At 40.3% G+C, this 276,437-nt stretch overlaps 6 protein-coding genes and 2 pseudogenes across 15 annotated transcripts; 3 read left to right on the top strand and 5 right to left on the bottom strand.

Annotated features, from left to right (window-relative positions):
* Positions 1–37,510: 37,510 nt before the first annotated feature.
* On the bottom strand, positions 37,511–85,690 carry AREL1 (apoptosis resistant E3 ubiquitin protein ligase 1). 5 transcript variants are annotated; one of them, XM_079129754.1, is made up of 20 exons: positions 85,438–85,690; positions 71,809–72,117; positions 66,640–66,700; positions 65,523–65,749; positions 64,249–64,510; positions 59,535–59,704; positions 58,962–59,142; positions 58,520–58,767; positions 56,947–57,024; positions 56,135–56,276; positions 55,882–56,003; positions 54,132–54,207; positions 53,590–53,699; positions 52,440–52,619; positions 52,136–52,261; positions 49,527–49,656; positions 49,381–49,439; positions 46,926–47,015; positions 46,175–46,350; positions 37,511–46,070 (listed from the first exon to the last, which is right to left on the bottom strand). In XM_079129754.1, exons 3-20 carry the CDS (start codon positions 66,653–66,655, stop codon positions 45,968–45,970), a joined length of 2,496 nt encoding a protein of 831 aa, XP_078985880.1. In that variant the 5' UTR covers positions 66,656–66,700; positions 71,809–72,117; positions 85,438–85,690; the 3' UTR covers positions 37,511–45,967. The 5 variants fall into 5 exon arrangements, with proteins under 5 accessions (XP_078985880.1, XP_078985883.1, XP_078985884.1 ...); XM_079129757.1 differs by having other exon boundaries at positions 65,553–65,749; XM_079129758.1 differs by having other exon boundaries at positions 64,249–64,486; positions 65,553–65,749.
* On the bottom strand, positions 54,215–55,468 carry LOC306655431 (rRNA-processing protein FCF1 homolog; annotated as a pseudogene). Its single transcript has one exon. The product of its transcript is annotated as an rRNA-processing protein FCF1 homolog (transcript).
* On the bottom strand, positions 64,716–141,973 carry LOC306655435 (transcription initiation factor TFIID subunit 13-like; annotated as a pseudogene). Its single transcript, XR_013766979.1, has 2 exons — positions 138,710–141,973; positions 64,716–64,874 (listed from the first exon to the last, which is right to left on the bottom strand). The product of XR_013766979.1 is annotated as a transcription initiation factor TFIID subunit 13-like (transcript).
* FCF1 (FCF1 rRNA-processing protein) lies at positions 85,728–104,779 on the top strand. Its single transcript, XM_079126014.1, has 8 exons — positions 85,728–85,784; positions 86,059–86,126; positions 86,924–86,995; positions 88,162–88,310; positions 92,516–92,588; positions 98,059–98,146; positions 103,470–103,564; positions 104,506–104,779. The coding sequence occupies exons 1-8, from the start codon at positions 85,782–85,784 to the stop codon at positions 104,552–104,554; spliced, it is 597 nt and encodes a 198-aa protein (XP_078982140.1). The 5' UTR covers positions 85,728–85,781; the 3' UTR covers positions 104,555–104,779.
* On the top strand, positions 129,122–197,481 carry YLPM1 (YLP motif containing 1). Its single transcript, XM_079129734.1, is given in 22 exon segments — positions 129,122–130,154; positions 141,981–142,217; positions 143,192–143,371; positions 144,339–145,315; positions 159,210–160,408; positions 160,411–161,329; positions 164,398–164,515; positions 172,770–173,190; positions 173,302–173,394; positions 173,617–173,809; positions 174,277–174,395; positions 175,451–175,605; positions 179,778–179,840; positions 180,098–180,217; positions 180,420–180,596; positions 180,681–180,764; positions 181,044–181,127; positions 182,694–182,774; positions 185,897–185,948; positions 190,932–191,062; positions 196,589–196,770; positions 197,096–197,481. Coding segments are annotated over 21 exon segments (6,417 nt in total). The 5' UTR covers positions 129,122–129,287; the 3' UTR covers positions 196,736–196,770; positions 197,096–197,481.
* A 14,821-nt stretch (positions 197,482–212,302) lies between these two features.
* PROX2 (prospero homeobox 2) lies at positions 212,303–222,320 on the bottom strand (the record flags this gene model as incomplete). 2 transcript variants are annotated; one of them, XM_079127267.1, is made up of 4 exons in its annotated part: positions 212,303–213,899; positions 215,296–215,490; positions 216,583–216,684; positions 221,037–222,320. In XM_079127267.1, 4 exons carry the CDS (start codon positions 222,318–222,320, stop codon positions 213,714–213,716), a joined length of 1,767 nt encoding a protein of 588 aa, XP_078983393.1. In that variant the 3' UTR covers positions 212,303–213,713. The 2 variants fall into 2 exon arrangements, with proteins under 2 accessions (XP_078983393.1, XP_078983394.1); XM_079127268.1 differs by lacking the exon at positions 216,583–216,684 and having other exon boundaries at positions 221,577–222,320.
* A 16,827-nt stretch (positions 222,321–239,147) lies between these two features.
* Positions 239,148–260,198, top strand: DLST (dihydrolipoamide S-succinyltransferase). The gene is made up of 15 exons (XM_079128650.1): positions 239,148–239,270; positions 239,813–239,846; positions 242,644–242,692; positions 245,891–245,946; positions 246,048–246,122; positions 246,567–246,622; positions 247,147–247,258; positions 249,282–249,434; positions 249,798–249,874; positions 251,048–251,145; positions 255,032–255,162; positions 256,535–256,608; positions 256,834–256,917; positions 257,276–257,443; positions 258,642–260,198. The coding sequence occupies exons 1-15, from the start codon at positions 239,208–239,210 to the stop codon at positions 258,774–258,776; spliced, it is 1,365 nt and encodes a 454-aa protein (XP_078984776.1). The 5' UTR covers positions 239,148–239,207; the 3' UTR covers positions 258,777–260,198.
* A 1,166-nt stretch (positions 260,199–261,364) lies between these two features.
* On the bottom strand, positions 261,365–275,863 carry RPS6KL1 (ribosomal protein S6 kinase like 1). 3 transcript variants are annotated; one of them, XM_079128647.1, is made up of 11 exons: positions 275,793–275,838; positions 275,260–275,544; positions 273,608–273,732; positions 272,617–272,709; positions 267,177–267,224; positions 266,672–266,804; positions 265,329–265,937; positions 264,872–264,961; positions 264,641–264,723; positions 263,273–263,368; positions 261,365–262,976 (listed from the first exon to the last, which is right to left on the bottom strand). In XM_079128647.1, the coding sequence occupies exons 2-11, from the start codon at positions 275,522–275,524 to the stop codon at positions 262,866–262,868; spliced, it is 1,653 nt and encodes a 550-aa protein (XP_078984773.1). In that variant the 5' UTR covers positions 275,525–275,544; positions 275,793–275,838; the 3' UTR covers positions 261,365–262,865. The 3 variants fall into 3 exon arrangements, with proteins under 3 accessions (XP_078984773.1, XP_078984774.1, XP_078984775.1); XM_079128648.1 differs by lacking the exon at positions 263,273–263,368 and having other exon boundaries at positions 275,260–275,863; XM_079128649.1 differs by lacking the exons at positions 261,365–262,976; positions 263,273–263,368; positions 264,641–264,723 and having other exon boundaries at positions 264,820–265,073; positions 275,260–275,863.
* Positions 275,864–276,437: the final 574 nt, after the last annotated feature.

Raw genomic sequence — 276,437 nt, 5'->3', positions numbered from 1 at the left:
CACAGACATACTCCAGGTCTGATTACCAACGCGGCAGCCTCACAGGTCTGAAGAAGGCTGGGCGAGGTACAGAGACCCGAGAGACAACAGGGCTTGGGCCAGAGGCACTAGCGCCTGTCCCCTTCACCTCCTGCCCTGACCGGAGGGGGCGCCCGCCGCAGGAGCGGGCAGTCGCAGGGCAGCACCCAGAAGTTGGCCTCGCTCCGCCACAGCGGGACGCCGAGCCCTGGAAGGACGCCTGGGGCGCGCGCCCCCTGGTGGAGGTGGCCGCGCCGCTGGCAATCCTGGAGTTGTAGACTTGAGTCTGCCAGTCGCCTTGTCTTCTCGATCTTTTTTTTTTTTTTTTTTTTTTTTTTTTTTGTCTCCTCGATCTTAATCTCCTTCCTGTGGCGTCAGGGCAGTGATGGTGGCTGCTAGAAGTGGTGTCCTCTTTTTCACAGATGCATAGACATGGAACCTCTTGAATAAGGTTACTCAGAAACAGCATGAACCAAAGAAGGGAATGAAATCCAGGCCTTCTGTCTCTGGCTCACAGTTCTATCCTTGGACACCTACCCCAGCCCTTCACTCCCTCCAAAATTTCTGAGGAGGATTCGAAAGTTCTGATTGAGCCCATGTGCATATTTTTCTCACACCTTGTTGGATGCAAGGGAGATAGGTGTGCAAGAGCCAATTGCCTTGCATCTGAGTACCAGCACGTAACCTGCCCACAATTCTCACCCATGCCCCCTGCCTGAAAGCCTGAGGCCTGGGCAAATGCGGCTGCCCTGGGTGCATTTTTACAGAGTACTGCTTCCTACGGAGGCTGAGCGAAAAAGGAGCTTTGGGCTTACAGCTTCCCACACTGCCACTGATAATGTGATGTCAGAAGAAAGTCTTAATGCCCAGTGAGGGCCTACCAAGGCTCACTCAGGAAGGTTCTTGCTGTAATCTCAGCTCACCTCCTGGGTACTCATCACATGGCAGCTGCCTGTGCCCTTGCTCTCCTCCTTGATCAACTCAAGTTAGTGCCCACTTCCCTCTACCTGGAAACTTTGTCTCCGAGACTTCTACAATACTTGTTCCTGGCCACCTCACCTGCATCTCAGCTCAAACGTTACCTCTTGGAATGGCCACATCATTTCTCTCTCCCACATCACCCTACTTCATCTTCATTGCTCTACTGACCCACTGAAATTATCTTATTTGTTTAAACCTGCAAATGTTTTTCTCATTGTTTTCATATTGGTGCATTGTAGTCATACATAATGATGGGATTCATTGTTATGAATTCATGCATGCACACAATGTAACAATATAATTTGGTCAGCAACTGGTTTTTTGAACAGACTGAACCTGAAGAGGGACAACCAGGAAACAGCTATACTTTCTCCATCACTGCCTTCAACCATGCTATGGAGAATTCCCTTTCCCTCCTTTAATGACATCTCGGGCAAAGTCCTTGGCTTGCCCATCCTTACTGGACACACGAACTATTTCATTTGTGTAATTAAAACCAAATTTCAGGCACTAAACTGTCTTCTGTTTAAATTAAAATCTCATTCATTCATGTAATCAATATTGCATCCAGCTTTATACTTCTTATCTCCCCCCTCAGGCCTGATCCTTTACCTCAGACCCTGGAGCAGGGAAAGTGGGACATGGTCTGGTTTTTGACCTTCTTTTTGTGCCACAGCTCCTCTGTGTCAAAGTGGGGCAAGAGATGTTGGAGGAAAAGTAGCAAAGTCTTGTGTAGTGAGCCTCCTGGGTTGGCAGGCGCAAGTTTGGACTTTTTCATAAGCACAATTGTGGGTTCTTGGGGGACTTTCACCCTGTGCTGTCATAGCAGAGCCATCTCTGGAAGACCTCCTGAAGATCCCTGCATCCCCAGTATACCCATGAGATGTTCCATTCCATGACAGGCAGAGCAATGGCAAGTTGGCCATTCCTTACCTTGGCAGAGAGGCCACTCCTGCCAGGCTCCACAGTCACAATTTTCTAGATGGAGGTGCACACAGGTCTCTTCAATTGTGTACATCCTCAATTCCTAAAGGCATCTTGGGATCTCCCAAGAACTTTCTGTGCTTTGGTACACTGGGATGCCAGCAACTCCCAATAACTCATCCAGCGTAAGTGGAGGGACAGTTATAGGGAGTTGCACTAGTCAGTTTTTTGGTGACAAAATACCTGAGATAACCAACTTAAAAAGAGGAAAGATTTATTGGCTCATGGTTTCAGAGGAGTCCATGGTTTCAAGGCCCATCGTTTTGATTTTATGGCAAAGCAGAACATCATTGTGGACAGTATGTGGTAGGACAAAGCTGCCTAACTCTTGGAGGCCTGGCGGGGGCGGGATGTTAGGGTCCCAATATCCCCTCCAAGGCACACCTCTGGTGACCTAACTTCTTTTCACTAGGCCCTACCTCCCAACAGCACCACAGCCAGAGACCAAGCCTTCAACTCATGAAACTTTTGGGGACATTTTAGATCCAAACCATGCTGGGCACAGTGGCACACACCTGTAATCCCAGTGGTTCAGGAGGCTGAGGCAGGAAGATTGCAGGTTCGAAGCGAGCCTTAGCAACTTAGCGAGACTCTGTCTCAAAATAAAAAACAAAAAGGGCTGGGGATGTGGCTCAGTGGTTAAGTGCCCTGCGTTCAATCCCCAGTACCAAAAAAAAAAAAAAAAAAAAAAAAAAAGACCCAAACCATAACAGCAGTTGTGCCAACCTCTTCTTGCAGATGATTGGTGCCCTGTTTGCAGTGAGGAGTACTGGGGTGGGGGGAATCTCAGCACTGTCTGCTAAAATAACCATTCTCTACCTCAGTCACCTTCATCCTTTTCATCTGTAGACTGGAAGCAAGGGGTGTCATTTGGGAGTTGTTGAACCTGTTCTTTAGTAAGATATCCCGTATTGCTCTTTAGAATGTGAGAATAGTTAACCCTATTCTTCGAGGCTTTGCTGCTTCTAGGAAGAATCTTGTTCAACAACCTATAAAATCATCTATTGTCTGACTTTCCAAGCCACAATAATATCTCTAAAGGAATCAATCTCTTGCTTACCACTGCTTCCCCAGAACCTACAACAGTACCTGATTCTAAGAGATAGCCAACATACATGTGTTCAGTGGATGGCTAACTGAATGACAGAATGATCCCATCCATCAAGAAGGAATAGTGTCATTAAACCCATTTTTAAGAGAAAGAATGAGTACCAGGTCGTAGCTAATGGTTCAAGTCCATGCTTGCTGCCTTTTGGGGTGGCCCTAAAGTTTTCCTAGTGTCCTAACCCGTGCACTTTAGAAAGAATTCCACCTCAATTCCCATAATGCTCGGTTGTCTCCCTTCACAGCTATGGAAGCCTCAGCTCCACACTGACCTTCCCTTGCCTGGACATCTGGCGCACTCTGCAGTTTCAGGATCCCTACCCCTGCCCACTGCCTTCAGAAGCTCTCCTCTTCATCCCTAAATGCTCACCTCGGATCCCCAAGAGCCCGTCAAGGCCAGAAACCTTGGCGTCGTCTTCGTCCCTGAGCTATTTTTTCCTCCTGTGTGTCCAAGTCATTATTACTGCTCCGTCTCCTCCGTCTGCATTTCTGGAAGTCTGCCGCCCATTCAGCCTCTCACCGCTGCCTCAGCCAAAACCCTCACGCAGACACACTTCCCTCCCCACCCGGCGCTCCTCCCACTCCTTGGTGAGTACAAGTGGTCCTTGGAAATTCCCACCCTGTTCTCCTGGGGCCCACAGCCTGGTCGTCTACTCCAAAGCCTGGCATCTGCTGCCCCCATCACAGTACCATCCTTCTGTCCCACCTCCCATGTTCTGCCCATGCCTCCCTGTCCCTGTAACTGTTGGAACCTGAGGAGTAGCTCAATATCCCCTCTCCCATAAACACTTGAGTTTCAGTGTTTTCTTTTTTTTTTTTTAGTTGCCAGAAATTATGGAGACTAATAGTATGGTTTAGGCACCGTGCTAAGCCTGCCACACAGATTGGCACATTTAACCAGCCAAAGGCGACATCATGATCTCACACATACAAAGGAGAACACTGAGATTGAGATGGCTACTGGCTTGTCCAAGATGACACAGCTAACTAGAAGCAGCAGAAGCAGGTTTCAAACCCAGGTCACTTCCCACCTGAGTCCAAGCTTTTAAGACCACCCCATCCTGCCTTAACCCTGAGCCCTTCTTGCAATTGAAAGGGGACCTTCCCAGCTACCCCCACTGCTGTCACCACCAAAGGACCTACAGTGCATATTTCCCAATGCCTTCCACCCTGCCTGCTAGTCTACAGTTTAACTCCCTGGAGATGTGGGGTGATCAGAACTTACTGCTCTCCTCAATCCTCTTTGCCCAGTAAGAGAAGGGAGGCTGTTTCCAGCCTGGTCCTGACTCACCATGTGTCACTTCCCCACCCCTGACGATGCAGGAGAACGCTGCTAAGCCCACTCACCTATCTCTTGGGTCTGAGGAGGGACATCATCTCAGGAAAGCCTTGCTGAGAGAGTCTCGAGGGACGGATGAAGAGATTTCGGCAGGGCGAGGTTTGTCAGATGCAGCACCACCCCAGGGATGGCAGTATACTGGACATGCAGGGCAACCTAATTGCTTTCCCATGTCTTGCTGGAATAATATTGGCAGTCAGAGAGCTACCAGAACCTGAACTAATTTGGTAAATAAGGACCAAAAACAAGGAGTACATTTCTGTTTCCTTTGTTGAGACCCAGACTCCGGACAGAATTCCAAGGATTTTTCTTTTTTGGAAGTGACTGGACCTCCAGTCCTGAATTCCTCTCCCCAGGAGAGCTTGTTCCCCTGCTCAGAACAAATAACACATTTCCTAGTTAATCAGGAGTCAGACCCACCAGAGGAAGGGTGATTGGGCTCCCCGCCTTCCAGATGGGAGCACTCATGGGCTCAGGAGTCCTTCTGCAGACACCAGGCAGCTGAGACTCCTGCATGGTGCAACTTCAGCCTCCAGTGTGGAAGGTGGAGGTGGTACAGGGAGACCTCAGGTCCCTCCTATCCAAGGTCTTCAAGGCCCACAGAGACAGCCAGGACCACTCTGCCTCAGACATTATTACCTGGCATCTCCCCGGACTCACAAGCACCCTGTCTGGTCTGCCAGTCTTCTCTGGTGAGCATGAGGTCCTGGCTGGGTGGTGGCAGCCTATGGATGCCTCTGTAGAGATGGGCCTATCACCATGAGTGTTCTGAAAGGGGCCTCCTGTACCCCTGTCTTCTGTGAATGGAGCTCAGTCTGAGCTTTGCTTGGCTTCTATTTTCTCATCTGAAAATGGAGATAATGATGATCACTCTTGCTGCTCTCTCATTCAGGGCAAATTAGAGAGCCAGCCCCATGTACTCTGTCACTGAAGGAGATCCATGACTGTTCTTCCACTCACTGCCACTTAAAATGTACCAGACACGATGCTACATGTCTCGGTCACTTTCTCATGAATCCTCATAGTTATCTTAGGAAGGAAGTACTATTATTTCACTGTAGCAGATGAGGAAAGAAGACTCAGGGAAGTAAAATGACTCACCCACGGTCACAGTGCCAGTATGTGGCTAAGTGGGGACTTGCTCCTGATTGTGAAGTTGCAGACACTAAGCCATGAGCAGCTTCCAGAGGTGGGAAGACCCACCTCTGGTGAGCAGAAGTACTCACACCATTTGTGGTGTTGTGCTGATAGCCCCGCAGAGTTGTCATCACAAGTTACCCTACCAAGCATACCCCACCTGCCCAGGCCTTTTACCAGCTAAGGACTGACTTTGGGTCCAAGCATGTGAATTCTTTGGTGGGGTAGGGGTGCTGAGGAGCAAACCCAGGACCTCATGCAGGCCAGGCAAGCACTGTACCACTTCACTACACCCCTGCCCCTGCTGGCCTGCTGAGTTTCAGTGAATCTGATTCTCAACCCCAGAGAAGGGAGGAAATCAAGTTCACCTTGCATCATGTGGTTTGCTAAAGGTTCAATCTCAATCCTCCATTTCTCTTTTTGGGAATGGAGAAGGGACATAAATGGAATGTATGTGGTGTCCTGTATGGAGGGTATTGTATGCCCATGTCACAAATCCAGAGTGGGTGAAGGCTCTTGCTCAAGGTCACACAGCTCAGAGTCCATCCAGGATTCATCTAAATAGCCAGAAGTGCTCCCAGTCCATGCTCATACCACTGCAGCATGCTGCGCCCGCTCCAGGTGTCCTGCAATGACGTAAAGTGGGCCACTCTTCAAAATAACTGATTTCATTCTGTCTCCCTTCTCTTCCAAGCTCTGGAACAAGGATGAGCCGAGAGTTGTTACCGCAGACATTATTTCCTACTTACCTGTATAAATTCCTCCGGACTCTGGCTGGAGCAGAATCTTCTAGAATTCCTGGGAACTGAAGCATATCTTCTCAAGCAGAGGCTCTGAAGACCTGGGCAGCACTCTGTGAGATGCTGGAGACCTCCTCCTCTCTATTCCTCCTGGTGAGACTACCAGGACTTCATGTACTCACTGAGGGTAAGGGAGGAATCACATCCCGTAGAATTCTTTCAAGTTCCCAGGCGGGAAGCCCTGTGACTTGGGGACTATAGAGCCTTATAGGACTCTGCAGTAGCTGTCACCAAGGTTCTCCCAGCCTGCCCCCACCTTCCTGCTGGAACACAGTGACATTCCTCACACCCTGAGAGATGAGGACTATGGGGACCATTCTGTGGGGTCTTTCCCAGAATTAGCCTCCCCTACTCTTCATCCTTGAAGCACACAGTGGAAGAGGTATAGCTGACACCATCAGCCCTGGGTCACATGTCAAGAGTGCGGACCCTAAGTGAGGTTTGCTCTGGTACCCCAATTTGCTCTAGAATCCCAAGCCCTAGGGACAGGCCCAGGCCCTGAAAATCCCCAGGAAAGGCCACAGCCGCCAGGCTGAGAAGGGGGAGGGGCAAGCTGCTGCCAGATCCTGAGGGGCCCCAACCCCGCCACATGACTCATTCCCTGTTTCTGTCCACTCTGGTCTGAGCGCCTTGGCCCAGGGGCCTCTGGAAGGTTGTAACACAGGCTGGCCCCTCGCCCATCGGGCCTCAGCAGACAAAAATTAAAGATCTCACCCCTCAGGAACTCACACAGACAGTGGAGGCTGCTCTGGGCTCTGCCTCACAGACCAGACCTCAGGCCAGCAGAGGCTGGTGGCCAAGGGAGGAGGGAAAGGCATCTTTATTTAGCTCCTCCCCCTCCTCCCCACCCCCAATTCAGCCTGGAGTCCCGAGCACCCATCTCTCTCTTCTCTCTTCCATTCTGGTCCTGGCCTGACTTGGTGGTACCAACCAGTGTCTCCTTAGCTCTGCCCCGTTTTTGCCCACCTCTGTCTGAAGACACCAGTGAAGGTGAAAGCTGGGCCTTGGAGGAGAAGCAGACTTGTAATTAACTGTCCAGACATTTTCTGGTGGCATAGTTCTGATCAGGTCAATCTCAATCTTCAAGGACTCCCCACTTCAACCAAACTTCTTACTGGGCCTGACACATAAGCTTATTCCATACCCCACCCCTCCATCTATGCTGAAATCCAGCAACCCCAATTCCTTACCTCTGTCCCATCTCCTCACCCAAATACACCAGCTCGCATCTTCTCCTTCACCTAGAATGTTCTTCACCACTATTGCCTGTCCTTTAACTTCCATCTCAAAGGCCTCTTCCTCCAAAAAGACTTCTTAGACTCCTCCTTCCATCTGGAAATCTTGCTGCCTCTACAGACTCTCAGGGTACCTCATCTGCCCAGCGTGACCGGTCCACAGTCGTTGGTCCTAGAGTAGTGGAAAAAACCTGGGGCTTTGTAGTTCTAGTCTCGGCACAATCGTTTACCAGTTTCATGGCCTGTAAAGTGACTCTTGGAGCCAGTTTCTTCACCAAAAAAAGAGAGATCAAATAAATATCTTTCTACACAGTGTACCTAGAAAAAGCAACTGTATTTGCAAATGACATCGCTCCAGACTACATGTGATTGGACCAGGGATGAGCTCCCTGGTCCAAGGGCAACCTTTTTTCTTTTCTTTTCTTTTTCTGTTCTTTCTATTTCTTTCTTTCTTTCTTTCTTTCTTTCTTTCTTTCTTTCTTTCTTTCTTTCTTTCTTTCTTTCTTTCTTCCTTCTTCCTTCCTTCCTTCCTTCCTTCCTTCCTTCCTTCCTTCCTTCCTTCCTTCCTTCCTTCCTTCCTTCTCCTCCTCCTCCATCTTCTTTTTTTTTCAATGTTCTAGCAATTGAACCCAGCTCTACCACTGAGCTACACCTGTCCTTTTTATCTTTTGTTTTAAAACAGGATCTTGCTAAGTTGCTGAGGCTGCTCTCAGACTTACAATCCTTCTGCTTCAGGCTCCTGAGTTGCTGGAACTATAAGCATGTGTCACCTAAGGGCAGCCCTTTCCTCAGCAGATGACTTAAGACTTCTATGGTCTTAGGCGGGGCATAGTGGCTCACACCTGTAATCCCAGTGGCTCAGGAGGCTGAGGCAGAAAGATCATGAGTTCAAAGCCAGCCTCAGCAAAAGTGAGGTGTTAAGCAACTCAGCAAGACCCTGTCTCTAAATAAAATACAAAAACAGGACTGGGGATGTGGCTCAGAGGTTTAGTGCCCTGGGTTCAATCCCTGGTACCAAAAAAAAAAAAAAAAAAAAAAAAAAGAGAAAGAAAGAAAAAGAAAAAGACTTCTGTGTTCTGACTTGAATGCAGACATCCTTAGGTGTTGGACCAACCAGATATTCTGTGAACATTTGACCTAGGAAACACTGCTTTGAAAGCCAGGGCCTAGAATTAAAACAGAATAGGCATGTTCCTGTTCCCTAGAGCTCACAGTCCAGTGGGTTCATATAACCACCGAACAATAAAGCCACAGAAGTAAAGTGACTTCCCTAGTCAGTAACACAGAAAGGGCTATAACTCAGGTCTTTGGACTTCGATTTGGCTCAGGCTTTGGTCTAGATGGCCTTTGCTACAGTCATAGAAGGCACATTGCCCTGAACTAACTGAAGAAGGCTGAAGAGCTATCAGGCCCCATGTTGACCTATGTAGGACACTTGGGCAACTTTCCACTCAAAGCAGTGAAAGCTAAAGTCAGATCATGGCAAGGACAGACCCTGGTTCTAGTCCTGCATCTCACCCCTGCGTGTCTACATAATCATGCCCCTTCCCTCCCTGGGCCTCAGTTTCTCATCTATATAAAGAAAGGATTTTACTGAATGAATTCAAATTCCCTGTCAACATTAAGATTTGATTTGAGGAGCAGACAGACGAGGATTAGATGTGAATCCAAGAACTGCAGGGACCAGAGAGTGCATGCTAGAGGGGAGCCCCAGAGAGACCAGCCAGCCTATTCCTTCAACTGACAGTGGAGGAAGCTGAGGCCCAAAGAGGGAGAGATTCTTGTCCAAGGTCACATGACTGATGATTGGCAGCACGCAGCCCTGGAATCAGGGTCTCCTGACTCCTAGGCCTTTCAACTCTTCCTCTTTCAACTCTCCCAGAAAGCTGGGAGCTATTTGGCCATCTGGGCCAGGAAAACCAAAAGTCACTGTTCATGTCAGAACGGGGCCTCAGGGCCTGGGAACATCTCTGATGGGGAGTGTAAGTGCCAAAGCTGCTGGGAGAGACGGAGGGGGTTGGAGACCTGGGAGGACATCCCGGAGATAAGCTGTCAGCATCTCCCCTCTTGTACTTGGCAAGAAGAAATGGGGAAGTGTCCATGACAACAGGGGGACAGTCCCCACTTGTGGTTGCACCATTGCTCTGTGGAATACCCAGGCACATATACTGCCCACCCTCAGCTGGCTGTTGAAACCTGCCACCTGCAGCCTCAGCCTCAGAAGTGTGTGCACAGATCCCTTAGCCACTATTTGTTCGGGTGTGGAATTGCTTACACTGTCTGAGATGCTTCTAAGCGCCTGCTTCTAATGCTCAGCCTCCTTGGCTGGGATCATGGTACCCTCCCATTCCAAGGACATTTTTTAGAGCACCTAATAAGTGCCAGGCACTGTGCTAGGCCCTGAGGCATCCTCACTGCCTGTATAATGGTGAGTGTGTCAACAGATTTTTTTTTTTTTTTTTTTGGTTGCATTTACTTTATTTTGCTTTTGAGGTTACTGGAATTGAACACAGATGGCAGTTTGTTGTTGTTTTTTTTTTTTTTTTTTGTCTTGTTTTGTTTTTTGGGTACGAGGGATTGAACTCAGGGGCACTCAACCACTGAGCTACATTCCCAGTTATTTAGAGACAGTGTCTCATTGAGTGCTCAGCACCTCATTTTTGCTGAGGTGCTCCATCCCCCTGCCTCAGCCTCCTGAGCCTCTGGGATTACAGGTGTGTGCCACCGCACCTGGCGGATTACAGCTTTTTTAAAGGCAAGGTTTCCCTGAAATAGTGGGATCTACCCTGGTCAACAGGATATTTAAATTTGGCCTTACATGTAGGTTGATTTCAATTTATGAATTATATACATACATATTATTAATTAATGGGAATAATATAATGGCAATTAACTTTTTTCATTTAACTTTACTGCTCTATTGTCTTATGAGAAAACATCTAGAGATTTGAAATGGAAAACATTTCCCTAATGTCATATACAAATAAAATGTAAGGCACAGGTATAATTTTAACTTTTCTAGTAATTTTTTTGGGGGGGGTGCTGGGGATCGAACCCAGGGCCTTGTGCTTACAAGGCAAGCACTCTACCGACTGAGCTATCTCCCCAGCCCCTCTAGTATTTTTTATAAATAAAAAAGGTTTATTTTAGCTCATAGTTTTGGAGGTCTAATCCATTATCGGTTGGCCCATTACTTTGGATGAGCCAGCACATCATAGCAGGAGCATATGGTGGAACAAATCTTTCACTTCATGGCCAGAAAACAAAGGAGAGGGAAAGGAAAGAACGAAGGTTCTTCAATCCCCTCTGAGGGCACACCTCCAAGATCCAAAGACCTCCTTCTAGACCCCGCCCCTTTTTTTATTTGTTCTAATTAGTGACACATGACAATAGAATGCATTTTGACACATCATACATAAAGGCAGTATAAATTCTCATTCTTCTGATTGAAAAAGATTCACTCATACATGGCTGGTGGGACTGCAAATTAGTGCAACCACTCTGGGAAAGCAGTATGGAGATTCTTCAGAAAACTGGGTCAAATGGTGGTTCCATTTGACCACCATTTGACCCAGTTATCCCACTCCTTGGATTATACCCAAAGGACTTAAAATTAACGTACTACAGTAATACAGTCACGTCAATGTTTATAGCAGCTCAGTTCACAATAGCTAGGTTGTGGAACTAACATAGATGCCCTTCATCTATGATGAATGGATAAAGAAAATGTGGTATATATACACAATGGAATATTACTCAGCCATAAAGAAGACTGAAATTATGGCATTTGCAGGTAAATAGATGGAACTCAAGAGTATCATGCTAAGTGAAACAAGCCAATCCCAAAAAACAAAGGTTAAATGTTTTCTCTGATAAGCAGATTCTGATTCACAGTAGGAGAGGCGGATGCTAGGGAGGAATAGAGGTACTTTGGATTAGACAGAGGGGAATAAAGGGAGGGGAGGGATTATGGGGGTAGGAAAGGATAATAGAATGAATTGGACATTATTACCCTATGTGCATATATGACTACCATGTGTGGAAAGGTCTGTGCCAAAAAAGGCAGTGCATATATGAAGCCTGAACTACTGGGGGACTCATTAGCTGCTGGTGTGGCTGGTATTCAGCTAGGAAAGGGGGTGATGGAAGAGGACGAGGTTGAAGGGGGAAACTGGGATAAATTTATGGAGCTCCGTTCCAAGGAGAGAACCATACCCATGTCTGAGCCATCAGCTGTACCTGGAGTGGACAAACTATCCATCTGGAATTCTTGAACTGATGTCTTCTGGTCTACAGCAAGAAATCACTTCATGGAGAACAGCAGCATATCCCTAATCTCCAACAACCCACCCAAAGTCTCCCCAGATAAACATGAATCGACATAAAGCTGGGGAGCTTGCCAGGCTTAAAGCACACCCCCAGTCCTGCTCCTGCACAGTATGTATCCCCACATAACGCCTTTTTCACAGAAACTACAGAACTGCCAATGCAGTGGGTCAACTTCCTGATGTCATTTCCCCTCAACCAAACTATGTCCCCTTCTCATGACACTTCTCTGAGATTCCTGCACTTCCCTAAGCCATGTCTGAATTCTCTGCTCCCTTTGCACCCCGGTTCCTCTTGAGACACAGCCTCAGTGAGGCTTCTGTCCCTCACTCTTGCTCTTGCTTGACCTTAGTTCCCTCCCTGATTCCATGAGCTCATGTTAAAGTCGCATCATGTCTGGGTGTCACAATAACATCTCCAAGTCCCCAACCTCCCCACCTCCACTGCAGCCTCCCTCCCAGCTCTGCTCTGTAGGTAGATAAGCCAAGTGGGCTTGACATCAAATTGGTAGCTGGGGAGTGCCTAATGCATTTTAGCCATCACCCCTTCAGCAGGCATCAGCATCATCAAGAAGGTGGCAGAGGATGGCACCTGTCCTCAAGGGGCTAGCCGTATGGGAAAGGCAATGGCACATATCATGGAAGGGCTGAGACTGAGACATGATCAATATAGTATAAGTGAGTCCAAGTTCACAGCACCCAGCCCTGAATGGGAGAATGGGATGACTGGTCAGGGAAGACTCTAGTGTAGGCACCCTGGCAAGTCTCAGCCAGGAGAAGGTGGAAAGGATGGTAAAGAGGAAGCATAGCAATTACCAGAGCCAGATTCACAAAAATGACACCATACCAGGCCTTACCCAGTCTCCTTTCACATTGGGGTTCCTGATCAGAGAAATTGTGCTCTATTTCAATGATATTCAAATAGTGCCCAACATGGGTAGGCTGAGGAAATGGGAAACCCACTGTAATGTAGTTGGGTGAATGCAGAGATGTTTGAACAGCTGTGTGGATGGGGGTCACTAAGATCGATACTCCTGTGAGACAGGGCTGTGACCTACGCAAGACTTCTCACAACTGGGAGTCATAAGAAGCATTCTTCCAATTTTCACATGCCATAGAACTGGAGGAATAAATGATAAAACTAGATGGTAGAAGCAAGATGTAAATTTATCTAGAAAAATTGAGATTTAGTAGAGATAAGTAAAAAAAAGTCTTGCATATTGGTCCAAAAAAGTCAGTAATTAATTTAAGAATGCTTTGATAGCAGTTCATGTGAAATGACCTGATTTTTTTTTTTTTTTTTTTTTTTTGGTGAGGGAGATTATTAAAAGGGAGAGCCCAGTTAGCCACTGGTTCAAGAATAACAACACTACCTTCCAAAAGATCTAGTGCCGTCTTGGCTAGAATCCAGGCCTGAGAACAAAGACGGCAATGGTGTACTCTCAGATATTCAAATACAACGGACGCTTTGCACTTAATTCTGCTGCCAAGTTTTAAATGGAATAGTACAATCCTGAAGCCTGTCTAGGGAAAGGTAGCCTGAATGAAGATAAATATAGAAGAAGCAACTGAGAGACTAGAGAAGAGAAATCTTGGTGGGGCAGATTCTGACAATCTTCAAATGTTTGCAGGAAGATTGGACAAAAAGGAATTCAGCTGATTCTGTGTTTGTATCAATCATAGCAGGTTGACTGCTGTAACAAAAACACTTAGAGCCGGGGTTGCAGGTCAGTGATAGAGCACTTGCCTTGCATGCTCAGGGCTCTGGGTTCCATCTCCAGTACAAACATAAACCCCAAACAATAAATTTGTTCTTGTTCATGCCAAGCAAGGAGGTGGGAGGGCTCCACACAGTCTTTCAGGGCTCTAGGATCCATCCATTATGGAACTCCAATATTTTACAGATATTCTTCCTCCATAAGTGAAAGGTGGGGACTCAGCAGAACATCAGAATCAAAAGGGATCTTGGGGACTGCAGTAGTAGCTCAGTGGTAGAATGCATGTCCAGCACGTGTGAAGTACTGGGTTCGATCCTCAGCACCACATAAAAATAAATAAATAAAACAAAGGTATTGTGTCCATCTACAACTTTAAAACAAGGGGGGGTCTTGGGAGTCATGGAGACCACAGTCTTTCCACTCCTCACCCCCATTCTCCCAACAACCATCTACCATTGTTCCCAATGAACAGAGGGTTCCATTTTGGTTTTCTCTGGTCTTTCCTTCCATGTGCCCCAAATGCAAAGGAATCCCAGGGCCCATCAGGCTCACAAATGATTATTCCCACTTCCATGCCAAATGTCACTGGCAGCACAGGCCAGCTGGGAGCAGTGGTTTTCCAATATTTTAGCTTCACAGTAGGAAGTGCATCTTACAACCCGACTTAATACAGATGAACATAGATTAGTTGAAGCAACTTAGTTTTCCTTCATGTAATGCAGTCTCGTGTTGTCTATTACCTCCCTCCCTTCTGTTTGGAATCTTAGTGTTGGCTGTGGTTCTCTCCAGTGATTTCACAACCCACAAATGTATTTTGATGCTCACAGAGACAATGGTGACCCAAATAGGGGTTGGAATAACTCAGAGCAAACCCAGAGGGCAAAACATGAAAGAGCAGCAGGGATGGTCAATTTATGTGCTCCAGAAGAAAGGTCTTGAAACCCCTCAAGTCAAAGAAAAAGGAGGCAAAGAACAATTTCATCTGGTCTTTGTGGCTATCTGTCTGTCGGTTTGATGTAGAAGGCAGGGCGTGGTATCGTCCATGCTAAGGACTGCATGAAGGGAAGCGGACTAAAATTACAAGGGAAAAGATTTCAGATCAACGTCGGATTGGTAGGTGAGCAGGTGTGAGGAGACAGGGCAACAAGAGATTTTACACATTAAAAAAGCACTTGAAAAGGTCCACGTGACATTTGTTCTTGTTAAAAGTAAGGGGAAGACAGTTGATGTTAAAAACGGTTAAATTCTTATCAATGTAGGATGGTGTTAATGTTTTCCCGGAAGATGGGAAGGGCCAGATGGCTTCCATGAGCCTCAGGGTTCATGACCACACTGTAGCTCACACCCACAAAACCTGCCTGTGAACTTTCACCCTGGCTCCATGTTGCCTGAGGAAGATCCAAATGGAAATTCACCCAACTTCCAGACCCCAGAGAGCCAGGCTAGGAACAGCCAGAGAGATGGAGAGAGAGAGACTAAGAGGAGGACCCACAGAGTGGGTGAGGGTGAGGGGAAGAGGCTGCTTGCTGAGCATTCAAGACTGGCAGGAACTATGGGGCCAGGCAGGTTGATGGCAAAGGGCTGCACAAGCAGGCTGTGAGCTCAGCGTTGGGCATGAGGCAGGCCTGGCTCCTGCCATACCTGCACTAATGAGCTGGAAGCAGACAGAAACAGCCCAGCGTGTGAAGGCCAGCAAAGGAAGGGTCCTCCCCATGCCAGCTGGACAGGAGAGGATGGAGCTGGGTGGAAATAGGGCCTGTCCCCTCCCTACACCCAGTGTTCTCAAGCTGGAGGCTGGAACTTCCAGGAGAAAGGGCTGAGAAGTGAGGGCTGATCAGATGAGGCTGAAACAAGACCTCCTGGGGGAAGGGGATTAGAAAGATGCCAAGGGACCACAGCACAGGAGGAGAGAGAGCCCAGGGGCTGCAGAGGAACCCCGCCAGCCCCAGGGAGGGAAGAGGCCCCAGGAGGGTTTCAGCTACAGAAGCAGGCTGTGAGGAGGAAACTGAACAGAGGCAAAGGCTGTACTTAATAAGGGCAAGCAGAATGGATGGATCCTCCCAGCCCTGCTGGGGCGGCAGCCATGGCCACAAGTATTTGCAGACTGAAAACACTGAAAAGCACAGGGCTTGCCTGAGTCTGGGAAGATCTATCTAGGCTGGGTGGAAGAAGGCCAGGGTGAGAAGGAGGTCTGAGCCTGGCATCCTCCACAGTGACTGTCCTGAGATCCTAGAGGAAACGTCACCTTGGGAACCCCAGGAACAACTTAGAAAAAACTCCAGAGCCAGGAACTGAACACAGCCCTGCATGGAGATCTGGCACTGTCTTTTGAGCATATAGAGGAAAAATCACCTCCGCAGGCCAAGGATCCAGGAACTCAAGAGTGACATTTAGTGCTAAAATTGTAGGGGAGCCGATTCTGCCTCCCAACACCAGGGTGGGATCAGGGCAGTTGGATAAATATTTATGGAGTGTCCCCATTAACCTTTCACATGCAGGGTGACCCCTCCCAATGGCTTCCATATGGACCTTCACTCCCACCCCATTTCTTGTATGGAAAGTTCTTATCAGAGCCTGTGGATCCCAGTCTGACCTGTTCAGCACTGACTGGGAGGCCTTTGCGCAGGCTGTAGGTTAAATCCTCGGCTGAAACCAGAGACACAGAAAACCTCGGCACGACGCCTTCCTGTTTGGGGCTATAGTTCATTCACCTATGACCTGAAGAGACTGAGTCCTCTCTGCACCTAGTGCTCTTCACTGGTTATAGCTCAAGCTGTGGTTTCTATGGGAACAGTTCAAGGCAACTATAGGACAGTGGGCGAGGGCGTCCACCCTCTATCCTGTGATAACCATGGGCTTTGTCTGTCTTCCAAACATCCCTTCTCTATTATTCTTCCCTTTTCCTTTAGGGAACAGCCCTTCCATTTTCTAGGTCACCTGACAGATGACCAATTGCAATACTTGCCACAAAACACATGACCCAAGTTGATACATGATTTGAAACTGATGCAGTTATAACTGAACCACCCAATTGCATCTCCCAGAAAAGACAAGGCCCAAGGTTTCCTGGGGCTGAATTCTGTTGCTGCCTAAATTCCTGGCCTTCTTGATACCTACCTATTCAGTTCATATTTCTATTCTGTTTGTTCCTAAAATCTTTCTGGTAGTCTACTCTTTTTTTTCTTTTTCTTTTTTTTAAATATTTTTTTAGTTGTCAATAGACCTTTATTTTTATTTATTTATATGTGGTGCTGAGAATCGAACCCAGTGTTTCACACGTGCCAGGTTAGCACCCTATCACTGAGCCACAACTCCAGCCCCCTTTTTTTCTTTTTTTAATGCACAAATTGAGTCCTTGTTGTTGCTTGCAATCAAAGAACCCTAACTTAAATATAAGCCAGGAGATACAGGCCAGGTGTGGATTGCAGGCCTCCCTCCTTTGTGGTCCAAGGGTGACTGGCTCATGTATGAGTATTTACCTCATGTAGGAGACATGGCAGGGAAATATCTGTTTGGTCATAGCTGGGAGTGTAGCTCAGCCAGAGTACCCATGCTTAGGCCCTGAATTTGCTTCCCAGGGCCAATAAAAGAAAGAAAGAAATCAATGACTATGCACCTTTATACCTCAGACACCTGGCTCAGGACTGTACACACTGCTGGTGCTCAGTTTGTTGAATCAAGATCTTATAGGTTGGCCAGGTGCAGTGGCACACACCTGTAATCCCAGTGGCTCAGGAGGCTGAGGCAAGAGGATGGAGAGTTCAAAGCCAGCCTCAGCAATGGCAAGGCACTAAACAACTCAGTGAGACCCCGTCTCTAAATAAAATACAAAACAGGCTGGGGATGTGGCTCCCTGGCTTGAGTAACCCCCCAAAATAAAAAGATCTTATAGCTTGAAGCAGGTAGCAGGTCATTTCAGTAGGGACAAACTTAATAAGTATCAGGGGATAATATTTGCAGACAGAAAGAGCTACTGAACCGACAAGTTCTGGGACAAGGTGAGTCTCCTTGTTGGCAAGTGGTGAACAGTGAGAAGTGGTCAGGGTTTCTTCCAGGGTGTTTTGAGGAAGGCACAACCAGTCCCCCAAAATCTCTCTCCCACCCCTTCACACATTGGGTAGAAATGCATCAACGCCCAGGAGAGCAAAGACAAAATTTTATTTACTGTAAGACAGAAATGACAGGTATAGTCCCTTCCCTGAGATGGGAGAGAAAGGAAAGAGACATGAAGGTTTTCAGGGTACAGAAAATGAGAATGGATTTGCAGGTAAACCATGAGGAAGAGAAAAAGCTGGAGAGGGAGGCTGGGACACTAGCGAATGGGAGGCGCTTCAGCTCTGACTGATAAAGAGAAGCTGACTCTGGCAAACTAAGTGGAGAAAAAAAGAATTGATGGGAAAGATGAAGGGTACTAAAGGAGGCACTCAGCAACTAGGCCTGGGAAGGCCAGAGGCCAGGGCAGTTCTGGGGTTCTGGGGGCAGGAACTCATAAGGCTTTGAATGAAGTTAGCAGTGACTCCAACTCAGATCCGAAATCCCCAGGAAAAAGTCTGATGGAGCATGGATCCAGCACCCACCCTCCCGGGGAGTAGAGGGTGGGAAAGGCCTGTGGCTGGCAGCCCCACGAGGAATGCGTGGAATTGGGGAGGTGGAGCTCCAAGGAAAACTGAGTTTCTGTTCCCTGAAGAAGGCGAAGGAGTGCTGGGCATATGCACACAACAGATGTTCCCTACACATGGGATGTCGATTAAGAGAGGAGAGAGATGAGTGCGGCGGGTATGGGAATTTCCAGGACACTCCAGAATCCACCACAGGGGCCAAGGCTCTGGCTCCAACCCTGGATTGCATCTCTCACTCCCTCTATAAAAACAAGCTCAGAAAAAGAACGCTGTTTTTGTTCTTGACAGCTTGATAGAATTGTCTCCTTAGCTTCCAGTCACGCTCAGCTCCTGCTAGAATAATTACCACCCACCTGTTCTCCATGCAAGAATTCACAGCCAGTGGACACACATCTGGCCTATAAAAGACATGTTTGGAAGTCTCCCAGACTTCTTGGAACAGGCTGGGGACAACCCAGGGTCAGCCACTGATTCGAAAGCAAGGAAACAGCTGGTCTGAGAGCCATGGTCACTGTGGCCTGAGCAGCTGCCCACCCCTCCCCTGCCAAGCAGCTCAGTGGACATAAGACAGGTGAACCCTGAGACAAGCAAAGGTCCTGAGACTGAGAGGTGGTCTGAAGAGTGGGCCCTGTTCTCCTCCCCTAGCACATGGCTGTCCTCCCCACCCCCATCTACTTCTCCCCAGGGTGGAAGGGGCTGTTGGCCTGCCTTTCTTGATATGCTTTTTTTTCCCCTCTCCATTACTGTCCATACCAGTCCCTTCTAAGCACCCTGGAAGTTAAGATAAAGCCAGGTAAGGTTTTAATGGGGACAGAAATATTTCAATGGTGAAAGCAACTACATCCAAGTTTTAAGAATGTGAATGAAGAACTGGAGCAGGCTGAGAGAGTCTCTGGGGTTTCCAACCTTTTTTTTTTTTTTTTTTTTTTTTTTTTTTCAGTAAAACTCTTTGTGCAGTGTTTCTGCATTCTACACATATTTATTAAATGCCTACTGTAGGCCAGGCACTGTGCTAGCAGATAAGGAGCGTGCAATCCAAGCCTGATCCCTGCCCTCCAGAGCTGACAGTCTAGGGAGGGAGACAGCTGGGAAGCCAGTTATTGGGTAAGAAGCTCAATAAAGAGAGCTAGGAGCGCACTAGGTACAGATGCAGCTAGGTGGCCTGCTATAGACTTGGGGGGTAGGGAAGGGGAAGTCGTCCCCAAAGAGTGACATTTGAGCTGAGATCTGAAGGATGCATAGGCAGTAGGAAAAGAGATAGGGAGGAGAATGAACAAGAGACAGTACGAGAAAAATCCCCATTTAGCACTTGTGTTGGAGGAAACCACAGGAGGTGAGGTTTGCCGGGAGGCTGAGGGCTAAGGCGAGGGACACCAGGACCAGACCACCAGGGCCTCAGGGCCCAGATCACAGGTGTGAACAGGTACCTGGAGAGCTGCTGTGGCTGAAAAAAGGCCCCTTCCTGACATCTCCCCCACCCCTGGGAGGCATCTTGGCAGAAACACAGCCTTCGCAGAACATAGCTTGAAAACCACTGCTCCATCCCTAATGGCCAGTTTCAGATGAGAAGCCTGTGACAGGCCAGGCATCTGCCCCAGTGACCTCTCTGGGGAGGTTAACTCTGGGCAGCTCACCAGTCTCCCTGGGAGAGGGTGATGCAGGAACGGGCTCCCAGGACATTTCATGAAGGAAGGGGCCAGCCTCAAGAGCTGTCCAGGGTTCTGGTTTGAGAGTAGAGGGACAGACCCCCATGGCTATATCGTCCCTTTCCTGCACCTGGGGCCCTCAGTCTTCCCTGCTCTGCTGGGACAGTCCTGACCTCCTCAGCCTGTCCCCAGCTCTCATCCAAGGCATAGGCAGGCTGCCAGCCAGGACAGCAGACCCCACTCCAGCTCCAGCCTCAACATTCCTCTCCACCCAGGGGTCAGGGGCAAGTGGAGGGTATTTTCCCAAGCCCTGGGGAACAGCGGCGCCTGCTGATATCTACAGTCGCGACCCATCTATGGGGGCAGCTACTGGGGCAGACAGGCCAGAGAGCAGAAGTCAGCTGGCCCTCCAAGCAGGGGTGCAAGGCTGAGGGGCCTGGGAGGAGGGGCTGGAATATATCAACAACTTCAGCCTCAGGAAGCGGAAGTGGAAAGCTAGTGAGGGAAAATGGCTGCCGAGGCAGAAGTCTGAGCTGAGATTGCTTCTGCCTCAAGAAGAGGTTGGAATTTGTCTTGCCCTAACCCAAGCTGGTTCCCCTCTAACTAACCCCAAGTCTGGCCTCTCTAGGCCCCCCATTGGCCTGTCTGCAGCTCCTGGGACAGAAGCCAAAGGCAACTACCAGCTCGAAGGCAGCATGTGCAGGGTCTAGAGGAGATGGGCAGGCAGAGCAGGCACCTGTGCAGCCCTGGAGGGCTAGAGGCCAAGCAGGCCAGGCTGGAGAGAAGGTTCTACAGATCAAGGAGGACACAGAGGTAGCTGCCAGATTGGAGAAGCTGTAGGGAGAGAAGTCTCCAGGTACTGGAAGGGAGTGTCATCAGCCGAGGTGACCTGAGGTGACCACAGCTTCCTTTCTTCCCATCTTTCCCTTCCACCCTCGTTGGACACCGGCTTTGTGAGCACAGAGCGCCTACCATCCCCCTCAGGGAAGGCAGGTATAGAGGAATACCAGAGCAGGTGCCAGAAGGCTCAAATAAAGTCTAGCTCCTCCCCTCTCTAGCTCTGTGGCTTTAGCAAAGATCTAGACCTCTTACTTCACTTCCCCTTCTGTCAAAAATGGAATGGATAAGAGCAACAGCTGATCCCTGTATCCACAGGTTTGGCATCCTCAGATTCAACCAACCACAGATTTTAAAATATTCTTAAAAATTGCATCTGGCTGGGTGTGGTTGTGCATGCCTATAATCCCAGCAACTCTTGGAGCCTGAGGCAGGAGGATTGCAAGTTTGAGGCCAGCCTCAGCAACTTAGTGAGACCCTGTCTCAAAACAAAAAATAAAAAGGACTGGGGAGGTAACTCAATGGTAAAGCACCCCTAGGTTAAACACACACACACACACACACACACACACACACACACACACACACACACACCTGGGTTTGGTACACCTGGTTCAACAAGAACCCAGTACCAAAAAAATTTTTCATCAGTACTGAACATGTACAGATCTTTCTCTCTGCCATTATTCCCTAAACAATACAGTATAACAACTATTTGGCGAGCGTTTACTTGTGTTAAGTATTGAAAGTAATCTAGAGATGAGTTAAAGTTTACAGAAGGTGGGCATAGGTTACATTCAAATACTAAGCCATCTGATATAAGCAACCTGAATGCTCCTGGGGTTTGGTGTCTGTGGGGCTCCTGCAACAATCCCTGGTAGATACCGAGGGAGCACTGTACTTCTTAGGGATGAGAAACAGTTGGATGAGAAAATGAAGGTAAAGATCTTAGCTCTTATTCAGTTTGCCATAGATTCTCCGATTGGGATGAGGAGGAGTAAAGGGGGAAATGGGAAAGTAATGGGGGATCTTGGAATTTTCACAATGGGGTACTCGACATGGGGCAGAGCTTCCAACAATTGCAAATCTCCTGTCCAAGTTAGAGGCTGGGCTAGGGAGTGGGAGACAAGAGCCTGCAGTAGAGAGAGTTGTTCTCTTTTAAAAAGAAGAAGGAGAGGGGAAGTCAGATTTCACAAGGTGTGTCAGCCAAGAGCCTGGGCAGACAGCCTCTCCTCCGGAGGAAGGGCTGGTGCTCCCCAGCCCGCTGGCAGCCACTTAGCTGCTGTTTTCCTCATTAATTGTGGCTGTAGCCAGGTCCGCTCCAGGCTCTTTGTGCTGCTGATAAGGGACAGAAGCAATTCCATCTCCAAACAGGCATCACCTACAGATTGAATTGACCAATTGGGGCTGGGCTCAGTGAGCCACAGGGAATCAGAGCAGAGGACACCTGCCGGAGGCGGAGCCAAGGACGGGAGCCTCACCCGGCGCCCAGCAACGTTCACCATCTTGGGCGCCATAAATAGTAAAACTATTTTGCAGGCATTCATTCCCTAACAACCTTAGGAAGTTGACAGCATTATTATTCCTGTTGTATAAATAGACAAACTGAGGCACAGGGTGATTAGGAATTTTAGACAAAGGGTTTTTCCTTTTCTGGGGAGGCAAGATACTTCCATGTGAGAAAAGAATAAAATCTGAGTTGCTCCCCACTTTCCCAAGTGACCCGCTTCTCAAGTTTTGCATTGTCATCTGCCTCGGTTTCTTCAGATTTTCAACTGCCACTGTGGTGGCTGGGCTCAAAGAGCAGCCATCACTCACTGTCCTGGGCATGGACGTGCTCATTTTCTCAAAGTTCAGCCAAAATATGGTCAGAATTTTTCAAAAGAAATTTATCTCGAGGCTCCAAAGAAACCAAAACAAAACAAAAATATAAAAAGCCAAGAATTTGGAAAGGCAGAAGTTTAGAAAGCAATAGTCATGTCCTGAGATAAGGAAAACAGTGAGAGTTATTGGCTGTGCCAAATATCAAACACCATGCTATGTTCTTGATATATGTTATTTTAATACTCAAATGAGATGAGGATTATTATCCTTACTTCACAAATAATGGAACTGATACTCAGAGAGGTTAAGCAATTTTTTCCAGGTCACACAGCTTTTAAGCAGAGCTGAGAATCAAACCTGCCTTTACTTTTAACTGCCTACATAGAGGAGATAGTGACAACTGACGACAGGCCTCTTGTTGAGGCCTTATTTAGGTTTGCTGGAGGGATTTGATGGAACTACCTGTGTCTTAAATAGAAGAGTTTCAGGTTGGCTCCTTTGCTCCATCTGAGGGATTTTCAGGTTTTGTTTAGGAAATAATCAGAATGCTTTTCCTCCTGGGCACGTCTAGAAAAGCCTTGGCAAATCTGTCCTTTCTAGTTCATCTTTTAGTCCCCTCGAATGCAGTCCAAACAAAACAAAACAAACAACAACAACAAAAATAAATAAATAAATAAATAAAACCCATTTATTTACACTTGTCCTTCTCAAGTTGTCCTCATGACATCATAATTCTCACGATATTTCATTGGTGAACTGTTGGACTAGAGTTTACTGATGCTCAGAGAAGTATGGTCATCCCTCTGTATCTGCAGGGGACTGGTTCCAGGACCCCCAGTGCCTGGCACCTGATTGATATTCAACATAGTGTTTTTGCAATTACCATGGAGCGATGACTTCCAGAGATCACACCAGCAATTCTCCCTAACTCCCTTGGTGTAAAACAGTGAAAGCTCAAGTATTCATTGAATAGCTGATACCAATAGGTATTGATAAGTAATATTTATTGAGCTGCTACTACATGCCACTCTTACACATTCCATCTCTTAATCTGCATAACAACTCAATGAGATGAGAATTATTTTTATTCTCTCCCTCCCACAGAAGATGAAACTGAGGCTTGAAAAAATTAAATAATTTGCACAAGGACACACAACTTCCATGTGGCAGGACTGGGATTTGAGCCTAGATAGACAAATGGAGGACCTGCACTAGTAGCCCCTGGGATGAGGTCAACGGCAAGACACAGAAAGGCAAAGAAGGATAATGACAGTGTGTACTGGGGTAGCTGGGAAAGCTTTCTGCAGGGGATAAACCCTGTTTCACCTTGAAAGAATAAGAAGAGTAGTAATGACAATAAGAGAGGTACATTTTAGGCTGGAGGATGACCACTAGAGTCTCTTGAGACCTAAAATGGGACCTCAGAAGACCTCTCCCTGGAGCATGAGAGTTTGCTTCTCCTCTGAAACAGTGTCATGGCCAACTCAGCTGTCTAGGAAAACACGGAGCTTTAACAGGAGCCGATGGGTCTGTGTGGGAACTCAGCAACAGTATGGAGCCGAAGAATAGCAATAAATCCCCTGGGAGGCCCTGGGCAGAGGGCTGACCAGGGTCAGATTGGCTCCCCGTCCTCTCCACACTGGCCACAAGAGTTGCTTTGAGGAAGCTGTGCTAAGTATCCCAGGAGGTGTAGACACTGAGAGCCCATGGGCTGGAATGGGGGGGGGGGGGGTCCCAGGAATCTTAGGATGAAGCTTCAATTTCACTTCAGCCATAAAAATACTGGGTGTTGGAGAAGAATTTAATTCAAGGCCAGGCATCTGGCACAGTGTTACAGTCTCTCCTCCCCCACCACTCACCAAAGGTGTGGTGGGGTCAAATGAGACCCGCATGGCTTGAGGCAAGTGTTCCGTAGAGGTTCCGCCAACCTCCTCCAGGCCTCATCTTGGGCGTGGCCATGGATTCCAAGCCTGCTAACCAGACTCCTAGCTGCTCCCTGTTTAGAAATATACACCATCTTCCTGCACTGACTTCTAGCATGAGTATGTTTGATGAATCCGTGCCTGAAGCAGAAGTAAATGAAGTAAGAAGATCCTATCTACTAGGACCCCGACCTCGAATCCCAATGGCCTGCAGAGCTGCCTGCCTGGGATTAGAATCCACAGTGACCTTGGATGGTTGAGATGCTGGGAGGAGGGGTTGCTATGAGGGCCTGCTGTGCTGAAGATGGGCAGGGGAGGGGATGTCATAAGCACATTTAGTAGAATGGAGAATCACAACGTCATGGTGCAGAACATAGCTTGAGGTACTGGCAAGGTGCTCAGCATAGTCCAGAAATTTTGTGAATCTATTTGCACCATATATGTTGATCAGTAGAAATAACGTGCCCTTCCGGGTTGACTGGCTTTGTGTCTGTGTACATTCTTAGATCCCAGAGAGCAATGTGGGATCCCTGGGGAGCAATATGTCACAGAAGCACTTCTTGCCTGGGAGCTGATCAGAGGGATGGCTCCAGGGAGTTCTGGGCCAGTCCTGGCTGACTGAAGTCTGAAGGGGAACATGTGTGCTCCTGAGCCTGGGCCTGGCTCTCACACGCACTGGTGGAATTTCTGAATGCGTCAGTATTCTGCACCTGTCCCTTCACACTTAGCCCCAGGCTGGTCTGGATCAGCCAGGCTGCCGCCAGACGCAGCCTGGAGAGAGCTGGCCAGCACTTCTGAGAGACAGGCTGAGACCAGAAGGCACACAAGGACTCGAGGATTCACCTCTGCTAAGGAACCCTAGCAAGAAGGCCCTGGCTCCCACCTCGTGTGCTCTCAGCTCCCCCCGCACAGTTCTCTGGCTGACTTTTATCCGGGTCATGTGTGTACATGGTTTGCTCTCCTACCATACTTCATGCTGTTGTCACTCCAAGTGTGCTTCATGGACCAGCAGCAGCAGCACCTAGGGGCTTGTTTGCAATGCAGAATCTCAGGCCCCACTCCAGATATATTGGATCATATGTTTACTACTTGAAATGTCTATATCCCAGGTGCTTAGCAGGAAGTAAGTGCTCAAAAAGTACCTGGTTAAACTTTTTATTCTGAAACAATTGTAGACTTAGAAAAGTTGTAAAAATAGTAGAATATTCATATATATCCTTCACCCAGCCTCCCCTAATACTAGCAGCTTATGGTTTGGATGTGAGACATCCCCCAAAAGCTCCTGTGTTAATGCAGGAATATTAAGAAGTGAAATGATTGGATTGTGAGCACTATAAGCTAGGATGCTTACTGACGGGGTGGTAACTGGGTAACTGTAGACAGGTGGGTGGTGGCTGGAGAAGGTGGGTCACTGAGGGTGTGTCCTAGAAGGGTTGTTCTTCCTTGGCCCCTTCCTCCAGCCCCTCTGTTTCCTGGCTGCAATGAATGGAGCAGCACCCCTCTACCATGCCCTTCCACCATGATATTCTGCCTCACCTGGGGCCCACAGCAATGGAGTTGACCATCTATGGACTGAGACCTCTGAAACCATGAGCCTCAAATAAACTTTCACTCTGCTAAGTCATTCTTGTCAGGTATTTTGGTCACAGTGATTCAAAGTTGGCTAATGTGTGACAACTGTACAATTACCAGACTAATCTGAGGAAACTAACATAGGCATAAAACTCTTAACCCAACTCCAAACCCTTTCAAGTGTCATCAGACTTCATTGCCCCTATTGCCCTTTCTCTGCTCCAGATTCTGCATGGCATTTCCATGTTGATGCTCCTTAGCGTCCTCTAATCTGCTGACAGTTCTTTGTTCTGTCCTTCTTCTCATGACCTTGACTCTTTGGGTGAATACTTATTTTATATTCTGTCTCTCAACACGGGTAAGTCTGCTGTTTTCTTGCAGTTAGATTAAGAGATGTGTTTTGGTAAGAATACCACGGAAGCAATGTCATATTCTTCTCAGGACGTCATCTCAAGGGTACATGATAATAATATGTCTTATCGGTGATTTTAACCTTGTTCACTTGGTTAAATGTGTATCTGCCAGTTTTCTCCACTCTAAAATTACTAGAATCCTCCCCTCTCTGGTGAACAAATATCTTCGAAGAGATATTTTGGGATTATGCAAACATCCTGATTCTCTTTAAACTTTCTCCCACTGAGTTTAGCATTCATCATTAGTGGATCTTGCTGACATGATTGCTCTAGTGTTTGCCTAATGGCGATTTTTTATTTCTCTTTCCTTCTATGGTTTTTAACTGGAATACTTCTGTAAGAAGAAATGTTCTTTTTTCCTCATTTAAAATTTTATTTATTTTAGTGGGGATTCATGGATATTTACTTAATCCCATGCATTATAATACAATATTATCCTTATTTTGTTGCTTAAATTGTTTCAGCCAGCCGTTATGGCCTACGTATCCCATCCTTTTCTAAGAACTTCCTTATTTTGGGGTACCACAAAAAAAGTTCCAGACTCATCTTGGTCAATAAAGTTAGAATAGATGAAGGGAAACCAAAAATTAGTAGCCTTCCCGTGCACCTCCAACGAGGGCACTATGTCTAATTCAGTTCTCAGCTGAGCGGAAGGACAGATGTTCAGATGCCCCATAGAAGCATTCACTTCCTCTGCTCTGGGAGTGTCAAGGAAAGCTGGAGAAACTTCTAACCTGAAAACAAAGGAAACTGTGTCTGTGGAAACTGGGAAATTGGCTCGCCCTGAAAGTCCCATTCATGAACTTTCCGCATCTACCAAGCAGTATGAAAGGATGCTTAGGGACATATGCTGGGTCCAGACAACTTGACCTGAATCCTTACGTGTACCTTCCCTGTGCCTCAGTTTCTCATCAGTAAAATGTGGGTGATAAACAATCCTTGCCATGAAAATTATGTAATGTAATGACTGAGTTTATAATGTGTAAATTTCTTTGAACAGTCTGTGGTATATGCAAACATTCAATAACCATCAACCAGGAGCATGGCCTTCCCAGCAGTTAGCTCGTCCTATTGAATTCATCCAGCAGTCATTTATTGAGCATCCACACATCTGATCTCAGAAGCTAAGCAAGGCCACCTAGTACGCACTTGGATGGGAGAGCGTCTACATTGTAACACTGCTGTGAGTCTTGGAGTCTCAGCAGTGAGCTGAAGAGATATCACTGCTCTCACAGTTTATATCCTCCTGGAACAAAAGTAGTCTAACCCTACAAAAGACAATACTTTTTTGTTTATTTTTGGGTTTTGGTACTGGGGATTAAATCTAGGCAAGCTCTACCACAGCTCCATCCCCAGTCCTTTTTATTAATTTTTATTTTGAGACTGAGTCTTGCTAAGTTGCCCAGGATGGCCTTCAATTTGTGATCCTTCAGCCTCAGCCTTCTGAGTCTCTGTAATTACGGTTGTGCACCACCACACCCGGCTTAGACTGCAATACTGGAGATAGGAACAGGATCATCTTTGTCAACCAGCAAGGCCATTCATCTTTTCCTAGTAAAGGTGTTCATTTTTCTCTGGGAATCCACCTGCTGGTTTCATTTGAGTCAGGCTTTGGCTAATCAAAGCACTGTATTTCTTTTGCCACAGTGATTGGTTCAGGCAAGGACGCATGCACCCAGTCAGCACCAAAGAGCCTTTTGCTCCTGGGGTTCCTCATGGTGAGAGCCATGTGAGCTAAGAACTAAAGGGAGTCTGGGTCCCAGCCTGACAATGAAGAAAGGGGGAAGAGAAGAGTCCTGACAACCTTGTTCAAGCCCCAGAATTCAGAACAGGCCTGACATCCATCCTATACTTCACTTTCTAGTAACACAAGCCAATAAATTCCCCTTTACCACTTACTACTGAGAAAGTCCAGAGGTTACTTCAACCCTTCAGAAAGCTGACACCTGAGCAGGATACCTAAGCCCTGATATTGTTCTTGGTCCTTTTTAGTGTCATGCCTTGTCCTCAAGTGTACACCACAGACACACATGCACACGCGCACACACCCAAAACATTCCACTGCCTATCTCCAGCTTGTCAGCTCCTGACTCCCTCTGGAGGAAACCCCTGCCCAGGGACAGTCACAGCATCTTCTGCATCCTGCACGGGCTGTAGCCCTCTCTCCTGCTCATCTTGTTTCCCTCCTTAGTTCTGCTCAAGCCTCTTCCTCTCAGGCAAGTCTGGATGAATACTTGGCCCTCAGTTTGCCCCTGTGGCCCTGCCTCCACCTCTCCAGGCTTAGGGGCTGTTATAGTCAGCTTTTTTGCTGCTGTGACTAAAGGACCCAACCAGAACAATTGTAGAGAAGGAAAAGTTTATTTGGGGGCTCACGGTTTCAGAGGTCTTAGTCCATAGAAGCTCGGCTCCATTTGTGGGGGCTCAAAGTGAGGTTGAACAACATGGCAGAGGAGAGTGGCTGAGGGAAACTGCTTACACAGTGATCAGGACATTTCTATTTTCAAGATAAAAAATATATACCCCAAAGCCACGCTCCCAAGTCTCACCTTCTCCAGCCACCCCCTACCACTTTAGTTACCACTCAGATAATCCCTATCAGGGGATTAAGTCACTGATTGGGTTAAGACTCTTATAACCCAATCATTTCTCCTCTGAACCTTCTTGCATTGTCTCACACATGAGCTTTTGGGGGACACCTCACATCCAAACCATAACGGGGGCTGATGCCTAGTCTCAGATGGCCATCAGGAGAATGTTAGCTCCAACCTCGGGAGTCACACTGAGGCTCCCACCCTAGGAGATCCACTTGTAATTATCTATCCTCCTGTCTCTGGTGTCTTCCTATAACCTCAGGCCTGGGCAGGCTTGGGTCAGAGTCAAGGATGTTGGAGCCACCTCACCTCTATCCCCATTTGAATGCCACATTCTAAGAGCAGACCAGAGAACCCAAATTCCACTTCCTTTGGGAAAATTCCCACCTTCCTTCTCCAAAATTCTAGGGAGTTTGGTGTCTAAACCACTTGATCACACATTGACTTATGACATTACTTGCACTATTCTCTAACTCCTCATTACAAGGCTTGCCTCTTTGGACTATAAGCCTAGTACAGTGACCAGCAAACACTGAACAAAGAAACAAGGTGGTTGAATAAATGAAATTTTGAATGAATGGTGAGATGAGTGAGTGAACAAGTGAGTAAACTAAGGAGGAGAGACTGCAGATAGGACTGGGGTGGAGTGGCAGAAGGATCAGAAAGCCCGGGGGGGGAGGAGAAGAGAAAGGGGACAGGTCGGGGATGAGGCAACTACCCTGGCCGAATGGCAGGTAGAAGACAGATGTCCCAGGTCTCTCAGGTTTTTGTTTCCATAAAAAACGAGGTTAGCCCTCTCTTTTATAGATCATTTATTAGCTTTAAAAAACTTGTTATGGTTTGAATATGAAGTGTCCCACCAAAGCTCTGTGTTAATGTAGGAATATTCAGAGGTAAAATGTTTATGAGAGCTGTATCATAATTGGTTCATCCTAGTGTGAATGGACGAATTGAATGCTAATTGTAGGTAAGTGGATCATGGTTAAAGGAGGTGGGTTACTGGGGGCATGCCCTGAAAGCACTGCTCTTCCCAGCAGCCTCTTCCCCTTTCTCTGCTTCCTGGCTGTGGAGAACAGAGCAGTGCTCCTCCACCATGCCCTTCCACCATGATGTTCTGCCTCACCTTGGGCCCAGAGCAATGGAATCAGCTGAACTTGGACCGAACCTCTGAAACCATGAGCCAAAGTAAACTTTACCTTCTCAAAGTTGTTCTTGTCAGGTATTTTGGTCACAGTGGCAAAAAGCTAACACAAAACTTAAAAAAAAAAAAAAAAAAAAAAAAAGTTTCTACATACAAGTGGCATTTGTCAGGGATATTGCTTTGATGTGGTCAGTCTTGGCAACCATGGATCTGCTCCAGTATCCCACTTCTAGGTCCAGGAAGAACAAAGTGGCTATGTCACCAGCATACCTGGAACAGTTTTGGGTGCAGGACCTGGGAGGCCCAGTAAACTTGGTGTGCCTCTCAAAGTCTTTCAGCAAGGACTACAATTCCTCTGCAGGGCCTCTGTCTTCTCCCCAAAGATTCCCCACCTCCTTTCTCTGCCACTGACTCCCATTCCTGGTTCCACATTGGCACTGCCAGGAGCCCTGTGGGGCCTCAGGCTACCCAAGAGAGCTGCAGATGACTACATGGATTCACAGCTACAAATGAAAAGCCACGTTTTGTTTTGAATGGATTGGGGCTCTGGCAGGAAGGCCTGGGGATGCAAATCCACCAAGTGAAAGAAGATGCAGATGGGAAGCAGATGTGGGGATGTTGAAAGTCCCTGCTCCAGCGCCTAAGGCCCACCTTAGAGAACACATGCCTTCTGCTGCAGACGGCTGATGGGCAGGGCCATGCCTGGACACGGTGGGAACCCCAGCGAGAGCGGGTCTGCTTAGCTGTCACCCTCTCCTTCTCACCCTCCTTCTTGGAGGCAAAGCATTCCTCCCTTTGCCTTCTTAGAGGACATGTCTGTTCTCCCTGCCTCTCTCCTCTCCCTCTCTCTCCCTGTTTTCATGTCACTGCCTGTCTTACTGTCTGTCTCTCATTCTCAGACATTCTCTAACTCCATGTCTGTCCTTGGTCTCTGCCTCTCCCTGCCTCCCTCTTCCTGGCTCTTTTCCAAGGCCAGTGCCCCTACCCTCCATGCTTGGATAAGTCTGCCAATCAGCTTGAACCCCTGGAGTGAGGTACAGGAAGAACAGGCCAAGGGCAGACAGCAGCCTGGTTCCATGAAGGAAGGCGTTTTAAGCCAGAGGACTGGGAGGGCTGAGGCCAAGAATTTCTCACTTACCCACAGGCCTGGATATTTAGTCTGAGTTGGGGAGGGCAGGTGGCAACCAGCCTGGAGCTCCCAAGGCTGCAAGAGCCCAGCTCTGCCCCAGCCCTCCCCAGCCTTATGTCCCATCCAGTGTGACTCCTGGCGTGAGCCCAGTCCTCTCCCACGCCAGGGAGAGGCAGCACAGCTGGGTACCATGGTCACTATTTCCCCCAAGGACACAGGCCCAGGTGAAGGGCAGGCGGGACAGGAAGAAGCATATTTTGTATCCTCCGCTGCTTCCAAAGAGCTGAGCAGTCCTTTCAGCCCCTGCAGGGCCCCAGACGGCCTCCAAAGGCAAATGTGCTTTTTCTTTGGCTTGTATACAGTCTAAATACTTTATCCAATCGATATAGGTTCCATATTCAGCTGTCTTATTTTCCTTTACAGATCTGTCAGCCTTGAACTCCCAAACAGGACCTCGGGACCATTTGTGGCACATGCCAGAGACCATTAGCCATCTCACAAATGGATTTTAAACTCATCCACAGGCTGCAAATGCTACACAACTTTTGAGGGGAACTTGAGGGACACACCCTCGAAAAAGGGGATGTTGCCATTCCCAGGAGTCTGAAATCATTTAGAGGGCCATTCCACAGAGACTTCTGTGGATGTGAATGAAAGTACTGTCAGAAGACAGCTGGGGCCTGTCTCCCCCACATTCTCCAAGCTTCTGCTCAGGGACCAACTTCCCCTCCCAGCAGGCCTTCAACCCAGGATCTATGGCACCTGTGATCCCCAGTACGTCACACCTGAGGTTATCACTGCAGCAGCACATGACAAGGCATGGTCCCAGGGGCAGCATTCCTCAGGAAGCCTCAGCTCTCGGCTCTGGAATCTTTCAGGCATGGAGCACCTATCTATCACACATGTGCCCGACACTGTACTAGGCACTGGGAGTGGTGAGCCAACAAGGTCCCTCTGCTCAGGAAGGAAACAAACAGAGCTGGGATAAGAGTCAGAGCACCTACAGCTGAGGGGAACCTTGAGCAGGTCACAGCAACTGCTTCTGAGCTTCAGCTTCAGTTAGAGCTGGGTGATCACAGGGCTATTTTGAGGAGTCAGTGATGTCACTGATACATAGTAACAAGCAGAGTTCACACACTACTGACAGTCATGCAGCTAAAGCAGTTAGCAACAGATAAGGCACGGAGACCAGTCTCAATGATGGAGACCAGTCTCAATGCTCTGCCCACACTTCTTTGGATCCCCAAATCATCTCATAACACATGTTCATCCCTAGCAGCCAGCAGCTTGAGGGTGCTGCCTCAAGCTTTTGGAACCTGTTTAGGCCACCTACACAGAGGGCAGGAAAGTGCAGGGGGTTCAGGTTACTTCTCTAGACCCCCACAGGCAGCACCAGCCCCGTGACCCTGGGAGTAGGAGCACAAGCACCTAGTCTGCCTCCAGAACTCCCTACAGACTAGGCCACTTGCCCTCCAGCTTGACATTGTATCCTCGCTTGGCCTTTTGCTCCTCCCAGCCTCCTTCCTCCCACTCCTGGGAAGATCCCTGAGAAATCACCACTTTCACACAAACCCTTCTGGGCCACACAACCTAAGACACTGGGAAGTACCACGTAAACATTAGGAGGTGTCTCCAAAGCTGTGCAACCCAGTCTTCCTGTGAATCTGCCCTCTGGCCACAGCAAGTCCACCCAAGTTTCTAAGGAGTCAGTCACAATACAATAGCTGCCTAACTCTAGGGAATTCTATGCTCCCTGTATTTGGACACATCAAAGGTCAGCACCACAGGAAGCTGAGAGGATGGCCCTGGGCATATAGTTCTCAGTTCTTAATTCAGGAAATTGTCTGAGCTGCTGGTCTTGAGACTCTGTCCTCCTCCAGGGACCTGTTCAGAATGCCAAAGATGGCATAAAATTTATATTTAATGATTGCCATCTTTCTCTATTCCTTGGAACCCCAATGATCAATCTGAAGTTAATCTTTTTGTCCCTCTTCCCATATCCCTTCAGAGGGGAAACAGGAGACCTATGTGGGGCAGAGACATACAGCTGCTGGAAGGGCCAGATCCAGTTGCTGGTCTGGATTATTTTTCTCGATTTTGTGATGTTTATGGTATGTGCCAGTTTTGTAAATTTTGTGATTCATTATGATTTTTTTCTTTCTCCAAATAAGTATTCTTTTTGCTTTATTTTGTATTGTTTTTCTTACAGAGGACTCCTAAAGGCTGGGTATGGTGGCACATGCCTGAAATGCAAGCCACTAGGGAAGTTGAGGCAGGAAGATTGAAAGTTCAACACCAGCCTGGGCAACTTAGACTCAGTCTCAACATAAACATTTTTTAAAAGGGTTGGGGATATAGCTCAGTGGCAGAGTTCTTGTCTAGCATGTATGAGGCCTCAGGTTCACTCCCCAACGTTGTGGGGAATAACATAAAATAAAAAACAGAAAAAGAAGAGGACTCCCAAAATTATAGATGCTTGAGGCAACAGAAAACCTCAACAGGCTTTGACACCAATGGACTGAAGACTTTTTTCACAGACTAGCTCCTGGCTCCATAAATTTCAACACTTCTTTCTCTTCTATCCTTAAACTTACAAGTGCTGGATGTGAGAACAGCTGGTCATGTACCTGGTACTGTACCAGGTGAATCAGTACAGTATGTGGTACAGTTATGAAAGCCATTTCTAATCAGGATGCTTAACAACAAATGTATTATGCAACATAAATACAGTATCCATAACCTGACAATATTTTCCCAACTGTACCAAATGATTATATTACAGCAGGCCCAAGTGATCAGCTGAATATATTCCTAATTCAAATTCCTTTAGTCACATCCCTAAATGCCACCACACCACGATTTGATATAAAGAGGAATAACAGAGTAAAAATCAGGCTGGAGATCTATAGTTTTAAATAATCTTATTGTAGCAAATATTATAAAATATATGATCCTGGAAAAAATATGATCTTCAAAGTGGCTTGTACAAATGAGGGCCTCTAAAACTTGTTAGCTTCTCATGAAATTGGCCTTGGCCTGCTGGACTTGTTGGACAATCACTTTTTAAGGTCTGTGGGTTTTAGGCACATCCCATATGTATAAGAAAGAGCATGGGTTCTCCTTTTCTTTGGTGCTCCTTAACCCTAAATCTGTGGCAGGAAGACCCTTCAGAACCACCAGACAAGGCTGACAAGGATAGGTAATGGTGACCATAATCATGGCTGACAGTGAGTTTGGCCTTTGAGGTTGGACTTAGTAGTAGGAAGCATCTGTTTTTCATCAGCCTAGAGCTCTTCTTCCTTCGCATCTTGTTCTAGGTGACATATTTTTAAACTAAGGTTTCTTCTGAAAAAAATTCCAGGTTTTACTTTGTCGAATGAAAGGGCAAAAGGATTCAGCTCTGCCCCAGGCAGGCCACAGCCAGTAGACATGGGAGGGAAAAGGCTGGCATTTTTAGGATATTTTGTGATTTGAAAAACATTTTTTGCATCCAATCCCTCATCTGAGTTTCACACTTACCTCTACAAGGTACATGTTGTATGTGTTGGTAAAAGACAAAAGAGTTATATGATCTGAAGGGAAATCAGAGTATGTTGTGTTAGAATCCTGATTTTCCAGTTAAACTTAAGAGAAACTAAGTATTTTATGTGAAAATACAACTAATAAGTGGCAGGACTGGGATTTAACCAGATCTTCCAAAATTGAATACACAGCATAGTCTAAGACAGCTGTGGATATTCATTTGCCGTTGTTAATAGCAATAAAGAAGACGGTTGTAGCTCAGTGGCAGAGCATTTGCCTAGTATGCACAAGGGCCTAGGTTCCAACTAGAGCATTGTCAAAAAAAAAATAATAATAAAAAGAACACCTACCTTTGTTTGTAATGGTTAATATGTCAAGCACAGTGGTAATACTTTTCACAAAATTCTCTTTTTAACTCTCACATCCTCTAACATGAACTGGATTGGAAGGTTGAGGTTGGACAGGCCAGGACAGAAAGATTTCTTGTGCTAGGCACAGTGTAAGCAAAGGAAGCAAGGCAGGCATGAGCTGAGCTTGTTCAAACTACATTCGCTGACACGTGGCCATGATTGCAGAGCCCTGTCCTTGGGGATCTGGTCCCATCAGGTAGGCCACCTAGGACTTCTTGCCTAGCACAACTCTCTGGAAAGAGCTGCTCCCATATTCAGTGGGCTCTGGCACAGAACCTGGAGGCAACAGCTGGAAGAGGCCTGTAGTCTGTCACTACCCATACGGTTTCTTCTCCGCCTGCCAGGGTGAGATGGTATGTCACGAAGTCTCCCAAATTTCCAGCCAAGTGATGGGATTGGCTCCCACCCTTCAGCTTTGAAGTAGAGCTCCCAGCAGCCCATGGGCTTGGCCAGCCTTTGCCCTTTAGTTCTTCTATTTCCCACCAGGGGCCCGGAGCTGGGTGATAGCCTAAGAAGCCTCTCCTATTTGTTGGAGTTGGGACATGAAGGGGCACCTCCTAACCTAGAGGTGGAGGTGGAAAGCAAAAGTTCTGCTCTGAATGGGCAGTAGAAACCTCAGAAGGCACAGAGTAGCCGGACTGGCTGAAGAAGTGCCTTCCAGACTGGTTTCCTGGACCAGAAGTCAGAGGCCTGCGCTGTCTGTCTCCCTGGTTTGGGGGAGATCAATGGAACATTGGCAGTTCTTATAGTTCTCTGGACTTGATCATCTGGTCCTCAAATCTTCTTTGAGCTTGTGTGAAAGAAGGTCCCAGGGTCAACCTAACACCTAGATTCATCCACTGGACATGTAATGTTGGGCAAATTACTTTTGTGCCTCAGTCTCCTTATCTGTTATATGGGAATACTGACTGACTTTATAGATTGATGTGAAGATAAAATAACGCAGGTCAAGTGCTTAGAATAAAACCTGGCACTGATTAATAAAACCTGGCATGTATTAGATGTCAGCTCTTATTATTACTGCAAAGTTCCTGAAATTACTCCTTAGGCTCACCAGTGTTTTCCTTTGTTTTCTGTTACTTAAACTGGATCAAGTTTCAGGGTAAGTGCTGGAGAAACCTCTTGTGAGACCGGGGAGGGTGCTGTTACTAACTGCCAACATTTCTTGCTGCTTCCTTCCAGCCACCTCATTGGAGGCTGGTTTCTCTGCCCAGGCTCTGTCTGCTTTAGTTCATGTAGCTGCTAGCTGGGAAGAGGTGTTTAATATCTCATTAGCACCTCCACTGCTCCTTATTGGGCTGATCACCTCAGCTTTCCCTCTGGACTCTGAGCTTCCTTAGAAAAGCAGTTCCTGTGATGGCCCAGAGACTTCCCCAGCTGGTCCTAATTCCCTGTCAGGTCTCTCCCTTTACCCAGGAAGTGAAACAACTTGCTGGATAGATTTTGGTGATATATGTGTGTGTATTTTTAACATAGGCCAGATCTTCTGAGCACCTAAAACCAAACTTTCAGGCAGCTTCTCCAGAGTCACCTCTTCTTTACCCACCCCACACCTGCAGAACTACCCACACGCTTGCCACCCGTGCTCTGTATGGAATCAGGCTTGGGAAGGCAAGAACCCAAATTTGAAGCAGATGTTTGGGATGATGAGTGAGGCTGGGGTGGAGACAATAGGAAGGATGTGGACCCTGCTAGAACTGCTCATTGGTCTGACCTACTGCCAAGGCTGAGAAAAATAGAGTGAGTGTTCCCGGTTAAATACCCAGCTGTTCCTCTTGCCAGACTTTCCTGGGCCTCAGTCCTCAGAGACTGGCTCTACTTCCAAAGTTCTCCACATCCTTGTGCCAACCTCTATCTTGGCCCACTTTTCCTGCTGCACAGAGCCCCTAAGCCCAGTCTTACCCCCAAAACTCAGGACTGGAGCTTTGCTTCTTTTTTTTTTCTCCATAGTTAATCCACTGTGACATTTTTCAAGCCAAAACTCAAGATACGGTCTGACAAGAGATTTGTACTGATTCCAGGTGTGAGAGGCTATCTAGAAGACACAGCATGGATGCCAAGACAATAGAATTTTCAAGGTTTGGGGGGATAATAGGTCAGAAATGTTGAAATCAGAACCACTGTGGAGTCTGTAGATGGATGGCCACTGAGTTACCCCCTTTGGATGTCTCCAGAGCGGCACACACGAACCTGATGGAATCTGACACATCTCTCTACCCAGAGTAGGGCATCAAGTATGAGGTCAGAGAGGAACACTCAAGTTTAATTTCATTACTTTGACTTTTAGAGGAGACTAAAGTTGACATCGTGATGAAAAGTTTCACAGGAGAATCCCTTTGGGAAAGGGAGCCTACAAAAAGCAGGTTTTCCCGAGGCAAGGGCCTGACAGAAGGCCAATTCAACCACAATCCAGCTCAGTTTAAAGAATCAACTGAGATTGCTCAAACCCCAGAGGAACAGGCATCATCTGCCGCACACAGCAGAAAGATAACCAGGAACTCTGGCTGCCTGGGTTTGGCCAATATGAAGGGAAACTGGAGTGAAGCTGTTTCTACCCACGGTGGTCATAAACCAACATCATGGCCGTTCATAGACTTGATTTGCCTCTTCATGACTATGCATTCCCTGGAAATGGCATTACTTTGTCTTTCCTGTCATCTTGATTATTCGGACATAGTACAAACTCTTCTTACTGTTAATGTTAAAAATGTCTCCCTCTCCCCATTCACTCAAGATTTTAATTTCATTAAGTGAGCTGTAGGCAAGTGGCCAGTCCCCCACTGCCAAAGTCAACACCTCAGGTCTGGGAGAGCAGGTTAAGGAGAGTGTGGCCCTAAGATCACTCAGTTCCCTTTATTTGGCCAGTCCCAGGGCTGGCTTGGGTGACAGCCTAATGACGGCACAATGAAGGACTCGCTCCTTGGGTCTCTTTGTTTGAAATCCATCTTTACAGGGGTTTATTCTTCTCTGTAAGTCAACAGGGAGAGTAACGTCCCTTCTTTTGTGAAAGGAGTTAGACAAATTTCATTTGCAGTTATAACTCTATAATACAGGATTTTCCAAATGTATAAATAGAAATGTTCCCCACCTTAAAAGTAAATGAGAATAAGAGAAGCTACAGGGGAGGGTGGTGATGGGCTCAAAAGCCCAAACCTCAGGGAAAAATTAAGGGAAATGGAGTTTATATGTCTACCTCCCACACAAAACTTTGAGGTGCTCAGAAGCAAGGATCACGTTTTATCTCATGTGTTCCTAGTTCCCTACCCAGTGTTTCATACACAGGAAATGTCTGGAAAGATGCACAGACTAAAGGAAAAAGGGAAGCCAGTGATGGAACAGAGACACCAGATTTGGAGAGTGGGTATGGGTTTCACTTATAGTAAATGAAATGAAAACTTGGATTAGACCTAGGACACAGAGAAGACTTAGCACAAAATGATGACACACACACAATCTTCCTCTAGCACAGTAACACAATTATTTGTTTTCAACATAGAAGTCTTTAAACTGGCTTGCAAACATCCCTGACGGCTAATGGGCAAACAGAGGAATGTCTTGGCAGCCTCTGAGTGGGGGTTCTGGAGAGAGAGGGAAAGTAGTTGGTTCAGATTCCTTCATGTGCAAATCCTTACTGCAGGTGAAGTGGGGGTTGAAGCAGCAATAACTTCCTCTTACAGAAGTAGAGAAACCCTTCACCATAAGATACTATGCTTGAGGTTTCAACAGAATCAGTCTGGTTTTGGGTGTCTCCTTTAGCTCTGGCAATCTTGAAAATGTTTACTTCCTAGAGATGCCCATCAGGAATATGGTCTTTGTCAACTGAAGATGTACTGTGTTTCATGTAAAGATAGGGACAAAAGACATATTCAAATGAGTCTTTCCCTGCAGACTGTTACCAGAGATAAACATCAGGGAATTGTGTTAGGATGTCTGACTTCATTCTAATTACTCCATTTGCATGCAACATATGGATTTTTCCACCAAAGTAAGGAAATTAAATTTTCAGGATTTTTTTTCCCATTATATCCTCAAGGGTGTCTTATATTCTTTACACAGGATTCACTTAAACTTGGAAGTCTCTTCATTCAAGTTATTAACTAGTATTCTATGAAACTTTCTTCATGCAAGATTTTTAAGTTACTACTAATAGCTGCACTTCTTGAAAGCTCTCTATCTGGGACTTTCTCCCCATCAATTCCAAATCCCCAAGTGACTGAGAGGTAAACCAAGGTATAAAGTGTTCACCTGTCACATAAGCTTCAAGGGAACGTGAGGCAGAGGCAGCAAGCACTAGTGGCCCAGTGCCTGGGCTCTTTTGTAGTCTAAACTAATCTGCTAGAGACAAACCAGAAATGTACAGTTTGAGCTTTGACATGAAACAGACCCATGCCCAAATACAGTTCTACCACTGAGTAGTTAAAATGCCTTGGCAGTTACTTATCCTGTGCCTCAAATGTGTCCTGTGTAAAATGGAGACAACCTACCTTGCAAGGTCACTGTGACTACTAGACAATACATATTAAAGGTCCTGATATACAGGAAGAGCTGAACAAAAAGGTAGCTATTATCATTAATTCAGTACTCAGGTGAGTTAAGTCAAGGGTAGTAGGTTGCCTACCACATGACAGGTTTTGAGATGTAGTCTCCTCAAATACCTCCTCTGGCCTTTAGAGAATAATAAGGAGGGAGTGGAGGTCTTCTTCATAGATGTTTGGGCTAGGTGTCTTGAATACCCATTCTCTTTGGCCTGTTAATAACATAATTTTACAGGTCAGAAATCTGATACAGAAAGGTTGCCTTGGCCAAGAATGACCCTTAAGAGTTAAAAATATAAATCCAGATGTGGTGGTGTACACCTGTAATCCCAGGGACCTGGGAGGCTGAGATTCACAAGTTTAAAACCAGTTTCAGCAATTGAGAACCTGTCTCAAAAAAAAAAAAAAAAAAAAAAAAAAGGCTGGGGTTGTAGCTCAGTGGTGAAGCACCCCTGAGTTCTATCCCCAGCACAAATCCAACCATCCATCAATCCATGGCTCTGTATGCTATGAAGGTTCCATTCTGCACACTTGATGCAAAAAAATATCCAAGGGCATCTTCTTCAAGGAAACATCAAAATGACACATGATGCCTGTGCTGCAGGTGGTGCTAGAGGCTCAGAGGCCCTAGTGTCAGAAACAGGACACAAGTAGGTTCCTGGCACCAGGATAAGCACCTGGTCAAGGACATATGGTTTATAGTAGAAACTTATCTCCTCTCTACCTCCTTGTGCAGTCCAAGGTGGACTTCTTTCTAGCCATCCCTAAGAGATGAAGTCCAGAGACCTTGCTCACTCAGAAATTTGCCTGGTTTGCCAGTTGAACCTGGTCTAAGGCTTTGATGACTCATTGTCATCAAAGACTACAAAAGCCATAGTAGCCTACTTGCTGGAATTCCAAGGAATTGGCAGCCACACACACAAGCCTAGGTAAATTGTCATCTCCCTAAAAGAAGGCTACAAGAGGGAATCAAATGATTAGATGTGCTGGCCCCATGCCACACACCTATAATCCCAGAAACCTGCGGGGGGGGGGGGGGTGTGAATGAAAAAGGATCTCAAGTTTGAGGCCAGCCTCAGCAACTCGGCAAGGCCCTGTGTCTTTAAAAAAAAAAAAAAAAAAATTTAAAAGGGCTGGGATGTAACAACCATCAACCATCCCTGGGTTCAATACACTAGTACCAAAAAAAAAAAAAAAAAAAAAAAATTGGATGCTATGGTTCTGTACCTTCCCTCAGAGGTGCCACTATTTTAAAAGTTGCTGCAGCTGGCTGATATGAACAAACCAGAACTATGGTGACAACAGAAGGAACTGCTCAAGCCATATCTGACATCACAACAAAAAACTATCATCTCTTGACTACTCAAAGAGAATGTGTCCTCTACATCTCCTTACCAGGAATTCAGATCATCTTTAGAGACCATACCTGAGTTTACTATGGAGAAATGAATCCCTACTATGACAACTACAAAGGTCTTATATAAGCAAAATTAAAGTAACCTGAATCTGGGAAAGGGGGTGATACTCCTAACAAAGCATATGCCAATTCTAGGCAGCATCCCTTACACAAATCAAGATCATCAAAACCCTCCTACCCCACCATCTCCTTGTACTCTAAACAGAAGATGAAAAGCAAAACCAAAAACTAAGTTCTCCAATAACTTTGATTTGCTTCTCTGTCAAGTGCACAATATTTAGAAAGGAGTCAGAAATACTAAACCATTCCACAATTTTTTGGACAGTTAGCATTGAGTCGTTTTCAATACTATTACACCTACATGATGATACTCAAGAATGTCCCACCAACCACCAGAATCAAAATTGTTAGACCAGTCCACAAAAATCTGTTTAGGGCATAAATGCAAAAGAGTATATGGGCAAAAACCTGCAATTTACAGAGACTTGGTTGTCTTAGAATATGATTAACCTGATTCAATATTGAGAATCTGGATTAGATGCTCATGGGGCAAAGATGGACTCAGACTTTGAAAACCAATTTTAAGGTCTAATAATTATTGAGAAATTGGCTTTGGTAGCATCTTATCAAGAGACTTCATTGACTCTTTCTCCCCTTACCCTGTGACTTTTGCGACAGGCTGTTTTAAAGGGCATTGGTGAGAAAATTTTCATGTAAGTCAGGATAATCACTCTTTCTAGAGGGACAGGATGAGACTGTGCCCTGCAATATTGCAACATTTCCTCTTGACCTACATGGTGGCTCCATTTTCTAACTGCTTAAAATTATGCATGCTTAGCTGGGTGCAGTGTACACCTGTAATCCCAGGAGCTTAAAGCAGAAGGATCACAAGTTCAAGACCAACCTAAGCAACTTAGCAAGATCCCAACAAGCAACTTAGTGAGACACTGTCTCAAAATACAAAATAAAAAGGGCTGGGGATGTGGCTCAGTGATAATGCATGCTTGTATACCTTCTTGAACATATTCTAGCTCAAAAGTTTTTAAAAATATATTCATTTTTGAATAAAAGTATTACCAGGTATCTGGAACTGGTTTATTATGCTCAGGGATCTCAGGGAAACCAAAGTAGAGGTAAGAAGTTTTCAGGTTCAAGCCACTTGCTAGAGAGCCTCTACTGTGGTGCTAAGAAGTGTGGCTAGGCAGAGGCCCAAGAGCAAAATCTGCAATGGCTCAGAGGCAACAGTGTACAAGAGGCTGAGGCGAGTATTTATTGTGTTGATTCAAGAACAATCCAAACCTCAGACTCCATGATAGGCCGAAATCACTGAGATTAACTCATGGGGACCTATTCAAAGCCAGAAAAGTAATAAGTATAAAAGAGGGAGAAATGTAAATAACTGAAAAATATAGTTAGAATAAAACATTATTTTTCAAGACATATCATTCAAGGAGCTCAATAAGGTGGGAGAATACACTCAAAGGAATTAGATTTCAAGCTAAGATTCCAATTCATAGATTGGGGAGGTGACGACAATCTGTACTCAAAAAAGATTCTAGAAGGGATTGTTTTGATTTCCAGATTGGGAATGTAAGACATCATGATTACTTCCCCAAGAAAACTGGGGTCACTAAATTTTTCTTTCTAGGCCCAAATCAGAGATCTGGTTTAATTTCTTTCAAGCTTACTTTGGTTGGAGAACTAGTACCACCTGCCACTCACAAATATTTAGGAGCAATAGTTTTTGTTTTCCAAACCCAAATCCCTTCCCCTGTGGGACAGTAACAGGAATGGTGGAAAATAAATGTGTGAAGATATGAAACCCAGAGGGCTATATATCAAAGTATTACTGGTGGTTACCTCTGGATGATAGTTCTGGATGACTTACTTCCTTTGTACATATTTCTAAATTTTCTACAAGGAATTTCTTATGCAACAATAACAACATATTCATGTTTAGAGATGGATTAACAGACATCCTCTGCTTCTGCAGAACCAGTTTCTTCTTCAGTCATTGAGCACAAACACTTGTCCCACTGGATGGCAGTATGGGAGAATGAGCAGGGTGGCCCTGCCTGGCTCCATGAACAGGTACTAGGGGAAGGTGAAAGGGCAAGCTGCAAGACAGGCCAGGGTTCTAGGTGCACATTCTACCCTGAGCCTACTGGTTCCCACTTTCAGGAAAATGCAAAATCATGTGTAAATGTTTTCCTTCTCCATCTTGTAGTTTAATCCCTGAATCTTCACCAAGAGTAGTCACCTGCTTCTTAATTCTTCTTTTAGACATTTATTTATTTACTGTACAAAATATTTACATCACTACCTTCAAAAAATGTCTGGTCTTTTCATCTGGCCTGACAAATGGGCAGCAAGGCTTGGACTCTGTCAAATTTCTGAAACCACGTGGACACTCTCCCTGTGTTCACTTGAGGCCTGGTCTTCAAGGGCACTAAAAGGCCAGGGGAGTAGCTGGCCTCAAGCACCTAGGCCACAAGGCCATAAATAAAAGAACTGGTCAAAATAAGAAACATGAATAGAAAATTGCCCAAGAAATAACACACTCTTTCTTCTCTCCAGTATATTGTATCTTTTCCCCCATATTGGCTAGTACTGAAGCAGGAATGCGGGGGGGGGTAGGAGGAAAGACCAAAAAAGCAAAGATGCTTTTGACAGAATCAGAAGTGGAAGTGGGAGAGGATAAAATTGGAGAAATAGAAAACCACAACAGTACCAAAGGGTTTTGTGAAACAAAGATTCTGGTACCTAAGAACCACCACAGGAGATGTAGCAGCCCAAATTGGGCTGCAATGGTACCTGGGATATTCTGAAAAAGTGCCATGATTAGAGCTTAAAATGACAGATCTAGCCAAGAAAATTAACTCAGTCCTCAGCATCAGTCTCTGAAGGGCTGCTGGAGGGGAGAATGCAGAATCCAGAAGAGGAAAGACTGCCAAAAACAGTAAATGTCCACATGCCCCAGCTGGAAACCCCCATTTGTGCCCAAGGGTGGCAGGATGACGACTAAACTTTCCTGAACATATCCCATCGGAAAAGTGCAGGCGAGCAGCAGCACCTTGTCCTGGTCCCTGAGGAGAGCAGTGACCATGTGGCATGGAGGATCCTGGGGTAGAGAGGTCCTGATGCCAGATCCTGGACCCCAAGGATGAGTGAGGTTAGCACCCATGCCAAGAAAGGACAAATGATGCTTGCAAAGGAGTGAGGTCAGGTGGAAACTGCAGCAGCTCAGGAGAGCTCAGACGGTTCCTAGGAGGCCAAGGCATTGCCACAAGTCCTGCCTTGTCTCAAGAGTCTGTGTACTTGCTGGTTTTTGGCAATAAAGATGGCTTGTAATATTCTGAGTTGAGTGCCCCAATCAGGAATAGTATCTTGAAGCAAAGCCTTCCTAAAAATTGAAATGTGGGAAGTTGATGTAATTTTGAGCCTTAAAATTATTTGTGTTCAACAGTAATCAAATGGATGTAATCATTTTCCAAGAGACAGTGGCAGGTTCTCTTCAATCATCACTCAACAGTGGAAAAGAGCTTCCTCCCTCCTTGGTTCCCCTTCCTGGTGGAATGAAGGGAAGGACCAGGGATGGTGTTTACTAGATGTTTACTGTCTTGAATCTCCTCCAGGTCTGCCTCCAGTGGCCTGACCCCAGAGACCTGTGATCATTGTTCCCTTGCCTCAGTGCTGCCAGAGAACATCAAGCAGAGAGAATGAGGGATTGCTGGCATATATTCTTACTATCCTTGTCGTCTGCTACCAAGTTTTTTTTAGCCAGAACACTAAAGACTCCACAGTTCTTTATATACCGTGTAACTTGGAAGTCAGTAGGCAGGCCAAGCCATATTTCAGTGCAAAGAACAAGTTAAGGGAAAGGCATCAGTAGTCTTTAAGCCAACCTGCACCTAGATACGCCCCTCATCACAAGGGAGAATAACACCCAGCACTGGAAGCTAAGCCCAGCTTTCCTTCATTCTTCAGTCTGACTGCTTGTTTCTCTGGCTTAAATTCAGGAAAAAGCTTAGAGAATTCTTTATGCATTAATGATCACTTCTAGAATTGTCTGCAGGGAAAGTATCTTTTTCAATTCTGACATCACCCCCCCCCCCCCAAAAAAAAAGTCATTCTTTTTTTGCTATCAGTCCTCATCAGAGGTAATCTGGTGCATGGACTGTACCTGCCAATGTGTAGGACAAAATTAAGGAACTCAAGGATTGTTCATGTGGGCCACATTCTATCTGTGCTTTTCCTGGCTGTTGGCAAGCAGAGGTGATCACCCCACCCAGGAGGACTCCTGTATCAGTCTAGTCTAGCAGTGAGGGTCAAAGAGGGCACCTCAAAGAGGCATCAGCAAAGGGAGCTGGAGCAAGACAGGACTTAGGCTCTCCCCATACCAGCTTCCTAACAAAGCTGAGCCTGTGTGTTATTTCCCTCAGCCACTGAGGCAGATACAGCTACTGAGATCTTCAAAGGACCAAACGAAAAGACAGCAGCATGGTCCTCTTCTCGTGACTGACCAGAGAGCTCAGATTAGGTACCGTGCCAAAGTGGCCTATGGTAGATATGGGCAGGGAAGTGGGAGGTAAGGACAAGGCTTGTGGGTAACAAAATACTCCAGACACAGGGAAGCATGCGGCATCTTCTGGTTGATGGTTATGTGTGTTAAGATCAGTGGTTATGTCTGTAACATGTGCTCAAATGCTCCATAGAGCATGGGAGCCAAGTGGATTGCAGGAGAGTGGTCAGAGCATGCCAAAGCCTTCGCAACCCTCGCTGATGGCCAGTTGCAGCATCCTGTGCACCTCTTCATACGAGTCATATGTAGGGAGGCACAGCTGGTTAAAACTGGAAAGGCAAGAGAAGTGATTGACTCACACAACCAGAAACACTGGCAAGGACTGGAAAGATAAACCCCGACAAGGGCATGCACTGGGCAGTCAGATACCTACCATGTATGTGCAGTAGGTAGCGTGCTGTGGGTTGGAGCAGCAATAATCTGAAATGAGGGACAGAGGGCAGCAAAGCCTCCAGGTGGTAGCTGAGAGGAGCCTGTTGTGAACTGAAGTAGTCGAGCCAACTCCTCCTGGGTCAGACTGGAAACCACAGTCCAAAACCACTTCATGACCTAGCAGGGAGAGTACAAGCATGGAATCACATATGGTACACAGCCTAGGATTTGATATTTGGGGAAAGGAACAGATAACCCTAAAATAGGACTGTGTCCCAGTTTATAGTTCTATGAGGAAACTGGTAAGAGAGGCTAGAGTTGGCAACCTCTGTAGGAACACTGTAAAATGTCAGGAGGGTAATCACTGATTGCTTGGTTCTACTTCTCTGCATTTCCAATTTATGGCTTAAATGGCAATCAGCATTCCAGTCCTTAAGAACCAGGATTCCTTTCTGCCTGGACATCCAACTGTCTTTACTATATATCATTCCTTCCCAGTCAACATGTCCAACTCTTTAAATCCTCTTTTTTTCTTCTTCTTTTTTTAAAGTATATATATTTTTCAGTTGTAGATGGACATAATCTTTAATTTTTATGTGGTGCTGAGGACTGAACCCAGGGCCTCATGTGTGCTAGGTGGGTGCTCTACCAATGAGCCACAACCCCAACTCTAAATCCTCTACTTCTTTCTTCTAAAAATTTTTCCTTACAACATGGCAAAAATCCAACTGAAGGAAGTTTGGTCCACTTACCTTTTCTCTGAAATGCCATGAACCACCAACAACTACTGCATGGGCTTTGAAGTCAGAAACACTGATGTCTCCAGTCCCACACATCAGCAGCTACAGAAAGATTATCAGGTATTACTAGGACACTAAGAGGGACAAAGACCCACTACACAGTCAAAATTATATGTTACCACACAAATACAGGATAAAGACAATACCAGGAAAAAGACAGAAGGTAGGGTCACAATGCCAGAATACAGTTTTAAGAAAATCAACTGCAAAAGGCCAGTGGTTCCTAACCAGTGTGGCCAAAAACTAAATAAATAAAATAAATCACACAGCTTCAAAAAAATATATTTAGATGTTTGTGACCCTACTCCAGACCTACTGAATAAGAATCTCTAGGGATGGACTATGCACTTATATAATTTGACATAGTCTGCTCTGAACTTAGCCTAGGAATACAAGGCAGTTAAAGCAAGTCCTGTCAGATGGCCTTTCCTTTTTCCTCAAGATTTGGCTCCATTTTTTTGTTTTGTTTTGTTTTTTGGTGGTACTGGGGATTGAACGCAGGGAGGCTCTACTACTGAGTTACCTCCCCAGCTCCCCACTTTTTTTCCAGTTTTTATTTTGTGACAAGGTCTTGCTGCCCAGGCTGGTCTTAAACTTGTGATCCAGCAGCCTCAGTCTCTTGAGTTGCTGGGATTACAGGCATGCCCCACTGTGTTTGGCTCCATCCTTCTTTTGTGGATTGAACTTTTACTACATTCCCTTAGGTCCTGCTTCTATTTGATAATATAAATTTAAAAGTATGCCAAATAATGAGAACATTAATGACATCAGAACCCTAAACATCTTGTTGATGTCCTAATTTGGTTCAGGATCCAGCAAGTTACTTAGCAGACTGTGAGTATTCATCCAACTTCTATAAGAATGATACATCCTAATCAACAGACAAGAAGAACCCAAATTAAGCCCAAGGAGCCCCAGCTCCTACAAAAAGGACCTGCTAAATGAACGAGCAGGATGTGGAACATCTGTAAGAGACTATGCCCTTCCTTTCTACTCACTTTTACACACTGTTATAAAAGCTTTGCTTCGTGATAAAATATACCAGGAGCTATCCTTCAGCCCCAAAATAACAGCACTAGGTGACAGGTCTATCAGAAACTTTAAGCTGAGACACAAAGAATTCACTTCATTTCTTTTTTTAGTGCCAGGGATTCAATCCAGGAGTGCTTAACCATTGTCACATGCCCAGACCCTTTTTAAAATTTTTGAGACAGCATCTCACTAGTCTCACTAAGTTGCTGGGGCTGACCTTGAACTTGCAATCCTCCTGTCTCAGCCTCCTGAGTCACTGGGATTAATAGGTGTGTGCCACCACGACCAACTAAGAATTTATTTTGTATGGATTCCAACACTGAAGGCACAAAAATTGCAGAAAACTTCGATTTTTGTTCTAAAGACAGCTCAGTTCATAAGAATCATGCAGGATTACCTGAAACTACGTTTTTCTCCCCATTTTAAAAGAACTTCCTTCCTATAAGAACAGTTTGCAGAAATACACTCCTCATATCCGCTATGGAAAGTTAAAACCAAAAATTTGTACTGTATGTGTCATCTGTGAGCAGCAAATAAAGACAAACTGATTGGGTGAGGGGAGCATACCTGATATGGACTTTAATCTGGCTAACTGTAAAAATGGTATTTAGTATCTTATAGTCATATTTTGCTTGCTATAGAATTTGATATAAAAATATATTTACTATTATATGTAAAAATCAAAACAATATTCTAGTAGAAATCTTTGAAATACAACCACATTTTTTGGTTCACCAGAATATAGCCCCAGGAGGGCCGGGACTTTGTCTTATTTTGGGGTGGGGGGGGGCAGTTATCAGGGATTGAACTCAGGGGCACTCAACCACTGAGCCACATCACCAGCCCTATTTTGTATTTTATTTAGAGACAGGGTCTCACTCAGTTGTGTAGTGCCCTGCCGTGGCTGAGGCTGGCTTTCAACTCTCAATCCTCCTGCTCAGCCTCCAGAGCCACTGGGATCACAGGCATGCACCACCATGCCCAACTGGGACTTTGTCTTATTCATTGCTATCTCCCCAACACTCAAAATACACGGCATACAGGAAGCACTCGAACAAATACATTCTATTATTCCTTAAATGTCATAAGATTTTATGAGTTTTTATGTGATATTAATATTCTTACTACTCAATATCTGTATTTGATAAATAAATATTAATCATTACTCTTCAAAAATAACTATTTACTGCTTTCTGATTTTCAAATTCAGATTTTTAAAAATTTGAAGAAGGGGTCAAAGGACAGAAGAGTGACAAAAGTATACCCAACTCTTGCATAAAGAGCTTCCCCTGCTGTACCTCATGACGGGAGGGGTAGCAAACTGGGTCTTACAGGCATGCTCTCCATAACAGGGGTGTGAATTATAAGCACTTACCTCGAGCTCATTCTCATCAAAAATGGCCAAAAGGTTCTCAGGGACTAACTCATTCAAGCCTGAAACAAAGTGGCCAAGTTAAAGCTATAACCACACCAAGGATATAGACATTTTAAACTCAAGGCCAAGAGGAGATAGAATCCTACCTTTTAGGAAATGTTCCACCTCCTCTTTCACTTGACTGGCCAGTCGATACTGCGCCAGCAAGTTTAAATAGAAGATTTTATTCGCATTGGTGACTGGCGTCTGAGCTCCACCTGTCATGAGTTCTACAACCTGAAAATAGGAAGCAAAAGACAAGGAGAGGCTATGGATGTTAGGTTATAAGATGGTATCTGCTTGGTATGTTCCACACACACAGAACACTTGAACTTCATCAGCATCAACCACAAGTTTCCTCTGTGCTTTCAGCTTTTTAACATACTTGCTTTCACTTTGCATGACTAAGCTTCAAGGCCTCTACTACTGCTGCCATATTTTACCAACTACTTTTTCTGTAGTGGGTGTCTGGTTGAGGTCTTCTCTGATCCAGTCTGGTAATGGTCATGCAACAGGAAGATATTATGGTTCCTTATTACCAATATTTTAATCTATCATCCAAAATTAAACCACTACTAACCTCTCCTCAAAAAAGTCCTTTTATGCCTCAAATTTTAAGATGGGGACAGTTGCTTCCATAAGTTCTCCAAAGTGAATTAGTGGAAAGTGTCACAGTTTGAACCTTGGAGATCCTGGATTCTAATCCCCGTCCTGATGCTATCTTGCTACATAACTTCAGTCACTTAACTATCTGGATCCCTGTTTTCCTTACCTGCAAAGAAAAAGTCAATAACCTTTATCATTCTTAAATAGAATTAATACCCCTCATTAAATAACTCTAAAGGGTATTTAAAGAATTCCCAAGGCAGTTTAAAATCACCACTCTGGAAAATTTGTGTACAGTGACCAGAGTTGTCTTCATTGATAAATGAAAGCCTCCATTTAGTTATAAGATCAGATTTTAAGGTCCTGATGACAGCATGCTGCCTCATTTTTTATTTTTATTTTTTTAAAGATGCTGGTTTTTCTTTTTTTATATACCTTTATTTTATTTTATTTTATTTTATTTTATTTATTTATTTATTTGGTGCCGAGGATTGAACCCAGTGCCTCACATGTGCTAGGCAATACTCTACTACTGAGCCACAACCCAGGCCTGCACCCTCATTTTAACTGTGTTCAATGTGAACTTTAAATCTTAACCATTTATTTCTTAGGCTACTAGATAGAAATGCTTATTCAGAGAAAAGAAATATCCAGACTCACACAAAATAGATTTCTACATTTTCCTAGAAGAAGAACTGCTATATCATAAGGTATCACTGTTCAGCTTATTAGATGATCTCGGTTTTTCAAAATGCCTGGGCCAATTTATATTCATATATATGAGTTCCTGTTGTTTACATTCTCACCAATGCCTGGTATTGACTACCTTTTTCATTGGTTGTGTAATATGTGTAATTTGGTTTTATCTGTAATTTTCTGATTAGCAAAGTTTAATAGGTATTTTTTTTCATATTTATTTCTATTTGGACATCCTCTTTTGAGAATTCATGTTCTTTTACCCATTTTAAAAGTAATGTTCAGGGCTGGGGAGATAGCTCAGCTGGTAGAGTGCTTGCCTCGCAAGCACAAGGTCCTGAGTTCCATCCCCAGTACCACAAAAAAAAAAAAAAATAATGTTCATGTTCTTCTGATTTTTTAAAGAGTTTTAAAAATAAATAAAATACATGCTCCCATTACAATGTTCCATACTTATCATGATGTTACATTCTAATAAACCTATCATGAACTGAAAGTTTAAAAAAAAAAAAAAAAAAAAAAGGAAAGATTTTCTGCATTTTTAATTCATGAGAATTCTTGCTGTGAAGTAACATGGCTTTCCTACCATTAGGTCCCTTGGGCCTGAAGACCATCATTCAGTATTTTACTGACTCCGATTGTCTTGTTATGCTGGCTCAGGAAGTCAGGCTCTGATCCCATGTGTACAAAGGAAGCCAGGTAGTATTTTTTCAGAAAGGACCTCTGATTATCAGTCGAATGTACCAGTGGTCATAACTTTTCAATCATTGCTATTTTGCTTTTAATTATGTATCACTATAACTTTAGCTTCACCACTTATCATTAACCCCACAGTGTAAACAAAAGCACATTGTCATCAAAAATACCTCTAGTCAACAATTTCCTAGTAAAAAGTTTTTATACAGGTATTGTGTTAAAATAGGAATCATCTATATCACCCCTGGCAACTGCTGATGCAGACAATGTCTTTTCCAAATCTGCTTATACAGTGACACTTCATTAACAATTGATTCTTTTTCAACTGGAAAGTAGGAGCAAGTGGGATAGGTAGGCACATGTGTCTCTTACTCCACTCAAAAGGACTGAGATTGGGGCTGGGGATAAGTTCAGAGGCAGAGTAAATACTCAGTATGTGTGAGGCCTTGGGTTCCAACCCAAGTAACCCCCACTCAAAAAAAAAAAAGGGCTGAAGGCATAAACTGGGGTACAATGCTTAAAAGCTTCATTGTCTGATGGAAACTGCTAGCCACATGCAATTAAATTTAAATTCATTAAGATAAACTGAGAAATTCAGTTATGTGGTCACACTAGTCACCTTCCCATCACTGTAGAAAGTAGTATTAGACAGCACTGCTCTAGCGGGAGCTAGGGAAGAGGGGACCAATAGCCCACAGGCTTTGGTCCTTTTTCTCACCTTATCCAATTGACCTGACTTGTTATATTTTTCTTCTGCAAAGACCAGCTCCATTTCACTCATGTCATTGTTGAGTATAAAACAAACTTTTGATTTGTAGAATTCTGGGTCATCTGTTTCAAAGTACTGAGGAGACAGAAAGACACAGCAGAACATGAACTCACTTTTGCCCAGAAATAAAATTTACAATTGTTTAAAGTCACTTATCCCTTGAAGCCTAAAAATAATCAGCCCAAGCAAAGAGATCTCAGAGTTTATGGACAGGCAGTCTTAGGAAAAAATGCATTCTTAAGATGGTAGTTACCTTGTAATGCATGCGTAGTCCTATGATTTGGGCCAGGAAAGAACGGGTGAAACGAGCTCGAACCAACTGCTTGTAGGCACCTCCTAGAGAGGATTCATAGAGACACTTGCCCACCAGCCGCCCTGCAAACTCATACATCTTCAGGCGCATGTGAGGTGGGCGATTAGGGTTGGGATGCACCTGTCAAAGACAGACAGTGAAAGGTCCTGGGCTATTTTTCTCCAAGCCTAGTTCTGGACAAATCTTCCCTCCCCAACTCCATGTGCTATGATTTGGATCTGGAATGTTTCCCAAAGGCCAATGTATTAAAGGATTGGTTCCCCAGCCTTTGGTGTTACTGAGAAGTAGAGGAAGCTTTAAAAGGAGGGAACTAGTGGGACGTTTTAAATCCGTATGGGCATGCTCTCGAAGGGGACTGTGGCAACCTGGTCTCTTGATCTTTCTTTCTTATCTTGGTCATGAGGTGATTGGTTTTGCCATGCACTGCCACTATATTGTGCTGCCTTAACATAGGCCCCAAAACGGGACCAGCTAACCATGGACTAAAGCCTCCATAACTGTGAGCCAAACTACACCCTTTCTCTTTACAAGTTGATTTTCTCAGGTATTTGTAATAGTAACAAGAAATTGACTAACACACCACGCCAGGGGAGCAAGAATTTCAGTGTGAGGATCGAAGAGCTCATCCAAATAACACTGGTCTTTTGGTAGACACCACTGAGTATTTTAAAGTGACTGGAGGATAAAAAACAGGGATGAATTTTTACTCAGCTAAAGAATCTTGTATTAAGTTTGAGGTTCCTGGCTGAGTATGGAAATTAATCAGTGGGTGATAAGATGCCTTTTCACTGAACTAGAACTTCTTTCAGTCAAAGTCTATTTTTCTTTTTTTTTCAAAGTCTACTTTTTTATTCCTATTACCTCAGGCATGTTTTGAGAAAGTAGCTTCATATTCAACTGGCTTCATTTTCTCCTATCTTACAGATGAAATAATGAAGGCAATTAGAATGGAGGCAACCTGATTAGCTCACACTGTAAGTAGCAAAATTAAGAACAGGACAGGGGTTGAAAGACTTTCAAAACTTCAAACCCTTGTGTATTCATTACATGTTCCACACTTTCCACCCACCCAGGGGAAAGTCAAACTCACTAAAGCTTGGTTGTTGTCACTGAAACGGGTGAAGAGCTGATTGGTGGTATCAAACAGTGCTTTGCAGATTAGTTCAAACCATTCCCGGCGAGGCCCTCCCCAGTCTAGAGCTGAAAAGAATAATGAAAATAAATGAAGAGGAACCTACCTCCTCTTATCATGTTTGTTTCTTTATTGGTGATTTTACACTTTCCACATTTCCTCCATTCCATTACCTTACTATATCTCTACTGCAAGTCACCTAAACAGTAAACATTTTTTGAAATCCCATTCCTTTCTGTAGGATCAAAGTATTCTGGTCACTAAGCTACTGGAAACACAAAAGATCAGAGATCCTAAGAAATGGATATATTTCCTGGTTTTGCGATAGTTACTTTGTCCTTTTGGTTCAAACTCCCTCCAATCCCTATGTCTTTGCTCCATCAGCTCCACCTTGCCATCTGGCCAGTAAACACTATCATTTTTTTTCTTGACTCCTGGAAGTTCAGTTGTTTTTATGTGTAGGGGGGAGTAGAAAGATAAAATGAAATCTCAAAACTGACCTTCTTCATCCTGGAAAACCACTTCAAAGTTCTTGCTCCAATCTGAGATGGAGAAATTTCGAGTGGCCTTCAAAGACTGAAAAGCAGTGACAGGAAGGAAACTGTAAGAACACTAGTTGGCACCCTTGGATGCTAAAGACAAAAACACAAGAGCACTGCCACTGTTTACTGACATAACCACTATTATGTCAGATGTCAGAGCAGATCAGTAGAAATAAGCTTTTGTAATATCGTCTTATATTTAAAGTGCACAGATCTCTAGAAGAAATTTAAGGCTTTAAAAAATAATTTGTCTTTACACCATCATTTTGCTGGAAAACTGAAGTTGTTTGTTTTTTTTAATAGCCCTCATTTCATTTTCAGTTTCTAAAATGAGGCAAAATATCATTTTCAAAAAGCATCAAGAAGTGAGTATATTTAACCATATTCAGCTCATAATAGAGCAAACGGATGAACAGAATAATTCATGCTATAGCATGTTTACTGAACTGGCAAGAAATAAAGCTGGTCAACAGAAGATGGGAACTTTGTCTTGTAAAAACTGAGGGGGATCATCTGGCATTTGTTTGATGTTGCATCTATGGTTAGAGATGTACATGATAGAAACACCAGGGATCTTCCAGATTCTTCATTTAAGGTCATGGTCAACTGTGGTCATGATGTAACACTAGTGCCAAGTTACTCTCTGTACTAAGCAGTTCGTCCCCATAGGCTCCTTTATGTGTGCATGGTAAAACTGTTCAAACCATGCGTCCTTAGCAATCCTTAGAGTTGCTTGATAAGTTCTGCCCCAATTTCTCAATTTCAACCATTACACAGTTATATGAGAGATACACGTGGCAGACAGTTCATCACTGACTGCACTAAGTCCAGTTTGGTGTTAGTGAAAAAAATTAATAAAATTGGTAACCTTCAGGATGTAATAAGGTGGGCCCAGTTGCATACTGTATTGGAAGACTAAGCAGGAAGGTTTTTGGGGACTTCTCTTTCCTTTGGTGCATTGACATCTTCCTTTTGTTTCTTTTTGGGTTTTAATCTATTGTTTTCTTTATGCCTCTTATCTCTGAGACTAAGCATATGCTTCATGGTTGCATATTTCCTTGCTTTCTTTCATTTTCCCATGTTTAAGCCATACACCCCAACAATCCTCATTTTATTAATGAAAAAACTCTTGCAGGAAGAAAAAATGACCCAAGTCATTAAGCTGTAAGCAAGAGAACCAATGAGTTTCAGTAAAGTACAATCTATTCACTAGATATCTTTATCCACAAGGCGAGGTTCGGGCAGTAAGCCATGCCACATGGAGAGTGTGGCTGAGAAAAGGGGTTTCCAGTCACACCTACCAGAGCCAAACACCACAAACACTTTCTGGACAGGAATTAAGCCTTCTCATTCCTGGGGAATGTCAGATCCATGCCAGTGTCTGTGTGGTGGAGACAGACACACGTCAGGTGTTCCTTTTCCATCAGACCAGAGTGACAACAAAAATCACTTCTTTTTAATCCAACAAGAACTCTTCTATTCCAAGGATTTAATAACAGGAACTTCCTTTTGTAACCACTTCACCTTCCTGCATAGGACACTGTTGTGGAACTAGTTTGTCACAGGCCTGAAAGCTAATTGTGTTACCTAGTCTCCCCTGAGTACAATACCTCCAACATCTGCCCCAAAGTAAGCAGATCAAAGAGAAGAGCAAAGAGTTTCTAACAGACATCTGCTGATGGAGATGAAATGATGAAACTTTACCCACCGATTCCAACAAAGCGTGTCTGCTGACCTTCAGGGTGACTTTGGAATGTGGCCTTTTCATATGTACCTGCCGAAGCTCTCGCTGGAAAAAGTTTACCTTGTCCTGAAAGGTCTCAGAGCCTCCTGAGGAACAGCAAGATTCATTATGATTAGAGCCTCATTAGCAGACATTGTAGAGTCCCACCTTTACACCCTTGGGACCCAAGGGCAGCTGGCATTGCTACCTTCCCATCTGAATCCCCGTCCATCCTTACCAATGTTCTTATGCAGGGAACGGATGAAAGTGGCTGCTAGAATGTTCCTCTCCTTACAGCTGAGCTCCACAGGAGGTTGAATGCCATCATCCACTACCAGTGTGAGGAGCTTATGAACAGGGTCAGGGCCAAGGTAGGAAAACTAACAAAGGAAAAAAAAAAAAAAGAAAAGAAAAAAGAGTTAATCTATAAAACCTTCAATCCCAGCAAAAACTATCCCTTCTATACAAACTACAAAAACCAGGAGTGAACACCAACCAGGAGTACATCTTGTTTTTTACCTCAATGTTCTACAATTCAAACCTTAAAAATTATAAAAAAAATTGCTACTCCAAACTGCTAGAGGAAAGTGATTTTTATAAAATGACATATATAAACCTTCGGACAAAAGTTTATATTCTAAAAGCACAGAAAAGTTAAAAAAAAAAACTTTTAAGAAAACATATGAGAGAATATTTCTTCTGAAAGAAAGAGCTTTAGCACACTGGGAGACCAAACTGGGGCCAGAGTTACCAAGGCCCTGAATATGAACTTAGTCCTAGAGACAAAAAGTAAGGTAAAGTATGCTGAGTCGCTGCTAACTCCCATTTCTGTAGGCACACGTCCTTCTAGGAGTTACACATTCTTTGTGTCATTTAAGTGAGAAAATAAAACCTTTTTAAATTTGGAAATGAATCCCGTGTGCACAGGGAGAGAACTTCCAGAAACACTGAAAACCCTGGTGCATGTGTGTGAGTCGGGGATAGGGGGTGTTGAAACATCCTAAGAGCTGAAGATTGCTCAGCAAGAACCAGATGTAAGGTCCAACTTACTTTTGTTCCTGGGCATACTCGGAAGGTGTACAGACGCCAGGGAATGATTTTCAGATAGAACTCCTTCACTGAGAATTGCTAGAGGACCAACACACAGAAAATAAAGTGAGTGATAAATAAAAGGGCCCTATTTGGGTATTTTGATTCAAATAGCAATGTCTCTGTGTTTCTCATGATAACCTTTTTCTTTGATGGGCAAAAATAAATATACTTAACAGTACTAAAATAAATTTATCAACTCTCTCTCTAAAAAGGCAAATTAAAATATTACAATGACACTACAATTGAAGAGACATTTTGTAATCTTAAAACTCAAGTCTTAGCTATACAATTTAGATAATGAATTTATAATTCACTTAAATATAGCTGGGATCAGATTTTTACTTAATGAATAGTGAACATTTCACCTAGAAATAATCCTGATCTCCTACTCAACCCAGTGCTGCTCATAATGACTTTGTTCAAGTTCATGGACAGGGCATACCAGTCTTCCAAATCCAACTACTTTCTTCCTACTAGAATGGCCAAGGATTTGCAGGGATGAAAAGGGAGGAAGATAGTGATGTGTGTGTGTGTTGTGGGGGCTCGGGGAGCACAGAAAAAGTTCAACAAAATACCCCATGCAAGGATAAAGAATTCTATATGCAATTCACAAAAAAGGAAAAGAATGCAATAATTATTTAATCTAAATAAACAAAAACCTTGTTACTGAACATGAGGCAGGTCAGGTTTTCTTCTTGATTTAAAGACACTTTCCACTGAAGAAAATTTTCAATACATACTAAAGAGAAGACAGTATAATGAACCATCACTAGCTTTAACAATGATCAATTCACAGCCAGTCGTTTGATTCATTCACCCCACCCATTTCCCTCATTACCTCCCTCCTAGTCCAAATAAAGGCTAGATTTTTACATGAAGATGATATACAGTGAAGGAGAACAGAATTTGAACTTAAGTTTTAGTTATGAGATTAAAGGGATAAAATGGGATATTTCAACAGAGCCTCATTTTCATGAGAGCTTACTAAGAAAATACAAATATTCAAATAAAACTCTTATACAAAGTGCCTCTGAGCTCAGGGGCTTGGGAAGTTCACCTTCTTGTCTCTGCCAAAATTTCTTTATTCCAATCTTGGAGCCTGATGTGACATCTATTTATTGAGGTTTCACAAATTACAGAATGAAAGATCAAATTGTTTCAACCGAGCACAAGGGTCCAACAGTGATTTTATCCTGGTGAGAACTTCTTAATGGTTAAAAGTGACTTACTTTACAACTCACAGCCCTGCCTTAAAAATTCTCCACTGAAGCAATCAAAGGGCAGCACAGACAGGTGCTCACAGTGCCAAAGCACAAAGCCTCTCTAGAAAGAAATCTAGTCTAGTCCCAAACAAATATCAACCTACTGCTCCACTTTCAGTAGCCTCTCTTAGCATCAAAAGCCCTTCAAGTCAAGTTAATGATCTAGCCCCACCAGCACTCAGACTGTTATTTTGTTGTTACTGTTATCAATTCCCAAATACTGGCAGGCTTAGGCAGGGGAGCTATAATGCAAAAAAGGGGGTTCCAACCTTTGGTGACACATAGCAGTACACCTTCTTCGGTTTCTTCACCTTCTCAGGAGTGTGGCACTCTGAGGGTGAGTCTTCATCTTCTTCCTCAATAGCAGTGGAGGGCCGGCGCTGGGAAGAGCTCATGTGCATGGGTGGGAGGTGCCATGGTGTGCTAGTACAGTTAGTAGCATTATAAAGATAAGCCTCAAAGTAAATGCTCACTCCTGAGGTGGACACATTGCGCTCAACGATATTCTTCTCATTCTCTGAAACACCACAAGGATCGAGATTTAAAGTAGGAGTCTGGGAGGAAAAAATTGCCTATTTCTAGGTATCTTGTTTATAAAATACTAAGGGAAGTGTGGCTCAAATATCAAACATTTGGCAGGACAGGAGAGCAGACATACAAAGAAGTGGTGGGGAGTGGGGCAGAAATACTAAATCACAGCTTCCAACTCACCAGTTAAGACAATAATATCAAATTCGCCATTATTGATCGGCTGATTTTGGTATGAAATGCAGGCATGGAAGCAACCACGAGAATGCAGGGTAAGTCGCAAGAACACCTGGCAAGTCTGCCTGTTCGATGTTACCGACTTCTCAAATGAGACTCCAGTAGTCTCCTCTTCTTGAGGGCCAAGCTATGGGAAAAAAACAAAGCATTACTTATCATGTACCATTTTCCCTGCAACTTATGATTGACACCATACCTTTATTTTATTTATTTATTTTTATGTGGTGCTGAGGATCAGACCCAGTGCCTCACACATGCTAGGCAAGCACTCTACCACTTAGCCACAACCCCAAGGCAACTTACTCTTTGCAAAGAACATTCCTATTTCATGTAATCTAAGTCTCATAATGCCTAATGAGACAGACAGGTACTGTCAGATAAAGATATGACAACACAGAAGTCCAGAGAAGGGGACAAGAGATGGGAGTAAATCAGAAAAAGTAAGTACGACAGAAGGAGTCTGCCCTCAACAAGACAGGATAATTAAAAAAACTTTTTTTTAAAAAGGGGCTCACTTACCTCATGAATGGACACACTATAATTGTGTTCATCTCTCAGGGATGCAGAATTGTTGGTAGGGTTGTCATACTCATCTCGGGGCACTATTTGAAGGGTGTGTGGCTGCCCACAGGTCAACACAAGAGTAGAAAAATGGCACACAATTTTGGTCTTGGAAGGAACCACCATTCCTGGAACAGACAATGGAATCTAACATTTAGGGATAGCAGGGACACTCTTCAGGGCACAAAGATCTGCTTAGTGAGTCAGAAAGTTCCCAAGTCCTAGGGTCAATTAAAACACTAAGAAGAGGAGGGAAGAGGAAAGTAAATAGATTAATTTAAATGAAATTTAGGGACTTATTTTTATAAATTCTGAACAACTACCAGCACTAAACAAAATTAAAACGTGGATGAAAAAGAACTGAGAGTTAAAGATGCAGTGCTAGAGTTCCTTAGGGAACCTAGGAGTAAGATAGGCGTTATAAATGCATGAATACATTTTGCCAACATGTATAAAATAATTGCCTGGATTTGGGTTGTAGTGAGAATATACAACAACCAGGTAAAAGATCAAGCTTTCACTAAATTTGTATCACACTTTAGTCAGAGTTTATGCACTCTCTTAATTTAACATGTTAATTGTGACAAAGGATTTAAAGAATATTAAATGAAAAACAAGTCTCAAAACTTGTGTGAACAATAGCAAAAAATGAAAGGGGTACAAATCTAATAAAATATGGTATAAGACTCATACTTGGAAATCTCCAAAATGTGGATGAGAAAAACAAAAAACATCTTAAATGAAGATCTTAAATGAAAAATACCATGTTTATGAACTGGAAGATTCAACACAGTAAAGATTTCAATTCTCCCCAAATTGATATATAGGGTTAACATAATTCTCCTTAAAATTCCAACAGGATTATTTATAGAGTTAGACATTATCCAAAAATTTATATGGAAAGGCAAAGAAAACAGAATAGTCAAAACAATTTTGTAATAATAAAGTTGGAAGAGCCAGTTTGCCAATTTTAGGACTTATAATTATTACAGTAATCAAGACTTTGTAGTGCTGGTGGGGGGAAGACACACAGATCAGTAGCAAAGAAAAGAGAACCCAGAAATAGACCACCACCTAGGTGATATTTGACAAAGGTTGCAAAGTACTATACTGAAGGAAAAGAACAGATATATATGAGCGAGAAAACGGGGGGGGGGGGGGGGGGGGGACACCAAAACCCCTAATCCTGACCTAAGTCTTACATACAAAAAATAACTAACCTTAAATATAAATCACAACCTTAAATATAAAATGTGAAAACCATTAAATTTTTCTTTTTCTTTGGTACTAGTACTTTTTTTTTTTTGTACTTTTGATACAAACAAAAAAATGTTATGTAAACTACAAGAGATACCTATTCCAGATATGGTGGCTCACACCTGTTATCCCAGCAGCTCAGGAGGCTGAGGCAGGAGGATCATAAGTTCAAAGCCAGCCTCAGCAACTTACCAAGTCCCTAAGCAACTTATGAGACCCAGTCTCTAAATAAAATACAAAAACAAAGGGCTAGGGCTGGGGCTGGGGCTCAATGGTTGAGTGTCCCTGGGTTCAATCCCCAGTATCTCCCCCACCAAAAAAAAAAAAAGGATCCCTATGATAGAATGTTATATAAAGATTTTAAAATGATACTTTTAAAGAATAACTGTACTAGAAAATGCTCACTAATGTTTAGTGAAAAGTCAGGCATAATATTGTTTATGTAAAAGCACAAGTCCAATTTAGAAACATTAACATTATTATAAAGAAGACTGAAAGAAAAAACATAAAAATGTTAATAGAGGTCATCTCTTGGTATGTGAAATCATAATTTTTATCCTCTACCTGCATCTTCAAGTTTTTTGTTTTTTTTTTTTTCTTTTTTATACTGGAGATTGAACCTAGGGGCACTCTACCACTGAGTAATATAGTTATATCCCTAGTCCTTTTTTTTTTTTTTAAAGACAGGGTCTCACTAAATTGCTGAGACTGACCTCAAACTTGAGATCCTCCTGCCTCACCCTCCTGAATTGCTGGGATTGCAGGCAGACATCACTGCACCAGGTACCATAAAACTTTCAGGAAAAAACACAAAAATACCTTTAGGACTGGGATTACTCAAGAATTCAAAAGGGATACCAAAGCATGACCACAAAATAAAAAATGGATAAAACTGGATTTTGCCAAAATTAAAAACTTTTGCTCTGTGAAAGATCCCGACAGGAGATGAAAAAAAAAAAAAAAAAAAAAAAGGCCACGGACTTGAAAAATATTTGCAAACCAAAGACTTACCAAGGAACTGGTATGCAGAATATATATTTAAAGAATTTTCAAAATTCAACATTGAAAAAAAAAATCCACTTAGAAAATGGGCAAAAGACAAAAAGAGATTTCACCCAAGAGAATACACAGATGACAATAAGCACATGAAGAGATGTTCAAACTCAACAAATCATTTGGGAAATGTGAATTAAAACCATAATGAGATAGCATATACTTATCAGAATGGCTAAAATAAAAAAGTGACAATATTACATGTTGGCAAGGACATAAGAAGCTGGATTATGTAAATGTTGCTAATAGTATATAAGATGTGATAGGTCACTCTGGAAAGAGTTTGGCAATTTCATGTTTAAAAAACTAAACATGTCATTTCCATACAACTCAGAATTACACTGCAGGGCATTTATACCGAAAAATGAAATCTTATGTTCACACAAAAAACCTGAATATGAAAGTTTATTGCAGTTTTACTCAAGACAGTCAAAAGTTGAAAACAATCCAGATGTTCTTAAATGGATGACTAACATTCACATCATTGAATAGTATTCACCAATAAAAATGAACCAACTACTGATACACTCCACAATCTGGTTGCAACTCCAGAATATTATGCTGAGTGAAAAAAAAGCCAATCCCAAGAGGTTGCATACCTTATGATTCTACTTATGTAACATTCATCAAATGTCAAAAGTATAGAAATGGGAAAAGATTAGTGAGTTTCCAAGGGTTAAGAAACAGGCTGGTGAGAGGGGAAATGGAGTGGCTACAAAAGGGCAACATGAGAGATCTTTAGGGTGATAAAGTTCTGTACCTTGACTATATCAATGTCAAAAACCTGGTAGTGATATTGTACTATATCACACCACGCTATAGTTTTGAAAGATGTTACCATTAGGTAAAGGATATACCAGATTTCTATTATTTCATGTAATTGCAAGTGAATATATAATTATCTCAAAAATATTAAATTAAAACAGAGATGGTATATATTATAACGATTTAAATTATTCTCCATTGGTGGAAAGAAGGTGAGGTGCTAATTCATGTGGAAAGAAATCTCCTGAGTGAGGCATTCAAGTGAAGGAGATAGAGGGATGGCTTGGGAGCTACTTTGTTTAGAGCAGTCTTCTGTTACAGAGAAAGCAAACTGAGAACCAGTCAAAATACACCAATCTTCTTAAGGCCCCACTCATTACAGTGTGACTCCCAAAATTAGCCATGGTCCTAACATTTCTGTGAATACTAACCTAGCCATTATCTAATGATGGTCCCTGAAAGAAGTCAGGCACAAGGCAGATAGGACCCCAACACATAACACATGTATGCTGCAAAACCAAGAATCAGAGATTATACTGATGAACTTCAATGTCAGTGAGCATTTGTTATCTGGCATGAAGGACACAAGGGTGGAAAAAAAGTAGAAATAAAGCCTCAATTCCTAGATACCAGAAGCATGGCAGACACTCTTCAGGGAGAAGTAAAACATACTGGCAGCAAGGGTGGGATTGGTATCAAGATGCTTTAACTTGAAAAGGTTTCAAAAAAATCAAAAGAATTTATTCTCTGTGTATTCTGGTGCCCTGATCCCTTAAGAACTTGCCAGTCTCATGACTCAGCAATTCTACTCCTTGGGAAATAAAAATATATATATAATACATATACACACAAAATTTCACAGGAGCATTACTTTGGTAGTCAAGAAGTGGAAAAAACTCGAATGCCCACCAACTTACCAATGGATAAATAAAATGTGGTATATCCATATACTGGATTACTTGGTAATAAAATAAATGAAGGACTGATTCATGCTATGACATGGACAGGTCTTAAAAGTATTATATTAAGTTAAATAAGCTAGTCACATATGACCACATATCTTATGATTACATTTACAAGAAATGTCCAGAGCAGACAATGCTCTACAGAAGGAATAGATAAGTGGTTGTCTATGATTGGGGATTTGGTGACAAAGTGACTGATAATGAGTCTTTTGGAGATAACAAAAATGCTTTAAAATTGACTATGGTGATAGCTGAATAACTGTGTACTTTTAAAAACATTAAACTAAACATATTATTAATAGTTTTATTTGTTTGTTTTTGCAGTACTGTGGATTGAACCCAGGGAGTGCTCTATCACTGTCTACATCCCTCTAACCTGTGATCCTCATACCTCAGCATCCCAACTTGCTGGGGTTACAGGGCTGCACCACCACGACTGGTTAAACTGTCCACTTTAAATAGATGCATTTTATGGCATGCAAATTAAATCTAGGGGTAAAGGGTTAAAGTTCTGTGGTAGATTACATGCTTGGTAAACATGAGGCCCTAGGTTCAATCCCCTTGGCTCTCACCAAAACAACAACAACACACCAAAGGAGGAATGGAAAGAGAAAGAAAAGCAAAGAACATACCAGGCTGAAAAATTTTGTAGTAGGGACTATACGCCACATTTAATCCACCAAGCTTCACTGTAATTTCATAACGCCCAGCTCTGCGCACAGTGAAGGCCACCTTTACCACGTTTGAATTGGGTTCCTGAAGGACTTCCTGGGTCACTGGAATTTCCACTGCTAGTTCAACATGAGAGATGTGAACTCTCAGTCCCACAGGCCGATGTGCAGGGAAAGGCTGCCCGTTCTTATAAAATAACTGTAGAGGAGAGGAGAGGGGCACCTGTTAGTGAGCAGAGGAGAAAAAAAAAAAATGTTTTTGGTGTAATAAGAGAGTGGGGAGAAAGGAAGTAGCCAGTCAAGGTCATACTGATAAACCCCATTGCCTACCTGTTCCTTACAGTTCTGCTCACAGAAACAGAGACAAATTCCCTCGGCACACCAAAGAAAATCAATAAGTCATGAACATATTCTTCACCTGTTCAGAGGACAGGGGTAGAATACACCACTGAATCAAGAACACACCAATTTTTTTTAAAGTGGATTTTTTTTAATAACTTTATTTTATTTAGTTTTGTATATTGTGCTGAGGATCAAACCGAGTGCCTCACATGTTCTAGGCAAGCCCTCCACCACTAAGCCACAATCTCAGCCCAAGAACATACCAATTTTGACTTGACAGATATGAACCACAAATGCTGCTTCCTTGGACTTTCCAGACCTATCATATTATCAATACTAAACAAATTGGGCAGTAGCACTGGCACCAAGTAAAGGAAAACACAGGTATAGGTAGGAGGGGTTCCAGCTCTCCTGCCTTGTTTTATGCTACACAGTAGAAAAATTGCTGCAGGCGGTGGCAAGCTTCTCTGTAAAGTGCCAGAGGGTAAATATTCTTGGTTTTGTGGGCCATACACACAGCTACTGAACTGTCCCTAAGGACTCAAGTGAGAAAGCTGTCACATTACCCAGTAACAATGCATTTACAGAAACAGAAGGCCCTTAGGCTGTGGTTTGCTGACTCCTGATCTTTAACACTTAAGTTTCTCAGTACAATTTTTTGAAGAGGTAACATTAATCTTTAAACTTTTTCAAAGCCAAGCAACTAGCAAACCAAAAGTGTAGAGAAATTCAACACTCTTTGTATATTAACAATTCTCAAGTTCCTGGGAGGAGATCAGAAACAAGGGAAAATGTTAACATTCCAGCCAGCACCATCAATGGACTGAACTGGCCTCTGGAAAGCAGGTGACTCAGAAAACCCAATGGGGATGGAGACAGAAACATTCCCTTACATGCACTCGGAAGGCCATGCTGTGGCCCACCTCATAGGGGTCCTTCCAATCCCAGGAGACTTTGCAGGACCGGGGATCCAGGTAATTTCCCCGCACGTAGTCATAAATAGTCCGGTCCCCTCGACGCTCACGGTCTTCATTTTGAAGAAAGCTGACTACTCGTGCGGCAAGCTCAAAGAGGAACTTAATTGTGAAGAAGAATGCAACCACAGACACTGTGATTCCACCTATATAAAGGAGAAAACACACAAACCAGCTTCTGGTTACACATGATAGCTTCCCATCACAGAACAGGCTAGCCATCTCACAAAACTTAAAGAGAGTCAGGATGAGACTGCAAGACTGATGAAGAAACACTGTACAGGGTTGCCACCTCCTCTGTGGGTGAAGTGAGGAACTTCTCGGCTAGACCAGGGGTCAGCAACTACAGCCCTCAGGCCAAAAATTCCACCCACTATCTGTTTCTGTAAACAAAGTTCTACTGGGACACGGTCACACCCATTGGTATACAAATTGTCTACAGCTGCTTCTGCATCGCACTGGCAGAACTTAGTAGTTGCAAGAGACTATATGGCCTTCAAAAGTGGAATATTTACTCTCTGGTCTTTAACAGAAAAAGTTCGCCAACACTGTTTCATATCATAAATTATCGATAGTGATCCCCCAGCCCCACCTTCCAGGATGTGCTGGGCCCTCACAGAAGCAGTAAAAAGAACGTGCATTCAGTACTCTGCATTTGAAAGCCTTTCCCTCCCTTGTCCACTAGGCAAAGGCCTTCCCCAAGCCCCACCAGAGTTAAGGGTTCCCTCTTCTTGGCCCTCTCAAACTCTCATATTTGTTATAACTTATGTTCTCCTTGATCATCTTCCTCTTGATGTTATGAACTCCTTCAGATTTTTGCCTGATGCAACAGTAAACAGTGTCTGGCACAGACTGTAATTGCTCAATAAGTATTTCACAAGTGAATGAATTCCTGTGCCAACCCCGTGAAGGTACATTTTGGCATGAGTGGAAATATTTCTAGCTGTGTTCAAGAGAGAAGGGAATAGTCAAGAGGACAAAAGGAACCTGGCAGTCATAAAAAAAAGACAATAAAGAAAGCCTTTCTATAACATACCAATAACGTAAAACATCAGGTCCCTTCAGTACCAACAGACAGCCGAGGATCACAGCTGCAGCTACAAAAGAAAATGTGTTAGTCTCTTTCTCGAACTTTCCCTTATAGCCATCTTAGAGGGAGACAAAGTAAAGCACATAGCTTCAGCCAACCAGCTCTCTAATCTAGAGGGCCAATACCCTTGTCCCTTCTCTCTAGCCTGACAGGCACCCTACAACATATTTCACACAAATAAAAGAGATTGCATCACTCCTCCTAAAGACTTCCAATCTACTGACTACCCTAAGAACACCACAAACAGTCACGTACTTTATTGCTAATTACAATTTTATTGCTGTTACATGCAGTGACATAGCTTTCATCTTCTTAGATTCTGGGCTCCCAAGACAGTTTCCCTCCCCCAAGCAAAATCGTTCTAATTAACACAAGCAAAAAGGACAATGAAAGTACTTTTGCCCTTTACAGTATTTGCCTTCTGGAAGTAATTCAGCTAAGTAGAAACAGTTAAATAAAATATAGATTTTTTAAAAGTATTATTACCACGTTGGCACTATGTAATTAAAATGAACTGTGGATCATCCCAATAATAAGCAGTGAGTATGTAAGAGAAGTCATTTGTGCCATTACCAAATCAGACAAACTACAAGTCCCTGTGGAAAATGAGTTCAGTGGAGAGGAACAAAAGGAAGAAATCACATATCTCATCTTAAGTGATGCTGCCAAGGTCAGAGTTTGAGGGGAAACTTTCACTGTTACTAAACTTGTTGCCAGAATAAAACTTTAATCTTTGTTACTCATTTGATCATTTGAACCACCAAAGGTACCACCAATAAAAAATGCAATGTGTGCTGACCTTCCTTATCACTTCACTGAGTATAATCTTGTGTGAGCTGCAGATGCTCTCCATTCCACATTCAATTCATTCTTTGTTTTTAAGGCAGTATATGTTGAGGTTATCAATACTCAGCACCTCTGTCAGCACTAGAATATTACTTAGAACAAAACAGCTAAAACTTCTAGGCTCAGATCTGAGAGGAACAAAAACAACTTAAACTAAAAAAAGACTGCAGGGTGCACTTTTATGTCCAACTGTGCTCAAAAAAATTAGAAGAGATAGAATATGGCCCTTTGGTTGCTTTGATAATAATATTCTCAGTGGAATCCACAGATAGCAGGTAATTTGAGGAACAACCATCTTAAGTTTCATAGATATTCCTATTAAGACAGGTATCTAAAGTCCCACTAGAAAAAAAAAAATACAGGAAACAGTGGAAATGTTGCATACATTGATTATGGTGCTCCCCAAAGGGTCTATTATTAAGATAATATACAGACCTGAAATTTAGGATTACAACTTCTGAGCCTCTTTCCCAAACAAGTATCATATCTTCTGGAACCTTATGCTGAAAAGCTGTCATTATCTCTCAAAAAGCATCTGTCTGCACCTTACAGGAGATGCTATATAACCCAGTGGGACCAAACTGGCAGTTTAACTGTCTTAAGTGCTTCCTCAGCTGGATGCTATCCAATGTGATACTCAATGTAAAAACTTCTTGTCCTCAGAAAAGTTACAGCATTCAGAAGCAAATGAAGTACATGTGGCTGATGGCACAGGCTTGTGGTATCAAGCCTCTTGCTCCTTTGGGGGAATTAATGCCAAATTTATGGTTTGAGTCACCATGGCTGAAAAATTCAGATCTATGATCTCTGACACCTACAACAACCTTTCGTATGAGGGGTAGCTCACAAGCAGTAAGTAAAAGCCTAAGGATCAGTTCCAGGGCTGCAACTAGGCTTTTTACTGCTATAAAAGAGTTAAGATTGATCATTTACTGTGGTACCATCTCCTTTAATATGATATGACTTCAACGTAAGTCCCCAAAGCAATCAAAGTTCTAAAATCAAACAGTATAATATAGAAGATAAGGGAAAAGACTCTACAGTTAAGATTATCTGGGTTCAAATCCAGATGCTGTCACTCACAAAGTGAACAAAAACAAATCTAATCTATCTACAGAATGCCACTTTCCTTATCTGTCAAGAGGGGTTAATACCTACAATGTACCTCATATGGGTGCCATGAGAATTAAATGAGCTAACATATTAACAGCTTTCAACTAAGTCTGGCACATAGTAAGTTTTCAAGATTTTTGGTAATTATTACAATTATTATCTATAGAAGTACCAGTATCACTACTACTCTGCTTCAGAGTTGAAGCAATCAAGGGAAACTCTTTACTGGCCCACACTTTCTTCGATGACAAATGCATCAGTTACAAAAGACATGGTTTCTCTTACTATACCTAAAATCTCCACCTGCACAGAAGAGTTTCATACTATTCTAATTTGATGTCTAAAAAATGTTCCAAGAAGTTAAAATCTCATCCTAAAATACTGAACACTTACTTAATGTACCAGGTACTGGGGGAATGGCATATAACACAACAAAGTCCTGGGTCTCATGAAGTTAGCAGCGATAAGTTTTATCCTATTGAATTCTTGGCCTTTTCTCCCCTTTCCCATATTTCTCAACCAAATCATCACTACTGATTTTCTAGACCCTGTAGATCTTTTCCAGTAAGTCAATTCTGTATTTCTACCCTAAACCATTTATCACTTAAAACTCAGCATACCAATTACAACTTTTTCCCAAAGGCCTCTCCTCTCTTCTTAAAACCTCTTTATGAGCTGGGTGCAGTGGTGCATGCCTATAATCCCGGTGGCTCAGGAGGCTGAGACAAGATTTCAAGTTCAAAGCCAGTCTCAGCAAAAGTGAGGAGCTAAGCAACTCAGCGAGACCCTGTCTCTAAATAAATAAAAAACAGGGCTGGGGATGTGGTTTAGTGGTTGAGTGCCCCAGTACCTCACCCCACCCCCACCAAAAAAAAACCTCTTTATAGTTAAGGAGCAAACTCTGTCAATTCCTCACTCACTGATTTGACTTCTGTAAAATATAGCACTGCTCACAGTTCAAATACCTTCCCAAGAATATTTGCCTATCTCCAAGTTTTCCCCAGGGTCACATTTTGAACTTGCCTTCCCTCCATACTTTTCCCCTTTCTGGCTCTTCTTGAATGCTGTTACATAGCCTATTTTTGTCACTAAAATGATTTTTATTTCAGATTTCACCTGTATTCCATAAGCATTTTTCTATTCTTTTACTGACCCTGTTGGGGGTTCTCTCTGCCCTGCCTCTCACTACCACCCCCTACATTATTCTCCTTGGCCACATCTCTCCTAATTATTCATTATTATCCTTCAATCTTTGCTCTATGAGCTACCTAAAATACATCTTTTACACTTTCATATACATGCCCTGAAATGTCCCATCTCCTTGCCTTTTTAAAATTCTGCCTGGAAACACCTCCCTGCTTTCAGTCTCTATCTACAACATACCTCCCGATCCTGAAGTCTACAAAAATTCATATCCCCTTTCCCTGAAACTTCCCTAATCCCAAACTTAGAAATTCCTTCAAACCTCTGAATTTCCATGCAATTTTGTCTTCATTTATCTTATGGCTCTTATATTCTAACTTTTAATCTCTTGTCTATTTGTCCTTTCAGAGAGGTAAATAACCTAAAGCAAAGACTTGTCTTAAAATCCTCCAAAGCAATAATTAAAAAAACTCCAAAGCATTCAACATAACTATATTTAATAACTGCAATAAATATGAATAAAATATCTGCTGAATGGATAAGGCCTAATGTTTATTCTTTCTTTTGTCCAGATTGCCTAAGGATCAGAAATTTCACTGATAGAATCTTCCTTTTTTAATTTTATTTATTTATTTATTTTTTAGAATCTTCCTTTTGAAAACTGTTTTTGTTTTGTTTGCTTTTTGCAGTGCTGGGGATTGAACGTAGGGCCTCATGCATTCCTAAACAGCTGCTCTACCACAAAGCTACGCTCTCAGCTTACATATAGTTCAAAAGACTTCTTTAATTAGCAGTATATTCACTTAAGTTCTTCAGACCAAAAATGGCCAATTTAATTCTGCTCAATCAGTATGTATCAAATACCCACCAGTAAGAGGATTCTCATGTATTTTTCTACAAGTTTCTACAGTACCCTCCACTTTCTGCTGCTCACACCTCTCCTACATAAAATTATATTGGAACTCTTCCAAAGTCTAGAACAAGCACACAGAGAAATGTCTCTACCACACTATTTCACGCTATTTTCTTACTTGAATATTTTATTATCAAATTAATCTCTAAGGTGGTCGTGCCTTTATACAATGTGGCAAACTATAAATACTCGAAAGTTAGCAGTAGTATTATAACAGTAGTAGTAATAACTAATAATTCTCCATCCCTTTATTAAGCACTTACCACAGGTAAATACCACCCATGGTGCTTTACAATGTTAGTCTAAGTACTATAATTGTCACAACAACCTGGTAAAATAAGATTAGAGGAGGGAAAAAAAAAAAAAAAAAAAAAGACTGGGCTTAGAAAAAACCTGCTGAACTGGTCAAGTGACACAGCTGAGAACTGAACCTGTCTAACACTGAGGCCCAAAGTGTTCAACCTCATACAATGCTGAATTATGAAAAATGAATTCAAAGTCACAGTCAAGTACTTAGGAAGAGATTTAAGAAAATAAATAAAACATTGAAAAACTACCCAATCTATCTGTTAGGAATTTCACTGTGAGGCTAAAATTAGAAGGATATGCTCTTAAGGTTCTTTTAGCTATCTTTTGAAATAAAAATAAAGCATGACAGTGGAAGGTGAAATGCAGTACCAATTATCTAGTGCAGAGAACACTTGCTCCCCAAAGGATTCTCTTCATATCACAGCCCTTTGACTCAGGTTACCTACAAATGGGGAGGGGGAAATACTTGAAATTACCTGTGTCAAAGCAATGTTGATGTTGATTGACATGGATATTCTAAATTCTTTGCTTCTTCTGTAGTATAAAGATTTATAATTACAAAGCCATGTAAATTTTAGCTCCAACACTAAAGATCAGTTGTGAAAAAGTCACTTCCCAAAAATGGAGAATTAGTTTCTTCATATTCAAAAATGCTCTGCCAGGGACAAAGTCAATTCTCACTACAATCTGTGTTTCAACAGCTATCTCTTTCTAAGGAGACTTAGAACCTAGTCCCTGGATTCACGTTCTGCACCCCAATAACTGAATCTAAACCCAGTCTATTACCTTACCTTTAAACGAGGGCCCATGTTCCGAGAACCAAGTTATTCACAAAAGCAAATAACTTCTGACTCCTTTCACTTTGTCTTCCAACTTCCACATGAAGAAAAAAGCCACAAAGTCACTGGAAAGGGTCTATCCATCAGACCTTCACTGAGCGTGTGTCACAATAAGCAGAGGGCCGGTGTTTTTGTAACGAACTGGATGAATTCCAAGGTAGAGAAATATAGCCCAAGAATATATCATTCCTGGACTTCTCTAACGCAGGGTACAATCAACTGCTAAGGGATGCATCTGTTCTGGTGTTCCAGGATCCTACCCTATAAAGAAAAAAAGGTAAGTGTAATAGGTTTTTCTTTCTGAAAAGGATCCCCTCCCTCAAACAACAAAGAGAACAGGCAGTGGGAAATCTGGTACACTGAAAGTAACCAAGGTTTGGTAAACTGACCAAGTATCCCCAATTGTAACTCCACTCAAACTTCACAGTCAGTTGACTACAGCCCTTCAGCAGGGGCAAACTAGGGCACAGATTTAAAGAGGGAGATGCAATACAACTTCAGTCCAGTTTCGGTTTAATGAGGTTGTCACACAAGCCCTGGAACCCAGGTGAATGAGAAATGAGACAAAAGCACCCGGAAAGCTAGGTTAGAGGTTCATACATACCATGAAAAGACTCAAGACAACGTTCTGCTGGGAAAGAAAAGCCTGAACTACCAGCTTGTGTAGTCTATTCCATTTGTGCCCATGTTTTCATTTCTAAGACATGATTAAACAAAGCTAATGTTATCTTTAAAACAGTAAAATCTACTACTACGAGTTGGGAGCAGGGGAAAATATGAATTTTCAAAATAAAGTTACTAAGTCAAGTGCAGTAAAGTCAATTTGAACCCACAAAGATCTTCATGACCGACTGTTACAGAAAGGGGGTTTATTATGATAATACATATACAAAGAGCTAATATAAAACAAATGAGAAGACACTACTAAACAGTTAATGGAAACAGTATTTTTTTAAGTATTTTTTAGATGTTGACAGACATACGTTTATTTATTTATTTAATTTTTTGCGGTGCTGGGGATGGAACCCAGGGCCTTGTGCTTGCAAGACAAGCACTCTACCAACTGAGCTATCTCCCCAGCCCCAGACCTTTATTTTTATTGTTATTTATATGCAGTGCTGAGAATTGAACCCATTGCCTCACATATGCTAGGCAAGCAGTCTACCACTGAGCCACAACCCCAATCCCAAGAAACAGTCTTACACATGGCAGGAACTACTCTTAGTGCTTCGTGACTCAATCCTAAGACATAAACACAATTTTCTTAACTTTATAGAGTATAAAGCAGATAAGGTACTTTCTCAAGATTATACACAAAAAGTAATACAGCTAAACCCAGTCAGTCAGAAATCTATGCTTTTAATTATTGTCTTGTCTCTCTGTTATGGGAAACCAAAGAAGAAAACCCAAAATGCTAATTAGAACAGAATGGAATGAATGAATGAAGGCCTACAGATCAAATAAGTTGGCAAACTTTTATAATTAAAAATAAGAATATTCATATATTTTAATACATGGTGACAGGATTGCCAGGTACATAGCCAAAACATGGGTCAACTAGCACCTGGAACCAACTTAAAGGATTCACAAACAAAAGAATAGATCAACAAGAGATCTCTATGATTGTTACATAAAGCTTTTAAAGTGATACTTTTAAGGAATGACAACTAAAAAATGCTTGCAAATAAAATGTCCACAAATAAAGTGAAAAGGCGGGCATGAAATTGTTCACATTGTAGCACAAGCCCAATTTTAGAAACCATAATACAGAAACGTAATAAAGAAAACTGAAAGAAAAACATGAAATGTTAATAGAGGTCATCTCTTGGTAAATAGAATTTTTCTTTTCAACCTGTACCTTTCAGTGTTTTCAAATTCTTTTTGTTGTTGTTGTTGTTGACACAGTTGTTGGTACTGGAGATTAAACTCAGGGGTGCTTTCTTTACCACTGAGCTACATTCCCAGCCCTCCCCACCCACTTTTTTTTCCTTTTCTTTTGAGACAAGGGCTTCCTAAGTTTCCCAGGCAGGCTTGAGATTGTCCTGCCTCAGCTTCCCAACATTATAGATATGCACCACTGCCCCTGGCTTCCAAATTCTTAATGATGCAAGAACACATAAAAAAGTCTTTCTTGAGAAATATGATTTTTAGGGATTTATTTTCCTAAAAAGGAGAGAGAACAGGCAAGTTACTTTTTTTCAAACATAAAAATAGTAAAAAGAAATTAAGATAAAGTGTACTGAACTATTATTTCTCTTCATTATGATTTTAGAGGGTCTCCAACACTGTGATCAGCAACTTGATTATTAAGCCAAGTAACTCTTAGTTCTAATATAACCTTTACTGTCCCCACCATGAACTACCATGCTGACTCCAATGCTTCAGTGAGCTTCAGGATGCAACTAAGCCCTACCCAACTCCACTCCTCCGGCATTTTTCTAAGGATTCTACCCATGGTAGGCAGAAATCAATCACTTCCTCCTCTGTGATACTCCTATAACCTGAAGATACCTCTATGACTGCATTTATTAGTCTGCATTATAATTATTGTTTATATAGCAGTCTCTCCTAATAGACTATAGCTCCCTGAGGATACTGGCTGGGTCTTAATCCTTTGCCATCCATAGCTAGTAGGATATTTGGCCCTCCTATCTCAGGGACTGTACTCACAAGAACCCCAGGTAGTTGCTACACATGTTTAAGTTTCAGAAGCATGACCTACACTCTAGAGCAGTTGAAAGAGGCCCATTATTTTCTATCTCTACAAGCTCACAGGTCTTACAGATTACACTTTCAGGAACAAGAGTTAAATGCAGGAACCTGCAAACTATAGATGGCAGGCCAAATCTATCTGTTTTTGTAAAAACAGAATGAAAAGATCCAAGTTCATTCATTTACATATTGCCTATGGCTGCATTTGCACTACAATAACAGTGCTGATTGGTTGCAGCAGAGATATAATAAAAAGTGTAATAAAACAAAGCTTTATTATCTGACCCTTTATGGGAAAAGTATACCCACCCCTGGTGTAGGTATTAGTTTTGAAGCAATGTAACTACATATTTGTATGTGAACATTTCTACCAAATCAAGGCATAAAAATCATTTTCTTCTCATTCTACTATCCCTTCTTAGGAAAAGAGCTACAAACTCACAGGATTATGCTAATGTTTCTAATTTCGACTCATTTAAAAGTTTCATGTCAACATTCATAGCGCACTTAGGAATTTCACACAATCATTTTCCAAAGAATGTGTTTCATACAATGTACCTTGGGGATCAAATACTGTATCTTGGTTCCTAAAATTATTATAATACATATTAATGAGTCAGTCTCTATTTTTAAAGTCCTGTTCTAAAAAGCTAAGAAAAAACTGACATCAACGTCCACTTCAGTATTCTGGTACTAGAGTTAAGTGGCAGCACACAGGACTTCCATAATCACCTACTGATTTCCACAAAACAAGACAGGACAAACGAAAGATAGTGCTTTCCAAGATGCAGTCTCCAGCATCCTATACCTAGAGCACCAGTCATGAGACCAGGAACATCAAATTTAAAAAAATAATCACAATTAGTAAGAGGCCCACAGGTTAGAGTGGTCTAATTACAGAGGTTCCAAGAAATAGTGTACCATCAGACACTTTGAATTATTAGTTTATAATTCTGTTGGCTTGATTTCATCCTTGGCTTATTCTCCCCACCTCAAAATACCACTATAAAAGACTGCCCGCCCACATCAAGTTTATATTCTTGAGATATTTATACAGTTGTATATTTCTGTTGTCTTAGTTCAGCCAAGTATAAGGTTTTCATTTATATTCTTTCATCAGTCAGCCTGTCCAGTCTCTTGAACATTCCTGCGGGTCTTCTGTGAACTCTCTCCAGCTGGTCCCCAGCACTCTGGTAATGAGGTGCCTCCAACTGACTGCAGCCTTCCAGGAATAGCTGAGTTAGAACCAGATGAGCTCATCCTCCTTGGTTCCATGACATAATACTCCTGAGTAGGCAATCCCCCAAATCACAGCAAGTTACTATGCTGCCATATTAGACTATAACCCCATTTCATGTCTCACAGATTTGGGTATCAGAGAATGCCAGAATGTGCTAGAAGTCAGAGAATAAATGTCATATGTTCCTGCAGCATCTATCATACCAGAAGATAAAACGAAGAAAAAAATATGCAGAAATTCCATGGATTTCTAAAGACAGAACACAGATATGCTCAAAATATTCATAGATATTTTATATTTAAGCCAAAGGGCTCTTGGGAGGCTCTGCCAAATTGTAAAGCCCTCAGGGGTTATACAACTACTACCCTGCACCACCAGAAGTGCCCGAGTCAAAAAGTTTGAAAAGCACAACACTCAACTTCTGATCAACTACTGCACACTACCATCTATCCCATACACTTACATTATTTTTTAACTTTCCCTGCCCCCGCTCTCTTTTGAAGTTGCAGATGGACAGAATGCCTTTATTTTTTGTTTGTTATGTGGTGCAAAGGATTGAACCCAGTGCCTCACACGTACTAGGCAAGTGCTCTGCCACTGAGCCACACCTCAGGCCTCCGTATACTTACATTTAAAATTACTTTGCTGCTGTTTCCCCCTCTCTAGATATCTATGCTTATTTTCTTTGGCTAAAATAATATGCTAAAACTACATGATTTCATCCTGTAATTCACTGACAACCAGTTTTAGGTTCTTCTGCATCATTTACTCTTAATTGATTTCACATTTCTTGAGCATCTGCTGTATGCCAGGCTGTGTGCTAAAAGCTAAAGCGCAAGGAAAAATGAGACAGGGTTCAGTCTTAACCTGTGCACTTGGTTCAACATGGGAGAGAGATGACACAATGTGGCAAGTGCCAAGAGTATGAAAAATCAAAGTGTGAAAGGCAGGGGAAGGAGAGGTAGCAGAGTTGAAAAGTCTTCACAATAGGGTCAGTGAAGTTTATTACTTCAAAATGAACAAGCATTTGCAAAAGCAAGAAGGAAAAAAAAGGCTGATATCATAGGTATAAGAACAACACCAAGTGTTAAAAAACAAAAAAGGAGTGATGAAAAGCTCAGCATCATGAACCAGGGTGAATAATTCTCAGTTCCACACTAGTGGTTGAGAGAATAAATTTTACTGAGTGATCCTGAACAAGTTACTTAGCTCCTCTTACAGCTGCGTCATATGTAAAATGGAGTGGCATTGAGAAAGGGAAGGAATCCAGTTGCTCTTGAGCAGCAAGATGTGAAGAAAAGAAAGGGAAGACTGGTTGAGAAATCAAACTCTAGACCCAGGTGACATGGTTTTATAAGAGTACCTTTGGGGATATTGCTGTATGCTGAGTTGCCAGGTTATGATGGTGGTTTGCATTAGGCCACAGCAGCTCAACCTACCGTGAGGAAGATGGCTTGAGTTTACCCAAAGGACTAACTGGCTTTCCAGAGAATCCATGTGAAAACCACAGCAACAATCTAAAATACTGAAATTCCAGGGTTTCTCTCAAGGGTGATAATAATAAAATTTTTTAAAAAAAATCTTGTTCAAGAATATACTGTGTGCCAGGTACTCTACAAAGTGCATTGTTCGTATTATCGCCTTTAAGCTCACATCACCAGTATGAGATAAGAATATTATTATCCACTGAAAATAATCTATAAGATTAGGAAACAGGCAGCGAGAATTAAAATAACTTGCCAATAAAGTCACTCAGTTGATAACTGAAAGAGCCAGGCAATCTAATTCCAGAACCGATACACTTAATCAGTAATATCAATGTATCAAAGAGTCCCAAGAAGGGCAGGGAAGTATTTTTAGAAGAGGAAGAGAGCTCAGAAATACTTAATTTAAAACTTTAAGAAATATGACTCTATTTTAGACATTAAGCTACAAGAAAACACAAAAGAGATTTTTTTTAACCAAGAGAGAAAGAGGATCACACATTATAAAAGATGTAAATTTTTTATTCTTAGAAGCAACAAAATTGATGATTTGTCAGGTCAAAATGACCAACAAGCCAGGCACAGTGGTGTACACCTGTAAACCCACTGACTCCGGGAGTTCAGGCAGGAGGACCATAAGTTCAAGGCCAGCCTCAGCAACTTAAGGGGACCTTGAACAACTTAGGGAGACCCATTACAAAATAAAAAATAAAAAGGACTGGGGATGGAGCTCAGTGGTAAAGTGCCCCTGGATTCAATCACCACTACAAAAAAAAAAAAAAAAAAAAAAGAAAGAAAGAAAGAAAATGACAACCAAGAACAAGAAGCATCTTTTGCCATTCTTAAGAGAAAATGAACCAAAGAGTAATAAGCACTTCTAAATTTGATGAAACCTAATTTATCAACTTTTTTCTTTTATAGTTTGTGGGGTTAGTGTCCTATTAAAAAAAAAAAAAAATCTTGCCAGGCACAGTGTGGCACACGCCTATAATCTCAGCGGCTCAGGAGTCTAAGGCAGGAGTATCACAAGTTCAAAGCTAGTCTCAGCAACCTACCAAGGCATTGAGAAACTCAGCAAGACCCTATCTCTTCATAAAATTTAAAAAAAAAATTTTTTTTAAAGGGCTGGGGATGTGGCTCAGTGATCAAATCTTTCAATCCCTAGTATTTAAAAAAATTTTTTTTCCCAACTCAAGGTCACAAGGACTTTCATTTTCTTCCAATTCATCTAAGTTTCACACGAGAAAAAAATACCTCTTATCAAATTTTAACAAAATTTTTTAACTCCTGCATTCCATTGACCCCATAATTTTTGAATTTTGTTATTTCTTAGATTCTTTCAAATTCAACTTTCTACAGTATCAAGCACCATTAAAGTTATAGTCTATTTCTGAATTTAAAACAATTTTTATCTTTCAAAAGATCTCTCCTCTTTAACCTAGTAAGTGGCTTACCTAAATTTAGCCAAGGTTTCAGTCCTTTGCTTCTCCTCAAATGGACCAGAACCTCTGCAGTCTGATGGTGGTTCTGAAAACAACAAAATTCCACAACCCAGAGCATGCACCTTGAGGTTCAGCCGAGGGAGATCGACTAGTAAGCCTTCTGGAGTCAGGGAGCCACTTTTCTAAAATCATTCCCACCATTAATTAAGGCACTCTCACCTGTGAGGGGGCTAGAGAAAGCTAAGCAGTAAATTAAGGCTCATAAGGTTAAGATGGCCAGACAAAAGTAATTCTACATTCATTAATTCACCTTTTTTCTTGCACCATTCTCTTTAAAACTTGTCAGAGTGCCTCACTCAAAATGAAATATATAGTATATACAAAAGCACAGTTTATATCACCTGCCCTCTAAAATGGAGTTTGCCAATCCTCAGTACAAATTTAGAATGAGAAAAAGGGATTCAAAGCTAGTAAACTCAGAGATGAAGAAATGCAATTTACCAATGCTCTTTCTATAACCCCATGGACATCTGGGGGAAAAAACAGAAAATTGGCTCTTTTATGTCCCTATCACATACTTTACCCTAAATCCAGAAAATATTAGGTTCTAAAATTACTGACTCACAGAGTCCTAGCTGGAACTCTATGTCAGGGATTAAAGTTGTTTTTCTTTTTCTTTCTTTCTTTCTTTTTTTTCATTGCTTTGTTCAAATAAATGAACCTGAAAGTGCTACTTTTTAATCACGGCAAATGTAATGGTAACAGAGGTATTTAACATGTAGTAACCAGAATAAAAAATGGTCTTCTAAATTAAGAATAAATTTCTTGGTTATTTTCAAAGTCATTTTTATAGAAATTGTGGCTTAATTTTTTAGAAATATCTTTCATGATACTCTGCATTATAAGATGTTTATGGTCTCTGCTCTTTTTCAGTCCTAAAGCAATGGTTAATTGGTATTCTTCATCACAGGTAGGGGATGTAATTAAGTGGGATTGTCCTTGCCTAGTACACATGACACTGTGGGTTCAACCTCCAGCACTACAAAGGGAAAAAACAAAAAATTCTTCATCACTACTAAGTCATCTTCACTAAAGAGAACCACAGAAGCTCTGCATGTGACATAGATACCCCTTATATAGAGGTGCAATTTCAAGCAGAAAAAGTGGTGTTCAATCACAATGAAGTATCCAGAATGAACTCCCCAAGTACAGTGTTTTCCAAAGTACAGAATTATACTATGACATTGTTTTAGGTGAAATTCCTATAAATATACCTAAAATAAAAAGTTTTTTTATGATTTCCTTTTCTATACCAGTTTTCCATATATATTAGTTAGAAATTTAAAGGAATATTGAGGAAATCACCTTTTAGCTGGCAAATGGGTGTGGCAAAAATCATTACAGTGGTGGGCAAATGACAGAAGTGCTTGGGAAACACCCTTAAAAGACACGCTGATGAACAAGTTAAAACTCCAAACTCCTATGTGAACTTTAGAGAGATCCATTGCCAAGATCCTATAGCTTCACATTTTCACAAATTGCTCTTTTGTCTTATTTTTTGGTATTGGGGATTGAACTCAGGGTTGTTTTACTACTGAGCTACATTCCCAGTCCTTTCTATTTTGAGACAGGTTCCTGAGGCTGACCTTGAACTTTCGATCTTCCTACCTCAGCTTTCCAAATTGCTGGGATTACATGCGTGCACCATCGTGCCCAACTAATTGGTTAATTCAAATTTCATTCTCCAACTAATTGGTTAATTCAAATTTCATTCTGCTTTTTCTAATTGATACTTATTGTACTCTCAGTTGACTGGATTCAAGGCTAGAGTCACATTCAGTTCAGAAAGATGAAGGATTTACAATAATTTTGGAGATGACAATATGGTATCCAAATTAACAGATTTCTGGGGATCTTTTAAAAAGGAAAACTATTAGCTTCAATTTACTACGTCCTCCTATCCTGATTCTTTTTCTGCATACAAAATGGACTCTATTGTGCTGATCCACACAATTAGGACAGGCCCCCATGTTGCCAACCCATGGCAGCTTTTAAGCTTTGGTGACCCTGGGCCACTGAATCTTGGCTATAACAGGAAGATTTTAAAACTATTTCTCTGAGTCTGACAAGCTGTCTCCCTCAATAAGTCTAGGAAGTTGTTATTTCATTAACTGTGCATGAAATGGCAGGCAAATGACCAGAACTGTAGTCCAGTGGGGTAGAAATAGAATTGTTGTACATATACTTAAAAGCTAACAAGAATTTCTGCCTCTATTATGAGCCATTACTTTCAATTCTACTCTTATTTAAATGGGAAATAAATTATATAATTTAAAGGAAGAACATTTTTTTAATGGTGTTAGGTATCAAACACAGGGCTTCATACATACTAGGCAAGTGCTCTACCCCCAGCACAAAAGGAATACCAATCTTAAATGAGCATTTAATATTTCTTTAAGATTTCAAGACGAAACTCAACTAGTCACAAAAATGGCAACCTAATATGATTCAATGTAAAAAAGAAATTCAACACTTACTAATTCAAAACAAAATTTCTGTTGACCTAATAATCAATGTTACCAAACAAGGACTTCATTTATTTCTTCAAATGTGTATTAAGAACCTACCACATGCCAAGCAATAAGCTGTACCAAAATGAATAAAACAGTCATCAACTCCTTAAATACAGATTAGCAAAGAAGGCAGACAAGTTAATCACTAGTTATAATTCCATGTAGTAAAATCTACGAGGTGAGCACAAGGTGCTGATGAAGCCCGGAATGGGCACCTTAATCAGGATTAGCTCTTAGCCTCTCAAGAAACTTCACAACACCTTCCTGGGAGCAGAGCCAACTCTTCACAGTTACCAGAAGTTTGGGAATCAAGAAATGGTACTATGTAGTATTATTTATTCTCATGGTCAATGACTTTTACTCTTCATCAATGATCAGAGGGGATTACTGGACCACATACATAGCACAAAAAAGCACTCATCAGGAACCTCAACCTGTTAGTAATAATTACACATGGTCCAACTGCAATGTGGTATTCTGGACTGGTTTATGGGACAGAAAAAAGAAGGCAAAAAAAAAAAAAAAGAGAGAGAGAGAGAGAGAGAGAAAGAAAAGGAAAAAAACATGAGCAGAAAAACTTGCAAAATCTGGGCTGGGGATATAGCTCAGTTGATAGAGTGCAAGCACAAGGGTTCTATCCCCAGCACCGCAAAACAAATAAAAATAAATGAAAATTTTAAAAAATTGTAAAATCCAAAGTTTGTAGTTCCACTAATAATGTTAATTTCTTAGCTGTAACAGCTGTACCTGGTTGTGTAAAAAGTTAACATTAGGAGAAGTCGGGTGAAAGGTGTACAGGAACACTCTGGACTATCTTTGAAACTTTTTTACAGTTTCAAAAAATGTTCCACAACTTTTTACTTTTATTTTTTTACTTAAATATGGTTCCTCACTTAATATCCCATTCCTCCTTGGGATTGTGATCATGACTCCCTAATCACTGTCCCAAATCAAGTAATGCTAGACTAAACATATTTTTAAATCTTTTTCAACTCCTTCCTTCCTAGAAGCCATTTGCACAGCCAGGCTGGGTTTCCCTCCTCACCAAGACATGAAATGCTAGATCACACTTGGGAGGTTTCAGCTGTTTTCTCTTCCTAATATATTCACCGGGGGCAGGGGAGGGGTGTATATTCTTGGATTTGAAATGCCCAAAGTGGATAGACCAGACTTCTATAAGGTCATAAAGTCAGATCTGTCATGTGGCACACTGATTGTAGTAATAACTATTCTACAACAGGACTGACCTGGACCACTACCAGAAAGATGAACAGGTGAAATAATTTCTCTATAATATTTCAATTCACAAATATCAATTTAATGACCTGCCATATTTGACTGTTCACAAGTCTTTCTACAAGAAGTCTTTAAGGAATCTTTGATTATCCATAATACTTTATAAAGAATTTGTTACCAACTTAAATTGATAAATTAGTCCAATTAGTGCATGGAATGAAGTCCAAGCCAAATTATGTGTTCACACTGTGGGTCCAATGCCTTGAGTCTTTTTCTCCAGAACCACATAAAAATACAAAACAATCCTCTTACTGCTAAGAATTAAAATCATTTCTTTTCCTTACAAGTATGTACCTGAAAACCATTACCTCCTGCTCCATCCAACAGAATCAACACCACCTCTTTCCTTCCCGTTCTCATCAAAGAATGTTATAGAGTATCTGAGTACTTTAATCTCAGATTACAAGAATCTCAGATTGCAACAAAATAACAATGCAGCAAAAACATAGCTTTCTAAGTATGTTCTCATCCCCCCACGGTATTCTCACACTAACTTAGCTCCCTATCAAATATTAACCAGGAAATCAGAAAATTTTCAGAACGAAAATTGCAAACAGCTTTTAAAAATAATTGTTAGTAAACGAATTCCAAAATTCAGGGGACATATTTCCCGCAAAGTACCTGTCAATGCCTGATTTTAAATGCAAATTACTATTCAATCATGCAACTGTCCCTCTGAATGAAAATATATATGCTGCAGAAACAATACAAAACATTTAGAGACTGATTCATTAATTTACTAATCAGTCTTTAAATGTTTTGTTTTGTTTCTGCAGTGCTAGAGATTGAACCCAGGACCTCACACATGCCAGGTAAGCACTGTACCACTGAGCTACATACTAGCACTCCAACTGACTTAAAAAATAACTGGCAATGTTTACTTTAAAAGCTTACTGCCTATTCACCAAGAGGTTCTAATGTATCAAAAAAGTGGTTGCATTTTGATTCATTGTACACAAATTATTGGGTACATCTGTGTACAATGAAAATGCAGTCTGTAAAAATTTTAAAAAAAATTAAAAAATAAAACTGCATTCCATGAAGGGGGGGAAAAAAAAGTGGTTGTTGTTAGCTCTACCCACGAATGACAGCTTGGCAGAGACAAGCTGTTCTGAAAAGATTAACGTCTAATGATTTCAAATGGGATAAAGCAAAAGGTGCATACGGTATCTGTAGATACTCCAATAATAAAACTACTTCCACATCAAAAATTCAGAGCCTACGAATATGCAAACCATGAAGCAATTTAAATGCATGCATGCCTAAAAGAGAAAGAAGCAGGAAAAACATTAGATCTAATCCAAATCAACACAAGAAATTTTCCTGCCACTGAGCTTTTCAAGACCTGAAAACCCAATAATAAAAAGTTTTTGAAGCTTATCAACATATTCAAGTTCTAAAACAGTGCAACTATATAGTAAAATCCCCAGTACCTGCCCCAACACACACACACACGGCATAAATTTTTTTTTTTTTTTTTTTTTTTTTTGTGCTGGAGATTGAACCCAGGGCTTCGTGCATGCTAGGCAAGCACTCTACCAACTGAGCTATATCCCCAACCCATAAAATTCTAATTCTACCACAGTTGGAAGAACTGTTGGGAACAACACAGAAAACACTTGGAGAGTATACTCTGTGGTAGGCTCTGTTTTAGGTAACATATTATAAATGAGTATGGTAGTTCTGATAATATCCCTGTAAGGCAGATACTATGATTATCTCAGTTTTACATATGAAGAAACTGAGACACAGATTAACCTGTCCAATGTCATACAGCCAGTAAGAGGCAGAGATTTTTTTTTTTTAACCCATCACTTAGACTCCTAAGTTCATATTAACCAATATACTGTCTTACAGTAAGGGTTATACAGTAGTCACTTTTTTCTTTAACCGGAAAGCATTTGGGGCTTTCAAACATGATAGTATCAAGTAATAAGAAAAGCACAGGTGGGGCTGAGGGTGTAGAATGCACTGCTTACCAAGCACAATGCCCTGGGTTGGTCACCTAGCACCATTTAGAAAAAAAAAAAAAAGCAAAGCATAGGCTTTGGGATCAAACAGAACCCTGAACAAAGCCTAGGCCTCAGCTTCCCCATACCTAAAATGAATGTACTTAAAGTTACTGTGAAGGTTTTAAAAAAAGGTATTATAAAACGTTAAGCAATAAATACAGTATACAGTATAGGGGTTCTTAGTATGAAGTTTCCAGATACTTGAATGGTCCAGGAATGAGCTTCATAGTCCACGAATCTTTTAAATTTTAAGACAAGTTGTGTGTGTGTGTGTGTGTGTGTGTGTGTGTGTGTGTGTGTACACGCGCGCACGTGCAAACTCAATTTTAAAAGAACTGTCCCTGGCTTTCCACAAATTTTCATGGGGTGTGAATGAGCTCCAAAAGGTGAAGACCCACAAGAGTACACTGCAGATACCTGGAATGTGGGGGAGGAAGGAAACTATCTTTCCCTTCTTGTTTTCACAAATTCTCCCTTTTCCCTCAAGGAAGGCACGCCAAGCCTTAGGATAAATGCCAGTTGTTTCCACCATATTCTTGGCTTAAGGAATAGTAACATATGCAAGTTCATGTTCCCGTTTTCTAGAGATAGCCTAAAGAAGGCCCTCAAGCGATGCTTCCTCACTCTCTTCGCCGGGACGAATGCACTGTTTATTCAAGAAGAAAGGTCCTTCTAGCTGCACGAAGCACTTTGCGGCTAGGAAACCCGAGTAGGAACCAAAGCCTCGGGGTTGGAGAGCGAAGACCTGATGCCCCAGCGCTGGACTATAAGGACAGTATGTTTCCCCAAACTACTAAGCAACCCAGGATTCCGATCCCCTACCCTTGTCCTCTCTCTGGGAATTCTGGTGCAGGTAGGTCTGCTGGGCTCTGCCTCGAGCTGGATGGGTGGAGAGATACGTTACCCGAGCCAACAGTTGCAGCGAAGTCTCAGCTCTGGTGTCCTGGGAAGTGGCAGCAGTACTCAACCGAAGACAGAACCCTCAACACACCCGCCAAGAGACCCCGGTTTTAGTCTCTGCCGGAGTTGAGAGCCGGCTCGGGGGTTTTTCCGTTTCTCAAAGTGGCTTCCGCTTCCGGGTTATCCTACGCCGGAAGCAGTGTGTACATGTCGTAAAAGTGTCGCGTAATTGGTGTATCCGGAAGAAACGGGTGTGCGGCGTGAACATGGTGAGAGAAGGGTCCGAGAATGATCCTTGTCGGATCTCTTATATCGGGGGATTAGGAGGGACTCAGCGCTTGGCCCCATTTTTTTCTTACACTTCCCTTGTTTATTTGCATTCGGATCTTAGCTCTTAAACTGCTCGTAACCGAGCCTGTTGTGCTTTAAGGAGTGAAGAAAAGGGTCTGGGTGTTTGAAGGAAAAGAGAATGGACTGGAGAAGAGGACTTAAAAAGATGCAGTGTGTTTCCAACTCTTTTAACTCTAAAATTTCTGTTTCAAGGGAAAGCAAAAGAAAGCAAGGAAGTATGCGACCATGAAGCGAATGCTTAGTCTCAGAGATGAGAGGCTGTGAGTGTCCAGAATCACTTGGGTTCTTAACAACTCAGAGATATAGGAGTCACGAGGGGATAAGTAGCAACGATTTTTGTTGTTGTTTTGTTTTCTCTTATGATATTATTGTGTCTTAGATGTATGTCGCATGAGATAGTAGTCAGATGTGTAACAGTCACATAGCTGCTAACCGAACTCTGTGGGAAAGGCAATGGGAATTAAACATTTCTTAAGTGCTCACTTTCTTCCGCTCTTGTTCTATGCTTTATCTACCATATCACTTTTAAACCCCAGAGCAGTTTGTGATGTAGATATCGTAATGTTCTTACCATTACATTGAAAAAGATGTTTGTTGTCGTTGAAAGTGTCTTCAGCTCGTGACAAACTTTTGAAGGAGACATTGGGAATACTCCCAAATGACTCCATATTATAAATCACTTATGAGCCGGGCGCAGACCTGTGACCCTAGCGGCTCCATCTACTGTTAAAACATTTGAGTCATCAGAAGATAAATATCAACCTTTTTACCCACTTCTTGGAAGTGGATTTTGGTCCTTGATATAACTTCTAGCTAAAAAAGACACTGTAGTATAACCAACATTTACTCATTAACAGTTTTTTTGGTTATTGGTTTTACTGAATAATTTGGATATTCTAGACTACTTTCCACTACAGTTATTTTCTCAGAAAGTGTAGGTTGATATTAACGTAAAAATGTCACAAAGTAGAAATTCCTCTGTAGACAAAAAAGAATGGAATTTTTGAATAACTACTGTACTTTTCTTCTTCTCCCCTGTATTAATTTTTTTTTCCAGTAAAGAAAAGGATAGATTAAAACCTAAAAAGAAACCAAAGAAAGATCCCAGTGCACTGAAGGAAAGAGAAGTGTGAGTAATCAAAAAAATTGTTTTCTTTTAAAACCGAAAGAAACAGTTTACTCGAACTTGTTAGTAAGTCTGACACAATTATGCAAATGAGAGTGGTATTGCTGATTATATGCTACTGGTTTGAAGGTTTTGGGATTTCATGGAAGAGTAAAATTTTCCCCTAAAATCCTGGAGATATGAGAGTATTAGTTTTTTTGTTTGCCAAGAATCTTTTAAAAGAAATAATTAACCATTGTTTTTTTTAAATATTTTTTAATTGTTGATGAACCTTTACCTATATTTATTTATTTAATATGTGGTTCTGAGAATCAAACCCAGTGCCTGACACATGCAAGGCAAGTGCTCTACCACTGAGCCACAACCCCAGCCCCTAATTAACCATTGTTTAAACACACTAGCATTTCATGAAAGAAAGATTGTATTACAAAAAAAAAGTAATGAATTAATAGTATTTTCAGAATAAGGTCATTCCTTTTAATAAATATATTTCATTTTACAAAAACCTTACAACATTTTCCTTGTTTTTCTCATTTTGTCCTAGATTGGCCATATCATCACAGGTAGATACTGGTCCATGGACTAGTATTTAAACATTTAGGACTTGTAGATGACAAAAAGGCCCTGCTGTAGTACATAATCCTAAACGGGACAAACTGTTCTGCTTGATCACATTCTGTGCAACCATTTTAGGATCCTGTGAGAATGAAAATTTGCTGTAGTATTTTTCTAATTATGATATCAGTAGCCCTCCACTTTGTGTCCATGGCTATTCTACTTCTGATAGAAGGCCTGGGTTGGATAATTGCTTTTGTAAATGTGGCAAAACATGCTAGTGCACATGAGATTAAGATAAGCTTTTACAGACTGGGGTTGTAGCTCACTGGTAGAGTGCTTGCCTAGCTTACATGAGGCACTGGGTTCAATCTCAGCACCACATTAAAAAAATAAATAAATAAATAAAGTTTAAAAAATATAATTTTTTTAAAAAAGATAAGCCTTTAATTTCTTCCTTGCCTTCCTGTTTAGAATTTATTTCTTATGGATAAGAGAAAAGGAATTTAATCTATAGTAAACTATCCTAAACAAAGTCTTCATTTTCATTTTTGTTCATACCAAAATATAAATGTAGACTTAACTTTGTGTTCTTATTTTTCTTTTTCCTTCAGCCCCCAACATCCTTCCTGCTTATTCTTCCAGTATAATACACAACTGGGACCACCTTATCATATCCTAGTTGATACCAACTTTATCAATTTTTCCATTAAAGCCAAACTGGACTTAGTGCAATCAATGATGGACTGTCTGTATGCCAAGTGTGAGTATCCTACTTTTACATTTCTGTGACATTTGTACAGAATAATTATATTTATCCCAAAACATGAAAAGAAGGCTATGGAATTCACTGCAAATGAATTACCATTTAATTTGCAATGGTCATCAGAGAAATGACCATTTTTATTAAATTAAAATATAAAGCATATGGGACTAGAAGTAATTAAACTTTCACAATTCAGAAAACGGTGCTTGGCCATCATTATGGACATCAATTTTGAACATAGAAGGGGAATTTGCTTTAGAATTTAGAATTTTAAAATTCCAGATATATAAAAATCTTATAATTTTTCTGTATGTACATTCTTTTATATTAAGGAGTGAAGAAGAGTTAAATAAGACATTTACAATGATAGAATCAGAAGTTGGATGATGGTTGATTTCTAGGTTTACTCAGTTATTTATTTTAAAGGATGTGTATATTTATAACTAGGTGTGCAATTTACCATTAATAAAGTTCCCTTGTGTATTTGGGTTACCCTCCTTCACATGATCTTCTCACACTACTGTGAACAGGAAAAAAATGTAGGCCGTAACTTTATAATAGTAAGATTTGATAAGTTTGAATTTATGTATTTTCCAGTCACCTGATAAAAAGTACAAATGAAAATTAGGCTTGTATTTTGTCATAAAGAATAAACTATTGGAATCAAAAGGGAAAGTTTATACCTCCTTTAATCCTTAAAGAATACTATTGACATACCTTGTGTTATTTTGCTTTTTTAAATTACACTTCACAGACACGGTGTTTTCTACAAATTGATAATTTGTGGCAGTCCTGCACAAAGCAAGTTTTTGAGCACCATTTTTCCTCTTGGTAACTCATGATAGTTTATACATTTTCTTTATTATTATATCTTTTTTATTAATCTGTAATTAGTGATTTTTGATGTCAGTTTTGTAAATGGGAACACCATGAACGGTTCACATATAAGAAGGCAAACTCAACCCATAGATGTGTTCTGATTGCTCCCAGCTGGCCATTCTACCACCTCTCTCCCTCTCTTTAGGCCTACCTATTCACTGAGATACAACAGTATTGAAATGAGGACACTTAATAACCCTACAGTGGCTTCTAGTTATTAAAATGAAAGGAAGAATCATGTATCTCTCCCTTTAAATCAAAAACTACATGCCGATAAACTTAGTGAAGAAAGTATGTCAAAAACTGAGATAGACTGAAAGCTAGACCTCTTGTTCCGAAGATTAGCCAGAATTGTAAATACAAAGGAAAAACTCTTGAAAGAAATTAAAAGTGTCAAAGTGCTATTCCAGTGAACACATAATTAGTAAGAAAACAAAACAATATTTCTGCTAATATGGAGAAAGTTTTAGTGGTCTATAAAGAAGATCAAACCAGTCACAAAATTCCCTTGAGCCCAAACCTAATCCAGAGCAAGGCCCTAACTCTTCAATTCTATCAAGGCCGAGAGAGGTGAGAAAGCTATAGGAAAAAAGTTTGAAGCTAGCAGAGATTGGTTCATGAAGCTTAAGGAAAGAAGCCATTTCAATAAAATAAAAGTGTGAGATAAAGCAGCAAGTGCTGATGTAGATGCTGCTGCAAGTAATCCAGAGGACCATCCAAGACTATTGGTGAAGGTGACTACCCTAAACAACAGATTTTCACTGTTAACACAATAGCCTTATACTGGAGAAAGATACAATCTAAGACTTTACATAGCTATGGAGAAGTCAATGCCTGGCTTCAAAGAACAGACTGATTCTCTTGTTAGGGGCTAATACAGCTGGTAACTTTAAGTTGATGCCAATGCTCATTTACCATTCCAAAAATCCTAGGACCCTAAATCTACTCTGCCTGTGTTCTATAAATAGAACAACAAAACCTGGATAACAACACATTTGTTTACAATGTGGTTTGCTGAACATTTTAAGCTTCCCCAACAAGGAAGATAGTTTGTTTCCCTTTAGCAGTTCTCAGATCTCTTAAAAAAAAAAAAAAAAAGATTACTTTCAAACTATTACTGCTCATGGACAATGCACCTGGTGACCCAAGAGCTCTGATAGAGATATATAGCAAGATTAATCTTGTTTTTGTCCACTAAGAGAACATCCATTCTGTAGTCCATGAATCAAGGGGTAGTTTGATTCCATGTCATATTATTAGGAAATAATATTTTCCACATCATATTATTAGGAAATAATAATAAAGTCCTAACTACCATAGATAGTGATTCTTCTGATAGATCTGGAAAGGATTCATTATTCTAGGCACCTTTAAATACATTCATAATTTATAGGAGGAAGTCAAAATATCAACATTAACAGAAGGTTAGTTGATTCCAGCCCTCACGGATGATTTGAATAGTTCAAGACTCCATGGAGAGGGATAGTTATAGACAAGAATGTAGTTGGGCACTGTGTTGCATGCCTTTAATCCCAGCTACTTAGGAAGCTGAGGCAGGAGGATCACAAACTTACCTACAGTCTGTGTAATATGAAAGTTATTTTTATTAATGAAAATGAATCAGACCCTGTTTTTGTTCTTTTTAAACAAACAGCTTTTGGGAACTTGGATTATAGCTCAGTAGTAGAGCGCTTGCCTAGCATATGTGAGGCATTGGGTTCAGTTCTCAGCACCACATATAAATAAATAAAATAAAGGTCCTTTGACAACTTAAAAAAATTTTTTAAACAGCTTTATTAGGATAATTCATATACTGTTCATAATTTAAAGTATGCAGTTCCATTTCCTTTAATGTAGTCACGGAGTTGTGCATCATCTGTCACCACAATTTAGTACATTTTCATGACCTCAAGAAAAGCCCTGGGCCTGTTAACGATCACTCTCCAACCCTCCTCATTCTCCTATCCCCAGGCAATTACTAATTTTCTGTCTTTATAGATTTGCTTATTCTGGAAACTTCAAAAAATAGAATCATATAATATTTGTTCCTCTTTCATTTGACATAATATTTTCAAGGTTATCCATGTTATAGCATATATCACCACTCTCCTAGATAGAAAATGTTTGTCTTGATTTATAACTCTTTAATTGGGAGTAAGACTAAATATCTTTATCTTCATTGACCATTTCTATGACATGTTCTATGAACTGAAATATAGCTTGGTGGTTAAGATTCTCAGTATAAAGCTAGGGGTATAGCCCGGTGGTAGAGCACTTGCCTAGCATACATGAGACCCTGGGTTTGATTCTCAGCACTGCTGGGAGGAAGGAAAAATAAAAAGATCCCAGAATAGACTATCTAAATCTTGACTTCACCATTATCTATCTAGTTACTTCTTTGTGTCTGAGGATCCTCATCTATAAAATAGGAATGATGATAATGATGACAACAGTGCTTCCCAGTAGGTGTTGTTATGAACACTAGGGTGGGTAATTCTTATGAAGTGCTTAGAACAGCGTCTGGCAAATAGTACATGATTACAAACTATTATTATAATAGCTCCTTGTATTTTAAGAAAATTAACCCTTTTGACAAATGTGCAGAAATATTTTTCCTACTTTATTTTTTTACTGTGGCTTTCTTGTTTGTTTTTTGTCAAGTTTTTTTGTGTGTGATCAAATTTACATTTTCTGTTTAATTTCATGGTTTATTTTAGCTCACAGTTAAATATTTTTTCCATCTAGAACTTCACAAAAATAATAACAATTCAGCTTAATTTTTTTCTCTAAATATGTTTATGACAGATGCACATTGGATTCTATGGCATGGGGTTAAAACAATTCCCTAGTTTCTTTTTTTTTTTTTTTTTTTTTTTTATTTTTAGTTGTAGATGGACACAATACCTTTTATTTTCTTTATTTTATTTATGTGGTGCTGGGGATCAATACCAGTGCCCCACTCATACAAGGCAAGCATTGTACCTCTGAGCCACACCTTAGCCCTACTTAGTTTATAAAGAGATATTTCTTCTCTAGTTCTCTCTTTTTTTTTTTTTTTTTTTTTCAGTTATACATGACTGTCTTCTCTAGTTCTTAGCTGTCATTCCAGAAGTTTTTGGGTCTTTTAAAGACCGAACAGGACATAATTTTTTTAAAAAATTTTGTTTGTAGACAGACATAATGCCTTTATTTATTTATTTTTATGTGGTGCTGAGGATCAAACCCAGTGCCTCACACATGCTAGGTGAGTACTCCACCACTGAACCACAACCCCAGCCCTAATCACCAGTTCTGTTAACTTTTTTGTAATTTTTTCCTGGCAGGTATCCCTTGTATTACTGATTGTGTAATGGCCGAAATTGAGAAATTGGGGCAGAAGTATCGAGTGGCTTTAAGGTAAGAAGGATCTAGTCTAGTTTTATTTTTGGTTGGTATACTGAAGATTCTTTGGCCCTCCTTCATCTCTTTGCCTTCCAAAGATTGATTGACCAATTAGTCAAAAGTCAAACAAAACTTTTGTGATTTTAAAAAGCAAATAAAGTTTAGAACATTTTAAACTCAACCTCTTTCAACTAAACTACTTAGCCATATTGATCTTGTGACTCCTTTTAGTTTTTCCTCAATTTGTCAATTAGAAGTTGTTTATTAGTTTGTTATCCAGATATCTTTCAGAATCTCACACTTAAAAGATTCACGTTTAAAGTTCTGAGTTTACTCTAGAATGTTCAATTTAGAATTTTGAATTTAGAGTAGGTATTCTCAACTGTGTCCATGGACTTCTGAGTCCCAGAAACCTTTGCAGGTAGTTCCCAAAACTCTTTTTATAATAACAGAGCCATTGCCTTTGTCACTGTGTTGACATTTGCACTGATGACAAAATTGCTTATGCCTTAGTATGAATCAAAATAATGGACTCCTACAAGGCTAGTAGTCATTGTATTCTTAAATGGGCTGGGAATGTAGCTAAGTGGTAGAGCACCCTGAGTTCAATCTCCAGTACGGGGTGCAGGGGGGTGATTCCTTAATGAAGCAGTAAAATTTAACTTTATTAAGTCTTGACCCTCAAATACACATCAGTGTTGTTTGTGATGAAATGTGATATGTGCACAAAGCACCTCTGGTGCACACCAGTGGACAAAGGATAGTTATCTTGATGAAAAGTGTTTGTGTATGTGTTTTGAGTTGAGAACTGAACCAGCTGGTTTTTCATGGAATATTTTATGTGAAGGAACAACTGATAAACACTGATTATTTAGACTTTGAAATTTGGCAGATATTTTCTCAAAAATTAACAGTAGTGAGCACATCACTTCAAGAAAAACAACTTACCTTATCTGTCACCAGTGATAAAACTCAAACTTTTGAGTGAAAATTAGGTTTTGGAGAACTTTGAGCTTATCACATCCCCAATACTAAAGACCTTCTTAATGAGACCAGTGGAGGTATCAGGTGTAATGGTTTTTCATAACATAATGAAAAGTGTCAGTATTTGGAAAAATCAATGTATCTCAGCTAATCACTGTTTTCCAAATGACGTATGAATGATGTTACAAAAGCATGCCATAGCTAAAAAACATGTTCAAAATGTAAAATAGACCAGTGGATTATTTTTGTCACCTTTATGGAGGTATAATTTACATATAAAACTCACTAATTTTAATTGTGTAATTTGGTGAGTTTGGCAAATGTATGCAACAATAGAACTTCTATCATAGTCAAGAAATAAAACATTCCTATCTAGAAATTTTATTTCATTTATAGGAATTCTAGAAAAGGCATAACTAGAATAGAATACAGAGTAGTGGTTGCCTGGAGTCGAGGGTAAGAGGTGGGATTAACTGTAAAGATGCATGAGGCAGCTTTTTGTGGAGAAGGAAATGTTCTAATTCTCAGTTGTGGAAGAAGTTCCAGGGATATATAAATCTGTTAAAACTCATTTAACAGGGCTGGGGCTGGGGCTCAGTGGTAGAGTGCTTGCCTAGCACGTATTGAGGCACTGGCTTCAATCCTCAGCACCACATAAATAAATAAAGGTATTGTGTCCATTTTTGACCAAAAAAAATTTTTTTAAATAACTCATTTATGTATACCTGTAGGGAATTCTATTATATTTCATTGATATCAAATAAAGATAATTTTTTAAATACAAAAGAAAAAATGGAACTTCTTAGAGAATTACGTTGTTTATATCAGTAGGAAAGTGATAAACCACTAATACTGATTGTACCTGTAGAAAGAAAGAAAATTAGATCTTTCTTTCACTTATACAAAAATCAGTTCCAGTTGGGCATAGTGGCACATGCCTGTAATCCTTGCAGCTCAGGAGGATTTCAAGTTCAAAGCCAGCCTCAGCAAGGGCAAGGCACTAAGCAACTCAAACCCTGTGTCTAAATAAAATACAAAACAGGGCTGGGGATGCGGCTCAGTGGTTGAATGCCCCTGAGTTCAATCCCAGGCACTCCCGCCACCCCCGCCCCCAAAATAAGTTCCAGATAGATTAAATATCTAAACTTTTAATAGAAAACATAAAGAATATCTTAATGAGTTGAGGGTGGGCAGGAATTTCTCAAGAAGTCCAAACTATAACAAAATTAATCAACATGACTATATGGAAATTGAATGCTTCTTTATAAAAAAAAAAAGATACCATAAGCAAAATGAAGACAAACCAGAGACATTGAGAAGATATTAATAACATTAATGAACAAAGGGCTTATTTTCAAACTATATAAAGAACTTCCATAAACATCTAAGAAAAAGACAAATAATCCTTAAATTCATGAGATGCCATTTCCTACTCATCAGATTGGCAAAACAAAAATTTAAATCTGCTTGACAGTGCCCAGAATAGTTGAGTCTGTGGAACAATGGGAATTCTCATATTCAGCTACTATTGCTGTCAGTATCACATGACTTTGGAGAGCAGTATAGCAGTATCTGGTAAGATCAAGGTTGTTCGTGCTATTCCAACACTGTCTTTCAACCTAGAGATCAGTCTGTAGGTTGTGAAATCAGTTTAATGAGTCACAACTATTATTATTTTTAATGTAATAGAATTAACTATAGAATGTTAGCATGCCTTACATGAAGTAAGGGTTGAGTACTGTTTCACAAAACTTCACTTTTAAAAGTTTGTGTATATAAGTACAAAGTGAGTGCTAGTAAACTGCATTGCATACCTTGGCTTCTGGTAATACAGAAAGACTGTCATAAAGAAACTCACACATCAATGTTAAGAGTCATGTTTTAGCATTTTCTTACGTAATAGCAAAACATTATAGGTAGCTAAATGTCCATTAAGAAGAGAATAGACAAATTATGGGATGTTCATGAATAAAATACTACATAGGAGTGAAAATGGGCAAATTAGAATTATAAGTGTCAATATGGATAAATCTCAAAGCATTATAAAACAAACCAAGAGCATACATGGAACCATGCCATTTATCTAAAGTTTAAAAATATGCAAGCCATGTACAACCATAGAAATGAAAAGTTTTCCACCATTGTGTACAATGAATCAAAATGTAGTCTGTAAAAATAAAAAAATAAAATCAAAAATTAAAAATAAATAAAAATGTTAAAAAACATGCAAGCCAATATTACACTGTATATAGGTATATACATATGAAATCTTACATCTGTAGTAAAATGTGTGGGGATGATAAATATGGAATGAAATTCAGCATAGTTATTTGTAAAGAGGGCAGAGATTAGGACTGGGGAGGAGTCTTCATTTTTATTTGTAATGTTTCATTTCTTTAATGAAACTTTTTGGGGGGAGTACTGGGGATTGAACTCAGGAGTGCTTTACTCAGCTTACATCCCCAGCCCTTTTTATTTTTTTGAGACAGGATCTTGCGAAGTTGCCTAGGGCCTCAGCCTCCCAAATCACTTAGATTACACCACTGCAACTGGCCCTTTAATGAAACATTTAATGGTTCTTCATCCCTTTTTGCATACCTGCAATACTTCAAATTAAAAGGGGAAAAGAAGCAATTTTTTTTTTTGTTTTTTCCCAGTGCTGGGGATTGAACCAGGGCCTTGTGCTTGCACTCTACCAACTGAGCCTGAAGCAATTATTTTTAAAATAATAAAAATAAAACAGTGGGAACAGGAGGGAAATAGTGGCACCAAGTTTGACTGTGAAGAGAAACAAATGGGGTGTTAGCTAAAAAGGGGTGAAAGTTAAAAGATTACTTTTTTTTCATTTTTTATGATGGGGAAGTATTAGAGTGTGTCAGCCTTTCCCCAGGAAACAGTTGAGAGGAAGAAATGAGTGATTCCAAGAGCCAAGTCTTAGGCTATTGCCTCCCTCTTTTCTCAGCTACCAGCCTGTCTTCCTTCTAGTGTATTCTCCTTACCCATCATGCTTATTCTTTCCAAGATAGAACTTGGCTTGTATTACTTTTTCCTCAGAAATTTTCTTTGGTACCAGGGATTGAACCCAAGAGTGTTTAACCACTGAGCCACATCCCAAGGCCTTTTTTTATTTTGAGATAGGGTCTTGTTGAGTTGCTTAGGGCCTCACTAAATTGCTGAGGGTAATCTTGAACTTGGTATCCTCCTGCCTCAGCCTCCTGAACTGCTGGAATTACAGCTGTGCACCACCTTATCTAGCCCTTGCCTCAGAAATTGTCACTGACTCCCCAATACATTTGTCATGAAGCTCACACTCCTCAGCCTGACATTGGTGATTAACCCTGCTTCACCCTCCTCTCCACAAGTACTTCTCTGCCAGATGTGTTCACTCTTTCCTGATCAAAAACAAACGATTTTAGCAATGGATGGTGCCCTATTTGTATTATGCCTACCCTCACTTTGCCTGGTACATTTTTTCATTTCATTTTATTTCATCTCCTTGTCTTTTTTCTAAATTATCCAGCCCACATTGACCTAGCACTGAACTCTACTGCAATATGGAGTATTTTTGTTGCACTCAATACCTGTGTGCTACCTTGTATTTTTATCCATTTCAGTGACTCATCATTGTGTAACAGAAAGAACAGAGCCCTAGGAATCACAGACTCAGAATTTTTCCTTTTTCAGATTTATGTGCAAATAATACATTTTATTTTTTATGGCACACAGTATAAAATATACAGATAATAAAAAGTCTTCCACATTCACACTTTGGCTATTCTCCTATCCTCAGAGCAATAGTTAAAAAGGGTTAGTTTATAAGACCCTTTTCTATGCAAATGCAAATCTAGAGAAAGAATACCAGTGAGGGGACTTTTTTATTTTCTTAATTGAATTGGGTGTGTTCATACATATGTACACATGTTTGCATGTATATTGTTTGTTGGCCTGCTTTGTTTACTCAACAGTTTAGTATAGGTCCTTCCACATTTATACAGATAGCTCTACCTCCTTTTTTAGGGACAAGGGTAACAAAATATGTTAACTTTACCTTGCTGCTGGATATTTAGAGTGACTTGTTTTTTACTGTTATAAACAACACTGTAATGACCATCCTTGTGCCTGTCTTCCAGTTCATTTGTGTAAGACAACTTCCTAAAAATGAACTGATCAAATTATACTTAATTTGGTTTTGAATCCTGGCTTTTCCCAGCTATGTAGGTTTGAGCAAATTAACTTCTCTGAACCTGCTTCTTCTGTATAATAGAAATATACTTCAGAGTTTTGTGATGATGAAATGACGGCAGGCACACCACGAGCTATTAGTCAGCAAGCTTTGACTCCCAGCTCTGAAAAATGTCTTTCTAGTTAGAGGATAAGCTTCAGGGGAAGAGGGTGCCTGAAAATCTGCAGCAGTCATGTTGCTTTCACTTCACTAATTGAGGCATAGGAGATCATCCAGTTGCTTGAATGTTTTCTTTAATCCACATTTATAACCCTGCAGGATTGCAAAGGATCCACGATTTGAACGATTACCATGCACGCACAAAGGAACCTATGCAGATGACTGCTTAGTACAAAGAGTAACTCAGGTATCAAAAGTTTTTAAATGTTTACTTTGTGCATTAAAACAAAAGAGGTAAACTATTATCTCCTGAATGTTCATGGTCAGTAAAGTATCTAGAAATATAAATTGTAAAAAAAAAAAAAAAACTATATATATATATATATATATATATTCTATAACATCCCTTCACAGGAAGCCTAAGTTTCCTCATTTACTTGAGAAAATGGATTGAAAATTTATATTCTAACCCTAATGGGAAGAAGCATGGTTTCAAGTCTCAGCACCTGCTTTGACTGGATAAGTGATTTAGGTTACAGTGATTCATTTCTCTTTCTTTGTTTCTCTCTTTCTTTTTTTTTAGTTAGAGTTTTATAGTTATACATAGTGGTTGGATTCATCCTGATAAACTCATGCATGTATGGAATTTGATTTCCATTTATGACCCACCTCCTTTTCCCTCCTGCTTTTTCCCTTCATCCTCTCTCCCCTTTTCCATTCTCTTTCTTCTACTCTACTAAACTTCCTTTCACTCTCTATTAAATTATATTTGATTGGTTCTTTATATTAGCCTCCCCCTTTTCTTGATTTTACTCTAGCTTCCATATATGAGAGAAAACGTTCCATCTTTGAGTTTCTGAATTTGTCATGTTCACTTAGCATAATATTCTCTATTCCCATTCATCTACTAGCAAATGCCACAACTTCATTCCTTTTTATGACTGATTAGAACTGTGTGTGTATGTGTATGCATATGCATACATATACATACCACAGTTTCTTAATCCATTCATCTATTGACAGGCATCTGGGTAGATTCCATAATTTAGCTATTGTGAATTGTGCTGCTGAAAACATTGATGTGGATGTATCACTGTAGTATGGCAATTTTAGATCTTTTGGGGTAATACGAAGGACTGGGATAGCTAGGTCGTATGGTGGTTCCATCCCTAGTTTTTTGAGGAATCTCCATACTTCTTCTTAGAGTGGTTGTACTAGTCTGCAGTCCCATCAAGAGTGTACAAGTGTACCTTTTTCTCCACAACTTCACCAGTTTTTATTATTGTTTGTATTCTTGATCATTGCCATTCTTACTAGAGTGAGATGAAATTTTAGTGTAGTTTCGATTTGCATTTCCCTGATTACTAGAGATGTTGAACATCTTTTCATATATTCTTTGACCATTTGTGTTCCCTTTTTTTGAGGAGTTTCTGTGTAATTCTTTTGCTTTTTTTTTTTTTTTTTTTTTTTTTCTCTTGGTACTGGTGATTGAACGCAGGGGTACTTAACCACTGAGCCACTTCCCCCCTCCCTTTTTTTTTGGTAGTGTAGATATATTAATTTTAAATAAAATTGACTTTAAGGCAAAAAGCATCATAGAGGTAATAAGACACCTTATGATAAAATTTAAATTTTCTAGCAAGATGTAAGAATTCTAAATGTATACACATCTAATAACAGTCTTATAATACATAAAGCAGAAATTGACACTTTTAGCGGGACATTTTAACCTACCTCTCTTGTTGAATAACATCTCTTTTTCTGTTTTTAAAATTTTTAAATTTGTTTTAATTAGTCATACATGACAGTAGAATGCACTTTGATAAATCATATATAATGGAGTATAATTTCTCATTCTTCTGGTTATACATGATGTAGAACCCACCAGTCGTATAGTTATTTATGTACACAGAGTAACAATGTCTGATTCAGTCTACTATCCTTTGTATCCCCTCCCCTCCCTTCAATCCCCTCTACCTAATCTAAAGTAACTCTGTTCTTCCTCTCTCCTGCCCCCATTGTGAATTAGCATCCGCATATCCAAAGAAAACATTCAGCTTTTGGCTTATTTCACTTAGCATGCTATTCTCCAGCTCCATCCATTTACCAGCAAATGCCATAATTTCATTCTTCTTTAAGGCTGAATTTAAGGCTGAGTAATATTCCCTCTGTGTGTGTGTGTGTGTGTGTGTGTTACACTACATTTTTTTAATCCATTCATCTATTGAAGGGCACCTAGGGTTGATTCCATAGTTTAGCTATTGTGACTTGAACTGCTGTAAACATTGATGTGACCGTATCCCTGTAGTATGCTGATTTTAAATCCTTTGGGTATAAACCAAGGAGTGGGATAGCTGGGTCAAATGGTGGTTCCATTCCATTTCCACATTACTTTCCATATGGTTGTACCACTTTGTGTTCCCACGAGCAGTGTAGGAGTGTACCTTTTTCCCCACATCCTCACCAACATTTATTATTGTTTGTATTCTTGATAATTGCCATTCTGACTGGGGTGAGATGAAATCTTAGAGTAGTTTTGCATTTCTCTATTTGCTAAAGATATTGAACATTTTTTCTTACACTTGTTGATCAATTGTATTTCTTCTTCCGTGAAGTGTCTGTTCAGGTCCTTAGCCCACTTATTGATTGGGTTATTTGTTTTTTGGTGTTAAGTTTCTTTGAGTTCTTTATATATCTTTCCCCAGCCCTTTTTTTATATTTTATTTAGAGACAGGATCTTGCTGAGTTGCTTAGGGCCTTGCTAAGTTGCTAAGGCTAGCTTTGAACTCAAAGATCCTCCTGCCTCAGCCTCCTGGAATTATAAGTATACACCACCACACCCAGCCTTTTACATTTATTGACTGGATTATTGGGGGGAAGGGGGCAGGTGTTGTTTGGTTGGTTGGTTATTTTTTGTTTGTTTGCTTTTTGGTGTTGAGTTTTTTGAGTTCTAGTGTATATTCTGAATATTAATCCCCTGTTGGAGAAGTAGCTGGCAAAGATTTTTCTCCTATTCTGCAGGCTCTCTCTTCACACTCTTGTTTTCTTTGCTATGCAGAAACTTTTTTTTAGTATATAATGTTATTGTATTTTTTATACCTTTATTTTAGTTATTTATTTATATGTGGGGCTGAGGATCAAACCCAATGCCTCACATATGCTAGGCAAGTACTTTACCACTGAGCCACAGCCACAGCCCCTGCAGAAGCTCTTTTAATTTGACATCATCCCAACTTATCAATTCTTTGTTTTATTCCTTGTGCTTTGGGGGTCTTGTTAAAGAAATTGGTGCTAGCACCTATGTGATGGTGTGTTGACCCTATGTTTTCTTCTAGCAGTTGTAAAGTTTCTGGTCTAATTCCTAAGACTTTAATCTGTTTTGATTTGAGTTTTGTGAAAGGTGATAGATAAGGGTCTAGTTTCATTTTTCTACATCTAGTTATCCAGTTTATCCAGCACCATTTGTTTAAAAGGCTGCCTTTTCTCCAAAATATATTTTTGGCATGTTTGTCAAACAGCAAGTGACTGTAGGTTTGTGGATTTGTCTCTCTGTTTTCTATCCTGTTCCATTGGTTTTCATGTCTATTTGGATGCCAATACCTGTTTTGTTATTACAACTCTGTAAAATAATTTGATCAGGTGTTGTGATGCCTTCTGCTTCACTTTTCTTGATTAGTATTGCTTTGGCTATTCTGTGTCTCTTACTCTTCCAAATGAATTTAAAAATTTTTTTTTCTAATTCTGTGAAGACTGTCATTGGTATTTTGGTGAGATTACATTGAACCTGTGTATTACTTTTGGTAGTATAGTCATTTTGACTATATTAATTTTGCCAGTCCAAGAACATAGAATGTCTTTCCATTGTCTATAAATTCTTCGATTTCTTTTTTTTTTTTTTTTTGGGGGGGGGCGTGCTGGGGATCGAACCCAGGGCCTTGTGTTTATAAGGCAAGCACTCTACCGACTGAGCTATCTTCCCAGCTCCTAAAGTCTTCAATTTCTTTTTTAAGTGTTCTATAATTTACCTTGTAGAGCTCTTTTACCACTTTGGTTGGATTAATTCCCAAGGTTTTTGTTTTATTTTGTTTTGTTGTTTGGTTGGGTTTTTTTTTTTATTTTTTGGGGGGGTTTAGGTTATCATGAAGGGATGGTTTTTCCTAATTTCTTCCTCAACTGAATCTCTGTTGGATTATAGACAAGCTATTGGCTTATGGGCATTGATCTTGTATCCTGCTACTTTGCTAAACTTGTTCATAAGCTCTAGAATTCTTCTAGGGAAGATTTTTGGTTCTTCTAGATACAGGATCATATCATCAGCAGATGGTTTGATTTCTTCTTTTCCTGTTTTTGGATATACTGATTCTTCATCCCACAAATCTCTGTAAAGTGGTTTGAGTTTATGTAGCTATAATAACATATCAGATTCTACCTCCCTATGAATCTAAGATAAGATTCCATTTTCCCCATGCAGGAATTTTGTCCTTTTCTACCATGCCTAACCCAAAAGTGTTTCTCATTTGCATCTGAGACTCTCCTAGGGTGCTGTCTCACACATATCCTGGAATAAGTAGGTTTTGAATTGTTCTATTCTGACCTCCTTGTCAAGAACTTCTACTACTGATCACTCTTCTAAGAACCTCTCTTGGACTGGGGGTGTAACTCAGTAGTAAGAGACTCGTCTATTTTGCACCAAGCTCTATGTTGTATCCTCAGCACTGCTCAAAAAAACAAACAAAAAAACAAAAGCCTCTTCTCCCTTGCTAAGGATAATCATCTTCGTCTGGTGATTGCTCTGCTGTCTTTTTAGCCACTTCATCTCATAGGTGGGACCAGCATTGCCCATAATTTCCCACAGCCCAGCAGGCACCACACTGCAACTTTTTATAAAACTCAATGGGTATTTTATAAAACTCAATGGGTACTCAATGACAAAAGTAAGGTACAACACAAAAATGTTGCAGCTGTCAGAGCTGCTAAGCTCATACTTTGGGTCCTGGCTGTCTTGTTCTGGGCTACCAGCCCAGGGAGAAGCCTACCTCCACCATTGAGAGGCCTAAGGCACACCTAAGCCCTGAAATCAGGGAAAGGAGAGAGCCGTGTCCTAAGGTATAAAAGTCTCTTCCATTTATGCGACAGAAAACAGCTTGCAGCTTACAAACAGTTTTTTGCATTCTTCCCCTCAAGATTCTTAGAATCAGGGCTGGGGCTGTAGCTCAGTGGCAGAGCACTTGCCTAGCATGTGTGAGGCATTGGTTTGATCCTTAGCACCACATAAAAATAAGTAAGTAAAATAAAGGCATGTTGTTCATCTACAACTACAAAAAAAATTTTTTTTAAAAAGATTCTTAGAATCACATTAAGCCTAGGCAACTTGTTATATATTTATAAATGTGAGCTTCTTGAGCATAGTAGCTACTCAACAAATTGTTATAGCCTTCCTTTTTCCTTTTTCTAGTTACTGTGAAAACAAATGATTCTTCATATTAGTAGTCAATAGTTGTGCCATTTTCCAATAGTCATTAAATACACTTAGTGAGCTCTATGTGAACATCAGTGGGTATCTCTTTCAGCACAAGTGTTACATTGTGGCCACAGTTGACCGTGACCTTAAACGAAGAATCCGGAAGATCCCTGGAGTTCCTATCATGTACATTTCTAACCATAGGTAAGAAATTGCGCTTGGGAAAGTGATTAGAGGTATATAGTTGATATTAATTTAAAAGAGGTCAGGCTGGGCATAGTGGCTCACACCTGTAATCCCAGCAATTTGGGAAACGGAAGCAGGAGAATCCCAACTTTGAGGCCAGCCTTAGCAACTTTGGGAGATTTCATAAACAACCTTAGTGAGACTATATCTCAAACTTTTAAAAAATAGAAAGAACCAGGGATATAGTACCCCTGGGTTCAGTTCCCCACCCCCAACTTAAAAGTTAAGTTATAAGGTTATAAAAGCATTCAATGAAGTTACTATATCAAATATTTACATGGTTGTATTGAAGAAATGAGACAGTATCAAGAACAAGGACAGAAAATAAAGATAAGATTTAGGAATGAAGCAGACACTCAAATTGTTACAAATAAGATCACTATAAGAAATAGATACATTGCTTTAAATACAAAGCATTATTTTAAATCAAGCTTATCTTTTTTGGCCAAAAATATCCTTTTTTGAAAGATATTTTCTGATAATATTTTTTTGAAAGATACTTTGATTAGCACCTCATTTGGGTCACTAATATCTTATTTAAAAAAAAAAAAAAAAAAAAAAAAGCTTTTCTTTATTTTTCTTGGATGTTTCTGGGTCAGACTGTCATTGTCCAGCTTTTCAGCTTAGGGATCACAGTATGATGAGAAGAATATGGACTAAGAACTTGGGCTTCCCTGGATTCAAACACTGGCTCCCCTACTTGCTAACTTTGTGAATTTGAAGAATAAAGATATTATAGTTAGTGTTTTGCTATCAGTCATTCATTATGATGTCCCTCTAAAATATTCCCAGTGACAAAAAAGATTGATAGTGGGATAAGTGTTGTAGTGAGTAAAGATGAGTTTTTAGGTGGGTTCTACCCACCTTTCTTACCAGTGTTGATTTTCTATCCTGAACAGATACAACATCGAGCGTATGCCAGATGATTATGGAGCTCCTCGGTTCTGATTCTTACAAGACGAAAAGTTCCTCTACCTTCCTTCGACCAACTTTCTCAGTTGCCAGTTCAGTAAACATGCTACAGAATATAGCATGAATTATTTGCTCTATTGTGAGCTGAGTATGGTTAAATATACTCACTTCTTGATGCTTTTTGAAAATGATATTTTGTCTCATTTAAAAATTTGTTGCCTTTTTTTAATAAATCAGATGCTCCAATCATTATTCACATAACTGGTTTACTCAAAGTTTTATAAGTTTATACTCAATAAGATTTGGTCCTGCCCTCACAACACTAAACGTTATATGGAAGAGAAAAACATGCAAATGAATAAAACCAGTAAAATAGCAGTGCTAAAGTAAAAGTATTAGAAAAGTTGTGGGCACATTGAGAAAGGAAGAATTTCTTTCTACTTGGTTGGAATGGGAAGGGAAAGGCTAGAAGTGGTAATGTTTGAGCTAATCTTAAAAAATGAATAAGTGCTTATGCAGTAAATTAGGCAAAGAAGATGAAGCACAGGAAGTAGAATGAATATGGAGACATGTATGTGATTGGCTTGTTTAAAACTTTCCAGAAAAATTTATGACTAGAACATAGGAAATCATGGGGGAATAGGAGATACACCCACATATGAGACCCAAGAAGCAGGAGGTGAAAGAGAGAGGGCCTTATCACCAAAGGGTTTGGACTTGACCCTAAGGTCAATAAGATGTTCTTAAATTGTTAAGCGATAAAGTCAGGCACGGGGTGCATTCCTGTAATCCCAAGAACTTGGGAGGCTGAGGTTGGAGGATAACAAGTTTGAGGCCAGCCTCAGCAACTTGGCAAGACCCTGTCTCAAAATAAAAATAAAAAGGAATGGGAATTTAGCTCAATGGTACAGCACTCCTGGATTCAATCCCCAGTACTAAGGAAAAAAATAAAATAAATTAAGCAGGCAGATAACATGATCAAAGTAGATACTTTAAAATGATACAAAGTAATACAAGAATAGATAAATAGATCATTGAAGCACAATAGAAAGTCCATAAATAAGTCCATGTATTTATGAGAATTTGTTATATTATTAAGTTGCTATTTTAAATCTGTATGACAAGGAAATTATATTAGAAGTCCAAATAATTGAAGTCATTCTGTTGGGGTTAGAATCCTGATTCCACCAGTTATTGTCTGTATGAGTTGGGTAAACCACCTTACTATTTGACACTTTCCTTGTTTCTTTTTTAAAATGTTTCCTTTAATCCTCAAAACAAGCCTGATAAGGTAAGATTAAATTGAGTAATACCTGGCCCAAGGAAGTGTTGTTCAATAAATACTAGTGATTACACTATTGCAATGGCAATGTGACTATTTGGGGGAAAAAAAACCTAAATTCCTATTTCACATGATTCATAAGAATATATTTAAAGTTGATCAGAGACCTAATTTTTTTAAAACTATGAAGTATTAAAGAAAAATGTGTTCATCACTTTCAGGTAGAATTCTTCAATAAAGAACAAAACACCATAAGTTTAAATATATTAAATTACAGGTTTCTGTACAAGACACTCCCCTCCCTCAAATAACAAGTGACTAATAAAATATTTTCTAACATAATACAACAAGGATGTAGGGAAATGGATACTCAAGTCATGCTGACAAAGGTATTTATCCCAAAAGAGATGGAAATATGTCTACACAAAGATTTATACATCTATGTTCATATATTCATAGTAGCAAAAACTGAACACAAACTAAGCACCCATCAACAGGTAAATGAGGAAACAAATTGTGGCATGTTCAGACGGTGGAATACTATTCAACAATGAAAGGAATCAACTACTGATACAACATAGATTAGTCTCAAAATCATTAAGTTGAACAAAAGAAACCAGATACAGAAGAAAAGTCTTTAATTTTAGAAAGTAAATTATTGATTGCCTAAGGTCAGAGTGAGGGATGGCCAGGTACAGGCACAAGGGAATTTTGGGGAGTCCTAAAAATGGTCTCTGTTATGATGGTACTTGGATATATTGATTTGTCAAAACACATAGAAGTGTATACAGAATGCATATCATGTTGTATGGAATGTATGCCTCAGGAAGAAAAAACAGAAAAGACATGCAAAAAAATAGAAAATATGCTGTTTGTGCAATATGAACAATATTGAGGTTTTGCTTGTGGGCAATTTTATGTAAGTTCATGTACACTTGAAAAAGAGGTGTATTCTCTAATATCAAGGTAAATGGTTTAATATCCATAAAATCTACCCCGATTGCTTAGGTTTTCTGTATCCTTTTCATTTTTGACTCTTTGATCTGTCTCAAACTGAGAAAAATACATGAGGATTTCCTAATATTTTATGTTTCTCCTTGTACTTCTTAGAGTTTCCATTTCATAAAAGTTACTGCTGTGATCCTGTAATCCCAGCAATTCAGGAGGCTGAGGCAGGAGGATGGTAAATTCAAAGCCAGCTCAGAAACTTAGTGAGTCACTAAGCAATTTAGTGAGACCCTATCTCAAAAGAGAATATAAAAAAAGGGCTGGGGATGTGACTCAGCAGTTAAGCGCCCCCCCCCCCCAATATGTTCTATTCTAGTAACACACACACACACATACACACAAAGTTGCTGTGTTTTGTGCATGGATATTCAAAACTAATAGATGTGTTGCAGATTGTATCCTTTAGGATTATTATGTATCTCTTTTGCCTCATTTATTGCTTTTTGTATGAGAATAGGACCTTCCCTCTTCCTCTTCCTCTCATTTTTCTTTTTCTGTATTGCATTTACCTAAAGTGCTTTTCCCCATCCTTTTATTTCTTGCTTTTCTGTGTTTCTTATCTCCCAAGCAAGGTACCCTTGTTATGACCTTTTTCTCTCTCCTTTTCTGGATGGGAGTTTGCTCCTCTTGTTTCTATCCTATTATTGTATATTTGGCATGTGAAGGCTGATCATTTGTCCTTTTGGTGTGCAGGTCTCTAGATCAAGAAAAGCCACACCTGATATAGAGGCTGCTACATTTACCCCTTGCTGTAGAGACTGCTGTGCATCACCTTTGACTGTGATGCCTTGACTGGGCAGGACTTTGAGATTGTCCTGTAGCAGAAGAGGTTGCGTATACTTTACCTGTGGACAGGAGAGTGAGTTCAACATTTGGTATCCAGAAGAGTGTAGCAGTCACTTGTGCTGCTCACCAAATATTTGTGACTGTTTTGTGGACCCAGGTTGGGAAGGCTCCTAGGTGTGGCAATGTGACTTGCCTTGATTAAGATGGCATGTCTTTTCTAGGCAGAAGTTTTATAAGTGTGTGATTAGTGTGCTCCCTTTGCCCTGTGTTGGCAATCATGAAAATGTGGAGATGGAACCTTGCTTGGCCTAGGTCCTGCAGAACACTCCAGCTGGTCCAGGATGGGAATATTAGGATGAATAATAAATAAGCATTTGTTATTTTAAACCACTGAGATTTGGGCTGGGGGGTGTTTGTCTTTATTTTTTATTTATTTATTTTTTTAAATTTTGGTACAGGAACTGAACCCAAGGACGCTTAACCACTGAGCCACATCCCCAGCCCTTTTTTATATTTCATTTAGAGACAGGGTCTTGCCAAGTTGCTTAGGGCCTCACTAAATTGCTGAGGCTGGCTTTGAACTTGAGCTCCTCCTTTCTCAGACTCCCGAGCCACTGAGATTACAGGTGTGTGCCACTGCACCCAGCTATGTTGGTCTTTATTACTGTAGTATAATTTAGCCTATACCAACTAATAAAACCTGTGTGAAAAGTCCAAAACCAATTAAACAAAAAAAAAAAGAAAAGGTATCCAAGAAAGTTAAAATTATATGTTCACAAGCCATATGATCTTATGTGTAAAGTACCCACAAAAAACAGCAGTTGCCTTTCTATGATTTGCATGTCCCCACCAAAACTCATGTTGAAATTCAATCTCCACTGATATTAAGAAGTAAGACCTTTAAGAGATGATTAGTTGATGAAGGCACTACCCTCATGAATGGGTTAATCTATTCATGAATTGATGGGTTAATGTGTTATTTTGAGAGTGAGTCTGATAAGGCCAGTTTGGCCTTATGATGCTCTGTGCTACCTTGGGACTCTTTAGAGCCCCCAACAGCAAGAAAACCATCACCATATGTGATCCCTCATCCTTCTCAGGTTCCAGAACAATAAGAAATAAATTATCTTCTTTATAAGTTACCTGGTGTGTGGTATTCAATTATAGCAACAGAAAACAGATTAAGACAACTAATAAACAATTTCAGCAAAGTTTCAGGATACAAAATCAGCATTCCATAATCAGTTGCATCTCTGTACAGTAACAATGACCAATCTGAAAAAGTAAGACAACGGTCCCATATCCTACAGTATCAAGAAGGATAAAACACTCAGGATTAAATTTAACCAAGGAGGTGAAAGATTTGTGTAACCATCCCCCCTTATCCATGAGGGATACATTCCACGGCCCTAGCAGATGCTTAAAAACAAAGTAGTACCAAATCTTATATTGTATATACTGTTTTTTCCTATATAGACATACCTAAAATAAAGTTTTGTAGATTAGGCACAGTAAGAGATTAACAATGATAATTATACAGTACATTGTAATAAAAGTTATATAAATGTGCTGAGGTGCTCTTTCTCCCTGTCTCAAATATTTTGTACTGCACTCATCTTCTTGTGATAATATGAGATGATACCGTGCCTGCATGCTGAGATGAAGTGAGGTGAATGCCAAGACCTAATTATGTAGCCTAATGCTCTTAGGCTTACCAAAGAGCATTAGGCTACTCTGTAAAGGCCATTTGAATATAAACTCTGTAATAACCAGTTATCAACCTGATAAACGTCACCAGTAAGTGACCAATGGGTGGGTAGTAAATACAGTTTAGATACACTGAAGGGATGATCCGTGTAGTGGACATCAAGACAGTACAAGATTTCATCATGCTACACAGAATGGCATGCAATTTAAAACTTATGAATTGTTTATTTCTGGAATTTTCCATTTAATATTTTTCAGAGTGCAGTTGACCACAGGTAACTGAAACCATAGAAAGCTAAACTGCCGATAAGGGAAGAGTACTGTACATTGAAAATCATAGAGAACATTGCTAGAAGAAATCAAAGAAGGGCTGGGGCTATAACTCAGTGGTACAGCACTTGCCCAGTATGTGTGAGGCACTGGATTTGATCTGCACCACATAAAAATAAATAATTAAAATAAAGACATTGTGTCCATTTACATCTAAAAATATATTTTAAAAAAGAAATCAAAGTAGATACAAAGAATGGAAAGACATCTCATACTCATGGATTGGGAGATTCAGTATCATTAAAATGTCCATACTATCGAGAGCAACCTACAGATTTAATGTAATCTCTGTAAAAATCCCAATGGCATTTTTTTTGCAGAAATAGAAAAAGCTATCCAAAAATTAATATGGAATCTCAGAGGACCCAATATAACTAAAATGGTTTTGAAAAAGAATAAAGTTGGCAGTCTCACGCTTCCTGATTGTAAAACATACTATAAAGGAACAGTGAACAAGACTGTGGTACTGGGGCTGGGGAGATAGGTCAGTCGGTAGAGTGCTTGCCTTGTAAGCATGAGGCCCTGGGTTCAATCCCCCCCACCCAAAAAAAAAAAAAAAAAGACTGTGGTACTGGCATGAAGACAAATATGCAACAAGACAGAATAAGAGAGCCCGGAAGTAAAGCCTTGTATGTATAGCCAAATGGCTTTTGCTTTGGTTTGGTTTTTGTACTGGTGATCTAACCCAGGGGCACTTTACCACTGAGGTACATCCCCAGCCCTTTTTATTTTTTATTTTGAGACAGGGTCTCACGAATTCTTAGGGCCTTGCTGAGCTGCTGAGGCTGGCCTTGAACTTCCCATCCCCCTATCGCAGTCTCCCAAATTGCTGGGATTACAGGCATATGCCAACACGCCTGACTGGCCAAATTATTTTTGTGAGGGTAATAAGACAACATAACTGGTAAAAGATAGTCTTTTCAAATGGTGTTGGGAAAACTGAATATCCACAGGTAGAACAGTGAAATTGACTTTTACATTTTACCATTTACAAAAATGAACTCATAATGGATTAAAGACCTAAATGTAAGACCTAAAAGCATAAAACTAGAAGAAAAAAAAAACAGTGGGGAAATTTTGGGACATTAGATTTGGTAATGATTTCTTGGATATGACATAAAAAGCATAAGCAACAAAAGCAAAAACAGGCAAAAGAATCTCCATTAGGTTTAAAAACTGCCATCAAAGGAAACAATGAGGCTAGAAGAAAAGACAACTTCTGGAATTGGAGGAAATATTTCTGATTTATATCTGCTGGGGGGTTAATTTTCAGAATTTATAAGAAACTTCAACTAAAATATAAAAAAGTAACCCTATATTTTTAATGTGTAAAAGATCTGGATAGACAATTCTCTGGAGATTTACAAATGGCCAGCAAGCATATGACAAGATGCTCAGCAACTCCCCGAGAAGAGAAATGCAAAACCTCAATGAGATACAAATCTCACACTCATTATGATAGCCATTATTAAAAGAACGGAAAATATCAAGTGTTAGGATGTAGAGAAATAAGAACACTTGTGCATTGTCAGTAGGAATGTAAAATAGTACAACCAACATAAGAAACATGGAGGTTCCTCAAAAATTTAAAAGTAGATTTACAGTATAATCTGTCAATCTCACTTCTGGGTATATTTCCAAAAGAATTTGAGGCAGGATCTTGAAGAAATATTTGCCAGGAGTCAAGGAGGAGTGAGAATTAGTGGATGTAGAGTTTCGGTACATGGAAAAGTTCCATTTATCTGTTGCACAACAATGTAAAGATTTAACACAAAGCTGGTTAAGATGTTATCTTAGTTTGTGCTACTATAAAAGAACACCTGAGACTAGGAAATTTATGAAGAACAAAAATGTATTTTCTTGGGGCTGAGGTTGTAGCTCAGTGGAAGAACACTTGTCTAGCACGAGCGAGGTACTAGTTTCGATCCTCAGCACCACGTAAAAATAAATAAATAAAATAAAGGTATTGTGTCCTCTTACAACTAAAAAATATTTTTTTAAATTTATTTTCTCAACAGTTCTGGAGTCTGAGAAGTCCAAGATCAAGATATAGAAGACATCTAGAGAGAATCTTCTTATTGCATATATTTATTTGGAAAATCATAACATTAAATATACCATCTTCTATGATTTGAATGTTTCTTCCCCAGAATTCAGGTGCCACAAAATAGTTTAAGAAGTAGGAACTTTAAGAGGTGATTAAGCTTTAAGGTCTCCTTTTTTATAAATGGATGAATGTCCTTAAAAAAGAGGCTTCATACAGCCTTTGCTAGCTTGTTCTTCCACTCTTGATTTTGCTCTCAGTCTTCAAAAGTATTTAACGATGCATAATATTCTAACTGGAAAGTTATTTCAAACACAATGAAGATACCATTCCACTGGCTTTTTGTTTTCCTATTGAGAAGTCAATCATCTGCCTAGCTGTTGTTGCTCCTTTGAACTTAGTCTCTTTTTTCTATTCAAGACTTTTTTTTTTTTTTTTTTTTGGTATGGGGTTTGACCCTAGGGGTGCTTAACCATTGAGCCACATCCACAGTCCTTTTATTTTGAGACAGGGTCTTGCTAAGTTACTGGTGGTCTCACTAAATTGCTGAGGCTGGCTTTGAATTGCAATCCTCCTGCCTCAGCTTCCCCAGTTGCTGGGATTAGAGCTACTGTTAAGGTTTTCTCTTTAGAGTTTTGAAATTTCACTCTGAAGAAATTTATGTGTGGATTTCTTCTCACATCTGTTTGGGAAGTTCATCACTGGGCTTCTTTAATCCCTGAATTTTGCTGTCCTGAAAAGTTCTCAGCTATTGTCCCTTCAAATATTGCATAATTGTCTGTCTCTTATCATTCTGGAACTCCAACATTAAATCTTGTCACTCAATCTTCCAAGTATTTTTAAATCTTTTACATATTCTCCATTTCTTTCTTTGGCCTGCATTCTGGATACTTCTTCAATCCTAGCTTTCTGTATCACTGATTCTCTCTTCAGCTTTGTCTAATAGCTACTAAACTATTAAATTTACCCATTCCATCTTTAATATCAATTATTTTTTTATTACTAGTTCTGTTTTGTTCTTTTTCAGATGTTTGTTCTTTACTCATATTTTCAAGTCTTTTAATTGTTGAAATAAAACATTTTATATTTGGCATGTGATAATTCCAGTATTTCCAGTATCTGTAGCTTTTTGAGAGACTTACTCTTTATTGGTTTTTATTTTTTTGGACTCACTTATCTTTTATTATTTGCTGTCTATTTAGTGAGTTATTTTCCTTAGAACAGTTTTTAAGTGACATGGTTTGAGATCTAGGATGAAGTTCTTCCCAAAGGTTTTGAGATTGCCTTTGTCAATCTTCTTGGGTTACTAGCAATAACTGTAAATTAAATTCTGGGCTTGAGGGTCTTCAGTCAATCTAGAATTGGGCTTACAAACAACATCAGGACTAGCTTGTTATAAATTATCACAGAAGATTCTGCCCTTTACTTCATGTCAAAGGTCAAAACAGGTGCTTTTCTTCACAGTCTTGGAGGAGGAGAGGTTTTTAATTCACTGAAACGTGGTAGGTATAGTTCTTTGTAATCCAAACTTTATTGATGGTCTCCTTTCAACAATAGAGAATTTATAACCGTGACCTAGCCTATTTGCAACCCCTCCTTCTTTGCTGAGAAACATGATGACCATCTCAATGGTTAGACAAAAATCTTCACAACAAATACTGAGTCTAGCTTCACATAGTCCACCTGAGAGTTCCACACTTTCTTTCCTGCTCATGAATATGATCCAGAAGATTTTAAAAGTATTTTACCAAAGCATTTTAAGTTGCATTTTTTTTTCTATAGAAATTTAAGTGTGGATGGTGGGACTTTCAAATTTTCTATACATTATCTTTATTTTTACAAATATATATCCATAAATAATAAGGAAATTTAAAAAATATTTTTTCAAGTTGTAGATGAACACCATACGTTTATTTTATTTGTTTATTTTTAGGTGGTCCCAGGGATGGAACCCAGTGCCTCACTCATGCTAGGCAAGCACTCTACCACTCAGCCACAACCCCAACCCAGGAAATTTTAATATTACATAAAAATGCAAGGAAGTCCTCAAAATTGATGGAGACATGTCAAAAGAAACAGAAACAAACATGAACAGCTCATGCTGACCACATTTGACATAATTTAAATATCAAAATTAATAATGACATCAATGGATTTTAACTCATTGATTTTTTAATTTTTATTTTTTTTTAATTTTTACAGACTGCATTTTGATTCATTGTACACAAATGGGGTACAACTTTCTATTTCTATGGTTGTGCATGATATAGATTCAAACCATTCGGGTAATCATACATGTACATAGGATAATGATGTCTGTTTCATTCCACCATCTTTCATACCCCTGCCCGCTCCTCCCTCTCATTTCCCTCTACATAATCTGAAGTTCCTCCATTCTTCTCTCACCCCCCTGCCTCCCCACCCCCATTATGCATCATCATCCACTTATCAGGGAAAACATTTGGCCTTTGGTTTTTTGGGATTGGCTTATTTCACTTAGCATGATATTCTCCAGTTCCATCCATTTATCTGCAAATGCCATAATGTTATTCTTCTTCATGGCTGAATAATATTCCGTTTTATATATATATATATATATATATACCACAGTTTCTTTATCCATTCATCTGTTGAAAGGGCATCTAGGTTGGTTCCACAATCTAGCTATTGTGAATTGAGCTGCTATAAACATTGATGTGGCTGCATTACTGTAATATGCTAATTTTAAGTCCTTTGGGTATAAACTGAGGAGTGGGATAACTGGGTCAAAAGATGGGTCCATTCCAAGTTTTCTGAGGACTCTCCATACTGCTTTCCAGAGTGGCTGCACTAATTTTCAACTCCACCATCAGTGTAAAAGTGTGCGTTTTTCCCCACATCCACACCAACATCTATTATTGTTTGTGTTCTTGATAATAACCATACTAATTGGAGTAAAATGAAACAAAGAATCCATGAGGAATTTCACTGGGGCTGTGGCTCAGTTGTAGAGCACTTGCCTAGCATGTGTGAGACACTGGGTTTGATCCTGAGCACCACATTGAAATAAAATCATTGTGTCCATCTACGACTTCAAAAAAATTAAAAAAAAAAAAAAAAAGAATCCATGAATGTTGGGGCTATGGCTCAGTGGTAGAGTGCTTGCTTAGTGTGTGTGAAGCACTGGGTTCCATCCTCAGCACCACATAAAAACAAATAGAATTAAGATATCATGTCCATTTACAACTAAAAAAATTTTTTAAAAAGAATCCATGAGCCAAAAGACACTAAAAATAAAAAGCAAAATGAGGGAGATCGAAGAGCTTCCCTTATACAGAAAAATGACAACTAATAAATGTAGATGGAATAAAAGTCATATAAAATCATTGTCTTAAGCCAGGCATGGCGATGTGTGCCTGTGGTCCCAGCGACTTGGGAGGCTGAGGTAGGAGGATCTCATGTGTGAGGCCAGCCTGGACAAAACAGCAAGACCCCATCTCAAACGGTGCTCGCTTCAACCGCACATATACTAATACTGGAAAAACACAAGGAAGATGAGCAAGGCCCCTGCGCAAGGATGACACACAAATTTGTGAAGCAGTCCATGTTTTTCAAATAAAATAAAATAAAAAACAAACATATAAATAAATAAAATCATTATTTTATAATCACCACTGTGATAACTGATCCAGGCAAGAATCATACATGGATGCTAGACCTAATGGTGAAAACTGGGGGAAAAGATATTTGGAAGGCCTCAAATACCACTCCACAGTTTAGTACAAATCTTTAAAATAGAGAATCTGGCAGACACCATCGTAACCAAAAGATTGAACTCGGTATTATTATAGGTATTATTTATCATAGGACAAACTGTGATGGAGTACATCATATGATATGATGCACATGTGAGTATGTTACCTATGTCATATTTTTGTCCTCCATTTAAAAAAATTTACCTGAATTTAATATTGAAGAAGCAGTCAAATCCCAAATCAAGGCCCATTTTGCAAATGCAAATCAGTGAACATGAATTCTTAAAAACACATCAATGAAGCTGGATGTGATGGTGAATGCCTGTATTTCCAGTAACTTGGAAGGCTGAGGCAGGAGGTCAGCCTCAGCAACTTATTTTTTGAGAGTCTATCTCAAAAATAAAATAAAGGGCAGGGGCTATAGCTCAGTGGCAGGATGCTTACCTGGCATGTGCAAAGCACCGGGTTTGATTCTTAGCATCACATAAAAATAAATGAATAAATGAAATAATTTTTAAAATAAATAAATAAAGGACTGGAGGTGTAACTCAGTGGTAGAGTGCCCTGGGTTCAATCCCCAGTACCATAAAACAAACAACAACAACAACAAAAAAAACCCACGTGTCATTTAAGTCAATGACATAAATGATGGCAAAGTAATGAAAACCCAGACAATACTGTGGCACCTGAGTTGCTAGTGTCACCAACTGTGTGCTGTGTGGTTTCTCCAGGGTCATTCAGCAAAATGAGGTAAATGGATGGAATGAGCTGCAGTTGGAATTACGGGGCAATTACAACAGTAGAATAAGGAATTGAAGATGCTTGCAAAAGAGATTGAGTTGACATAGGTTGAGGAATTGATAGGAAAAGAAATGTAGTCAGGAGAAGAGTGTTAAACTGGGCAAAAAGGGATCAATCAAGGGACTGGAAAATCAAGAAATTTAACTAACAGACACATTAGGAGGATTTAAGAGATTTATGAAAATATAAGATCAAGAAATAGGTAATTAGCCAGAATATATAAAGAACTCAAAAAACTCTACACCAAGAATACAAATAATCCAATCAACAAATGGGTTAAGGAAATGAACAGACACTTCACAGAAGATCTACAAGCAATCAACAAACATATGAAAAAATGTTTAACATCTCTAGTAATAAGAGAAATGCAAATCAAAACTACCCTACGATTCCATCTCACCCCAGTTAGAATGTCGATTATCAAGAACACAAGCAACAATAGGTGTTGGCGAGGATGTGGGGGAAAAGGTACACTCATACATTGCTGGTGGGGTTACAAATTAGCGCAGCCACTCTGGGAAGCAGTATGGAGATTCTTCAGAAAGCTTGGAATGGAACCACCATTTGACCCAGCTATCCCATTCCTCAGCCTATACCCAAAGGACTTAAAATCAGCATACTACAGAGATACAGCCACATCAATGTTCATTGCTGCTCAATTTAAAATAGCCAGACTGTGGAACCAACCTAGATGTCCTTCAATTGATGAATGGATAAAGAAACTGTGGTATATATATACAATGGAATATTACTCCGCCATAAAGAATGATAAAATTATGGCATTTGCAGGCAAATGGATGAAATTGGAGAATATCATGCTAAGTGAGATAAGTCAATCTCAAAAAACCAAAGGACGAATGATCTTGCTGATAAGCAGATGATGAAATATAATGGGGGATGGGAGGGGTTAGCGTTAGGGTTAGGGTTAGGTTTTAGGGTTAGGGTTAAGAAGGGGAGCAAGAATGGAGGAAGGAAGGACTATATAGAGGGAAAAGAGGGGTGGGAGAGGTGGGGGAAGGAAAAAAATAACAGAATGAATCAAACAACATTACCCTATGTAAATTTATGATTACACAAATGGTATGCCTTTCCTGCATGTACAAACAGAGAAACAACATGTATCCCATTTGTTTACAATAAAAAAAAAGAAAAAAAAAGACACAAGGGAAAACTTAAAAAAAAAAAAAAAGAAATAGGTAATTAGAATATGATATCAGAGATGGAACGATTCCAGCAAAGGTAAGAGCCAATGTTGCACTGAGTACCCATCATGGATAAAGATTTTGAGATCAATGTGAAGAATGAAATTTGGGCCTACGTTGTTCAGAGATTCATTCATGTGTTTACTGGAAAGCCAAGGCTAGTATACATAGTACAACCTCAGGCAGATTCCAATAAGTTCCTTCCATGTAAATTACCAGATTGGTACTTAAGGTGGACCGTTAAGAAAATTCTGTACTAGGAAAATGAATCCCCAAGCTGGGAATGGTGGTACCTACCTGTAATCCCAGTGACTCAGGAGACCAAGAGAGGAGGATCACAAGTTCAATTATGGAGGAAGGCTCATTTCCTTCAGTATGATTGTGCCAGTTTTGGGAAGATGCAGATGTTTAGATGGCTAGAAATTTCATATGCTGATTAGCTTAATCCAGAATCTCTAACCAAGAAATTGCAAGAGGGATGATATCACCATGAATGACTAATTGGAACATACTTCTAGAGCTGGAGATGGTCAGCTTTTTCTGAGTGACATAGTAGTTAAGGGAGATGTGGAGTCATGAGCAAAATTGGAATTTCATTAAGGAAGGAGGAAGGAAATGATGCTCTTTAGACAACCAACACTACTTATTGCAGAAACTGGAGCCATGTTTAAGAGTGTAGGGAAAATGCCTTATTAGCTGTTTTTCAAATTTTTTCTCAATTTTAATATTTTTCCATTCTCTTTCAATTTTAATGTTTCTATGTAAAGGCATTCAGTGCTTCATACAAAGTCATACATTTGTATGTGTATAGAGTTTGTATGAAACATTGTGTAATATAGGTAGATAAAATAATGTATGGCATGTATAGAGCATATTTGAGGTATGAAGAGTATTACTAAATGAACATCCCATTCCCTGATTTAAGAAAAAGAATATTACCCATAACTCTGAAGCTTTCTAGGTAATCCTCTCCTATTACATTCCCTTTCCTCAATTCTACCCCACAGGTGAGGTAATCACTGTCCTAGTTTTTGTATTTGTTTATCCTCTGTATTTTCATTCTATTATCTCTTTTTTCTTTTTTTTCGTGCTGGGGATTGAACCTAGGGCATTGGACATGCTAAGCAAACTCTCTACCACTGAATATTTATTTTTTTTATTTTTTATATATTTTTTTAATTGTCAATGAATCTTTTGTCCAATTTTATTTATTTTTTATATGGTGCTGAGTATCAAACCCAGGGCCTCACACATGCCAGGCAAACGCTCTACCACTAAGCCACAACTGCAGCCCCCTTTAATTTTTTTTTTAATATTTTTAGTTGTAGATGGACATAATACCTTTATTTTATTTTATTTATTTATTTATGTTTTGCGGTGCTGGGGATTGAACCCAGGGCCTTGTGCTTATGAAGCAAGCACTCTACCAATGGAGCTATATCCCCAGTCTGCCTTTATTCTATTTATTATTTCTTTTATGTGGTGCTGAGGATCAAATCCAGTGCCCCGCAGGTGTGAGGCAAACGCTCTACCACTGAGCCACAACCACAGTCCCAAGCCAAGCATATTATATCCCAGCTCTGTATATCTAAGCAATAGTGACATAGCATGCATGTTTTTTGCATTGCCTGTAAATGAAATTATTCTGTATATAGTCTTTTAAATTGTGGCTAAATAAACATAACAAAAAATTTATGATTTTAATCTTTTTTTTTTTTTTAAGTTCAAAGGATTTAACCCAGGGATGCTCTACCACTGAGCTCCATCCCCAGTGCTTTTTATTTTTTATTTTGAGACAGGGTCTAGTGAAGTTGCCCAAGCTGACCTCAAGCTTGCAACTGCCTTGGGCCCCTCAGTTGCTGCATTATAACCATGTGTTTCATTGGCTCTAAGTATATTCACATCATTGTACAACTATCACCACTACTGATCTCCAGAACTTTTTTTTTCATTTTCCCAAACAGGAACTACCCATTAAACAATAACTTCCCATTCTATTAGTCCCTGGCACTTGCAATTCTACTTTCTGACTCTATGAATTTGACTACTCTAGATATCTCATGTAAGTGGAATTGTATAGAATTTGTCATTTTGTGACAAACTATTTTTATTTTACTTATCATAATATCTTCAAGATTCATTTTTGTAGCATGTGTCAGGATTTCCTTCCTTTTGAGGATGAATAATATTCCATTATGCTTATCTCGTGTTTTATTTATCTAATCATCCATCAATGAACACTTGAGTTGCTTCCACATTTTGGCTATGGTGAATAATGCTACTGTGAACATGGATGTTCAAATACCTGTTGGAATCTAAATTCTAAATTCTAAATTCTTTGGCATACATATCCAGTGTATTTAGTCTTTTGCAACTTTCTCTATCTTGCTGAGTTATGTTTTTGAGATTCATTCACATTAACATCTGTAATTAACTCAACTTCATTGATGCACAGTATATCACTGAACAAACATTAAAAAATTAATTCCTACTTCTCAAAGTATTCCAGGAAATAGAAAAGGAGGGTACCCTACCAAACTCATTCTATGAAGCTAATATCACCCTCATACCCAAACCAGGAAAAGACTCATCAAGGAAAGAAAATTTTAGGCCAAAATCCTTGATGAATATAGATGCAAAGATCCTTAACAAAATATTGGCAAACCATATCCAAAAACATATTAAGAAAATCGTGCACCATGATCAAGTGGGGTTCATCCCTGGAATGCGAGGATGGTTTAACATCTGTAAATCAATAAACTGTATAGCACTTCTGGTAGTATGGCCATTTTGACAATATTAGTTCTGCCTATCCAAGAACATGGGAGATCTTTCCATCTTCTAAGGTCTTCCTCAATTTCTGTCTTCAATGTTTTGAAGTGTTCATTGTAGAGATCTTCTACCTCTTTAGTTAGATTGATTCCCAAGTGTTTTATTTGCATGTCAATAGACTTAAGGATAAGAATCATATGGTTATTTCAATTGACACAGAAAAAGTGTTCGACAAAATACAACACCCCTTCATGCTCAAAACACTAGAAAAAATAGGGATAGTAGGAACATACATGAACATTGTAAAGGCTATTTATGCTAAGCCCATGGCCAACATCATTCTTAATGGAGAAAAACTGAAACCATTCCCTTTAAAAACTGGAACAAGACAGGGATGTCCTCTTTCATCACTTCTATTCAACATTGTCCTCGAAACTCTACCCAGAGCAATTAGGCAGACTAAAGAAATTAAAGGGATATGAATAGGAAAAGAGGAACTTAAGCTGTCACTATTTGCTGATGACATGATTCTATATTTAGAGGATCCAAAAAACTCCTCCAGAAAACTTCTAGACCTCATCAATGAATTCAGCAAAATAGCAGGCTATAAAATCAACACGCATAAATCTAAAGCATTTTTATACGCAAGTGACAAAACAGCTGAAAGGGAAATGAGGAAAACAACTCCATTTGCAATAGCCTCAAAAAAAAATAAAACACTTGGGAATCAATCTACCCAAAGAGGTAGAAGATCTCTACAATGAAAACTTCAAAACATTGAAGACAGAAATTGAGGAAGACCTTAGAAGATGGAAAGATCTCCCATGTTCTTGGATAGGCAGAATTAATATTGTCAAAATGGCCATACTACCAAAAGTGCTATACAGATTCAATGCAATTCCAATTAAAATTCCAATGATGTACCTTACAGAAATAGAGCAAGCATGGAATATTACTCAGCTATAAAGAATAATAAAATTATGGCATTTGCAGGCAAATGGATGAAATTGGAGAATATCATGTTAAGTGAGATAAGCCAATCTCAAAAATCCAAAAGAGGAATGATCTCACTGATAAACGGATGATGATCTCACTGATAAACGGATGATGACACTTAATGGGGGGTGGGAGTGGGACAAGAATGGAGGAAGGAGGGACTGTATAGAGGGAAAAGAGAGGTGGGAGGGTTGGGGGGGGAAAGAAATAGAGCAAGCAATCATGAAATTCATCTGGAAGAATAAGAAACCCAGAATAGCTAAAGCAATCCTTAGCAGGAAGAATGAAACAGGGGGTATCGCAATACCAGAACTTCAACTATACTACAAAGCAATAGTAACAAAAACGGCATGGTATTGGCACCAAAATAGACAGGTAGATCAATGATACAGAATAGAGGACACGGACACAAACCCAAATAAATACAATTTTCTCATACTAGACAAAGGTGCCAAAAATACGCAATGGAGAAAAGATAGCCTCTTCAACAAATGGTGCTGGGAAAACTGGAAATCCATATGCAACAGAATGAAATTAAACCCCTATCTCTCACCCTGCACAAAAATCAACTCACAATGGACTAAGGACCTTGAAATCAGACCAGAGACCCTGCATCTTATAGAAGAAAAAGTAGGTCCAAATCTTCAACTTGTTGGCTTAGGATCAGACTTCCTTAACAGGACTCCCATAGCACAAGACATAAAAGCAAGAATCAATAACTGGGATAGATTCAAACTAAATAGCTTTCTCTCAGCAAAGGAAACTATCAGCAATTCAAAGAGAGAGCCTACAAAGTGGGAGAACATCTTTGCCATCATACTTCAGATAGAGCACTAATTTCCAGAATATATAAAGAACTCAAAAAACTCTACACCAAGAATACAAATAACCCAATCAACAAATGGGCTAAGGATATGAACAGACGCTTCACAGAGAAGATCTACAAGCAATCAACAAACATATGAAAAAATGTTCACCATCTTTAGTAATAAGAGAAATACAAATCAAAACTACACTAAGATTCCATCTCACCCCAATTAGAATGGCGATTATCAAGAATATAAGCAACAATAGGTGTTGGAGAGGATGTGAGGAAAAAGGTACACTCATACATTGCTGGTAGGGCTGCAAATTAGTGCAGCCACTCTGGAAAGCAGTATGGAGATTCCTTAGAAAACTTGGAATGGACCCACCATTTGATCCAACTATCCCACTCCTTGGCCTATACCCAAAGGACTTAAAATCAGCATACTACAGAGATACAGCCACATCAATGTTCATAACTGCTCAATTCACAATAGCCAGACTGTGGAACCAACCTAGATGTCCTTCAATTGATGAATGGATAAAGAAACTGTGGTATGTGTATTGTATATATATATACAATGGAATACTACTCAGCTATAAAGAATAATAAAATTATGGCATTTGCAGGCAAATGGATGAAATTGGAGAATATCATACTAAGTGAGATAAGTCAATCTCAAAAAACCAAAGGACGAATGATCTTGCTGATAAGTGGATGATGACACATAATGGGGGGTGTGAGGGAGGCAAGAATGGAGGAAGGAGGGACTGTATAGAGGGAAAAGAGGGGTGGGAGGGGTGCGGGGAAAGGAAAAAAATAACAGAATGAATCAAACAACATTACCCTATGTAAACAAAATTACCCTATGTATTACGCAAATGGTATGCTGTTACTCCATGTACAAACAGAAACAACATGTATCCCATTTGTTTACAATAAAAATAAATTAAAATTAAAAAATTAATTCCTTCTCCTATAAACAATCATTTATGTTGTTTCTATTTTTTGTCCAACGAATATGTGTATAAGTGAATTGGATCATAAAACATTATGCATTATGCATAATGTTATGCATCTTCAGTTATGCCAGATATTGTCAGATTACCCTTTATGTTCGTATTTGAACTCCCATCAACAGAGCTGAAGTTTCTGTTGCTCAAGTGGAATTTCTGTTGTTCCACATCTTCATTAGAACTTGATATCATCAATGTGGTAGAACATGCCAGTTGTGCCCAGTATTATTCTCCTCTTCTCCCTTTAATAATAGACTTGTGGGTTTTACCTGGAAACTTTATTTCCTAATCTTGTTTGCAGCAAAGACATGACCAACTACCTGAAATGTAGCCAACACAATGTTACTGAAAGTGATGTGTCTCTCTTCTGAGTCATGACCTTAACAGGCATGCTCATGACAACAAGCTCCTGGGTGGGCTCAGTGGTAGAGTGCTTGCTAGGCATGAGGCCCTGGCTTCAAACCCCAGCATCACATAAAAAAAAAAAAAAAAAAAAAAAAAAAAAAAAAAAAAAAAAAGTAAAAAGGCATGCTCCCTTAACCACTGGCTTGATACAGACTTGACAAGCCACAGTAGCCACCTTGAATCCAGAGATAGAAGCTTTATGTTGAAGAAGACAGTTTCTGATGGCTTGCCTCTGAACTATTCTTTTAGTAAAAAAATCAATTTTCACTTTGCTTAAGCCATTTTACTTTTTTCTCATTGTTTCAAACGGTTTAGACTGCATTCTAATTAACATATCAGCTCTTTAATTTTAAATCTATTTCTAATTTACCCTTGCTCAGAAAGCCAATGCTCATTCTTCCTTATAATCTTTTTGATAAAGTTCTTTTTGCACTGGATCCGTATTTCTAAATTCCTTTTTATGTCCTGTCTCTGAGCACATTTGCCTGTCAATGAAGGCCCATTCTCTAGGGTGGTAGATATTTGTTATTTTTCTTTTCAACATCCCCTCCTCCCTCCTAATTACCCTTATTCTCTTTGGAACTTTATTTTCCCCAATTGTGTGTATTAGAATTTAGATCAGAGTGCCCAGTACTTACACTATAGAAGCTGGAAGGAGCATGGGAGGCACCTTCTTCCAGAGCCTTCCTCTGATCATCATAAATATATATCTGACAAGGCATTTAGTGGTTTACAGAGAAAAGTTGTCAGTTGCTCTGACAGTAGAATAGCTCCTGCCCTGGCTTTTTCCTTCTCCTGGATTTTGGAGTATATGATTTTCTTATATATTTTGTGATTCCACATTATCTTTCTAACACATTTCCTTTTAAGTTTCAACTGTTGCTATGGCTAGTATTCAAAGAATTATAATGTATACAACACTCTCAAGTTCCAGGCTCTTCAAAACCCTCACAGATCCATGAGGAATGGTTGGAAGAACTGACCCCCATGACAATTGAATTTACTTATGAACATCTATGGATTTCTTCAGAATAAAATGGGAATATGACTCCATGGTGATAAGAAGGGAAAGAAACATATTTCCAAGGCTATGTATGACCAGATTACTCTGTCTAGACACTGTCCAACTGGAGTCCTGGGAAAATGCCTACCTAAGCAGAGACCCCATAGCAGTGAATCTGATCATGTTTAGAATGGTGTAAACTGCAAGAGTTAGCTAGGAAGGTTTTAATTTGTTTGTTTCCAGTGTTGGGGTTCAAACCCAGGGCCATACACATTCGTAGGTGAGCGCTCTACACCTAGACACCTAGTAAGAATTTTAATTCCATGAAATGGCATGCAAGCCACCAACCAATCAGAATATGGCCTCAATCTGATGATGAAACACACCTGTAATCCCAGAGACTCAAGAGGCTGAGGCAGGAGGATTGCAAGTGTAAGGACAGCCCCAGCAATTAGGAGACCTTGTCTCAAAATTAAGTATAAAAAGGGTTGGGGGTGTAGCTCAGTGGTAAAGTGCCCCTGGGTTCATTCCCCAGTACCACACATAAACACAAAGGTCTTAAAATACCAAATGCCATTTTCTTTTCTCAACCCACACTCAAATCTCCCTAGTAACAAGAAGAATGGAAAATAATAAAGAAATGCAGCTGAGTTGTAAACTTAGTCCAGAAAAGACTCATGGTAGTTGATGTTGAGAGCACTGAGAGCAGCTGATCCTCTGGAATCCCACACATAAAACTTTCTCAGGATCTTTTCTTTAATTCATCTTAGTTCATTTTGAAACTTATTCATCTTTAGTTTTTGCCTTCTAGATTAGTAAAATTGTTCTCTAAAATGGGTGTATGTTGATTTTTGTTTTTGTTTGTGATATTGGGGGTTGAACTCCAGGGCATTCTACCATTGAGTTATATTCCCAACCTGTTTTAAAATTTTTATTTTGAGACAGGCTCTAAGTTGCCCAGGCTGGCCTTGAACTTGAAAGCCTCCTGTTTCAGCCTCCCTTGGTAGCTGGTATTATAGGAGTTGCACCACAACTCGTGGCCTTTGTTAGTTTTATAACATGATGTGGATGTTCCTAAGATGTCACAAGGAGAGCACCATACACACAATGAGACTTCTTTTAAAATGTTTCTTTGGAGCTTGGGCTTTGTATAATGAAGATGGTTGTTATTTTTGAAAATTGATTGTGCAGGTTAGAAGCTTTGAGTTGCTGACTATGTTAGTTGCCTGAGAATAAGAATTTAGGAAATAGGATCCCCATAGCATCTAAATTTTCTTTCGACTAAATGCCTTAATTTGTCTTTAAATAATGAGGGAATGTAAAGGGCCTGTTTAGACAGTGGTGTTGTATCCCAAGTAGGTGCTGAAAGGCCCCTTTTGTCGGGGGACGGATTCTGGATAAAGGCCCAGACAGTGGACCTACTATTGGGAAAAGTGGGAAAGGCAAAGGCAAAGAGAAAACTTTCCACCTTCTCCTACCTAATCTTATCTTTCTCTATTTTCTACTACAATCACTTTTCTTCTTTCTACCTTTATTTTTAATTTACTTAAAATTGCTAAATATAGCCTACAAACAGGAAATCACAAAGCATCCTTAAGTTTCAACAAAGCCAGTATTTGTGAAATTTTACCACCTGGTCCAAGAAAGAGAACATTGTCATCACCTCTGAAACCCCAATTGAGCCTCTACTAGTCTCTACTCGTTTTCTTCTCTTCAAAGGCAACTACCTACCACTCTCACTTCTAACATTATAATTTCATTTTGCTGATTTTTGAACTATATATAAAGTAAATCATACGGTAAACATTCATTTGAACTGCTGTTGTCCAACATTTTTGTGGAGGTTGTTATTGAATAGTAACAAAGAGAAAGTGCATAAATTATAAGTGGTACAGCTTGACAGATTATTCATAAACTGAAAGTACCTATGTAAACAGCATTCAGATCAAGAAACAAACATTACCAGAAGCTCCCTTTTTGTTCCCTTCATCACTGTTCATATTAGTCAGGGTTCTCCAATAGGAGTGTGTTTGTGTGTGTGTGTGTGTGTGTGTGTGTGTGTGTGCATGCGCACATATGAAAGGACATTTTTGGTCTGTGGTGGCATAATGCCATTCTCTGCCTTCACATGGCCACCTTATCATGAGAAGGCAGGTTATATTGAATTAGGGGCCTACCCTACTCCAGGAAGATCTTATCTGTAACTATTCTATTTCCAAATAAGTTTACATTCTGAGTTACTGAAGTGAGAACTTTGACATGTCTTTTTGTGGGGGCAAAATTCAACTCATTACAAATGTAATCATCATGGAGTCTGTTTTTGGTCTTGATGTGAAAACTAAACTTTTCAATATAAGGATGGTTTTGCTGTAGCTTTTTTTTATTAGATTCTCTTTATCAGATCAAAAACATTCCGTTTTTTTTTTTTTTTTTTTTTTTTTTTTTTTTTTTGTACCAGGGACTGAACCCTGGGGAGCTTAACCACTGAGACACATTTCCAGCCCTTTTAATTTTTATTTTGAGACAGAGTCTCACTAAGTGCTGAAGCTGGCTTTGAACTTGGGATCCTCCTACCTCAGCCTCCTGAGCTGCTGGCATTATAGGCATGTACCACCATGCCCTTTATTTGTTGTTTGCTAAGAGTGTTAGTCAGCTTTCTATTGCTGTGACAAGTACAGGAGCTTCAAGGGGGGAAAGTTTATTTTGTTTCATGGTTTCAGAGATTTCAATTCCTGATCACTGCTTTGGGCCTGTGGTGGTGCAGTTTATCAAGTCAGGCTGGGGCGGGGTTGCATGGCAAAGGAGGCCTATTCATCTCATGGTGGCCAGGAAGCAAAGAGAATGCGGAAGGCTCCAAATATCCCCTTCACTATTGCCTCTAATGACCTACTTTTCTTCCATTAGGCCTCACCTTTTGAATGTTCTACCACCTCCCAATAGCAACCAAGCCTTTAACATATGAATCTTTGGGGGACATTTAAGATCCAAACTATAAATCCAAACTTTTTAAAAATTAAAAAGTTTAATTATGAAATTTAAATTTGAAATTTATCAAATTATTTTTCTGCATCTAACAAGATGATCATTATTATTTTCACCTTTATTCTATTATTATAGTGAATTACATTTGTTTTTTATGTATCTCTTTTTTTGTCTATGGTGCTGGGAATTGAACCCAGGGCCTTGTGCATGTGAGGGTTTTTTATGTGTCTCAAAAGGAAAATTTCGCCAGACATGGTGGTGCACATCTGTAATCCCAGCAACTAAGGAGTCTAAGACAGAACTGCAGTTCTAGGACAGTCCCAACAATTTAGTGAAACCCTAAGCAACTTAGTGAGACCCTGTCTCAAAATAAAAAATAAAGGGGCTAGGCACATAGCTCAACAATTACCCTGGGTTCAATCCCTCATACAAAAAAGAAAGAAAAGAAAGGGAAAATTTCAATTAAAAATACAACTAACTGAGATTTCTGGGTTAGGTAATGTTGTGTTTCTTGGTCTGGGCAGGTTTCACAATTGTGATTAGTTTATGAAAATTCACTATGCTATATACCTATGCCATGTAATTTTATGTATATATATTATACTTCAATAGAAAGTTAAAAGAGAACTGGGGCTATAGCTCAGTGTAGAGTGCTAGGCTAGCACATGTGAGGCACTGGTTCAATCCCCAGCGCCACATAAAAATAATAAAATAAAGGTATTGTGTCTATCTACAACTAAAAAGTATATTTTTTTTAAATAGAAAGTTAAACAAAACTAAATTCCTAGTAGAGAATAGAAGCTCTTCCTTCTGAAGAATACCAAGCTACCCCACTTTTCACTCCACTCACTTCCTGAGAAAGGTGAAGATCTGGGTTATTAAGATGGAAGCAAGGTCAAATCTTTAAGTGGTACACAACTGACATGCTGACAACTTAATATTCTCAAAGTTAGGTACTGTCTTTTTTCAGAATTCAGTGATTTACTCGAACGGAAAAAGTCCTTGTATCATGCTGAAAGATTTTTGTATGATTATCTTCAAGGTCGTCTGGACAATCTCTGTATTTGTTTCTTTCCATCTCTACAGTCTCAACGTGGGTTTTTATGTGTTGAGATGTGCTGAAGAATTCCATTTCTTCCCTTTTACACTATCTGCAGATCTTACCTGCAGGAATTAGTGTAGGTTTACTTTCTACCTTCAAAATATATTTCCATTCTTCACAATTTTGTTCCCAAGTGGACTTTTGGGTAGAAATAAGTTAAGTCTATTTGTTTAATTGGGGAAGAACTCATATCTTTACAATTTCTCCTCTTTTCACTCAGAACCATGGTAAGCCTCCCCATTATTTCAAGTCTAATTATATCCTCAGGTATGATTCTATAGTTTTCTTCATGTAAGTTCTACATATTTCTTATTAGAGTTATACCTTGCTGTTTTATGGGGTTTTTGATGTTGTTGCGATTGTTGCTATTGTGAATGGAACATTTTTTCCCCCTTCTCATTAAAAAATGAACGGTGGAGCGATAGGATCTCTACCACCCCTTTCAGCTGTGAGACTCTATGGTTCCTTGGTTCTATGAGAACATTCCACAGGCGCCTACGATATCCACACCCGAAGAAAGATGGCAACCGCGAGTCGCCAAGCAAGAGGCCGCTCTATCTCGCCTTTGTTCTCCTCTCGCTGCTCCTGCGCAAGCGTAGTCGCTTCAGTACCATCCCCGCCTTCCCGGTCGCGGGCCCCGTTCGGTAGCGCCGGCGCACTGGCGCGCTCCGTTTACACGCTCCGGGGCCTAAAGGCGCCGCGAGTTCCGGCTGTCGCCGTCGCCGCCGCGGCTCCTGGAGGTCGGTTGCGACGAGTAACGGCGCCAGGACGAGCCCTGCGCCTTTCTTTCCGATATGTACCCGAACTGGGGCCGGTATGGCGGGAGCAGCCACTATCCGCCGCCGCCGGTCCCGCCGCCGCCGCCGGTGGCGCTTCCTGAGGCCTCGCCGGGGCCCGGGTACCCGAGCTCGACGACTCCTGCGGCCCCCTCCTCTTCGGGCTTCATGAGCTTCCGCGAGCAGCACCTGGCGCAGCTCCAGCAGCTGCAGCAGATGCACCAGAAGCAAATGCAGTGCGTGCTCCAGCCCCACCACCTTCCTCCGCCCCCGCTGCCACCCCCGCCGGTGATGCCCGGGGGCGGCTACGGAGACTGGCAGCCGCCGCCGCCACCGATGCCCCCGCCACCCGGGCCGGCCCTCAGCTATCAGAAACAGCAGCAGTACAAACACCAGATGCTCCACCACCAACGAGATGGGCCTCCTGGTTTGGTTCCAATGGAGCTGGATTCCCCCCCTGAATCTCCCCCTGTACCGCCCGGGTCCTATATGCCCCCGTCTCAATCGTACATGCCTCCTCCTCAGCCACCACCCTCGTATTACCCGCCGTCCTCGTCTCAGCCCTACCTACCTCCTGCCCAGCCGTCCCCTTCCCAGTCCCCACCTTCCCAACCTTACCTGGCACCCACTCCTTCTTATTCTTCCTCCTCTTCCTCCTCACAATCTTATTTGAGCCATTCCCAGTCCTACTTGCCCTCTTCTCAGGCATCTCCTTCCCGCCCCTCCCAGGGCCATTCTAAATCCCAGCTACTACCACCACCGTCCGTCCCTTCTGGGAATAAAACAACTGTCCAGCAAGAGCCTTTGGAGAGTGGGGCCAAGAACAAGAGTACGGAACAGCAGCAAGCTGCTCCAGAGCCAGATCCCTCTACGATGACTCCACAGGTAAGAAAGCACCTACAGGAGCCGCTTCTTCCACCTAGAAGGCCCTAAGTGAACAGGCCTCTGGGCTTTAACCAATGCGTGCCTAGCCTAATTCCAACACAATGACTAGCTAATTTACACTCCAGCAGATTCCTTAAGAGTCAGAGGTCTGACAGCCAGCTTTTTAATTAGCTAAATGTGGATTACTAAAAGAACAGCATTTGAAGATGTGTCTAGACACCACAGGGTAGTGGGGTGGCTCAAGAATCACTTCTCAGGTATATACCTTGGTTTCCTTTCACCAGCCTCCTAGATTTTGTTGCAAAGAAACTTGTTTTAAAAGTGTATTTTAAACTAAGATTTTCATTAGAAAAGAAGCATTGAAAAAACTGGTGCTTAAATGCATATAAACCTTTGTCCATTTCTTTTCTTTTTTTTTTTCCCCCGCATGGGAGGATCAAACTCAGGAGCAGTCGACCACAGAGCCACATCCCCAGCCCTATTTTGTATTTTATTTAGAGACAGGATCTCACTGAGTTGCTTCGTGCCTAGCTGTTGCTGAGACTGGCTCTGGACTCCATCCTCCTGCCTCAGCCTCCTGAGCTGCTGTGATTACAAGCATACTACCCCAGCACCAGTTAACTTATTTAAAAAAGAAAACAAAGTTTAGAGACCAGGGATAACTGTTAGCTTCCTGAATTAAGAGTTCTTAGCAAATGAAGAATGGAAATCTTATTAGGAGAATCCCAATATGCTTAGAGGTGCATGTAGAATACCTAGGTGAGTCTCTGGATGTTTGATCCTTTGAGAATCTATTGGTCCATTTTAGGAATTGATACATACATTCATTTTGGCCTTACTTCAAGGTAGTTTTAAGACATGATTGGTTTGTTACATTTTATTGTTACCATTCACTCCAAAATAATAGTCTTCAAATTTTTTTTTTTTTTTTTTTTGTGGTATTGGGGATCGAAATCAGGGCCTTGTGCTTGCAAGGCAAGCACTCTACCAGCTGAGCTATCTCCCCAGCCCTGGCCATGGTAAAATTAAAAAAAAAAAGTTTTGTGAGAGAGCTGTCACTCTAAACTTTTGTTTGAAGGTATGTTTCTTCCCACAGAACAGTCAAAGACTGACAGGGTAACTGGAATAAATGAATTTTCTCTTGAGAAGGAAGGTAGAACTAAAGCCAAATAGATCATTTGCTGTGATTTAAAAAAATAGGCACATTTAGCAGTTACTCATCTACCTTAAATTTACCCAGGAATAAATATACTCTTGTGATATACAAGCTCAGATTTACCTGTTCCAAAAGAGAGGAAATAGTATTCTAATTTTACAGTGTTTTGGCATTAGAAATTAAGAACAGAAGCAAAGCATTTTAGGAAATGATGCTTGGCGTGTCATCAGGAGAAAACACTTGAGATCCTGGGATAAAATATTAGAGTAGTGATTCTGTTGTCTTCCACTAGATTTCTATCATCTCACCAGATTATTTCCCCCCAGATTGCTGTGTTTTAAAAATACAAATTTTGTCTTTTTTCTCACCCTACTCTGAAACTTCCAATGTTTTTGTCATCAACTCTGATGTCGGAGTTAGTTCAAGTTAAAACATTACTTTTCTCTCTTTACCTCTACCAGACTTTTTTTTTTTTTTTTTTCCTTAAAGAGAAACAAATGAATTATATTTTTGGCTTTTTGGGTTTTTGCCTTTATATCCTTGTCTATAATGAACTTCTTTCATTGCCTTAAATATTCAGTGAGTTCAGTTCTTTGGTGAAAGGCAGAAAGAAAGAAGTGATAGAAGATGAGGTTTGAGAGCTTTGCAGTGAACTGGATCAGGAAGGGCCTTGTGGGCTGTTGCTTTCTTACCTCTGTGTCTGAAGTTCATCCCAAATTTGTCAACCTCTGTTCTCCCCTTACATTTATATTGCTTTCAGTGTTATTTGAAATATCAGGGTCTTCATGAAGCTATGCCTGTGCTTACCCATCTGGTTTGGTTCTGTTCTTCAAATTGCAAGTCTTTTGCAGACAGGGTCTGTTGTGCTTATCTTTTTAATCTTCTACAGCACCTAGGACAGTGCCTTGCAATTTGTAGGCTGTTCACAAAGATTTGTTCAGTAAGATTCAAGAATTGTCATCTTCTAGACCTAGGATACTTTTGTTTATTAGATGATAAATATTTCTTCATGCCAGTGCCAATTTCTGATAACCGACCCTTCTGCATATTGTTTTCATTCATATTTTTTTTATGGAACACATTGTTAAAATTTTATTATGCTGAGAGATTTTAAACATACAAAGTACAAAAAATGAGATTTAGTAACTGACTTTGGCATGTTTACATTGCCTAGGCCATTTTTATTGTTGCTGCTAAAATAGTTTAAAGCAAATCTTAGATACATGTCATTTCATCCTACTTTTTTTTTTTTCTCAGTGTTGGGAATCAAACCAGGGCCTCACATGTGATAGGCAAGCTGCATTCCCCAGTCCCATCATTACTCCACTCCTAATTAGATACTTCTATTTAATAAAGAATCTTTTCTTAGGTAAACATTATTATTATAACAACTAAAAAATGTTAACAATTTCTTGATATCATATAATACCATTCATTTTCCCCCTGTTGGCTCATCATACTGACAAAATTAAAAATCATTCTCCAGATTAACCAATAATGTTTTGCTGGTTTATTCGAATCAGAATCCAAAACAGGATATACAGGAGACTCTTAATAAAGATGAGGTTTTCTCAACCTCAGTACTATGGAAATTTTGGACAGGGTAATTCTTTGCTGTGAGAGGTCTATCCTGTTCATTGTAGGATGCATCAGCATTCCTGCCCACTGCTCATTAGATGCCAGTAGCAGGCTCCCAGTTTTGATAACTGAAAATAGTTCCAGACATTGCCAGATATACCCATGGGCAAAATCATTCTCAGTTGAGAATCTCCTGATCAAGATTTGTGTCTCCTATTCTCTTTTTTTCTGTCTCATTGCATTGAGCTTGGAAAAAAAATCAGTGTCAGTTGTTCTGTAGAACATAGCATATTCTGACTTTGTCTGCTATACCGTGGTGTCATTTGACTTGTTCTGTCCTGTGCTTTTTGTAAATTAGAAGTTAAGTCTAAATAACCCAGGGCATCACATATGCTAGGTAAGTGCTCTACCACTGAGCTAGATCCCAGTTCTAGAAGTTTGCTTTAAAACCTTACATTGAAGTTCTGTTTTCTTTTGGCAAGTGTGGTGCATAGGTGGTGCTGTGTACTTCATTGCATCCCATCATAAGGAATACTTAACCTGATTGTCCTGTTCCTGGTGCCAAGATTAATTGGGTTCACGAGATGATGGTCTGGTTCCTCCACTGTAAAATTTCCTTTTTTTAAAAATTTTTTATTTTTTTTTTTAATTTTAAAGGGGTACTAGGGATCAAACCCAGGGCACTTTACTACCGAGCTACATGCCTAACCCTTTATATTTTTAATTTTGAGACAGGGTCTGCTAAGTTGACCAGGGATGCCTCTAACTTTCATGCCTCTTGAGTTGCTGGGATTATAAGTGTTTGCCACCATGCCTGGCCACTATATATCTTTCTGTCAGTCTTGCATCTAATGTTTTCATCTGATGGTTCATCCATTCCTCAATGGATCTTTGCATGAGTAAATTATTTCATTGGAGTTTGCAACATGGTGATTTTTTCCTGCCTCCTTTTGCCTCTTATCTATATCAAATTCTGTTAAAAACTTTCACTCGTGAATTAGGGATGTTTGATTAGAAATGCAGTTAGTATAGAAAGACAGGATAAGTACTTGATCTTCCATTTATTTTCCAGTTTTATGAATAAAGTGTTGATAAATTAATGTAATATTCTTTTCAAAGACTTAACTTTTCTCTATTTAGAAGATTGACTAGATAAAATAGTCTTTTTCACGAATCGTGATTTTATTTGTCCTTTTATTCTCGGAATAACTTATTTAGGTAAAGTTGTTGATTCTGATTAGTTTTTAGAACTGTCATTTATTCAGTTTTCAATTATTTATTGACTAACAACTTTGTACCAAGTACAGTACTTCGAACTGGAGAGGAAATGGTAAATAAGATAGATATAGAATGATACCTTCTGTCATTAACTTGTTATCCAGTGGGAGTGGCATTTAATAAGTAAGAGAAGTACAGGGTTCTATGGGATTATAAAATATATCATTAGACTATTCTGTAAAGAACTGGAAAAGATGCGCTCTTTTTTTTAAGCTTACCTGTATTCACAGTGCCTTGCCTAGGTGTTAGCACATAGTAGGTGGAGAATGAATATTTCTAAATGATTGAATATAACTGGAGACTCTAACCTAATTGAAGAGGCCTTCCTTTGTAAAATGATATTTAACTGAAATCTAAAGAATGAATAGGAATTAACCAGATAGAGTTTAAAGAATTAAGTTCAGGGTGAGAGTGATAGGCATGAAAAACTGAAGAGGGAAGACTTTTAAGGACTTATTTTAAGGGCAGTAGAAAGCCATTGAAGGATTTTCTATAGGCAAATGTGAGATTGGCTCTTTTTTTTGGTAGCGCTGGGGATACAATCCAGGACCTTGTGAATACTAGGCAAGCGTTCTACCACTGAGTTACATCCCCAAACCTAGGTTGGCATTTTTGAACGCTCACTCTGCTTGCAGTATAAAGGATGGAATTGTTTTTTTTTTTTTTTTTTTTTTTTTAATTTGGGTGGTACTGGGAATTGAACCCAGGGTGCTTTACTATTGAACTGCACATCAGCCTTTTTTCTGAAAATTTTTGAGACGGGGTCTTGCTAAGTTGTGTGGGCTGGCCTTGAACTTGCAATCCTCTGGCCTCAATCTCCCAGGTTGCTGGGATTACAGGCATGCACCATTGTGCCCTTCTGGAGAATGGAAATGAAAGGTGAAAGAGTGACTTAGAATAGTAGTTGAAGTGATCTAGGCAAGAGTTAAAAGTTTGAACTTGGATGGTGTTAGTAGAAATGGAGAGAAGTGAAAAGACTGGAGAAATATTTAGCTGCTAGAATTCAGTTGGAAATTACTCATGAAAAGGGAGTAGATTTCTGGGATGGGCTGCTGGGTGATTGGTGGTCCCATTTACTAAAATAGGAAAGGCTAGAGAAGAGGAAGGAACAGGTCTGGAGATGAGAAAATTAGTTGAGTTTTAGACATACTGAGTTTGAGATTTTTGAGGCACAGATTCCAAATGGAGATGTCCGGTTGGAAGTTAGATATAGATATGAAACCCAGAAGCAAGATCTGGTGAGTCATCAGCATAAAAATGGTACTTGAAGACTGAGAAATAGATGAGGTCTTCTGAGGAGTGTGTGTAGGGTACGAACAGAGGTTAAAAGACATTGAGGTAGTTACAGAGTAGCAGCATCTAAGGGAACCAATGGAAAAAAGACCAAATTAGGTAGGTAGAAAATCACAACAGTATAGTACCACAGCGTGTGCAGGGGAAGACTCTTTCTAGGTATAAGGGAGTAGTCAGCTGTATCAAGTACTGCTGAGAGGTCAAGCAAGATAAAGATTTTGAGTTATCTTTTGCATTTACTGACATGTAGATTATTGTTGACCTTGGCAGGAGCAGTTTCATAGTGACTGAAGCCATATTGCATTGATTTGAGGAGTGATGGAAGGTGAGGATGGGGATGGTGAGTATAGACAACTCTTTCAAGAAGTTCGTGTTTGAAGGGGAGTGAGAATGAGGGCAGGAGCTGGAGAAAGAGATGAAGTAAGGGAGTATTTTTAAAATACTTAATACTTTTTTAAAAAGGGGATTAAGCCTATCTGGTGATCTTAGTCCTAAAATAGAATGGTGAACCTCAAAATATTTAAAATAAGTATATTTAAAATGAGTTTCTAAAGTGGAAATCTGACTCATTATTTTACCAGTTTTTCTCCCCTTGCATTAAGATATGATATAGAACATTTAGTATTCAGGGCAAGAGTCAACCTGGATAGGGAAGGAGCCTTCTAAATCATTACCCACAACCTTCCTCCTCCTTTATAGTTCTCTTCTTAGAAAATCACTTAGTACCTATTTCATCACTGTATTGGTAGCAAATAGTCAACAAGTATTTCCTGAATAAATTAGCATTTTCTTTAGTGACAAGATTTGTGGCAGATAGTTTTTATGTTCTTTCTGTCTTTAAATCCCTTTATTCTACTTCTTTTTAAATGTGATTTATGTAAATGCTGATTCCCCCACCCATGTATGAACCAGCTTCCATCTGAGATGGAGTTGTCTAGTGTGATGGAGGTTCAGAACTGGCTTCTAATCTCCTGTTATTAGCAAGTTCAGACATGTCTTTTCCTTTCTGAAATAATCACTCTGCTCTTGGGTCATTGAAAACATTTCTTTGTAATGTCATCATTATTCATTTGTGGAGCTTTAAAAAATGTGCTGAAACTTAGTCCTAGGATTGAATTAGATCTGGTTCTGTTTAATAGGTTCACATTAAGTAGAACCTGACCTATTAGGCATATTCTGTCAGTGAATCAAAAAGTACTTCAAGCCTTAAGGCTTTTATCCTGAACTGGATCGAAAACAAAGAGAGAATAGGTGGTGCAAATTGAAAAAGAATTGAGACCTGTACCATCTTCATATCTGTAACTGTTGGCTTTAGCTTGTAAAAGATAGTTTGTATCTTTGTATCTTTTAGTGATTCTTTTCTCTCAAAGCAACTAAAACAAATTAAACATTTACATTTTATATTAAGGAAACTGAATTTATTATTTTTTTAAAATAAGGATAGCCTATTGATATTTTTGATGTGTTCTTAAAATAATAAGAAAGTTACAATTTTTTTTTTTTTGTTCATTTTTTATTTTTATTTTTTGTACTGAGATTGAACCAGGGGTGCTTCACTGCCTAACATATCCTCAGCCCTTTTATTATTTTATTTTTTTATTTTGAGACAGGGTCTTGCTGAGTTACTTAGGACTTCACTAAGTTGCTGAGTCTGGCTGCAAACCTGCAGTCTTCCTGCCTTAGTCTCCTGAGTTGCTGGGATTACAGGCATGTCCCACCACATCTGGCTACAAATGTTTTAATATTACTTTGTCAACTCGTGGTCAGTGTACTCTTTTTGTATTTTTGGTACTGGGGATTGAAACCAGGGGTGCTTTACCACTGAGCTACGTCCTATCCCTTTTTACTTTTTGTTTTTGAGACAGGGTCTTGCTAAGTTGCTTAGGGTGTCACTAAGTTGCTGTGACTGGCCTTGAACTTCCAATCCTCCTTCCTCAGCCTTCCGAGTCACTGGGATTGCGGATATGTGGCACCATGCCCAGCTAGTGTACTCTTGTATACTGTTGAGTAGTGGAAGTAATTATATACTGGGAGATGATAATTATGCTTATGATAATTAAAAACAAAAATCCAATCGTGGACCAAACTTCAAAATGGAGTTAAATGGAATTTGTCCTTCCCAATAAATTGGAATAAATCTCAGGTCATACAAATGAATGGCCTACAGGAGAAATCTTCAGCTGGTCAGTAATCATTTATTGACCTACTCTGTGCTCTAGCACTATGTTAAAGTACCAGGGGTTAAAAAAAGCAGATGTCTCTTCCCCAAAACAATTACAGTCTGAGATAACAAACCAGTATAGTTTGTGGAAAACAGGTATATATTATGTGTATTTTGTGCATTTGTTTGCATATGGAAAATTGGGGAGGTAATACAATAAAATATTAACAATAGAGGAAATTGTTCTATAGAGATAACTGGATTAGAAAATGAGCTAGGAAAATGAACCCATTTAAACAGACTGAAAACTCATGATAAAAAGTAAAATACTTGATTGTGATATAATTTGGAAAAACAAAGCTCAAAATGATTAGAATAAACAGATTTTATATTTAATGGAATTGATATAAATGAAATTGCAACTGATATTTAGACTAAACAAATAAAGTATAGGTTGAGTTTCTGTGCTATAACTTTTGTGACAGAATTGTATGGCAGCAATTTTTTTTTTTTTTTTGGTATCCAGGGGCACTTGACCATTGACCCATATCCCCAGCCTTGTTTTGTATTTTATATAGAGACAGGATCTCACTGAGTTGCTTAGTGCCTCACTTTTGCTGAAGCTGGCTGTGAACTTGCCATCCTCCGGTCTCAGCATCCCAAGCCACTGGGATTATAGATGTGCCACCATGCCTGGCTCTTCTTTTATTTCATTTTTTGATATGTTGAAAACACATCTTGGGGATTTATCGATTTTCCCAGGGACTGTTTTTAAACCTTTTGTATTCAGATCCTTTGCTTTTGTAGTTCCTATTGTAAAGTTGTCTCATTTCTAAATAGGATAGGACTTTTATGGGATCCTCAACTGTCAGTAATGAGTTCTGAAGTTTTCCTACATCACTTTCATAAAATCCTATAGTCTTAAAATCGTAGTGTAGACATGCTGTTGTTGATCAGAGAAGTATCTAGGGTAGTTCTTTTCTTTTTTCTTTTTTTTTTTTTTGTTGTAGGTGGACACACAAAAAAATTATTTTTTACGTGATGCTAAGGATTGAACCCAAGGCCTCACATGTTCTAGGCAAGCACAACCCCTTGCCCCCCAGGGCAGTTCCTTAGTGAAATTTTAGTGTGATAACTTTTGTTTTTCCTTGTGTAGCCTCATAACTGTGGGAAATTATATAATGAATACCAGGATAATGAAAATCTTTTAGTTGTTTGAGTGATGGGTTATTTTCTATTTTTTTATTTTTTTTCTTTTGTGCAGTACTGGGGATTGAACTCAGGGCCTCACACATGCTAGGCAAGTACCATTGAGCTACATCCCCAGCACCCTCCCCCTTTTTTTTTTTCTTTTCTGTTTAATTTTTCATACATTATTCCTTGTATCAACAGGTTAAGAAAGTAAAATGTTTCCAGGTACTGATTTATAGATATGGTTTATAAGTGGAATCTAAAGATTCAGTTTCACAAATAATAACATTCAGTGATCTCTTTAAATGCAATTTTAATCCTTATTTTAAGCTAAGGTCAATAATTTAATGCAATAAGCTAACTACACACAAAACCTGAACTACAAAAGTGTTTTCTATAGCTACATATGGTTTTTAAGTCAACTACACATTTCCATGAGTATTTACAAACATGTTAATAAAACACTACCCCAAATGCTTATCCTGCCATTAACTCATTAAACATTGCCATTCCTGCTACTAAAAGTAGATGATCAGGAAAATGAGTTTTAAAACTTAAAAAGTAATGTAAGTCCTAAAAGGTTTTAAATCAAAAAGGTCTTTCAACATGGAAGCATTATAAGTTTCTAAAAAATTTAAAAACACTCTTTAGAAAAGAAATTAAAATGAATTGTCTTTTAAGACATATAAACATTCTTAGAAAAACTTGTAGTTTCAAATATCATCTCCTTAAAAGAAACCAGTTCACTATCTCTACTAACCTCTCAGACCACAGTTGTCTAAAAACTTCAGAATATGTAAGGCATATGTCTCAGCTATCATAGTCAAAATGACATTTACATTTCACATATTAAACAGCTATAGTATAGCTTATAATAGCACAAACATACCTAATACATAAATACTACTTCATCCTTTTTATAGTCAAAAGATAATTTTCAAGGCATTTTAACTTACATGTAGTCAATGAAACCCAGTAAGTAATTCAAGTATGGTCATGTAAAGGCAGGAAATTAAAGGCTTAAGTATCAATCTAAAATCCAAAATGTGAAAATAAGGGTTGAAAACTTTGTTTCTCCATCTTTCATTTACATGCCTAGCTATTAGGACATTACTGTAGAAAATACACAATTATTACATATGATTTCCACAGAAGATAATGAAATTTCATAAAGTACAAAAAGTATCAAGATCCATAGTTTGCTTCATTAAATGCTTTTCTAGCTCGTTTCAATTCTTCATTCATAGTAAGCAAGTCTTTAACCCCAGCAAACTTCTTTGGGTCCTTTCGAATCAAGAAGAAGTTATCTTCAACTTGTACTTGACCTTGTCTTCCAGTTGACATTGCCTTGTGAGTCATTTCAGTGAAGAACTCTATGACAAGGTCTTCAAGAATATCCACTGACTCAGTGTAAGGGTTCTGGTCATTCCCAAACCCATACATCATACATTGTAATTCTTTAGGGAAAAAAGTCTCTTTCTTTTACCCTGCCCACCTTCTGCTCCTCCTCTCATTTTTTCATTTTCTTCCTTAAAGGTCAGGTCTTCTTCCTCATCTTGCATCCCACTAGCCCACCAGCCTACAGTCATCCCCAGCCCTTTTTTGAAAATTTAATTTTGCAACAGGGTCTCACTAAGTTACCCAGGCTGGCCTTGAACTGGTCATTCTCTTGCCTCAGCCTCTTGAGTAGCTGGGAATACAGGTGTGCACCACCACACCTGCTCTTTATTGATTTTAATTAATTACTGTGTATTTGTACAGTTGATTTTCTTTATTGGAAGTTGCCACAAATGCTGAATTAGTGAATACAGACCACTGTTCCTAGGGGAAATGCATAATTAGGTTCCTCTGAGTTTCTGATCACATTTTCATCGTCCGATCAATACATAGTCTTGTTTAAATGTGTTTTCTGTTTGAAGACACTTTATTTCACATGTATTGTTGATTTATTAACATTGAATTCACAGGCAGCAGCACTGTAATACCTGCTTGAACAAAGCTTATCTAACCCACTTGTTTTTTCTGGATGTCACATCAACCTTCTTACTCTTAGAAACACCAGACAGTACTCTGGCATTGTGTTTGGAAACTATTTTAAACAACAAAATCACCATTGAAAAGCACAGAAATATGAAAAATGTGACTTTAAACTAGACATGAAAAGGACAGAGTTTGAGAGCTGGAACCAGAAGGCACAGCATCATTATGTTCTCCTCAGCTGGGAACATGCATGTCAGACCACTCAAGATTTGTTACTGCTCTCCCCATGTTTGTGAATGACTATGATAGTTTCACAAGTATTGATACTGGAGTTAGAAATAAATTTTAACAAGTGGGCAAATCTGCAAATACAGAATCCATGAGTAATGAGGATTAACTCTTTTCTGATTTTTTTTTAAATGCAAGCACAAAACAGACATCTAGAAAATTAAATTACAGAATAATTTGGAAGGTTAAACTCAAATTTTTAAAATAAATAGAATATATTATATACATAATATATTCTCATATTTGTATGTTTATCTGAGTATGAATAAATTAATGATATAATAGGTTTTAAAAGAAGGAGGAACCATTGGAGGAGAGTGAAGTCAGAGAGAAAAGGCAGGACTATTTGGTTGTACTTACTAATTGCAAGATCCCTGTAGATTAATCTGAACAAACTAAAGTCAAGTTAGAAGCGAGTAGATGTGCATATCAAAAAGATTTACTGTGATCATTTATCAAAAATATTGTTTTCACCTCCAAAACCATGTGTTTTAAGAGAATAGAGAAATGTGCAGAATTATTTTGTGTGGTTTAATTTAAAATTGGAAATTTGGGAGAGAAACTGATATTTTTCTGAAACTGATATTTATCTCTAGTCTGTTATATTTTTAAAAAAATTTTTTTAGTTGTCAGTGAACCTTTATTTTACTTATTTATATGTGATGCTGAGAATTGAACCCAGTGTGTCGCACAAGCTAGGCAAGTACTCTACCACTGAGCTACAACCCCAGCCACTCTAGTCTGTTATTAAGGTCATGTTAACTTATTTGCCTTTCTCTGTCTGGCTTTACCTTTTCTTATAGACACAAGAACGCATTTATAATTGTATCTCTCTGTCAACACCAAGTTGCAGAGGTACATGATTGTCAGTTTGAATTCTCAAAAGTGATTTCTGTTGTAGGAACAGCAGCAGTATTGGTATCGACAGCACCTGCTTAGTTTGCAGCAAAGGACAAAAGTGCATTTGCCAGGACATAAAAAAGGTCCTGTTGTAGCAAAGGATGCACCAGAACCAGTAAAAGAAGAAGTTACAGTACCGGCCACCAGTCAAGTTTCAGAACCTCCTTCATCTGAGGAACCCCCATTACCACCTCCAAATGAAGAGGTGCCACCTCCTCTCCCACCAGAGGAACCCCAGGTAACCATGTAATCAATTGTTTGATGTTTATTGAATTGGTTAGCCTTTTTTAATGATTCACTTATGTATATTTTTGTCATAATATATTTTTTTCATATGTTCAAGTATTTATAAGATTCTACTTGTGAAATAATCATGTATCTGCCATATCAGGTTTAGAAAGAAATTTTTTTCTTTTTTTTTTTTCTGGTTTATGTGATAGTGAAGAATTAGATACTCTTGGGCTGGGGTTGTGACTCAGTGGTAGAGTGCTTGCATAGCATGTGTGAGTCATTGGGTTTGATTCTCACCACTGCATATAAATAAATAGAAGAAAAAAGGTCCATCAAAAACTAAAAAAAAAGTTAGATACTCTTCTGAATTGCATCTCAGCACTGAAGGGAGATGCCCAGGTATGTTTATAATGACAGCAGAGAGCAATAGTTAAGAACCTCAGCTCTTAAAATCAGCAGCCTAGGCTGTAGTCCAGGAAAATGCCAATTGCTCTGGTGACTCTGGTCAAGCTAGTTAAGCATTCTGTGCTTAAGTTTCCTTAACTGAAAAATGGTCATAATCAAATAACTATCTTATAGGGCTGTTAAAGCATTAAATGTGATCATCTTTGTCAGACATAGCATAGTAACTGGGATATGGAAAACTTTTACATTGGTTCAGAGGTCATTGTCCAGCTTTGTTGAAGCATAATGATTACATCATAGTCTATTGGTGAAAAGTGACCAAAAAAAAAAAAAAAAAAGAAAAACAATTAACTTCTCATAGAGTGAAAAGCACTATAATTGTAGGTTCACTTTGGGAACAGGGAAATTATTTTTTTAGTGAAGACTATGGAAATTCCTTTGTGTTAATGTCCATAATAACAGTATAGATAGCCTGAGTTGTAAGAATTCTGAACTTTATAAAATGCTATATTTATAAAATATTAATTCAGTTGCTGTTTTATGACTTACATAAAAGTATATCTTCATTACCTTTAGTCTGAAGACCCAGAAGAAGATGCCAGATTAAAACAGTTGCAGGCTGCGGCAGCACACTGGCAGCAGCACCAGCAACATCGCGTTGGCTTCCAGTATCAGGGAATAATGCAGAAGCACACTCAGTTACAACAGATCCTACAACAGTACCAGCAACTTATACAGCAGCCACCACATATACAGGCAAGTGTCTCCATAGTTGGCAAATAGAAAGTTGTTCCAAGAACGTGTAAAGGATTTGTTATTTCTGAAAGAGATTTGAGCATGAAGAAGAAAATATATCAAATGTTGACAATTAGATATTTCCCAAGGGATGCCCAAGTAGTTATCTTTCATTTACCTCAGGGAAAGGTGGTATAGCAAGTCTCTTGGGAAAGAGTGGAGTGTCCTCATCATGTTAGTTTGGGCTAGGTGTTAAGAACCTGGAATTTTTAACCACACAAAACTACTACTTAATGATGTTTGCCTACAAACTGGTACAGTAACAGATAAGCAAATAATCCTCCAAAAAGGCCAAAAGATATCATTACAAAAAACCCTGGGTAAATACACCATAAATGTAAAGCAACTTGGATTTTTGTCTTGTATCTTAAGAGGTGTGATCTTATGTTTATAAATGTATAATAATAGATCATTGATTGATTGATAGGTACGGGGATTGAACCCAGGGGTGCCTTACCACTGTGCTACATGTACCTAGCCCTTTTTCTTTTATATTTTGAGACAAAGTCTCACTAAGTTACTTCGAGCTTTGCTATGTTGCTGAGGTTGATCTCAAACTTGCAATTCCTCCTGCCTCAGCTACACGAATTGCTGGGATATAGGTGTGTGCCTCTGTGCCCAGCTCATTTTTCAAATTCTTAAAATGATCTGTAGTAATATTAGAAACTCAAAAATACTTATTCTGGGATAGCTTTTTGCTAAGTGTTTGGTTGATTTTTTCCAACTCTGTGATAAGTTATATAAATAAGCCAGAGGAAGAAAAGATTGATCATCACCGAGAGGATTTAGCAGTTTATCCTTAACCCCTCAGAGCCTCTAGTGTTGTGATTTCCTGAGGCTTCCTAGCTTGCGATTCATTAATATTTTAACTTATGATTGATTTTCTTATATGAATATCTTGAAATAATTTTTGTTCCTCTGTTTGTAGACCATGTCTGTAGATGTGCAGCTGCGGCATTATGAGATGCAGCAGCAGCAGTTTCAACATCTCTACCAAGATTGGGAGCGAGAGTTTCAGTTGTGGGAGGAACAGCTTCATTCTTATCCTCATAAAGATCAGCTTCAAGAATATGAGAAGCAGTGGAAAACATGGCAGGGACATATGAAAGCCACTCAGACCTATCTGCAGGAGAAAGTCAGTTCATTTCAGAACATGAAGAACCAGTTTATGGGGAACATGTCAATGCCACCTCCTTTTGTTCCGTATTCTCAGATGCCTCCACCTCTACCAACAATGCCCCCTCCAGTACTGCCTCCATCTTTGCCACCACCAGTGATGCCCCCTGCCCTACCTGCTACTGTCCCACCACCTGGCATGCCTCCACCTGTGATGCCACCTTCTCTACCAACCTCTGTACCCCCACCAGGAATGCCTCCATCTCTGTCTTCTACAGGTCCACCACCAGTTCTTCCCCCACCTTCCCTCTCTTCTACAGGGCCACCACCTGTCCTTCCCCCACCATCTCTCTCTTCAGCAGCACCTCCACCCATCCTGCCCATCCCACCATTATCTTCAGCCACACCTCCTCCAGGAATACCTCCCCCTGGAGTTCCACAAGGGATACCTCCTCCATTAACAACAGCCCCAGTTCCACCAGCCTCTGGTTCTCAGAACTCACAAGTTCCAGAGAAACCTAGACCAGCACTGCTTCCCACTCCTGTATCTTTTGGTGCAGCCCCACCTTCAACTTATCACCCTCCATTGCAATCAGAACAAGTGAATTCTAAACCTCCTCTGAGCAAGTCTACCCTGCCATACAGTTCATTCTCTGAACAAGGACTTGGGGAGTCTTCAGCTATTGCATCTCAGTCAATTACTGCAGCCAAGGACATGCCTGTGAGGTCAGGTGGACTGCTTCCAGATCCTCCTAGAAGCAGCTACTTGGAAGGTCCAAGAGGCCCAAGGTAGGTCTGCTTTTTTTTTTTTTTTTAAACTGTTTTGACTTTGTTGCATAGGTTTGGATGGAATCAAGCTTATTTATTCAATTTTGTATTTTATTTGTACTTTTATATTCATTCCTGGTTTACAGTGAATAATGTTAGTATTGTTCAATCAGACATGAGATTGTAATCTGGAAAAGGTAACTTGCCCCCATTTCTTTGATGTAGCTACTTTTATCCTGTATGTGGGGATTACAGTCCAGAATGAATGTAGGTATTATAGAATAATGCTTATCACTTCTATTGACTTCTCAGTTTAAGAATAATATTTATTGAACATATTATTTATCTTTTATTTTTCATTGTATTTGACAGAAAGTTCAAATTGGCAAATACTATTTGTTAGATACTACATAAGCCAATGTTCTTTGAAAAAAGGTAATGAAATTTAATATAAGGGTAAATAGGATCTTTTTTAAAACAACTCATTTAGCAGATATTTATTAGGGTTCCTTCTCTGTGTTTTTGGCAGTGGATAATAGAACTGACATAATTCCTGCCCATGGAGTTATATTCTTTGTATTTTCCTCAATGAGGGAGATGTCTTTCTTTTTGTCTGAATCACATATTTATTTAGAAAAGAAAAAAAAATTGTGATCTCTACAGTTTTTTCTTTTTAGCTTTAAAAGTGTTAAATTTATCTTTTCAAGGTTTTAGGATATATTTTTCCTCCCAAGTTGACCTAAAACAATATTCCTATAGAAAAATACTTGCAGTTTTACCACTGACATAAATACTCTGTATACAAAATTCAGACACTGTGACAAAGTGTAGGAAAAAAGTAAGCCCACTAATTTCACCATTGGGACATAATCATTTTTAAAACCATGTCATAAACAGTATCATACTGAGTATATCGTATTGTCTTTAAATTTATTATTTTTCCACTTACCTGTGTATTGATTGTTTTTCATCTCAGCATCAATGGATCTGTATCATCATTTTAAATTAAAACCTTATTGTGACATCTGAAAACAAAATAATATCTTTTGTTTGTTCCCAAGTTTAATGTTCTGAAAATAATGTGGCAGAAAACTCTTTGGAGTTTGAAGCTCAGAGAAAGTTAGGCCTAATTAACATGAATTCCTCTGTGTACCAAGAGGTCTTGTTAGAGACTTTACATACCTTATTATCTCAGGGGAGTCTTCTCAAGAACCTCTCAAGTAGGCAGGTTATTCCACATTTACCCTTTACAGACGGGAGCTGAGAGGATAAATAACTTGCTCAATCAGGAACATGTAGCTGGGAGAGTAGAACTGAGTTTCATACACAAGTGGAGCTGAGTCTAGAAGGTCCCCAGAGCATAAGTTCTCTTTTAAGCACTGTGTGTAATGCCATGATTCAGATTCATGTTGTCAGTGATTACAGGTACATTTTGTTGTCTTTTTTGGTTATTGTTATTGGTGGTGGTGCTGGGAATTGAACCCAGGGCCTCATATATGCTATGCAAGAGCTACATCCCCAGCCCTGTAGTCTTGATTTATTTAATGTGTGTCTTATCTTCTTGATTTGAATGTGTATCTGTCTCTTGGATTGAGCATAGCCTTTTAGATGTGGAAACTCATTTACTCTCAGAGAAGTACATTCTTATTGCCTCATGAAACATATTTCTTGCTTCCTTGATTTCTATCATTGATATTTCTCTTTGGCTACCAAATCTTGGTTTTGTAAATTTATGACCTATCTTAGGTTTTTTCTTAATAATCTCAGTGCCAGAAGGATCTTAGCAGTTACCTATTGCAGTTATCTCTCCATGATAATTTGCATTTATGTTGTTGCATTTTAGTTTGCCATGCTGGGCCTTACTTATGCACATCTCCTTATTTATTCCCCTTGGTTGTTTCATGGGATAAATAGATAAGGAAAGATGAGACTTAAAGAACTTTTAAATAAATTACCCTGGATGACATAGCAAGTAAATGGTTGAGATGAGATTAGAATGCACAGTCTTCTGATCCACTTTTGAGTAAATTGTGCTTCCTGTGACAACACTTGATGGACTCTGCTTGAATATTGGCACTATGATAAGAAACAAGGCCATGTGAGGCATTGACGGTTGTTTGCAAAGTTTATTTTTTGCATTGAACCTAATTATGTTTCAGTAACTTCTATTTGTTAGGTCTGGATCTGCCTCTCTGGAGCAACACAGAGGAATTATTCTACTCTTTTACTATAGTACATCAGTATAGTATTTTAAAACTTCCCTTATGTCTCACCATCATGCCTTACCTGCTGGGCTCTACCAGTTACATAAACTCAAATTCTTTGATTCTGGCTGCCTCCTGCTTAATGTTCAATATTCTTTCAGGGGCCTTTGTTTTGTTAAGCTTCTTCAGAAAGAACACTTACTGTATCTACAGAGGATTATGGGCCTTTATTATGTACAGAATACTTACATATCTTCATATTTCATCTAGTTAGATTTGGGCCATCATTTTTAGACAGCTGAAATCCTAGTGAATATTGATTATATTGTAGGTATGTACAGATTTTTCAGCTGCAACTTTGATAAGGATAACTTTTCTTTCTTGAATTAGGTCCTGCTCATGTTAGCTGCTTTGTTATTTACTTTGTTTTGAAAACCTTTCCCCAATTTAGCTGTCATTCCCATTTCTATTTCCCTTCCACTGCTTTTGTTCAGAATCCTTAAATAGCGTAGTTTGTGACTATTATCCAGGCATAGTTCTTTTTTCTCTAATGTAATTAGGAAAAAAATATACATGCATAGGTGTGTGTGTGTGTGTGTGTATAATTATGAAAAATGTTGCCATGTGTCTTTTGGTGCTCTGAATATTTCCTGAGTTGCCTGTGGGTGTGTGATTGTGTATACAACTTCCTACATGCTCAAAAATGCAGTATGTTATTTACATTTAATACAGTTTTGATACAGTGTGTTATGTATGTATGTATGTGTGTGATATTGGATTCACTGGGTCTTCTAGAAGACTACCATTGCTCAATAGGCCATCATATCAGTGGACATTGGTTTCTCAGACCCCCCCCCCCTTTTTTTAAATTTTTCAATAATAAAACTTTTACTGAAGTGCACAATCTTGATTGAGTGTGTAACTTACTGAATTTTCACAAAGTAGATATATTCATGTTATCGCTTCTCAAATTAAGAAGAAATTACTGGTACTGAACAAGTCCTCCTCAGCCAGGTGTGGTGGCCCACACCTGTAATCCCAGGGGCTCGAGAGGCTGAGGCAGGAGAGTCACAAGTTTGGGGCCAGCTTCAGCAACTTAATGAGACCCTGTCTCGAAATAAAAGTGAGGGGAAAAAAAAAAAAAAGACTAGGGATGTAGCTCTGTGGTATAGCACCCCTGGGTTCAATCCTAAGTACCAAGAAAGAAAAAGGTCTTCCTTCTCATCCACCTTCCTGTCATTTTCCCGTACCGCAAAGAAATCACTGACATTTTGCACCATAGATTATCTATTTTCGAACTTATTAATAGAGTTATACTGTTTGTACTCCTTTGAATAAGTGCCTTTCACTGACATTGGATTGTGAGATTCATCAATGTTGTGTGTGGCAGTCCTGTTATTGTACAGTATTCCTTTGTATGAATATTCCATAATCTGTTTATCCATTTTAATATTGATGATCATTGATGGTTTTGGTTATTATGAAATATGCTGCCATGTGTCTTTTGGTGCTGTATTTCCCAAGGAGTGTGTGTGTGTGTGTGTGTGTATATTTAATTTTGTTGGGTCTGACATCTCACTTCACATGGTATTACTGTGAGATTCATTCATGTTGTGTGTAGCAGTGGTTTGTTCATTCTCATTCCTGTACAGTGTTCTGCATGAATATACCACAATTTGTTTTAAAGGATTGGAATTGTTTGTTCATAGGGTCTGCACATGATTTACATTGATAGATATTCTTTAACAGTTTCCTAAAGGTGGTTGTTCAAGTTTACACCCTAGCAATGTTTTGGTGTTCCAGCTTTTTTGCATCCTTGTCAACACTTGTTATTGTTTAAATTTTAAATTTTAGCAATCTCGGTATGTTTTGTGATATTATGATAATAGTTTTAATTTGTTTCCCTGATGACTAATGAATTTTTTTCCTTTCCATTTGATTATTATTCAGTTGTATTTTCTCTTTTATGAAATGTTGATTGAAGTCTCTTCCTCATTTTTCTGTTGGGTTATCTGTTGTATTTCTTATTGATTTGTAGGAATTCTTTTTTTTTTTTTTTTTTTTTTTTTTTTTTTTTGCGGTGCTGGGGATTGAACCCAGGGCTTTATGCTTGCAAGGCAAGCACTCTGCCAACTGAGCTATATCCCCCAGCCCTGTAGGAATTCTTTACATATTTTGGTATCAGTTCTATATTCATTACATTTATTTCACATTTGTCATTCTGCAGCAACTTTTTTACTTTCTTAACCCACATTATACCAGAGAAATAGTTGTTACCATACAACTAGGTCCAGTGGATCCCCCCTCCCCACTTTTCTTTTTTTACCTTGTGCTGTTGGTGATGAACCCAGGGCTGCTGGCCTGTTAGCAAGTGCTCTACACTGAACTGCATCTTTAGCCCTCTGCTGTCTTTAAAAGTGTATCATTTGCTCATAACATTTTAAGTTTAAAAATATTTGTATTATAATTATCTGAGCTATAGATTTCAGTTATAAATTTGACATTTTTAGAACCTGGAATGCTGCTCTCTGCGTTTGTTTTTTTGAGTCTAGTAATTTGAAGTAAATTTCTCTGTCAGTTTTGTTCTCTTTATTATTATAATCAGGAAATGGAAAATTCAGAATTCTCATTGTGCTCAATTAAGTTCCGTAAGTAGGCATAATATTTGGAGCAGTGCAAAGATGATGACAAATTTATTTCACCTTTGTTTTATCCTGTTAGTTGTTCAATTTTGTTGTTGTTGTCTCCTTATTTATTTATTTATTGGTAATGGGAGTGAATCCATGGGTAGTTTACCACTGAACTACATCCCCAAGTCCTTTAAAATTTTTATTTATTTTGAGACAAGGTCTTGCTAAATTGCTGAGGTCTCCAACTTGTGATCCTCCTATCTCAGCCTCCTGAGTCACTGAAATTACAGGTGTGCACCACTGTGCCTGGCCTTATTTTACTCTTTTAAAGCATAGTTAAGGGCAGTTGATGTGTATTAATAATATGTTTTGTTCTGTTTTATAAAATTAAGTTTTTTCTTTGTTCTTGGATAGGCCTCTAGGAAAAGAAATGTCATGAAATATCAGTCTCTACAAATAGAACTGTTAAGAAAAGGTAAAAACTATAATTGGATCCAGTAAACCCTGATGAACTTAAAAGTTAATGGTACCTTTTGAGTAGTAGAAATTTTTGACTGTGATAATCAAACTTACAAAGTTTCCTTTATGGTTCCTGCTTTTTGTATCCTGTTTTAAAAAACTCCAAAGCCATTAAAAAGTACATTGTCCTATTTTTCTTCGTTTTTTTTTTTTTTTTTTTTTTTTATTGGTGTAAATTAATACTCTGTATAGAATTGATTTTTTTGTTAATGTATAGTGTGAGGTAGGGGTCCAGGGTCATTATTTTCCATATGACCATCTAGTTAACTCCAGTATCAATTATTGAAAATCTCATTCCTTCCCTACTTCCTACACTGTCTTCATCCTTAGTGAAGTGCTTATTGTGGTCTCTTTTCCCTCCGTCTGTTTGGCCTTGTACCAGTTTCATACTGCTTCAAATTATTGTAGTTTTTAAATAAATTTTGATATGTTAGTATAAGTCCTCCAAGTCTTTGCTTCTAGATCATGAGTTGGCAAAAAATTTTTTTTTCCTGTAAAGGGTCGGATGGTAAATATTTTTGTTTTGTTGGCTACATTTGGTCTTTGTCATATATTTTTCTTTCTTCTCTCTCTTCTCACACACAACACCTACATACACATACCGCAAACATATTTTAAATGTTTTAAATCCACTCTTAACTACATTAGCCCCATAGGCTGTAGTTTGCTCTTATTTTTGATTGTCTTAATTATTCTCATTAGAATCAATTTGTCAGTTTTCAAAGACCTGCTGGAATTTTGTATGAATATTGCATAGAATCTGTTGACCATTTGAGGAAGTTGACATCTTATATCAAGGGTTCTGATCAGTCAAAACTACCTTTTGATTGGTTTCAGGATTAAATTGTGGACCTTTTCCTTTCTATATAGATGTCTTACTAGAATTTATAGGGGACTATGAGCACTATAGCTTTTCTTCATGTTTCCATTTGTCATGATTGTTCCTATTGTAATAGTTTCTTGACTTTGGCAACTTTTAATTTAGAACCTTGGTTATACATATTAGAAAACAGATCTTAATTTTACATGAAAACCAATAGGGGAAGAAATAATCAAAGTTATAAACAGTTTCCTTTATGGTTCCTGCTTTTTTCTAGAAAGTGGTGTCTTATAATTCCCATGGTCTATTGATTTCAGTGTTTATGAAATAGTGTGATATAGACAATACCTTGTTAAGGGTATAATGTTTCTTTGTACCTCTTTAGTTTTTATACCCAATTTGGAGATTTTATACCAAGGCTTTTTGAAATTTGTATACTTATACATACTTTTAGGGGTTTTTATTTTTTATTATTGTTATTTTGTAAGTAAAACCTTTTCTCTTTTTTGTGCGTGTGTGTGTGTGATGGGGATTGAACCAGGGCCTTATGCATACTGGGCAGTGCTCTGCCACTGAGCCATTTCCCAAACCCTAGGGGTTTTTATTTTTTAGGGATTATGAAAACAACTGTATAACAAAAATTGCTAAATATTAAACTTCAGATGTTTCTCTTTTCCTCTAACCAGTGTACACTTTGTGCATTTTTCTATTATTTATTCAGTGAACATTTACTGTTTTCACTTTTTTCAAATAATGTTTTTATATGTTAAGGTCATAGTATTTCACTGCATTGATGTAAAAATGACCTATTTATATAAATTTTAATGAATTTATCTTCATATGTTATTCAAAGTTCTAAAAACATTTTACAAATGTCATTTCATAACATTTTTGAATTTTGAAAATTTGAAAATGCAGTAGTAGTGAATGTTTGCCATTTATATGTAGTGTTAAAAGTATATTCATAGAGGTCATTGCCAGATGCTGTTGCCATGCTCTTGGACTACTCAGTCTCCAGAACCAAATAAAACTACGCTTTAAAAATCATTAAAAAAAAAAAAGTATATTTCAAATGGCTTCTACATTTTCCTTGTCCCCAAAATGAAAATAAAATAACAGCCTTGGGCTGTTAATCATCAATTTTACCTTGAAGACAAAGATCATAGGCTTTCACTTTGTCGTCCCTTCCACCATGTTCTCTTATCTGCACACTTTTAGCGCCTCTTTCCCTTGTCCTTACTCTTTGTCTGGAATTCCCTTCTCATCATTTTTTGCTTTATTAATTTCCTTTTTTTCCTGCCCCAAGGGTAGCACTTCTGGAATTGTATTTTGGGACCCTTCAATGAGTCAGACATTGGAAATATTTTTTGTTACCAAGACAAACATGTCCCATATTATCAAATTCCCTTCTGATTATTGTTTATTGGTCTGTGAACTGTGAACCCTTGAGGATAGGTATGACTGTTCTAGCACTAGCTAATACCTAACAATAGGTGTTCCATAAATGTTGCTTTTGCCAAAATGTCAGTCATGAATAAAATTCTCAAGGAATTCACAACTTAGGGAGGCAGCTTTCATATTCAAAATCTGTAATATCGAGATAATATTTTTATAAGAGTTCTCACTGGCTCATATATTGTGAAAGGTAACCTGTCTCTTATTAACCTAATAAAATTTTTAATACAAATGATAATATAGAAATAAAAAGTACAATTTTAATGACCTGAGTATTTTGAATTAATAAATGTAACTTCAAGAAAGGAATCAAACCATTAAAAGCCATAAAACAACCTACTTTTTTCTCTCTGTGAATATGTGTTCTCCACCTTTGGTATTATGATTTGTGTTTGACAAGTCCCTGGTCAGTGCCTTTCTTCTTTGCCCATGATAGCTATATCAGGTCTTTACAACTTTGCATAGACTGTTTACCCTAAAACTGCTTTTTCAGGATCTGCAAAAATTTTTTTCCACTTGTTCTTTTTAGATATACATGAAAGTAGAGTATATTTTGACATACTTATACAAACATGGAGTATATCTTATTCTAATTAGGATCCCAGTCTTGTGGTTGTACTTTGTGAACATTTTTTGTTTTCCCTTCTATCTTTAATTTGGTGTCCTGCCTCACAGAGGAAATCAAGACTGTTGGGCCCAAATTTCTCTCTTCCTGTCCTTACTTTATATACTGTGCTATCTTTTTTCTTCTTTTTTAAAAATTTTTATTAGTGACAGTGTCTTGCTGAGTTGTCATCTCTTTCTTGTAGTCTCAAAAGAGGCTGCACTTCTGATAAGGGCTAATCCTCTCTCTGTGTCCTTTAAAGAAATATATTTTGTATTTTTATCAAATACATATGTACACATGATTTTTTTAAAATCCAGCAAAATGGCCATCCATTGCCCCACATCACCTAGATGTCTTCCCAAATGGTATCCTCTTCATTTTTTTTCATGGTCCTGGGAATTAAACCCAGGTCCTCATACATGCTAGGCAAGCACTCTACCACTAACCTACACCCCCAGACCCCTCTTTTTTTAATTCTTTAGCTGTTCTTTAGGTAGCTATCTTTCTGTCATTAAATAATATACTGCTCCTTTCTAGAATTATACATTTTAGATATTATGCATTTACTTCCTGTTCTGGTAGATGAAGGTTAGTTCTTACTCTAATTCCTTCAGCCCAATATAGTTATAACACTATTTTTTTGGTAAATCAGTAATTTTTACACAATTTTATGAATGTTATTTGTTTTAAGAGCTACATAATATACTGTGATTACATTTTCTTTCATGTAATAACTTTTTAATAAAATTTCCAGTCTCTTTCTTTAAAATAATCTTCCATCCCTACTCACATAAGCACCATCTCATTTTCTTCCTTGAGTTTGCAGGGGAGGATCTCTCTCCCTAAGTCATGCATCCTTTGTCTTAGCTGGTTGGTTGCTGTGTAGTTCTGGCATATGGCTGCTGCTGTATTTCCCTTGACTGTTCTCCTGGATCAGATTCACTGTTCATTGAATTCCTTGGCTTCCTGTTAGAGTTTAATGCCTCCTTTTCCTGGAGTACACATTCAAGTAACTTACTTAAGGAAGTGTGGGCAGTAGGTAAATTTTTTGAGTGCTCACATGTCTGAAGTATCTTTATTCTTATACTTGTGTATTTAAGTATGCCTTGTCTTATATTTGAGTAATAATGTGAAGATAGAATTGGAGTTGAATATAACTCACGACTTATTAGGGTCATTGTTCTATTTTCTTCTGTTACCTGGAGTAGCTATTATGCGATTCCGATTATTTTCCTGTTTTTTGTGTGTGTGTGTCTTCCCCCTCAACTGCCAGCAACTTTATATCTCTAATACTCTGAAATTTCACAGTTTTTAAATTTTTTTAAATTGTAGGTGGACACAATACCTTTATTTTGTTTATTTTTATGTGGCGCTGAGGATCGATCCCAGCGCCTCACACATGATTGGCAGGCACTCTACCACTGAGCCACAACCCCAACCCCTCACAGTTTTTTTTTTTTTTTTTTTTAAATCTGTTCTAATTACTGAGTACTCAGTGTAGTTGGCCATTTCTAGAGACTTGAGTCCCTTAACTCTGGGAAACTTCTTTGTGCTATTCATAATTTTTCTTCTGTTTTCTGTTTTTCTATTTCTGGAACTCCTCATTATTAGAATTATGGATCTATTAGATTGATGATCTTTGTCTCTTGTCTTTTCTCTTTTTGTTACACTCTCTAAGGGGACTTTAACATCCTATCATTTTATTGCATTTGTTTATTTTAAGAATTTGAAAATATTTTTCATGGTTTTTTGGTTGTAGTCCTTTTTGATAAATAAATTGCAATTTCTGTAAGACTCTAAGGATACCAATTTGAGCAGGTTTTTTTTCTTTTTTTTTTAAGTTTTCTTCTGCCTTTTATATTAATCTGTGCTTTTTTTCAGATTCATGTCCTATTTAATCTCTCTTTGGTCTCTTCTCATTTAGGTGGTGTTCCTCAAGTAAGTAGTGATCCTTGGTTGTTCATTTATATTTAAGAATGGGAGACACTTAAACTTGAGAACTCTGGGATGTCTGAGGGGCTTGTCAACTGTCAGGTTTTGCTTTATACAGTTAATAGGGCAAGGAACTACTTACTAATGAGAGGAGACTCTCAGATAATAGAGGTTAGAGACATTCAAGCTAGGGAAAGGCCAGTTGTTGTTTCTGAATATAGACTTAGTTTGCATATTTTCAGCCCCCAGTCCTGCTCCTGTCTTTCCCCAGCATCCCTGAGAATCTTTTTTTTTTAATTGTAGGTGGACACAATACCTTTATTTATTTTTATGTAGTGCTGAGGATCGAACCCAGTGCCTCACATGTGCTTGGTGAGCGCTCTACCTCTGAGCCACAACCCTGCCCCCTGGTATCTGAGAATCTTGACCCAGTGTGGACAAGCCAGGCCCATTCTGATTTTATCCCCTTTTGCTACTAGCACTCTAACTGCAGCTTCTTCCTGTACCATAAGTTACCTGCCACTCATATTTGTTCTTTGTCTTCCAGAATTTAAAAACAAGTCTCTCATCTCTTTTTATTGTGGGCTTATATTTGTATAAATTCTTTTTGATGGTTTGTGAAGTGTCAGCTAGGCTAGGGTGAACTTCATTTCCCAGAATTCCCTTTCTTTTGTGTTTCTGATTTCTGTGGGCTGTGGGGAGATTTTTCCACCTAATGTGAAACTTTTATCCCTAGACAACCACTACACTCCAATTCTTTCTCCAGAAGAAGACATAAGATCCCTTTTTTGTTGTTGGGTTAGTGTTCATTCTTCTTAGTCACATTCCTTCTTTTATATTTTGTAACTTAAATACTGAGATATTAAGGTTTTTAACATCTTATGTCAGATGATAAAGAACACTAATGAACCAAAAGTGTTTGACCAACATAATGTATATGTTTAAACACATTTATCTTATGTAAGATAAATGTAGTCAAAGCTGGTATTTATAACTACCACCTTCTGCCACTCATTCCCTGTTGCTTTTGCTCTCATTGAGTACCTCAGCTGGTCCTGGTTTTTGCCTTTACTTTTTGCTTTCTAATATATATATATATATGTGTGTGTGTGTGTGTGTGTGTATTTATACATATACACACACATATGTATGTATATATATATAGTTTTAGATGGACACAATACCTTTATTTTATTTATTTATTTATTTATTTTTAATGTGGTGCGGAGGATCAAACCTAGTGCCTTGGGGCTGGGGTTGTAGCTCAGTGGTAGAGTGCTTGCTTAGCATATGTGAGGCACTGCATTCCAGTCTCAGCACCGCATATAAATAAATAAAATAAAGGTCCATTGACAAAATATTAAGAAACAAAAACAAACAAAAGAAACTCAGTGCTTCACACATGCCAGGCAGTGCTGTACCACGGAGCTACAACCCCAACCTTGCCTTTACTCTTGAAAGGCCTGGGCTATTAGCAGTCCTGTCTGAATTAGGTTATTGCACTTTTCCATTGACTTTAATCAAAGGACATGGGAATGCTGAGAAGTATCCTGGAGGATCTCTAGCATTTCAGTATACTCCTCCTCACCCCTATTTTGCAGTAGTAACCCAGCATTTGTCCCTTGAGACTTTTAGACCTTGAGACTTTTAAAGCCTAAAGTCAGGAGACAATCTTTTACTGAAACGGAATTTATTTGTCTTCATTGTTGAAACTGAATTTTTTGGTCTTCATTAATTTCCCCAAACAATGAAATAAAAACTCTTCCTAGTTCTCATTAAAGACATGAAATACATCAAGTTCCTTTCAGTCACCTAAGCCAGAAATCTTGGAATCATCCTAACTGCTTCCTTTTCCATGATTATTTTATTCCCACTGGTAACAAAATGCTATCAGTTCTGCCTTCTTTGACCTCACTTATTTTTATCCCTTCCTGTTCATCCTTTTATTATTAGAACAGGTATTACCTTCACTTGCCCAAATTGTTTAACATAACTTTCAATTGTTGAACATAAAATTTCTTTAAACTTCCCTCCTCCTATTCACCTGCTATTTTTCTGCTAAAGCAGACTTTTAAGTGAGACTATATTTCGGGTGGCTCTAATTGCTTATAAAGTAATTCAAAATGCCTTAGCCAGCTGAATTAATTCATCTGTCAGAACAGAGATCCAAAGGCAGATAGCTGTAACAAGGTGGAAGTTATTTTCTCTCAGAATTTATATGATGGTTCAGAAACTCAGGTTCCTTTTGATTTGTTACTTCACCAGCACTTACTGTGTTGCCCTTGTTTACATACTCCAGGATACTTCACCACCATGTCAGAGCCAGCATGAGAAAAGGAATGGTGAAGAGGAGGATGTGCCCTTCCCTTTACAGGGACAACCCAGAAGGATATGTAAATTGTTTTCACTGTGCCCATTGGCCAGAACTGGGCTACAAGTTCTAGCTGCAAGAGAGGTTGGGGAAAGGAGTCTCTAGTCTGTGGACCTTTGCATTCATCTAAATATGGGCTCTGTTACCACAGAAAAAGAGGAAATGGGTGTTGAAGGATTACTTGTAGTCTATACCACACAAGACTTCCAGATGATCTTCTGGAAACTGATAGTTACCTGCCTCTTTGCTTTATTTTCGTGCCACCTTTCCACTCCTCCCTCTCCCAACTTTCTTTACTCTTCTCTCCTTTTGCTTCAACTATGCTAATGTATTTGCACTTCCAAATATGCTACACTGCTATGTGCTTCTCTGCCTCACCTTATATTTCTTCCTTAGCCTGAGGTGCCTTTGCCACCTTGTTCCCCTCATCTCCAACACAGCCTTATCTCAGAGTTTGTCTTTCAAGACTCACTTGAAGCGTCTCCTACTGTGAAAATCTTTTATTGGGACAGCACTCCTCTCTCTTGGATAGAATTGACCATTTCTCCACTGTTGCCCTTTTTGTATGCAGAGGACTTTAGTTATCACACCTGTTGACATTTATTTACACTTAGATTCCCTTTCATCTGATCATAAGTTCTTTGAGAACACAGATGACACTTATTCATAAATATTTATTCAGTGAGTAAGTGGGTCCATAGCAAAAACATCTGTGCCTGACCTTTTTAAATGTCAGAGCATACTTTTAATATATGGCTGCTGTTTTTTAAAAACTTTGTCAGTTAATCAAGATGTTAACATTAGCTCCAACTATATTTATAATTGTCCTTTAGTTTCTTATTTTGTTTCATAATTAATTTTTTTGTCACTTTCCTTTTTTTTTTTTTTTTTTTTTTTTTTAATGATACTGGGGATTAAACCTAGGACTTCACACATGTTAGGCAAGTGCTCTGATAATGAGCTATATCCCCGGCCTTTATACTTGTTTTTAAATTACAGTTTAATTCTAAAAGTTCTCTCAGTTATAGAATTTGTTAATTTTTTTTCCATTTAAATTCGTAAACTATTCCATCTACCCAGGGCACAGTATTTATAATTGCTTTTTAGCAATTTTTTAGATCAGTGACTTGCCGAAGGAGATATACTGAAATGAATTAGATAAAGCTGACGTGAATTCCAATGCCTGTCCTAAGACCTTCTGAGCGCTACAACCATAGCATACTGGTTCTAACATACAGGTGACACAGAATTTGTTTAATGACTGAGAGTCATTGTCATAAACAAATTCTAAGGCAAAAGTGCCTTAAATATTCTTACATGGAGAACTTTTTTTTTCTGCTTTACTGTCTTGAGTAATATCTTTTGTTTTACTTGTAGATTTGATGGTCCTCGAAGATTTGAGGATTTAGGGTCAAGGTGTGAAGGACCGAGACCCAAAGGGCCTCGTTTTGAAGGAAATCGCCCCGATGGGCCAAGACCCAGATATGAAGGTCACCCAGCAGAGGGCACTAAAAGCAAATGGGGAATGATTCCCCGGGGGCCAGCATCTCAATTTTATATTACCCCCAATACATCCCTAAGTCCTCGACAGAGTGGACCACAGTGGAAAGGCCCCAAACCAACTTTTGGACAGCAACATCAGCAGCAGCTTAAGTCACAAGCAGAACCTCTTTCAGGAAACAAAGAACCATTAGCAGACACCAGTAGTAACCAACAGAAGAATTTTAAAATGCAATCAGCTGCATTTTCCATTGCTGCAGATGTAAAGGATGCCAAGGCGGCTCAGTCAAATGAGAATCTAAGCGACTCTCAACAAGAGCCTCCTAAAAGCGAAGTCTCGGAAGGGCCAATAGAGCCTTCTAATTGGGACCAGAATTCTCAAAGTATGGAGACTCAAATGGACAAAGCCCAAGCTGTTTCTCAGCCTGTATCCCTTGCAAATAAACCTGTACCTACTCAATCTGCTTTTCCCTCAAAAGCAGGGGGTATGGAGGGAGGAGCAGCAGTAGCAACATCATCGTCATTAACTGCAGAGAATGATTTTAAACCTTTGGGTATTGGTCTGCCCCATTCAGAAAACAACCAAGATAAAGGGCTTCCTCGGCCAGATAACAGAGATAATAGATTAGAAGGCAATCGAGGAGGCAGCTCATCTTACAGAGGTCCTGGGCAAAACAGAATGGAAGACACCCGGGACAAAGGACTAGTAAACAGAGGTCGTGGCCAGGCAATCAGTCGAGGACCAGGGTTGGTCAAGCAAGAAGACTTTCGTGATAAGATGATGGGTAGAAGAGAAGACAGTCGAGAGAAGATTTGCAGAGGAGAAGGCAGCCGGGACAGAGGGTTGGTAAGGCCAGGAAGCAGTCGTGAGAAAGTGCCAGGTGGTCTGCAAGGCAGCCAGGACAGAGGTAGAGCTGGCAGCCGAGAAAGGGGCCCACTTCGGAGGGCTGGCAGTCAGGAGAGAGGACCCCCTCGAAGGGCTGGGAGTAGGGAGAGAGTACCACCCCGAAGAGCTGGGAGCAGGGAAAGGGGACCACCTCGAGGGCCTGGCAGTCGGGAAAGGGGACTGGGAAGACCAGATTTGGTCGTGATAGAGGTCCTTTCAGACCAGAACCAGGAGATGGTGGGGAGAAGATGTATCCATATCACCGAGAGGAGCCTCCCAGGGCTCCATGGAATCATGGAGAAGAAAGAGGGCATGAAGAATTCCCATTAGATGGTAGAAATGCTCCAATGGAACGAGAAAGACTTGATGACTGGGATCGGGAGAGATACTGGAGAGAGTGTGAACGTGACTATCAAGATGATACACTAGATTCATACAGTAGAGAGGACAGGTTCTCAGCTCCACCATCTCGGTCTCATGACGGAGATAGGCGAGGCCCTTGGTGGGATGATTGGGAGAGAGATCAGGATATGGATGAGGACTACAGTAGGGAAATGGACAGGGACTTGGACAGGGATGTGGATCGAATTGGAAGACCCATGGATATGTACGATAGAAATTTGGATAATGAGTGGGACAGAGATTATGGGAGACCACTGGATGAACAAGAATCTCAGTTTCGTGAACGGGATATTCCATCTCTTCCACCTTTACCACCCCTCCCACCTCTTCCACCTTTGGATAGATATCGGGATGATAGATGGAGAGAAGAAAGAAATCGAGACCATGGGTATGACCGAGATTTTCGTGATAGGGGTGAGTTAAGGATTCGAGAATATCCAGAAAGAGGAGATACATGGCGGGAAAAGCGAGATTATGTTCCTGACAGAATGGATTGGGAAAGAGAACGGTTGTCAGACAGATGGTACCCATCTGATGTGGATAGACATTCCCCCATGGCGGAACATATGCCCTCCTCACACCATTCCTCTGAAATGATGGGGTCCGATGCAAACTTAGACTCTGACCAAGGCCTTGGAGGGGTAATGGTTCTCAGTCAGAGGCAGCACGAAATCATTTTGAAAGCTGCACAAGAACTGAAAATGCTTCGGTAAGTTCACTCCTTAAGATCATTTCTTTTGGTTGAAACCACTTTTCAGACTGCTCTTTTTAAAGTGATATGATATATTTGAATGGAATCATTTTAGTTTAATTCTTACCACATACTCTCAGTTTGTATTCTGGCCATCCAGTGCTGTTTTAGGGTTAGGATAGTTATTTAGGAACTGTGTTAATTATAGACATATGCCCTGGGATGTGCAACTTGATGGCTACTCTCACCCTTTGTAGTTGGAGTTGCTGGCATGCCTTACCTGTGCATGCTTTAAGTGTTAAACTTCAACTTTTTATGGCTTTGGTTTTCACAGAGCTCATATGTAACCTCCAGTTTTTTCAGCAGGCAGTTCATTCTTTGTTTTTAGATCTGATAGACGTCATATTTGCTAATCTTTGATATAACTGTGGAAAGTGCTGTATTTTTCTCTGTTGAAGCTAAGAGTGGTTTACCTGGGGGTGTCTTTGGATTTGTCTAACTGTTGATACCTTCTTTTTGAGATGTTTTGTCTTCATTATAACTGGAAGCAGATTATTTCTACTTGAGATTCTTGTTTGTACATAATCAAATGTTTTCTTTGCGAGTTTGAGTAGAATTTGGATTTCTTGACTTAAAATTAACTGTGTATAGGTATCTACATACTTCCCATATAGTAGCTATAATAACAAAACTAATTTTTATTGCATGTGTACCTTTTTCTAGGAACTGTACTAAGTGCTCTGGATTCAATAACTCATTTAATCCTTAAGCCAACTATATTCTGAGGTAGTAATTTAGGATTTAGTTACAGATTGTAAGCTTTTTTAACTCCCTTTTGAGAAAATAAATTAATGGTTAGCTTTTGATGGATTCTAATGTATTGTGTTCCTTTCCTTTTTCAATTCTGGTTTATATTTGTGGATTATACCAACTGAATTTACAACTGAAGTCTTAGGACTAGAAAATAAAAGTATGATGAGAAGATACTTTAGAAAAAGATGAAAAACCAGATATGTCAGGCAGCAAAAACAGTTTTCTCTGGTCAATAGATGACAAGTGTCAAAGACTTATGTTTTCTGGGTTACTCATGAGGATGTAAAAGCATGCTGTAGAACATTTAGTTACTTACTTTTATGTTATAGGCATCTTTAATTCATACCTACTACTATGTTGGGCACTGTGTCAATAATTTAATCCTCTTATCTTATATCCTTATATCTCAAAGGCCTACAAAGATAAGTAGTATCATCCCCACTTCACAAATGATACTAAGTTTCCTTGGCTAATAAGTGGCAGACTCAAAATTTGAACTCAGCCTGTCTGATTCTAAAATCTGTGCTGTTTATGGAGCACACCAAACTTGTGTTGCTCAGCTGCCAGGATTTCTTTCCTTTCCTTTTTAAAATTTCTTTTTCATCCATTATTGCTTTGCATAGAAATACCAGATAAGAGGTGCTGCTTCTTCACCATCCATAACAAAAATATAAAAATAAATCAATAAATAAAACCCCTTTCTTGGCAACATAGATATGATTAAACAAAATATATTGAGTGTGGGATAAATAGTGATCATAGTTGAATACAAATGGGTTATGTTGTGTCTGAAGGTCAAGGAATATCATAAGAAATATTTATAGGAGGCAGAAAATAATCTTATGATCTTATGTACTTTGTTTCCATTTGGGTCACAACACTGTACAAAACATAAGGAGAAAATTCCAGACGGTCTGAAGAAGTTGTAGTGGATGTAACACATGTTTAAGGTGGGCATTAAGGAAAAGTAAAAGGATTTTAACCAGGGTTTAAAGAAAAACTACAAAAGATTACATAACTGATATTTAGGAATATGAAGATGGGGTTTTTGTTGGTTTGTTTTAATCTCTAATACTGGGGATTGAACTCAGGGACATTTCTATGACTGAGTTACATCCCAGTCCTTTTTTGAGATTGGATTTTGCTAAGTTGCCCAGGCTGGCCTCAAACTTGAGATCCTTCTGTCACTGCTTCCAGAGTCCAGATTACAGGCATGTGCCACCATGCCTGGCCCCATAAAGAGTTGTTTTTAAAGGTGTACTCAGACAGTTGTTCTCACCACCTATAGCAGGAATCATGAGCTAAAATGCCCACAAGAATCAGACAGGTAACAAAAATGAATGAAAATGAATTTGATAGAAGTGGAGCATGGTAAGCATTGTGGTGAGCTGCTTCATCTGACATTAGCAACCACTACTCCTCTCAGCTAGTTGTTGCAGTGTGGGAATATAGACCTGTTGTTACCAAATCTCTTTAAAATTTGAATTTGCCTGTGAAATATTTGCTTTGTAAATAATGGCAACGAACTCAAATTTTAAAAACTGATGTGAAGCTGGGCATGATGGTGCACGCCTTTAATTCCATCTATTCCATAGTCTGGGGCAGGAGGATTGCAAGTTCAGAGCCAGCCTGGGCAACTTAGCGAGACCCTTTTAAAAGGAATGTAAGTTGGTGGCAGAGTGCCCCTGTGTTCAATCCCTAATACTAGAAGGGGTGGGGGGAAAGACCAAGCAAAGTTAAAAAAAAAAAAAAACAACTTTCTAGTCCGGCGTGGTTGTTCATGCTTATAATACCAGCAACTCAGGAGCCTGAGGCAGAAGAATCAGTCACAAGTTCAAAACCAGCCTAAGCAATTTAGTGAGGTTCCAAGCAACTTAGCAAGACCCTGTGTCAAAATTAAAAAAAAAAAAAAAAAAAGGGCTGAGAATGTGACTCAGTTCAATCCCTGGGGCTGTGGATGTGGCTCAGTTCAATCCCTGGGTTCAATCCCTGATACAAGAAATCCCCAAACTTTTCTAAAGAGTTTTGGAAAAAATACCAGGAGAATGGATAAAATGTGATGGGTAGATTATTAGTGATTTATAATAATTTATAGATGACTGATGAGTTAGCCATGTAAAAGCAAGAGACCATTATCCCAGGGGTGCTATATAGTCACTGCTTATAGGACAAAGTTTTTAGGTCATTCTCTCTCTTTAATTTGATGTTAATCATAGTCATTTAGGAATGGTGTAAACATGCCTTATGTACAATGGTAATTTTATTTGTTACAGGGAACAGAAAGAACAGCTTCAAAAAATGAAAGATTTTGGGTCTGAACCACAGATGACTGACCATCTACCACCCCAGGACTCGAGATTGCAGAATACATCAAGACCTGGGATGTATCCGGTATGGGAAAATATGTGCTCAGAAAATGAAATAATTTCTACTTTGTGTGGATTTTTAAATTACAATAAGCATAAATTTCTGCCATAAAATTGTAAATTTGGGGAAAGTAAAAGCTTTGTTAACAATATGGTTAGAAGTTAGCATAAGTATTTCTTTCCCCTAGGTTTTGATAAGTAGAATAAATGTACCTGAATTGCATGGCTTCATGTTCACAGAATTAAGGAATCTTTCTCATAATTTTGTTGTTCAAATAGTCCTGTTTTCTATCTATGCAGGTCTAAATGTGAACCTTATGGTGTTCCCTCCCTCTTTAGACTATTAGAAGGGATCAAGTTTCATACCCTAGTACACTCAGGTAGTACAGAAAAGGGGTGTTTATATTAAAAAGTTGAGTGATTAAGTTCTCCCTTTGTTTTGCTTCGGAATTTTTGTTCTTATTTTCTTTAAGCCAGTGATTGATTTTAGAAATTGTGTTATGCAGATAATTTCATAATAACATAATAAGAGAGAAAAATCCACTTTGAACCATTTTATCAAATTTGCTTTTTGTTTCTAAGTGTTCCCTTCCATCCTGGTCTGACATATAACACTATATACAGCTGTTGATGTCAGTGACTGCCATGATGTTGACTCCCTGTATCATATCCCTTGACTTTGATATGCATCCATGTGCCTGCAGAGTTTCTGTCTGTGGAAGTGTCTCCTGTCGAACTCAGTATGTTCATAATGAAGATCATGATTATTCCCTATTAAGTTGTTCTTCTCCTTACCATCTTTAGTCACCTTAAATCAAAATATGGGAACCAGTGATAGAGTTCAGTGGTAGAACCCTTGCCTAGCATGGACAGATCCCTGGGTTTGATCCTGAGTACCACAAGAAAATAAATCTGAAAGTCAACCTTATGTCTTTGCTTTGTCCTGCCTGTCCATGTCCAGTCATATGGATCAAATATTCCATTTTCTATTTCCTTACAACCTTGCTTTTAGCCTTCATCAGTCTTCCCTAGATTATTTCAGACACATTCTAATTCATCTCTCTCCATCTCATTCTCCATTCTGCTACCAGAGTGATTATTTTTTAAATCAAATTTTGTGTTATAATTTGCATATAATAACATACCCATTTTAAGTCTATGATTTGAGTTTTGATGTATACAAAAGATAAAGAAATTTCCATCACCCCACAAAGTTCTCATGCCCTTGTATTTGGGACTTTGCTTACATTCTACTTCAGGCAGTACTAATGAGACTTCTAGCCAGAATAGACATTTTAAAACAAATTTCACTATGGCTTTAAAATTCTTCAGTATTTGCTTTGGGGATAAAATCTAGACTTTCTTTTAGCCTTTTATATTCTTCCTGTGCTGGCCTGACCTCTGCTGACCATTGCTTGCTACTGCATTCACTTAGGCTTCAGTTTCCTTCCACTTGGAGCTACTTAATGCTGTAAATATGTCAGACTCTTTATTTCTTCGTGCCTTTGCACATGCATGTTGTTCTCTAAATCTAGAGTTTGTTTTCTTTCCTTTCCCTTTCTCCAACTGGCTAATGCTTGTTTCTTTTAGAATTCAACTCTGCTGTCCTTTTCTTCCACTTTTTATAAAGTGATTACCTTCAGTTTTGTTTTTTTTTTTGTTTTGTTTTGTTTTTTGGTACGGGGGATTGAACCCAGGAGTGCTGTACTACTGAGCTACATCTCCCTCCTTCTTTATTTTATTTTGAGAAAGGATCTCATTAAATTATGAAGGATGGCCTTGAACTTGCGATCCTCCTGTCTCAGCCACTCAAGTTGCTGGGATTACAGGCAGTAGCCACTGTGCCAGGCTGTTATTTTTTTGATTTTCTGCTTTCTTCTCTATCTTTCCTTCTAAACTGAGCTCACAGGATAAGAACTGAGGTTCTGAATCCAGGGCCTCATGCGTGCCAGGCAAGGGCTCTATCACTGTGCTATGTCCCCTTTTCTTTTTATTTTTTTATTTTTTTGCAGGGGATTCAAGTAGAAATTTATTATCTTCAGTAGTTACTTTTTTATTTTTTTTTATTTTTTATTTTTTTATTTTATTTTATTGTAAACAAATGGGATACATGTTGTTTCTCTGTACATGGCATAAAGGCATACCATTTGTGTAATCATAAATTTACATAGAGTAATGTTGTTTGATTCATTCTGTTATTTTTTCCCTTCCCCCCATCCCTCCCACCCCTCTTTTCCTTCTATACAGAGCTTCCTTCCTTCATACTTGCCCCCCTCCCTAACCCTAACTCTAACCCTAACACTAACCCTTCCCTCCCCCCATTATGTGTCATCATCCACTTATTAGCGATATCATTCTTCCTTTGGCTTTTTGAGATTGGCTTATTTCACTTAGCATGATATTCTCCAATTTCATCCATTTGCCTGCAAATGCCATAATTCTATCATTCTTTATGGCTGAGTAATATTCCATTGTATATATGTACCACAGCTTCTTTATCCACTCATCAATTGAAGGGCATCTAGGTTGGTTCCACAGTCTGGCTATTGTGAATTGAGCAGCTATGAACATTGATGTGGCTGTATCTCTGTAGTATGCTGATTTTAAGTCCTTTGGGTATAGGCCAAGGAGTGGGATAGCTGGGTCAAATGGAGGGTCCATTCCAAGTTTTCTAAGGAATCTCCACACTGCTTTTCAGAGTGGCTGCACTAATTTGCAGTCCCACCAGCAATGTATGAGTGTACCTTTCTCCCCACATCCTCGCCAACACCTGTTGTTGCTTGTATTCTTGATAATCGCCATTCTAATTGGGGTGAGATGGAATCTTAGGGTGGTTTTGATTTGCATTTCTCTTATTACTAGAGATGTTGAGCATTTTTCCATATGTTTATTGATTGCTTGTAGATCTTCTTTTGTGAAGTGTCTATTCATTTCCTTAGCCCATTTGTCGACTGGATTATTTGAATTCTTGGAGTAGAGTTTTTTGAGTTCTTTATAGATTCTAGAGATTAGTGCTCTATCTGAAGTATGATTGGCAAAGATATTCTCCCACTCTGTAGGCTCTTTCTTCGCATTGCTGATAGTTTCCTTTGCTGAGAGAAAGCTTTTTAGTTTGAATCTATCCCAGTTATTGATTCTTGCTTTTATTTCTTGGGCTATGGGAGTCCTGTTAAGGAAGTCTGGTCCTAGGCCGACATGTTGAAGATCTGGACCTACTTTTTCTTCTATAATCTGCAGGGTCTCTGGTCTGATTTCAAGGTCCTTAATCCATTTTGAGTTTAGTTTCGTGCATGGTGAGAGATATGGGTTTAGTTTCATTCTGTTGCATATGGATTTCCAATTCTCCCAGCACCATTTGTTGAAGAGGCTATCTTTTCTCCATTGCATATTTTTGGCCCCTTTGTCTAGTATGAGAAAATTGTATTTATTTGGGTTTGTGTCCCTGTCCTCTATTCTGTACCATTGATCTACCTTTCTATTTTGGTACCAATACCATGCTGTTTTTGTTACTATTGCTTTGTAGTACAGTTGAAGATCTGGTATTGCAATACCCCCTGTTTCACTCTTTCTGCTAAGGATTGCTTTAGCTATTCTGGGTTTCTTATTCTTCCAGATGAATTTCATAATTGCTTGCTCTATTTCTGTAAGGTACGTCATTGGGATTTTAATTGGAATTGCATTGAATTTGTATAGCACTTTAGGTAGTATGGCCATTTTGACAATATTAATTCTTCCTATCCAAGAACATGGAAGATCTTTCCATCTTCTAAGGTGTTCTTTAATTTCTTTCTTTAGTGTTGTATAGTTCTCATTGTAGAGGTCTTTCACCTCTTTTGTGAGATTGATTCCCAAGTATTTTATTTTTTTCGATGCTATTGTGAATGGGACAGTTTTCCTAATTTCTCTTTCTGAAGATTCATCACTTATGTATAAAAATGCATTGGATTTATGAGCATTGATCTTGTAACCTGCTACTTTACTGAATTCACTTATGAGTTCTAAGAGTTTTCTGGTGGAATTTCCAGGTTCCTCTAAATATATAATCATGTCATCAGCGAACAGGGATAGTTTGAGTTCTTCTTTTCCAATTCGTATCACTTTAATTTCTTTGGTTTGTCTAATTGCTCTTGCTAGAGTCTCAAGAACGATGTTGAATAGAAGTGGTGAAAGAGGGCATCCCTGCCTTGTTCCAGTTTTTAGGGGGAATGCTTTCAGTTTTTCACCATTTAGAATGATATTAGCCATGGGCTTAGCATAAATGGCCTTTACAATGTTAAGGAATGTTCCCACTATCCCTATTTTTTCTAGGGTTTTGAGCATGAAGGGGTGCTGTATTTTATCAAATGCTTTTTCTGCATCTATTGAAATAATCATGTGATTCTTGACTTTAAGTCTATTGATATGGTGAATGACATTTATTGATTTCCTGATGTTGAACCAACCTTTCATCCCTGGGATGAAACCCACTTGATCATGGTGCACTATCTTTTTAATATGTTTTTGTATGCGATTTGCTAAAATTTTGTTGAGAATTTTTGCATCGATGTTCATTAAGGATATTGGTCTGAAATTTTCTTTCCTTGATGAGTCTCTGTCTGGTTTAGGTATCAGTGTGATATTGGCTTCATAGAATGAGTTTGGGAGGGTTCCCTCCTCTTCTATTTTATGGAATACTTTGAGAAGTATTGGAATGAGCTCTTCTTTAAAGGTTTTGTAAGAACTCGGCTGAGAACCCATCTGGTCCCGGACTTTTCTTTGTTGGTAGGCTTTTGATGACTTCTTCTATTTCAGTACTTGAAATTGGTCTATTTAAATTGTGTATGTCCTCCTCGTTCAGTTTAGGCAATTCATATGTCTCTAGAAACCTGTTGATGTCTTCGAGGTTTTCTGTTTTGTTGGAGTATAGATTTTCAAAATAGCTTCTAATTATGTTTTGTATAAGAGTGGAGTTGCTATAACTGGCCTCAAACTTGTTATCCTTCTGCCTCAGGCACCCCAGTAGCTAAAATTACAGACTTGGAGTACCATGCCTGGCAAGAACTGTTATCTTTTATCTTTGTATCTCTTGGCAAATGGCAAAAGCCCTAGATTTTAAAAATCTACATTTCTGCTTTTTTCCCTTAACGTATCAAATATTTTTCATATTTCTATATGCTTTGTTATTTTTAAGGCACAGTAACTTTCTGAACTATTTCATTTATGTTGGACATTTTTCCCTAATCTTTCACTGTCATTAATATAACTTGAATGAATTTATTTGTTATCTGGTTCTTATTTTGGGTAACTTAAGAGTAATTTAATACTCGAAGTGGGATAGGACACTTAAGTCAAAGAAAAAGGATCTTGTCATTCTCCCTGCCCAGAATCAACTTGTTTATTAATCATGCCTATCTGCTGCGCTCTGGTAGCAGTCAGAGACACTTGGTCTTATACATATCAATAAAATTAAATACTGACCTGACCAAAAGTAATAATCAATAAAATAAAAAATGACATTTAAAAATTTATTCCTATATCTGAACAACTCCCTTCAATGATTTTATAACATCTATACTATAACCTTATAATCTGCTATTTAATATTTTTGGTAGATTTAGTAGTTTACTACAATGTTTTAATATGAACTTTTGATAATTAGTAAACACATTTTCATAACAAAATTTAAAGTACCATAGCCCAGTAAAAAGTTGAGGTAATAGCCGTTTGTCTTTAACTCCAGCTTATAATGGCCTTCAGTTAATGTTTTTTACATTTATGTGAATTTTGTTTTTTATTCAAAAAGTTTAGTTTTAAAGCACAGCCTACTCATGAGTAAATACATAAGTGATGTATTTTTTTGATCCTCTGAGATCTAAAATAGGTGTCAACAAAGAATAAACAAACTAGAAGTAGAGAGAGTAGTAAATGAGAGAAATAGGTGTTCAAATTGGGCTTGCAAAGATTAAAATAAAATGTATTTGACAGTTGGGGTTCAGTGTTAAGTAGATAGGGCCTGTCTACCAAAAGGTGCTGCCTTCTCCTTAATATGCATTTCTTTTGACATTTGGTGAAATTGCTTTGTGAAAACATAAGTAAACATGTATACAACAGTGGCACTTCTTTGAGCGATTGCTAAATGTCCCATATGGTTTCTGAATTCTTTTGTTTCCTAATATTCATGTTCTGCATTGATCTAGCCTTGCCACACGCTGCTATTGTCAGCCAGACAATTGAATGGAATAGAAGTAAGGTGTCTCCTAGAGTTTGTTTGTCCTGCTGGAAATTTACTGTTTTTGTGGAGGAGATAGATCTCTGGAGTTGGGAAGATGGTTTGTAGCTGAGGTTCTTAGTCAAGGGGTGAGCATCAGAATTGCCCATGGAGAGTTTTCATTTTTAATATATTCTTATTTTTAATTGACACATGGTAATTGTGTGCATATTAACAAAGTACAGTGTGATGCTTCTTTTTTTGTGACATTTCAATATATGTATATAGTATATAATGATCAGATCAGAGTAATTGCTGTAACTGTGACCTCAGACAACTTTGTGTTGAGAACTGTCAAAATCTAACTCTACAGTTTTAAAATATTCAATAGTTGTCAACCGTAGTTTCCCTGCTGTGCTATAGAACATTAGAAGTTACTCTTCCTAACTGCACATTGTACCCATTAACCATCCTGTTTCCATAGTCCTCCTGTCTTCTCCCTGACAATCTTTTCAGGCTCTCCCATCTTCTCCCTGACAACCTTTCCAGACTCTGATTGTTTTTGTTTTAAGCTTATGACGGCCTTCCCACAGAATTTTAGTAGACTTCAGGTGAACCTGGGACATTTGAATGTAAGTAGGGTAAGGAGAAGAGAGAGAGGGTATAGTTCATTGTGAGAAGGGGTGATAGTGTTGAAGGTGATTTTTTCCCATTTTTTTAAATAAATTTGTTGGTATAATTTATTTAACACATAATTTGCCCATTTAAATGTACAATTCACTTTCTTACTCTTGCTCATTTTCTCTCTCTCACTCTTACTCTTGCTCACTCTCACTTTCTCAATTTCTGTCTCTCTCACTCTCACCCTGTAGGCAGACACTCTGCCTATCCACTTAATAAAATCTCTTGCGTGAGAAAATAAATAAATAAACAAACAAAATAAATATTTTGTGCAATTCAGGTTTGGGGTTGTAACTCAGTGGTAGAGCACTTGCCTTGCATGTGTGAGGAACTGGGTTCATTTCTCAGCGCCTTATATAAAAAAAATAAATATCCATTGACAACTAAGAGTAAATGAATAAATAAATAAATGTACAGTTCAATGATATTTTAACTAAACTCACTAAGCAACTGTCACTGTAATCCATTTTTAGAACATTGCATCACCCTTTGCCATTTAGTCTTCGTTCTTAACCTGCACTCCTAGGCAACTCCTAGTCCACTTTCTATCTCTGTAATTTTTTTCTTTTCTGGGCATTTCATATCAGTGATATAAATATAAATCACACACTATATGTTCTTTTATGTCAACTTCTTTCACTTAGACTTGTACTCAAGATTCATCCATGTCATAGTATGAATCAGTACTTCATTTCTTTTTTATTGCTGAACAGTATCCATTTTATGAATATGCCACATTTTGTTGTCCATTCATAAATTGATGGCCATTTGGACTGTTGAATAAAGCTGCTGAGTATTTGTTTAAAAGTCTTCGAGTCTTTTGTTTAGACGTATGTCTTTATTTTTCTTGGATAGATATGTTGGAATAGCATTTCTGAGTAATATGATAAATTTATGTTTGACTTTTTGAGAAACTGGCAAAAACCATTTTCCAAAGTAGTAGCACCATTATAATCCCACTAATAATTTAAGGGGTATCTTCTTTCTCCATCCTCACTGTCATTTATTTTTGTTTTATTAATTATAGCTATTCTATTGGGTATGAAATAATGATTAATGATGTTGAGCATTTTTTCCTGTGTCATTAGCCATTTATGTAATCTTTGGAGAAACATCAGTTCCAATCTTTTGTCCTTATACATGTTTTTATTTTATGTCTTATTACTGAGTTATAAGGGTTTTATGTATTCTGAATTCAAGTTCTTTATTATATTTGAGAGTTGCATATATTTTGACCTCTCTGTGATTTGTCTTTTAATTTTTCTGGTGATATCCTTTAAAGAATAAATTTCTACCTTTTGAATAAGTCCAGTTTATTAATTTTAGGGATCACAAACCACACTTTAATTTACATTGGTCTGTGGCAGCATGTTGCATGCTCATTTACTAAACCATTTACTCTGTCCTCTAGCCTCCAGGGTCCTATCGACCACCCCCTCCTATGGGTAAACCACCAGGTTCAATTGTTAGACCCTCTGCTCCACCAGCAAGATCATCTGTTCCTATGACCAGGCCTCCTGTGCCAATACCACCACCTCCACCTCCGCCTCCACCGCCACCTCCTCCTCCTCCGGTGATAAAGCCACAGTCTTCAGCCGTGGAACAGGAACGCTGGGATGAAGATTCTTTTTATGGGCTCTGGGATACAAATGATGAACAAGGACTGAATTCAGAATTTAAGTCGGAAACTGCAACAATTCCATCTGTTCCAGTATTACCACCCCCACCTGTTCACTCTACCATTCCCCCTCCTGGCCCAATGCCTTTGGGTATGCCACCAATGTCCAAACCACCACCAGTGCAGCAGACTGTTGACTATGGCCATGGTCGGGGTGAGTAATGGTGGTGAACTTGTATCTGGGATTCTATAGGAATTGTTGACCTTAAGTTGATTTTCTTAAGCTTTGCTGTTATAACATCTTATCCCTGGTTTTGTTTATCAGATATATCTACTAATAAAGTTGAACAGATACCCTATGGAGAAAGAATAACCCTACGCCCAGATCCACTACCTGAAAGGTCAACTTTTGAGACAGGTAGGATTCCCAAAGAGTTCAGTATTTTTAAACCTAATTTTAGTGCCTTATTTCATGATTTTCTTTTTAGTGAGATTATCTGGGCTGTCCTTTAATATAGTTAAATGATTCTTAAGTTGAATTTAGGGCAGCAGTTTATGCTAATTCTAAGTTAGATTCATACTTTTCTGCTTTTATTTCTGAAAAAGGAATATACTTCTTATTTTCTGTTGTGTTTTGTAGACCATACAGGCCAGCGAGATCGCTATGATAGAGACAGAGACCGTGAGCCTTATTTTGATCGTCAAAGTAATATCATAACAGATCATCGAGATTTTAAAAGGGATCGGGAGACACATAGAGATCGAGACCGAGATCGTGTTATTGACTATGACCGGGATCGATTTGACAGAGAGCGCAGGCCCCGAGATGATAGGTATACTATGAAAAATTTCTTTGCTAGGTGTGCAAATTATTATGTATAAGTTCAGCAAAAGTCAGTGTATCTAAGGAAACTTAATAAAGACATAATCTTCTCATGTGTGCATGTATGTGTATAATTTGGAGAAGAAAGAGGAATTTTGGACCAGTTTTCAGGTACTTGAGTTTCGCTAGCTTGAATTCCAGATAATTAAATGGGTGATGAAGATAACACAGAAAGTAAAAGAAATAGTATTTTTAGCAAAGATACAATCATTAATTATAGGCAAACAATTTACTTTTACAGTTCCTGAGCTGTTTAGATGTGTTTATATAAGGTAGATCTAAATGAAAAAGTAAGATTAACATATAAATATTGGCTGTGTGGAGTAACTATAGAGAGGATTGGGCAGATAATGGTGTTGCATTATAAAGCAGAGATTCTAAAAAATTTACCAAAATACATCCTGTTATGCCTTCTAGAACTCAGTCATATCGAGACAAAAAAGACCACTCCTCATCCAGAAGAGGAGGGTTTGATAGGCCATCCTATGACCGGAAGTCTGACCGACCAGCCTATGAAGGCCCATCCATGTTTGGAGGTAAAACATCCTTATTAATCATAAGGATGTTGAGAATGTGACAAAGGGGAGATGCTTTTCATTGTAGCCAAGGATTTAATTTTAGAGTAAAATGTACGTAGATTTCTCAGAGAACTGGGCGTGGTAATCCCAGTGGCTCAGGAGGCTAAGACAGGAGGATCTCAAGTTCAAAGCCATCTTCAGCAAAAAAGCAAGATGCTAAGCAACTCAGTGAGATCCTGTCCCTAAGTAAAATGCAAGATAGTGCTGGAGATGTGGCTCTGTGGTTGAGTGCCCCTGAGTTCAATCCCTGGCACCCAGAAAAAAAAAAAAAAGATTTCTCAGAGATTGCAGCAGCATTAGCATCAATACTAGCATGTCATTAAATAAGATATAAATTGATTTTAAGAAATTTTGAAAAATAGAAACAAAGTCACTTGTAATCCATTGCCCATCATACTACAATTATAAATTTTATATTTTTCCTCTCATTCTCTCATGTACATATTTATGAAATTGGATCAAAGTATAAATGCAGTTTTTTTGTTTGTTTTGTGGTGCTGGGGATTGAAACCAGGACCTTGAGCACATTCTACTGTGTAGACAAAATATGAGACCTTTATTGTTGGACATTTAGATTGCTTTTAGTTTTTCATTGCTCTAAGTTACATTTATATTTATTTATAGAAGTAAGCTTTTCTAAGCTGATGATTTTAGTTCTTAAAACTGTAAAGAACTGTAAAGCAAAAGTTACAGAACTATTAGTCATGCTTGAGATTGTCCAGCAAATTCTTTATTATTTTACTATGTCCTGCTGTTTGTATTTTTTGTACATTTAATATAAACAAGGATGAACTCAATCTTTTGCAGAACATTCTTTTCCTGAAATATATGTAAATATTTTTGTTTTCTTGATTTCAGTAGATTTATATTATTCTAAATTTTCCCTAATTAAAGTAAAAGTAACCCTCAAATCATTAGATTGGTGGGAATTATGATTAAGATGAGAGTAGGCAGTTAACTTTCAGAATGATTTCTATATAAATAATAATTGTATTCAACTGCTGGAATTCTAGGAGAACGAAGAACTTACCCAGAGGAGCGAATGACCCTGCCAACTCCTTCACTAAGCCACCAGCCACCTCCAGCTCCACGAGTTGAGAAGAAACCTGAATCAAAGAACGTGGACGACATTTTGAAACCACCAGGTCGGGAGAGCAGACCTGAAAGAGTGAGTCCTGTGGAGCTGACTAGTTTTCTTATAATTCTGAAGATGATAAGAGGTCATGTTAATATCCTGAATAGAATTTTCTTACTTTTCTTCAACATAGAAATAATATCAGAATCAAGGCACCTTACCTTCTCTAAATCACCATATAAACTCTCATACTATAGAACCTTAATGAAGTTAGAGCTAAATTTCTTAGCAAAAAAAGAGTGAAAACTTTTAAAAAGTTTGTGAGAGCTCAGTCAATTGCATTTTGAAGCAGATATGAGTAGTTTTGGTTTTATGGTATATGGGACAAAAAGGGGGAGAATTAGGAACATTGATTGGTTTAGGCTTAATTTCCTAGTGACTTCCAAATATATAAATTCTTTTAAATTTATCTTCCATTGCAGAGTAATTATTCCATTTGAATAACTGATATTAGCGATTTCAGCTAAATATTTTGATTCCATGTGTGTAGAATTAGTAGGTCATTGTTTTATAGTTTTTTTTGTTTTGTTTTGTTGTTTGTTTTTTTTGGCCTACTATTGTGAAGTATAGCTTTTTCAGCTTTTTCTGTTGTTGCTATTTGCATGATACAGTAGCCTCCCCCTTATCTGTGGTTTCATTTTCTATATTTTGTCACCTGAAGTCATCAGTGACCCTAAAATATTAAATAGAAAATTTCATAAATAAACAATTCATGAGTTTAAAATTATATGCTGTTCTGAATAACTTGACATAATCTTGTGCCATCCTGCTCTGTCTTGTTCAGGAAATGAATCATTCCTTTATCTAGCCTATCCACTCTGTATATACTACCCACCTCTTGGTCACTTAGTAGCTCTCTCAGTTATCAGAGTGACTGTCACAGTATTCCAGTGCTTATATCTAGAGTTTTGTACTATTGGTGGTTTCAGAGATGAAACTGCTGAGGATAAAGTAGTACTACTGTTGTTTTACCATCTGTTTACTTTTAGTCTATTTGTCTTTGAATATAAAGTATATCTCCTGTGGACCCAGAAAGCTGAATCATGTTTTTTTATGTGATCTTTTTTCTTTTCTGTTTTTTTTTTTTTTTTTTTTTTTTTCATTTTGATGTAGTGGAATTAAACCAGAGTCTCACACATGCTAGGTAAACTCTACTACTGAGTTGTACTCCCAGCACAGTCTGCTTTCTGATTGGATTGTTTAATCCATTCACATTTAATGTATTTTTTATGTAAATGACTTAATTTCATTTTGGGGTTATTAATCACAAGTGTATAGAAATATAGTTGATTTTTTTATGTATTTATCTTGGATTCTGCAGTATCACTGACCCTTATCATTTTCAACTGTTTTTTAGTGGATTTCTTGTATGTAAGATCATGTCATCTGGAAATAGTTTTACTTTTGTCTTTCTTTTTTTAATATATACTTTTAGTGTACTTACTTATTTTTATGTGGTGCTGAGAATTGAACCCAGTTCCTCACACATGCTAGGCAAGTGCTCTACCACTGAGCCACAACCCCAGCCCCTACTTTTGCCTTTTTAAGCTGGATGTTTTTATTTCTTTTTTTCTGGGCTAATTACCCTTGCTTAAATTCACTCCATTTGTTTTGCATAAATGTGACAAGGGTGAACATCTTGACTTGTTCTTGACCTTCAGGGAACTCTGAATTTTACCATTAAGTATGATGTTACCTGTGGATTTTTCATGGATATACTTTTTTCAGATTAAGGAAATTTCCTTCGTTCTATTGAATACTTTTCTAATGTCAATTAATATGATTATGGGGCCGGGGTTGTAACTCAATGGTAAAGCACTTGCCTGACATGTCTGAGGGACTGGGTTCGATTCTCAGCACCACATATAAATAAATAAATAAAATAAAGGTTCATTGACAACTGAAAAAAATATATATGTGTATATATTTTTATGTATATGTGTATATGTGTGTGTGCGTGTGTGTGTGTATATAAATAAAGATGATTGTGTGATGTTTGGTGTTTGCTTTTGCTTTTTTGTTTTTTGGTGGTGCTGAGGGCTGAATCCAGGGCCTTGGGCATACTAGGCAAGTGCACTACCAACTGAGGAGAATTTTGGTATTTAGTGTGTTAATATGATATACTAAATATATTGATATGATGTGTTTCATTATTTGATTTTTATGTTTACCCCTGGAATGAATCACACTTGGTGAAGGTATAGAGTTCTTTTTATATATTACTGGATTCCATTTGCTAGTATCGTTGAGGACTATTATACCCATATTCTTAACAAATGTTATAATTCTTGTTTGTTTTTGGTTTTTGGTGCTGAGGATTGAACACAGGGACTTTACCAACTGAGCTATCTCCCCAGCCCCTAAAATATTGTAATTCTTATGTGATATCTTTGTCTGGCTTTTAGTAGCTGAGTAATGCTGGCAATAAAATAATTTAGGATTGTTCTTTTTATTTATGGAAGAATTTGTGAAGAATTGGTAGACTCCAGTGATAAAACCATCTGGGCCTGGACCTTTCTTTGTGGGTAGTTTTTGTTGTTAGTGTTGTTTTAATTACTGATTCAGTCTCTTATTTCTGTAAAGTTGGCAGTAATGTTCCCTCTTTCGTTTCTGATTATAGTAATTTGAGTCTTCTCTTTTTTTTCATAGTCTAAGTAAAAGTTTATTAATTTTGTTGATCTTTTTAGAACCAGCTTTTGATTTTATAGTCTATTTTCTGTTCCTATGGCAAAATACCTGAGGCTAGGTACTTTGTAAGGAAAAGAGGTATTATTTTGCTCACAAATCTGGGGATTGAAGAGCATGGTGCCAGCATCCAATTGGCTCTAGTAGGACTTTCTGGCCACGTGGGAAAGTAGGGAGAGATAACATGGTGTGACAAAAAGTCAGAGAGACACAGAGGCTGGGCTTACTTTTTTTTTTCCATTTTATTTGGGTTTCCATTTTATTTTGATTATGTGTTATATAACACACTATTTGCTACATAATATATCACCTAACCTAGCAGGGGTAGATGACCATACTAAGGTTTCTCTCTCAGTCATAAAAATACTCCCTTAATCAATGTTCTCCAAACCCTTTAATATATAATAACCATTTAACTCCAGATACGCGACTGTCTCTTTCCATCAAACTCTACTGATAGGGAAAATGGGCAACCCTTTTTTCCTAGCCCCCATTAGTAAAATTGTGGTTGTAGGCAGTGGCCTCTCTGGGGATAACCAAGTACATACCCATTATGCTGAGTCCTGGATGAATCTCAAACCACATATCGGTATGCTAATCTAAACCAAAACCCTACCCCTTAGGCTCTTTAGAGGTGACTGGGTTCGACGCCTTTCCCAGTAAACCCTGCAGCAACCCAGGCTCACTCTTTTTATAACATTCCACTCTTGAGGGAAAGATCCAGGTTCCTCAAGAACTACATTACACATCCCCCAGTGACCTAATTACTTCCCACTAAGCCATCCCTCTTTTTTGTTGTTGTTGTTAATACCTTCATTTTATTTATTTTTATGCGATGCTGAAGATCAAACCCAGTGCCTCACGTTTGCTAGGCAAGTGCTCTACCACTGAGTTACATATAGCCCCAGCCCCTAAGTCATACCTCTTAAAGGTTTTACCCCTCAACACTGCACTGAGTGGGGAACCAACCTTCCAGTGTATGATCTCTTGAAGAACACACTCAAACCATTCTAAACCATATGAGTTTTATTGATTTTTCTTTCTATATTTTATTTTCTGTTTTAGTAACTTCTAATCTTTATTGTTTTTTGTTTAGTGTTTCCTTCCTTCTGTTTCTTTAGGTTTAGTTTGCTCTTCTTTTTCCAGTTTCTTAAGGTGGAAATTTAGGTTATTGATTTTAAATCTTTCTTAATATGGGCACTTATAAGATATCTTTTAAGCACTTTTTTAGCTTCATCCCATGAACTTCGGTATATTGTATCTTTATTTACATTTATGTCAGAGTATTCTTTTACTTCTGTTTGGATTTCTTCTTTGACTCATGGATTATTTGGGAGTATGTTATTTAATTTCTACATATTTGTGAATTTCCTCAGTTTTTTCCTACTCTTAATTTCTAACATCATCCATGGTGGTTTGATAACGTCCATTGTATTATTTTTATATTAGGTCAATGTTAACTAAGATCTCATTGCAAAAAAATCTCCCCTGAGTAATTTTTTTCCCCCATTGTGTTTCAGATTGTTGTTATAATGAGAGGATTACCTGGCAGTGGAAAGACACATGTTGCAAAACTTATTCGAGTGAGTATGAGAAAGTGGAAAAATCAGTTGTTTATGTTAGTGAGCAATGTTTCAGTGGATCCATGGTACGTGTTGTCCCATATAAATTTTTTCATCTATTGAAACAAGTGTTTTTGCCTCTGCATGATTTGTAGCCACCAGAAAATTATGTATTATTTAACCGTAAGAGAAAATGTTGGTGTTCTTAGTTAATTAACATTCTTTAATATATTTCATAGATTTTCTTTCTTTAACTTTCTTGACTATTTGATTCTTAGGATAAGGAGGTAGAGTTTGGAGGACCTGCACCCAGAGTTTTAAGCCTGGATGATTACTTCATCACTGAAGTAGAAAAAGAAGAAAAAGATCCAGATTCTGGAAAGAAAGTGAAAAAGAAGGTATGATATATTCCTTTTAGATTACATTCTGAATTTAATTCATTAATAGTATTTAAAGGAGAGCTATGTACTTTTTGGAAGACTTAAACTTCTTCACTTTTCTGAACACAAACTTTGGTAGAAGGGAAGACTACAAAAGCATCTCTATCCAGATGAGTCTTTGCTTTGGCTAACTTCAGATCTTTGGCGGGGGTGATTTTAGGTAATGGAATACGAATATGAAGCTGAAATGGAAGAGACATACCGTACCAGCATGTTCAAAACTTTTAAAAAGACTCTGGATGATGGCTTTTTCCCCTTCATCATTCTGGATGCTATCAATGACAGAGTTAGACATTTTGACCAGTTTTGGAGTGCAGCAAAAACCAAGGGATTTGAGGTATACTCTTAAAAGTACTTGAAAGCACTACATTTTCATGTAAGTTTTATATTTCTTTGCCTAATCATTATTTATTGTGCTTAGGTATATTTGGCTGAAATGAGTGCAGATAACCAGACTTGTGGCAAGAGAAATATTCATGGAAGAAAGCTTAAAGAAATAAATAAGGTGATTTCAGAAACAGTGGTAGAGTACCCTAAACTTTCTTTTTTCAACATTAGCACTGTTATCTGGAAGCTCTTGTTTATCCTGTTTTCTTTTAGAATATCTTTTCTACCTGCTTTATAAATGTTTCTTTTCCTATGTATATGTGAAAGGGGTGGCTTGACTTTTCCTGAAACTGGCCTGTTACAGTTCACAGTATTAGTTAACTTTATCTTGAATGTTCACTTGGCCATTATATGAGTAGTTTCTAGAAATAACTTGACCTCCTGAATTTCTCGATAGATGGCTGATCACTGGGAAACTGCACCTCGTCACATGATGCGCCTAGACATTCGTTCTTTGCTGCAAGATGCTGCTATTGAAGAGGTGTGTACCTTTAGCCTAAATGCAGTTTAAAAACTTTTTTTTCCACCTTTTTTACTTTGAAAAATGTAAAAACATATAGAAAAGTTACATGAATAGTATAATACCTGCACCTTAGACCTTTCATTGAGATTCACCAATTATTAATATTTTGCCATCTTTTTCTCCATGTAGATATATGCTTAATGTTATTGTTATTAATGTTGGCATTATTAGTGTGGAACCATTTGAGAATTAAGTTGCAGACCTCATAACCTGTCATCCTTAAATACTTTAGTAGGTATCTCCTAAGAACAAGTACATTCTCTTATAAAACCAGTCAATTATCAAATTCAGGAACTTTAACATTGATAAAATATTATATTAAATAATGTTTCCTGAATTACATTTCTTGAATTATGTATAGTTCATATGCAGATTTTACCAACTGTTCCTAGCTATCACTTTTCAGTCTCCTTTATTGACTTCTCCTGTTTCCCTGCTTTAGGACTCTATGCTTAACTTGATTTCTACTTTGCATATCATATAAATGATCTGAATCTTTCTGGTACCTTAGATTGCCACTCTCATGCTCATGATGATAGTTTGGATTGCTGTTTTTGTTCCTTATATTACAATCTTAATTTTTTTAATGGAGGGAGTATAGGTAATTTTTATAATTCTTCCATGATTATTTTCTAAATTCTCTACCAAAAAAGAATTATCTTAGTGCACCTTAAACTCAACCAGTCCAAAACGTAATGTATCCAAACCTTTTCCTCTTCTAGTATTCTGTTTTTTCAATTAAAATCACCAAACACTTATTTTTAATTTTTTTTTTTGTACTGAGGATTAACCCAGGGGCACTTAACCACAGAGCCACATCCCTAGCCTGTTTTTTATTTTTTATTTTGAGACAGGGTTTTGCTTAGTTGCTTAGGGCCTTACTAAGTTGCTGAGTCTGGCTTTGAAGTTGCAATCCTCCTGCCTCAGCCTCCTGAGCCACTTGGCTTACAGGTGTGTGCCACCATGCTCGGTCCAATAACTTGATTGGTAGAGCTAGTAATCTGAAAGTTGTCTCTGACTTTACTCTCCCCTATACCATTTAACCCTATCTATTTACCATGTAATCAGTTACAAGTTTTGTCAATTTTACCTTATAAAATAGCTTCTCAAATTTCTGTACTCTGATTTGCTTTGCTCTCATTCTGGGCCAAGCTACTGTCATCCCACTTTTCATTATACCCTTTCTTGTATTTTGAAATTTGAATCATTTATATGTTTACTTGAAAAAAAAAAAAATACTTGCTAAAGGTTGTAAAAAGAAATCCAGTAATCCATAAGCATTTAAAATAGGTAACCATCTACTTGGACTAACGCATTATATTTAATCTCATAGGGAAGTATAAAAATGGATTTCCAGGCCAGAATATTATTCTGTCTTTATCAGTGCTGTTTCAAAATTAATAGTGATTTGTACTCTAAACTCTGTGCAATTGTGCTTATTCCTGACCTAAGTGAGTAATTCAGTGGCTTCCTAAGTATTAACTAAATTTTCTTTGTTTTTTAATGATTACTGGCATACTGTAGGTAGAGATGGAGGATTTTGATGCAAATATTGAAGAACAGAAGGAAGAAAAGAAAGATGCAGAGGAAGAGGAAAGCGAACTGGTAGGAGACAGACCAACCACTTTGAACAAAGTGTCTCTTTATTAGATTTCTTAAGGAGGTTTTATATTCAAATCTGTGGTCAGATTACTACTGTTGATATATACTTTTTATTGGTAAAAGTTTCCATAATCATCTTAAAGGAAATTTTTGGATACTTTTTATTTTTCCCTAGACCAAAAGAACCCTGTGTTAAAAGAAAACTTTAACTGAGTGCTAAGAAACTTACATTTGTACTCATTCATCTATTCATGGATAGTTTTAGGGGAGTATACTTTTTAAGAAAATCAATATATTTGAAAGGGCATTTTTACATTCCTGCAGATATGTGATAAGAGCCTACCCAGCGTATGCATAATTGTCTCTTCTTTGCTACAAGATCTCAAAATTGAGTTTCTGTCAGCTAAGTCAGAACTTAATTGAATGAGGAGGCAGAGGGTTGCCACTGGCTACTGGATTTGTTCTTCTGCATTTTATCCTGTTAAGTGATGGGAAAAATTTTGATTGTGTAGCCAATAGATTTTGCTTAGGCTGATTAGAAACTTACATAATGTGAGTTTGAAGTTCCTATGTACTGTAAATGTTTTTGATCACACCTCTGTAGAGATGTTTGCTTTACCCTGTCATTCAAAAAAATGCGGCCTATAGAGTTATGTTGACTTTTTAGTATTTGCTCATGAGGTACAGAGATAAGCAATGCCTTGGAATAGTGTTGCTTTTTAAATCCAGACTATTACTTATTATTTAATATTCATCTTTTGCTAAAGTTGCTTCTCATATTCCTCTGAAAATGTACAAATCAAGAACCCTCATTCCTAATTCCCAGAGTATAATCTCCAAGGAGTGGTCCCATCAAACCCATGTGTGATATAGAGGATTCTTAATAGAAACTGTGTTTATATAGAGATGGTGTCAACCTCTACATTCCTAGATTTTAAATGTGGATTAAAAAATAAGCTTTAAAGTTAATGGCATTTGAGTCTCAGTATGTTTTTTTTTTTTTTTTTTAAACAAGGTCTATTTTTCCTAAGTTGTATTTTGACATACATGATCTAAAATGTAGGCAGAAAATTTCACTTGAAGGTCCACCCTCTTCTGGACTATGGTTAATGAACTCTTTAGCTTCTTGCAGCATATATATTGCTAGAAAATGACCATGTGAGAAGTCTACAATGTCATTAGCTTTCTGAAACTCCACCTTTGCAGAGATTTCAGTTCAGGATATGGTTCATAACATCTTAGTTGCTTGGGTGTAGGTCAAAACTTGGAGAACTTAATTGAATGTACAACTAATTTTTAAAGTGAAACACTAATACTATATTTTTACATCAGAGACATGGCAAGGAAGCTTTGAGTTCTACCCTGCTGGACTATCTCTTTTATTTCCAAGTGACCTAACAGTTTAAGCAGTGGGAGGATGGTAGAGTTTTAAAGAACAGATGGTTCCAGCAGGCAGAAATTAATATCCTTCTTGTTTGTGTTCTAAAACTTCTCTTAACCTGTTCAGAGAGCAGAATCCAAGATCTTCTACTATTGCAGTCTATCCCAAGAGTAAAAGATTCTTGGAGAATATTACAAAGGGTTAAGAGCAAGTCTTATTTCATTCAGATCATTTTGACAGAATTCTCAGTTAACTTTGCATTTTTCACTCTGTGTTGATTGATACAACTGGATGAAACTAAAACATTTCTTGGTTAAGATAATCCTTGTCGGGAGATCAACATTGTTGTAGTTTGCCTTCTTTAGTACTTCAGTAAACCTAGTAGATTTGATTCAGAGTTTATATTACTCCAGTGATGCTTAAGGTTTTCAGATGATTTTTGAGATATCACTTGTACAGAGTTCTTCAGTACTTAACTTTTAGCACCATCGCTTCAGCATAGCTTTCTTGTGGTTTGTTCTAATAATGTATTTGAAAAAGGTGATATAATTTATAACCTGAAATACCTCGTAAGCTGAAATTGAATTATTAGTTCTGGCTTAAAGACTAGAAATGTGTAAAACCCATAGGTTTCCTGGTATGATGCTGCTGCTGCTCAAGTAAACTCTTCCCTAGACGCTATTGTCGTATTTTCAACATGCTTTCCAACTTAGCTGTGTGTCAGTCTGTTCTATGAACCCAAATATTCTAAACAGTAGAGAGACATGATGAGTCATAAAAGAAAAATTACACCTTTGATAAATTTGTCCTGTTTTCTAGGTCCTAATGTTAAAATTTCTGTGTGTTAGGGTCTAATAGAAAACAGCCTAAATGAAGGAAAGGGCAATCATGATAAATCACATGGAAAAAGGATATACTTCCTAGGCAAATAAATGGAAGGTATTACTACATATTCAGTAGATGCACTGGGAAACTGGAAAATGTTTTGGGAGTTTGAAATAAACCACTCAGTTATCTCATGATACCTAAGATGTAAGTTGATTGTGGAGATTTCTGGTTTTTCATATAATGGGAAAACGTAATTTTAAAAGACGTCAGAAATAATAGTTTAATTTCCAAATGATGAAAGAGAAATGCTCTGAAATTGATTCAATAAAATTAGTCTTTGTAAGATCTAACTGGTACATGGATTGAGTCATTTTAAAGTGAGTTTGAACTTCATAATTGGGTAGTTGGGTTCAGTGCTCCAGCCCTCCTCCTTTCTTTCGAGTACTTAAAATGACACTGGACTGTCAAGTAACTGTCTTGAAGAACACATTTTGGACCTCCTGGCTACAATCACTTGAGAATAGCAGCTGTGTTAGAAAATCACCTAGCTAGTGATTAATATCAGACTCTGAATGATACTAATTTTGGTATAGTAACTATCTGTACATTCTTATCATAATTGCTATACAGCTGTTGTTCACACTACAGTTTTGAGTTCTGAACTGTAGCTGCCTCAAAGCGCCTTCACAATACTGTCCTGAAGTGACTACCCCGAAATCCATGCAGTGAAGTTTGGCGAATTTGGTCTTTTAGTTTCTTCAAAGATAATGAGATTGTGTTTTCCCTAAGGATATATTTACAACTAGTGAGTGGAAACTGAATCCATTCCCAGTTTTAATGCTTTTCCAGTTCAAAAGTGTTTTGCATGTATGTGTCTCTTTCTAACCCTTCGAGCTTCTCTCTGTGTACGATTTAGGGTTACATTCCGAAAAGCAAATGGGAGATGGACACTTCTGAGGCAAAGCTAGGTGGGTATTTCCTTTTTCCTGTTTTTATATGTGATACCTGGTGGTAATGGTCATAGAGCTTTCTGCTATAAGAAGATCAAATTTCCCAAAACTTCAGCTGAAAACACAATTTTTGACCTACCTCACACCCTCCAGTCTGTTTCATTAGCTTTTGGTTTAACTAGTTAAATCTTATGACAGCATGCGGGAGAAAAAAACAGAGTTTTAAAAGGATTGCTCTCTATACCGTTTGAAGGTTTTAGAGTAAATTGAAATATTGATAAATTTAATAGCAAAATACTCTCACTTCTAACATTCATTTTTTTATATTGATCAGAAATATTGGTGCTGGTGACATTTCTTCTTTTAAAGAATATTTAATTGCAGCCCAAAGTTGAACCTGTTTATGAATACTTTGGAAAAGGAAAATAATTTTAATAAATATTAAAGTTTAAAGATTAATTAAAAGGCATGTATTTTTCTTGTGTTATGAATTAGTGTGTATGGATATAGGGAAGTGGATACCTAATTTAGATTTTTGAAGAGCCTGTTTTATGAGATTTCATATAAAATTTGCTTCAAGTTGTCTTTAGGACCAGGTTACATGGTAAACCAGTTAAAATGATTGTTTAAATCAAACTTTGAAGTTGCTTGATGTGAGGTTTTTCATCAAGCAAAAAAAAAAAAAAAAATCACAATCAAATAGATTCCTCCAGTATTTCATGGTGATACTATAAAACATTTAAAAAATTTTTGTTTTTCATTTAAAGAGAACATTTAACATGTTGATTAAGATATGTCAGTAAAAATTTTTAAGAAAACATGCTAGAAACTTTTGGAAGTACAAAAGCTTACTGATGTGTGAAGCATGACTGTTAGCCTCTGCTTTTCTCTTCTTGGTATCATACTGTGACTCCAAAACTTGAGGAACCATCTAAGTGTCTTTATTTCGTAGAACAAATTTAGTCATTGTGTTTCTGGCACCAGAGAAAATACAGTTGTGTAGATTATGCCTTCTGTTTTGCACAGCTACTTGTGCTAGCTGTTGATATTGACCAGGTGTTTAAAAAGTAGTTCCATAAACTATAGTACTACTACATTATTAAAATGAGTTTTTTGTTGTAAAACCTAAATATTTTTTAGGGCAGGGGATATAGCTCAGTGCTTGCCTAGCATGTGTGAGGCCCTAGCTCATCCCCAGCACTAAAAACAAACAAAAAAGACTTTTTGTTAGTCTTTGTCAAGTGAAAACTGTGTGTGGCTTACTGACATATTCTACTCTTCTTTCCTCTGTGGGAAATTTTAATAATCACCAGCTGTCTCCTTCCTTAGACCTGAAGCACATATGTGTTTAAATGCAATTAAATGTGTGGAGAGTAATAACCACAAGTTAATTTTTTATATAATGATGCTTTGGTTCTACTTATTTTGACGTTAGATTTAACTCCGAGGTTCTGTACTTTGGAAATAATCTGTAAGACACTAAGACCATTTCTTTCTTCTGGTTCTCTAAATGGTGATTATCTTTTGGAGCAAAGAAGGATCATAAATAAAAATAGATAAGGTGATTGTAAAAGTGATAACTATTTTAACTAAGCAATTATTCTTCAGAGGCATTGTGTATTATGTGATCTGGGATAGAGGTTTTTTAAACTGGAGCCAGTCCATTTTCTACTTTCCTTTCTAGTTTCTAAGGAGAAAAGAAAATGGAATTTAATTGTGATGATTATTCAAGAAAATATGACTTCAATATTGGTATTAATTTCTGGGAAGAATTCTGGCTTGTATACCAGAAAATATATCTTACACAGATGCAGTCAATTTTAAAGACAGTGTTAGACAATGAATTGCAGAAATGTTAGGGTTAAATTTGGTAATAAATCTAGAAAATAAATTCTAACATTTACAGTTGAATTTTTGATTGTTTATAATAGGAGTGACAATGATACTTTGTATAAGGACTTGCATCTTGCACCACTGTATTACCTTGAGAGCTAATCCATCCATTGAGGAAGGCAAATCCAGTGTGTGGTTTCTTAAAAGCGCTTACTCCTTTGAGATTGGTCCATTGAGCCAGTTAAGAGGTTTTCCTTTAACTCATGAGGAGCTTCATCTGAGAATTAGCTTATTTATGTTGCCCTCCTTATCATAATAAATTTAATATGTTTAGGTAACAGGCACAATTGATTTTTCTGAGTACTCAGCCAACATTCTTAAATTACTCTTGGTAACATGGTTATGCTGGGTGAAAACATATTAAACTTTAGCAGTGTCACACATTGAGCCAAATGGAACTGAGGAATTTGATTCACAAATTAGTCTGCCAATAAGAAAATTCTGACCTATAATCTTCCAAGCATCTGGTTAGGTCTCATTGCAGTCTTGATCTGTGCCCGGTATATAGTTCAGCCTGTGTCTGAGTGTTAAACCAAAATCAACATAATTTTAAAATAGTTCAGAACAGGGACCTGAGCTACATCTCATATGGGTATCATGGAGTTGTTGAAGGCTGCCTGTGGTCCACCTTTAGTTACACCTGACTATTCCTTCCCAGCTGGCACACAGGCATCCTAAAGCAAGGTGGGTATTACATTGCCACATCAGATGCTGGGATTCAGCATTGAAGCTACTTAAAGTTTAGCATTGTGCTTTTAGTTTCCCAAAATGTAAGAACTAGAACATTTGAGACCATTTTCATCCTAACTTAGGTTTCGCCATCTAAAATACTTGTCTTTCTCATCTCAGTGTCATTTTTCTGAGTTGTTGTGTATTGGCCTTCTGCACATCAGACAGACTCATCTCTTCACAGTTGGAATGTAATTATTATTTGTATAGGCACATAACCCTTGTATGTTCACCCTGAACAGATTTTCAGAAATATTATTTACATTTAGGAAATACTTAGATGTATCAAAAGAATTTTTCTGTTGTGCTATATAATAATATTTACTGTTTTAAAGATGTAAACATTCTGTGGCCTCCAAGTTGGATTTAAAATTCATCATCATTTTAAAACTTCATCTTTTGAATCTCAGACCTCTGAAAATCATTAGTGTGAGTGTATTGGACACCAATCTTCCTTCTATAATTAAGAACCCAGATTCCTCTTCCCTCACCTTATGCCATCCATCTGTGTGTTTGGGTTTCCAGTATGCCATGTGGAAGAGGTATGAGCCTTTCTTCAGTTCCAACAAGGAAACTTTTAAACAGATTGCACAATAAGATTTCAAATTAAACATTTCAAACAAGGGTGCTCTGACTAGAAATGCCTGCTCTTCTGGACTAGAACACCTGGTCTGTACCTCCTGTCATACATCAGTGTATGAGAAAAAGCTCTTGCAGTTTTCACTGCCCTTCTGCATTGCTGCCTGGCCATACTCTCTATTCTTGGAATTGAAATGTGAATTTTTTTTCCTTTGAAGTATGTCAATGTTAAAATTGATTGTATTAAGTTTCAAACTCCATTGAAGTTTATTTAATAAGTGTGCTGGAGCTTCCTACTCTTCTGGTAATACTGTACACTGTTGAACTGAGACCAGTGTTATTGCTTATAGGACCTTGTTGATTTTCAAATACCATATCTTGTGTCCCTGTGCAGTCAAGGGGTCACTTTTTTTGTGTGTAATATGGCCTGTAGATAGAACCACTTGGTACAGCATGTGATCTGCAGAGGAAATAGAAGACTGGTTCTACAGAACCCACCCATGTGAAAATGTTGCGAAAACAAGATGATAAAACTTTTCTTGAGTTTTGTAAAGTGTTGTTATTTGCCTTACTGATTTTTCAGTGATAACTGTTTGTTGGGGGTGGGGGGTTGGAACTAAAAACTGCCAATTATGCAAATTCTTTCTGGTTTTTAAAGATTGTACAGTTTGTTGTGTGTGAAATTCATATATTTGAAGCATAAATTCACCCTCCTTCTTGCCACTGCTTCCATTGCACTTTTCATATCAAGTTCCCTCCAACTTGGTTCCTTAAAGATTTCTATTATATACATTCTGCACCCGCTATGGAGTTAAATGAAGTGTGGTCATTGTGTTCCTGAAGCTTTTAGGCTTACCTTTTGGCTTGCTTTCATAATAGTGTGATTATATAACTTCAGGTAATTCAAAAGTTTAGTGCTTTATTGTAGCTAAAAATGTGTATGATTCATAATATTCCACATGTAGTATTCAAGATCAATTATTAATAATCAATAAAAAAGACACAACACATTTTCATTGCGTGTTCTTCTTTAAGACACCTAACCTCCTATCTCATAGTTTCTGGATGTAGAATTCTTGTTCATTGAATTGATTATAGTTGTAAGCTCTTGGGAGGCCTGGCCCTCTGAAATTCAGGGTTCAGAAAGAAATATCAGATCTGGTCACTTTGAGCTCTTAGCCTCAGAATGGTTAACAGTATTTCATGATGTATCAGAAGAAAGTGGTAATCTCATATAGTCATCTTACTTATAAACATTAATTCATGGTTAATCCTCTCACAGCAGCCAGAATCCTAAGAAACTGTGCATCTTAAATCTTCCTAAATATCATTAAGTTGTTAGTACTACTTACTTTTCATATGATACAGTACTACACACAATTGCAAATGAAATGAATGGTATTAATGTTGTGTTGAAGAAAAAAATGGAAGTAATTGTCTTAGAAAAATACAGCTTTTCATTTTTCTTCAAAACATGAGAGATGAAGTGTGAATTGGGGAGTATGGGAGAACAAGGAACCAGAAGAGGCCAGAAGACAAGTGCCTTTTCTTGCTTTATTTGTTACTTAAGCCATCATTGTAATGTAACAGTGGTTAGTACAAACATCAGACAGACTGGAAATCGCACAGAACATGACATTATCTCAGCTAAGAAGATAGTTTGGATCTGCAAGTGATGCTACACTCAAAAATGTGGATAACCCCCCCCTGAAAGTATTCCAGACTTCTTTTCCCTTGTGTATGTGTCATGTGCAAATTCACACCCTTCCTTAATGCTCTGGCTCTGTGTTTGTCCCTCAGACAAGTTGGATGGCTTGAGGACTGGTACTAAAAGGAAACGTGACTGGGAGGCGATTGCCAGCAGAATGGAGGATTATCTTCAGCTTCCTGATGATTATGAAACTCGTGCTTCTGAGCCTGGGAAGAAGAGGGTAAGGGACTTTTGTCAACAACTTACAACAAAGGAAGGACCTATTTAAGCATCAGATTTTAGAAAGCTATGAAGAGATAATTATATGAATGCCATTTTTTAGAGCATGTTAGTTTATACTGTATCACATTACGTATTCTAAAAAGGAGTGAGACCTTACAAATTTTAGGTCAAAATGTGCAAGTGACTTAAAAAATGGAGAACAGAACCTCGCATGGTTAGCGTGTTGTTAATTTTAAAGGAGTTGGGAATAACCATTGTGTCATTTTGTCATGAGGTAAGAGGGGGGTACCGAGTAGGGTATTAAAGAGAACCTATGGAACTTCTTAATGGATTTTATGTAGAGAATCCAATGATAGATGAGATCAAGGGTGACTTCCTTCGGTTTCAGTGATGTCATTTACCAAGAAAGAAATATGGAGTCATAAGCTGAAGTTTTGTGAGGGACCAGTTAAGTTAGAAATCTAAGTGAAGACCTGAATGTGGTGTAGTCCCAGCTATTCAAAAGACTGAGGTGGGAGAATCACTTGAGGCCAGGAGTATCAAGTCAATCTGGATAGCATAGCAAGACCCCATCTCAGATTAGGTTAGGTTAGATTAGATAAGATACAAATCAATATAAGTGAAGATATTAAATTGACTATTGGATTTACAAGTGTGAAATTCAAGGGAGAGTCCCAAGTGAAATAATGAATTTGAAAAAATGGTATTTAAAACCGTGAAACTGAATGATCTTGCCGAAGAAGAAAGTTTAGGAAAAAAAATGGGATGCTGGACTCTAAAATTTAGAAGTTCAGATAGAAGTCTTTCAAGAAGAAATAATCAATTTTTAAGTGATAAGACAAATTGAAAACAGAAATGGTCATTAGATTTGGCAACATGAGGGTTGCTGCTGATTGTTCTTCTCTTAGAGAGACAGAAGCCAATTTGGAGCCAGCTCAGGAGGCCAAGGCAGGAGGATCGTGATTTCAAAGCCAGCCTCCGTAACTTAGTGAGGCCCTAAGCAAGGTAGTGAGATCCTGTCTCTAAATAAAACATTAAATGGGCTGGGGAGGTGGTTCAGTGGTTAAGTGCTCCTGGGTTCAATCCCTGGGACCAAAAAAAAAAAAAGAAGCAGCCAGTTTGGAGCATACTGGAGGAGAAGTATAGAACAGAGAATGAAGAGGAAGTTTTAGTATGAAAGGGAGCAAAGAAATGAAGCCAGAACATGGGATGGGTGTACCACACAGATGATGGATTCAGTTAAAGTGGTAGATATGTGTATTTTTTAAAAACAAACTAAGAAAAGAGATCATATATACTCTGTTCTGAACAAGTTTTCTTGTGTATCTTGATCTTTCTAGGTAGGTACATACAGATCTACCATTGTTTTTAAAAGGCTGCCCAGTATGCCATTGTTTTGTTGTACAATTAGTTATTTATCCAGTCCATTATTGATGGATGTCTATGTTAGTTCCATTTTATTGCTAATACAGATACTGTGGTAGAAGTCATGGGACATAAACCTTGGCAGCTTTTTGCAAATATATCCTTAGGGTGAATTTTTAGCACTAAAACTACAAGGTCATGCAATAGATTTATCATTCTGACAGATATTATAAGATTATTTTCCAAAAAGGTCCAACCGTTTCTTTATCCACATGTAAATAAATACCTGTTTTACCACACTTACACCCACAGTCCTGTCTGTAATCAAACTTTTTGACTATCTGATATATGGGGGGGAAATACCATTTCATATTACGAATGGGATAATACATAATTCTCTTTACACATCATTTCTTTGTATTTCTTTTTTTATGAATTTCCTCAGTGATTGAATACTTTCTAAAGAGACTAAAAGTGACAGTAAAACATCATTAAAACGGATACCATTTCAAAGAATCCAGTTTTCAAGGCTATTTAAAATACTGCAGACAGCCCATAATCCACCCCTCCCCCGTTTTCTGTATAGCTTGGGGAATGGGGGGGTCCCCCTCTAGCTTTCCCATTTGTGTGCAGCTCCTCCCAAAGACTATTTGGATGATACCTGTTACTCCAATTTTAAGGTTGAGGCCAACAGAAATAGACAGTGGTTCACCTTCTTAGAAAGTAGTTTGGAAAAAAAAGAAAGTAGTTTGGAGATAATAATTCAGTGTAGTTCTGGTAACAACACATACACTGAAATGAGAAATATTTTTCTTTATTTTTACTCAGACATCTGTCACCCTGTGCATAAGTATATGACCCCTTACAGTTTACTGTTAAGTTGGGTAGCAAGAGAAAACTGAGGGGTGCACATCCTAGTTCTAAATGGCTAAGTGACCTAGTTCTGAAATGGCTCCTCTTTAACCTCCTCCCTCTGCCTCATATCTTGATTTTAAATAGTTTATAACCCTCAAATGGCTCACCAAAATCAATATCAGGGCACAAGGAAAAAAGATGCTTACAAGTAGCAAGAATACAGCATACATTATTCCATTCCTTTTTTGGGGTCTCTTGATTTCAAGAGTAGTTCAGCTTCTTACAAATACCAGATAGATTCCTGGGATTAACATCCATCCCAACAAAAAGGCGGTTTTAAGACATTTCAATGGCTTAGTTGGGTATGAAATGGCAGTTCATGTGGACTCTATTTTGTATTTCTTTTATGACTGTGGAATGTGAACATTTTCCTTGTTTGATGAATTCATATATTTTAGAAATATTTTTCTTAATAGTGGATGAAATATATATAATTAAACCTTTGAATGTTAGCCAAGATTTTTCTGTGTTATAACAAAATTTTTTTTTTTACAGTTAAGTGGGGAAAAAAGAAAGATAACAAATGTGTTACAAACCTCAATAGTACCTTTAGGAAAATTAGAAGGGACATTGACTCAAGAAGCCATTTTTGGCCAGGTATGGTGTTGCACACCTATGATCCCAGCAACTCAGGAGACTGAGACAGGAGGATGGCAAGTTTGAGGCTAGCCTGGCAATATGGCAAGACACTGTCTCAGAAGAAAAGAAAAAAAAGAAGCCATTTCTGGCTGAAAGTCATTATTGCACTCCTGTTATTGTTAGTGTTTTGATGATCATTCATTCATTCTACAATTGAATGTTTATATGTGAAATCTGTGAATAAGTCCTATTGAGTAGCTGATCGCTAGTGGAAGAGCCTAGCTTGTAAACAGTATCAGTATGTATTAGACATGTGAACAAAATATAGCACTTTCCAATATATTGTAATTCCAACTTCAAAAATATTAGTTATTTATGCTTAATCATACTGCTTATTTGAAAAATAACATACTTTTTCATCTAATCCAATATCTCCATTTTATCAGAGTTTTAAAGACTTAGAATCTAAAGTGCAAATTTAAAAGTAGCAGGGTGAGATTGATCAGCATATTTAGCTCTGTGCTGAGGATGCCCCAGACATGAATTTAAACTTATTGTGAACTGATTACCTTTTCCTTGTTCAGCGGTCACAGCGTGCCCATCCATCCTTTATACTCCTTACCAAAGTTATCTTTCAATAAAATGTGTATCCTTCATACCAGGTGAATCTAAAGAGTGTGTGTGAATTAACCAAAGTTAAAATGATTTTTAAATTTTTTTTTCTAGTTGTAGATGGACACAATACCTTTATTATGTTTATTTATTTTTATGTGGTGCTGAGGATCAAACCCAGTGCCCCTCATCAGCTAGGCAAGAGTTCTACCACTGAGCTGTAACCCCAGTCCCTGATTTTTTATTTTTTAATGTGTAGAAGGCCCAGAGATCTTTGTATACAAAAAGCCCACGTTATTTATTAGACTTTTTACTAAAGCCTGAAGAAAATTGAGGCATAGGTTTTCTACTCACTAAGATATCTACTTTAAGAAGAGTCAGGTGTTACTAACTTTCTCCCACCAGTTACTGCACATATTCCCTTTGACCACATGATTGCATTAGGAGAAGTCTGGTCATTTCATAACCAGTGCTGCAAATGGGAAAAGGGAGTGCTCATAGCTTAGGGCAGTAACGCATGACTAATTCTAATGTAAAGAGCTTGGAGTTTTGATATTCTGGTTCCCTCTCTTTGACACAGATAATAAATAAATCACAAGCACATTTAAAATACAGTCTTTGGGGGCTGGGGTGTGGCTCAATGGTAGAGCACTTGCTTAGCACACATGAGGCACTGGTTTTGGTCCTCAGCACCATATAAAAACAAATAAATAAAAAAAAGGTGTTGTGTCTACCTACAAGTAAAAATACTTGTAAAAAATAAATAGAAATTTAAAAAAATAAAATACAATCTTTGGTACTGTGCATTGCAAGCTTCAGGGTCATAGTCTACTTTTCAGCATTTGAATTTTTACAGAATATGGTATATCAGCATATATTTTTAAAAATTTATTAATATAATATGTCGAGTTCATTTTTTTCAAAAAACATAGTACCAACAGGAACTATCCCTGAATCAGATATCTGTAGTTGTAATTTTGCCATATAAAATTATATCAATTGTGTCAGTGGGCCTCTATGTCATGAATGAAGATAATAATACTAGCTCCCTATTTTCTAAGATTGAATTTCAAGAAATTTTTATTGTGTGGAGATCAATAAAACTCAGTCCTTTACAAGGCCAGGTGCTGTGTGGCATGTGCTTGTAATCCCAGCTACTGGCAGGCTGAGGCAGGAGAATTGCAAGTTTAAGACCAATCTTGGCAACCTGGTGAGACTCCCATCTCAAAAAAGAGAAGTTATAGAAGTGTTCAGTCCATATATAGTATGTGTGTAAATTATATGGGGAAGACAGATCTATAATTGGGTAATTACACTGCAGCATAAAATTCAAAAGTAGACATGTTGAAGTCCTAAAGTAACTCCAGAAAAGTAATGATTAAACATGATTATTTGGCAAAGAAAAAAAGGGATAAAGCATGGAAGAATGACTAGGCTCATGCCAGGTGAACAAAGTTAGGGAAAAGACCTTTCAGGAAGAGAGACTAGTACATGCAAAATTAAATGTGAAATGAGCTGATGTGCTCTGAGAATCAGAAGTAAGTCTGTTGCTTATCTTCACCACTGACCAGAGATGCCACAGAATAAATGGGGGCCAGATCAAGTGGGATCTGAGCATGTGGACTTTATCTTATAGTTAGGGAAAGGGGAAGAGTTTGAAACAGATAAGTCACAACTGTGTATTTGGGGGAAGATCTCTATGGCAGAATGGATTGGAGTGGGTGAGTAGAGGCAGGAAGACTAAAGATTAGTGCTTCAGGTTAAAAAAGAGAGGAGCGGGGACAGGCCTGTGAGCTAAAAAGGGAGTGAGCAGCAAAGGAGATGAAAAAGGCAGGACTGAGCCAAGAGCTGAACTGCTCAGGAGCTACGGTAGTTTAGGACTTGGTGACTTGAATAAGCTATATGGCTTTCTTCTGTTCTGGGTTAATTTTTACTGTTATCTGAACTTGTAGTTTCACATGTGTTATTCTGCCCCTTAAATTACCCAAAGAGGAAGTGGGGACCTTTGCATATATTTTTCTCTATAGCCCAGCCTAATCTATATTCTCTTTAGGTGAGATGGGCAGACCTGGAAGAAAAGAAGGATGCAGATAGGAAAAGGGCCATAGGTTTTGTGGTCGGACAGACAGATTGGGAGAAGATTACAGATGAAAGTGGTCATCTGGCTGAAAAAGCCCTCAATCGAACCAAATATATATGAACTTAGTTTTTGAATGGAATCATTATTCCTCTAAGGTAAGAGTACCCAGTCATATAAATAACCTACTATGTGGTTGCTTCAGAGGGTTTATGATAAAGAAGATAGCATGCATTGCTAAAAATGCTCTATTTTCTAATTCTGAAAGAGTAAGTATAAACTAGTTGCTAAGATTTATAATATAGAATGTAGTAGAAAAGAAATCAGTGTTCTGTAATCCTTACTCGCTTACAAAAATACAGAACTTGAGAAAAGCTTGGATTCTGAGGATCTGGGAAGGAGTGGAGTTATGTTATGATATTGAGATCTGCTGAACTTTCTGCTGTTCTTTCCTGGCCTGACAACCTTTTCTTTTCTTTGCAGGTGGTTCGCTTTGGGGTGATCTGAAGCCAAGGCCTCATGGAGCTTCTTTGTGTGTCACCTTGCTTCCACGTTTCCTTTTTTGTTTTGTTTCTACTGCTTTAGTTTTTAAAGTTCTCCAGTGTCCCCAAGAGGTATTAGAATCTTGCTGTCTCCAAGCAAGAAATAAAATTTTTTAAACTATTTTGGGGAGGGAGGGAGTGATAGCTTAACTGTTGAAACCAGGTGGGGGTTCGCTGGAGGATTCCAACTGAATATTTCCTCCACTGTACAATATCACAGACTATCTCTATCATCATTGCTTTGTGGCTGTTTTGTTTTTTTACTATATGTAACTGGTAGCTGATTGTACTAGAATTAAAAACAATAAACTTTCATGATAAAGCCAATGAGATTCATGGGCTATACAGCATGGGCCCTTTTCTCTTGTTTTCTTAATTTTATTTTTATTGAATTTTTAATATGCTGTGTCCTAATTACATGGTAGCTGAACATCCCGAAACCTCTTTCCCATTGAATATTATTGTAGCTCAATGGTTCTGTAGCACATATTGTAAAACATAAGGTTCAGCGACGTTCAGAACACTCATCTTTGTTTTATGCTTGTTTTGTTTCTCTATTTTGTGTCTTCAAGACTGATAAAGACCAAGTTCAAATATTCATCCAGTTCCCTGGAGCATATCTGTTTTGTAACATAATGTTTTATTTTGTAATTTTGGAGGGGTGGGGGTCTCTATTCTTCCCACTCTTCTACTCTTCTTTCCTTTCTCTTAATGCTATGTTATGTTTTGATTTTTTTTTTTTCCCCTGATCTAGTTTTGAATCCTGGTGAACAGAACTGATGTGCTCCATAGAACTCAAGCTTATTGCCTTACTTTGAACTTGAAATATTGATTTTTAAATCAAGATCATGGGGCAGGAGTGTGGAGATGCAGAGCCCTCTGACATGCAGGCTTGAAGCCTGTCTGGTTTTCAGGTTCTTGCCAGATTGCTCACTTTTGGAACATGTGGCCTTCTGCACAGAATTTCCTCTCTATGAATAACTCAAGGTGGGGCCCAGGAATACACAGGCTAAAGCCCAAATGCCATTCCTCTTTACACACAGAACGGGGACTCTATTCCTTTCTTCATTTACAATTAAAAAAAAAAAATTATCTAGCATGAAAGAAGGTAGAGAAGAGCCTTCTTCCTCAAATGCCATTTTTACTTTGTTAGCCAGTTCAGCAGTTTGTCAGTGTGTTTGCCTAAGACTTCGACATTTTGAAGTGTTCTCTTTCAGGCCACAGATGAAAATCGTTTTGTTTTATCATCTACATTAAATACCATGTGAATAGAAGTATTTACTAGCAGCCCACTAATATTGCTTTGGGTTCACCAACTTGATATTATAGTACTGAAGACTGACTTAATGGAAAATCTGACAACTTTCTGTACTTTTATCTTCCCGGGAATTCTGAATGTTTAAGGCTAAGAGACTTTAAATTCAACAAGTCAGTATCGAATGAATAATTTGCTTCATTAAATAACTTCCAGTGTTTGTAGTATTTAGTAGCTTTTTTGATTGCTTATTGACCTATAATACATTTCTAAATACCGATCTTTCCCAGCATCTGTATTATGATGGGTGAAGGTACAAGATAGCCATAGAATTATTGTTTGTGCAAAGACTTACTAAAGCAACCCAATGTCTCTCCTCATCAAAAATAAAACTTCCAGAATGTGTTCTCTAGTTCATAAGAAAAGGAAGCTTCTGTGTTCTTCTAGCAGATGCTTTATTTCAGTTTTCCTTAGCCTTTTTATGGTATTCAGAATGCCAATGAAATAAGGAGTGGAGGTCACCTATGAATCAGGGGTTGGAGTCAGTACTTCCATACCAGGAGGGGAGGAGAAGACTCAATTGTCAGAACTGGCTTCTGTCAGTTATCAGAAGATACACATTAACATGAATGCAGCATTACCTGCTTTAGGAAATTGGTATGACAAATAAACTCAGTGCTAGGAGACTGATGAAAAAGATTAGGGACTAAAAAGAAAATAATAGAGACAGTTGATTGATACTGATTTTTCTAGGCCAGTATGAAGCAGTTAAATTTGTAAACTTACATTATCACTAGAAGCAAAATAGAATGGAAAGCCCAAGAGTATTTTGAAAAAATTGGTTTGTGGAGAAAATGCCTTGCTAAGACAAGTATTTTGAGTTTATTAAGAGAGGGCTGGGGAGATAGCTCAGTTGGTAGAGTGCTTGCCTTGTAAGCCCAAGGCCCTGGGTTTTTTTGCATAAGCACCACCAAAAAAAAAAAAAAAAAAAGGTTTATTAAGAGATATCATGATAATATGGAGGACCACACTTGGATACCACTTATTTACTAGCATTTTATTTCAATTTATTATTTTTATCCACTTACTATTTTTAATCTCAGAAAGCTCTTTGGTGCGTTTTTAAATTTTTAATCATTTTAATTCTTTGTGATACCTTCTATCTTAATACGAAATAGTCTGATGTTTTAGATATTTTAAGTTAAATGTAAAATTCTCATGTCAGTAATTTGACTATTCATAAGCTTCCTATGCAAGGAACTTTGTGAGATTCAGGAAATTTTCTATGTGAAAATTATAAATTATTTATTTAGGATTATCTAGACACTTGAAATATTTTAATGATCAACTAAGAAAAATCAGAAGCCATCAATAATACACAGTAGTCTCGTTTTGGAAATCTGATTGTTGTTGATTCACATTTTCCTCAAGTTTCTGATTCAGATATCAACGAATAATCCAGAAAGAGTTCATTAGCAAAAATAAAATCTTAAATTGAATTTATTTTCCTTGCAAAAAAAGACTTTTGTTCATTGATTGAGCAAACCAAGGTAGATGCCATCTCATTTAGAGACCCAAGCATTAAATTTTGAGTTTGTTTGACTAACAATTGGAGGCCCCTCAGCTTAAGTTTTAATTTGGAAGTCCCTTAACCTTTGTGTTGTTTTATCCTGCCAACTGAAAGTTACTTGTATTTTATTAATAGACTTCTAGAGGCTGGCTTAACTGCCAGGACTATAACAATTCTTAGCTACAGAGAGACCACACAGCATTTCAGATAGATTTTAGAATTTTAATTATGAGCTATCAAAACTGAAATGTTTTAGTAATAGAAGGAGAACGATTCCCCATTTTTGGTATTGGCAGACCCTAGTTCAAGTCTAGGTTCTCTTAGAACTTGTGTGATTTTAAGCACATCTTTTAATCTGAGCTTCAGTTTCCTCATCTATAAAATGAAAATGATAAAACACACCTATTAAGAGTTGCTGAGGACTGAATCAAGATAACATGTTAGTGCTTATCACAATACCAAGCACACAGTGAAAGCTCAAAAATCAGTAGCATATTATTATTTTTTATTTGTTCTTACATGTTCTTTGAAATCCAGAATGTACAGAGTCTTGAAGATGGTTCCGTCACCCCTTATAGTCAGCTACCTGAGACTGGGCTGTGCCATGTGCAACTGCCATGTGCCATGTGCAACTGCCATGTGCCATGTGCACAGAAAGCAACTGCCAGACCAACAGGCATGAACAAAGCATTAATTGTCTTGGTTTTCATGTATTCAAAAAGAAAGTAGTAGTTTGATGAATACATAATATATTCATATGGTATTAAATTATGAAAGTTCAGGAATATCTATATTTAAGTATCCCTTCCCATCCCTGCCTTCAGCCTCCGACTACCCCATCTGTAGAGGGAAAAAGTGTTGACTATTTGTTTCTTTTGTGTTAAATTTGAGAAAATTTCTGTGGATTAGCTTCAAGTGTTAATATTATTACTTGGCTTTTGTACACTTGCTACCTTGCTTCTTTTGATAGTATGTCTTAGTGGTCATTCAAACTATGTATATATTTCCATTTCCTCTCTCCCCCTCTTAAGTTTTCCAAAGGTACCTTTTTATTATAAGGAGGTTTCCTGAAAATTTTTAGAAATTGTTTCAACTGTATTTCTGTTCTTTTCTATTCTTTTCATGGCATGGTCTTCTGAAACTTATGGTCTGGATGTGATACAGTTTTATCATGTGTAAATTTGTGTAACTGCTCCCACCTTCCTCCAGCCTCCTCATCCATCTCTTAACCATTGGCAACCACTGATCTGTTCTCCATTTCCATAATTTTGTCCTTTAAAGAATGTTTAACACATGAAATATATAACTTTTGGGGATTGGTGTTTTAGCTTTTTTTCACATGACATAATTCCCTGGAGATTCATTCAAGTTGTTTTGTGGGTTGATAGTTTGTTCCTTTTTATTTCCAAGTAGCATTCCATCCCATTCTCTTTTGCGCTGTAGAACATTTTATGTTTAACCAGAATTTAATTGACCAGGTCTCTATTAATGTACCTTTTGCTGTTACAAATTGTGAATTTCACATATACTCAATCACTCTGCAACTTCCTACACCTGCCTGATTTCTAGCAATGAACAATACTGATGGCATCCTTTATAAAGACATCCTCAGAGTGACAAGTGTGTCAAGAACCAGCACAGCACAGCAGCAATCTACTATCAAGAGTGCATGACAGCAGCAAATGACAAAGGCAGATCTTGTTTTCAGGAAAATTCTGCATGGTTGGATTCTGACAAAGCAAAGCAAAGTGTGTCATAAAAGACCAGAATGGCCAGTGACTCTGATGGTTGACTGACCCACACATGACAGTGTTAAGATCGTAGGCCATTGTCCTTGGAACCTGGATTATTTCTGTGCACCTCCACCTCGGACTGACCTGATCTCAGTTCTCCATCGCTTTCACATTCAACCAGATTCAAGGAGCATTCTCATGCCTGGGGCTGTGTGAGAATCGCCCTCTGCTGTGCCAGGGGTGCTTTGCAGCGTGATCCTATAGAGGCCTCTGAATTCAGTGGCTTACAGTGTAGGAAAGAGCTTGGCTCTGAGTCTTCCACTTAAGAATCTTGAATTATCTGTCAAATATTCATACTCTCTTTTTTGACAATAGTTTATAGACAAATAATCAGAAATCTAACCATATTCAAGGAATTGAAATAATCTCTATCCTGCTCTCAAATCTATTATTTCTGACACTGTGTTCCTATTTCTTAACTAGATGTGTCTAATGCTCCTTCCCCTCTCCCTCCCTCCCTCCCAACTCTCCTGTCTCTCCCTCTCTTTCCTTCTCTCTTTTCTTAGAACCCTCAAGGCTCTGAGAAAGACAGGGACTCTCAAAAGGAGGTAGCAGCACCTCTCCTGCCTTCAAGGGGTCTCAGGAGTTAGCAGTATAAATTGGGTCCCATTATATGGTCCCCAGAACTGTCATAAGACAGGATTGCAACAAATTTAGCTTAAAGATCTTAACTTGGACTGGGGATGTAACTCAATAGTAGACTGCTTGCCCAGAATGTGCAAGGTCCTAGATTCAGTCCCCAGTACCACACGTTTAAAAAAAAAAAAAAAAAAAAAAAAAAAAAAAAAAAACCTTAACTGGCCTTTTATTTGCAAATATTTGAGTAACATCCTATTCTATAAAATAGAATGAATGTCCCCTAGTATCTATTTCTCGTACAGCATCTTAGCTCAGTGCATGGCTTATATTATCAGTAGAGGAGTGAATAAAGGTGTATTTGCTGTGTATGTGGCAGGGGTCACAAATACATTCAGAGTTGAGCAGGTAACAAATGAGTGAAGCAGAGGATGGAGACTGGCAAATTGGAGAGCAAGATAGGTCTAGTTAAAGGCAGGGTGCATGTAGGCTTGCCAGATTTTCTAGTTTTTCCTATCCTGGATTTTTTGTGTGTGAGAACTTCCAATATTTCAGCACCAGGAACTTTTGTTTGGGGGAGAGGGTGTTGTGAGCACTTTGATCCACACGGCCTGCCTCCTGCATCTGAGTTGAGGACTACTACTTTGAAACACTTGATACTTAAAAGAATAGACAGACTTTAGACTTCATTCTGGTCAGATCCACTCTTTTTACAGGTAAGATTTCTAAGGCTGAAAAAAGGGAAGAGACTTGCCCAAATTTTGTTATTCTATGGCAAAATAGGGCTAGAGGTTGGGTTTCCTGGTCCATAACTTGGCACCCCCCCTTACCTATAACACCTCCTTCATGAGATATCTTTGTATATTCTAGGGTGAGAATTTTTTGGTATTGTGTATTCATGTGTGTGCACGCGCATGCAACGTGTTTACTAAACTGGAAATATTCTGATCTAAATATATCAAGAACAATATGATTACCTTTAAAACAGTCTTCCTGGAACTCTCGTAGGTAGAGAATAGCTGTATACCTAGAATCTCACCTAAACACTTGTTACTTCTTAGGTTGGCATTTATTTTTAATCACAGAAACTTAAAAATTAACAAGAATATTGAATTCAATTATACAAAAAAGTGGGATTTTCCCTACAGAATCGGGAAAATCATTTGTGTATTGTTACACAGCTTATAGAGAACTGGGTATTTTTTTTATTTTAAAATGTTCTTATTGGTGCATTGTAATTTATGTAATAGTGGAATTATGTCATATTCATACTGTAATTTCTTATGTAATGTAATAACCTATTTTCTTTGGCTCCAGTAAGGAGCATGTTACCTACTTTGGTAGTTCCCTTATTAAGGACAAACTCATGAACTTGGCATTGAAGTCTGAGTAACCTGATCCCAAGCTCTTCTCCAGCTTCCTCTTCCCTGTTCTTACTACATGTACTCTACACTGCAGGCACTTGTGTGACTTTTGTACCCTGAGCAATCCCTATAATTGGAGGTGTTTCTGCTTCCCTTTTCTCATCCTCTAGAAATACAATGACTAAAGGCTCAGTTCACGTGCCCCCTCTTCCTAGCAGCTGATCCTCCTCTTTTCTTGGTCCCTCCAGCTCTCACAGGACTTTGCTTGTACTTGTCCAGTAGTCCCTTATTTGCCTGGAAAGTAACTTAGGCACTGATCTTTTCTTGCCCACTCCTTCCCACTCCTAAATACAAGCTCCTTGAAGGTAAGAACTATGGTTTACTTCTCTTCCAAACTCAACACCATGATATGCAATATTCATTTGGTGTTCAATAAGCATATTTAGAATTGGTAACCCAGTAAATTTTAACTATGAAATTAATTCATGTAGGTCAATATACGTGTAGTTTTCAAAACCAAATCTTGCGTTTGCCTTTTCACTACCTCTGTATCCTCAGCTGGTGGCATATCCATATGTACTATATACAAAGCAGGTGTTGCAAATTCAAATGTCTGCAAAAGATAAGAAGAAACTGTAAATGAGAGAATTGGCCAGTAGTTTCATGATGTCATATTAAATTCTTTCAACTGAAACATACTTTGTTTGCAAATTAGATATGCAGGAATATTCTCATGGAGAAATACCCTCCATGTTTTCTTTAAACATTTCACTTTTCCCACTTTGGGTAGAACTGTAAGTATAAATATTAATTTCTTCTTAGCTGTACCTTGAGGAAGAACAACAGCAGAAGGAGAATGATACGTGGCAGCTGACCCTCAACCTCTGTTGAAGAGGCAATAGGCTGGGGACTTGGCTGTTGAAAGATGCTTGTCCCATCTTAATTGGACAGTTCTCCAGCCAGTGGTTGACATGAAGAAATGTAGACCCAATGTTACCAGATAAAGATAATTGGAAATCTGATTTTGTGTGTGTGTGAAATAGTCTTTTTTAAATGCTGTGGAGAGAACAGTGAGAACAAGATACGTATTACGTACTGGTCATAATGTGTGGGTTTCTAATATATACCCTAAGGGATGATGATAATTCTGAAAGATAGTTATTAAAACGAAGGTATTTGTAAGAAAAGAGACTTCAAGTTACATCACAAAGATACCTATATAACTATTTTGACTATCATCTTTTACTGATATTATGGAAAAGCAGTTCTGTTTTCATTGAGCCAGATGGCAATATATGTAGTGCTGGTGCTGAATTCATGGTGGGTTAATGTTTTGCTTTCACACGGAAGCATGAATACAACCCCACACAGACACATATCCTTCCACTGCCTCTGTTTCTCAAGATGCAGGTAAGTACCTTGTGTGTACTCAGTTAAATAGTGGGCACTAACCTATGCCAGAGAAAGAATACAGCAAGAATGCCCTTTAGTTAAGTGGAGCAGCTGAGTGGCTTTGGATGTGAATTTGATCAGACTATCCTGCTCTAAACTCCACTGCTTTCTGTTTCCCCTGGGGAAAGAATATGAGTGTCAGTAAAGCTGCTTTGTTGGCACCTTTCATTGTCAAGGTGGGTATATTTTTTATATGCTTCACTTCTTGAAATGTGTTTGGGGCATTATCATTTTAAAATTCATTTATTTCAGACATAAGATGAATTCATGTTCATTGTAAACAAGTTAAAACATTACAGACAACACAACACTTCCCTTCCTTAAGCACAAATACCTTAAATCTTAGAGGTAATTACTGTTACTATTTTGGAGTGTGGCTTTCCAAACTTTTGTCTGTTTGTATACATATATGCATAGCTATAAAATAGTTTCATGAATAATATTCTTTACATATTCTGCAGACAGACCCACTGACTTGGATGCACACATGCACACTTCACATATATGTAAAAGTTGTGTGTATTCCATGACATGTATTAACATTTTCTCCTTTTCAGTGAGTTTTTCTAGTTTTCCCACCAAACAGAAGAATCTAATTACTGAGCTACAGGGAAACAGATTTTCCTGTAGTTGTGTGTGTGTGTGTGTGTGTGTTTTGAAAGAATTTTAACTTAATGTTTGAGGTATCAAGATTCTTTTCTTGGTGCTTTAAAATTCCAATTTTATATCCTGCCCTTATTTGAATTTTTCCTTTTAAATCTAGATTTAGAATTGATAGAGATAAATGAAGTGGGTTTAAACCAGTAGCCATACATAGTTCAGAACTAATAAGCTTTTGGAATAGAAACTTTCAATTGTGGGGAAACTAAAATGTCAGTTGAGAAGATGATCTCTCAGAATCATGACGCTCTTTTCTCCAAGTCATTCTCTGTTCCCTTTGCAATTATGACAGTTGAATCACAGGTATGAAAATATCTTATATCCCTCCTCTTTTTAATTAGTTTGGATTGTCCTGAAAAATACAGTTTTGGGTTCTGTTCCCTTTTTGAAAAGTAGCATTGGGGTGGGGGATGTAAGCTTAGTGGAAGCACATGCTTTACATGTGCAAGGCCCTGCATTTGATCACTGGCACTTGCCACCCCCACAACAAAAAAAATAGTGAAGTCTGAAACATTCACTTTTCTTAGGAACCAGTTCATTTACTTAGATATTCAAGTTTTTATTTAAAAAACATGCTTTAAGGATTCTCTGTTTCTCACATGAGCCTTTTTGCTTTCAGGAGATGTGAATGTGAGTGTTGGTAGGGCGTCCACAAGACCTGAAAAAACATTATTCCAACATTTATTGGTGTTTTTTCCCTGGGGAGCTTTTAAAGCTCCCACAGGCCAGGCTACATTGCATAATTGCAAACCAGAATTTAGAGGTGGAACCCAAGCATTGGTAATTTGGGGGGGTTTTGTTGTGGGGATGTTTCTTTGATACTGGGGATTAAACCCAGGGGCATACTACCACTGAGCCATATCCCTAGCCCTTTTTACTTTTTATTTTAAGACAGGATCTCGCTCAGTTGCTGAGGCTGGCCTGGAACTTGGAGTCTTCCTGCCCTAGCCTGCAAGTCACTGTGATTATGGCATGCACCACCACACCAGGTTTAGGCATTGGTGATTTTTAAAGGTTACCAGGTAGTTCTAAAGTACAGCCAAATTTGAGAACTAGTGGAGGAAAGGAGGTCTTAATTTATTTAATCTCCAGGTGAAGATAAGTTCATTGAACAATTTCCAAAGGCCTTGGTTTATCAGTTAACTTTGCAGGTATGAAGATAGCATTATTATGTTACTACTAACCAACACTTTAAAATGTACAAAATAAAACCCACCTAGCCTGAAAGAGTTAATGCAGTTTCCAAAGGTGTTCCATAGCCAAGGAACAGCTTAGGCATAGGGAGAATTGGTCTTACGGTGAGCAGATAAAGCCAAGATTTAAAATGCCTTCTAATCTAAAACATATGTGTGCTCCTTGGCCTGAACACAGTTTAGGCCTCTGCAGTTGTGAAGTTTCCTCACAATGGAAACAGGTTATGGTACAGTGTTAAATTTCAAGGTTTAAAGGAAAAGTTTGATTTGTGGAGAAAGTTGTAGGAGGGAGAAGAGAAGTGCAGAGAGGGCAAGCAGAAATTTGTCTACAGCTTCTCCTTTGTGATCTTTAGGAAAACAGACTTCTGCTCAGGTTCCAATTTTCTGTACAGTCAGTCAAAACCGAATACCGCCCCGCAAATTCAAATTGTCATCAAGAAGCTAGGATATTTCTTATTAGGTTAATCTATTTCTATACTATAAGTATCTGTGTTATAAGTGTCCAAAATAGAAGTATTCCAATCCACGGTCATGTGGAGGCTTTTTTCTCCTTTGGTAAAACTTTCTCAAAGATTCTGATTTTAATTTTTTAACTTTATTTTAAAGTAATTGTACATTCATAGGATCTTGCAAAAAAAATGTATACAGGCTAGTTTCAGTTCTTCACCCATGCTGACCCAATGATAACATCTTATATAAAAAGAAATATGTATCAAAACCTATCAAAGCCAAGCTTATCCAGATTTTACAAGCACGCATGCATGAGTGTGTGCACACAGCACACAGTTCCTGTGGTCTCTCTCGTAGCTTCATGTAACCACCACCACAGTCAAGACACAGACTTGGTAAGTCACTTTCCTTGTAGTCCCCCACCAACTTCAAATCGGGACTTCATACTGTTGGGGACTGCCGCTTTGACGATTAGGTAATGTAGCTTTTGCAACACATAGTGGCTCTTTATTTTCATGAGATTATAATTATTGGTGCACTTCTCAATGGTTAAATGTTCAGTAGTAAAAGCATGCCTGCTTACCTAATTTGAAGGGAGTGAAATAATCAGCATATGCCCCAAAACATAATTGTAGGTTGCTGATCTTAGTTTTGGAGCAAATTCACTGATTCTGGCACAGCAGCAGTGGGTTAAATACTAGGAAGTTATTTTAGTGCCAGATTTCAAAAAATTTGAGCCCTGCTCAGTAAATAGTCAATCTTTTATTCTAATTCCTAAAACAGTAAGAAGACTGTTGACCTCCCAGAGAAAAGCCCTGATGTGTTTGAATTGAATAGGCTTAGCTTTCTAATAAATAGCAGTCACTTAACAGCATAATCTAAACATTGAGTTGGCACATTGAACTCTGCCTCGCTCTCAATTGTCAGGTTATTACTGTCTCCAGTGCCTAAGGGTACATAATCATACATATTATTCATATGGCATAAGGATCTAAATTTTTGTACCTAGTATATAAAAATTAAGGTGTTTAGGAAAATAAGTCCAGTGGTACTAAACTTTCTGTGCCCAGTATTAGCTGATAAATCTGCAATCTAGGAAAACAGTTTGTGTTTGTTTTTTGTTCTAATACTGCACCCCACTATCTTTCTTAGGAATGAACTCTTATTTTTGGTACCATTTTTGGCAAGATTTATAGGACAGAGGGGTTTCTGGAGTTTAATATGGTTGGTCCAGAGTCACTAAGCTCAGCTCTGATTAAGTAACATGATATGTGTTGAGAAGATAGTGATCTTGAGCAAAAACAACTTGGGGTATTTATAGAGAATATGTTCTGCCAGATATAATTGTGGGGTTTTGTTAGGAATTTAATACAGTGATAATGCAGCAAAACCTCAAATTGATAAGCCCATTTTCTCATAAGTCTTGACTTGGAAGTCTGTGTAGAAAGACTAGCCAAAAAATTACTTTTTGAATCTTGAATATTCCAGAAAAGGTGATCACTAACCCCCATTCACAAAGAAGCACAGGAAAAGATAATCAACATTAATGACTATAAATGAAAAGAACCAGAAAGGAGGCTAGATTATTTTTAATAAACAAGCAAACTAATTTTTTTATGGAAAAGTCATTCTGAACATAGATTTTAAATGTTAGAAGAAAACCAGGGTTTTGTCAGTTATACACTCCCTTCCCTACCCCTCATCTAATCAAAAAAGAACCAGACTCTTTTAACAAGTGAAGCAACTACAGGATGTTTTGAATAGCTGTTCAGAAGTTAATGAAAAAAATATTAGGTTAAAAAGAATCCACTCAATGGACGTACATATAGCCTTTAAAGAACAGTAATTAATGAAAATTTGAATAATTTTAGAAATATCACATTACTCCCTAAGCTCATAATTAAAAGGATGCCAGTAGTGCAGTGTTCTAGTGGCCTGCAAAAGGCAAAAGCAGATCAGTGTCTTAGCAGCCAACGAGCAGACAGCAGTAGTAGTAATGTCATATGTCAAACACGTAAAACGTTTGTAGCACAAGACTTTTTAATAGGGTTTCTTTACCCTAAGATATGTTAACATATCAGTTTACAGTTTTATGTTGTCATAACAGCGTTATTACTGTGTGGTTGTAGTAAAAACAGGGGTCAAAATATAGTTTACATCAGTAATGTCCCACATCAGTGCCCTTCTTAACCTAAGAAATAATTTTTAATAAAAGCAGTACAAATTCATGACTTTGCTCATGGTTTATGATCATTGAGTAATAATACAGCTAACACTGAGAACATACTATATACTAGGGGTGTATAAGTATTAAGACTTTCATGTGTTATTTTACCTAAAGTTTAGAATCATGCTATGAGATGGATGCTATTTTATTATCATGATTTCACAGATGGGAAAGCGGAGGCCAAGAGAGTGACTTGCAGAGGTCCATAGCAGGTGGGTGACAGAGCCAATGGACCTCTCCCACTGTACTGAAGAAAGTTACTGGTCGAAGGAGAAAGCCAAACGAGTAGAGGGAATGGCAGGCATCAGGTCAGATCCCTGAGGATAAAGTGGGGAAAGAGGGGGAGACAATTCTCACCCAAGGCCGAATTTCCAGGCCAGAAGCAGTTGTTAAGGAAATGAGAATCTGAGCCACAGCCATCAGTAAATAGACGGAGAAGAAGATTTTTCTAAGGAAAGAATAAGAGTTGACATTTGTTTGAGAGTGACTAGAGAATTTGGAAATGGCAAAAAAAAAAAAAAAAGTGTGATCATAATGAGGTAAGATAGTGAGAAATAAATAGCCCCCAAAAGACTTGGTGCAAGAGAAGCAGACTCTAGAGGGAATGGACACATGAAACAGGTGAGGCCTGGGGTTGTGAGCTGCCACTGTTTTCCTTCCATACCTGCCCTCGCCTTTCCTCAGACACTCTCTCCTCCAGAGACTAGCATTTGCTTTGGTTTGTGATTTTTTTTGTCTTGTTTTATTTATTTTGACTGAACATTCAACTCCTGGGCACTTGGTGTAGGTTTGTGTAGCTTTTTCTTGGTCTGTAGGAATTGTCTAACCTTGGAAAATACTCTTCATCAACTTCTTCCACAGGTGAGCACTTAAATATTTGTAAGTGCAGATACCGTGATCTACCTCAGAGATAAAGACACTTTAGTAATAGTCTCAAGTAGGTCATCAGAGCTCATTCTTTACAGATGTATTCCTGTGTACTTAGGGAAATCTCAGCAAGAATATTTTGACACTTTCATAGGAGGTACTTTATTTCCATAGTGTCACAAGCTTATCTTTCTCTCCAAAGCATCAAGGCCAAAGCAATTAAGAATTATGGAGCATTAATTAGAGGGCATAGCTCAGTAGTCAGTGGTAAAACACATACTTGGCATGCATGATGCCCTGGGTTTGATCTTCACCACCCCAAAAAATAATAATTGTAGAGCACTTATTAAATTCAAATAATATAATTTAATCTTCAGCCTGAGAGAGGTATAACTTATTTTAGCTGAAGTGTTCTTTATATCTTTGCCACCCATCACTATTTTCTTGTCTTTTTTTAAAATTGTCTCAGTACTGAGAAAATGGTCTTTTACTATGTAAGATCTATGCATATACTTAAGAGAATTTGTGTAAAATCATCAAAGGATTTTTAAATTTTGTTTTATATGCATACATCTCCAAATTTCTTTACAGGGCAAATGATCAAAACCATTAAAGTGATTGTGAAAATTCAGGAAACTGATTACCAAAACTTTAGCCAGTTTTTAAAGGATTTTTAAAGAAATATTTCCAAAGGAGATGTGTATAAAATTAGGTTATGGTAGTACTCCTTTAAATTATTTTTTTAAGGATTCTATATTTTTTCATTGGAAAAAAAAAAAACATTTTAAAAGTATACCTCCTAATGGAGTTGGGGTGCAGAACTTTACAATAGTGTTATTTGTTTGCTGTTTGTGCTTTGTTCTTTCTTTAGTGGAAAAAAAAAATCAGGTAGGTAACCCTGTTAGGTCCAGGAAATGCGTTTGACCTCTCACTGTTTGAGTTTGCAGTTGTGCATACCGTGTGAAACCATGCTTGAAATAAGGGTTCCCAACAAATCATGGAATGCCAGTTAACTGCCTGCTTTTCATCTATAATTAGACCTTCACTCCTCAGAGGTGCTGTCATCACACACCACTGTCCAGGCCTGTCATCCACCATTGAAAGATCCAGACAATTATGCAGTACTTGACCAGACTATGAACACATCTAATTTGGAGAGAACAGCACCCACATATACCTTAATGGAAAGAATGACCAGACCGTTGGCAGAGTTACGACTGCTGAAAGAACATAATAACCAGCTCGGCTTACAACCAGACTGCGTTCCCAACACTGAAAGAGATGTACTTGGTAGAAACAGAAAACTAATAAAATGGAATTCCTCTATTGGCAGAGTGCATGTATTTACACATTCTTCTGTGTTTAGCTCAGTGGTCAGAACAGTTCCTGGAAAGGCTGCAGGACACGAATGTTTTCAATTTGAGCTTGCACATTTCATCTATTTGGTCTTCAAGACGAGGCTGACTGCCCTTGAGGTGGCTTGGCTCAGCCTTTAAAACATACTAATGAATTTCAGGTTTGGGACAGGCTGCTTTGTACTGGACAATCATGTCAACTTGGAGTTGCTTCCCAAGGATGTCTTCAATAGCCATGTGATGCCACTCTGGAGAGGGGATTCTGTGTCCAAACAAAATTGATTGCCCTCACCCAGGGTACTCAATACTTGCCTCTGTCTGAATCTTGGTTTTGGCAAATTCCTTCATTTCGATAAAAAGAACTTTATGAAAACGAGGAGAAAGTGGGGCAGAGTGTGAGTATAATTGAATGTCTTGAAGGACACCTAAAAAGAACCCTTAGCTGGGGCTGTAGCTCCCTGGTAAAGCACAAGCTTAAGCATGCAGGAGGCCCTGGGTTCCATCCCCAGCAAACAAACAAAAACCCTCAGTGACCTACAAGTCTTGGTTTAGCCAGTGTATGGTTTGTTTCTCCTCTCAGCTGTTTGAAGTACGAGAAAATTCAAGGAAAAGTCATCTTTCATACCTTTTTTGTGCTGATGTATCTAGCAACAGTTGAGGGAGTTACCTCATCTGCTCCAGCTATCACCTCACCTGATAGTCAAGGAAGTAGAGTAGCTGTACATGGAATTTGGTTTGTGTAGATGGGAAGGAAGGAAGCTCATCCAGTCACAGATGTCTCAGGACTAAACAGCTTAAGCCATGTATTATCCCACCCTACCCTGCACACCTTTGGCCAGGCTTACAGGCTTCATTCCAACTAGCTAAGACAGATGCAGATCTCTTGCCTACTTGCTCAGAGTGAGTCACAGTTTGTGTTGGGCCAGAAGAGGGGAGAAAGTGTAGATTTCACAGATTACTTCATCTGTGGAAGTTTGTCCATGTTCTTTTCGAGTGGGAGAATTTCCATTTCTGTATGTGATGCTGCATTTGTTCCAGTTTTGCCATTCATCACCTGTGAGGTGGACTGCCAGGCAGCATTGTCAGTGCCACATCAATGCTGGCTGCTTACTAGTGGCAATTTCCTGTTTGAGATCCTGAGAGACGTGTAGTGTGGTCTAGCATGCAGTCTGACTCAGAAGGTTGTGGGTTCCTCCATGTTCCTGACCAGGCCTACCAATCCAAGTGTCCTGGCCTCTCAGGCTTTGTGAACCTCATAGTTCAAAAACTTCTGTTCAGATAATAACTGCTTTTCAGCGCAAAGGCTTAATGAATGTGAAATTGTCTAGCAGATAGATGGAGCTTGAGAATAGGTAAATAAAAATGAAACAGTCATTTATAAAAACCCCAAATAAGATAACCCTGAAAGCTAGAGGAAGAGAGGGAAATTCGCATTTGTGTCATGTGTCACCGAACACTTCAGGACAAAGTATCTTTCAACCTTGTTTTACAGATGCAGAGATACCAGGAGATTGCCTGGGTCTCAACACCTGGCAACAATGGATTGAGATTCAAGTCTTCCTATTCCAAACTTGTGTTTCTTTTACAATATACTACTAACACATTGATTCACTTAGTTGATATATTTTATAATTAAGGTTAAATTCTTGATGATTCTGGAAAGGAAATAAGTGATCAAAATGGTTATAGTACTTATTCAGGGCCAGGGAGTTCATGTGCCCTTTTTATATGGCTACAGTAAACTATTACCATTTAAGACAAACTCAAGAAACCCTAGTCTCCTCACTTTGTTTGGCTTTAGCTCTGAAACACCTCTTGGGGATACCTGGAAGATTTGAATATCTCTGGGATGTCACTGTCCAGTTTGGAAATAATTTTATAAATGGGTTTCTTCCAGGAAGGATCTGAGTCTTTCCCTGTGGAGACAGCCCTGAAGAACTCTTGCAACGTCAAGCTGGCAGTTTCCAAGAAGCAATTCGGGACCTGCATTCCCAAAGAGACCCCCAAGAAAGGAAAGACATGAGGCTGGAAGCTCTGGTACCACCGAGCCCCCACAGGCTGATGCTACCTGCTCCGTGGGTGGGGGTATAAGAACATCCCTACTCTAGCAGCCCCCGACTGCTGCAGCCAAGAATGCCCTGCTCCCTCTTCAAACAAACCTTGAAATGACAGCTCCAGTGAGCTGGCCCTGGGAGAAAGTGTACTAGACACTCCCCTTGTAGGAGGATCTGTTTGATTTGCATGTACTTTTTTAGTAAGTAAGTAGAAACTAATTGAAATTAAATCTGTGATTGAAAGAGGTTTTTAGCATTCTTTTTCTCAGACCTGTTGTGGAAAGGAGTGTTCCCCAACTTATGTCTGTCATACCTCATCCCACCGCCTTTTAGGGCTGGATCCCAAGGGCTTTGCATTCCTGCTTCCAAAGTCAGTGGAGGGGACCTGTTCCAGGACCTTTACCCAGACTGGCACCATAAGTGATGCTGTTTCCCATGGGTCCTCCAGATCCAGCTTGGCCTAGGACTTGCTGCCACTACCTGTTCAATGATCACCCCCACATGGAAAGGTGTAGTGGTGCCACTGTTCCACCCTGGCCTTGGCTCCTTTCCCCCCACAGGTAGGCTTAGGTTTCCAAACATTCAGCCTGAGCATCCAACCAGTGGGCACCAGCAGTTCTTAGAGATGTCTACACATTATTATGTTATCTATTACATTATTGGAGATATCAAGAAACTGCTCCTGTGACCACAATCAAGAGACAAAAGCAAGAAGAGGGAAATGCAGTCTCGGACAAGACGCACCTGGCTCCTGCAGAATAAGATGCCAGCCTAACAGCTACTATCTGTCCAAAAGGCTCCACTTCTCTCCTGATAGGAATTCACACCAGTGACACTCAGGTTCACTCTTGACTGTCACTTACCCCTAAGGTGCCACCAGTGTGCCTTCATAGAGATCCAAGGCTGAGAGGCTTGAGCATTGTTTATTTGTTATAAATCTGTTCAGTGAGAATACAGATAAGAGCCAAATGATGAACAGAAATTCTTCAGGGCCAAAACTAGGTGCTAGTGTTTAGTCCTGAATCTCCTGACAGTAAGGTCAACAAGTTCTGAAACTGGATAATTGCAGAATAATGTCTAGACTGACATGACTTCTGGTAGACTTCTGCTTAGGTTTCAGCATGAAGATGGGCTGTATTCACTGCATCTACCTATTGCCTGAGAGATGTTTTAGGCTGAGATCTTTGTTAGTGATGCAGAGATTGGCCCCAGGCCCCATGACTCTCAGTGACAAGAAGAGACACCAAAGGGGTGTTTTCTCAAACACCCAATCACATAAGAAAGATACTCCTCAGACCTGATGGGACCCTGGTACATAGTCTTACCTCAAAGTCATTTCCCTTGTTATAGTGCATATTGAGGGCTCGAAAAAGTTCTGAATCACGGAGAACCACCAGCACTTTGGAATTTGTGACACCATCTGAAACTGCTTGCCGGGCAAATTTTTCCATTTGGATGTAATAAAACTCACGAAAGTTGCTGAACCATTTGATCATCTGAGAGGTGATGCAGCGGTTGAACTGTGCAAACAAGGAGTCCATCAAGTCAAACATTTGCCATGAGCTGCTCAGAATCATAACTGTCAACGTCAAATTCAACACAGGGTTAATGTTAATAGCTTCAACCAATGGGGCTTCCTTTAGAGAAAGAAGTCAGAGCTGTTTGCCAAGCCTATTCAGTTGGACTTCCAAATATGAATTAGTTCTAATGCCCATTAGAAAATAATTCTTCATGTACTAGATTTTTAAAAACTTTTCACCCAGGAGAAACTTTTCATAGTTTCTAAGTGGTTCTAGGGTCAAGGTCACTGTGGTGCTGGCATGGCAGCCTTGGAGCCTTCTGCTTATGTAAAGGGTCATGGAAGGGGTAAAGGGTGTAGGTCAAAGAGCAGTTTATTGGTAACTTAGAGTTGAAGAATGAATTGAAATCTAAATCAGTTTGCTACAGGGATCAACCAAGCAACTGAATAAGAGGGAAAGACCTGTGTACAACCAGAAAATGAAAAGTTGTACTCCATTTGTGTACAATTAATCAAAAGGCATTCTGCTGTCATGTATAACTAAATAGAACAAACAATTAAAAAAAAAAAGAGAAAGATCTGAAAAGCTTAAATCAGATCCAAAATGTTAACAGCCCTTAGCCCATTCGTCAGGGTAGTGGAGTCCTCCAGAAACTTTCTGTGGCAACAGACAAAATTTGGTTCCTTTTATTTTCCTTATTGTCACACTTGATGTGTACATATGTTCACTCAGTTTTGAAACAATAATCTGAATGTAAGTTTGACAGTGTCTGACAATGTATAGTCTTTCTTTTTTATAAGGTTTTCATAAAGCTCCCAGCAGAGACAAAAAAGTAGGCCAAAGATTCCACTTACTAGCGTTTCTCTCTCCCCCTACTTTCCCTTCCCATGTTTTTCTGGGATTATCCACAACTCAGAAGTCTAAAAATTCAGACACCCAACCTTCCTCAGCCAATGATTATTTGGGTCATCTCTGCCCAGCACTGGGAACCACACCAATGACATCAACAGCATGAACAGGAGCTCACGTGCGAGGGTCTGGACCTTCCTCACAGAGCTGGGAGTCTCTCATAGGCTGAAACTGACTTTTTACCTGGACATCAGGGAAATAAGCCTTCAGGAGGCTGGAGCTGGGGTACCGTGTGAAGAAGAACATTAGTTTGGCCTTCTTCAAGTGACCAGGGTTCAGTCCTTCCTGGATTTACCTCAGTGTCAAGGAAAAGTAACAGTTTGAAACACCGGGTACCAAATAATTGTATCAGATTATCCAAATAGCGATTGTCCTGTTCTTGTGGTTTCTGTTTTGTTTTTCCCTTTTTCTGGATGAATAGAGTATTTGCTCCTTTTTTCTGTCTCTGGAGACTGATTAGATAAGCTGAATGCCGTACATGCAGTCAAGCTGCAGAATTTAAAAACATCTTGATGTGTAAAGGCATGATATCAAGCAGTCTGTGCTCCTCCAAAATGAGATGGGAGGAGATAACAGCTTCTATCCCATAGAATCCCTTTTGAAACCCCAAGTAGAGATTTACTTCCCCTCTGCCGCAGTTTCCTCATCTGTAAGATGAGAGGAGCAGCTTAGATGGACTCCATTCGGGTTCTCATTCTCCAAGGTGGCTTTGCAGGTATATGAGCCCCAAGCATCTAGCCAGGCTGAGCACAGCTCCCATGATGCTCTTGCTCCATCAAGAAGTTTGAATTGCACCTGCATCTGCCCTCCATCTGCCTAGCAGAACTTTCCATTATCAGTCAAGCTGCAGTTCAGAATCTCCATCTCATAAGGAACCTTTCCGCACCAAATTCGCCTTTCCTCACCCTGGGCTCCTGAGGCTCTTTGTACAAACCTCTGTTGTAACAGTGACCTTATTGGAATTTTTACTGCATGTTTGCCTCCCCATTTAGACTGTGAGCTCCTTCAGGACAAGGACCATGTCTTTTTATCTTTGTGTTCCACGTGCCTAGCCCAGTGCTAGGCACATAGTAGGTGCTCAATAAATGCGTGTTGGCTAAGGGGGTGAATGGATGATCAACCTTCATCTGTACATACATGTGGAAAGTCTACCCCAAACCATACTTGACCTGAGGACAGTCTCCTTCCGCCTTAAGAGCAGGAAGCTGTGGTGCAACTCCCTAGCATCAGGGTGGGAGAGAAAGACTCACTCTTAATGCTTAGCATTCCTGGGGAAGGTCCTTAAGTTGGGTGAGACTCATTTCAAAGAATAACCTTCTGAGTTAGGTCTGAGTGCTGTAGCTTTCAAACTTCAGACTTTCCCAAGGGATAAATTGCTTTAGCCAAAAGAAACCAAACCCACTAACTATGGTTTTAGCTGGCCCAGGCACCCCAGCTGCTACATGGAAGACCCCTGTCCCCCATCCATTAGCCTTAAGTTTTTGGGTTTTGTTTGTTTTAGTACTAGTAATTGAACCCAGGGGATTCTACCTCTGAGCTATATCCCCAACACGCCTCTCCCTGTTTTGGGGGTGAGGTTGTTGTTGTTGTTTCTATTTTATTTTGAGACAGCGTCTCGCTAAGTTGCCCAGGCTGGCCTTGAACTTGCAGTCCTCCTGCCTTTCATTGGCTATACTTCTTGTCCTTATTACATGTTGATAAATGCTATGAAAAGAATCTTGTATTTGAGAATCCAAAGACCCAGATTCAGAGGCTGATTTGGCCACCTACTAGCTGTGTGACCTTGGGCAAACCACTTAAATTCTCTGGGCCTCCTTTCTAAAATGTAGAATATGATGGGTAAAGCCTTTGCTTGACTGTCAGATCCTGGGTTTGAATCCTGGCTGCTCACTCGTATGCCCTGTGACTTTGGGCAAGTTAGTTTGCTTCTCTTTCTCTGCTTCTCAGATTCCAGAGTCTAGAGTGGTCACTTGAGAATTGTAAGATAAGCCAGGCTGGCAAACCCTTATCTGATATACTGGGGCAAGAAGTTCAGATTTCAGAATTCCTGTTATTTATAAAGTTAATATGATGTGTGTGTGTGTCACACGTTAATTAACACAGCAGAGGCCATCTGTAATACAACAGACTAATATTCCTACAGCAAAATGGGTGTCTAATTATGCTAAGTGGAATAAATCTATAAATAACCTCCAGTCCGTGTAAGTCAGGTTTTGCCACCAAAAAAGGTCGACTCCCTCTTAAAGGAAAAAGCTACAGGGCTCTTCAGAGCTTTCTAGGTTTTAGCATTGTGGCTAAGTGGTGGTGGGCATGCACATGTGATTTGCCTGCAGGAGAAACTGCTTGCTGAGTGCCCCTGGTTCCGGGCTATGTGCCTAGTGGCTGTTCTTTTTTGCTAATGCAGCTGCTGCTAGATGGATTTCATGGCCCACAGAAATCCATCTCTAGTGTGGAGTGCAAGCAGGCAGAAGGAGGGCATAGTCACAGGGGCAGAACACAACCTGGGGTCCCCAAATCATTCTAAAGATAGCCACACACTCCACCGGTGTGACCGGGCTTGATCTAGGTCTTTCTTAGGATGGGCCCCCAAACTTCCTGATGCTTTCTGAGCCCAATCCTCATTCCACAGGACAGGAGCAGACACATGTAGGGGCCTGACAAATATCAGCAAATCTCCAAGGGCTGAGCCTTCTTGACGGGTCTCCTGCTGCCCAAATTTAGTAGGAAGTCTTAACCAGCGGTCTCTTAACAAAAGTCCAGACAGGAAGCCTTTCTCATAGTGAAAATCAGTCTGTGCTGGTATGCGTACCTCCAAAGAGACTCCTCCTGCCTGAAGAGCGTAGTGCTGGCAAACGATGTGTTCTTGCCACTGGTTCCAAGAGTGAAGCCATGGGATGTTTCTAACACCTTGGACCAGCAGGGGGCGCTCAGAGCACTTAGGACACAAGAGCCACCTCTGCTGGGCAGTGAGCCAGCCCCACCCCATCCTACCCTGCAGGTGCCAGGCAGGGGACCGGACTATGCGCACCTGGATATGACTCCGAGACACTTTAACCTCTGGAATCTGTACTCAAAGCTACCCAGGACAAACAGCAGTGTGAGCCGCAGCTCACTAAAAATGCAGCACCAAAAATACGTTCTCAGAACTTCAGTCCTGCAAGATGCTTGTTGGAAGAGGGTTCTTTGACCCCAAAAGTTTGGAGCTGTCTACATTCTCCTTTAGAGCTTCACAGTAGACTTCAGCATTCTAAACGCTCTGAAAATTTCTGCAGTAAAGAAACTAACCCGGGTCAGGTGTAGTGGTGCATGCCTGTAATCCCAGCACCCTGGAAGGTTGAGGTAGGGGGATCACATGTTTGAGACCAGACTCATCGGCTTGGCAAAACCCTGTCTCAAAATAAAAAATAAAAAAGACTGGGGGTGTAGCTCAGTGTTAAAATGCCCCTGGGTTCAATCCCAGTACTCCCCTGCCACAAAAAGAATAACCCAGTATTTGCCAAAGCTACTTTTTTTTTTTTTTTTTTGGCGGTGCTGGGGATTGAACCCAGGGCCTTGTGTTTGAACCCAGCACTCTACTAACTGAGCTATATCCCCAGTCTGAAGCTATTTTTTCTTCTTCTTCTTCTTTTTTTTTTTTGGTACCAGGGATTGAACCCAGGGTTGCTTAACCACTGAGCCTCCTGTCTCAGCCTCCCCAGCCTCCAGGCATGCACCACTGCACCCAGACCCTATGTTCTTCAAACTCAACAACTATTATCCTGAGGGTTCCTCTGGGAGTGGATCTGTGGAGATGATGTGATAAGAGCAGACCAATGCAGGCCAGCCTGGGCCTCTCAGACTTTCACGGTTGTGGAGGTGGGGGGCCTCTCCCACCTGTGCCCAGACCTTGGGTTCCACCCCAGGCTGTAGCATGGAAGCTGTTCCTTAAAGGGAAGATTTTCAGCCCTTGCATGACATCTCTCCATGTCTAGTCTCTGAGAAAAAACCCTCTTTTCCCCCAGAAGTTCCTGGTTCCTCATGTATTCCTCACGAACTATCTAACATGCAGGGGTTTTTTTGCCTGTAGATACATACCTCAGATGTGGGCATTCCTTTGACCTTTTCTGCCTAGCACTATGAGCAACTAGTAATTAAATGTCAGGGATTTTCTTCCATATTGTATTGTGGAAGCCCATCTGAGTTTGAAAGCAAACAAACCAAAACCTCTCAGACCCAAAGGAACAAGTTAGTCATGGTGGAATCTGATGAGTCACAGAAATAAGTAAGTGAACCTTCCCAGGATTCCTCACTCCTAAAATGTGTTTTCCACTTGGTCACGCAACTAACAGGCTGTGAGTCAGGGAAAGAAGGTCCAGAGGGCACATTAAGAAGAACGTGGAGGGCTGGGGTTGTGGCTCAGGGGTAGAGCGCTTGCTTAGCACATGTGAGGCACTGGGTTCGATTCTCAGCACCACATAAAAAAATAAGGATATCATGTACAACTAAAAATATTTAAAAAAAAAAAAAAAGACCATAGAAAGCAAAGTTAATCCCTGTGCAGTACAGTTATCTGTCCCCCACCTCCTCAACTTCCAGTTTTCCTGTTTCTCTGGGCAGTGCCCTTGAGAATTTCAATGACCAGTAAAGGATATTTGGACAGAAGAGAAAGGAAGTGCATCTGTGACAGTCTCCAGGCTGCCCTGCTCCATCTTCACAGAGGGAAGGAGGGGCCGGCTCTCCAGACGGGGGACCATGGTGAAAGGCAGGGGGCACTGCTTTTGGCTCCAGACCCAAGGTTGCAGAGCAGACTCTAAGGAGGGGTGACTTTGGGGAGATGAGTTCAATGGAGGGTTGTTGCTCCAATAGCCATTGGGTCCATGACCCAGTAGCTGGCTAAGAATCTGATTTTCCTGGACATGGGAAGAAATAGCCAAGGGACAGTTTGCGAGGGGACCCTGATAGGGCTTGGAGATTCTTGGAGAGATAGGGTACCTAGGAGAATCTAGAGGCTTGACCAGTGGTAAGTTTCCCATAGGGACCCCAGCTTGTGGTTGGGCCCTTCTGGGCAAGGTGGCCAGAGCAAGTAGATCTTTATATGTACCCCCCACAGGAGGTGAGGGCTCTCTTCTGCCCTCTGGCACTAGTTGCTGGAAACTTCTGCCCTGCTGGGTCAGGTGTCCTGGTGGATTCAAAAGCACCTTTTGTAAAACTGAGTCCACAGCCTGGGACACTGCCCTGGTCAGTTCTTTCCTCAGAATCTCCAACAAAGCTTGTGTTCCACAAGAAAGGAATCTGAGCTCCTCAGACTGGTGTTCAGCCTCAGACACTCTGGGTTTTTCTGCCCCACAGAGGTCCTTGCTAGAATCCTGGTGGCGGTCACTGTCGGTAGCCCAGGGGCTAGACTCACAGCTATTCCTCTGCTTTGGTCTCAGCGGACCTTGCCCCTGCTCAGAGCCTCTGGGGCCCTGAGCTGCAGACCTGAGCTCAGCAGCCTGCAGGATGTGCTCCTGCAGATGTCTCAGCTGTTGCGTGAGCAGATGAAGTTGTTCTCTCACCCGGGGGCCCCCTTTCCTGTTGCCCCAAGCAGGGCCTGGCTTCAGGGGGCCTTGCTGCATGGGGAGACTCTGCTTCCTCTTCCGCTCCCGGGCCTTCTCTGGGCAGCATGGGCTGTCCCTGGTTTGGGCATTGCCTGGCACCAGGGGGGTGGGGGAGAGACATATGCCTTGGACTATGGTCTCCACTCTTGCCCTCTTGGCCTGGATGTGCTCGTCCCCAAACCAGTTGACATCAGTGAGGCTAGAGCCAGAGGCGTGGCCCCAGGGAAAGGGGAAGTCTCTCTCCAGCCCTTGCGAGGCCAGGCCTCTCTCACCATCCACACAGGGTTCTTCCAGGTGGGAGCAGGTCCCGGACTGAGAAGAAAGCAAGATGGAGTTTGGATCCATCACTTGGCTTCCCCAGCACTTGCTGAGAGCTCCGTGAAGAAGTCAAGGAGCTTCTGGAAACCTTCCTCCCCTCTTCAGAGGGGCGTGCACCCAGAATGAACCAGAGCTTCCTCTTCTGCACTCAGCAGGGTGAAAAATGTCTGCTGCAGAGGACTGAGACTCTGGGATGCCAGGGCTTACAAACCTCCTGGGCAGACTCCTAAAATTAAAGACAGCAAGAAAACAGAACATGTGACTTGAAGTAGTGCTTTTTAAATGTGTGTACGAAGAAAATGTCTTGGGATCTTGATCAAACATTTCAAGTCAGTAGACCTTGAATGGAGCAGAAATTCTGCATTCTAACCAACCTCCAGATGATTCTGGTCAGGACCCCACTTGGAGGAGATTTCAAGAGTGATCCCCTAGGAGGAAAGATCTTCTGCCTGGGCCTAACAATACATTATAATAATAATGACAGCCAATGGAACATCTGGCACTATACCAAGAACTTTACACCATGACCCGACATCCTATTATCTACAAATTAGGAACCCGACTCCAGAGAAGTTAAAGAGTTACCCCCCTAGATCAAACAACTAGTAAAAGGCAGGTTGGAGTCAAGCCAAGATTTACCAGATCCAAAGTAGCTAAGGGCAACAGAATCTGGGCACTTTTTAAAAATAGGAAACTCAGGGGATGTAGCTCAAGGGTAGGGCACTTGCCTAGCATGTGCGAGTCCCCGGGTTCAATCCCGTGTTGCAAAACAAACCAATGAAAAACAAAAGCAGTAAACAAAACTTGGAAAAAAAAAAAAAAAGGAAGAAAGAAAACTCAGCTGGCCTAGTCAGACCTGCTAACTTGGACCCTTAGTGTTGGGACAGGCACCTGTTTTTGCCACCATCAACCCGAAGTTTAAAAACCACTGCTGTTTGGCCTCTATATTATCCTGCCTCCTGGAAAGATCTGACTATGCATTTATCACTCAACTCTTTAATGATTATTTATTGAACACCTTCTATATGTCAGGCCACCGTCTGAAAGTTGGAGGGACAGAGTGATCAAAACAGCCGAGTCTGCTCTCAGGGAACTGGCAATCTAGTAGGGGAGGCAGAAGTATATTTTCAGGGCATGATACTTGCCATGAAGAAAAAGCAGGATGAAAGGTTGAAGAACTGAGGAGAGGAGCTGAGGAGGAGGGAGCTTCATTAGGAAAGGCTGCCTGAAGCTGTTTTATTCCCACAAAGTATGGAATTACACGGTGGTTTACCCAGGAGGCTTCTGACAGACAAAACTGATCCCACCTTGGAGTTTAAAAAAAGCATTCTTACACATTACCCCACTGCATCTCACAATGACCTTGAGAGTTGCATCATTCTCCCATTTTACAGATGAATAAACTGAGGCTCCCAGTTTCCAGATTCCAAACCTTCTGATCTCAACCACACCTCAGTTGACTCCCTGAAGATGAAAAGACCTTGGGAGAACTTGACTTCTCTGTCCATTAAACTGATTGATTCATCCTTTCCTGGAGGAGGTCAATGATTTTTTTCCCCTCTATAAATTTCCACTCTCCTTTGCTTCTTTTCTTTGGGGAGGTGGGGGTGAGGTGTCCTGGGAATTGAACCCAGAGGCATGTACCACTGAGCTACTGTAATGAGACAAGGAAATAACAGGAATTGCTATAGTTGTGTGTTATGTAGTAATAATAAGCTGTATTTGGTATTTGCCTGGATTTGTAAAACTAAAATCATAAAAGGCGCCTGGTGACAAACTTGCTGTGTGGCAGGATGCCACTCCTGAACAATGCCGGTATGAACCTTATCTATGATTTGAGTGGTGGCTCCTAGTCTAGTTGTGTTCTGGGCTTTATGACTGGGCTGAAAACACTACTTAAACCCCTGGACTTTTGGAGCCAACTGTCAGCAGCACCGTGACCAGAGGACTCCACGTCGCTCTGTCTCTTGACTGCCCCGGCTGCTGTCCACACTATCGCTGATTGCTGATCGACCGTTGTCACCGAGGCCAGACGACCAACCACCTCTCCCTCCATGACAACTGCCATCCAGCCTCCGGCTTATCAGACACCCGAGGACATCTGAAGACATCCAAGGAGCTGAGAGAGAAGAGTCCCCTTGGTCTTGTTGACTGACTTCTTGGCTAAGAGATGGTACATTGAGTAAGTCCATGGGGACTGGACTCTAGGTGAACAAGGGAGTGAATCTTCAATATATTTGTAACTTGCTATTATTACTCTCTTACTCACTGCTTGCAACAGCTACATCCCCGGATCTTTTTATTTTTTAAATACAGGGCCTCAATACATTGCTGAGGCTGGCCTTGAACTTGCGATCCTCCTACCTCAGCTTTCAGAGCACCTGGGATTACATGCATGTGCCATGGCACCCGGCTCCTTTGCTCCTTTTACAGAATGCTGGCTAAAAGAAAACTGGCTTTCTGTCGGCACAGTGGCACATGCCTGTAATCTCAGTGGCTCCAGAGGCTGAGGCAGCAGGATCCGAGTTCAAAGCCAGCCTCAGCAAAAGCAAGGTGCTAAGCAACTCAGTGAGACCCTGTCTCTAAACAACATGAAAAAGAGGTCTGGGGATATGACTCAGTGGTGGAGTGCCCCTGAGTTCAATCGCTGTCACCCAAAAAACAAACAAAAACTGGCTTTGTTCTGCTCACTTTATCAAGAACTCTTTGGGAATCCTCTCGGTCTTTCTGCAATGAGTGAGGTGGAGGTCTGCTGCCGGGGCCCACACACTTGGCCTTGAGCCTCCCCTGGGGCTACCAGGTAAGAAGACACCAACACAAGGTCCTGGTGTTCTGCCTAAGGACAGAGGATGGGAGGGCATGGCAGCTGCAGTGCCACAGTGAGAAAAATGTCACAGAAAGAAAGCCAGGGTCTTGGGTCAGAATAATTAGAAGGATCTTGCTTTGAGTAAGACCTTTACAAATTACTAAAATGAAAATAGATGACTTGTCAAACTAAGGTAAATTAAAAATGTGTTACTGTCATGTTTATACCAACAGTTTAGGTGGTTTACTGCCTATTGGAGAGAGAAGCATTTCTTGACTTCCTGTGATAATTTGACAACAAATATAGAATATTTGTATAGTATGAAAAAAATATTTTAAAGCAGATTTCATCATATGATGAGCTTGACTGAATCATTAAGCATACATGACCTGCTTTCTAACTAATGGTGATTACTAAACTGACAGCATTTTAACCAAGAGGAATGGAACAATAATGATATAGACTACATAATTTATTTTCAGTTAAGTAGCTTCCATAAAGAAGAGAGGTTTCCAACTGCTTACTGAACATTTCCTGCTCAGACTCAGCAACTTCAACCCAAACTCTGAAGTGCCCCTTCATTCTTCTTCACCTCCCACCAGTCTCTTGCTCTTCAAGTCAGAAGCCAGCAGCTCTCCTAGACTGCTGGCCAACTCCTCATGGTTACCTCTGATTGGCTGATGATTTTATAGTAAACTGGCTCAGAACTACACTCCACCATGCCTCTCCCAGCATCACCATCTGATTCAGGGTCTCACCATTTTTCACCAAGACGATTCCAGTACCTCATGACTGCTTCCACTCCTCTAGCCTCTCCTCTCTCTGACCTTTCTTCATTCATTCATTCAACGAATATGGATTGAGTGCTGCAACAGACAAAATCCTCTGCCTATGTGGAGCTAACATTCATGCAGAGGCAAGAGAGGTAATAACATGCCAAATCAAAAATGGAGGGTCATTATGCAAGGTCTTGTTGCCATTGTAAAAAGTTGGTCTTTACTCTGAGATAAATAAGGACCCAGTAGAGGGTTATAAGTGATATGCTCTTACTTTTTTTTAATTGGTGCATTACAATTATACATAATAGTGGGATTCACTATGCCATATTTATACATGCACATAATTTACTCAATCTCATTCCTCAGGATCTTCCCTTTTCCTCCCTTTCTCCCACCCCTTATCCACTTGCTCTACTCTACTGAGCTCCCTTCTATTACTCTTACTGTTATTTGAATTAGTGCATTATATATAAACATATATATGATTTGTTTTAGTATACTCACACATAGACATGGCATCTGACTTAGTTTCAATAGGGCCTTTCTTTACTGGGCAGGGAATAGAGTTGGAGGTGGTGGGGCAGGGGATGAAACAGCGAGACTTCTTAGCAGGCTTGGTGAGAGAGGATGATGACTTGGGCCATCTTAGCAATAGAAGTGGGAAGTCATGGCAGACCCCAGATGTACACACACACACACACACACACACACACCCATTTATATAAAAGTAGGGGCAATGGGATTTCCTAACAGCCTGAATGTCAGATGCAAGAAAATAAAGCAGCATTGACACTACCAAGGTGTTCGTCCTGAGCAGTTGGAAGGATGGAGTTACCATGAACTGGGATGGGGAGAACAGCAGAACAGTAGGCTTTGTTTGGAGGAATACTGGGGGCTCTGATTAGGGGCATGTTGCATTTGAGATAATGGATAGTTAAATGAAGATGTCAATAAAGCAGTTGGATAAATAAGCCTGGGGATCAGTGGGAGAGATCTGGGCTAGAAATACAAAGTTGAGGGTTGTTGGTCTGTAACTGGATGAGCCCACGGTGGTGAAGGTAGACAGAAGAGGGAAAAGTCATAGTGACGTGAAGAGGCTGGGGGCAGGAGGAAGAACCAACCAAAGCAACTGTGAAGGAGCAGGCAGTGATGTAGGAAGAAATCCAGGACCGAGCAAGTCCTGGGAGCCAAGCAAAGAAGGCCATTCTAGGGGAAGGGAGAGGTGAAGTCACAGGGGCTGTGACTATTTAAGTTAGTGATGTGGCCATTAAGGATCTCGATCAGTAGTTTTGGTGATAGGGAGGGAGAAAAAGTATGATTGGAGTGGACTTAAGGGAGAAGACAGAAAGGGGACACAGAATATGACCACTTTCAGGGGATTTTGTATAGAGGAGAGGAATGACTGGAAAGGGAAGTGGTGTCAAGAGATGGCTTTTCAATATAGGACAAACAGCAGCAGCATTCCTGCAGACTGTGGAAATGATGCTGTTAGAAGATGAAATGGGTTAATGTAGGTGAGAGTGAGAAAAGTCCTGGAGTTTTGTCCTTGGGCAGGAAGGAGTGGGTGAGGTTTAGTGCACACCTGCAGGGACTGGCTTCAGGTTCATCCAGGTGGCAGGAGAGAGGGCAGTGTTTGTATACAGTTGGGCAGGCTGATAAATGTGGCCATGGGAGTTGGAGGAAGTTCCCTTTTGGTTATTTCAGTTTTCTCAATAACATTGACAGTGGCATTGATTTTCTAAAATGTGGTTCCGCTTATGGCCCTCTGTGGAATCAAGGTCTTCCCTGGCTTCCCAGCAGGAAGACGTGTGAGGTTCACATGTCTCAGTTCTTCCTAAGTGTGGTCTTGCTCTAACTTTGGAGCCATTGCCTTCAGCACTTGGGGAGGTGAGTTGTCCTGCCTTTGTGTTCCTGAGCAGGCCACACCTAGTAAGCCTCTGTGTCTTGCACTTGTCTTTCCCTTAGCTTGGACAGTCCTTCTGTTTCTGTTATGGTTTGGATGTGACATGTCCCCCAAAAGCTCACGTGTGAGACAAAGCAAGAAGGTTCAGAGGAGAAATAATTGGGTTGTAGGAGTCTTAACCCAATCAGTGGTTTAATTCCCTGATAGGGATTAACTGAGTGGTAACTGAAGTGCTAGAGGGTGGCTGGAGGAGGCGGGAATTGGGGCGTGGCTTTGAGTACATAGTTGTATCTGGCCAGTGGACTCTCTCTCTCTGTGCTTTCTGATCACCATGTGAGCTGCTTCCCTCCACCACACTCTCCCATCATGATGTTCAGCATCAACTGGAGCCCCGAGGAAGGAGCTGGCCTTCTATGGACTAAGACCTCTGAAACTGTAAGCCTTCAAATAAACTTTCCTCCTCTATAGTTGTTCTGGTCAGGTCTTTTTGTCACAGCACGAAAACATTGACTGAAACAGCTTCCTCATGGATGAGCCCCTACTCTTTCAAACTCCTACTGAAATGTCACCTTCTCCTCTCTGAAGCCATCCATATGCCTTCCCCTTTAAACTATGAGCTCCCTCTTTATCTGGTCTCCTAAGAGTAGTTGATTGCCCACTGCCACCATATAGATGTTCATTGACTCAGTTGAACAAATTGTTCTATAAACAATTTATTTGTACTGATTTTTGTCTCCTCAATTGTGGTACAGTAGGCCATCCATATCCGGAGTTTCTGCAACCACAGAGTCAACCAACTGGGTTGAAAATATTAAAAGAAAATTCCAGGAATATGTTCAGACTTTTCCCCTTGTCATTCTTCTCTAAATGGATACAGTGTAACAACTATTTACATAACACTTACATTGTATTAGGAATTATAAGCAATATAATGCATAAGTTATATGTCAATAATATGCCATATGAGATGAGGGACACAAGTATCTGAGAATTCTGGTATCTGTGGGGTTCTGGAACCAATCCCCACAGACACCAAGGGATGACTCTACTTTATTTCAGGTCCCTCAAGCACTGAGCACAGAATCCTGTGCATGGAACAAAATCAATACAGACAGACAAGTAGGTAAGTATGTAGATAGAGAGCACAGAACTACTATCTTTCCCAAAGCTCCTTGCAGGTTAAGCATAGCACCTCCCACGAATTGGAAGGCTCACCATCAGAAAAATATCAATTATCCCTAAGCAAATTTACAATTTTAACACTTTTTTTTTTTTTTTCGGTACGGAGGATTGAACTCAGGGGCACTCAACCATAGAGCCACATCCCCAGTCCTATTTTGTATTTTATTTAGAGACAGGGTCTCACTGAGTTGCTTAGCGCCTTGCTTTTGCTGAGGCTGGCTTTGAACTCGAAACCTCCTGCCTCAGCTTCCTGAGCTGCTGGGATTATAGACATATGCCATCATGTCCCACTTTAATACATCTTAATAAATATGCCAATATTTATTTCCTGAAACTGAACAAGGTTATAGGTATACAGAAAAGTTTATTGAAGTTATTGTTTCTAAGGTTCCAGAAGGCAAAACTACCAGAGTAAGAGACTGGGCTAGTGTGTTTAATGAAGCAAGAACCAATAGAAATATCTTGAGGCCAGAAACTGGAAATCCAGACAGATTCCACTGTGGCCAGGTGTCCGGAGATGTTTATGACCAACTTTGTAAGACAATCATGGAAACTGCATCTGGGCTGCAGAGAAACAGGATACCTCTGTGCTGAGGCCAGTACTTCCCAGATCCTTTATCTGAGTGAACCTGCACCAAGCAGAAAGGTTTTCTGTCTGAAAATTAACTAGCAGAAATTTTATATGCACTGATAGAAACAGCAAAGGCCATAACCCTTTACAAATAGTGTTATTGCTTTTCTTGGAGTCTGAAAATAAAGCAGGATTATTTTACTTCTCTCAAATATAGAAATGTATTAAGAGGAAAAAAGAAAGACACCTACAACACTGCCTCTCAGAGAATATCACAGTTAAAATTTTAGCATGCATCATTTTTTCCAAACTTTGGTCTTTATGAAATTTACATAATTTCTCATAATTGTATAGTTTTAAAAAATGGAATTATAGATGCATAGTTCTATACCCTTCTTTTCTCTCTCATATCGATGAATATAAATCTACAGTCCATTGTACAGACATATTGTAGTTTATTAGTAAATTCTCTTTGGATTGATAAGTTCCTTCATTTTCACTGTAATAGTAAACAGTATTGTGCAGAGGCAAAAGCATGAACCTCCAAGCCACTTAACTAGATTTGTGACCTCTCTGTAGTTTGGTTTTCTCAGCTGTAAAATAGGAATAACCCTAATACCTGTTGTTATTGAGGATTGTTTTAAGTATCCTATGAGTTAATAAATGTTGTTTTTAAACTAGTTCTTGGTACATAGTAACTGCTTATGAGTGTTAGCTATTATTACTGTGAATAATCTTAACACTCCTACATACACCTTTGGGGACTTAACCTATTTACTTCTTTGGATATATTTCTAGAAGCAAAAATACTGGGTTAGAGACTAAACATAGGTTAAACTTTTATGCTTCTTCCCTAACTGCCTTCCAGAAATGTATCAACTGACTAAGGGTGGAGATGAAGAACGGAAGGAAAACTTTGTTTTCACTGCCCATATTTCTGTAGGTGAGTTTTTACAACAATATGCATATATATATATATACTTTTGATTTTAACCTTTTTCATCGTGCTTTAAGGGCCTTGTACACGTGAGGCAAGCACTCTAGCACCGAGCTACAGCCCCAGGCTTACACATACTTTCAAAGAGCTAATTTGCTCTCCTATTAATATATCTATAAAAGAGCACATATCCTTTTATCTTTATCAACACGCTTTTTAATTTTTGCTAATATTATGGGTGAAAATATTATCTCATTATTTGTATTTCTTTGATTCTCGGTGATCTTGCTCACTTTTCATATATTTTTAAGAAGTATTTATATAGTACATATAAACTTAAAAATGTTTATACGATTTGAATCAATGATTCAATGTCTACGAAGTTAAACAAAGAAAATCATGGTTATACCCCAAAATTTATGTCAAAGATCATCATCCCCATATTAATACAAGATTAGGAACTGATTAAATAAATTATAAAGCTTGATGCCCTCTCCATGATACTATCCTATGTAACCATTCAAAAAATTATATTAAACAGGGCTGGGGTTGTGGCTCAGTGGTAGAGCGCTTGCCTAGCACTTGTGAGGCACTGGGTTTGATCCTCAGCACCACATAAAAATAAATAAGTAAAAATAAAGGTATTGTGACCATGTGTAACAAAAAAAATTTTTTAAAAATTATAGTAAGCAGAGTTTGTGTAACATTATTTTATAATAATGGGGGTTAAAAGAAAAGTAGATATAAAAATACAAAAAAAAGGATAAGAAAGAAATATATTAAAATGTTACTCATCATTATTATTAATCATGGAGCTATGAGTAATCTTTTTCTCTATTTCTTAATTTACTTTCCTACATTTCCATATTTTTTATGTATATCTCTATGTATGTGTGTATTTATATACCTATATCTATGTATCTATGTATGTATGTATCTATCTATCTATATATTTGGTACTGGGGATTTAACTCAGGGATGCTTAACCACTGAGCCATGTCCTCAGCCCTTTTTATTTTTTTTATTTAATTTTTTTTTTCCTGGGGATTGAACCCAGGGCCTTGTGCATGCGAGGCAAGCACTCTACCAACTGAGCTATATCCCCAGCCCCTTTAACTTTTTTATTTTTAAATTTTTTAGTTATAGATAGACACAATACCTTTATTTTTTTATTTTTATGTAGTGCTGAGGATCGAACCCAGTGCCTCATATGTGTGATGCAAGTGCTCCACTGATGAGCTCCAACCCCAGTACCTTTATATTTTATTTAGAGACAGGGTCTCACTGAATTGCTTAGGGTCTTGCTAAATTGCTGAGGCTGGCTTTGAACTCACAATTCTCCTGCCTCAGCCTCCTGAGCTGCTGGGATTACAGGCATGCACCACCACACCCAGTTTATATGTTTTCACTTTTGTAATTACAAACCATAAATTTTGCCTTTGTTAATTAAAATTATTTTCATTTATGGGACAGGCTATGCATTTTGAGGGCAATGGATAGATGGATAACCTCTGTACTATTGTCACATTTTACTGTGAGCATAAAATTGCTTTAAATAAAATAACAACCCTGAATTTTCTCTCATTGACATTTTCCCAGATATACATTCTTGGGTACCAGACAAAGAAAAACCCACTGGAAGAGCAAATTTATTTATCTACAAACCCAAATGCAGAATACAGTCTCTTGCGATAATGGCAGTTAGGATTTTATAGCTAGAGTGTAAAATTAGGGTGAGGTTGAATTTCAAGTAACTAAAAGAGGAAAGAGAGAAGCTGTGCATTGTCCCCTTTCAGCTGAAGTGTTGGAACCTGTGGGCAGGGGCTGAAAAGGGACAGCCGGGAGTCTGCAGCTTTGTCAGCTGCACTAATCTCCTCTGAACATGGCGGCCCTTCTCCTTGCCAGTCTGTGCCCTTCTGTGGGATATCCCTGGAGATCTCCCAAAGTTGTGTCCAAATGGGACAAAGGGGAAGTGCTACCCATGGGGCCACCAGCAGCTCACAGGCTATATCTCCTCTTCAGTGGTGCATACACATTTAGGCACCCGCATGCTCCAGCTAGGGTGCAAGGAACTGGCTAATAAAGCATGGTGGATTATGGGGAGTCCTTAGATGAAAGGCACCTAACCTGTTCTCATCACTGCCACGGATGCTCAAGACATGCAGGAAGGTGTATTGTCATTCCCTTGATAACATTCCATTCAGGATTTTGTTGAGAAAACTTCAGGATTTTCTTTGCCGTATTTGCACATTCATTTCCTAGATTCAGTTACATTTCAAATTGGACCAGCCTGGTGCCTTAGTAGATGCCTCCCACAATATGATTGGAGAAATACAGAGGAAAATGCCCCATCTCATGCAGATGTCATCGGATCCAAGGACTTTCACCAGCAATTCATAGATGATCACTGAATTACATTTATAAATGTACATTTTTTTACTTTCTTTTTTCTTCCCTCCCTTCCTTCCACCCTCCCTCCCTCCCTTCCTTCCTTCCTTCCTTCCTTCCTTCCTTCCTTGGGATTGAACCCAGGGGCATTGAAATACCAAGTCACATCTCTAGCCCTTTTTATGCTTTATTTTGAGACAGGGTCTTTAAGTTACTGAGGCTGACTTTGAACTCCCAAGTCGCTGGAATTACAGGTGTGCTCCACCAATCCCAGCTAAATGTGTACATTTTTGCTCATCCATACTCTTCCTAAAAGGGCTCCCATCTAAATATTTACCAAACCCAGATAATATTAACTGGTGATATGAGACTTGTTCCGAGTAGCACATTCCAAACTCCTACAGCATTTTAATGCTCTACTTAGGTATTTTCACACACAACCTCATCTGTATTTCATTTTCTAAGATCAGAGGCACTCTGCATTGTCTCCCCTGTGCGACCAGTCAAAGGCCGCCTCATCCTTCTCTAGTCTAGCCCCAAGCACTGCTGCATTGGCAGAAATGGGAAAAAATTGGGGTCAGACTGACAGGCTCGGGTCAGACAGCCTTGTCCACAGTCAGATGCAGACTCATCTGAATCAGAGTCCTGGTGGTCTGTGGCACTGTCAGCTATGAATTGTGGAATGATCTGCCGGTCACTGGCCCTTCATCAGCATCGCTAGCTGTAAGTGACCTTATGCAAGTTGACTGCCTCTCTTCCCCCTCAGTTCCTCTGCCTGTAAAACACCTGTGTTAGGATCCCTTGTGGTAACACATGCCAAGGTTCCTGCACTCTCCAGCACTGATGACAAGTACTCCTCCAATGCAGCTTCCTCTCCGCCTAGGGGGTCTGTGAGGCCCCACAACCACAGAAGGCTAGTGCTGGCAGGGGCTTAGGTAGCCTGGGACAGTGGGTGGTCTCCAGACTTACAGGTTTCGGCCATTAATAAAATGAAAAGAAAAAGAAAAAAACCGACCATTTGGAGAGTCGCCGTTTTATTTTGTATGTAGGAGCACAAAAAATAAATACTCAAAAGATTACAATCTTCTATTATTTATATTTCATAAAAGAACAGAATCTTAACCATCCTTTTTTTTTTTTTAATAAAAAAGATGGAAAGGCACAACATGCAAATAAATTTAGCTTTGTGAAAAACTCTTCTCATTTTAATGAAAACATCAAAGACCAGTGTCAGGTTCCTCGCTCTTCAGGGCATGCCCTCCCTTTACGGATGAAGAAACAGAAGCCCAGTCAGGTGCAGGGACTGCCTGGGGCCATACAGTGACTGCAATACCCAAGAAACCATTCCTGGACATCAGAAAGGCTCACATGTAACTGTCCAAGTACCTGGACTGGGAGTTAGGGGGCCTGGGTCCTATTCCCAGATATTGGTCCTGGAGTCACACTTTGTGCCTCATTCCACTTTTGAAAAATGGGGGTGATATCCCTCCCCCATTCCATGACTGCTGATAGATCATAATGAAAGAAGAGCTCTCAAGAGGCCCCCAGAAATGCATCCCAGGTATTAATGGAGTAAGGTATCAGAGAGTGAAATATCTCCATGTCTGGAATTTACTTGAAAGTATTTCAGCCAAAAAAATAGATGAAGCAAATATGGCAGGCAACATAGTAACAATTTGTTAATACTTAAAAAATTTCATAGTAAACATTCTATAATAATAATAATAAGAAGAAGAAAGGGCTCTGGCAAGACAAATGGAAGGGATGGCTCAACTCACAGAGAGGGAGTCCTCAGGAAGGTCCGAGCCCCTAGGAGTGGAGCGGGGAGTGGCCCAGTCTTCGCCAGTCTTGGGCAGACAGCCAGGTTCAGGAAGTGATTTTGGTTTCCCTGCTTCCTCCCCAGGCAGGCTAGGTGCTGTGGCTGGTTGAGGGGAGCCTCTGGCCCTTTCTTAGTATAAGACACCATCTGACAGACCCAGCCCTGCTGGGGACAGTGGGGGCTGCTTAGTGCAGCCAACCAGCATGGGGACTTATGAATATGTAAATAGGGGCCAGAGCTGGTTGGCTGCCCTCTGTCATTTCCTTCCCCCACCCCCAAAAAAGAAAGCAATCTCAGAGGGGACCTTCCTGAAATGCCATCTCTTCTGTCCTTGCTTAAGGACCCATAGAGTCCTTTGAACAGTAGGAGACTGGATTACCCAGCTTCTCCCAATCCTTTAGTCTCTAGTGGAAAGCTCCTGAACACTGTTTCCAAATCCCCCCAAGGAAGCTCCAGAGCGATCATCTTTCTCTGTGTCCCTAGAGAATCCTGAGGAGACTGAATTCTGTCCTATACCAAAGCATAGCATTTCAACTCTGCAAGAAGGAGAGAGACTGTGTGTATGGTCTGTGCCTGCAACAGAGCTTGGAACACTGTTGGGGAGGCTGGTTGCTAGGCCCAAAGTACCCATCTGTGACAGTTGGGGAAAACTCACTATCCCAGTCCAACAACCCTCAATGTTACTCAAATTTTTGCCATCTTCTCCTTCAGCTTGAAAAATGGAGTTGATGTTATGAATACTGAGCTACAGCTCAACTCTTCAACATGGGTAAATCTTCAAAACATAAATGTTGAGGGAAAGAAGTCACAGAAAGATGCAGACATTTGATTTAATTCCATTTCAATACCAGGCAACACCCCCAAAATGTCTAGCTTTTCATTGTGCACTTCTCTATCCATTATTTTTGTAAACATTTTTTTAGTCGTAGATGGACACGATACCTTTATTTATTTATTTTTTTATGTGGTGCTGAGGATGGAACCCAGTGCCTCACACATGCTAGGCAAGAACTCCACCTCTGAGCCACAACCCCAGCCCTATCTATTATTTTTAATTACAACTGAAAGGAGAGATAGGTGGAATCTAGGTAATACAGTGACTGTAGGGCATAGTCCTCATTTTATGGAGCCTAGAGGTGGAGAGGCAGGCTATAGCCCCATCGACCATCTGGTCAGTAATATTCATAAATATATAAGCAGTATGTAAGTGTATAGGTCAGACCACGCATACAAATCCTGGGGGATTTGAAGTGAGGAACATCAATGCTGAGTGTATTATTCAAGTTGAGCTGATCACTCGAAATGTTCCATGAACGGAGCCACTTAATCCTTTCTTAAAGGATTAAGATCCTTTAAGAAATCCTTCACAAAATTTTCCATATTGTAATTTTCCATATTGTAATTTTAAATAAATATATCTTTTTCTTTTTTTGGCAATTTAAAAAATAAAAAAGAACCAATCAGGGAAAGTGGTGCACACCTGTAATCCCAGCTACTCAGGAAGCTGAGTCAGAAGGATCATCAGCTCAATGCCAACCTCAGCAACTTATCGAGACTCTCAGCAATTTAGTGAGATCCCATCTCAAAATAAAAAAGTAAGGGGCTGGTGTTGTAGCTCAGTGGTAGAGTGCTTGCCTAGCATGTGTAAGGCACTGGGTTCGATTCTCAGCACCACATAAAAATAAATAAGATTTTTGTGTCCATCTACAACTAAAATATTTAATAAAAATTAAAATAAAAAAGGCTGGGAATGTTACTCAGTGGTGGAGCACCCCTGGATTCAATTCTCAGTACCACTAAGTAAAATAATAAAATTAAAATAGGCAAAACAATGTGTATGCACATGCGTATTAAAGCAGTAATGAAAATAAGGGGATGGTTGATATATAATTCAATATAGTCATGATTAACTGGGGATGATGACCCAGAAGGGCCACAAAGGATTTTTCCATTCCTTGAGCTGGGAAGCAAGTATGACTATTTCTATTATTATTATTATTATTATTATTATTATTATTATTATTATTATCAGTAGTAGTAGTAGTAATGGGAATTGAACCCAGGGGTGCTTAACCATTGAGCCAAATCCCCAGATTTTTTTATTTTGAGACAGGATTTTGCTAAGTTTCTTAGAGCCTCACTAAATGGTTGAGACTGACTTTGAACTTGTGATCCTCCTGCCTTAGTCTCCCAAGTTGGGATTACAGGCATGTGCTACCACATCCAACATTTTTTATTATTTTTCTATAAACCATATACATAGACTTTTATCCCCCTTTGAATATATGTTAATGAAAATATTTTTTTAAAAAAATATTCTCTTTTGAACCACACCATAACTTATATTCATGAACTCCTGTCCCAGTCGGTAATGCTGTGCTGTAGGAGGCTCCCAATGCAGAAGAGGGTGCTAGCTTATGGGATGCACCTGGGATACCATGGAAGGTCTTAGCCAAACTCAAGGAAATCTATCTCAACTTTTTTTTCCTTTTTTTAATCTGAGAGGGACTATGCATACCATCATGCACAGGTGTGTTTGTATATATGCATGTGTATGTTGTCTAAGACTGTAAAATCTAGGATTAACTTGGGTGATCACTAAAACCAAGGGAAATGTTTGCCACATTGAAACCGGGCATTAGCTTCTAAACTGTAGAGAAGAAACTTAAAAGTTCATCATTGAAAACCATGAAAGAATTAATCAGTTATTGGTGGGGTCAACTGGGAAGGTGGCACAGTGGTAGAGCATGTACTTAATATGTGTGAGGCCTTGGGTTAAATCACATCAGAAAAAACCAATTAAGCAGCTATCTAAGAAACAGCCACAGTGAGCCCAGCAAGAGATTGCCACAGCTTCTGATTATTCTTAGACTCTTCAGCTGTACCCAGCAATGTTGTCAGCATGGAAATATTTAGTCATTTCACAAATACTTATTGGTTACCTACAGAGTACCAGGTACTGTCTTGTGTGCAGAGGATTCAGGAAACTGACAGACAGTAAACAGGACAGTATAATATAATGTAATGCAAAGTTACACACTACTTTGGAAGCATAGAGAAAGTCTTTGTCAACTCTGCCAGAAAGGATTAGGAAGGGATTTGGAAAGAGACTTAAAGGATGATTAGAAGGCCCTAGGCAAATATGAGGGAAGAGCCCATGAAAAGATGTGAAGGAGTGAAACAGCAGATTGGGATGACAACAACCAACAGTGTGGTATGACTAAAGCTCAGGGTCAGCGAGAATGGGAGAGAGAAGCCTGATCAAGTTGGGGAGTTTGGACTTCACTCTATAGATAGGGAGAAGCAATTGAAATAATTTGAGCAGAGGAGTCACAGGATTAGGTTTGTATTTCAGAAGAATTTTTGATAGAGGTGTGAAGGATGGGCTAGAGAAAGTGTGGAGGCTCTGAACTGCTTAGGAAACTTTCAAAATATTTCAGATGAAGGATGCTGAAGTCCACTGTGGGCAGCAGCTGGCAAGGATGTCTTCTCTACTTCTAGTAAGGATTCTACTCATTATTCCAGAATTCCAGTGGCTGTCAAGGTTTGAGTCAGCGAAGGTTCTGTGAAGGTCTTGAGGATTGGGCAAGATGACTCCAGTAAAAGAAACCAACACCAACAAGCACCAGGTGATGGACTGATTCATCCATTCATATGTTCATTCATTATTTATTCAACCAGACATTTCTGAAACATCTTTTAGAAAGGTGAACTATAAAGGCAAATACTCAGAGGCCTGAGGAGTTGAAAGAGCAAAAAAGGAGTGGGAGGGGATGCCATGAACTTTCATTTCAAGGCAGCAGGCAGAAATTCAGCCTATAAATATTTACTGCACACCTAACCTATATCAATATCTGTCCCAGGTGCTGGGGATACAGCAGTGAACAACACACAATATAAACCCCTTGAGATTAGCGGTTAATATGCCAGGAGTAGGGTGACAAACCGACAACTTTCAAAAATACACAGGAAATACAGGGAACAAATAGTTTGCCTGGAGAGTTGGTCTAGAGACTGGCAAAGATCCGATGATGCAGAAGTAAGATTAGTTGGTGGGGTTCATAAAAGGGCACTGAAAGCCACACAAGTGTAAGATCAGTCAGGCTTGTCTGCCAAGTCCAAAGCCTGTGCCCTCCTTTCGTTCTCTTCCCGTGATGCAGAAACTAAGTGGTTTTGGTGCCCCAGGGTCCCAGGAAAGAAAGGCGCCAAACTTAACGCCTGCAGGGAAGGCCTGACCCTGGGGGCGATGAGCTGGCCGGACAGTATAGACACATTCAGGAGGACCAGCCCTGGCTGGCTGGCACAACAGCAGGATCCAAGAGCGCCCCACCACCCTGGTCTTCCGAAAGCCAAACAGCGAATCTCTGGGTTGCCACTGGAGCTACACCGCACTGCCCATGCCACCCGCTTCTAGTGGTTCGCTCCGAACACCCCTTCCCGCCTGGCGGGTGCAGAGGTCCGCCTCACTTCCGGTTATTGCCGGGCCCTATATCCGGTGTCCGCCCGCCCTCGGATCCTCCGCTGGCGCGATGCTCTCCCGGTCCCGTTGCGTGTCCCGGGCGTTCAGCCGCTCGCTCGCTGCCTTCCAAAAGGTACGGTCTGGCTGGGCCGGGACTCCGGCAGGTGGGGAACCTGCTGGCGGGCGGACGGGCTGCCTGAAGGGCAGGAGCGCAGCGCGGCGGCCAGGCCCGGCACCAAGGGCACCGGGACGCGGAGGCCGCGGGCTGGGCGGCTGGGGGCCGCCGATGCCCTCGGGGCGGTCATGCGGGGCCTGTGGAGCCCGGCGGCCCCTTTTCTTCCCCAGGCAGCTGGCGCCGACCGTTTCCTGCTGTACCCCACCCTTCGCCCGGGCTGGGGAGCCGCGCCCGTCGCAGCATTAGACTGACTCAGTTCTGGAGGAGGCGCGGCGCAGCCCCCCAAGCCGGTGCAGGGTTCCGTCTCCTTTCTATTAAAATCAGTGGGTACCATTCCGTTGGGAACTTGAGATAGTTTGGCAGACCCAGTGTGTTGCATTTATATTATCTTTGGAGTTGTGAGATCTACCTGTCATCAGCACTGGAAGTGTGCACTTAAAAAGCTGTTTCTTCCCTCTTTTCATCTTGGGTGACGTCGATAATGTCTTCTTTCTCAACAGGGGAACTGCCCTCTAGGGAGACGTTCCCTGCCTGGTAAGTTCTGCCCTTGCCGTCACCTAAAATGCTCTCCTCCTGGGCAGAGCAGCGTGTGAGGAAATCCGGGTGTATACTTCTCATAATGTTGAAGACAATTCAGTTCAGATAGGAGTGAAGCAAAATACTACTTAATCATAACAGCTATCATTTAATCGCTCAGCCCTTGTTATTGAGGTTTTACTCTGTGTCAGTCACTGTGCAGCTAGGCACTCATTAGGGATACGGCTATTAACAGTGCTTGCCCTCCTGCCCTTCTGGAGCTTACAGGCTGGTGGAAGGGACATGGTGTGAATTGCTAAACAAGTGAACAGTCACAAGTTGTAGTTAGTGCTGAGAAGAAAACACGAGAGTGGACAGAAGAGATTCTTTAAGTTGGTGACATTAAAGCTGAGATCTGGAGAATGGGACAGAGCTAGCATAACAAAAAGCAAAAGAAAGGGAGGAGTAGCATCTACAAGGTCCATGAGGAGGGAAAAAGGTTGATGGTATTTTGGAGCTGGAAAAAGGTGATTTGACTAGACCATTTTTGTTAAGGGAGACAGTGTCATGAGATAGGGATGGCATAGAGACTGTTGAAGGAGTTTAGATTTTATCCTCATAGTGGTTTGTGTTTTTTAAGGTGGATTTATTAATAATGTATCTTACATAACATTAGTATTATATGCCTGGTGTAAATATATATTGAATGAATCAGTCTTATGTAGGCTTTCTTTGTGCCTACAATGGGTGCTTTCTGCGCTTTTTAGTTAATCATCATTAAGTACTAAGAGATGTATGATCTCTTTTAAAAATGCATAATCTAAGAGAAGCTAAGTGTGGCAAGGTCACTCAGCCAACTATTGGCAAACCAGGTCCACCTGACTCTTTTCCTCAGTTCGAATATTAATCTGTATTCTCATTTATTCACGTACTCAACAGATCATTTTTTATGTGCTTTTTATAGTGTGCAGCCACTGTGCTAGGTGATGGGATTACAGGTGGTCTTTACCCTCAGAGATCTTATGGACTAGCTGGATAGAGAGAGCAAATACACATTTGTGCACACTTAAGTACATATTTATATTGTGGTTACTAGGAAAGATTAGGACATGTTGTGATGAGCATTATGTAGCCCAGTTTAGGAGGGAAGGGAATGCAGTGGGAATCATCTATAAAGACTTTCCAGAAGAAGTGACCTTTAGGCTGACACTTGAAAAGTACATAGGAATTAGTTAAGAAAATAATATTCCAAGCAAAGGGAATTACTTTTGCAAAGGTTTCCATGCAGGAAGAAATTTGACCAGTTATAGAAATGGAAAGGAAGCCTGTGTGGTTGGAAAGATAAGAAGAACTGGATGGTACATGAGAGTGTAAAATGCTTGGACTTTATCCTAAGAGTCAGGAGAACATATGACATCCAGCACAATGTCGGTTTGTATTGGACTCTCAATAATAAACTTTCTTTTTTGTAGTACTGGGGATTGAACCCAAAGCCTCATGCATGCTAGGCAAGCATTCTACTACTGAGCTGTACTCCCAGCCCTTATAATAAATTTTCTTTTCATCTGGAATCCGGAAAGATGTCAGAAATATTCTCCACTTTCTAGAATGGCAAGACCAAAAAAAAAAAAAAAAAAAAAAAAAAGAGCCTTGCACTTGGGGGGCTTACATCTTGGCTCTGGGATTTAACTTGGTCTACTCTCTTAATCTCCAGAAACCCTACTTGTAGATGAAATAGGAATAATGGCAGGTGGTCTTTTTACTTCAGAGAGTTGCTGGGAGGCTTGAAAATCAAAATTAGGTCATTATGTGAAAGCTTTTTATAACCCAAAAGCACTGTACAAATGAAACCTGCTGTAGGATAAGCTCTAAATTGGACTTGGGGTTCCAAAAATCAGTATGTACTGCTATGTTGTACTTCAGAGACATGCTATGCTTAAAGAGTTTGCACTGCATAGTCATGGGCTGCTGGACCTAGAGGCAACTGCCTAACTTGATTCTGGGAATGTTTATGAGAAGGTAGACGTAAGGTGTCTTCTGAGCCTAGGGTTTAGGAAGAGTTGTTAATAGATCTGAGAGAGGGGAGACCATAAGACACAGACAGAATATATTCAGGGGAGGCATCTGTTTTTAAACATCAGTTAGGAAAATGCAATTATTTATGATAAGGACAGTTGGTGGGCAAAAAGGGGCTCCCACCTTTTTGAGAGTGACCAGCGTGAAGGTCTTCAAAAAGAGCACAAGAAGACAGTAAACTGAAAGGTGGGCATATGATTTGCTCAGTTTTAGGACAGGCTGGAGACCCTGGGTCTAATGTAGCTCAATCTTTGCTACAGGGGTTCAGTGAGTAAGGTTTCCTGTCCAATCCAGTCAAACCCAGACTAAACACCCCCGTCTCCAGTTAGGTTATGTAAAGTCATCAGATCAGCCATCACGTGTCTTTTTTTCAGTCTTCAACTGTATTTGAAATCTTGGGAAGTAGAGACATTTGATCATGAGAACATAGGAATAATAAAAATATATAAACTTTTAAAGTAAATAAGGTTATAAAGCTCCTTTGGGCTATGTCTTCAGATATCTCCCCTTTCCCCTCCCAAATAATACCTACTTTTCCCATTGCTCTCTGCCATTAAGGCTACTTTGGTGGAAAAGTTTGAGAAGCGGGACTCTTTTGTGTGATAAAGATTATGTCATTAACTGCAGTTAGTCCTGCTCTGTCTCGGGATTAGGGGGTGAGCAGATTTCTTTTCCCTTTCCATCTTGTATCCTGTGTAAGATAAGAGTTGTTGGTTAAGAGTTGTTTTGTTTCTTGCAGGGGTCTCCTTATGTCAGGGACCAAGTTACCCTGACAGCAGGAAGATTGTGTAAGTATCACTGGGGAGTACAGATAAGTGACCATGGGGTATTTAGAATCCAATTCTAAACTAGACCATCTGATTTCTTCACTGGCCTCCAGACCTAGAAATTGCGGTGATTGAGTCCTTAGACCTGACTTTGATTATTATTATTATTTTTTTTTTATTTATGATATACCTGGGGCTTCATATGATATACCTAGCTTCATGTCAGGTTTGAACCAAGAGTGTATCTGTCCTCAGGTGGTTGGTTAATAACAAAAGTTAACTTTGAATTCTCTTTTTATGGAAATAGATATAGAAGAGTGCTCCTAAATATTTTAGTTGGATATAAACACAGCTGAAGGGCTAGAGGGCACATTTATTGTGGAGATTGAGAGCATCCTCTTGGCAGCATAGTTACTCATTTTTGAAACAGTAAAAGCAAAAGACTTGTTGAGCTCTGGGACTTTGATTACATTGGAGGAATACTACTATTGCATAATGTAGCATTTGGAGAGGGGCCACTTCTGTGTATTTCATATTAACTTATGAATGTTGCTTAAATGTTGCTCTGCAAGCCAAGTATTTTCATGGTGGTAGTAAAAGGATGCTCTCTCTCTCTCAACCTGTTCAAGAACTATGAACTGCTTTCTCTACAGGGAAGAATCTTCAAAGTAAAGAGTCGGCAGATTAGCTTTCTTATTGTGCATCACAATGAGGTGTTCCCCCACCCCCCTCAATTCAGACAATGTTGCATTCAGTACTAGAAGTATTAATTTCTGTGATATTTTTGGAGGGCAGTTTGGCAGTCTTAAGTCTTTGAGTTGCATGTACCTGTTGATCCAGCAATTTCATCTCTAGGAATCTACACTGAAAAATTCCTGGCATAATCGGATTTCCCTCAAAATACAGATAGCGTGTTAACATATACTATGTTCACACTATGATATGTAGAAAAAAGCATTTTACGAAGTGATTCCATTTTCTACTGTTTGGCACAATTTAATTATAAACACTCTTTTTGCTGTTTCTAATATTCTGCAGTGAACATCTTTCTTTTTCTTTTGTGGTACTGGGGATTGACCCCAGGGATACTCTTCCATTGAGCTACAGCCCCAGCCCTTTTTATTTTGAGACAGGATCTTGCAGAGTTGCCCAGGCTGGCCTCAACTTGCAGTCCTCCTGCCTCAGCCTTTGGAATAGGGGGGATTATTGGTGTGCACCACTGCAGTAAACATCTAATTGTTTTTGTAATTTTAAAAGTTATTTAAATACCAGGTGCTGTGGTACACACCTGTAATCCCAATGATTTGGGAGTTTGGGGCAGGAGGCCAGCTTTGGTAACTTAGTGAGATCTAATTTCAAAAAATAAAAAGAAGGGCTGAGACTTAGTGGTGTAGTGCCACTTGGTTCAATTCCCAATACTACATACCCCAACTCTCACAACACTCCTCTGCCCCTACAAAAAAAAAAAAAAAAAAATTTAAATTCAAAATATATTACTAACCTGTAATTTAAGTGAGAATGGGGGCAATTATTAACCTCTCCATAATGAATACCATAAATATTTAAAAGTGATTTATGAAAAAAACAAAACAAAACAAAACTATTCTTTGGGTTGGATAACCCCTAATTGTGTCACCTTAATCTTATACCTATTTTTGTGTTATATGTTGTATTTTTCTGTGAATAAGTTATTCACTATGTTTTATTTTGGTTTTGTTTTTTGTTTTTGTCTTTGGAGGTGCTAGGGATCAAACCCAGGACCCCACAAAGGCTAAGCAATCACTGTGCCACTGAGTTACATTCTGAGCTCCCATTTTTTTTTTTTTTTTAAAGATCTTTTATTATGAGACTATTTTCTAAGCTGGGTGTGGTGGGGTACATACCTGTAATCCCAGCTACTTGGGAGGGGCTGAGGCAGCAGATCACAGATTTAAGGCCATCCCGGCAATTTTAGTGAGACTGTTTCAAAATAACAAAAAGAGCTGGGGACGTAGCTCAGTGGTAGAACACCCTGGGTTCAGTCCCCAGTACCACAAACAAACCAAAACAATTTAAAAAAAATTTTTATGTTTTAATAAGTAATTACATGGCTCATAATTCAAAAGTCCCCATTGTTCGCCTTTTCTCAGAAGCAGCTGTTGCTCCAGGTTCCTGGGTGTCTGGCAGAGCATTCTCCTCTGCATTTGCATATTACCTGTTTGTTCTTACCTACGGGCATGTATTTTCAAGTGGTTACAAACTTTATATATAACATTTTGTATTCTGTATTTTAAAAAATAACATTTTTTCCCTTTTAGATAGACCTTTTAAAGTTATTATGGCATTTTAAAAGGCAATTTTAAATCTGTTTTGCTTTTTTTTTTTTTGTAAAGGTACTTGTAGAATATACACAGTCCTGAAATGTAAAAAGTGAAAACTCCTATCAGTTCAAATCATTTTCTCAAACTGTATATAATTAACTGTGTTAAATAATAGATAACTCTAGTTACCCTCTGTATCTATGTCTCCTCCTCCCCAGAGGTAACTGTTCTTGGTTTTGTGCATAGAAGGTGATACCATTTTTTAGTTTACACTATTTAATATAAATGCTATATGAGAAAATGCCTTTGTCTTTGAGGTTCTTTGGAAGAAGTTCAGAATGGACCAGGATACTGCCTGTTAGCAAGAAAACAAATACAAGATGCATGTGGGTTTCTTGTGGGTTTTTTGGCAGAGCGCCTCATTTTATTTGCAAGTAACTGTCTTACCTTGCTGCCTTATCTGATCTAAATTTGTAATCCCAAGGACAGAAATTCCATTATATCTGGCACATCAACATGTACACCTGAGGGCTGGCTTTGTTTAGTTAAGAAAGAAACCTAATCTGGAAGCTAAGTCATTTTGGTGGGTCTGCAAGAGGAAGGACGAAGATGTTTATTTTTTCCCTCCAGAGAACCAAATGTAAGTCTCTGTCTTTTTTAAGAACTGGCATTTCATTGCAGCACAGGGCACTGTTTAAGGCAGCTGGGTCATCAGGCACTGGGACTCTACCTGATGAGTTAGAATCTCTCTGGTTTTGACCTGAACATGTGTACCTTGACAGAGTTCCCCTGGATGACATCGTGGGCAGTCTTGTCAAGAATCACTGATTTAAAGGAAAGGTGACTCATGGTACCTAAACTAGATTAAATGTAAATAGTTCACCTGCTAAAGGAGTTAACTTTTATGTTTCTTTTGTAGCATTAACAACAGTAGCGTCTTCAGTGTTCGCTTCTTCAGAACCACAGCTGTATGCAGTAAGTATCTGCCTTGTGAATGGAGTTTTAATGGAAAGAACAACAACCAAAAGAAAAAAGTGGACTATTACCTGTGATTTTCCTTTTTGCCTTTTTCCTAGAGAATGATGTGATTACAGTCAACACTCCAGCTTTTGCAGAATCTGTCACAGAGGGAGATGTCAGGTGGGAGAAAGGTAGGATTTAGTTTCCTCTCAACCTAAGGTTTTGTTTTTATTTTGTTTTGTTTTTTTTTGTACTAGTGGTTGATCCCAGGGGCATTTTACCACTGAACCACATTCACAGCCCTTTTTATTTTTTAATTTGAGATAAGGTCTTGCTCAGTTGCTTAGGGCCTTGCTAAGTTTTTGAGGCTGACCTCAAACTGGCAATTCTCCTGCCTCAACCTCCTGCGTCACTGGGATTACAGGCATGTGCCATCATGCTGGGCATCAGCTTCTTAAGTTTTAATACTTTCTAAAAAATCTCCCCTTTCCCCATGATAGTCAGTGGAACTGTTATCCACATATACCTACTTCCTTTGGCCTTATAGAAAAGGAGTCTTATATCATATTTGCCAAAAGGGTTTTGGTGGCTACTGGAGGCCACCCTCTAATAAATAGCTTTTGCTTTGTTTTCAGCTGTCGGAGATGCAGTTGCAGAAGATGAAGTGGTTTGTGAGATTGAAACTGACAAGGTGGGCTTGTCCTACGTTAGTGACAATTTTTCATGACCAACCCTGGGTTTCTTACTCTAAAAAAAGAAGCAGGGACTTAACTATTGTTGAAAGATAATTTTTAACTAGCTCTAATCTCAGTTGTAAAAGCGTTAGAGTAGCTCATTAAAAAGAAAAGCAATTTATTAAAGTTTTAATTTTAGATTGTTCTATAGCTATGAACTATGTAACTTTCTAACTTTTAACCTGGTAGCTTTTTTTTTTTCCTTTGTGGTGCATGAGCTGTTTCTACTTGTTTGCCCATGTGTCTCTTGGAAACACATTAACTGAATTTTACTTTAATGTTCCCAACAAAGGGTGAATCTTCACTGTAGCAATGACTTGTCATTACTCTGACTGAAAGTGTGACTTTAGTTGTTTAGGTGTACAGGGTCTTGTTTAACCATGTTGCAACTTTTGTAACTCATGTTAGAGATTCTGTGTAATTAATTTGCTAATGCTGGGTAAAAATGTCAACCCTTTTTCCATCTCTCTTCTTTTTCCAGACATCTGTGCAGGTTCCATCACCAGCAAATGGCATAATTGAAGCTCTTTTGGTACCTGATGGGGGGAAAGTTGAAGGAGGCACTCCTCTTTTCACACTCAGGAAAACTGGTGGTAAAGAAGTTCTCCTGGTGGTCAAGGTCTCCAGTGTTCCCCCTTGGGATTGGGGCTGAGCATACCGTACTAATAATTCCCTGAAACCTCAAAGACTCATATTCCATTTGCCTTTAGTTGAGGGAATAGGAAGAGCAATATTTGAATTTATATAGAGGGAATTTAAAATGTCAGGTTCTAAAAGAAAAGGGGGAGTAGTTATTTTTAAATTTTTTAAAATTTTTTACAGACTGCATTTTGATTCATTGTACACAAATGGGGTACATCATTTTGTTTCTATGTTTGTACATGATGTAGATTCATACCATTCGTGTAATCATACATGTACATAGGGTAGGGGTAGTTTTTTAAAAAGAATAAACCTCATAGTACTGTTCTTTCCAAGGATGTTTCTTCTACTGGACCTTTTCTTAAAGATGTAATAGAAAATGAAGAGGATTCTAAAGATAGTGATTCCTCTTCCTCAGCCTGGCATCAGAATCACATGCACCAGAGATTCTGACTTCTCAGATACTGGTTATTGATCATAGTTGGATTATTTCTTTCTTTTTATTTTTCCTGTGCTGAGGATTGCTAGACAAGCACTCTGCCACTGAGCTATATCCCCAGCCATAGTTGGGTTATTACTTTTTTAATGCTTCCCAGGTGATTTTGATACACAGCTAGGCCTGAGAGCCAGTGTGCTAGAGGACAAAGAATTATTTCATGGGACTGTTATGGAAAAAGATTTTGTGTTTGTTTGGTGGTGCTAGGGATAGAATACAGGGCCTCATGAATGCTGAATGCTAAGCAAGCACTCTGCCACTGAACCACATCCCCAGTCCTTTTTAAAAACAATTTTTGTTTTGAGACCAAGTCTCACCAAATTGCTTAGGCTGGTCTTGATTTTGCAGTCTGCCTGCCTCAGCCTCTTGAATATCTGGGATTATAGACATGTGCTCCTACCCCCAGCTCATGTGGTTTCTTTTCACATCTATGCTTTCATAACATCTCTAAGAAGGGTCATGTTTCTCTTGGGAAGAAATGAGAAAGAAAGGGAAGAAATGAGAAAGAAAGGAATATCTGTTGAATCTCATAATTTCATTAGAGATTAGAAAATATTTGGGTTTTTGACTCTTAAATGCTGTAACTACTAAAGTCTGTTTCTTTTTAATTGTTCAAATAGTCAAGCAGAAAGATGATAGAGTGAATCATTGAGGTTGATCAGACCAAGACCAGAACCTTAAAATATATAGCAGACTAGGAAGCAAGAATGAGTCTTCCAAATAAAGCATATTTTTACTATCATAAGAAAGTTCTAATTTAAATATAAAACTAGATATAATGTCCAGATGGGTAAATATTGAAATAAACATTATTATTTTTTAAATTTTTTAATTGTAGATGGACACAATGCCTTTATTTTATTTAGTTATTTCCATGTGGTGCTGAGGATTGAACCCAGTGCCTCACACATACTAAGCAAGCGCTCTACCTCTCAGCCACAACCCCAGCCCACCTCACTGATTTTTTAGAGTCATCCTGGATGAAACACTTTGAACTCTTAAGCTTAAATGAGTCCTCGATTAAACATTATTTAATGGTTAAGAATAGTCCTTTATATGTGATGTTGAAGTACAAGATGAGTATACATACTATTATAAGTATAGTGTTTTAAATTGCCTGGGTTTTTTTTTTTTTTTTCGCTTGGAAGTTTTTATTTTCTTGGGTTTTGTAGATGCTTTGGAAGTAAATGCAAAATTTCATGATCAGTAGATATTTGTGAAATTAGAAAGGCCAGTTATCTGCATTGAGGCAGTTATCTGATATAGGACATTTAGGGACTCTGAGGAATAGAGATTAGTGCCTTATGTCATTGTGTGTGTATGATAGGAACTTGAATATAGCAAATACCCTGTAGACATTTGTTAATGGATTGGAGATAGGGCTTTTGTCATTGAATTCTGCTTGATTTCTGTGATTTGGTTGCTTTCTGTTCCAGACAGTGCCAATAGCATATTTTTTTTTTCTTCTTGTTTTCCAGCTGCTCCTGCTAAGGCCAAGCCAGCTGAAGCTCCTGTCACAGCCCCAAAATCAGAGCCTGCAGCATCAACTGCTCCTCCTACCCCTGCAGCACCCATACCCACTCAGATGCCACCAGTGCCCTCGCCTTCACAACCTCCTTCTAGCAAACCAGGTAAGCCTCCAACTTCTGTGTGTCTTTCTGTGAGAGAACACCTTGTTTAATACCATGTTCTCTCACCAGGTATAGTTTGAGACCAATTGTGGCTCTGAAAAGGCCAGGTTGGCTGCCTTGTAGAAAGTTCTCTAGATTTTGTATCTGAAGACCTGAGTTTGCATCCCAGCTTTCTGTTTGCTGTGACTTTAGTCCAGTTATTTAACATTTCTGAGCAGATTGTTCATATGTGGAGTGGGAATTATACTAATACACCTCAGAATATCTCAAGGATTAAGTGACAGTACAGTATGGAAGCACTGGCATATGCTCAGTAAATATTTTGTACTCTGATGCAGCCGTACTGTCTCTTTTCATTTTCAGTGTCTGCAATAAAACCCACTGCTGCCCCTCCACTAGCTGAGCCCGGAGCTGGCAAAGGTCTGCGTTCAGAACATCGGGTAAGCCTCTGAGAACTACTTCCAGGAAAGAGGTTGGGGGCAGTATTGAGTAATGGAGTTTGGGTATGATGTTGCCCACCTTTGAATGGCTGGTAGTCTATTCTCTTGGCCTTGACAAAGAGAGAGTAGAACTGGGGTTGTGGGTCAGTTTCAGAGTGTGAGGCACTGAGTTCGATTATCAGCACCACATATAAATAAAAACATAAAGGTCCATTGGCAATTAAAAAAATAATTTAAAAAATAAGAGTATAGGAAGTGACTTGTTTGTGGTCCCATAAGCATCAAATGATAGAACTCTAGAACCCGAGGCTTTCTGCACACTTGGCCAGTGATTTTTCCACTATTATGCTATCAGTGAAATGCCTTGGGTGTAAAATATTTGCAAGGAATGGTAGCTTAGTAATGCTCCCCTCCCTCCCATAATGATACACATACTTCAGACAGGTGGTGTGGTGAGAGTTCTGTTCTAATACTTCAGGATACTTAACCATAGCTAAGAGATATACTACATAGTAACAACAGCTGTCTGGGCAGACATAAAACCTCAAGGAAGTATGGTCAAGAGTGTGGGTTCCTCTGCCTGAGAATATTTCCTAAAAATATAGCCTCAAAAGTATGTTGCTCATGAGTTTCCGCTCCACAAGTAGCTACTCTCATGCAAGCCTCCATCAACAGAAATCTCCCTTCTGTAACATTTCTTAGACTGGCTAGACCTCTTCCGCATTCTTCCTTTTCATAAATTGGTTTTGGTTTTTAAATCACACCATTTCCTGGACCTCCATTCTTGGTCAACCATCAGGCACATCTCAGTGTGTACTTTTGGCCCATGTTTTTGCTGCTTTTGCTCAGATGAAGGAGGCCACCACAGGAAAGGGGAAGCCTAGAGCTCTGGCTATATATATTTATTTTTTCCTCTTTCCACATTTTTTTATTGGTGCATTATAGTTGTACATAGTGATAGGATTTGTTATTACATATTTGTGCATGTACACAACATAACAATATAATTTGACCAATATCACTTCCTAGCACTCCCCCGCCCCCACCGGTTATATTTAAATAATATAGTCCTTGTCATCTACTCTTGGCAATCTGAGTTCTCTCTTTGCCTACATGGGGAGTACTTGATCCAGAGAGATTAGATTGTCAGTACTTGTTCTCTTTCACTTTCAGGAAAAAATGAACAGGATGCGGCAGCGCATTGCTCAGCGTCTGAAGGAAGCCCAAAATACGTGTGCAATGCTGACTACTTTCAACGAGATTGACATGAGGTGGGATGTCTAGACCCTCTACCTCCCCATGCCTTGGTCTTGCCCCAGTCTCTACCTAGCACTGTTTCCAAAACTAACTTGATGAAGAGGTATTTCTTTGCTTTGGTTTCATCCTTTAAATGACTCTCCTAATATTGTGTCTGTTTCCTTTATAACTTAAAAAACTTAACCTTTTAGGCTTCTATACCTGAAATTTTGTGGTAAATGTGGCTAGTAATAGTCTTAAATTCTGATGACTAGGGTCAGATTGCCAGAGATGAGCAACCAGGCAAACAAGACTTATTCCCAGGACTATCCCTTGGATGGAGAACCCTCATGGGCATATTGGAGAGGGGCACCACACCCTGCTTCTTTCCTGCAATGACTGCTTCTTGTACATGTTCCTAAGCAATTTAGAATCAGGCCAGCAAAAAGGCAGAGGCCTGTCCTCTCGCTCACTTTCCCAGTTTTGAGAGTGAAATGGAAAGCAAGTTGTGTTTTAAAATAAAGACCTCAGGGGGCTGGGGAGATAGTTCAGTGGGTAAAGTGCTTGCCTTGCAAGTACAAGGCTGTGGGTTCCATTCCCAGCACCACAAAAAATAAATAAATAAATAAATAAATAAATAAAAATAAAAACCTCAGAAGTTTAAAAGGAACTGATTCACTGTACCCATTTTTATAGTGAGTTAATTCTTGACACACCTGTTTTATTTAAGATTTTGATGTGTGTAGCCAGGCATGTTGTACATATTTGTGATCTGAACTACTTGGGATTACAGCCTAAGCAACTTAGCAAGACCCTGTGTCAAAAAATTAAATGGGTGGCTGACATAGTGAAGCATGCCTGTAATCCCAGCTACTTAGGAGGCTGAGATAGGATTGTATTTCAGTGCCAACCTCAGCAAGAGAGACCCTTGTCTCAAATACTTTGTCTCAAAAATCCTTGGTGAGACCCTGTCTCAAAATTAAAAATAAAAGGGTTAAGGATGTAGCTCATTGGTAAAGGACTCCTGAGTTCAGTCCCCAGTACCACAAAAAAAAAAAGGAAAAAAAGAAGAAAAAGGTGCATGCAAGTGTCAGCATAGTAAGGAAGAGAAAGCAGTTAAATTTAACAAACAATCTTCAGTGCCTACTGTATACAAGGAACTAAGGTATGGAATTCAGGGGGTAAAAAATAAAAATGAGTGAAAAAGAAGCCTTGCCTCCCTGTAGCTCACTGTTTGTTTTGGATAAACACAAAGTAAAATCTAGAAAAAGTGTCAGAAGGATAAAAATGAGTATGAGTAGAGAAAGGAGTAAACGCATTTGTTTTGGAAGTTGGGGGTAGAGGTAGCAGGGGTAGGATCAGGGATGGTTTCCTGGGGGAAACAGACCTTCAGGAATTGACCAGTATTTTGACAAGCAGCATTGTCATTCTAGACAGTGTTAATGGTATATATCATGATACAGTCAAGAAAGTACAGGAAATAGTCAAAGATCATTTCTGCCCTGAGGAATATCTATGAGAAAGAATGGTAAAGAAGGTTGGTTTTGAAGGTGAAGAAAGGAATTTATATTAAATCAGGAGGTAAATTTGTAAGTCTTTAGGGTATCTCCATGCTTCCTTTTGTCTTGAGTGTTAAGTTTGTTCATTTGCTTTTCATTAGGGAAATTTGTTTTCCTTTGTGTGAGTTCTGAAAAATAGGAGGAAATGGTTTATTAATAGTGTGCTAACGCTTTGTTGACCAGATAAGGCTCTGTGGCTAATTTCTCTAGAAATCTCCATTCTATTGGGAAGCTTCCTAAAGAGACTGGATGTCATTCTAGCCAAAGATTTCTCTACTGTTTATAGTGTGTAGGGAAGGACCTTGCCTAATGAATCACAAACTGTAATCACAAGCTGTAGCTTATGTTTCAGTACATTAGGTCCAAATTGTACACAAATTGAATTAGACTTGGAAATTCTATCCACTTTCTTAAGACAAAACGTAAATATTTATGACCCTGAAAGATGCAGTTGTCTCAACAGCCTCAATTGGAAAGTAAGTACAAGAGTTGGATCTCCTTTCAGTGGCTAATTGAGGTGTCCCTTAACAATGGCCCGGGGTATCACTGCAGTCAGTAATCTGGTTTAGATTGAGTGCCCTTTGGTTCTTGTGCCCATCAGCTAACCCATAAGAGGCCTTTCTGAGACTTCCTCCTTTTCCCTATTGTCTCAGCTCTGCCTCCAAGGGCAGAGTTCTGAAATAGAAACTACTTAATGAACAGACAATGGCATTCCAGCAGGTTTGAGAGCAAAGATGTTTATCACTACTCTTACCCTCTTCTGCAACTCTTGTGTCTTGGGATCCAATAATGTCTTTAGGGTGGTAATCCTAGCACTAAATAAGGTTAGATTCAGGAAAACAAACATTTTAAACCCAATCAAGCTGCCTAGAAAAATTTCCTTTTTCAAAAAGCAAAGGTCTGAAGGGGGTAGTTTAAAGTTGTATCACATCTTATCTTTCATGCTAATGTTGAATTAGGCCATTATAGGGGGAAAGGGAGAACTAAAGCATTTGGACCTGAGATGAAGTTAAATTCAATTTCCATTGTGAACAACTATTCCGATAAATAAGGAGATTTCTGAGGCAAAATGATGGGAAAACCATTTCCCATTAACTTTGCAGCATGTATGTGGAAAAAAACTGGCCCTGACAGACCAAAGGCTGTTCATGTTGTAAAGGCCTCTCAGAAGCAAGGTCCTGCTGCTGAAACTGAAGTGGGCAGGTCTCGGTCTACACAGTGCCATTTTTCTAAATACCAAGGAAACTACATTCATTAAACTAATTTTAAGGGCAAGGAAGTACAGTGTCTTTTCTTTGTATCTTGGTGCCTAGCCCTGACTCTCACATATGCTACATGTTAGTACCTGTTCCAAGGAACAAGTGGAAGGAACTACTAACTCTCAGAAGATGAAGAACTTCCCAGGATCCTGAAAGAACATTTACTTTTGTTCACATGGGGCCCATAAACCTGTGGGTGGTTTTTTTTTTTCCCCCAATGGTGCTAGAGTTTGAACCCAGAGTACTTTACCGCTAAACTACATCCCTAGCCCTTTTCATTTTTTATTTTAAGATGGTCTTGCTAAGTTTTGGGGACTACCCTGGAACTTGTGATACTCTTGCCTCAGCTTCCCAAGTTGCTGGGATTATAGGCATGTGCCACTACTCCTGGCTTGCTTTTATTTTTCTCTGATAATCAGATAAGAGTAATGTCCCAAAGAAGCTATAATCTGGTTTGGTTTGATGGTATTTTTGAAAATAATTCTAACAAATGAAAAAAATATTGCTTGTTTTATAGACTTTGTTTATACTTTAAAACACAATTCTACACTACCTCCCACCTCTCAAGGTGGATTGCTCACTATTTTAGTTAGAAATACTTTCTCATCCAGGGTAAGGATGATGTGCTGTGTTATTTCTCATTCATATTCACTGTCACTGAAATCTGTGACTTCTAGGACATGAAGAAGCCCTGTAAAGGCTCAACCCACCTTAAAGACACATTGCCCTGATTCCTTCATGTCCAGTTTCTGTGAAAGAACAAGGTTATTATGTTGACCTCTAGGAGACTATTTCAGAACTGAAACATTGGGGGTGCTGGGGTTATGACTTAGTGATCAAGCATTTGCCTAGCACATTTGAGGCACTGGGTTCAATCCTCAACATCACATTAAAAACAAAAAAACCTACCTTATCAGTTCGTAGAGTGCTTACCTGTCAAGCACAAGATCCTGGGTTCAAAAAAACAAAACAAAACCAAACCTTAAACATAGAAAGATGGTCCAGAGTAAGGGAAAAGCTTGCCTCTTTGTGTACTTGGGTGGAAACCTGTTTGAATGTCAAATTCAAGGCTTCATTTGTGGTTTCGTCATGTGTTTTTGTAGTAACATCCAGGAGATGAGAGCTCGGCACAAAGATGCTTTCCTGAAGAAACATAATCTCAAACTAGGTTTCATGTCAGCATTTGTGAAGGCCTCAGCCTTTGCCTTGCAGGAACAGCCTGTTGTAAATGCAGGTGAGTTTCTGGTGGCCAGTGTTGCAAAGGTCTTGGAAGGTAGGTATGTGAACACAGACTTTAGGGGTCAGTAAACCAAGGTTTTTATTTCATAACTGTATAGATGACCATCTTCCCTAGAGATTTCTTAATTTACCTTTCTGAAATGCCATCATGATTACTTCTCTCCACCAGGTGAGCAGAACAGTTTCTCTTCCTAATGCACAGCTTGGCAAGTGCTATGATAGCAGGCAATTCTGGGGCAGCTCAGCTTTCTGGGGTGTCAGGATAGTAGCTCATGTTCTGGCTTCCCACCCCCACCCCCCATGGACCATGTTACCTTGGAGCCTGTCTTCCCCACTTGACATAGGCCTCCAGGTTGACCTCTGATCTCAGGTTGATGGGCCTCACTGGGAAGCTCATTTTCATGGACTTGGTACTTGTTTTCTTTCCTTTTTACTTACCTACGTCATTGACGTGTTGATCTAACAAGCAGTTCTCTTCTTCCTATAAAAATACTTTTCTTTTCCCTGGAAGATTGGAGAGCAAGCAGTGACACTTTTGCAACCCTCAGCGAAAGATCTAGGAATAGGAGCCCTGTCCCTTCCATAGAGTGCTGTGCTCTAGGTAGCTCGGAGGGTGGACTTTGGCCCAAATGTGTTCCTTGTTTGTTTCTTCTGTTCTTATGCCTTCCTGACCAGCATTCTCCTCCTTTTCCTCACCCCGCTTTCTTATGCCTACCCATGCTTATAAGCATCTTTCAAAGTTCTCTTGACTTTTTTTTTTTACTTTACATGCTTTTCCTGTGTATACTACATAAAATGCAGCATGGACTTACTTTCTGTGGAGAAGATTCCCAAGCCTTTGTTTTTTCATGAGTGCTAGATGTAAATTCTCAGCTGCTGGTTTGCTCTCTTAAGCTGCATATTTAAAAGCCAGACCACTGCTTCCTCCTCAGTTTCCTAGAGAGAAGCTTCCTTCTTTCCCTTGTTGAAAGCAGAATGAGCAGGAAGCCTATGCCCCTTCTCCTTTGCTGAGTGGCCTTTTTCATTGAACCTAGCCATTCTGTGCTAAAGGAGGGCAAAAAAGAGGGGCAGTGAACAAGACCTCGATGCTCTAATCTTGGGTGAGCTTGTGTATCAAGCCCTTCTGAGGGCTGCCACAGAATGAGTGCTACTGCGCTTAGGTTCAGTTAGGGAATTTCTGAAATAGTATTGTTTGGGATGGGAGTAAGTGGCATGCCAGTTGCCATTTGTAATGTAATTATTTTCATGCTGATTGGTCAGCTTGCACTGTATTAAGCACTGCAGATTTTTATCATTTAATATAAATATTAGCTTATTAGCCTTGGCCTGGGGAGTTGTATGTAACATATTTTTTCTCTCTCTCATAGTGATTGATGATGCAACCAAAGAGGTGGTGTATAGGGATTATATTGACATCAGTGTTGCTGTGGCCACTCCACGGGTATGTTGGGGCAGAAGGTGGGGAGTGGAGGTAGTTAGTAAAAGTAACCTATTTTTTTTAACCATGTCACATACTTTTAATGTTAAACTTAAATATCTTAGACTTGTAATCACAGTGAGTAATAAGAAGTATTCTGGGCAGGGTAGACATTGGCTTGAATCAAGGGAGTTGTAACTAGAAAGGGTACTGTTAATTTGTAACTGAAAAATTTTTTACTCCTTTCAGGGACTGGTGGTTCCTGTCATTAGGAATGTGGAAACTATGAATTACGCAGATATTGAACGAACCATCAGTGAACTGGGAGAGAAGGTAAAGTAGAAAGAAGTAGGCATGAGAGCTGCTGGGCAGGCGAGGGAAGTGAGCCCGCTGGCAGAGCTCCAGGAGCTGGAACCTCACTTTATTTCCTAAGAAATGCATAGCCACCGAGGAAAGTAGTGCGCCATAAGATTAAGCCTCACGTGCTTAGTTGACTGAAATCTCATGTAATGAGACCTGCTGCAGGAAGAAAAGGTCAATTATATGGAATCATGCTTTTTCTCTGGAGCACTAACTAGTCACAGTCACCTCAGCTAAACAAGTGTCATGCTGAAGCTAGTAGCACTGACCTCAGATATGAGCCTTTACCTGTGTTTGCTTACTGTTTTAATTGTGAAATCTCTGTTTTTAGGCCCGAAAGAATGAACTTGCCATTGAAGATATGGACGGTGGTACTTTCACCATTAGTAATGGAGGAGTTTTTGGATCACTCTTTGGAACACCCATTATCAATCCCCCTCAGTCTGCCATCCTGGGCATGCATGCCATCTTTGACAGGCCAGTGGCTGTGGGAGGCAAGGTAGGAACTATAGCTTGTAAGGTCCTACCTAATAGCTAGGTGATGATGAGAGAGTAATCGAATTAAAGGCTTATTATAGAGCATTCACTATAATTTTAGGCCTAAGTTTCATTTCTTAGTTTATAATTAATAGCTAAGGCCCTCCTTATCAAATTGTGGTCTGTGGATCAGCATTATCTGGGAACTTGTTAGAAATGCAAATTCTTTTTTTTTTCTTAAATAACTTTATTTTTTATGTGGTACTGAGGATTGAACCCAGTGCCTCACACATGCTAGGCAAGCCTTCTACCACCTATCTCCAACTGCAGCCCATAGAAATGCAAATGCTTAACTCCACCTCACAATATTTGAGAACCATTGAGGAGCCATGCCCTTCCTCGAGGACCAGTTAACCTGCTTCATTGTCTAGGTGCTATAGAAAGTGGGAAATATAATTGGAGTCGAGGACCTTGTCCTTGGGAAACAAAGACAAGAATGCACAATAGTTTAGGAACTTTGGGATTGATGAGGCTTGGAAGTTTTCTAAGGCCTTACATGTTAAAGGGGCTTGAGCTAGCCCTTGAAAGATGTATTGGTAGAAAAAAACTTGGAGACACCTGTGTTTAGAATGTTTTGGGGTCATTAACTCCCTTGTGAATTGAAAGCCATGGATCTTCTGCCTGAAATATGATCGTACACCCAACTTTGCATGCAGTGTCAGAATTTGTGCACCCTAGGTTAAATGTTTTTTCTTTAAATTGTAACTATGGGCTGGGGTTGTGGGTCAGTGGTAGAGCACTTCCCTAGCAGTTCGGAGGTCCTGGATTCAATCCCCAGAACCTTGGAGGGGAAGAAGAAGAAGAAAGAAAAATGTATAATTGCACTGTTTCAGGCACCCAAACTGAGGAGGAAAGCTTTTCTGTAGACAACCGACGAGTTGGAGGGCAGACAAGACAGATTTTTTTGTTTTGTTTTATTTTAAGGGTAGTTGTGAGGAGACTATTTTCTCTTTGTTTATTCTTTGTTTCTAAGTGGGGGAGCTTTACACTAAAGGTAAAGATTGGCCTTTGAAAGTATGATAAGTATGCAGAGGCAACATTAATAGGAAAACCTCTGGAACTAGGAACTTGCCTGTGGGCTGCACGTTCCCATCTCCCTCCCTCTGCAGGGCTTTCTCTGACCTATTGGAGACAGACCTATTGACCTTTCCCCTCTACAGGTGGAGGTGCGGCCTATGATGTTTGTGGCACTGACCTATGACCATCGGCTGATTGATGGCAGAGAGGCTGTGACTTTTCTCCGCAAAATCAAGGCAGCAGTAGAGGATCCCAGAGTCCTCCTCCTGGACCTTTAAGAGGAAACCTCACACCCTACAAATCGACCATGCAGGAACTTAAAACCAGTCTTCTCCTTATTCCCTCATGGGTCCCAGGTTAGCCTGTGACAGACAGGCACTTGCTATTGGCCTCGAGCAAGGAAGCCAGGGTACTATGTAACCAGCAGTTGCAGGTCTTCTCTTGGTGTTCCTGCCGGGCTCTCTCCCTCTAAATCCTTCTCTGGCCTTTGAAGGCTTAAGAGAAAGAGAGAGAGAGAGCCTTAATGGATGCTCATTAATATTCCTGCCTTTCTTCCATTTAGCCTCTGCACAGATGATTTTTGCTTCTCCCCATTGCCAGTATGCTATAGGGAAACAACTGGGACCATGTGATTAAGTCTTCATCTTTGGAAAATCTATTCTCCAGAGATGCCTACAGAGGATGATCTGCCTCCTAGGCTCAGAGCAGCCTCTGTCCCAGCTGTGCACATTCTCACTTGATGCCATCTGTGTTGGAGGTACTGAATACAGGCGAAGAGGTGCTGGTTGGCTTCTTAAATGGCACTGCCATTCTCAGATGTCAGTGACTTCAAGATGCTTCTTCTACCTCTTCCAGGAAACACAGGCCAGGAGATCTGGATGTCGGGGGAGAGGCAGAGTACCCCCTGAGGCAACATGTTGTAATTGTTAGTGAGAGGTAGAACTCAGGCCTGCCCTCACACTCGCAGTCATAGGTTCAGACCAGGAAGACCCACTCTGGCATAAGCACACAGCTGTGGTCGTACCAACCCTTTCCAGGATGCTAGGAACCATCCTAGCACATTGTCCTCATTTAGAGCAGATTCTAGTGCATCATGGCAGTGGGACAGAGCCTGGTCACTGTGAAGACTGGAACCTAGAGAGGGGAGGTATCCTCTGACTTGCTCACATTGACTCGAGTTTTTAAATTCAAGTTAGTGGACTAAGGAGGCTGTGCTCTTCCTTCCCATGTTGTGGCCCATAGGGAGCCAGGCCTCGGCTCTTGCCCTATAGGACACAGATCTAGGGGAGGATGGACTGTGGTGGGAGCCAGCCTCCATGTATTAGTACATAGTGATGAAGTGGTTGGTATCATCTCTAAGGTACTGCCCTTTGAGTCTGGGCACAATCATTGGAATTCCTTTGGAGCATGGTTAAATGCAGGTGTCTTGTCATGAAAGCTATTGTGCTTCATGGTTTTGTATCCAGCTGCATCCATGCCTGAGACTGCTGGCACTTGACACCGGGGCCATTAGTTAGTGCAGAGTGCCCTTTTTTATCTTGAGCCAAGAAGCAAGGCTGGGGGAGTTGGGTGGGGGGAGGGGCCGGTACTGAGTGCCTGCAGCATCTGCTACTCTGTCTTTACCATTCAGAACTTGTATCTAAAGTATTTAAAGAAACTGATTTTGAATGAAAATTAAAGGACAAATGTTCTCAAACAGGGTTCCTGCATCTCTGCTCTTTTTGGTTGCTGAGATAAGTCTCCAACACTGACAGTTATACCAACTGTTGTCATTAGCACTGAAAGCCACTTAAGTCTTGGCTGTCCTGTGATGTCCCATGCTTTTGACTTAACACTACTAATGTGACAGACGGTGGAACTCTGCCAGCCAGGGAAGCACACTAGTCGCTTATTGCCCCAGTTTGCTTCTAGGGAGCCCTTTAAGCCTGACTAGCTGGACTCTTGACAAGAAATTAGTTTCTGCATTTGTGATGCCCCTTCACAATGCCAGTGGACAGCTGCACTTTTGGGGGCTGCATTATTTCTGGGATGGATTGTGGCACTGTCTACTATAGTTTTACTTGGATTTGTCACTTGTATCAAGAAGCACAAGGTCAGTGTGAACAAATAAGGGGAAGTTGCTGTGGAGCAGTGGCCTTGAGGGTCAGTAAACACATTTGATAGACTAGACTGACTGCAGGTGACAGGTGTCCTGGAGTCCATGCTTAAACAGCCTTATCTTTCCACACTGAGTCCTTGTCTGCTGATCCTGCTTGTAGTGAGGCCATCCCTCTCTGGGGGTCTGTTGCAGGAAGGAAGTAGGTCCTAGAGGGTGGAACTAGAGCTGATGGGTACAAAAAAGAATTAGGTTCAATCAAATGAAAAACTAGAATTATCTGTCAAGTCCAGGGCTTGGTGCCAGAAGCTTTATTGATTTTTCTAGTAAACCTAAGTCCTTTTTTTTGAAAGGTCAACTGTAAACCTTATTAGTACTGGGACAGTATTCTAAACTGAGACCCTAACGGTGCCATGTGTGTAGTGTGTGCTGGCAGGAGGGGGCCCAGAAGTGACTTGGCACTTCATGAATCAGTGGATGGAAGTAATCTGGCCTGACCGGGGAGTGTAGTAGAAGGAACGGGAATTCTTTGAGGTCCTGCTGTTACTCTCTTGGAGTCTCAATTTTCTCAGGAGCTACCATCTCCTGAGGGGGTCACTGAGGAAAACTAGTCCCCTCTACCAGCCAGGTGTCATGACCCTCTTTTATTTCCCACAGAGCCCAGTCCTCCCCACACTGCCACTTCCACTGGGACCTGAGGCAGCTCCTCCTAGCAGGACCCAATCTGCCCCTTCTCGCGAGCACTTTGACTACATTAATGATGCAAGGACACAGTAGGAAGAGCAGGCTTTATTAGGGGGTGGGCCAGTGCCTGGGCACGGGCACAGAGAATCACACACAGGCTGTGCTTTCCTTGTCCTCTGCCCCAGGGTCCTGAGAAGCTGAGGAACCTTGGACCAGGACACCAAGTCTGGCCTGAGAGTGAGTTGGTCCTCCAGAGGTGCCACCTGGTGGTGATGGAGACACTGGCAGGAAGGAGCTGGGGGCAGAGGTTTAGTGGAAGTTGGTTCTTGTATGAGAGGGACATACCTGGGCTCTTTAGGGTGCCCACTTACCCAGTTTGTTGGAGACCAGAAACTTGCTTCTGACTAAAAGAAGTGAATGATCGTTTTCTGTGTTTCATGATTTCTTATTCCAAACAGGGATGAAGTCACAGTGGGCCGTGAATTGAGTAGAACCTCACAACCAAAATGCAGTATGGTAAACAGAACCAATGCCTGAGAAAATCCTCACACAGGCATAACCTGTCTTAGCTGCTTCAGCCCCTCTCGGAACCTGGGGCAGGCTCCCCTGACAGGTGGGCCAGCTGGCAGCTGGGGAAGAAAAAAAAAATTGTTCCCCCTGTGCTGGATATTGAACCCAGGGGCTGCTGTACCACCGAGCTACATCTCTAGCCTCTCCACCCAGCACCCCCACTTACTTTTTTTGAGACTTATGTTGCCCAACCTGGCCTTGAACTTGTAATCCTCCTGCCTCAGGCTCCTGAGTCACTGGAATAATAGGCATGTGCCACTATGCTCAGCTAAAAAAGCTTTTCATTGTTTTCAAACTTGTTCTAAATGGCAAAACTGTAACCCCTGCCCCCATTCTATTCTGCCTTATTCTCTCTTAGTTTCTCCCCTCCCTTTTGCTTTCCTAAGTCTGAAACCACCACAAAGGGGTCCTGGACAGGAAATTAAGAGTGGATCATCCAGTCCTGCACCTTCTCCCCTGCTTCCCAGGTTCTCCACCCCTATGGGAACAGCTTCTGATGGAAGCAACTAGTAGCAGCTTGCTGTGTGACTAAGAAGACAGCCAGGGTTGGTCCTGGTTTGGGTCTACTGAGCAGCCAGTGGATCAGTACCCCGTGACGAGTCCCCAGAGATGTCCTGAGTCAGGCACAGCACAGTAATGAAGAAATATTTCACAAAACCTCCTGGTGGGCTCAGCAGGTGGTCCATAGTTCAAAGCCAGTGTCACAGAAGGCGCCCTTTAACGTGGTAGGTCTGTGTTAGGGTACAGGGTGTGCACTCAACAGGCGTCTGCTGGCTTGATGGGTGGAAGGCTGGTCAAGCTGCTTAGCAGGGGGAGCCTTGCTGCCCCTCTGCAGCTTCTCCAGAGGCTGGCCCTTTTGGGGCAGTGGTGGTAATTGCTTCTGAGGCCCATGCAGAGAGCTGAGCGGGAAAGACAGCTGCCCTTCATTCTTCACCTGCAGTCCACTGATCAGAGCGGCCAGCCCTGGCAGGCAGGCATCCAGATCTGTTCAGCTGCTACCATCACCCATTTCACCCCATTACCCCACCAGTCTACTCCACTGTATAGTACTGAAAAAGGGGTGGGACTTGAGTTTGCTGATTCCACCTCCTGCAGCACCCAGGCGTCGAGTGGGATCAAACTGTAGCAGCTGCTGGGAGAGGCCAGAGGTCAGTATTCTGACAGGCCTTCCCCACCCCCACCTCTGAGGTCTCAGTCACCATGGTCTTAGGTACCACTCCCTGCTAGCCCTGGCTGTAAACCCCGTTTTCCCCAGAGGGTGTGGGAAGTCATTGGGGGTGGTTGGCCACCAGTGTATAGGATTTTTATGCATTGCCCTATTGCCCTCCAGTACCCACATCAGCACACGCAAGTCACACATGGTTGTGAGGATCCTATGCCCATAAGCCAAGAACCCACCCACCTCTAGGCCAGGCTGCACCTCACCTCAGTCAGCAGGGAGGCTGCTGGGGGACTGAGCCACTCAGGCAGATGGAGCTGGGTGTGGGCCTGGAATCCTGAGGGGTGGCTCTGTGACAATGCCTGGGAGGACAAGAGAGAGGAGGGCCTCTGAGGAGGCAGTCCCAGGAAAGTTTACGCTCCAGTGGCAGCCAGGAACCCATCCCCACCCTCATGTCACATTCCATGGGGATGATGATAAAAAGGAGAGTTGCCTTTTGCTTAGATCTACTATGTGCCAGATCTGTGTGTTCTAGATCCCTGACGTACCTTATCCATTAAAGACAAGAAGCAGGCTCAGAGGGAAAGGGACTTGTGCCGAGTTCAGGGTTTGAGGCCAGGTCCTTCTGGCTGCAAGCTTGCTAGAAGTACCCATCCTGAGTTGTGATCAGGGCAGGCACTCTATTAGGAACAGCACTGGGACTTGTCCTTACAGAAAAAAGCCTCCACAGGCTACTCATCTGACAGCTGACCATGGCATGTTGCCACCAAGGCCAAAGTAAGGATGTAGCAACATAGAAAGACCTCTCCATGCCCAAAGGTGCAGCTTTGGAGAGCAGAGGGGCTCTGTTTGAAGTCAGGATTAGCTTCCAGAAGCTCCAGGGCAAAGGCCAGGAACCCTGGGCTGCAGAGGTGGTTGGGAGACCAGGAGAGCTGGGTTGGTGTTGCAGGGTGTGTGAATATTTGCAGCCAGGACTTTCAGAGGCCCCCAGATAGGGGACAAAAGCAGGAGGGAGCCAGGAGGTCAGGTCTGGACTTCAGGTCACACTGCATCCATCTGGCTATTTTCTGTTCAAATGCAGATTGGCCTCTCCCTTGCTTCCCAACCTAACTGGCCCCAGATGTGGTGCTGAGCTCATCGTGGTGGAGGACAAAGGGCAGGCATCATCCTGAGCAAGAGGGCTTGTAGGGGAACCTTAAGCTCTTGGCTGACCCAGACAGGACAGAGCAGCTACTGCCCTAGATGAAAGACCCCTCTCTCATCCTCCCACTTAAACCTGGGGCAGAAGCCCCCAAGGGCATGTGTGGGAGGAGCCAGCAGAGGAAGTTTGGGATGATCCAGGGAAGGAGAGTTGTGTCAAATTCCATCCTCTCTTCAAACTTCAGCCTGGTGTCTCTTCCAGAAGCCTTCCCTGACCGTCCCAACTTAACACTCACAGAAGCTGACAGTTTCATCTGCAGTAGCCGATAGTGTGGTGAGGTCCTGGGTGCCCACAGCCTCGTGGAAGTGACTTCTTATATCTCTGGTGGCCCCCAGGGGTGACAGGACTTTAAGCCCCATGGCCAGGCCTCTGCCCACGGAATGACTGAACCCAGCAGTACCCACCAGGGCACGACACCCTCCCAGCTACTCACCTTTCCCGTCAGCAGTTCATACAGCAGTGACCCAAAGCTCCACCAGTCACAGGCTTCAGTCAGCTCAGAAATCCCACCCACCTCTGCGGGAACAAGAACACACATCCCTGCCGCATCCAAAGGGCCCTCTCCATTCTCATCCCACCAGACACTGCCCATCCCCTCTGTCACCCATAGCCCTCAGAATCAACCCACACACAAGTGCCAGAGACCAAGCCCCCCGCCTCTTGCCTGGGGCACTGTACAGACGGTCCACAGCCTCCCGGCAGCACTGGGGCTCCACCTCTGACCACTGGCCAAAATACGTGAGCCGGATATGACCTTCGTGTCCAGTGTGTATAGGAAGAAATGACAGGGGACAACAGTTGAGGGCAGCATCACCAAGCAGCTGGCATGGGGGAGGTGGCTCCAGGGCTTCCCCCAACGGAGTCACCTGGCGGGAGTCAAAGGTTGCCATGCTGGACAGTCTCCCTAAGAGCACAGTCCTGAGACCCAGAGGCCCACAGGGTGTTCCTGAGAGCTGCTGCCCTAGACTCACAGGGGACAAAGACCAGCCAGACTCCAGCAGAGTCCTGTGTGAAAGGCTGGATGGAGGTAGGGGAAGTGGCACATAACCTTAGAGGTCCCCCGGGCCCTGGGGGCATCCCACCTGAGAAGCAGGGAAGGGCAGTGTGATGGGGGCTCCTACCTGCCTGGTCCAGGAGCAGATTCCTGGGGTTGAGGTCTTGGCACAGCACCCCCTGCTCGTGTAGTGCTTCCAGTGCCACCAGCATCTCAGCCGCCCACTGCTTCACCTTCTCCTCCTCCACGCTCCAGACAGCCCCACCGCCCCCTAGGCTGGCCCTGCCCGCTGATGGGTGGCTCTGACCTCTACCTCGGCCACAGCCCCCAAGCACCCGGCCAGCCCCCTTGCGAACCCAAGGGAGCCCCCAAGGGGACCTAGGGTCTGAACTCTGGCCAGCCCACCTGGCTTGCAGGTGCAAGCCCCTGGGGGCTATTGTGAGGTCCAAGGAGCAGGAAATGCTGGTCTCGCCTGTGGATTCACTTTCAGTTTCTCGCTGGGGTCTGAGGGAGGGGGCCTCCCTGGCAGCAGGAAGGCTCTGAGAAGTCCATGGAGGTTCCAGAGGGATGCTGGCCTGCCCAAGGGTGTGGCCTGGAGGGAGCTGCGCTGGGGTCAGGAGACCGAGGCTGAGGCTGGTGTTGAGCTGGGCCTTCACCTTCTCCTGGGTGGAGCCAGACCTGAGCCCAGAATGTTGGGGATACGTCTGGGAGAGTAGGTGGGACCAGAGAGTGCCTCCTGGGCCAGGCAGAAGGAGCAGTGAGCGTGGGAAGGGAGAAGGGCACGGACCCTGGGTGTGGCCTCGCTCCCGCCTCCCCTCCATGTTGGGTATGGACCCCCCATCTTCGGGGCTCCTTCCCTTGTTCAACCCCTTCACCTCTGTCCCTGCCTACCACTCAGACTTGCAGCCTGTATATCATAGATGCTGAACCCCAAGGTCGATGTATTTATTGTTAATGACCTTGTTTTGTGTGGTGGGTTCACCAATGTTTAACATATTCTAATTTTTTTTTTCTTTTTTAGGAAGAATGAGATAATGGCATTTAAAAATCAGGCAGGAATTCATGATGGCTCTATGTCATGACTCAAGGATGTACCTTATTTTAAAAGAAACTACTATAATCATCAACAAATATCAGCTACATGACTCAGTTCCTGTCCTTTCGGCTTCAGTCACCACCATCCTGTGTGGCCACTCTGAGGGATGGGCACCAACCAGAAAAATGAAAAGTGCCAAGACAAGAGTGAGTAGTTTCAAAGGAGACAGCTGCATAAATGCTCTCTCATTTGCTTAGGTGCAGACATCCTCCTGGCCCCTCTGGCACCAATCTCCAGAAAGACTGGATCCCTGATTTGTGCTGTGCATCTAGTGAAAGCCACAGCCCTCCCCCTGGCTCAGTATTTTAAGGAGGTTGGTGTCAACAATACTCAAAAGGATCACGTTGCTGACAGGGCCCCTCAGGCCCCCTTACCTTGCACATGTTCCAAGTGCAAGAAGATGGAGTCCTCACTCACAAAGTACCGCAGCAGCTTTGTCATGTAGGGCACTCCATGTGGGATTATGGTCAGCCGCTCCCGGTTCACCACGTGGCACCTGGGCAGGCTCTGGGGAGGGGACAGGATGGGCAGGTCAGCTGGGATGGGCCAGAGGCTGCCACTGTTAGGGGTCATCCTAGCCCTTGCTTCAGGGGCACCCAGATGAGAAGTGGGAGACTCTGAGGAGCAAAGGTCTCCCCAGTTCCTGACCCAGCTTTTCCCTGCTTCCCTCAGGAATCAGGTCCTCCACCCTCCTGGCCAAGGATGAAATTGTGTGTGTATGTTTGTCTGTTTAGAAGGCAGGGGCCATGTCCAGGGGCAAAACAAGCGACTTTTGGATTTGGAGGGAGCATGGGCTCCAGATGCACATTCTGAGGGGGTTCCCGAGCTCTGAGGAAGTCCAAGGGGAATGCAGCATGACAGAAGCTGGGTGGCACCTGCCTTCACCACGAAGGTCCCTCCAGTTGCTGGGTCCTGGACCAGCTGCACCTGCCAAAGTCCAGGAGGCACATATCAAGGCACATGACAATTCCTGGGACTCTCTGCTCCCTGCACCAGGCTCCTCCACCCTGACACTCCAGGGAAGGGCAGGGAGGGCAGGCTTTGGAGGCACAGAAAGGAGGTCCCCCACTTCTAATCTAAACTGACATCTACCTTGTCCTGTTCTTCCACCCTGCTAGACCTGCAGGTCCCAGATCTGGGGCTACTTCCTCCAGCATCTGTGGCACCTAATCCATTACCAGTGCATTCTGGGCTCACCCTCAGGGAAGCCTTGTCACACTGTGTCTCATTACTTATCTCCCTGAACTCTGAACTCCATGAGGGCAGGGGCCACATTATCTAGCTTTGTATTCCCAGAGCCATGCACAGCACATGGATGGAGTGGGTACTTCACACATGCCTGGCGAGTGGCCCAAGCATCAGCTGCTGGGGCTGGGGGGACATCTATGTGAGAAGAGTACCCCTCCCACTTCTTGCCCATGCTTGGCCAGGCCCCACAGGAGGAGATCAATCCTTCACCTTAGACCTCACCCAGAGCCCAACATCCTGCAGGGTCTGAAGGTGTCACAGCTAGAAGGGACCTCAGAGTCACTCACTTCCTCCGATCCTTGCTTTACAAGTGAGGAAGCTGAGGCTCTGAGTGTTTGGCTCCAGGTCACTGGGATGAACCATGCCTGGGCCTGGCAATCTTCTTGGGGTCTCTCCCATTGCCCTGCTGCACTTCCTTTTTAAAAATAAAGTTCTCTCTAAGCCAGATGTGGTTGTACAATACAGCTACACAGGAGGTTGAGGCAGGAGAGTTGCTTAAGCCCAGAAGTTCCAGGCCAGTCTGAAAGAATAAATCTCTCTCTGGAAGCTATCTTCAGAAAGCAGCCCCTCCTGGTGTTGGTTTTGGTTATAGGCGGTAGTCAGCCAATTGCTGGGTTCAGGCCCTGTTTGGAGTTGGGTCATTGGCTCATCTCCGTGGGTGGGCCCAGTGGCAGGAGGGGGAACATGGGTGTATCAGGACAGGAAGGCAGAGGGCTCAGCCAGGATAAGGGGCATGTGGGGGCAAGACAGCACCCTGGTATTGCGACTCCTTGGTCACTGCCTGCTGTGGCCTCCCAGGGAGGCTCGGCTGGCCACAGTGAGGAGTGGGAGCCGACCCTGAGGCCAGACAGTGAGGGTGCCACCAGGATCCAGGGTGGGGAAGAGTGCCTTCCGACTACATAACGGCAAGTGAGGCAACGTTTTCTAGCACCAAACAGGAATCACAAATGCCACTTCTCCACATCATGGGCTTGACGAAGCCACACAGGGAAGACCTCCATGAATGCAGACTGTGAGAATGGTGGATATCTCACTCGCCAAGTCACACAGCCTCTGAACCTTGCTCTTCTTACCTGCAGGGTGGGCTCACAGCAGTTCCTCCCTCAGAGGGTCACTGGAGGGTTTGACTAAAGCAGTCGATTCAAGTACAGACCCTCAGAATCCACAGCAATTGTCAGGAGCATTGTAGAAAAAATCTGCATTGGCTGTGAAGAGTTCACCCTGTGCTGGGTACTTGCCACAGGTTACTTATTCCAACTCTACCAGGTGACGCTTACTAGTGGCTCATTTTATTGATGAAGAAATTGAGACTCAGAAAGGTGATATTGCCCACCTACAGTCCCACTGCTAAAAAGTAGCTCAGGCAGGCTGATTCCAGAGCCCTGAAGACTTCACTGCAACTGGGGACACAACTAGGTGACAATGGCAAGTGCCTTCCCTTCTGGGCCTCACTTTCTCCACTATCAGGAAAAGGAAAGGCACAGACTAGGTGAGTGCCAGCCCATTGACCCAGGAGGTGTCTTTTCACCACTAGAGGTCTCCCCTTCAGCAAGAGAAAGAGCCCTGGTCTTGGCTCCTTGACCAAACTTGTGCAATGTTTGAAAAAGAAAAGCAGAAAACGCTGGGGTCATTTCAGAGAACAGAGTTTCCCACAAGTACCAACACCCCGGATAATTCCCCACCATCCCATGCCAAGTGGGATTCCCCACCACCTTGTCCTGGGCAAGACCCTCTTGATTTAATGTCCAAAAATCCAGCAGTGAAGGCAAAGCCAGAAAGACCACTTTACCCATACATCCAAAGATTTGTGTTTTAAAAAACATTAAAATCTAACTACTCATCTAGAAAGAATTAGGCCAGAACATTAACAGAGATTATCTTGGAGTTAGGTAACTTTTGACTTGTTTGTTTTTTCCAGTTTTAACTCCTTTCTCTTTCATTATATTCTAAAGGGCAGCAAAGGGGGCATTTTCCCATTAATGCAACCAAACAAAAAAATCCCCTTCTTCTTTTGCTTAGTGGCCTGAGGGACAGAGTACTATCTAGTACTTGACCTCCATGAACCTTGGTTTCATTCTCTGACAATCATTAAAATGCAACATGTTCAATAGATCTTCCTGCCATGGTGGAAATGTTGTATTTCTGCACCGTCCAGTGTTGAAGCTACTAGCTTTATGTGACTATTTAGCCCTTGAAATGTGCCTAGTGCCACTGAGACAGAATACTTGATTTTAATCACTACTAATGTAAATAGTCTTAAGTGGCTATTGGCTACTATCCTACACAGCAACCACGAGGACCTAATGCCACAGTGCTGTAAATGACAACATGCCTCATGAATATCAGGTGAGTCTTATAATTAGAAAGATGGAAGGCAGTTCAGGGTACCTGCTCTTGCCTTTCTTAAAAGGTGACTTTTTTCTTTTTAGAAAAAAACCCACTGAGTTCCTAAGACACAGAGATGATTAAAGCTTCAGTGAAACACAATATACCCTCTTTTTTTTTTTTTTTTTTGCAGTGCTGGGGATTGAACCCAGGGCCTTGTGCTTGCAAGGTGAGCACTCTACCGATTGAGCTATCTCCCTAGCACGAACCATCTCTTTAAAGATGCCCAAATCTAAGTCCCAGGAGGAATCTTTCATGGAGCAAACAATCCAAAAGATTCAAACAGGTTCTCAAACTCAAAAGCCCAATGTGAAAGTGTGTGGGTTGGGGGCGCGGAAGGGGACGAGGTGAACAGGAGGGAAGCCTCTCCAGTCATGTGGGAATGCGAACCCTGAATTTCCAGATCTTTTGACTTTTTTCAAGAGAAGTCAGAAATCTGGACTTTTTATTTGAAATCTGCACATTTAAAAATGTTGGTGACAATTAAAAACAAAAAACACCCCTGTGTGAGCCAAATAAAGCAAGAAGTGACTTGAATAACCTTTTTCTTCTCCATGCCAGACTCAGAGGCTGGCTTCTGGAAGAAGCTCAGCAAAACTTGAGTGACATCTCCCTGGTCCCCAGGTTCCCTGAGGATGAACCCGTGGGTGTCCTGGCTGTCTGTCTAATGCCTGACTCACTTACCTCCCTGCTCCCTGCCACCCCTATTCCTGCCGGCTTCTCTTTAGCCCCTAGGGACCCCCTACCTGGCCCAGTTAAGCCCAACAACTGGACACCTTCAGGGTACCCTTGCTGCCTTCCTGGGCCTGCAGACTGTAGGTGGCTGGCACTGCTTTGCCACCCGAATCTGCCTGGGCAGAGCTATGGAATGAACCCAGTGGTCCTAACACCTTTCCTAATTTGGGGAAAGTGCTATTCCTGGCTTGGGTATGACACAGGAGTAGTAAGCAGGGTCTCAGGAGGCAGCTGACTCCATAAACTGCACACAAAAGGGGCAAAAGAAAGGGTGTGCTGGAGACGGGGTGGTTAAGTCTGGCCTTGATTTGTGCTTTCCCTCTGCAGAGGCCTCAGAGTAGCACTAGGGTTAAACAAATTTGAGGGATTCTGTGTCATAGAACTCCCTCTGGGAGACCCCAAATATACATCTGCATCCTAAAAGCCTGAGACTCCTACCATTAAAAAAAAAAAAAAAAAAAGAAATGCAACTTTAACTCACTGTTTCTCAAGCTAATTTAACTTGGGACACTGCTCAGCATAACACCTACGGTTTAGCAGGAAATGGTGTTGGTTATCTCCCCAGCCTGTCCACGGGAGCGGCTGTGCTTGGTCAAGGTCAGGCTGGGGCTGCATCCACTGAGATAGTATAGGGGGAGGGGCTGTGGCAGATGGAAACTGGCTGGGCCATGGTGACAGTCTGGGGCCTATTCCAGGGACCCGGGAGAAGCAGCTGTAGCAAGGCCTGAGGCTGGGAGCCTGTGCCTCTCCACTGGCTGTCACTTGCACTGGGAGCCATCAAACATGCATTGAATGTATTTGCATGTGCCGGGCCTTTCCCCCAAATTATTTCATTTTTCTTCCCAGATCACCCTTTGTGGGGAGAATTCCCACCCCACTTTACAGATGAGGAATCCAAAGCTCAGAGCACTGAGGGACTTGCCTGTGGTCACTTTGTGCATTGTGAGGCACGGGGTCTGCTCCCCGCTGGCCCCGGTCCCTCACCCCCACCCGCAGCAGACATGCTGACCTGTTGTATGGGGGAAACCCACATTGGTCTGTTCTCTATGGACTCCAGAGCCACCCAAATCATCCAACAAGTGTTTTAAATTGCAGAGTCTTGGGTTCAACTCTGGGTTCAGCCTCTAACACCACAGATGTGGGGTGGAGTCCAGGCATCTATATTTTGGGAAAGCTCCCTAAGTGATTCTGATAAATGACCAGTCTGGGGAAAAAAAAAAAAAAAAAAAAAAAAAACTGTTTTAGAGATACTCAGGGAGCTCTGCATGGAGGACAGGGGAGAATCTGACTGGCTCAGCTCTCGTTTGACATGTTTGTACCTCTGATTCCCCACTTTAGTAATGAATGCCCCGAGTGAGGGTTGAGATGTCATCTCCTATCTTCCTGTCTGCCCTGAATTAAGGCAGAGTGCAGGATGGGGTCCGGATGAGGGTGGGAGTGCCAGGGAGGATGGGAGAGTTGCCAAGGCCCTGGACAATGCAGGCCCACTTGGTCCTCAGCTGGGGAGATTTGCAACGAGCACATTCCCGTCACAGGGAGTTACAGCTGTGTGCGATGGGCTGCACCCCTGGGGTGCAAAGTGAGAGTAGGTGGGGGCCTGTGAGGACTGGGAATGGGCAGGACAGGAAGTGCTTGTAGGGTGTCCTGGGCAGCTTCTTCCTGGGGTCTCTGCTGGTTTTGTGTGTCTGGGTCACAGCACTGTGGAGAGGGTGCTGGTTGCCTCTTCTCATTCCCCTGTTTACCTCTCCGGGACCCAACTGGAGTGTGAGGAGTGGGAAAGGGGGGGCCCCTGGATTCAGTTGCTCTCTCCTCTGACTGTGCCCACCAGCCCCTGCAGGTGCGCAGGCAGCGCTACAGACCCACTGCCGTCACACCCGCCTCTCCCATCTGCCACCCTTGATGGCAATACACCTTTCCTTCTCTGCCTCCCACGCCCTGGACATCCACTCACCTTGTCGATGACCCCAACCACCCTGCAGCCCCTCAGCTGCTCCAGAGCAGAGCTCAGTGTGCGGATGGGCCGGAGCCTCAGGCTGCTGAATCCCTGTGGAGGAGGGAGACAGGCACGAGTGGGCTCAGGGTTGAGTTGCCTCACTTGGCTGTGAGCAGGGGCTTCTGGCTGCTGGGAGAGCAGTGGTACCACAGTGAGTAGGACCAGAGTCCAGGCAGACCCCACCTCACAGGGACAGGCTGAGTCGAGAAGCTGGCCTTGACTCTTGGGGGGCCACACTGGTCCAGGGTGGCCAGGCTGACCTTTTTGCTCGGCCTCTGCCTAGCCCTCCAGGCCCCCCAGAGTTCTCAGGGCTTCAGAAGTTCTCAAAGCCGCATCCACAGTAGACAGATGCTTCAGGGTAAGGGATGGGAAAGAACCCAGGTACATGTATGTTAGGGGAACATGGTTGGAAGACCAAGCTGTCTGCTTTGGGTTAAGGCAGCCTGCAAGATCCAGTGAGCCTAGGTGGGTGCACGTGTACATCTGTGCACACAAGTAGGCACGGGAACTTGGACCCTGTTTGAGCACCCTCCGGGTCAGCAAAAGCCACATGGGGAGAGCCTTGGCAGATATGTGTATGTACACATCCACATGTTCATGTGTGCTCCAAAGGCCAGTGGCATGCTCAAGGGGCTGGAGGCTGGGGGGCACACGCGTGAGCACGTATATGGAGCTGCGTGCAAGCTGGGGTGCCGTATCCGAATACACGTGGAAAGTCCTCTGTGGGCGCGACTGGACTGGGGATGAGTCAGCGTGCGTCTGGGAATGAATGAGCAGTGAGCGCGTGGGAGAGAGAGGAAGCGGGGAACAGGAGGGCAGCTCTGGCTCCACAGCCTGGCAACTTCCGCCCTCCGCTACCGCCCTGCCCTGCAGTGACTGCAAGGGTGGGCCTCAGCTCTCCCCTCAGGAACCTCCTTCCTGCTCAGGATCCTGGGGAGGGTCTCCTCACCGTGTTGGGGCTGGTTCCGCTGCCCAGCGTCCGCTGCAGGTGGCAGTTGAAGATCTCCTCAGCCCGCCGCAGGTACTTCGTGACTTTGAGTTTCACGGCCTCTCGCCGCTCCTTGTTGGGATCAACTGTAGGGAACGAGAGTCACGGGGGCCTGGGCCTGTCTCCCACCCCGGCCCTCCCCCACAACTCTGGGACTGAGATTCCAGCTTCAGGTGCCTGCCCTTCAACCTCCACAGCAGATGGCTCCTATTTCTAAGACTGCCTCAGCAGATTCTGTCCCCAGATCTGTTCTTGAGTCTCCACCCTAGAGATGGCAGACCCCCAAGTGAGAGGAGGAATAAGATGGCAGGTGGAATCTGGGAACCACAGTCACCGCTTGACCAGCTACACTTTATAGTCATCACCTACCACCTCTGTGGCCGCCATCACACCATGGAAAGGGTCAGCGTGGGGACTCCCACGTCCATTTATTCAGAGCGGAAGAGCATTGCTTCCTCCATCTCTGAGGTCCAGTGTGAAAGGGTATCAGGGTGGAGACCAGATCAGCGGGCAAAAGAAGTCTGAGACAGGCCCAAACCCACGCTTGGAGGGGCCTCGTTAGCAAGAGCATGGGAAGACTTAGTGGGGCAACTGCTGTCTGTGGCCTGTTCACAAGGACCTCAGGGTCTCAAACTGGCCTCAGCACCAGCCTCTCCCCCAGCATGGAAATGCCTCACTCTGCCCTGAGCAGGTCTCCCTTTCCCCTCCAGGTCCTCCCTCTGCAACACCTTGGGCCTCCGCTGGACAAAGCATGTGCTGTTCTTCAGCATGCAAGTTAGAGTTTTTATTTCTAGAAAATGCTCCTTGTTGGGTTGGGGATATAGCTCAGTTGATAGAACGTGTGCCTCGTAAGTACAAGGCCCTGGGTTCAATCTCGTGCACCGCAAAAAAAAAAAAAAAGAAAAAAGAAAAGAAAATGCCCCTCGTTGGCCCCATCTGGCCTGTTTTCCCTCTCCCCTCTACTTCCTCCTCATTATTCTTCCCACCTGGGACTAACTGGCCATTATCAACTCCTGAGCCACACATGACGCTAGAGGGCCAGCTCCAGGGAGCAGCAACCCAGTCAGTCCCAGGGGTGGCCAAGTGATAAGCCAAGCACACAGCTTCAGCAGCCAAAACTGCTCCAACCCCAGTTGTGCCCCTTGGGAGCTAGGGAGCCTCGAGCAATCTATTTTACTGCCCCATGCCTCAGGTTCCTCATCTGGAAAACAAGTCTGAAAAACTAGTTCCTTAGGGCCTGGCTGCAAATGCCTGTAGTCCTAGCTACTCTGGCAGCTGAGGTGGGAGGAATGCTTGATCCCACAAGTTCAAGACCAGCCTGGGCAAGATCCCATCTCAGTGAGACCCCCATCTCAAAAAAAAAAAAAGGAAGAAAGAAAACCGCTCCTACATACTCACAAGAGCCCTTAGAAGGAAGCCTAATAAATAGGAATGGCTGAATAAATGCTAGCTGTCATTATTGTCCTTCACAGATACCCTGCAGGGTTAGCATAATGCCCTGCCAAACAGCACCCCTACCCTGCTGTAGAGGAACAAAGGCCAGGACAGGTGTGTGACAAGGGAAGTCCTGTACTGGCCCTTCCCCGCCCACCCCGTCCCTGCCCAGACCTCACCGTGCACGCCTCGGAGCAGCACGTCCACCCCGTTCTGGTAGTGGTTGAAGGCTGCCTCGTAGTCCTCACTAACATCACGCTCCAGGGCCAGTCGGATCTGCGTGGCTGCATCCACCAGGTAGTCATGCTTGGTCATGTCAGGTGCTCCCATCGCCACCTGGTTGCGAATCTGCTCTAGGTATACAGAGGCCTGGGACCGTGCTCTTGAACAGGGCTCAGGCTCCAGACCTGGGCCCGGCAGGCATTCAAAGGTCACCAGGCTCATGGCTGCCTTGCAGATGGGACCTGGAATGAGCAAATGCACTGGGGAGATCCTGGCTGGGAGTCACACTACTCTCTGTACCCTGGTTCTCTCCACTTAATATTGGGGAGACTGTCCACCTCCAAAAGGTCGAAGGATCAGTGGTAATGTGGGTAAGGTCCCTTCAGAGAGCCAGATCCTTCCCAAGTGTTGGTAATGATAGAAAACACAGGGTTTTTTTCCCCCTTTCTATTCAAATTCAGTTCAACAGGCTGGGTGTGGTGGCACCTACCTGTAATCCCAGCAGCTTGGGAGGCTGAGGCAGGAGGATCGCAAGTTCAAAGCCAGCCTCAGCAACTTAGTGAGACCCCGATCCAAAATAAAAAAAAGGGCTGGGGATGTGACTCAGTAGTTAAGCACCCCTGGGCTCGATCCTTGGAATAAAAAAATATATATATTAAAAAAATTCAGCTCAACAAATATTTCTTAGGCATATACTATGTGTTGAGCACTGGAGAAAGTTGAGGATATCTGTGACCCTTCAAGGGACCTTCGCAGAGCAAATCTGCTGTGTAGCACATGTTAAACAAGTGGAATCCACACATGCTGAGCTCAAAGGCAGTTCCTCACACTGTCCCCCCAACCTGCCCCCTGTGGGAATCTCATCTGCCCTTTGGGTTCAGCTCAGTGGCACCTCTCCCAGGACAGGATGGACTATCTCTGCTTTCTTTGGTTTCCCTTGGTCCTGAGGTCAGCATGGCCAGTGAGTGAGGACCCTCCAGGAACCAGCAGAGAGCTGGGTATAGAGCCTAGCCTTGAAGCCCATTGGCAGTGAGATGACTAAGGGGCAGATTTGGTGCCACTTTAGATGGAGTTTGCTGAGAAAGGGCAGGCGGGGCAGGGTGACCCAGTCTATGGACGGGATGACTCTGACCTC

The sequence above is a fragment of the Sciurus vulgaris genome, assembly GCF_902686455.1.
Source record: "Sciurus vulgaris genome assembly, chromosome: 2".
Lineage (NCBI taxonomy): Eukaryota > Metazoa > Chordata > Mammalia > Rodentia > Sciuridae > Sciurus > Sciurus vulgaris.
Note: the sequence above shows the minus strand (reverse complement) of the source record. Positions and strands in the feature narration are given on the sequence as shown.

Coding starts and splice junctions, on each gene's coding strand:
- RPS6KL1 (XM_079128647.1), bottom strand. CDS start 275,524: ATGAGCCTGGTGACCTTTGAATGCCTGCCGGGCCCAGGTCTGGAGCCT. Junction 273,733..275,259: donor GCTGCTCCGAGGCGTGCACG/GTGAGGTCTGGG, acceptor CGTTCCCTACAG/TTGATCCCAACAAGGAGCGG. Junction 272,710..273,607: donor GCGGAACCAGCCCCAACACG/GTGAGGAGACCC, acceptor CCTCCTCCACAG/GGATTCAGCAGCCTGAGGCT.
- DLST (XM_079128650.1), top strand. CDS start 239,208: ATGCTCTCCCGGTCCCGTTGCGTGTCCCGGGCGTTCAGCCGCTCGCTC. Junction 255,163..256,534: donor ACAGCCTGTTGTAAATGCAG/GTGAGTTTCTGG, acceptor TCTCTCTCATAG/TGATTGATGATGCAACCAAA. Junction 256,609..256,833: donor TTGCTGTGGCCACTCCACGG/GTATGTTGGGGC, acceptor TACTCCTTTCAG/GGACTGGTGGTTCCTGTCAT.
- FCF1 (XM_079126014.1), top strand. Junction 86,127..86,923: donor AGTCTCAGAGATGAGAGGCT/GTGAGTGTCCAG, acceptor TTTTTTTTCCAG/TAAAGAAAAGGATAGATTAA. Junction 86,996..88,161: donor GCACTGAAGGAAAGAGAAGT/GTGAGTAATCAA, acceptor TTTTTCCTTCAG/CCCCCAACATCCTTCCTGCT.
- AREL1 (XM_079129754.1), bottom strand. Junction 56,277..56,946: donor GAGTATGCCCAGGAACAAAA/GTAAGTTGGACC, acceptor TTCCTTTGTTAG/TTTTCCTACCTTGGCCCTGA. Junction 52,262..52,439: donor GACTACGCATGCATTACAAG/GTAACTACCATC, acceptor CTGTCTCCTCAG/TACTTTGAAACAGATGACCC.